At 32.8% G+C, this 286410-nt stretch overlaps 31 protein-coding genes and 1 long non-coding RNA gene across 41 annotated transcripts; 10 read left to right on the forward strand and 22 right to left on the reverse strand.

Annotated features, from left to right (window-relative positions):
• Positions 1-461: 461 nt before the first annotated feature.
• Positions 462-21267, reverse strand: LOC106714438 (FYVE, RhoGEF and PH domain-containing protein 3). Of its 2 annotated transcripts, XM_014507488.2 has the most exons (9): positions 20002-21267; positions 13303-13552; positions 12446-12532; positions 9372-9689; positions 8871-9011; positions 5082-5295; positions 1516-1605; positions 1338-1388; positions 684-758 (listed from the first exon to the last, which is right to left on the reverse strand). In XM_014507488.2, the coding sequence occupies exons 1-8, from the start codon at positions 21108-21110 to the stop codon at positions 1348-1350; spliced, it is 2250 nt and encodes a 749-aa protein (XP_014362974.2). In that variant the 5' UTR covers positions 21111-21267; the 3' UTR covers positions 684-758; positions 1338-1347. The 2 variants fall into 2 exon arrangements, with proteins under 2 accessions (XP_014362973.2, XP_014362974.2); XM_014507487.2 differs by lacking the exon at positions 1338-1388 and having other exon boundaries at positions 462-758; positions 20002-21265.
• Positions 21268-23115: 1848 nt separating this feature from the next.
• Positions 23116-25899, reverse strand: LOC123722189 (alpha-tocopherol transfer protein-like). Of its 2 annotated transcripts, none has more exons than XM_045683284.1 (7): positions 25726-25899; positions 25420-25573; positions 24914-25073; positions 24513-24684; positions 24087-24287; positions 23775-23880; positions 23116-23611 (listed from the first exon to the last, which is right to left on the reverse strand). In XM_045683284.1, exons 2-7 carry the CDS (start codon positions 25559-25561, stop codon positions 23460-23462), a joined length of 933 nt encoding a protein of 310 aa, XP_045539240.1. In that variant the 5' UTR covers positions 25562-25573; positions 25726-25899; the 3' UTR covers positions 23116-23459. The 2 variants fall into 2 exon arrangements, with proteins under 2 accessions (XP_045539240.1, XP_045539210.1); XM_045683254.1 differs by having other exon boundaries at positions 25420-25582.
• A 3106-nt stretch (positions 25900-29005) lies between these two features.
• On the reverse strand, positions 29006-32889 carry LOC106714356 (alpha-tocopherol transfer protein-like). The gene is made up of 8 exons (XM_045683350.1): positions 32735-32889; positions 32461-32605; positions 31315-31474; positions 30833-30962; positions 30436-30567; positions 30014-30124; positions 29619-29721; positions 29006-29288 (listed from the first exon to the last, which is right to left on the reverse strand). Exons 2-8 carry the CDS (start codon positions 32594-32596, stop codon positions 29143-29145), a joined length of 918 nt encoding a protein of 305 aa, XP_045539306.1. The 5' UTR covers positions 32597-32605; positions 32735-32889; the 3' UTR covers positions 29006-29142.
• Positions 32890-33338: 449 nt separating this feature from the next.
• Positions 33339-39278, reverse strand: LOC106711727. The gene is made up of 14 exons (XM_045679943.1): positions 39112-39278; positions 38180-38336; positions 37844-37973; positions 37413-37544; positions 37152-37262; positions 36980-37085; positions 36627-36753; positions 35707-35858; positions 34642-34798; positions 34342-34471; positions 34123-34254; positions 33906-34016; positions 33720-33825; positions 33339-33537 (listed from the first exon to the last, which is right to left on the reverse strand). The coding sequence occupies exons 1-14, from the start codon at positions 39248-39250 to the stop codon at positions 33386-33388; spliced, it is 1842 nt and encodes a 613-aa protein (XP_045535899.1). The 5' UTR covers positions 39251-39278; the 3' UTR covers positions 33339-33385.
• A 1179-nt stretch (positions 39279-40457) lies between these two features.
• On the reverse strand, positions 40458-42504 carry LOC106714436 (alpha-tocopherol transfer protein-like). Its single transcript, XM_014507483.2, has 7 exons — positions 42291-42504; positions 41936-42092; positions 41727-41856; positions 41513-41644; positions 41134-41244; positions 40947-41052; positions 40458-40640 (listed from the first exon to the last, which is right to left on the reverse strand). Exons 1-7 carry the CDS (start codon positions 42427-42429, stop codon positions 40489-40491), a joined length of 927 nt encoding a protein of 308 aa, XP_014362969.2. The 5' UTR covers positions 42430-42504; the 3' UTR covers positions 40458-40488.
• Positions 42505-43188: 684 nt separating this feature from the next.
• LOC106714398 (retinol-binding protein pinta-like) lies at positions 43189-45339 on the reverse strand. Its single transcript, XM_045677967.1, has 7 exons — positions 45107-45339; positions 44672-44828; positions 44415-44544; positions 44076-44207; positions 43648-43758; positions 43464-43569; positions 43189-43342 (listed from the first exon to the last, which is right to left on the reverse strand). The coding sequence occupies exons 1-7, from the start codon at positions 45240-45242 to the stop codon at positions 43191-43193; spliced, it is 924 nt and encodes a 307-aa protein (XP_045533923.1). The 5' UTR covers positions 45243-45339; the 3' UTR covers positions 43189-43190.
• A 2675-nt stretch (positions 45340-48014) lies between these two features.
• Positions 48015-79147, reverse strand: LOC106714444 (cAMP-dependent protein kinase catalytic subunit 3). The gene is made up of 7 exons (XM_014507497.2): positions 78913-79147; positions 62203-62371; positions 60805-60914; positions 55463-55708; positions 52912-53093; positions 48685-48762; positions 48015-48396 (listed from the first exon to the last, which is right to left on the reverse strand). Exons 1-7 carry the CDS (start codon positions 79091-79093, stop codon positions 48271-48273), a joined length of 1092 nt encoding a protein of 363 aa, XP_014362983.1. The 5' UTR covers positions 79094-79147; the 3' UTR covers positions 48015-48270.
• Positions 79148-81508: 2361 nt separating this feature from the next.
• Positions 81509-86654, reverse strand: LOC123721377 (general transcription factor 3C polypeptide 2-like). The gene is made up of 15 exons (XM_045679947.1): positions 86550-86654; positions 86034-86180; positions 85773-85960; positions 85510-85552; positions 85177-85384; positions 85004-85079; positions 84734-84912; positions 84003-84192; positions 83703-83900; positions 83518-83617; positions 83235-83391; positions 82956-83150; positions 82706-82869; positions 82385-82534; positions 81509-82259 (listed from the first exon to the last, which is right to left on the reverse strand). Exons 1-15 carry the CDS (start codon positions 86595-86597, stop codon positions 82101-82103), a joined length of 2202 nt encoding a protein of 733 aa, XP_045535903.1. The 5' UTR covers positions 86598-86654; the 3' UTR covers positions 81509-82100.
• Positions 86655-86698: 44 nt separating this feature from the next.
• On the reverse strand, positions 86699-104519 carry LOC106714357. The gene is made up of 22 exons (XM_045679949.1): positions 104441-104519; positions 103705-103926; positions 101592-103459; positions 101138-101344; positions 100829-100966; positions 100571-100759; positions 100329-100484; positions 99818-99961; positions 98933-99139; positions 98613-98756; positions 98010-98207; positions 97502-97645; positions 97168-97365; positions 96899-97042; positions 96539-96712; positions 95810-95953; positions 89546-89713; positions 89009-89152; positions 88582-88785; positions 88363-88509; positions 87670-87906; positions 86699-86893 (listed from the first exon to the last, which is right to left on the reverse strand). Exons 2-22 carry the CDS (start codon positions 103889-103891, stop codon positions 86699-86701), a joined length of 5337 nt encoding a protein of 1778 aa, XP_045535905.1. The 5' UTR covers positions 103892-103926; positions 104441-104519.
• A 2106-nt stretch (positions 104520-106625) lies between these two features.
• LOC106714376 (coiled-coil domain-containing protein 25) lies at positions 106626-110461 on the forward strand. 2 transcript variants are annotated; one of them, XM_045686357.1, is made up of 5 exons: positions 106626-106931; positions 107654-107745; positions 108026-108172; positions 108319-108604; positions 110347-110461. In XM_045686357.1, exons 1-5 carry the CDS (start codon positions 106859-106861, stop codon positions 110370-110372), a joined length of 624 nt encoding a protein of 207 aa, XP_045542313.1. In that variant the 5' UTR covers positions 106626-106858; the 3' UTR covers positions 110373-110461. The 2 variants fall into 2 exon arrangements, with proteins under 2 accessions (XP_045542313.1, XP_014362896.1); XM_014507410.2 differs by lacking the exon at positions 110347-110461 and having other exon boundaries at positions 106627-106931; positions 108319-108734.
• LOC106714358 (queuine tRNA-ribosyltransferase catalytic subunit) lies at positions 108789-111130 on the reverse strand. Its single transcript, XM_045686349.1, has 7 exons — positions 110873-111130; positions 110652-110780; positions 110248-110545; positions 109905-110148; positions 109546-109714; positions 109276-109470; positions 108789-108941 (listed from the first exon to the last, which is right to left on the reverse strand). The coding sequence occupies exons 2-7, from the start codon at positions 110766-110768 to the stop codon at positions 108789-108791; spliced, it is 1176 nt and encodes a 391-aa protein (XP_045542305.1). The 5' UTR covers positions 110769-110780; positions 110873-111130.
• Positions 111131-111548: 418 nt separating this feature from the next.
• Positions 111549-116867, forward strand: LOC106714396 (protein Dr1). The gene is made up of 3 exons (XM_014507433.2): positions 111549-111975; positions 112200-112363; positions 116662-116867. The coding sequence occupies exons 1-3, from the start codon at positions 111735-111737 to the stop codon at positions 116809-116811; spliced, it is 555 nt and encodes a 184-aa protein (XP_014362919.1). The 5' UTR covers positions 111549-111734; the 3' UTR covers positions 116812-116867.
• A 5206-nt stretch (positions 116868-122073) lies between these two features.
• LOC106714419 (dolichyldiphosphatase 1) lies at positions 122074-124808 on the reverse strand. The gene is made up of 5 exons (XM_014507465.2): positions 124577-124808; positions 124283-124383; positions 124030-124208; positions 122945-123172; positions 122074-122556 (listed from the first exon to the last, which is right to left on the reverse strand). The coding sequence occupies exons 1-5, from the start codon at positions 124671-124673 to the stop codon at positions 122424-122426; spliced, it is 738 nt and encodes a 245-aa protein (XP_014362951.2). The 5' UTR covers positions 124674-124808; the 3' UTR covers positions 122074-122423.
• A 1976-nt stretch (positions 124809-126784) lies between these two features.
• Positions 126785-132553, forward strand: LOC106714418 (dnaJ homolog subfamily C member 7). Its single transcript, XM_014507464.2, has 8 exons — positions 126785-126963; positions 127455-127705; positions 127812-128010; positions 130355-130493; positions 130621-130738; positions 130972-131389; positions 131472-131647; positions 131756-132553. Exons 1-8 carry the CDS (start codon positions 126896-126898, stop codon positions 131860-131862), a joined length of 1476 nt encoding a protein of 491 aa, XP_014362950.2. The 5' UTR covers positions 126785-126895; the 3' UTR covers positions 131863-132553.
• A 218-nt stretch (positions 132554-132771) lies between these two features.
• Positions 132772-134037, reverse strand: LOC106714420. Its single transcript, XM_014507466.2, has 3 exons — positions 133841-134037; positions 133271-133470; positions 132772-132918 (listed from the first exon to the last, which is right to left on the reverse strand). The coding sequence occupies exons 1-3, from the start codon at positions 133949-133951 to the stop codon at positions 132819-132821; spliced, it is 411 nt and encodes a 136-aa protein (XP_014362952.1). The 5' UTR covers positions 133952-134037; the 3' UTR covers positions 132772-132818.
• Positions 134038-134426: 389 nt separating this feature from the next.
• On the reverse strand, positions 134427-135469 carry LOC106714421. Its single transcript, XR_001357172.2, has 3 exons — positions 135297-135469; positions 135134-135202; positions 134427-134509 (listed from the first exon to the last, which is right to left on the reverse strand). It is a non-coding gene; the product is annotated as an uncharacterized LOC106714421 (long non-coding RNA).
• Positions 135470-136880: 1411 nt separating this feature from the next.
• LOC106714359 (polycomb group protein Psc) lies at positions 136881-143823 on the forward strand. The gene is made up of 9 exons (XM_045679963.1): positions 136881-140396; positions 140849-140861; positions 140933-141086; positions 141398-141473; positions 141603-141780; positions 142071-142237; positions 142469-142761; positions 142834-143152; positions 143390-143823. The coding sequence occupies exons 1-9, from the start codon at positions 137038-137040 to the stop codon at positions 143625-143627; spliced, it is 4797 nt and encodes a 1598-aa protein (XP_045535919.1). The 5' UTR covers positions 136881-137037; the 3' UTR covers positions 143628-143823.
• A 1396-nt stretch (positions 143824-145219) lies between these two features.
• LOC106714440 lies at positions 145220-155524 on the reverse strand. The gene is made up of 5 exons (XM_014507490.2): positions 155357-155524; positions 154469-154571; positions 150537-150697; positions 146499-146738; positions 145220-145678 (listed from the first exon to the last, which is right to left on the reverse strand). Exons 1-5 carry the CDS (start codon positions 155507-155509, stop codon positions 145520-145522), a joined length of 816 nt encoding a protein of 271 aa, XP_014362976.2. The 5' UTR covers positions 155510-155524; the 3' UTR covers positions 145220-145519.
• A 5851-nt stretch (positions 155525-161375) lies between these two features.
• LOC106714373 (dnaJ homolog subfamily A member 2) lies at positions 161376-162944 on the forward strand. Its single transcript, XM_014507407.2, has 2 exons — positions 161376-161539; positions 161666-162944. The coding sequence occupies exons 1-2, from the start codon at positions 161471-161473 to the stop codon at positions 162809-162811; spliced, it is 1215 nt and encodes a 404-aa protein (XP_014362893.1). The 5' UTR covers positions 161376-161470; the 3' UTR covers positions 162812-162944.
• A 640-nt stretch (positions 162945-163584) lies between these two features.
• On the reverse strand, positions 163585-165250 carry LOC106714385 (transcription termination factor, mitochondrial). The gene is made up of 5 exons (XM_014507421.2): positions 164866-165250; positions 164693-164789; positions 164472-164625; positions 164053-164203; positions 163585-163907 (listed from the first exon to the last, which is right to left on the reverse strand). The coding sequence occupies exons 1-5, from the start codon at positions 165217-165219 to the stop codon at positions 163686-163688; spliced, it is 978 nt and encodes a 325-aa protein (XP_014362907.1). The 5' UTR covers positions 165220-165250; the 3' UTR covers positions 163585-163685.
• Positions 165251-166207: 957 nt separating this feature from the next.
• Positions 166208-169378, reverse strand: LOC106714388 (U2 small nuclear ribonucleoprotein auxiliary factor 35 kDa subunit-related protein 2). The gene is made up of 8 exons (XM_014507426.2): positions 169201-169378; positions 169052-169125; positions 168752-168972; positions 168294-168557; positions 167987-168163; positions 167088-167253; positions 166910-167015; positions 166208-166436 (listed from the first exon to the last, which is right to left on the reverse strand). Exons 1-8 carry the CDS (start codon positions 169206-169208, stop codon positions 166244-166246), a joined length of 1209 nt encoding a protein of 402 aa, XP_014362912.2. The 5' UTR covers positions 169209-169378; the 3' UTR covers positions 166208-166243.
• Positions 169379-169874: 496 nt separating this feature from the next.
• On the forward strand, positions 169875-175984 carry LOC106714410. Its single transcript, XM_014507449.2, has 4 exons — positions 169875-170073; positions 175135-175332; positions 175415-175554; positions 175785-175984. Exons 1-4 carry the CDS (start codon positions 169875-169877, stop codon positions 175929-175931), a joined length of 684 nt encoding a protein of 227 aa, XP_014362935.2. The 3' UTR covers positions 175932-175984.
• A 717-nt stretch (positions 175985-176701) lies between these two features.
• LOC106714360 (uncharacterized protein C18orf63-like) lies at positions 176702-179434 on the reverse strand. The gene is made up of 8 exons (XM_045679968.1): positions 179298-179434; positions 179082-179220; positions 178773-178950; positions 178250-178346; positions 178079-178175; positions 177863-177997; positions 177573-177677; positions 176702-176798 (listed from the first exon to the last, which is right to left on the reverse strand). The coding sequence occupies exons 1-8, from the start codon at positions 179432-179434 to the stop codon at positions 176724-176726; spliced, it is 963 nt and encodes a 320-aa protein (XP_045535924.1). The 3' UTR covers positions 176702-176723.
• A 435-nt stretch (positions 179435-179869) lies between these two features.
• Positions 179870-190382, reverse strand: LOC106714443 (CDK5 regulatory subunit-associated protein 2). Of its 5 annotated transcripts, none has more exons than XM_045679853.1 (12): positions 190166-190382; positions 184596-184648; positions 184067-184206; positions 183421-183540; positions 183200-183280; positions 182915-182973; positions 182499-182535; positions 182126-182233; positions 181600-181754; positions 181440-181511; positions 180278-181362; positions 179870-180137 (listed from the first exon to the last, which is right to left on the reverse strand). In XM_045679853.1, exons 1-12 carry the CDS (start codon positions 190192-190194, stop codon positions 179944-179946), a joined length of 2133 nt encoding a protein of 710 aa, XP_045535809.1. In that variant the 5' UTR covers positions 190195-190382; the 3' UTR covers positions 179870-179943. The 5 variants fall into 5 exon arrangements, with proteins under 5 accessions (XP_045535809.1, XP_045535775.1, XP_045535702.1 ...); XM_045679819.1 differs by lacking the exon at positions 190166-190382 and adding an exon at positions 187214-187275; XM_045679746.1 differs by lacking the exon at positions 190166-190382 and adding an exon at positions 187046-187207.
• A 257-nt stretch (positions 190383-190639) lies between these two features.
• On the forward strand, positions 190640-191702 carry LOC106714397 (28S ribosomal protein S18b, mitochondrial). The gene is made up of 2 exons (XM_014507434.2): positions 190640-191119; positions 191553-191702. The coding sequence occupies exons 1-2, from the start codon at positions 190712-190714 to the stop codon at positions 191700-191702; spliced, it is 558 nt and encodes a 185-aa protein (XP_014362920.1). The 5' UTR covers positions 190640-190711.
• Positions 191703-191786: 84 nt separating this feature from the next.
• On the reverse strand, positions 191787-194256 carry LOC106714441 (suppressor APC domain-containing protein 2). Its single transcript, XM_014507493.2, has 3 exons — positions 193074-194256; positions 192474-192689; positions 191787-191998 (listed from the first exon to the last, which is right to left on the reverse strand). Exons 1-3 carry the CDS (start codon positions 194025-194027, stop codon positions 191885-191887), a joined length of 1284 nt encoding a protein of 427 aa, XP_014362979.2. The 5' UTR covers positions 194028-194256; the 3' UTR covers positions 191787-191884.
• A 1099-nt stretch (positions 194257-195355) lies between these two features.
• LOC106714442 lies at positions 195356-199873 on the forward strand. Of its 2 annotated transcripts, XM_014507494.2 has the most exons (5): positions 195356-195774; positions 196039-196154; positions 196302-196814; positions 199120-199372; positions 199463-199534. In XM_014507494.2, the coding sequence occupies exons 1-4, from the start codon at positions 195471-195473 to the stop codon at positions 199357-199359; spliced, it is 1173 nt and encodes a 390-aa protein (XP_014362980.2). In that variant the 5' UTR covers positions 195356-195470; the 3' UTR covers positions 199360-199372; positions 199463-199534. The 2 variants fall into 2 exon arrangements, with proteins under 2 accessions (XP_014362980.2, XP_014362981.2); XM_014507495.2 differs by lacking the exon at positions 199120-199372 and having other exon boundaries at positions 199463-199873.
• A 3095-nt stretch (positions 199874-202968) lies between these two features.
• Positions 202969-208645, reverse strand: LOC106714445 (glycerophosphocholine phosphodiesterase GPCPD1). Its single transcript, XM_014507498.2, has 7 exons — positions 207444-208645; positions 206981-207206; positions 206503-206712; positions 206163-206285; positions 205753-205887; positions 203818-203964; positions 202969-203471 (listed from the first exon to the last, which is right to left on the reverse strand). The coding sequence occupies exons 1-7, from the start codon at positions 208514-208516 to the stop codon at positions 203088-203090; spliced, it is 2298 nt and encodes a 765-aa protein (XP_014362984.2). The 5' UTR covers positions 208517-208645; the 3' UTR covers positions 202969-203087.
• Positions 208646-213566: 4921 nt separating this feature from the next.
• LOC106714431 (serine/threonine-protein phosphatase 1 regulatory subunit 10) lies at positions 213567-228774 on the reverse strand. 2 transcript variants are annotated; one of them, XM_014507479.2, is made up of 5 exons: positions 228342-228774; positions 224592-224689; positions 223937-224211; positions 222486-223709; positions 213567-215200 (listed from the first exon to the last, which is right to left on the reverse strand). In XM_014507479.2, exons 1-5 carry the CDS (start codon positions 228342-228344, stop codon positions 213726-213728), a joined length of 3075 nt encoding a protein of 1024 aa, XP_014362965.2. In that variant the 5' UTR covers positions 228345-228774; the 3' UTR covers positions 213567-213725. The 2 variants fall into 2 exon arrangements, with proteins under 2 accessions (XP_014362965.2, XP_014362966.2); XM_014507480.2 differs by having other exon boundaries at positions 213568-215200; positions 222609-223709.
• A 355-nt stretch (positions 228775-229129) lies between these two features.
• LOC106714394 (calcium load-activated calcium channel) lies at positions 229130-230754 on the forward strand. The gene is made up of 5 exons (XM_014507431.2): positions 229130-229381; positions 229478-229555; positions 229835-230009; positions 230398-230538; positions 230611-230754. Exons 1-5 carry the CDS (start codon positions 229321-229323, stop codon positions 230705-230707), a joined length of 552 nt encoding a protein of 183 aa, XP_014362917.1. The 5' UTR covers positions 229130-229320; the 3' UTR covers positions 230708-230754.
• Positions 230755-230918: 164 nt separating this feature from the next.
• On the reverse strand, positions 230919-233178 carry LOC106714383 (FAD-dependent oxidoreductase domain-containing protein 1). Its single transcript, XM_014507420.2, has 6 exons — positions 232802-233178; positions 232431-232734; positions 231843-232179; positions 231535-231769; positions 231310-231424; positions 230919-231073 (listed from the first exon to the last, which is right to left on the reverse strand). Exons 1-6 carry the CDS (start codon positions 233060-233062, stop codon positions 230934-230936), a joined length of 1392 nt encoding a protein of 463 aa, XP_014362906.2. The 5' UTR covers positions 233063-233178; the 3' UTR covers positions 230919-230933.
• A 342-nt stretch (positions 233179-233520) lies between these two features.
• Positions 233521-238829, forward strand: LOC106714372 (ATP-dependent RNA helicase DHX33). Its single transcript, XM_014507406.2, has 12 exons — positions 233521-233993; positions 234143-234352; positions 234789-235011; positions 235077-235261; positions 235347-235422; positions 235620-235807; positions 235939-236112; positions 236563-236687; positions 236764-236888; positions 237020-237184; positions 237451-237579; positions 238133-238829. The coding sequence occupies exons 1-12, from the start codon at positions 233773-233775 to the stop codon at positions 238457-238459; spliced, it is 2148 nt and encodes a 715-aa protein (XP_014362892.2). The 5' UTR covers positions 233521-233772; the 3' UTR covers positions 238460-238829.
• The last annotated feature ends 47581 nt before the right edge of the window (positions 238830-286410 follow it).

The following is a 286410-nucleotide window of genomic DNA, read 5'->3' on the forward strand; positions in this document are numbered from 1 at the left end:
TGAGCCAAATGACATCAAGAACTTATAATATTAGTATTAATAATATTATAAATGCGAAAGTCTAGATGGATGGATGGATGTATACTAGAAGATATCTACATAACAGCCCATCGGATCCTGTGTAGAACATGTCTGGAAGGCATAGGCATTTACCATATCAGTAGCTTGGCTTTCATGATTATCAATAAAAAACCATTTAAAAAAATATCATATTTATATCATTAGCATTATAACCTTGAACTTTAATTATTCAAAATTATTTAAAACTACTAAAATATTTACAAACATCTAAAAACATAATAACAATAGGTATGCATACAGTAATGACTGAAATTATTATTAACAAATTAATGTCTAAATATTTATCACATTTCTTTAAGATACCTTTAAACAGTATTACACAATAATTAACTTTTTTAAATTATCTATGTTTAAGCTATACATCTTACAATGGAATCGTAAACTTTTTACTGACGTCAATAAACATGTTAAGCTTTCAATGGAACATCTTTGGAAGTACGTAGCGTTATAAGTTTGTGTCATAACCTGAAATTCTCCGTTTCGTAATATCGTATTATTGAAAAATGCAAGTTGCAAGTCAGAAATTTCAATCCGGGTCGTATGAAAATTGCGACAATAACATTGCGAATATATTTGAACGACATCGTAAAGCGTTCATTCGCAGTACCATGTGGTTCTTCTTACTTTCTTGTCACCAGACCGACGGACCTCACCCGGCACACCGCGAAGTGAGTTGTCTGTAACCAAAAGAAAAATTTACAAAATTTAAATAAATTAAATTTTAATAAAAGAAAAAATTAAGAGTTGCTGCCTTTTTAAATTATTTAATTAACTAAATTTGTTTGATAATATTCTCAGTAAACTACAGAATACAGCTTTCAAATTGTGTGGTAAACCGTTGTTAATATCATACGAGTAAAACGCTAAGTTTTAAATAATACAGAATATGTAAAACAAACGAAATACATTAATTTTATACATAGTACCTTTTCCATGCCCAAAACCAAAAACATTTGATATACATTTTTCATGCTTAGAAGGAAAAATATTTACATACTATAATTTACAATTTTAAAGACACCGATTTAAAAAAATTAAATAAAGTATTTATAAAAACATAGAATGCAAAGTAAACTAAACAATTTATTAAACAAAAATCTTAGTCAGCAACTCTTAAATAAATATAATTGCTACAAATAAAATGATAGATGCATTAACCAGGAACTACTCAAGACAGCCACAAGATGCAAGATACAAAAACCAACCCAAAGAAGGATATTAGCTTAGAACAGAACTACTTAGTATGAAGTACTGACCTAAAGCAATTCAATGGTGTAACTTCACGTATACGAAACCATCTAACAGACCTGGAGAGAGATGTTATTGTGGTTGTTGATAACTATTTCAGAATTAAACACAACGGTTATAGTGCATGTGTAGAAAATATACATCGAATGTTTATTAAACGTGCTCATTATTTGGAAGAGAGCTTACATTTGTCATCATTTCGTTCAGTCTCCGATGACTCTTGGCTGTTCATTGAAACCATCGATACTCTCTTATTTCGCTGCTGCAGGAGGAGTTCTGGAACGAAAAACATTATAACAATCTAAATGCTAATTGACATATCAAGACAAATTTAACTGAATATATCATACAACCCATATGAATAACTTTGAGATTTGTATTTCAGTCTTTAAGCATACAATAGAATATTGCCAGTATTGATAATACGTAAAACTATTAAAACGGTCAAGGGCAAAAACAATAGTACATTTAGAGAGCGAGCGATATCTAAAGATTATAGATCTGCGCAGCTTATTCTATTTTTATATTTTCAAAGGAAAACCGGCGATATAAATCCGTCGCGAGGACGTCCAGTGTAACGATTGCTATTCCACTTTGATATCTCGCCGAGGCCTCACCTGACCGATTCGGCGACTACGATAACAAAACGATAAATAAAGACATAGCTCCGAACAAAGAAAATTTGTTTGTTCTAGATTGAATTGTTTTTCAACAAATCATTATATTAATACGTGAAGCGAAAACATTATATTCCCTTTTTAGAGGAAATTGTACGAATGGATGAATCATTTTGAGGTCAAGTTAATATGAAGAAGTGCATAAAGCTATTTTTTAATCAACAATATAAATATCTTTGGTTGTGAATTATGGTCGAATTACAACCAACGGGCGATCACTAATTTGCTTTTATTTTTTTAATATCCAACTTGGACAAAATTCCTATGTTTACGAAAAAACATTAAGTTCAAATTAAAATGTATAATTTAATCGAATATTGTAAACCAATTAGTAATATAACAATTGTAAATATTATACTAAAATATAAACTTGAAACCATAAATGGAGTAGCAATAACGGACTGGCAATTGTTGACAATTCAAAGCACAATATTGATAGCGGTAGACCGGTATTAACGTCTCAAACTGCAGTAATTGTTAGGAAACTATCTTATTGCTGCTACATCAAAACATTTCCAGTGCACCGATAGACCTAATTTATAGTTTGTAATGATAACGTCTGCCGGACATATGACACGCGACGTGGCGCCAATGTCACAATATCCAACATTTGATACATGAATCAAAAATAGATAACGGTTCAATTATCTTTATAATAATTTGATCTAACATTTATGACCATATACAGATTTCTTAAACAAAAAATTATAAGTTTTAATTTTTTTCTTGTCGTCGATTTAGGCCAAGTAGTGTTTAATTCGCCGTCAGCCTTAGGCTAGTTCATGGTTAATAGTATTAATTAGGTTTATTTATTCGTCCCCTGCGTCAAGTTAGACATAATGTTACACTTTTATAATGAAAAATGTAAACTTCGTTACTTCTTTTTGTATATTACAGTTATCATATCGTTCATAATTTAAATGTTATTCTTTACAATACATATAAAAAAAAACGGACGGATGCTTAATTTGTGGTGTTGTTCATTCATCTCCACTGTGTCAATATAAATACGTGAAAGTGAAACGTGTTTTGTTAGACAAGGCTGTTCGCGTATTTGAGGGAAAGGCAATCGTCGCTTAATAGGGTTGTTGCAACAAAGAAACGTTACTAGAAAGATTTATACACCAGTTTACGCTTATCGATTTGATCTAAGCGAGAATGTGGGCATTGTTACGCCGAGAGTTGGTAACGATCACACTTTCGCCATTACGTTCCTTCAAACGTTTTTCCTATAAAATTTTCCTAAAGGCCTTTTTTTATTCGGGGACACCCAGGCACGATAAACGACACGAACGAGTGAAATGTGTTTACCTAATATACTACCTTACTGGCTTTTATATCTAATTTTGTTTTTCAACTTTGTAGACAAAGATTCTTAGTTTTTTTAATGGTAAGAAATTATTTAAGAATAAACGTATGAGTGTTCCTGTCGTCATACAAGTAATTCCTACAAATTTGACTTCGATAAATGACTAACTTTGCATTTAATTTCACACGAATATAGGTCACTCCGAAAATCTTGAAAATATCAACGATGAGATAACTCTAGGTCACTATTATCTTATCATCCTTAGATTACAATGAAGGAAAGAATAAATTAAGATAGGCAATAAAAAGTTCGAGATGCATTCCCACCGATGATACAAGCGACGTATACACATGCATCGGATGTGCTCTACGACCAGTCATTGACCCCGCATGCGTCACTAAGTGATACACTTTATCGCATGCTCTTCCGTCACGTACAAGACGGGGAGCAGATGACGGTCAATTAAAAAGTTTATCCGTATTAACTATGCGGAGATCGCCGCCGGCCTCGCCCCAACTAAATAGAGTTCTTTATGAGAAATGTCTGAACTTCGACCATAGTTCCGATCACGATTGACGACGATTAATAAATAAAATTAACTCTTGAGAAGATCTATGACCCTGATCTTTACCAGTAAAACGTCTACAAGTTCCGACATTACGTGGTATGCAATGATATAAAAAGACCTCAGACTCAAAACTAGTCACAGTACTTAATGATATTACATCATTATCACCTGACCAAAAGAAATAACGAACAAGATAATCCTAATAAAAGCGTATTCAAAACTAGGGAATTTCTGTTTGTTTTTCCACTGTATGTAACTTGTTTTCACAACAAACAATATTTACTGACTATAAATAGCAAATATAAACATCGAAATGAGGTCTAGAGTAGATTAATATCTCCATAAAGGCTATTTGTATACGAGTTCTCAATGTTGGTAAACAAAATAATTCTAATCAAAAGGAATGTAGCTGAAAAATATTTCTAATATAGTAGTATATGATATAGTAGCATATCAAATGTCTGATCATTGCGACCAATCATAATTTCGGTGCGACTTAATAAATGCCTCTTCCTGTTGCTTACTTTTGCTAAAAATATAACTACTATTAAAAATTTGTTATGTGCAGTAATAAACATAATAAGAAAATACAAAACAGATTAGTTATAATTAAATAACAAATTACAATTACTGTTTTGTTTTAGAGTTACAAACAATTACATGAGACAAAATGCAGTGTATAATAGTGCGCAGTTGTACAGCGTGACCGGCGAGCGACGGACAGCTGATGCGAGCAGACACGACGTTGCCTAACAAGCTCCTACAATACCGCTTTGTATCAAACTGCTTTAATTCTGGTCACTTTTATGCGCCATACATCTGGTCACTAACTACGCAAGATATTTTAGAATGCTTCTAGTAGAAATTAAAGCACTTTTTAATAAATCTTTTTTATAATTCCTTTGACTGTTAATTAGTAAGGTCTTTTTGGTCATATTTTATGGTAGAATAGAACTTTTTTCATGAAAAAATACAAAATAATTTTTAGGATAATGGACGACTTCTATAGTGCGAATAAGTTTCTGTTTCACTTATTTGGTGTTACGTTTATTTCATCAAAATTGTACTAAAAGTGAGAACATCTCAAAATTGGAATTTGTCTCCGTGTTTTAGGTAAATTCGTTTTCTTATTTGCTATTGTTTATGTTAATTTACTTTTATGTGCCTAATTAGAGCTTATTTTGAGATAATGGCTTACCTTTCTTTTGCATAGCTTGTTCCCATAGCAAAGACGTGATCTCCTCGACCCAGGCATTCCTGATGCCAGAGTCTCTCGTCTCCAATTTGTACGACTTGAGGTTTCGCTTTTTGTACCATATCGTAAATTTGTAAAGGTCCTGTTCCTTCGCCGTGATACCGAGGTCATCGACCGGAATGTGGTCTTTGTATATGAAGAACTCGACGGTTAGTTGCTGGAAATTAAATATTAAATAATTAAAGTTTTGTTTGTCACAGTTTATTGTAATATTTAACTAATTATTATTTATCAAAAAATACATTTACGCGTTTGGAAGATAAGTTACAATTAATTCTATTTTATTAAACTAGCACCAGTGCGTAAAAGCGAACAATTCTCGAGCACTACTTACTTTGAGAATTGAAGCTAATTAAAGAAATATTTTAATCTGCGGAAAAGAATCCGGATGTAAACCGGAAAATAAGGCAAGAAACGGTCATATTCTTCTCGGCCACAGTCTACTCAGTGCTTAGTATAAAATCGTACACATTTTGTGAACAATGCACGACGTTTAAGTCACGTATTTTTGCATTGTATCTCGATTATCGTATTTACAAACAATAGAGTTTTTCCCTGGTACGTTACGTGTTTCCCGTGTCATCGGACAGTAAAGCCAGCGGTGCGTGGTAATTAGTCGTTCAGTAGCATTGACAAGGCCGTTTCCTACCAGTTTATGAACTTAAAAATGAAGCTATTTCACTTTAGCACTTTTTCGTGTGAAATGTTCACAAATAAAAGTTAAATAAATGGTAACATTCGAAACGCTAAGTGGCACGAAATATTTGTAATCTGATTTATATTTTGTTATGTTTTATTAACTAATATTCAATTTACACGAAAATCCAGTCGGTGGAAAAGTATTGATATTTTACTATTTCTGTAACACAAAAATTTAAACAGTTGTTACAAAAAAATATACTTTTCGTACGTGGTGTATTTGGCTTTGCCTCATCCTCAATGCGTAGAAATAAAGTGAGTACTAGAGTAAACGTTCCTTCGATAAGAAACGATTCGCTAACAGGGTTAAAGAGTTTGCGTTGTAGATAAGTGGGTCGGTACTAAGCAGTAGTCAGTCGGCAGTCGCTAGGCAACGATGCCTTCATCTGAGAAATCAGCTGGCGACGCCAGAGCGGCGCGTTCAAGTAATAAACTACTTTTGTAATATCCTTCGACATTTCATTGTGCGCAATATTAAGAGGCAGCATCATTTTTTTTATATTACAAGTAAATTATATGTAAGAGATATGGATATGAAATATGTACAAAGTCGATCATTTGTTTCAATTAAAATTTACGTACCGAATTTGTGTTTACGATACTTAAATTCACATATAGTTGTTCAAAATGTATTTAGATGTTTTTTAAATTGTCACACTCTGTGCCAAGCCAAGTAAATATGGTAATGAACGCTTGACTTTTATTTACAAGTAGACTACTGTCTAAAATAATTTTTATATCATAAAGTTCAAGGTCAGTAATGTGAAGTTTTAATATTAAAATTATAAGTTTCAACAATAAAAATATACTATTCTAATGATTGTTATATTAAGATCTCGCTTATACTATACGAGAGTGAAAAGATATAACAGCTACCAGTAACTTGGCACTTACTCATAATTCAAGGCTAATTAGTGCTAATAATTTTAATTAATCCATTACCGTTTGCTCCGCGAGACTTTAATTAGAAAAGCAGTCGTAATTTAGCCCTCTAAAATCTATTAGGTACTGAGTAAAAGCCCTATCATTTTCATGCCACCTAGTAAAATCTAAGCAAAATAATACATACTTACATCTTTAAAAACACATTTTTAATATTTTCAAATAGTAGCAAGAACAAACAAAATGATATAATATTCGTGACAAACTATTTCAGTTTCTCTAGGTTCCCACGGCGTTTCATACGGACAAAATATATTATAATCTGTCATTGGATATTTCGGCAATGGAAAACCACTATTATTGTATTGCAATAATTGTTTTGTAATACATCATCATCATACATCATCATCATCATACATTGTAGTCATGGCTGAGACCATGGAGGGACTCGGTACAATGCTCGATGACCTTAATAGAGCCTCCGAACGAGTGGGTCTAAAAATGAACATGGATAAGACGAAGGTTATGTCGAATATCCATATTCCACCCACTCCGTTAACCATCGGAGGCCATACTCTCGAAGTTGTCGACGAATATGTCTACCTGGGGCAGACTGTCCAGCTAGGTAGGTCCAACTTCGAGAAGGAGGTCAATCGCCGAATCCGACTCGGATGGGCAGCGTTCGGGAAGTTGCGAGATATCCTCTCGTCCCAAGATCTACCGCAGTGTCTCAAGACGAAAGTCTTTGACCAGTGTGTGTTGCCAGCGATGACTTACGGAATTGAGACGTGGCCACTCACTGCGGGCATCATTAGGCGGCTCAAAGTCGCTCAAAGGGCAATGGAGAGGGCAATGCTCGGAGTCTCTCTGCGAGATCGCGTCAGAAATGATGTGATCCGCAGCAGAACCAATGTAACCGACATTGCCCGAAGAATTGCAAACCTTAAGTGGCGATGGGCTGGCCACATTGCCCGCAGAACGGACGGCCGATGGGGCATAAAAGTCCTAGAGTGGCGGCCACGGACAGGTCGACGCAGCGTGGGTAGGCCTCCTGCAAGGTGGTCCGATGACCTGGTCAAGGTTGCGGGAGTGCACTGGATGCGGGCGGCACAGGACCGGGCATTGTGGCAATCGATGGGGGAGGCCTACGTCCAGCAGTGGACAAATCCAGGCTGATGATGATGAATACATCATCGCCTTAATAATGACACTAGTCCGTTATCTTGTGGTCAGTAAGCACAGACGGGACTGGGACTAATGGAACAATGTTAAAATAATTTACAATTATTTTTATTGAGCTCCGATAAATAAATGATTCATTGTGCAAGTGACTCATCCTCATAGAGCGAGCTGTGCTTGATAATGTATGATTTTATATAACGTAAAACATTGTTTATCAACAATTGTTTGAATTATAATTGTTATTTAATTATAATTTGATAATTTATTGTATAATTTAAAAAATATGAACTCGCCTGATCTTTAGTTCGAGTTCAGAAAATATAATTAAAGATAAACAACTTTACTGTGTTTACTTTGTTCAGTTTATTAATGAATAATAAGTTTTTACCCAATTTATCTGTTTGCTTGTAAGTACAATTTAGTATCCCAAATGCTAAGACCACATTAGATTACTAAAAATAATCATCAATCATAAAGATACGAATTTATTAATTGTTACGACTGATAAAAAGATAAATAAATAATGTTCTGTACCGTGTTTGTCTCTTCGACCCAAGATATAATAGCACGTGTCAATACTCATCTAGTTTCAAGGATTTTTTTAATTGCATAATTATTAGGGACCAAGAACAATATTCTTTACATAACCTTGTTCCTTATATTCTAAAAATATTTTATAATTGAGAACAGTGCCATCTAGCTCAATATGGTAAAACTTCGCGCTTTTTGTCTGACTTTCAGCAGGATGGCAAGTTTATTCATTACGTATTTTTGTTGGTATCTAAAGCAAGATCTACTTGCACCTGTTGTCTAAACGGCTGTTCCAATTTTGAGAGATTTTGAAGACCATGTGTGCGTTCGAATCTGTACAAATGCTGTGTTTTGTTTATTTTCCTTTAATATATTCTATATTGTGGTAGATATTGTAATCAACATATGTATATCGATATAAAATATCTGGTAGCTGACCTTGCGATAAACAGCCGTGATGAGCACGAGCTTGTCGAAAAGGAATATCCTCATGAGCTGTCGGCGGCGACGCGCGCTGTCCATCGCGTAGAACTCGTTCTGTCGCAGCAGGCGACCTTGATTCAGTAGATTTAAATGTGTCTGCAAATACAATACAAACTTTATACTACTTCATTGTATCAGGTAACTATATACGAGTACATGTATACACAGGTTACATTTCAATGTAACTAAAATTAGGACTTGACTTGTATAGATTACGATATTATAATTTTGTCCTTCCAGATAACGATGATAAAACATTATAAACCTATTTATTTTATTAGTATTTCTCATTAAGTCCTTATCTTGCCGTGTTATTTTACAACTTATGTGGATAAACGTTGTAACTGCTGTGGATTTTAAATTACGTATACGAACAATAAAGCTGTCGCTGTTTTTTCAACAAGAATGATGGGGATAAAAATACTGTGATAATACAGGTGTTCGTGTATTACTCACCGGGCAGTCTCTAATGTTTTCTAACGCCATTATACCATCGACAGCCGTTAGTACGCACTCGACCATGGTCTTTGCGAGCTTCAAACTTTCCAAAGGCGTTTCGTCACTGTCCGAAGATTCTCCATTACTGCCTCCAGTCTCGTCACTGTCTACACTCAGCTTAGATATTCTAGAGTCCGATTCGCAGCGTTCGTTCTCGTAATTTATATAAGTTTTTACTAAATCATCAAGGAATAATTTATACCGAGGTATCCTTTGAACTGGTTCTAGTAAGTAACTGGATAAATCCAGTCGGTCTCCTAATTCTAGTTGTCTTGCCTGAAATCAAATTTATCATAAGTATGGTTTTTACACTATTACAAGTTTATATTTACTACAATTTTATAATCGATTTTAAAAGAAGTGTCACCCTAAAAACTAAATTATTCAGCAGTAAGGATACGATTGTAAGAAAGCAAATATAAATTTCTAATTTATCATCATCAGGAAATGATTAAACTAATAATGCGTTACCATCTTTATATTCATTCAAGTGCAACTTCTGTAATAACTTCAATTACGTATAGTATGTAATAACTATAAGATATAAGATAGAAACCTTACATTATGAACAAAAGTATTTACATACTCGTACATAAGTCATAACTACAATACGTGTGTATATAACAAAACAATACATTTATACATATGTATAACGTCTATTAAACTATATCCGTAACAGATTATTTACTTTAATTGTTCAATGACAAACTAAGACAATAATTATACGTCAATGTAAAAGCTAGTGATCGCTAGACAATTTTCTATCGCCTTTCACACGTTACCGTGCATATGTAATTAAAATCGAGTAAAATGTTATCATGATTAAAAAGTTGGATCACTGGAGCAGAATCATTAGAATAAGTAGACTGAGAAGTTTGCTGGTGAGGAAATAGAACGAGGCAATACGTGTACTTTCACTCGTCTTGAATTAGATTTTTAGCTTAAAAAATTATACACCATTAATGTCATTTTATATAAGACTAACTGTCGCCTTGGACTTCATCAGCACAGAATTTAAAAAAAAGTAGCCTATAAAATGCCCGTATGCATCAGCTAACTTCCGCATAACACCGTGCTAAGAGACTTCTCAGATGATTATCTAAAATTTAGAGATGATATAAATAATATTATAATCACAACTGCCTTGAGACAAGCCGAAGACAGAACGGTGTGGAGGCAGCTGGTCGACGCATCTGTGAAGGCATATCAAGACGAGCACGACCTTCAGTAATGAAGTTTACGAAGAAGAAGAAGATAAATAATATTATGACAAAGCTTTTCCAGTATCGATATCAAAATCCGTAATACTGTTATAATATGTATAATCAAATCACATCACTATTGTTACTGTAACCAGATAACTGCGGAGGCTCAGAAAGCTGATGAAGCCAGATAAAGATATTTGAATTTCGGAAAGAATAATAAACTTTGTGAGAAATGAAACCCAATCTGTGTGCTACCTATATCATGAGCGTTAGTTTATAAATTAACAGCTATATCAAATTGACTGAAGTTGATATTCAAAGTTTGAACTAAGTTATCGCCATTTTATCCAACGAATCAGGATACAAAACATATTTTCGTTTCAATTTTTTCAAAGAACATGAAAGGGATGGCAATATATTTTTACGTGAATGTTTCAACAAAACCCACAGTATTAAGCTTATACGCTGAACACGTGTATTAATTACGGTAGCAACAGTTAAGGTGCAATTGAACCGCAGACGCGATGCGACGAGTTACACAACAAGGAAGTAAACCGGCCGCACACCACCGCCGCTGATGCAAGCCAGCGAGGAACCTAACAACTAAACGATCTTTTTTAACAAAATTCACCCTCTTGAAAAGAATCGGTGGCGCTGTTTTAAGCGCTTGATCGGACGAGACCGAAATCTACACGAACAGATTCGATCCCAGTCATGTAAGAAAATATTTTTCGATTTTCGAATTTTATATGTACATTTATCATGATGAAGCAACCTACACATATCTAATAAATTTGAAGATATGTGTAAGGTCAATCAACTTAGACTGGGATACGTGTTGACTATGACCTCAGTATAATTTGAGAACTACGAGCCCCTCTATGAGGTGATACATGAGCCGACGACGACGACCTACATGATAAAAATAGGAATTGTTTGTTTCTGATTAGCGCAAATCTAATGTACCGATGCTAGGCGAGGTTTAAAGTATCGTAACCTGGACATTACATAAAACAGTCATAGCCAAATTTGGTTTACGGTTTGTTTTTAAGATGAGTCCTTTGACTTTATAACTCTAAGAGGAAGATCAGAACAACATTGTGCTATCATTGCTTGAGCGTTTATCGCCTACTTGATGTAGGCTTCGTGGTCGAGAGCTGGCTTATTCGTTCTAAAATAAGATTGTCATGAATCAAATATCTTACATTTTAATTTATATTTAACCACTTAGCAATCTAACTAGTAAAAAGTTTTATATTTTCGGCGAAACGTACGCTTTCACAATTAAAAAGTTGTATTACCACTTTTGATAATATTTGCGTACGGGTAATCCCATAAAACCATAATCGGATATGATAATGTTACAATACCTAACCTAAATTATTGTTTTTAGTTTAGTGCATCCCCGAGATATAACCGGACGTTGACAAATGAATAACAGAATAACCCATTTCCTCTCTAAGATAAGTGAAAATCTAAGTACGTATATTACGCAATAATTTAAACACGAAATAAAATTCCCAATACGCAGCTTTATTACTGATGTTACGGTTATAACAAAATTTTAATATTTCGTCATGATTTTTTTATAAAAATCTCTCTGACGTATGCAGACATATGATGAAGTGGTAAATGACGAAAGTTATTTTTTCTTAGTCTATTCAATGACCTCGGTTGAACCCACCGTCAAAGTGGTCACGCCATTGTATTTCTTCCATAATAATTTTACACAAAAATAACTGGGATTATTGACCTGAATTTAATCTATGTTGACTATTTATTGTCTTTGTTTTTGCGACTTTTTATTAAAAAATAAACAATATTTACCTGGAAAAATTGCTTGTGTTCGTAAACCAGTCTCGTAGCTCTCTTATTATTTCTAGAATACATTACGTACATATTAAACCTCTGCTCCTGTAAACAATTAAAGTGTAAATAGTAATATATACATAACATGTAAAATATATTTTTAAAAAATATTAATTTATTTTATATTTAAAATAAACTTTTGGAAATACTTTCTTATAACAGAAAGCTATCGAAAGTAAAAACAAAGAAATTTCACGTATAAAGTTCATGTTAGCATTGAACCGTAAGCAATTGTTATTTAATTACAGCCCTTTTTGCGTACATTAAAGCTTGGTGAAATTTAAATGCTTTCACTGAACATTACCGCACTGAGACCTGTTCATGAGCCTGGCCTCACGGCGGTAACTCGGGGAACTGTGCAGAATCGTGCATTACTAATAACATTTATTTAAATCGCCCATTTACGACAGAGCCATGGCCTTATAATGGAAAACTCTCTCTTCTTACTTTTTATGGATCATAATAAATAGACGAAAGGTCTACTTGCATTGGTGGAGTTTTAACAAGGCTTAGAAGCACGCAAACCCACGGACCGTGACACCGATGTTTTTGTAAGTATTTTTTTTGTAATCTGTGTCTGGTCAGTAGTCTTCTTAGCTGAGCCGTTTGAAGATTTTTGAATTAGTTGTGATATCTAAATTACATTCTTTAACAAAATTAAACCTATTCGTAACAAAACCCATCTAAATAGTTAACGGTAACAACAACCGATAAGGTTAATATAAAATTAATCATAGTTATTTTGTTAACAGGAACTATACTTTTTGCTCATGAATCGTACAGAATTAGTGAATTAAAAAATGGTAAACACTTACGAATCTCCTAAAACACTGTCCCAACTTCCTAAGGTCATTTTCGCAGTCTCTCAATGCCGGCAGAAATTCCTCTGCGTGAAATCGACAAATGCGTTCAATGTTTGCAAAAATGTCTGATTTCATCCCCCGCAGCGAGTGCGGTATGTCTTCTCGAAACATCTCCGGTATGTAATCTTCAACCACGTGTTTCAAACGTTCCACATAAACATTTTCCGTATGTAACAACTCGTTCACACGCTCCGTTAGTCGTCTGTAACAAAAGATATAAGTAAATTTTGCGTACTTATGCTAGTAACTTAACTAGGTGGGCAAAGTGTACAGACGTGATCCTGACGCACCTTGTGGTACACGTACAACAAGTACTTGTTATATCGCATGCAAAGAAGCATTATCACCTTCAAATGATTAGTTTGAATTTACTGATAGCCTTCTTTGAACGAAAGATTACCGGAAGTCACCGATACGACGCAATACATATCAATGAGTACGATACTCTTAAAGGTATAACAGGGAAATTAAGACCAGGGATCACCTTTTAAATAACAGGAAAAGCGAGAATTCCCGCTATACTATACTATACTATTTGGAAGTTAGGAAAATTACGAACTCTTTAAATGAATATTTATATTAACCGAAAGTTTTTTTATAAATAATTTAATGTAAAGGATCGGGATTTTAACATTTTGTAAGATAAAAATATAAAGTGTACTAAAACATAAATTCCACTAAGCTATGATATTTATATATATCAATGTTCTCGTCCTAAAAACCCTGGATATAATATAGATAAAATTTACTTAAAAAATGCGTTGTCTACTATCAAAACCTTTTTCATAAGATTTTACTCTTCAATGCACGTCGAACCAGTTAACAAAAATATTGTAATTATTTTGTTTTGTTAATTCTAGAATTCAGCGGAATAGTATATATGTGTGCGAGGTCATTGTCTATAAATACATATATACAAACGGAACATAAATACAAACGCAACCTTGGCATCCACAACTATTACGTATCTTTAAAAATAAGGTAACTATAATTACAAGTGTATATAGTACACAAATAATTTAGTTCTGCTAATCAAATGTCTTCGGAATAATTAGCAGGTATAGCAATGACTTTTTTTACCACATGTTAGCTCAAAACGACGATGTTCTTTTTCTTATGATTTAAATTGAATATATTTATCTTTCCTATCACATTGCCTAAAGCCATCTTAATGATTCATTGATTACCGATATTTTATTCATGATTATAGGTCTTATATAGCACTGGGATATAAGTCGTTTAAAGTATTAAAATAGACCGTGCATGCATGTGTCGTAGAGCATGGAGTTTCCAAATATTATTGTTCTTTATATCATTTAGGAATGAAAATAACAGGATCAGACTTTTAAATTGTTGGCATACTATCCAAATAGCGCTAGGGCAAATCTTCGATCAACAATCATTTTTTTATACTACACTTTTTATAATAATCGATGAAACAATAGATGTTATTGTTAATGTTATCATCCCACACGTAAAGTTAGCGTTCATTACAATATTATTATGGACACAACAACTAACATTGAACAGAGAACAAACAGAAAACATAATATACAATGAAAACAAACGGAAGATATCAAACAATGTTACTAAAATTTAATAAAAATCTGATTTCAATAAAACTTACTTCATGTAATATTCCACTTCAATTAATAAATAAATTTGGTATCGTTTCGAGTATTTTATACCTACTCGATGTATTTTTCGGCAATTAATTATACAAGAATATAACAAACAGGTTTTGTACGATAAATACGTTCTCTTTGTGTAACCTGCTTTTACAAGTTAGTATCATTTGAACTGATGACGTCAATAATGTCTTCTGAAATCTATGAACTAGTGAGTCATCAAAAGTGTCAAAATAAAACCGGTCCGACACCACGCGCCTTTGACGACCCACACCATAGTGACGTAAGAACACGTTATGAATAGTAAATAGCTGGTATTTTGGTACAATTTTCCCAGGAAAATAATATCAATACGAGCATTATAATAAAGAATATAATGTTATTACGGTCATTGCAAACATTGTAGACTGTTCTTAACAATTTTCAATACCTAATGGCCAAGAAAGGTATGCATTTTATTAATATCAACATTTCAAAATTGTACTGTTGATTTGTCTTTAATATGAAAAATTATTTTACAGTCTTTTTATTCGAAAAGCTATAAACCTACAGTTGCTCCGAGAAAAAGCATGTATTGCAACGTATGGAATAAATCTCTATTCCATTATTTTAAAAAATATATTGAATGAAAGGGTTCATTAGCACGTAGTTTCCTTTCCGAAGTCCAATGCATATCGTTGTTAATGAAGTGATTCATTCATTTGGGCCGCTGCGACTTATGTAACTTCATTGCAACAATTAGTGCCCATGCACTAGTGTAGGCAATGTTTGCTTCCACTTAGATAAGGCAAGAGGATAGTAGTGATAAAAGACAATGATCCAAGACAAATATTATTAAAGAGGACGTTCTGCCTTCGTAAAAATCAAATTCTATAAGCTATACTTTCCATAGACATTTTTTTTTATTTCATAATCTTCTCATATGTCTGAACCTACGATTTCCAAAGTGTTTCATATGACCCTTTAAGGAGACTCCAAAGAGTACCCAGCGGGGACATAAATTGGCGGAAAATAAAGTTAAATATATACTTCTTTTTTTTATTTTTCTCATTGTAAGTGAAACATTGTGTTTTTTATGAGAAATAAAGATCTTTAAACCTAAAGGCACAAGCTACAGAAGAAAAGCAGTATCAGGATTACATCAAAACCAATAAAATTTTGAATAAGGTCTAATACGAAAAAAAAGTTAAAGTATCTCTGGTATAAACTATCCCATAGTATTACGGTATAATTTATACATGACAAGGTAACAATTTAACTGTTTAAATCATTGGTTTAAACAATTGATACAACTTCATATTTTAGTAATAATTTACATACTAACCGTGGGTTTATGAGACCAAATTCTCAGTTTAAAACATATTGATATCCATGTTTTGTCATAGATGACAGGGATATTTATTTTATACAGAGATTTTGGTCTCAGAAACCAACAGTAATATGAATAGACTGACCGCGTTATACTATGTCCTAATCGATTATGTAAACACACGACCTCGCTGCCCACGTTCACGGCTAACAACATTGACACAAACAAATCGTGCAGATCATATTGCGCACAAAATCTTTAATCATAATCAAGCTTTAACAATAATGTTACCGCTACATTCTATAGTCGAATTCAATGGTAATGAGAAATTATATTTACACATGTCAGTGGCTGACAATGTCATTTATTGTTATGTATTTATTTTCTAACGTTTCAGGATTTGAATTCAGTATAACATGTCTGTAATAACAGCAAACACTATACGTTACACAAAAGGTAAACAAAGTTTAAACTTAATTTGGTATTTTTTTTTAATATAACTATTACATTCTTATATTTCTGCATTGATTATTATTACTTGAATTTACTAACTATTTTCTTGTCATTATAATTTTCGAAGAACTATGTATATTCGTTGGTCACCTTTATGATCCAAAATCACGAAGACAATAAAATGAAATTAAATCATTATTAATTAAATCTTTTAGACACAAAGAAAATTGAGTCATATATAATTATCATAGTTGATAAATAATCTTTCTTTCTTTAAATACTATTAAATTATGGATAATTAAATTTTAACTAATTTTAGAAATGGTTTTAATAGAGTAATTAACTAAGTACTATTATAACAATCCTTACTAAAAGCTCATTCGTTTCTGGAATTAATTTATATAATTTAAGTTACCAAAGCATTATGTTGTTATTAGTTAACTACACTAAACATTGTGTTTTAATACAATTCGATTAACATTAGTTAAGGTTAATTGACCACCAACAGATAATAACAACGAGATTATGTACATACCTAGTACCATACATAAATTACACGAAGCAATAAATGATAATATTAGGATGGATATCTCCTAAAGATAACTACAAAAGATATAATCTCTTACGTCTGTTATCGAGAGAGTTAGACGAAAATTCCTCGACTTGTGCTTGTCAAAAGACTTTCCACATTTTAAAATGTTTGACAACATAAAAATATTGATTTACTAAAGCTTTTTTTTAATCTTATAAACATTGAATCTCGACAAATTAAGCAAAAACTTTAGAATATTTTTAGTAAAAACATTCTTTCGTTGTTAAAATGACAACGATCGACATTCATCGTATCATCGACTGCAATAAGAGAAAGGCAAGCCTTGGACCTACGACCACACACATTGTATTTACATTAACCTTCAAACCTAACCCTAAGGGACAAATGCAAGTTTAAAACCTACAACAATCATATTTGTTTCCTCCATTCTTTTCATCGAATTCTTGCACGCCAATTACTATATTGTTAGGATGATCGGGGACAATCATTCATATGTAATGTAACATATAACAACAAATTGAATGGCATAGAATTCTTTTGAATACTCAATGTAACAATCAATATGATACGGGCTTTAACAAGAGTTGGATAAACCTTGGAACTACGACCACGCACACTGTCATAACGTTGACGATCAGAATTTCTAAACTAATATCAAATATTAATGCTAAGTGAGACCATCTACTATATTGTGAGGAAGAACTAGGTCGATCATTCATATTGTCCTATAGGCTTGCAGCAACGGGCTATTCAATCCACTTTAAAACTTTGCAATGCCAATCAAACTAGAATAGGGAAGATACTAGAAGATTATAGTATCTTTTGAATTCAAATTCAATTCTAAAAGTCAATTGTTCTTTACTGTCCATTCTATTTTTCTACGCTTACTATGAAAACTTCCTTTCGAATCCATAATCTCAAGTAAAATACATAATAACCATGACATTGTCCTTTGTAATTTTGTTACAAAATCTTTAGTCGTATGCTTTATGCGAACAAATAAAGTCATCGTTAATTCGAACTGGAATAAGTCCCGAACAATTCAATATCTGTACGACTTTTGGCTTTGGATCAAAATTTTAAGTAAAGTGAATTAATTGCTTGTTAGTTTTTTTATAAATGCACTCATCTTGATTATTTGGAATCTAACTGATTTTTACTTCTATTTACAACGATGAGAACTGAACCACACTTTTCCTATATGTTCGAGAAAGGCAAAAAAAAAATCTTAAAGAACCAAAACAGGAAAGTAAATTTAAATACCTTGGTTCTAATACTGCAGGTTTCTGGGTACCATAAATATGTATCGCCGAACGAATTGTAGGTTAACCCTCTTGGAATGATGATAAGATAGACAAAGATGAAGCAAAAGTAAAGAGACTGATGCAAGAGTGACTGCGCTAATAGAAGAGGCTCAAGTTAGGTTTATATCTATAAGGTAGATGAGTAACTAATGCAAAGACATAACCAAACACAGGCTACATGCATTGACACAAAGTTAAAAAATGTGTGGTAGGTCAGGTTTGAGGGTAACAGTATTCCATAATCAATACCAACCATTCTACGAAATAGCTGTGGGTACTCTTGGCTCTTTACAATCGCTTGGATATTTATTCGTTGCAACGTCTTTATGTCTTTATGTTATCACACAAAAACATATATCTAGACCCCAGGTAGAGTCAATAATGCTCCTAAGTTTATGTTTGTAAACTTAGAAGTGTTAAGAAGTATCACAATTTTGTTATCATTATTGTCCGATTTATTTATTCTCGAAGTGGAATAAGTCCACATTAATGTACGTGCCATTCAAATCATAATGTCACCGTTCGTCAAACAGTGTGCACACGTTTATATGGCAACATGGCCGTGTTAACTACGTACCTGCCGCGAACCATATGAATAAACATCAAGGTGAAACCACAGAGCAGCGTCACCGCGGCATGCAATTATCATATATCAGACATTATATATTTGTACTGATTCACATCAATCTGTTGTTGCATAATTACAAGACCTCTGTTAATAATAATTTAATCTATTTATCGAAAAATCGCTAATCGTTCAGTCAACATTATTTTTTTTAAATCGACATTGTAGTTGTCATTTTAATACCTATTCTAATTTTTTCAAATCACACATTTAATTATTGAACTGCTCGCAAAAATCGAGGTGTCAAATATGTCAGTTCACATTTATCAACAATTCCTATTAAATGTTTATCAGTAAATTCGTTTTATCTAATCATTGTACCTCCTTAGAATAATGAGAAATATGTAGATAGTTACCAACTCGGCATTAGCTTCGATTTCAATACCACAGATGTACACATCACATAAAATATACTGGTTTTTATATAGTTAGTGTAATGCTATAAAGTGTATTATTATGTTCTATTATTAATAATGTTTAAATAATAAATATGCATTAGCCTTGAAGGTATAATTACTTTTCGAAGACAGTTTAATTCGACACACTTTTGTTTTGACCTAGAATGTCTATAAATGCTTACAACTGTTTAGTATATTTTCTTTCAGATAAAATAAATTACACAGACGTAGTGCAAAAGCATTCAATACACCTCACTATACGCAGTACCTAAACACTTCAAAAGCTATATTTTATCGTTTATCAATATGTGACAATGCCTCGCTACGTTATCACAAATATTTTCACAAGATATGTAGGTAGAGAAAAATAAATGAACTCACCGTCGATATTTCTCTTTTTTCGATTCCACTGGTATTAAAACCGGCTCAGAAGACTTTGATATACACCATTCGTTCACTGCACTCACAGTGAGGAATTCAGTGTCAGGAGCATGGCAGACTTCTGAACCGAACTCGTCCGAGGACACGGTGATGCTGTCATATTTCTGATACGGCACCATGTCGAATGAAGATATTGACTTAATACTGACATTGTCATAATTACAGCGATCACCGGAACCACCGGAAGCTTCCGATACGTTATCACCTTCATCACTTTCATACTCATTGATTAAAGTATCAGTGGAATGATCAGTCGATAGTGTATCAGTTCTTCCATCATCGTTATTGACTACGTAGTCTTCTCCAGACTCCGCTTTATCGCTGTCGGTGGAATCGCTACCGTTATCAGTAGACGATGACTCCACACTTGCAGCCTTTGTTTCCTCTTCATTGTCCGAAACCTCAGAGGTCTTGAGTCGTAGTAACTTTTCTAAGTCACTTTGTTTAACACCGTAAGACCAATGCGTTTCCCCCGTATGTCCTTGACTTCCGATCGTAGATTTCTTTCGCATAACCGGAGGTTGTCTATGTCGTCGCAAAACAATCGGCGAACTAGGAGGTGTAGCGAATGAGAACTTAATATCTTTGGTTATGCTTTCGTCGGGAGCAGGAGACTTACTATCAATAGAAGAGCTGTCGTTAAAAGGTTCTGGCGGCGGAGGTGCGGGTCTGTGCGGCTTTAGTGAAGATGATTTTCTATCTGACGCAAATCCCGAAGAACTTGATTCATAACTAATTTCTGACACGTTTGATAAAATAGAATTCACTGATACGTTCGAATGCCTATCTTGAGAATTAGTCACTGGGCACAAATGTTGAAAATGCATTTGTATAGGATTAACAACACTAGTTAAGCTTCCTAGCATAATGTCTTTCGATTTCTCCAACGATTCACTAGAACCACCGAAGTTGTTGACGACCGTCCGTTCGAAATGCAATATCATCTCTTTAACGCTGGCCCTTTCTGTCCTAACAACATCTTCATCGGTGGTATCTCCGTTGGACATGAGCTCGTCGTCGAAGCGGCTGTTGTTGTCCTCTTGCGTCATAATGGAGTGCTGGCAGTTCTAGTATTGCACAAGCACAACGGTTACGAACGGAACGCGAATCATATCAAGACGCACGTCAAGTGCGCACAAAGGCACGCGCGCGCGCTCGCCACAACACAACACTACTGAATTGAAAAGCAGCGCTCGCTCCCGCTCCCGCGCGGCCTGCGCCTACGTCACACCACGCTGTACCGGCCGTCACTATCAGCTAAATTATGCCGTATCAATGATTAATTATATACAAATTTTTAATCCGTATTTTTATATTAAACTAGCTGTCGCCTGCGACTTCGTCCCCATGGAATTAAAAACAAAACTTAATTAGTAGCCTATGTGTTCTTCTAGATTACGTTCTATATCCATGCCATATTTCATCCAGATCACTTGAGCCGTTCTGGGGATACCTTCAAACAAATATCCGTCCCTCGAAACATTCGATTTTTTTATTAACTTTGTACCATTTACTCGACAAACGGTGTTAAAAAACTGTAGTCTTCTTAAATTCCATATAAATCCTTGTTAATAACATAATAACTTATGTTACTTATACATATTTATAAATACGCTTATTGCGATAATCAAAATATTGGCACTTTTGTATTACGGTTGTGGAAATTTGTACAAATAGATAAACATAGATATGTACTTTATTAAGCGTTTCAGTGCCATTCATTTTCTAAAGAAAAATTTACACTTTCATGTAATCTACCAACTCTTGAAATCATTTGCAGTTTTCACGCTCTTGTCTGGACAAAATTGTATGGTATGTACTTTTTTTTAATTTACTCCATGTAAATTTAAGCAACTTCTTTAGAATAACAGCACCAGCGCACCTTGTTTGAAGAGATAAGGGAGCGCGGAATGCGCTTACGCAAGGAATGTTAATAGTACATCGACTTTGTACTTAATTCATTACTTGAAAAAATTCATATTCAAAAATAACTGCGCACTCACCACTGATTTTAACTTGCAAGAGCAATTTGAGATTGATTCTAAATTCGAGATTTATAAAATTTTAATTCCGATGCTCTGCAACCACGAACTTATAATCGTATATCATATTAACGAGGATATGTATTGAATCAGTCCCGTAGTTTATTGGTGTTATAATCTTAGACTTCTTACAAAAAGTTTGTAACTATTCTTGTAGGTTTATTATACGATTTTTACTGTTCCAAAAAATCACATCTCTCAGTCTTTTCCCAGGTCCATTTTCCCTTGATTTTTTATTAGGATTAAGAGTACAAAAACACCAAAGCAAAAAACATATCTAAAACGACATCAAGCATTGCTGTATAGCATTACTGTTGAAAACCAACATTGCAATTCAATAACTTCTGTGCTTTAAGTACTTTATATCATAAAATTATTTACTCTGTAAATGAATCGTACTTGGCTTAATTTAATAATAACTGTAGGTATTTTTATTTCAAGAGGATCTTCTTATTAAAGGGTAAATAAGAAAAAATAAGAAATGTATGCGAGTACGCGGAGTCGTTACGTCCGGCCGGCACGGCGCGGAGACAGAGGACCGGCGACACACATGGCCAGTACGGAGTTCATTCGCATTCGATTGTGCCAGATCTTTAGGAATTACGGCAATATTACAAAAAGAAAATAACCGCACCGTGCGAAATTTACAGCGCAAGATTTTAACCTACTTCAAATCCCTTTACTACACACTGATCTTATTTAAAACAATCTTAAAAGGTTTTTGTTTTTTAAGCCAGATACAAGGAAAGAAATAAAAATATTTAGACTTTTTGAAAAACAAATGTTCATTGGATGAATTAGCAGCTTCGTCTTGTAAATAAATTCAAGACAAAATTAATAAAATCTTGTTAATTATCCATTAAGCAGCAGAACATTAAATTGAAATAAAATAGCGCAATGTTTATTTCAATGTAATAGAACCTCTTATCAAACGGAAGTTTTTTACACTTGTATTACCAATGGCCAAGATTAGCTATAAAGACGCATATAAAGATTTCAGTGATCGCTACAGGTTATCTTAGTTTATTTATCATCGTCGCAATACGGGACCATCTTAAATAAATGCAGCCTGCTCTTTTTTAATGGGAAAGACTCTACCAAAGCACACAAAAGTATGCTGCATCCTGTGCGCTATAATATCCGACGATATATTGATGATAATGCAGTATCTTTTGGCCTCCTATCACAATATTATAACTAGCTAGCTACCCGCGGTGAGTTTATGTTGAGGTACTTTGTTTGACTTATAGACAATTGAGTTTAAAATAAACATTTTCAAAGGATGTGACTAACATTTTACTGTATTAAATAAAACATTTAATTAATATAAATAATAATTTAGCTACATTGTACAATCTAATCGACTTCCAGTTGTCGAAATGAGCCTTCGACCCCAAATAAAGTGGATGTAGTTTTAGGTTTGCCGGGTCTCTTGGATTCGTCTGATCGGGCTTTGTCTTCATTAACAAACCAATCGCGGTAACTTTCGACTTTCTTTACCCAATAATCTGAAAATAATAATGGCGGTTAACTACATGGTTTACTGTAACACAAATTACTATCTATGTTATTATATGCAAAATTATTTATTTTACAATTATTTAAAGATCATCAAAAAGACAACCTTAAAAAATTGTGACAGTACATATAATATTATATATGAAAGTTTACCAGTTAACTCTTGTAACTCCCCTTCATCTCCTCCATATTCCTTCGGCAATAATCTCTTAGGTATTTCTTTATATAAAGCCTCATAGTCCTGGTTGTGTACCCGAATCTAGAATAACAATTTAACGCGTTGATAATTTCAGTTGCTAACGTGCCCGAGGGTTTCCACTGCTGAAATACTTCTAAGGAAGCATTCTTCAGTTTTTCTTATAAAGCATGACAAAGATGACAATTAGTTTTTGGATGAATGTTTTGATAGCGGTAACCCACGATGAAAGAGAAAAAAATCTTTAATGGTTTTGCAACTGTACTCACTCTTTTCTTTAATTTTTCACCCAAGAAGGCTTTGAATAAAGAATACGCGGCTTCGAAGCCGGTCGGTGTGTTCAAAATGTGATTACTCTTCAGACGCACCGGAAGCGCCTTTTCAAAGCAAGTGATCACTTTCTTGGCCAACGCTGGCGTCCACTGGCTTAACACGTTTACTCCTACATTTTTGATATCAACAATTACCTCCTGAAAATAATTAATATAGCTTAATGAATAATATTTTGTGTGACTGTTGAGTCAACAAGTCAATAGGGAAGCTTAGTTTTTTACAATCTAAATGTGGGAGTTAGCTTTTCGATCTCAATACGACAATCTGGATCTCTTTTCTATGTGATGGCTTTTTCGTATATTATACATTTGACATTACTTGGCCGTGGCAACGAAGCATACAATACGAATAATGATAAATACCTCCCCAGAGACAGTGAAGTTGTCATCTTCGAGCATCATTATTTCAGTGATCATGAATGCAACTTTTAAAAGGTCTGACAAATTGTATTTCGATGGATCGTAAACCCCAATACGTAAGATGCATATTCTTGGTCCATCTGTCTCCTTACATTCTCTTAACGGTAAGAAAGATCTGCATATACAAAAAAGTGTATAATTAATACAAGAACAAAAAAATAACGAAATTTTGTAAGTAAATGTAGCAGTCGTAAATCCAGAACTTTGATTTAGAGAACTTTAAGATCCAATTTTGAGGATGTTTCACCCCCAGACTTAAGACCTCACGGTGCTTTTCCACTGAATAAAAACAATTTAATATATGTTATCTTAAAATTTTATAATATGTGAGAAATAGGCCTTACCCTAACTTTAATATTTTCTGTAGTTTCGGATCAAGCGGGTCCCTGTTGGAGAAAAACTCAGGTACCACAGATCTTAGGGTATAATACATATCCAGTTTTTCCTTACATCTTTCCAAACTAAATTTACTACCACGTAAAAATGCCAATAACCATTGATCCGCTGAAAAAAAATTACATATAATATAAAATACGCTTGTTAAAATATGTAGAAAAGCGACCTCTATGGGTCAAAAGACGAACTATTACAATTTATTTACTGTAGAACCATTGCTTCTAGTAGTTTCTTCCTATATTGCTAGATGGCGCTATTAAACATTTATCTATGAAGTATTTACAGGTAACACAAAATTACATAAATAACTAAAAATTCGTCGATCTAAAATATTAAGGAAAAATAATACACTAAATCTAACATTACAATGGGTATTGAAAATAAATAGGCAATTTACCTCTTATAAAAATTAGCTACAAATATATTTTTTTGGTTTTGCAAGGTCTTTACTTACATGGATTTATGTTAAGTAAATGAGGCTGTTTTTGAAGCCATGTCTTGAGGGCAGATATATCAGACTCTACGCTGCGAGGATTTTCATTAATTTCCTTTTTGGCTTTCTCCTGTAAAACATCTGGGAGCGGTCTCACCGTCATTTTAATAGACTTCTGTTCAAACTGAAATATAAACATTATGCAGTTTTACATTTTTATTTACACTTAATATTAGTTCTAAAAATTACACTGAATAGGAACATAAAAGACGTGCAAAAAATTATTCATTAATTGCAAGGGAACAATAATTATCTGTGGAAACGTACCTTAATTTGTTAATGTAACCTTATTTTGTAGTCATAAACAATAATAACCTCACTACGCCGCGTCTATCGAGTACACTTACAATATTGAAACTAAGGAAAGGTAGGTCGACTTGGTGATTAACAGCATACTAATTAAATTAACCGACAGAAACGTGCGAGTAATTGATGATCGTGATATTAACGTGTCTATACAATTCGCTAGTTTGTACTGAAATGTAGAACTGACGCGTCAATGCCAATACTAAACTAATCGCTTCGTGATATATGCAGTGTGGTAATGATGGGTGTTAGTAAAGTTTTCAGAATGGCTTCGCTGCGATCAGTTCGATAGCGGGCGCGCGATTATTTCCCGTCGTTTTATACCGCTGATAAGATAGTAATATTATATATGTAATAATAACAATCGCCAGGTATTTAACCAGAGCATCTGTGTAATGGTTAGCAACGTTGTGTTGTAATTTCGGTGTCGTGTGTTCACACTTGAATTCCTTTTACACAGGGTCGAGATTAAGACCAACATAATATAAGGGAACAAAGTTTCTAAAAAAAGATAACTATTAAAAAAGGTTTAATTTTTCTTTTCCAGCCATACAAAATATGCCTTTTCAATTGTTGTATCTTTCCGTCATATCACACATACGAAGTTTATGAGCTTCGTGCACGTGCTAACCTAATAAAACTGTTTAAAGTCCCACCGATAAGTGTGGCGTCAAAGAGTTAAACAACACCCTTATGTGTTTCTACGAACAATACACGTGTATTGCAGATCGAAGCCCATGCAAATACCAATAATTTTTTTTCATAATTTTTTTCGTTTTATATAAAAATGTTCTTCTTTCTTTATTCTTTGAATGCTTATTAAGTGATCGACGACTGCTCGGTGAAGGAAGGAAAACTAATAACAAACAGGTGGACTAAGTTTTTTAAAATTCTTGGCAAGCATATAAATATTGTTATACCAGCTGTCGCCCGCGACTCCATCCGCGCGGAATTAAAAAAAAAATAGTTAGTATATAGCATATGTGTTCTTCCAGACTATGTTCTATATATATGCCAAATTTCAGCAAGATCTATGAAGCTGTTCTTGAGATACCTTTAAACAAACATCCATCCATAGAAACATTCGCATTAATAATATTAGTAAGATTGCATTTTATCGTAGAGATTTCCTAAACGAAACAGACTAAAATTGTTTGATTAGAGTTGTATCGTACGGTACGAGCGGTGTTAGGAATTCTTTCGTTAAATGATGTTGACACACCAAGATTAGTTTAGTTAACCTATTTTCATCGCATAATATAATCGTGTTAGCAGCTAGAGCAACCGATTCTTAATTAACGAAGACAATACTATAATAATTATAACAGATATTTTAATTTTGTATGTTATTTATATTTTTATGTAAATAAAAGACTTTACGCATCGATTTATAATTTTATAAGCACAAATGCATTTATGATACAAAAATGAAGACTATAATTTGCAAAAAGTAATAACAATTTGATCGTTTAATTAATTTTTATTTAAAACATATAATGTTATATATATGGCAGTTTTTATTGGTGGATATATAACATTTTATGATAGTTATGCAACGACGGCTTAACAATAAACCTTGAGGAATAACGTGAACGAAAGAAACATGTTTCGAAATGGATCCATTGCGATAATATTTGTTATCAGCACTTAACTAATCCACGCAAATTAAAACGACAATTTTCACTAATCAAGATAAGGAGAAAGAATACTTCAAGCTACACTAATTTTAAAGAAGATAAATTCGTATTCTTGTATGTTACGATGTACGTCATTTTATGAATAATTTAATATTGTAGTTTAATTAACTGATAATAGACAAGATTTTTCTGATATACATTTTTTATTATCATTTGTGTAATTTTATAAATTTACCAATGGAATTAAATTATGCGAAATAAAAATAATATGTAGACAAATATTTGTGGTTCCATTTTAGGTTTTGTGACATTTATGATTATTCCCCAGAACTTCACGACACTGGACCTTACATTTATAATTTTTGCATGCACATTAAAAATACAGAGACAACAAAATGTCAATACACTGTGTCACGTCAGTCTAGACCTATAGAGAATGCTTATATAGTCCAACAAATATATCTGGCCCGATGACAGAAGCGCTGTTATCGCACTTAGTTATTTCAAAGAATGTGTCAAATTAGGCATAGAAAATGACTTAAAAGTAGAAGACCAGACATCTACTATACTTGTGATGCTTTTGTTAACATAGACCTAGACCTAGGAAACTATCATTATTTAATGACTTATGCCCACCGGGTCAAAAAACTTTGTCGGTCCATAAACAAGAAACCTATCATTGTTTTTGTCTTAACAAAGCCTTGTTGTTATGCTTATTAGTTTACGTATTTCATTGCAACATTCGACCTTCACAAAGACCTTAGTTTTCTTAAAATAGCGTAAGCGGCTTTTCGACGTACTTGTACCCAGTGATATCGTTTACAATTATTCAAATTTTCTAGTTGTTATATTTTAATTCTTTAATTTCTTTGTCTACCAGATTGGTAAAAATAATTCAATCTTTATGATAGAATGTATTTCCTGTGGTACCAACGATATCAACGATCATCGCGGCATTAATTGATAAAACTAGGTATTGATTGCGCGGTATAAATAGATAAATATCGGCGCCTCCCCTTAAAATAAAAATGCTCGTGTTTCATTACGTATTGTCATTGCCATTCTAGAATTGGTTTTAATATCGTGTTCGGGTATTTTTCTTGTTACATTTATTGCTATTTTACATTTGATTGTGGCTGTACCACCCATAATCAGAGAGATATCTAAATAAAAAAGAATATGAAATATATTTTGTAGAAAATATATTCTACTTTTTTGTAGAAAGTACACAGATAGTTTTTACACAATGAAAATATGACGACATATAATATGTGTAAAGTTACACTTATTTGAGAAGCAAATACATTTCATGACCAAAGATTGTGATATTAATCTATTATTTTAAACATAGATTTTGCTGCACAAACTTATTAGGTATGATATAAATTGTGCACTAAAATCAAACAATATTAGTTTTCTGTAATGAGCTTACACTTCGAGGAATGTTTCAATACTCTACTAAAAAACATATTTTCCTTAAATGAACTTTAATACGGTTCAAGCTAAATGTTATGTTTTGATTTATAAATTACATAACATAATTATACAGAATTAATATTTGCACTTCTAAACATTTCCGTCATAGAAATGAAATAATTAAATATCCAAAATTAATAAAGTCCTTGAGGTAGAAGACATCATATAAAACAGTTTTAAATTTTTATGGCACCAAATATAAAACGTGTCATATTTTCTGTATTTTCATGACTGCTAAAAATAAAATCAATCTTTATTTAATATGTTAATCAATATTTAGTTGTCTGAAGGATCCTTTGTCCCCAGCTACGTCAGACGGAAGAGCACCAAGTCGTCTGGACTCGTCTGTGCCGAGCCTTTCCTCCACCTCCATCCAAGATTTGTACTCTTTTATCTTCGCGATCCAGTATTCTGAAAATATACGACCATAAAGAAGCTCTCAATATTTTTATTTGATATCAAATTAGTAATATTTGTGCTGTGTAATTAAAATGTAAGGTTTAAGCGCTCTATAACAAACCTTGACCCTCACAAGATTAAACTAGAGTTAGGTATATGCGGGCTCAATATATTTACTACCTTCTATTGTGATTTTATAATACGATAGTATGCAAATGACCGAACACATACAATCATATGCAATAACGTGAATATTTTTATTCATCAATTATATTAATTCAAGAATTATTAACTATGCTTACTAACTACTTTTAATATTATCTCAAAATCAAAAGAACTTACCAATATTTTCAGCTACCGTCGCACCAGTACCTCCATATTCAGGAGGCATTACATCTTTCGGAATGTGTTCGAACAACTCATCTGTGCTCTTGTGTATTTTGAGCTAAAATAATTGTAAAATTAAAGCATATTATAATTACTTTGTAAATTTTAAGAAGAAATTGGACTACCAAATTGCTTATAGTTTTTTTTTTTTCAGATATAAACAGACCTTGAAATACCTATCTAGCTGAAATTTTGAATTCAGATTAGATAGAATAACATCACTTTATTTCTAGTTATTCAGTGTATGTAATAGTAAACTATTTTCCCATTCACAATTCCAAGGATTGACTTATTGGCCATCCGCTTTAAAATTTAGTCATTTCTAGTTAATCGAATTCGTTTAAACTTACCCTTTGTTTTGCCTTCTCGCTAATAAATGCGGACACGAGCTTGAAGATAGTCTCTATACCTGACGGTACATTCAAATGGTGACTGCCCTTCAGCCTGAGAGGTAGTGAGTCCTGTTAAACATTTCAAACGTTTTGTATAACGTCTTTATCACGTTTACTTAATGTTTCTCAACGTTTTGAGTACTATATACTGTAGTTACGTTCAACTAACCTACATTAGGCTATCGTGGTCGACTAAGAACTTGTCACCTCTAACTTAAGGTAGGCTTCGAGCACCTTGGTGGGGATGTGTATAACCTGACGGCGACGACAGCACTTATGGCTTAAATATATTTTTTCTTCATCGATACAATTTAGGTCATATAACCTACCCCAGCAAATAATAATGAGAGCATAAATAGTTCTAAATTAACAGGACTTACCTGACTAACAGCAACAATCTTCCGGAGTAAGGTGACATTGGCTTGCACTAAGTGATTGAGAGTCGTACCCTCATAATCAACGACTATTTTCGTTCCTATCACTGTCGCAGAATCGTCTTCCATTACCAATATCTATAAAATAAAATGTAAAACTGAGAATGCCGTTTTTGCTGAAGTTATACTTTAAGGTATTCATTAATTGAACTGAAACACAAAGTAAGTAATTAACTAATGCTAAGTGTTGTCTATACGAGTATGAAGACTCCCACAACATGAGTTGAAGAAAAACTCTGAATGTAAAGTTTAAAAACATAATCATATATATGTTCTTATACTTTACGCAACCTTAAGTTTATTTTTAATCTCAATATAACTTTTAGAGAAGCAATAAACATACTTGAACCATATAATACAATATGCACATGATGTCTGCAACACTGTTCTTCTCTGGGTCGTATCTGCCCGCTCTGATGAGAATTACACGTGGATGCAAGCCGGTTTTTGCTTTTGGTAAAATGATACATGTTCTGAAAAAAACAATAAAAAGAACTGTACATGAAATCACTCATTTCCTAGTTGTAGTAGTAAATTGTTTAGTCTTTGATTAGCCTTTAAAAATATTTTTACTACTTAAAAATAATCATGCAATAATTACTATACCAACACTTGTCTTACCCAAGCTGTTAAACCCAATATTACCTAATCTTACACTTCTCCGAAATAAAAAATATCATGTAATGGTACATTATTTGATTAATCTCTTTATCAGACACAAGTTTACAAGTTTAAATCAAGTCCTTAAATAATGTTAAAATAAGTCTTAGGGTCTATTCATGAAAGCAATACCAAAGTTGGATAGACAATAACAATAGTACTTACCCTAATCTTAAGAAATTAATAAATGTAGGTTGTGTCGGCTTTAATCTGAGCGTGACCTCAGGCGAGGTGGTCCGCAGTGTGTAGTACAGGTCCAACTTTTCCTTGACCCGTTCCAGACTGAACTTGCAGCCGCGCAGCATCGCCACCAACCATTGATCGTCTGAAAATGTTTAACAATGGTTTTAGATCCTCATCTAAACTTATAATTTTCAATATTCTCCAACCTAGACACTCTCATATAAACTAGTTAGTTTTTATTAGTTAAAATAATTTAACAATGGAGTATCAACAGTCACAGTAATGATAATTCCTGACGACATGGGTATAGTTGGGTATTGGAACTAAGACATTAAGTAAGAGTAAAATTATATCTAAATCGATTAAGTCCAAGCATCATTAGTTATATATTAATGACTATTTAATTACATTGATACTTATTTCTTTGTTAACATTATTGATTTATAATTATTTTTTTATAAAGAAGGGGGCAAACGAGCAGCGGAAACACCAAGGTGTTCATCTACGCCCATGGACATCTGCAATACCAGAGGAATCGCAGATGCGTTGCCGGCCTTTGAGATGGTGATACGCTCGCTTAGTTAATAAACAACTAGTAGTATGGAAAAAATATATGTTATTATTTACGTTTAGAATTAATCTAACTAGATAATAGAAAACGTTATCTATCAATATATTGTATCACCAAGAGTCTACCTTACGAACTTACTAAACATTAATCGCTTTATGATTCACTTTTTTGCTTTTTCATATCGTTGTAGTTCGCCACAATGTAAAGGAGTGTGCAGTGAAAAATATAAAACAGTATATTTGCGCTGTTCAATCTAAAGGACTTAACACACATTTATAATCTTTTATTACTTAAACATACATATTCAGAATTATTCTACATTTTTAAGACTAGTGAAAAGAAAATAATTGCTACAGCCTACTAAAGTACCCACTAAGTAACAGTGTGGCAGTCAAAGTCGGGATACTTAGTGTTTATTTAACGTCATAAAATCTATTACTTCAGTGTCCAAACGTCTTCGAGTGCAGAGGAAATAAAGAAATAAGTCGAGGATTAAGTAGTATCATCTGACACCATACTGTTAAATTTATAGTAAAGATTTAGGTAAAAAGCCTTACCTGTTCTAGCTTTCAGATGTGTTTGTTTTATGATCCATTCCCTTAAATGTTTTATATCTTCAGGTGTTTGCTTGGGGTCCTCGTTCAACTCAGTCTTGGCTATGTGTGCCAACTCTGGACTTAGTTCTCGTATCATGATGACTTTCTGTTGACTACGTATATAAATTATTATTGAAATCACGATATTGTATTGGAAACTTACAATAACATTGAAGATGCTAGTGAATAATGTAAAAAATAGTAAGTATTTGATAAATAATATAACATTTGTTACCAATTGCAAGGAGAATAGCTGGTATTTGTCGTAGCGACGCTCTATCGACTGACATTATCAGGTAACAATACGCGTTATCGGTGTCGCTCTGAATTGTCGATTAAGCAGCACGCTATTACGTCATTTTACATCTACTTTTCTTTCCTGTATTAAATTGAATTGCTTTCTGTATTAAAGTCGACTTAAATACTTCGACTCCGCACCTGTTACAGTTATTTTCGAATAATCATAGCCATAGTTCAATCGATGCGTAGTCGCAATACATTTCATCTCAATAAATCTTTGATATAACTATTTTTTTTTTCAATTCAATTATTCAAAATTAAGAATAAAAATTAAAGACTGTACTTAACATCCGTAACACCGGGGACCATTACTTTTGGGGTCTGTAATGAAAGACTACGTTCCTACTTTTTTAACCTTTAACTTATCATACATTAAATATCTAAATAATAATAAATATCCGATTTTTCATGAATCAGGATTACAGAAAAGTAGACTTTCTAGCTTACGTTGTTACCTAAAGGGTTTTGTTCAGACGAGACAACGTTGACTGAGTTCGTTAGTTTTAAATAAAGTACATAACTACTTTAATACATAGTTTATTTCAATAACTTAAAAAACATAGTAATTTGTCATCCCAAGCATAGTTTAATCGACCTGTAGTTGCCTAAAGGAACCTTCGACTCCAAACAGTTCTTCCGCAGTTTTAGGCTTTCCGGGTCGTTTAGATTCCTCTGTTCCATACAGGTGTTCCTCATCGAGCCATGCACTATACTCCAAGATCTTTTTCTTCGTGTTTTCTATACAATAAGAAAAAATATTAATCATAGTTAGAAGAATAAAAATGAAATCGAGACTCATTTTGTCTTTGACGTGTAGATTCAATTTAAATAAAAATAAATTATTGTCCAAGCATGAAGCTCTTTAGAATACAAATTCCCTTGTACAGATTATTCCAAAATTAATTAAAGTATTAAAATACCTGTGAATTCTCGAGCAGTTCCGGCATTACCACCATACTCTGTTGGCAGCACTTCCTTAGGTAAATACTTGTACAATGATTCAAAATCGGTGTTGTGTACATACAACTACAAAAAATAATTTATTATTAAGTGAGTAGAAAAAATATAAAAATTAATATAAAAATATATATTTTAGCATCATGTACCCTTTTTTTGTTTTTCTCATTGAGGAAACCTTTTATAAAGTTAAAGATGGTCTCGAAGCCTGGTGGAGTGTTCAAGTAATGAACGCCTTTCATTCTTACAGGAGCAGCTTCCTGAAACAATTACATAAACGGTCCAGAGCCGCTTATTTTGTGCACAAACAAGTAATTAAGAGATAAAATACTAATGTAGATAATGTTCTAATGTAGGAAATGTTACCTGAAACGCTACAGTCATTTTCTTCATGAGCATAGGATTCATTTGGGCGAAGTGAGCCATGGTACAGCCCTGTAAGTCTATGATACTGATCCCACCAGCGACAACAAAGTTGTCATCATCCATTAACATTATCTGCAGAAAAATAATAAACATGGCTAGCTAAATAAAACCGTTTCACGTGAACTTACTCGTATATATTACATAATGTATGTTACACACATTTTGAATAACAGCACCGACAGACATTACATCACCGAGTGAGTACTTGTTTGGATCGTACAATCCAGGTCGCATTAGGAGAATCCTCGGTTCTGCAGGATTGGAAGTTTTTGGCAAAACTATTGATACTCTGTGAAATACAATAATTGATATAACGCCAATTAATAACATCAAAAAATCATAGAAACTTCTGAGCAATATAACCTTAAGATTTTCACCTGTTACAACGTAAATTTTGCAAGCTAATTCATTAAGTAATGCGAAACCAGATAATTGATTTTCAAGGAACATAAAACTTACCCTAGATCAAGAATCTCGGAAAACTTTGGATCCTTATAATTCAAAGGAGTCAATTCAGGTGCTGTTTTCTTTAAAGTATAAAACAAATCGATTTTTTGTTTCGTTCGTTCCAAACTGAATTTGCAGCCTCTTAAAAATGCAGCAAGCCATTGATCATCTGAAATATTAATCATTAGAATTTATTAATAAGTAGCTGTCTCCCGAAACTCCCGCGCGCAATTAAAAAAAAAACTTTAAAAGTAGCCTATGTGTTCTTCCAGGCTATGTTCTACACCTGTGTCAAATTTCATCAAGATCCGTTGAGTCGTTCCGGAGATACCTTCTAACAAATATCCATCCATCAATCTATCTAAATATTCACATTTATATTAGTAAGATTTGAAATAATCGAATCCTAAACGTGTGGTATTTTATAATATTTAATTTCGTGAAAAGTGCTTTTAACCGAAATCTAGCACGTGTATTTTATTACGATATTTTCCAGTACTCGGCGCGTTATCTAAAACTGAAATTTATAGTCCATACTTAGACTTTGCTCCGACTTGACTTTAACTAAGCACAATTTGTAAAGAATTATATGTAATTCTTTACAAATTATGTATTATGTTGTATTAAAATTCAAGGTACAAATGTACACAGAAAACAGGCGTCAAGTGGAAGCAATCCCGCGTTTCGTCTGATGAGTGAGGTGTCGGTGGTCTTATTTTAGTCTTAATTTTGGGCTCTTTCCCTCCTTTTTTCTCCCTTCCCACCCTTTTCTTATAAGGAAAGGATGGAAGGGGGAAGTGGTTTTGGCGGAGGACGGAATGCATAGGAAAGGGAAATATTACATATCTGTGCGTCCGCTCCTCCGTCGATTAAAGGATAGCATTGCATCTGAAAATGCGGACGCGTATGGGCAGTGGTCGCCTCGCTATTTCAACTGTTTGAGGTGGTCGCTTGGTCGTATGCCTCATTATAATATAAAAAAATATCAATAGATGTATTCGTAGATGGGCGAGTGGTGGGACAACTGCGGTGAATAATTTAAATATTATATGCCTATTATTTTAAAAATGAAAATACCTGTACGGGCTTTCAAATATGGCTGTTTGGCGAGCCAATCCTTCAAATGCTGCAAACTGTCTACCATTTTATTCTCATCAGTTTCGTTTAGTTCATTTCGAGCTTTCTCCGCCAATTCGGGGGATAACGGTCTAACCGGCATCTTGATTAAACTGCTTAAAAATAAATATTATAGAAAATAAATGAGTTGGATACGTTCATCAATGAAATCTAAATACTGTAAACGAATAAAAAAATTTGCTAATTAGTTATCACATATTTTATATATATTATAAACGAATTAAAAAGGCTTTAATTTATTAAGTTAGTCCGGTGTCAGCACCGACTATTACAGCAACCTCAGATATCAGTGAATCCGTGTTTTACGCACGGACTCACTGCACTGATACCTGAGCTTCATTAGTTTATAATAGTGTTTCAATGAAGTTTAAATACTTTTATATTTTATTTTGTTTGAAATGTCACTTACCTATTTATAATTACTTAATTTAAACAGTGTAATGTCGAACTGTCGCGTAAATCAACACTGACTGATAGTGGTAGCGATTGATAACAAATCAATTTAAAGTAAGGATTAGCAAAGGCGTCTTAGATATGATTATAAATGATAATTTATAAGTTTCTTTTGAACCTCGCCATATAATTCTTCTGATAAAAAATATATATTTTTTAACTACAGCCAACAAAATCAATTTTTTCTGCTGTTGATAGTCACTATTTTATTTATTTTCAAATAAAGGTGCCTCTAGATCTGGCGAATGTAACAAGATATCGCAGTTCGCGATCCATTTTTAAACTTAATCACAATTAAAAACAAGTTTTAAAGTCAAACAGTTCTTATTTTAATGACTTAAATTTACAAAAAAAATATTATTGTAGTGTATTATTGTGCCAGTTAATCAAATTCCAAACGACGAAACGAGCCGTTCGCACCGAACATATTGTCAACTGTTATAGCCTGTCCGGTTCTTTCAGACTCATCAACGCCATATTGCAGATCTTCTTTGAAAAATTCATCGTATTCTTGGACTTTCCTTTTCCAATAGTCTGCAAAAAGTAGTGAGTAATCACAAATTATATATAGGCACAATATACCAGCTTGTCCCCCGTGACTTTGTCTACGAAGAATTGAAAACTCATAAACTTTCATCACAATAGTAAATCAAGTGTGAACGCAATATTAGTTAAGAAATTATTGTTCAACGAATAAAGCAAACATTAAAACAAATTCCATTATTAAAAATAATATTTAAAAAAAATATATAGTTCTTACCAATAATATCCTTAATATTTTCAGATTTCCCATTATATTCGAAAGGTAAAATATCGTTAGGAATATACTTGTACATTTCTTTGTAATTTTTGTTATGCACAAAAAGCTGAAATAAAAAGGTTATTCAATATCCATCGACTAAAATTAAAAAAGGTGTTATAAGTGTCCTTACTCTTTTTCGATGCTTCTCATTTAGAAGACTCTTCAGTGCATTGAAGATGCTCTCAAAGCCAGGTGGTGTGTTTAAATAGTGAATTCCTTTCAAGCGTACAGGAATGGCGTCCTATTTAATAAAAATAACTAATGAGTTATTATCATAAATATTAAATTAATATCGGATACAAATTAAATCAAACGAAAAGAAAAACTTGCTAACGTTCTTACAATTCTTAACCTTACTTTTAACTGTATTTTTGTTCTTGTTATACTTTACCTGAGCTAGTGTAACCATCTTTTTCATAGTTGTGGGCGTCATCTGCAAATAATGACCCAACTTGACGCCGTTTAAGTCGAAAATAATACGGGATCCGGCAATCACTGTATTATCATCTTCCATCAATAAAATCTACAATTAATTTTAGAATCATCAAAAACAATATAGATAGTGCAGAGTAAACAGTGGAATAGATCAACAAACAAAACTAAAAACGCCTTTCAAATTAACACTACCTTCATACTAGGCTTTTGTAATTGGATGAAGTAACGTGGAAGTTCTGGTTAAATATTTATATACAGAGCAGATTCTGAAATATTCAATTTTAGCTTTCATTACCATCATCTTTGTCATAAATCTTAAAGAAAAGATATCGTACAGCATGTAAAATAAATCTTGTTTTATCTGTAAACAGAAAACAGCTGAAATACCTTGTGTATAACATCAGCTACGGATATTATATCTGTGATAGTAAATTTATCGGGATCGTAACTTCCAGGTCTTATGATTATAACACGTGGTGAGGCTTCATCATCTACTTGAGGTAGTACTAAATATGAACTGTAAATGAAATAAGAATCAATTACCACATTATACATTTATTAACTGCGGTACTCACAGTCGTTTAAGTCGTATATTTTTACTTAAACAGACCCTTAGAGCAGTTCTTATTATAAATCTATACCATGGTGGCCCTCAGTGATAACTTGTCGACTCTGGCTATGACTGTTGAATTTATTCATTAAATTCATTAATATTTTTCTCACCCTGTTTCGAGAATCTCGTTGAAAGCTGGATCTGAATATTTTATTCTAAAACAATCTGGTGCTATGTTCCGTATTGAATAATATTGGTATATTTTCTCCTTTGTTCTTTCTAAACTAAATTTGCATCCGCGCAGAAAGGCTAGGAGCCATTGGTTATCTAAAACAAATTAATTTTATACTATTTACTTTGTACTACGTTAATTATTAGGTTTAAACATACTATATATGTAATGAGGTAAGGTAAGATTCTTTATTACATTTTTCTAGATGATTTTGTGTGATCTGTTGCTATATAGAGGAAAAAAGTCAAAATATCATATAAACCTATTCGTAAGAATTAGAGCAACGACTACCGATGATGGATGAGAATAAATTAGATAAGATTAGACATAGATAAATAATATTACTACTACAAACGTTGTTTTTGTATGTCAAACAGTAATTTCAACATCAAATTGTCCTTGTCCCTACGGAGGGTAATCATAGTATACACTACTCCTCTCAGCTGGTACGCATATCTTATTTCCCACAATCCATCCATACTTTGTTCGGTCTTTCTCTACCTTTTTAGCCATCCACATACTATCTTATTCCTTTCTTATTTATGTCATCATCTCTTCGCATAATATGTCCATACCAACGCTAACCTTCAGTTTCCCAATTTCTCCATCACTGGCGCCACTTTCAAACTTACAATGAAATAATTGAACTTACAATAACTAAGTTGATTCTTAGTAATTTGGTTAATTTGTGACTCTACTTTTGAATTAGGCTTGACAACATCGGCTGCTTTTTAGCATTCGATACTGAAATCTCTAAGTGGTCGCCGTAAGGCTGCAAGTATACTGCAATCCGTGTATGCATGGATGGACATGTACCTAATATTGGATGGATGAACAGGAAATTTAAAAAAAATATGTTTTACAACATACCTGATCTTGCACGCAAATGTTTTTGTTTTGCCAACCATTCTTTAATATGCCGTAAATCATCGTCGACTCGTTTGGGATCTTCGTTTAATTCCCTTTGAGCTATCTCAGCTAAAGCATTAGACAGAGATCTTGCAGACATTTTAACAGATCTTATAATTTATATTAAATTACACAGTACTATCACACCATCGAAAATTTACTAGTTTAAACATTTAACTTCACAATCTTCATGCTCAACGAAAACTCTAGTCTGTTTATCACTTCCTAAAAGGTGATATAAAAATATGTTGTGAAATTATTTTAACTGTTTTCTTTCTACTAAAATATTTTTCATGTACACTAGTCGAATAATGAGACTACGCACAGGAATATCGGATGACATATCAGCACTTATAGATAAAATGAAATTTGATACACAGAAAGTACTTACATCGAAATAACCAAAAATATATTTAATAATTAAAGGTCAGGCAGTAAATTATTTGAGTGTTTTTAATGAAATTTTGTTTAGTTACTTAAAAAATTAAAACAAAAAGAAGACAATGAAGTGAAGAACATGTTAGTTATAACAGAAAAGTCCAATTTCTGTGAACTTTATCTTCATAAGGTAAATCCTAATTGTACATGAGGAGGTTATTGAATGTGAAAGGTTATTGAACCTGAAAATAAACATAAAGAGACATCGGACTACGGAAACATATTTTACTAAAAAAAAACTGAGGTCACGTGTGACGTGTTTTCTTCGTTTTTTGCGCTTCTTTTGACGTATAGCGTCACATATTCACTTCTTTCATAAGTTTAACGAATTATTTACAGAACGTCGGAGCAATGAATCACTGACTAAAGATTAACGATACTGATGACACATTTTTTATCTCTCTCAAAATGTATTGTCCGTTAATCATATAAAGTTTTAGCAACTTCACCCCTTTCCGCCGTTTAGTGATTTTAAGGTTTTAAAATAAACCCAATCATATCCAAAATGACACGATTTTTTTTAGTACAAAGTATATTGACATTCGGTAATTTTTTTTGAATGCCACTCGTCCCCATCACGAACCTTACCGGTTTAATAGACGACTAAACAATAGATTTGCAAAAGAAACATATTTTGCTGTATAAATTCTTGGTCGATGTTCTTATCTTTATTTTACTTGATCTACTTTCTTACAATCTCGTTAATTTGAGTTGTAATCTTGTAAGCTGTTATGATAATCAACTTATATAACATAGCTGTTATTAATATATAATTTTAAAAATAATAAATGTTTACACTTTTCCACTTTACCTTAAAATAATACTGCAATTTAGTGAAAATGGTATTTATTAGAAAATATGAAAATAGTTTTTTTCTAATATAACATCTTTTCTTGCGACTCAGTCAAAATTCAACTGCCTGAAGGATCCTTCTAATCCGAACATATCCTCTGCGGTCTTCGGTTTGCCGAGACGTTTGGTCTCGTCAGTGCCGTACTGGTAATCTGCCTCTAAGAAGTCGCTGTACTCCTCCACTTTCTTTTTCCAATAGTCTGTCGAAAAAGTAAAGTCAAGAATGCAATACAAATACATTAGACTTAGGTAGTTGCTATTTATCACAAAGCAGACGACGTGATGAAGGGTTAATCAGCAGAAAGCAGAAACATATTCGAATAATGGAAAAATAAGGAATTAAACTTTTTTTAGCATTATCAAATAATTTCTTACACTAGACTCAAGCCATGTTTTATGTTTAAATTCTGACCTAAAATTTTGACAGTTTTGACGCCTACTACGAGTATACCCATTATGCAATGTGAATAACTATTTTATTTACTAACTTTATTAAACTCACAAACCTGTAATTTCCTTGACAGTACCACCATTACCTCCGTATTCAGAGGGCAAGATCTCTTTTGGTATATATTTGTACATATCCTCGTAATTTTTGTTGTGCACGTAGAGCTGAAAATATTTTGGAAACATTTATGATAATATTTGAACTGTGTACTCTGTTGTTTAAGTTAATTATTGTAAATTATTTACTCGACTCTGATTCTTCGTATTCAGTAAACTTTTCAATGCATTAAACACTGTCTCGAAACCCGCTGGAGTATTTAAATAATGAGTTCCCTTCATACGTAAAGGTAATGCGTCCTGAAATAATAATAATTAACATCGTTAATTCAGTAAGGAGTTATCTTTAGGCAATATTTAAATTTCAAAAAAACAACTAGTCTTGTTGTACGCTCACCTAACAATAATGTGGATAAGAAAAGCTGTGGAACAGAATCAAGTACAACCCAACTACTGAGTAATTAAACTTACAATAACAACTCAAGTTTAGTTCAGCTCAAGGTCAGAAAACTAGTAAGTACATAAACATTAACAAATATATGCCTACTTCATTAACTAACTATTTTACCTGTGAAGCGACGACCATCTTTTTCATAGTCATCGGTGTCATTTGTAAGAAATGTGACATTGTCACTTTGTCTAAATCCAAAATAAACTGGTTGCCGGCTACCACCATATTGTCGTCATCCATTAATAGAATCTAAAAATGAGTCTTTCAACTTTAATTGACTTTAAAATATATACACGTAACAACAGATCAATGACATTTTCCATTTACTTGCCTTATCAATAATTGTGTTTACTGATAAAACATCGGCGATTGGATATTTGTCTGCATCATATTGTCCAGGTCTTATTATTGTAACCCGAGGTGCATCGGGACTTGCCAATTTTGGCAATACAACTGTCGATCTGGAATAATATTGTCAGTTCAGCGGTAGATCTTACATTTTTAAAATATAAAAGATACTTACTTTTAAATGTTACTAACCCTAGGTCCAGAATTTCATTGAATAAAGGATCGGTATGTCTAATTCGAAAAAAATCTGGTGCCGTGTTACGAACAGAGTAATATAAGTCTATTTTCTCTTTAGTTCGTTCTAAGCTAAATTTGCATCCTCGGAGAAATGCAATCAACCATTGATCGTCTGGAAGGAATAATAAAACACGCTAGCAAAATTCATTAAAATTATTTTAGAAAACACTTTCTAATAACAAAATAAACAAACGAATCAATTCGATTATTGTTACCATTTATTTACGAGTATATAGATTCGGTGTAACTTCAATAATATGAATACCACAATAAAACAAATGAACACTAAAAAAATTTACTTAGTACTCACCCGTTCTTGCGCGTAGATGTGGTTGCTTCGCCAACCAATCTTTGATATGTTGCAGATCATCGTTTATACGATTTGGATCCTCGTTGAGTTCCAAACGCGCCTTTTCAGCTAGTTCATTAGATAAAGGCCGTAAAGTCATATTAAACTCTTTCTTAACAAAATTACAATGAAACACGTCCTCTATTGCAAGCAATTATTTGCACAATGCACACATGGCAGTTGTGCACGGTACTTATTTATCGTTGATTAGTTATCTACGAATCTAATATATAAAATTCTGGTATCGCCGTATTTGTGGTTAAACTTCTCCGTAACGGCTTGACCGATTCTCATGAAATTTTGTGAGCATATTGAGTAGGTCTGAGAATCGGCCAACATCTATTTTTCATACCCATTTTCAGATTTTTTAAATGCGCGCGGACGGAGTCGCGGGCGACAGCTAGTAATCATATAAACATCAATAGTATAACTTTTGCTGTTGCTATACAATTTCTTATACTTTCAATTGTTAATTTCTGGATAAATTATTGAAGTGTCGACTTAAATCAGTGCAAACTTTATATGGCACTTCAGAATTTAAAAAGGGGAGGTGGTTTCCTCTACCTATAATAGTATTTAATTCGCTGTACGTAGACAAGTAGCATGGTATAATAAAGCAGTCATTTCCAAGTTTAATTTAGTAGTGTTTTGGTTTTAATTACTTTGACTAGTTTAATGTGGCAGATGTAATAAAGTAGCAGATAAAAACTAATTTTTTTTTTTCATTTTACATCTCCTTTTATGCTTTAAAATTCCTCCGACGTAATTCTGATTATTATGAAAAAGTGCTACACAAAAAATATTTAATATGACATAAAATAACATTATATTGATACATAGAAATAAATATCTTAAGTTAATTTAATCGAATTGTAGCTGCCTGAAAGATCCTTCTAATCCGAACATATCCTCCGCGGTCTTCGGTTTGCCGAGACGTTTGGTCTCGTCAGTGCCGTACTGATAATCCGCCTCTAAGAAGTCGCTGTACTCCTCCACTTTCTTTTTCCAATAGTCTGTAGAAAAAAGAGTTCATGAATTAACAAAAAAAGGACAGTTTCCTTAAATTATATAAATAATTAGTGTGAATAGATAAGCGTAAGTGTGAGATACATTTATCTTTTGGTTATAACTGACCTGTTATCTCCTTAATAGTACCTCCTTCTCCTCCGTACTCTGCGGGCAATATGTCCTTACAAATATACTTGTACAGCTCGTCGTAATTTTTGTTGTGCACATACAGCTAAAACAAATTTATAAAGGGTAAAAACATATTCGCAAAGATAGTATGCAATTTGAATTTTATTTATGTAATACTTGCTCGACTTTGATTTTTCGCTGTCAATAAGCTTTTAATCGCATTAAAAATAGTTTCAAATCCGGTGGGAGTATTCAAGTAGTGAGTTCCTTTCATGCGTAACGGCAAAGCATCCTGAAAGAAAATGTACATGATTTAAATATACAATTTATAATTTTTATTTCAATTAACTAAGTAGTCTCTAAATATAATTCAAAGTAGAAAATCCTACCAGTCGACTGAGCAGCAGCTTTTAGAAGATAATAATAATATATATATATTTTTTTGATCCTATTTAATTTACTGTATATGAACAATATATATGGTTGATAATTAGGAATCAATGTTACTGGAAAGCTCTACACACTGTACAAATAGGTCAGTATTTCTATTAAGCAACTTCCAGCTAACAAACTATCTTATACAGAAACCAATAAAGTTTCAAATTTTACCTGTGTGGCGACGACCATCTTTTTTATAACCATCGGCGTCATTTGCAAAAAATGCGACATCGTCACGTTGTCTAGGTCCAAAATAGTTTGGCTGCCGGCCACCGCCATGTTGTCGTCTTCCATTAATAATATCTTAAATTATAATATGTTTAATGTAAAAATGACAATACAATAACCGTGAATTTCCATTTTCGAATTAACTATACAAAAAAGTTAAAATCTGTTATAAGGGTAAGTATCTGTTTTATCAAAAAAAAAAATGAGTGGGATAAAATTATAAATCTTATAAGCGTTTCTGCAGTGGAAACTCAGAATAAAAGTCTGTTTTTCAATACTTACTTTATCTATAACAGTTTTTACCGATATAACATCAGCGATTGCATATTTGTCCGCATCGTAACTGCCGGGTCTTATCATAAAGACCCGCGGGGCTACTGGACTAGCCAACTTCGGTAATACTATGAGCGAACTGAAAATATGACTTGTTTTATTAAACTTCAAAAAAAGGTCAAGCCAAATTATTTTTAACTCGTTGTTTATTCTCGATTGTTTTCTTTTTTTTTAAATACTCAGTGTTACGTTTTTGCAATATTTACCCAAGTTCCAAAATCTCATTGAATTGCGGATCAGTATGTTTAATTCGATAGAATTCCGGTGCCGTGTTACGAACGGCGTAGTACAAGTCTATTTTTTCCTTTGTTCTTTCTAAGCTAAATTTGCATCCACGGAGAAACGCAAGCAACCATTGGTCATCTGAAAAATAATAGTTTCAAAATAGTTCAAGAGCCGGGAAAGGAAACTATGCGCCAAGCACGAATGTTTATAACAATAGCCTTCGTAACGTTATCGTCAAATATGTCAGAATTATTATGCGATTTCTGGTGTGCTTTACGTCCGCTACACATACAATATACAAATTTGATTTAAGCAAAAAAAGAAACAATTCCCCTTAAGCTTCATGAGGCTCGCTTCGGTTCTGATTCGTTTTCGCGGCAGTGTTCTAGGCGCTTTAATAGTTTTAACTTACATACCTGTTCTAGCTCGTAGATGTGGTTGCTTTACCAACCAATCCTTCATATGCTGAATAGCATCGCTGACACGACTCGGATCCTCATTCAGTTCCAAACGAGCTTTTTCAGCCAATTCAGCAGATAAAGGTCGTAACATTATGAAACGATTCCTTCTGAATATATTTTTGAGTATTCCTCTTATCAAACTGAATGCACACAACAGCACGCCGTGACAAACAGAAGGGCGTTCTGTTTAATTTTTATATTTATCTTTGATTAGTTATCTATAACCCACGTATCATTACCAACGATAAATCTTTCGACATTTTTATTGTTATTTTTTTTATATCATAAGATGGCAAACGAGCGAGCGGCCATCTGAATTCGCAGAATTAGCGAAGTTACCGCTGCCCATAGACATCTGTAATTTCAGATGCGTTGCCTACCTCTAATCGATGGAGGAGGCGACGAACAGAAAGAAATTGTTTCCCCTTCCTATGCATTCTCTCCTCCATCAAATCCCTGTATTGTCACTAGCTATAAAACTGAATATAAATCGTTTTGGTTTTTTTCTCCTTAATAATTACAACTAACAGCTAAAACGTGTTATGAAAGAAATATTCCACGATAATTCTCTATTTTGTTTTATGATTCACACACGCCCATGTCTTTAATACACACATACATAAACATTTGCATTATATTATATTAAAAAAAATATTTGATAAATAGTAACTATTATTTTGATACTTACGATAAAGACCTAATATATCTTCAACGAAGTTCCTTATTTATAATTATCTCGATTCAATAAATATAACAAAAGAAGCCAGTTAAGTTACAGAATAACAAAAGAAGAATAAGTTCGGAAACGTAAGCAAGCTGATCCTCTAACGTTTTTAAGCTATAAAGCTGTGAAACTCTTTTATCACTGATCGAAGTAAAGATGTTTTTATCGCGATATGATTTCAAAATATATAAGTTTTTAATAATATCGTGAAAATATAAATTATCCAACTTATAAGTACTTACTAAATTCAAGTCAAGCGCAAAATTCTATCCAATAAAAAAATGTGGTGCCTTGCACAAAAAACTCAACTTGTACGTTTAATAAATGAAAGATTGCGATAAATAAATTTAGGCGTATTGAAAAAGTTTACATACAAGGTTGTTTACATATTCTAAACTCAGTTTAATTTCTTAGAGTTTATCTAAATTTCGCCAATTTAAATAATGAACATTACTTACTACTACCAACATTACATTCTATTTTTTCCGCCAACTAATGTGGGTCCGTCACCCTCGATTGTATTTAAAAAATGTTATTTGCTTTTCTCTGGCAGTTTCTAATGTTCAAACGTAGAATAGCAAAGCCATGATTTATAAATATTAATGGCTTTCAGACTAGGTATACTTTTTTGCAATACCTGTATTCTGTTTTACGCAGCAATGCTCAACATGGACAAATAACTAATGTTTTATAATAAAATATGGCTTGCAATACATTAACTAGGAATGAGTCAACTCAGTAGCACAGATGTGGTACTTATCTGGTTTCGTGCAAAATGAAACAAACGTGAATAACCGGGCGGCGGCGCGCTGTCTGCTCGCGTAAGTAAAATAAACAGGGCCGTGTGTAAAACGCATAACAGGTGCACCACGGTATTTCTAAATTAAATTAAACTAAACTTTTTACTTCCAACCTCTAATCTTGTTTCTAACCATTGCGTTTACGTGGTCTTAAAAATCCATAGTTTACGTTATAAAGATATTAATCAAAATGTTTCTCTCAACTCTGCAGACCGGAATCCGGCGTTCTGCATTCTGCAACAACGTATGTTTTGTTTACTTTTATTGACGTCAGCATCGAGAATATTTCAACATATTCGATGTGTAACAATAAACAATCAATTTTCATTACTTCTTACAGACAAATGAATGCATGTTGTAAAATAAACGGCTTTATATTTTTCAAACAATACATTTATTTCATGAATATTTACATCGATTTAATCTATATTACATCGTAAACCCTGTTATAATATTATTTCATATTTCGTTTGTTTTAGTACAACTCGATTGGCTATTGGGCATTGTAAGTTTATCGATTATATCGCAGAGCTATCGCGACTAAAAGGATCACAGAGAACAAAATATGGCGAGAAATAAATTACAAATTAATATTCACAAACATTAGCCATTAAAAACGGCCAGGCGCCTAAATATTATTAGTAACAAAAGTTGGGTGGGGTTATGTAATTTTTTTATACGAGCTACTGAGTCTCAAAAGTATTTTTACATTTGTTCCGATTTTACATTATGTGAAAATAGGTTACAAATTATTTGTTTAGGAGTTGACAATGATACTCGAATATGAGAAAGATGGAAAGTTTTAATTACATAAATGATAATAACACTTTAAGCCACTATAGAAAATAAATACTTATACACTACTTTCTTAAAATTACTTAAGTAATACTACACTTAAAATCACAAACATCGGATAAGAATCCAAGTAAAACGTAAAATTAAATTATAATTAACGCTTAAAAATTTACTTGAAAGCCTTGGAATTGTTATAGTCATTATCTATGTGAATTGAAATGAGATAGAAATAGTGACCGTCATTTGATTAACTATAAAGGTTTCTTTAAGAAAAATTAAATAGGACAAAATGAAAGTTAACCTGTTCTTATGTTACTATAAATTGATCAGAATTTTGATGACATGACTGATCTCTGAAAAATCTACAGTTTTAAATGCAATATCGAATTAAATAGTTCGGATAGGATATGCAACAAAACCGACTTACAATACATTTTTTATGTAAATAGTAATCTTTGCATAATCAAATTAATAACAAACTATTATGTTACAAATTTCTAAAACACCATTAAAATCTTTCGTTTCTACACAACAATACATCTAATGCAAGAGGAACATAATTTATATTGTTCTACACATAAAATAATGTATAAACGGCAGCCACTTCATAGTTCAGTAGCTCTTACTAAACACAAAACAAATAAATTTACGAGATAACAACTTTTTAAAGTCAAAAGGAGTTAAATCAACTAAACCATTTCCAATTTCCATTTCTAGCTCTAAATGGTAAATGGCTGTAAACGTCTGTCGCTAGGTACAGAATTAAAAATATTCGAAGTCTAAATTATTATGCAAGTGCATCAAAAGTTAGAGAAGAGTTTAAGTTCGTCAGGATCGAGCGCGCGTGCCGCCTTCCAATCAGTTTCGGGGTACTCGTCAAAGTTGGACGTGTCTCCTTCGTACGAGACCGTCGGCATTATGGGTGGCTGAAAACAAAAGAAAAACAATGTTTACACCTAATAACACTAGAGTGCTATGCGTATTTCATCTGTGTTGCGCAAGTTAAACCTTCATTGGTGCAATTTTATTATACCAAAAAGAAAAAACACAATTTGGAACATATACTATGACATTTCTTAGATTTTAATTCCGAATAATTTACGCTTTCTTTATTTTACATTGCCTTAATTGTACTAAAGATTACTCGAGGGTGCAATAAAAAAAAAAAAATTAACAACATTAAGTACAGTGTAATTAAGTTTCAAGATAAGTACCTGTAATTTCTTCATGAACACGTCCGCCCAGTCCAAATGCTTGAACCATCTGTGCCTTTTAACATCTTCAGATCCGCACTGTAACCAAAACAAAGAGAACTGTTTGTTTTACATTGTCTAACAATCGACAACACTTCAGCTGTTACACTTTTTAAATAAAACTATTTATAACAAATGCTTCTGCATATTATCGTACATCGCAACACTCCGAGAAATAGAAATGTTATGGATTATTTCCTATTGTATATATAATGGTTGTCTTACTCGAATGTTGCTAAGCCTTAGTATATTAAAATAAAGAAACCTTAACCTAAATTTATTTTAAATTTCGTGTTCATTTATTTTTTATTACATGAAACAACAAGAGACTTTAAGTTTTCTAAAATTAAGAAGCTATTTTGTAAAAAAAATAAACATACAAATATAGAAAGAAAGTAAAATGAGCTGACAAATTTTAAAAGAAAGAAGTCTCTGATTGAAATTCTGTCAAATAAAAAAAAGTTGAGAAGCTTCATTCAAGTAGTTATAGGAATGATTTTCAAACTTTGATACCGTACACCGTTAGGGATAGACCCATGAAAAGATGAAAGGATGGCGTGTGAGGTGACATGATTAAGTAGAGATTAATAAGTGAAATGTCGAAAGATATATTGATCTGGAAGTCGAAAGCCCGGTTCACTGACCCCACAAGAGTGGGATAAGAAGATAAAGATGAGGATGTTAATATGTATAGGTAAATTTAATGAAACAAAGTAGTCATATACATGACATTAACCAAAATGCAAACGTATTTAGGTTTTAATTGTGCAAATGCATATCGAATATATTTATTAGCATAAAGGCGCAGTTAATAATGTTTAGGTGGAGAGTCTGTTATTATTGGCATTTGCGACGTTGGTTAACGGCTGGGCGTCGTAAATTGTAATGTTTAAAGTTGAGCGCTACATTTCCGAATCCGTCGGTTGCGCAAGCGCACATTTTACGCAATTCCTTTGGCTTGATTGATTGGTAGTTACTTGGTTTTACCGACATCGTTTAATAGCGCGAGGGCTACGATCGTTTGGACTGAATTATTGTTACATTCACGCTGATGTAACTATTGTTCGAACCTGAAATATAATGAAGTCGACTAAATTTAACAACATTTGTAAGTTATTTGTAGACCACGGAATCATGTTACCATAGCTTCGATGAATTACTTGATTTATTGATCCAAGACTCAACAACCTAATTACTATTAACACATAAGAAAAGAGGATATTACCAATAGCACCTGGTCAACAATAGTTACCGTAGTACTCGGACAGTAAGCTGTTTAACCAGTTATACAATACAGTTACGCAACAGGTTTTGTTGTAACTTGATATTACCAACGCATTACGGGATTAAGTTCTCTCACCCAATCTGTACAAGATAATACATACGATATGTTGTTAGTTTATAAATAACGTTCGAAAACAATTAATTTTTACGTTTATTTGATTAAGAAATCTTCCAATGAAAGCATATCTAATGTTGTAAAACTGTCTTTTTAGTTATAACACGAAATGAAATTCTTGTTTCATAAGTTAAACATTCAACTAACCATTTTATGTGTGTTGTTACCAGAATAAACATCAAAGAGTAAAATTAATATTATCGTCTAAAGAGCGGAGACGCATTTCGAAATTATTAAGGGGACATAAATTGGCTACCATGTGAGAGTTATCTCTGTAGATTGGGAACGTTTTTAGAAACGTCTTGTATTGGGTTATATGTGCACTTTACAATTTTGTATCCACCCCATAACATTTAATTTTTAAATCCATTGCCCATGTGGTGACATGATCTCTATTATCCCAAAATTACCATCACTTAAAAATGAAGACCCTAACTACTATTACTTATATATATATATATATATATATATATATATATATATATATATATATATATATATATATATATATATATATATATATATATATATATATATTACTATATACATACTTATATATATATATATATATAGTTACTTATTTTACGAATTTTTATAAATTTCCAAGGCATGAATGAATTGAACTAAAAATAATATAAACATAGTCAATAATTGACTATTTTTGTGTTTAAGTTTTAAAAATGTTATAAAAAGTCTGAGTATATAATCAGAATGTTAATTTTTGAATAATAAATAATTTTAAAAAATTATGATTTTTTGCCAATTATACCGCACTTGTAAAAATTATGCGTAAATTTTTTACTCCTCGCGTTTTAAATTTATTCCTTGATACGTGAAATTCAAGAAAAAAAATTTCAGGTCGATAATATTCATATTTAGAGGTAGCTCAAAAAGATATAAAGTATTTACCTTGGAAATTTATAAAAATTCGGAGCGACCTTTAGAAAATAAAATTTTGACGTCAAATTTTCAGAATCTTTATATTATTTTACACTTAAAAAGATGACATGACGAGAAAAAAAAATTAAAACAAAAAAAAATCTGATTTTCGGCAATTTTGGAATTTTTCAAAAATTCTGAGCGACCTTTTAAGAATTTATTTTTAACCTGTCCATTGGTGGAGGTTCTTAAAACATAGTAAACTCACATATTTTCACACGAGAATCGAAAAAAACAAAAATTTTATTTTTTTGGGCCACCCTAATATATATATATATAAGTAATAGTAGTTAGGGTATATATATATATATATATATATATATATATATATACCAGAGCTATTTCCGTGAGGATTGTAGTCAGTCACCGCGTATGGTAGCTTTTGATGTGACCGACGTCCACTAGACCGATTGCTTTCTAAACATGTGCGCGACATCGCCTTGCCAGCAAAAAGCTCGGTGAAAACCCAATAGCTAGAAACTGCGCTCATTAATGGCAGACATTCTCCTGTGGAAATCTCTCGGTGCCGTACTACTCAGAAATGTCTCGAAGTACACATATGTCGCACTCTCGCACGTGAAACTTGTGACACAAAATTCTCGACTAGAGAAACTTTTACAACTTAAGGTTATACATAGAAAAACAAGAAAAGAGAAAAAGGTGTTGTACTCGATGCTAGAGAAATATTTAATAATAAGGATATGTAAAATCTGCACTGTTTAATCTGTAATAACAAATATCTTTGATTTTACACATATTCATTTTGATTGGTCCTTATAACAAATTGACTCATTCGTCCCGTTCGATAAATCCGTGACTTAGCCTTGAGTAGGTTGCAATGTCAATGTAAGCTGCAATGTCAATATAAGGTGCGATGTCATGGTAATGAAATTTGTTTCCATTTACCCGATTTGACCGACGACGAACTTTACCCGACCACAAGAAATGTGTTTCTAATAATAAAATGTGTAATACTGTGGTATTAGTGGACGGCAACAACTAATCGAAAACAAGGCTACAAACAAATTCGATTTCTACCCAAGATATTAAATGTAGATTATATCGTTAAAAGTCATATTAAAATCAAATGTTTTCTGTTTTCCTTTAAAATTGTTTGCTCCAGTGAACTGGTATTTACACTCATTGTTCTAATTTTTTTTTCTAGTAACATTCCGACAACACGAACGCTAATATTCATCGCGTGCTTCAATCAGACCAATTGTTAACCAAACAGTTGTACTAATCACGTAACAAATGAAAACGAAATGCTGTTCAACGTGGAAGTTGTCGAGCACAAGATCAGAAGCTAATTATGGAATTGCTGGATAACAGCCAAAGACTTTGGAGAAAAGACGCAAACGTTATTTCAACAAAACAAATGTTCTTTTTGTTTAAATAAAAAAAAAGAAGAAATATTTGAAATTTTAACTTCTAAAAACTTTAAATAACATTTAAAAAAGTTGTACGGGCTTTAGTTACAAATAAATAATGTAAATAATAAAAAGTTCTTAGACAAAGTAGTATGTTCTCAACTATATTTAAGGTAATACTACGTAAAAAGTGGTTTCCATTTATAAAAGTGTTGTATTTACGTCATCGCTTTACAAAATTGATTCTTTACGAAGACTACAGTATAAGCAATTAATTTTTTATTCGTTTGTAAAAAATTAAAGTTAAATGTAGTCAAAATGAAATAAATGTTTAAAATCTACTGAATTCAGACAGTGATGAAAACAAAACGTGGACGGCCGATGGATGGATCGTAAGTAGAACAAGTCGATGTGTTTATTTACTTAGTTCTACATCTATAATTAGATATTACTATAAAGTATAATGTGTATGAAACCCACCTTCATATTGCCGAGCCTTTTTGTTCTGTCTTGCACTAAGAGCTTCTTGATAAGGTCCTTGGCAATGGGGTCGAGGTGACGCGGCCAATCAACTCTACCGTTAAGGATTTTCTCATATATGCCAAACGGGTTGTCGTCGTAAAAAGGCGGGTAGCCGACTAACATTTCATAAATAAGCACACCTGGAAAAAGATACACATCAGTTTAATGCAAAGATCATACTTTATTCTTGTACTGATCGAATAAATATAAATACTATATGATGGATTTGGTATATGTTAAAGACGAGAGTTTGAATAATTTGATAAACTTGTAATCGTGAATTACTGTTTATATTATAATAAAATTAATGTTATTACTAACGATACCTCAAAACGGATTCACAACTTATTCCGATGAAGCCACAGTCGTTTAGTAAATCTATTTTCGTAAATATACCGGGTAAATAGGTCAATAGTCTCTATTATATTCTAAAAACCGTAAATAGGTTAGCTTATTGTATTCACTTAACTCTCAATAAATATCTTGATAATTAACTGCGCACATAAAATAGAAAAGATACTAAATAGGAAGACAAAACAGGATAGTTATTATTATTTTTCAGTTTTTGAAGAGTGCAGCAGGTGTTTTGGTTGCAGCTCAATGGCAGGGCGCAAGACGTAGGGTCGCGTTGCAAGCCCTCCGATCATAAATTATATCTAGGCGCAATAATAACTTTGGCACGCTCTAGCAAATTTGTGCGATGGACAAGCTCATATATCACCGGAACATTAAATAATTATAATGTAAACATAACATTTATATGTCCCCACGTCCCCGCGCGCCGGCGGACAACGCACGACAAATCTCTTCGCAAACAATTATAATACGTTTACGACGATGGAATTAATAACTAACTAAAGTTAGAACTACATGGATTGAATTTTACACAAATATGCACATATTTAATCATCGAATATAGACTTATACTTTGTTTAAATATGTAACACCAGTTTAATCTACTCATCGCCGTGAATAGTACTTATGTTTTATAGATCGCATTACAGATTAACCGAAAGCACTAAAGTTAAGATTGTTAGTATTGTTCCACATACCCATGGGAAATTAGTGCGAAATAAATGGTCAGTTGAGTACATCATTAAGGCTGTGCGATCATGAAAGCTTATTAATGTAAAATACGAATATTAATGTAAATATGAAATAATTTTGCTCGCTTAATGATTTCTTAAAACGTATCATTTGCCTCGTACTTATAAATAACTGACTTCTAACCTACTAAAAACAATACAGCGTCAAATAGTAAACATATTTATTTACGATGTATTCATAAACATTACATGATATATTATAATAGAAAGTAATAAATAGCCTGGTGATCACACCGTACAAACTGTGAACAAAACAAACCTATGTAATTTATTTTGCCATTTTAATTAAAGCCCGCAATTAACAAGACACTAGTTTTTTTGAGACAATACAATGGCCTAAGTAAACATATTCTTGGCTATCGCAGCCAAACTCGTACGGATACAAACAAGTCACTACCCCGTTTGTTGTATTAAAAACGAGAAAAAAAAATAAACGTAACGTCGAATAAAAAAGTGATAAAAATGATTTCGACCTTCGATTTAAAAACGAAAATAGCATGACTCGACTGATGCGGGCATCCAAATAAATCAACAATGAAAACATCAAATGAAAATCAACCTACTTTACTCCTAAAATATAGCCGTAAAACTTGTTTAACATAAAACTAGAATAAAATTTGTTTTCCTTAGGGAAAATTCTAACCAACTTTTACTCGTTTCTCGCATGTGGTGTACGTAACGAGTGGTAAGACTTAAATATATCCTATGAAATAGATATAAGTTGAAAATTTGACATGTAAATACAGGAATATTGCAGATTTACGGACAAGCTGTTGTCACATGATTGACGCCATAATATTAAGTTTGGCAACCGAACGCACCGAGTTGCCAAATGGGTCGAAACTTTTAAAGCTTAAAAAAGTCTCGTACATTTAACTTCCCGGAATTGAAAAGCGGATTAAAATAACAGGAGTTAAATATATTATACCAACAAGCGTACATTAACATTTGAAATTATTCGAAAATATATAATTCATACTTTCACACAGTATCCATTGCATCGTAAAATTCTAATGAAAGCTATTTGAAACTCCTTTCCCTATTCACATATATACGGAAATTTACATATAAAGTTAGTAAAATTTTACATGGCTATAAAATATATATTTCTTATATTGAAACTAGTTAGCGATAAAATTGAAACTAGTCAATTTAGCGGACCTGCTTCCAACTGAATCTAGCTTTTACCTATCGTTACGATAAGTTACAACATTTATTAGAAAAAAAAGCAGCAATCTTCATTCGCATTTAAACTTTATTTATTTATTTGATTTGTTATGTGGTTGTGAAATTTTTGATATCTTATTTGTTGTGCTGTATTAAATTTAAGCCCTCTTGCTCTTGTGATATTGATGGCAACGACAACGATATAACAATAAATAAATGTAATTAAATATACCAACCTAGTGCCCACCAGTCCACAGCTTTATTGTGCCCTTTGCTCTGAATGATTTCAGGTGCCAAGTACTCTGGTGTTCCACATAACGTCCACGTACGATCTGTCAGTTTCTTCGCGAAGCCGAAATCGGTTATCTTTAAATGTCCGTCTTTGGCTAGCAACAGGTTCTCAGGTTTGAGGTCTCGGTACACGATGTTTCTCGCATGTAAGTATTCTAGAGCCGATACTATTTCTGCCGCGTAAAAGTTACCTGTAACAAAGAATAGAATTTTAACCTTGATTTAACCTTTTGACCCTATGTATTTAATATATTTAATACGCATGTTACTTTCAACAAAGTCATTAAAAATCACTTTTACACATGAGTATAATTTATTTGATGTTCTTTTAAAGAACTGTGGCATATCTCTCTTCACAAATATTAGGCTTTGACGTACAGTTTTTTTACAGATCATTTTCGACTTAAATCACATCACTTTCTCACTTTTGTGAGATTAAGAACCATATCCAAATATGTGCTCCAAACAATATTGTTCGCAATAACTTATTAACTCTTAAGACGTTTTCAAAAATATATTTGGCACATGAATATTTTCCGCACTCTTCACGCGGAAATGTTTCTAAAGCATACGTTGTTTTTAAAATTGCTATCGTAAACTGACAAGGGATTACTATTATGTGGATTAAGGAGACTAAAGCTGTATCAATTGGTACAAATCAAGATATCGTATTTATTTTAGTGTTCATAAATTCAATGTAAATTAGCAGGAGACGGAGTGCTCGCACGTCACTTTGCGTCTTATTATTAGTAGCATATGTCTGCGAAGGCGACGGCGCCGCGGGAAAGCTCCGATGTGAGCTTATGTAATTAAATTCACCGAACACTCGATAGAATTATTCGAGCTGAAAGCAATCAACATTCGCAGTCGTGTAAAATTGTTCGTCCGAATTTCAAATGAAATTTCGCCCTTCAATACGAGCGTGACGAATGTATTCGTCAAATAAAAATATGCTGAATTCAATAAATTACTTTCAGTTCGTTGCTACGAATATTTATATTCAAAATTTGTGCGATTTTTTTAATAGGTAAAATTTTATAAGAACACTCTATCATATATTTTATAATGTATCATTTTAAGTTATGGTGTAATAATTTATATTGACTTAAAAAAGTTTTTTATTTCAAATCAAAACATAAATTTTTGAAAAAAAAATTTAAGAGTAATCTTTTATTTTTGGCCTAGGAAAAAACTGTACTTAAAACAAAAAATTACTTTTATTTTTTTATGTTTTCTTAAATGTATCTTTGCCCTTCGTTAAAGAAAAAGTTATCGACAACTTACAACTTCACTTTACAACATGGCTTGGTATTAGAAATGTAGAAAAATAGTGCGATTAGGATTGTTTTTGTACCGTTACGATAACACTTATGTGCCCGAAATAAAACAAAAATTCATATAAGCTAAATAATGAAAAACAGAATAAGATTTATTACCAGCTGATAGATTGAAAATTACAAAAGTGTTTTAAAATCTCCTTATTAAAATATCTAAGATTTGCGTCAATCTTTCTAAAGACAATTTTATTCATATCCATGTCGATGAATATTGAATACATAATTTTTAACTGAATCGTGTTTTATTTTAGTGTTGTTATATACGTAAACAAGTATATTTAGGTTTTCGAATGTATCCTAGACATCAGAAAAATGATGTCATGCGACGCTTCCATAACAGCCGAGGTTACATCGCCCACTGCCCACCGCCTGCTGAATCACCCACTCCATCTCCATACACGTGAACCTTCATTTATAAAACGTTCCATTATTTATTCAACTCCTAATGATATAAATCAGAGAGATTATTTAGAAAGAACTTGCCAAAACATAGACTCTTCTAATTTAAATTTATTAGTAGCACAATTTGATCTGAGAGTTCTCGTACTAAATCATGTTAATTCTAGTTGGTAGTTATCTTCATTGCTTGTAGCAATATGAAAATTACAAAATAAGAAACGTTAAATTACTTTACGTTGGCCTCTAGTTACTCTAAATGTAATCCTATTTCCTCTGAATCGAGCAACTCCGGATATAACCCACTATTAGCAATCGCAATGCTCGTCGATTTATAGAAATTTAATTCAAGTTGTACTCGTTTAATACTGATTATACTTTACTTAACATCACTTCATCATATATATTTATATAGAATTATATTTATATAAGTAAAATAAGATAAAAACCTATATATCCATCATAATTCATTGATTAGAAGTCAAAAAAGGCAAAGAACTCTCAATCAGTATGACACTTTTGTAGCTTATCTTGACATTGGCACCTATATTGACTCGTGTTATCAGCCAACACTATGATGCAATGTACTGAGAGAACGGTAACTTTATCTATTAAAAATAATCATTTTCAAAACACTAGAAAACTGCATGTTAATAAAGATTAAAAAAATTATCTAGGCATAAGTTAATTTGTTGACATACAAGGATGGTTGTCCGATTGCGAACTTTTGGCTAAATTTAATTCTTAATCAGTAATTGTATTACGTCTTTTTAAGTATGTTTTTCGTATGTGACAACTATAAGTTCATTAAACGATGTTATAATGAACTATAAGACATAAATTTTATAATCATAAAAATAAAATTCTTTTCAGAGCCCAACACTTTAAACGCTGCAATTACCGGAAGATATAACCCACTTGAAAATCTGCCTGATGCCATTTGGTGTTTGTCTTAACAACATGCTAAATGTTTATTACTAGTAGTTCCGTTGGTAAATACGTTTTCTGTAAAATTTTACAACTCCAAATTAATAAACTCGTGGAAGCGTGTAAGTAATGGTGGTTACAAATTAGTTAATGTATTACTAATATTGTTTTAAATAGTGTACTTCTAAAAACATAAAATAGGCGTAATATGATCGTACTATCCTTTTAGTTTAATATCTGCAGTATTTTTTATAGTAAGGCTGGAAAATAAAAAAAATCATATTTCAATTATGAATCACATTACTGTTTTAAAACTAGCGACCTCAGAAGACTAATATTTTTGTTTCAATTCAAAGTCGTTTCGGTTTCATCTGCGTCAATGCGTACCGTACGTGTGGGTTTATAAGTTGACAATGACGTACTTCAAGCAATTATCACGCGGAAGCCGCACATTGATTTTTAATTTACGCCCCATGGCATTTCAGTAAACAGAGAAAATTACCTTTAGTTTTAGAAACACGCACTTTACTGCGAGAATTTAAATGTGCATAGTTGATACCTTGCGTACAAGATATAAACTGCCTCAATGCTTTTAAACACAAGGAGCTGCATTCCAAAAGCTAACAAATGTCAGGAAACAATACAACATTAAATAGTGAATTTATCTGGAAAGCATCCCGATTATTCGACCTGAATTATACTTACTAAAAAAAATCATGTTGTCATTAATGCAAAAGAGCAATATAATGCAATTATAGCATCTCAGTTATTGATGAGTTATGCGTAATACTAGAGTTAGTAAACAACAGTTATGTTGATGCGTTGCAGTGTGTCCACTACTACGGTACTCGCATTCCATAAGGCGCTTTCATTAACTATGTTTGCTATTCAATATAATGAATACAATAAAATGCGACGTATATACGAGGACATATACAAACTAACATTATCAATAAAAAGCCGCAAACATTTTTAATGATCGGCATGAATTGGTATCGTAGTAAAAACCAGATAGAATAAAATCTAGTAGGTAACGACTGAAAAATAGTTTTGAACAGTTTGAAGAACGCGAAGTAGGCGTCGCGTCGTCTGGTGCGGTCGGCATTTCAGTTAATAATATTAACATGTATCTGTTATGATATACCAAAGTGAATTTGCAATTTGACACATTAAAGTCGGCGCTCGACACAGAAGCCGACCAGTCTCCGCAGACGCGTCATTGACCGTCTATTTCGGTCTCTATGTCCTTTCTCCAGAAATATCATCTCGAGTAAATTTGAATTTCGCGAAAATTGATAATGTTTGCTCGCCTAAATCACTAACCGAAAAGGACAGGTCATACAAGCGTCTGGTCTATATCAAAACGAAGTTCTGTTGCTCGATTAATCATGAAATGATTGCTTGTTAATATTGTAAATTATACATTATTGACTAGAAAATTAAACAATCAGACAGAACATTTTATTTTAAATATAACACACAAAAACAGTTTTTTTTTGTATGTATTGAATAATTTAAATTAAATCATTCTATTTCAAATAAATAAATTTCAACCACCATTTTATAGATAACCATTTTATACTGTACGCTTTGTTGTTTTCGAACTGGAATTCGTATATCTGCAGAATGTAGTAAGTTTTAAATGGGAATAACAAAAAAAAGTATTACCCACCTTAATTTTTTGATAATAAACTGTTCCTCGTGAAGTTAATCCTATATCAACTTACGTGATATTCACGAAGTGCCCAATTTTCAAACTCTTAAGTTTAACATCGTAAGATTTCTTTTCAAATCAAAAATTCCAGCTGCTTTTTGTTCTTGTTACCGATATTTTAGAGGCGTATAAAAACAATAACTATCAAACTATCAAAATGTAGTAATCTCATAACGAGATCGTAAATTATTATGAAAGTCGTTTCTTTGTTATAAAAAATATAATTCAATTTTTATTACAGGCAAAGATAAGCTCCGACGTGAGTTTTAAATATTTTTCTAACAATTATTTGATGTGAAAACACAACTCGGAGCCAAATACATGTAGTCCAATGTTACCAGAATAAAGTGTTCGCTGGACAAATCGCGCTCACACTTGGCACCGCCTGAAAACTATCGCGTTGCTAAATAAATCACCGTGCGCAGAGAAATTGGACGCGCACTTGATTTATGTATTTGTAATGTTTTAAAATATACCGATATACAAAATTAAGAGATTTATTGAACGCGCTAAATATCTTTTATAACTTAATAATTACAAATCTCAATGTAGCCCATTTAAATGCAACATAATAAACACAAATCAAGTTGTATAAAAAGTTTACTATTTTCGTTTTGTCTACTTTTATCGAGTGTTTATTTATATTTTAGTAAATTTATGCATAACATGAATTAAGCACATTAAATTTATGTTAATTAAATGTTTTAATTTACATACTGAATAGTGAAACATTTTAAAGAATTATTTTTGTTTCTTATAGTATTCTTAATCCTCACTTCCCCACCCGCTCCAATTTTTTTCAAATTGATGTTTGTTGCTTTGATGTTGCTGATTGATGTTTAAAGTAACCAACTACGTCCAACCTTTTTGGTAAATATAGGCTAGAATTAAAAAATAACAAAGTGAACATTACCGATGCTATTACTGAATCTCCCCGCGTTCCTCAGGTAGGAGAACAGCTCGCCGCCGCACACGTATTCAAACAACATGTACAGGCAGGAGTCGTCGTGGGTCCACCATCGCCTGTCACACACAAACACATTGCATTAACACATTAAATGCTACTAACAATAGGTGAACTCGCAAGCCAAGTCGATGGCATTGTAAGTGTTAGTTAAACTACTAGGTAACACTATTGCATACTATAAATAGACGTGAATAATGATGGTGATAATTCCAACGCGTCTTCAATTCTTTCTTATTTATAAACATGCGTTAAGTATCTTTCCAAAAGATCAAATGAAAATGTTTTCTCTTTAAAATAGATTTAAAGCTTAGTTGAAGCTGTAGCATAGAATAAAGGAACACGAAGCATAGGTTTGCTATCTAAGGAACAGCTGTCATGTATTTATAAAAATAAACGAAAATAGAGTTATATCCAGTTAAACTTTGTGTTTAGCAAAGCTGTCTATGATGTGACTTTGCTACAGTAGAGCTGTCAATACGCCAATAAATATATGTCTGTAGTACAAAGCTTATCGCGAACGTGTGCCAGCCCGCTGTCAGCGACACGCGACAGGTCTGAAAGTCGCACACGTACTCTGTCCATGCGTTGAAATACTGCCCTCGAATATCACAAATCTAACTCTCTTGTGTTAGTTTCCAAGTGAAATTATATCCATAAGAAGACTAGATTCCGTTGTGTTTCTCAAGCTTAATTTAATACGTAGTTATAAACATTTCTTAGGACACAAAACTTCTCTGGCGTCCTCAATACACTACCAAAGTGTCATCAAAACCTGTCCAGTGGTTTAGGGATTAGTAGGTGGTAAACATTAAGATTTATTCTTATATACATGGCATAATAAAACGATAAGTACTCTAGCTCTAGCTATCATTTGACATGCTCTATGGTAGACATAACAAATTTACAAAATAGAAATGTTTGGCGTCGCGCCGGGGCTTCCTGCGCACACCGCAAACCCGCACGACTGACGTGACACGTGCTCAGCGTGACATGTTGCAGTCATAACAAACATACATGGTATTATACAAAAATAACACTATGACACTCACAAACAATACTCGTATATACATAGGCCGAGGTCAAATTATTATTTACTGTTTCAGCAATGGCAGTTCCAAGATGATCATAAGAGTTCTCGTGGCAATTTTAAGTGTAAAACTTTTCAGTTAGAATTTTTAAGCTTTACTTTTCAACGATCTCCAAGTATATTAAGACCCCCAAAGTGAAGTCAAGCGCCTCGACACATAATCATAAATACGAGAGTATTTAATTGTAGTAAATATATTGTAGTGAGTAGTATTGTACAAATGTATTGAATTTTGTATATATCTAAGACATACTCACAGATTAACAATAAAGGGATGATTGATTTCTGCGAGTATGTTTTTCTCGTTCATGACGTGATCAACTTGCTTCAGGCGGATGACGTCGGCCATAGACAGGATCTTCATCGCCAGGTATTCATCCGCCGCCTTGTCCCGGCACAGGCACACCCGCCCAAATGTTCCCGTACCTGTAACAAACAGTTTTACTCATATAACATAGTGAACACCTCACCTTCACATATGTACTTTGTGAGTCATAACTATCCTAAAGCAAACAAATTTCTACGATTGAAATAAAGAAAAACCATATATTTAAAGCGTTAATTTTCTAAAAGTCCTAGTGACATTGATTACGAATTATTTCTACGATTTGCAGAATTTATAACATAGGTAATTTTTTTCCTGTGCTAAAGAAACAACAACATTTCATTTTTAAAGATGTGAACACTTAAATGTTTTCAATGTGATGTAAAGTAACTGGGGTATTTCATCTTGTGAATCATTTACAAAAACATATACGTATCATTGATTCCAGGAATTGCTAATGGAAGTATTTGTGGCAATCTTTTTCCTCTAACATAGTAAAGAGGAAAAAGGAGGAGGAGTAAATTGCAGGCAAAAGACGCACTGGACGAAGAAAGAAATCGTGGCTGCGTAATATCAAGGAGTGGACGAATATTGCCAGCGTTGAACATTTATTTCGCTTGGCACAAGACCGGAAAAAGTTTACTGAGCTGACGGCCAACCTCCATTAATGGAGAGGCACCTAGAGAGAGAGAGAGATAGTAAGGAATGTGTGATCTAAACCAGTAAAGCGCTGATATCGTGATTGGTTCTGTCAGAATATAAAACCTACTTATGTATAGAACATTACAAAAAAGAAAAAATACATGACAGCTAAAGTACAAAGAAGATCTTGTGACATTTTTTGGTGTCAATAGGGGGCACTAGTGAGCTGTTATAATTTAGTTTGACTTATACCCACCGATCCAGATATGTGTCGGTCTAGCTATATCTTTAAAGCGCAGCGACTTTCCTGACAAATAGGTAGCGGGAGACTGGCTTTGGCGATGACAAATAGAAATGTTGATGACGCGTGCCTGTGTTCGAGCCTCTATGACATTGTATTCTGTGAGTACCTTAGCGACTAAAATCGCCAGGTTTTGAAGATTTACGTTGCCTTAAGTAAGGGCCTAAAAATACGTCTGTTTTAAAACCAAATGCTCGAGGACGCCTATTATCGGCAGTTATTTAAAGACCTTAGTTCGATTTAAAAATAATGATATTCATAAACAACTCGCGGGAGGGCGAAGGTCTTTAGTTAACACAACAATCAATTACAAGAGATGAAGTTATTCTTACGTACGCCGATACGTAAGGAAAATAGATATGGGAAGTTAAAACGTACCAATACGCAATATTTGCACGTCCTAGTCGCAGATTTATGAAAACTAAGCTGCAAAACCAAGAAACTTGATCCCAATATTCGATAAACATAACAAACATCAATAAATTTTCATTTCAATGTGCAAATCTATAGATGAATAAAAACAAAAAAGTAGCCATGTATCTCGCTTTCAAGACATCATGATTTAAAAACATGGTCATATTATAGGTATGTTATAAACGTTGTAATTGATTTTATTTGAAATCAAAAACTTTATTTCATATAATAGCGTGCATGAAAACAGGTTATATACAAATGATTCAATTACATTATAAACACAAGCCTCTTGACCTAAACCCAATTAATTTGTTTGTATTTCTAGCAACACTTGTTAATCCGAGGTGGCCTGTGACGCGCGAGGGTTTCGTAAGTCTACAGCGGGTAAATTTATTTCTACGTTCCGTTGCGCAAGGTAGGTGGTCCGCTGTGATCGCTTCACCAACTCTACACGTAGCCAATTTGACGAGTTGGTTTATTTACAAAAAAATGTCCTCTAGACAAGAATATTCATAAGACCAATATAGAAATTATTTATAAGTAGCAATTAGGGAACGTCCGATTATTAGTATACCATGAAACGACTATAAAATATCCCTCCATATCATACAACGTAGTAAAAATTCTCTACATATATATGTTACATAAAAGAAAACATCACAAACATATTGTATTTTTAACAGCAATAGCACTTGAGATGGAAAACGTTTCGGTTATAAAGCCTTCATTCAAAGAGGAAATATTATAAATCAAATAACACATAATGTGGGCGTTCGTTCAATGACCGCTGACCACTCGGCACAAGCGGACTTTGGATGAGCACATTTCACATGCAAAAAGGCACCGCTTAGAATGTTTCCGCTTACTGAAATCGTAACTATATATTTCCAACGACGTAATAAGTTACAAAGTAATTTGCGTAAACCTTCTTAACTTTGTTGAAGTATCGCAACAGTGAATTATACACATAACCACAACCAGCACAGTTCTTGATTAAGGAGAAATATAAAGGGCAACTTACGTACTTTTTAGGTATATAGGAATCCAAATAATTAGTATTAAACTATGTTTATATATGATGTCACATCACACATTGTGCATTTACATAGTTTTTTTTTATGATTTTGCTATATCAGTTATTTATAATAATCAAAGATATGAACATACATAAGGAGAAGCCTAAAGAAGATCTCGTCAAGTTCAAGAAAAAGCTGAAGAAGTAATCATAAGACAAAATCAATAATAATAAAAATAACATCAACCAACATTTTGTGAATAGCTCATGATCTCATCTGCTATCTGTGCACACTAACAGTAAAACTTGCTAAATTGGTCTACTGGCTCATATACACTGTGACCACAAGCAAAGTCGCCTCGGACACCGGTTCGACCACTTTCACTGTTGTAAACATAACGCACTTCGACTGGTTCGCGCCATTTACGTCACGACGGCACTTCGATTACGCATTACACTTTGAAATTTACACTTTACAAAGGAACAAATAAATTTTTAATGTTCTCTTTACTCAGTATTTACGAAGGCTCCCAAATTTTTATTGTTCTCAGTTATTTTAAGCAAACAACATCGCGTTTCTGATTTATGGCTGTTAAAATTACAATTAAAAATCTTTTTCCTATTAAATTTTGTAAACAATTACGTCAAAAGAAAATTTTTACATGTTAAGGTTCGTAGATTCGTATACGAACAAATGCAAACCTTACAGTGGCAGCCAGTTTAAATATGAAAAAGCGTTAAAATGGTACACCTTATGCAAAAATTAAACAAAAATTATCATTCAAATTTCAGTCGTGACTGTGTAAATCTGCTTTTAACATCTATTTATACCGACTGTTTTTTTTTTTCTAAACTTCATAATCTCAACAAAATATTGTGCGCAATCTGCAACCACGCACGGTCGAGCGATTCGACTCAGTTATCGCTGTAAATTGTCTCATTATACTATTGACATTGAATGTACAATGATATCAATTCGAATGTAACGAAACCTAATTAAGTCACGTATTTAACACCATAAAAATTACGTTCACATCGACGCCGCGATCTAAATAAAAAAAAATACACAATGAAACGATTAAAAATAATAAAAAAAAAACAAAATTCAAAAACACGAACTTATAGAAAAGTAATAAAAAAGTTTTCCTAAGTTAGATTCAAAAGCTATCATAAATAGAAAGTTGGTAACTATAATAACGATGTGAATGTGTATTTAAAGATTAATTTGTCTCTTTCATTACTACATTACATTTTATTCTTTATATTATATCATATCTAATTAGGAGCGATGAGTAATTTTACGAGGATAATAAACCCAAATATTTAAAAACATAAGACACACGTTAACCGCTTGCGAGATATTTTAGTTTCATTTAATATTAAAAGCTCTTTACAACCGGAGCCTTGTTCTACATTTATAATAAATGTAATGGGATTATTAGCTCCCAACTGTTACGTACACACAGATGCAGGACACAATGCTATTAAAACCGAGTCGCTTGAAAATCTTTCAACATTCTTTATAAGGTTTCGGTCATGGCCTGTCACCTTTACCAACGACACACCAATCAAAATAATCCATCCATCCATCTCTTCAAAGAAACTTTGGAGAGATGGATGGACAATATCACTTGATAATCGAGATAATCGCTTTTCAGTACAATATAATTAATTTCGGGTTTCGTAATTTTTTTTTTCAAATTTGTCCCGTAGCGGTATGAAAAGGACGGTGAAAGTTTATTGTGTCTTTCGAACCCCATGTAGACGAAGCCACATTAAACAGTTAAGTAATAAAGTAAATGACTAATTCAATGCAATCTTAAATTTGACCGTCACAGATTCGCATAAAATAAATTAAATGATTTTTGTAAGATTTAATTGCTTAATAGTTAGCGCTCTATTTCGTTCCAAATGTCTTAGGTATTTCCTAATTCTCTATTCGATTACACCTACAACGATACCGGAACTGTAGTTCCGATATCGTAGAGCATAATGTTTGAGCATTTAGGAAGTCTGTATTCTGTTCACACACTAAACTAAATTGAACCAAAGAGTTGACTCTAAGATTCAGTGTTCGTATTCTCAGATATTTTATGCCATGATTTACTGCCGCAGATTGCCAAAAGTTAAAAAGAAAAAGTTATGTAAGAAGACTTAAATTCTTCAATATATTTTACGTGAGTTAAACCAGAAGTTTTGTAAAATATTAAATCATGTTATATTGCTACTTCTACGTCTAAACTTTTAGTATGCAAGTCTTGGAATGAAAATGTTTTACGTAATACCATTCATATCTAAAGCCCAACTAAATAACTTCGGATAATATGAAAGGTGATCGATTCAAGGTTAAGTTATTTGCGATAGGAAGTATGCAATGTAAAGACTAGAAACAAAGAACCTAGTTAAATGTTACAAATCTTTCAGAGAACCAATTTAAAATATGTTTATTATAAAAGCCGACAACATTTGTCACCTCCTAGCGGTAAACAAAAATTTTACAATTAATTTTAACATCATTTAATACAGTCATATTGAATCGGGGCAATAGAAAAACTTTCTTCAACACATTCTGTCATAGACTTCGAAAATGTTTTCATTATAAGTTTAGAATGATTTGGTAAGTACATTAAAGCCTACATTTAGGTGTGTGATATTATTTAGTACGAATAATAATCTAGACATATTTGCAAGTGATAAAACGTTATCCTATCGTGTATAACGCCGTTAAGACTTAGTTGCACTTGTATTCGGTAGATTTTGTATTGTAATCTTCAACTTCGATAAGCGAGAACATAAAAACTATAAAATATTTTAACTTAAATAGATAACGCGAGTTATTCTTTTTTTGTGAAGTTACTACATTTTTTACTTGTCAACGAGTTAATTGATATGTGAAAATGTGTGTCTATCCAATAAAAATTATTATTACTTTAATTTAATTATTTATACATTCATCACGTATTGTTTCAGTAGTCCGTTAACATTACTTACGATACCCGGCGCTTTAAGAACCAAACTTAGTAATAAGCTAATAAGGTATACGGCACATCGATGAAAAGCACGTATAGTAATATAGCACGTATATAAGTATAATCTCCCAAGTTGCTTAATTTACTAGCTATAATGTTCAAGCTACTATACACATTTCCAAAAATTAACTAACCGAAATTTTACAAATAAACTACCACGAACGATAAACAACCTGATATGGTAGCTAACACTTGAAGATCTTTTCAATCCTTCTTAATCCGACATTATCCATTCGGGTAAGATCAAATATATTATATCTTATTCTGGTAATCTTTATAGTTTGTCCGGACACTTAAAGTCAACAGTAGGGGGGCTATACAATACATCTAGTTATATTGTTATATATACACATACACATATATATATATATATATATATATATATATATATATATATATATATATATATATATATATATATATATATATTTATTTACATAGATTATTGTCAGCTGCAGCTTTAAGTATCCACATAAATAATACTTTACATTAATTACTATTAATTTCAACATGTTTATTAATAATAATAGTAATCATAAACGGATTGTCAATGACGTATAATGGTTGAATTAATAATAAACAATACACGGTCGGAATACAAAGACGGCTGTTAGCGTTCGACTCGCGGTATAAATCATAATGAGCTTTGCAACTTAAATATACAATGATATTACAAATTGAACATTTTGATAATATCTTATTAGGTAGGTAGGCACCTATGTGATACTGCAGCAATATTACCGTATGTATACAAAAATATTTCATTAGTAAATAATATTCCGTAATAATTTTAATAATTATTTTTGCTCATTGCACATTTTCAAGCTTTTGGTCTCAGTTAAAAAGCAAGTCTTCGATCGCTCTCATGGTTAGCAAAAGGCTTAAATCAGGGAAATATTTCAAATTATGAATCATAATAAATCTATTAGTGGTGTTCTGTGTGTTATTTTATCTATTTTAAAAATAATATTCGTTGTATCGTTGTACTTTAAATAAACAATAACCTCAAATAGAAATTCGACATATTGCTACAATAAACATAACGGCGTTGAGATACATATAGGTAGCTATTAGTTAAGATTAATATTAACGCATAATTATAAGTGTTAACATATACAGCATCCAAACTGTTACTTGAATAAGAACTTAACCCTTGTGAATGCGTGCAGTAAACTTAATTATCTCACTAGAAAACTTAACATTTGTCTAAATGAAATACATTATTGGTGACATGTCGTAATACATATTGAAAACAGATTATTTACTGATGTATTAAGCCTGGGAGTTTATTCTACTGTATATTACTTTTTGTTTGTCAAGTATACATTTAAGTCATAAATTTTTTGTTAGTACGTAACTAGCCGCAGGCGGTGTCAAGGATTATAGTAACATTTTGCAATTGTTGGAAGTCATCCAAAGCATCTTTCGTCTCTATCATATTCAAACTAACAGTAGAAATCAGTGGATGTTGCGTATTTATTTTGAATTTCCCCGTCACACATAAATTTCACTCGTTTAAACTTTATTTCGCGTTCGTCGGCCGCCTGATAATCATGTATAGAAGGGCGTCCCGCCAACTAAACGTGGTTAGAATATGTCTACACTCTCATACACACAAAACTAATTGTGTTTATTGAAAATTATTTATTGGTTTAATAAAATATTTATTTGTGAACAAATATAATACACGAGGTAGGCAAAGGTAGCAACTACTGACCACCCCTCATTCCGAATAAAACAGTATGAAGTTGCGTACGTAACAAAAATAAAAGTACACGATAATCTATTTACATTACCAACCACATTAATATCACATCTACTTGATTTATTACCTTCCTTATATAATACTTTCGTAAAAAGTAAAAGTTGTGGAAAATTTATAATTGTCAATACAACGCTATATTAAAAATGTATTTCCAGTTTAAACACTTTCATAGTATCCAAACTACCATAATCGTATTCAAATTAAACTGGTTTTTAGCTAAACGATTTGAAAGATGATCAAAAATTACATTATCTAATATCGACTTTATATTGTTTAGTAAATTACTTATGTATTACAAGGTGCTTTATTTAGTGGCCTGATTTTATATCATCATTTCAATAACTTTATTATTTCTTACGATTAATACATCAAAAACGAATCAAATCTTTACTGTCGCATTAATAAAATAATATTTATTATGGTCATACCACGACTCCACAGAAAACAGACGTAAAGTGATAATTTTGCATTTCTTCAAATGATTTTCATTTGATTTCTTCCAGGAAAATACATCATATTTTCTTATGAAAACTAGAAAAAGATTTAAAACTATTAGCAAAATTTATAAAACATTTTCGTGTTTTACAAACATATTTTGTACCAAACAGTGTTAGTTGTAACAGCATTGCGTGCAACCGGTCTCCGCAAATTACTCCCGCCGCCGTCTTGTATAATAATTATTTGTACATATTATGCCAGCAATTTACAACCCTATTTATTTAAATTAGAGCCGTTTAAAAAGTGTGTTATGGTCGTTTTTATAATTCATCACAATATAATATGAATTTCATAGTACAATGTTTTGACATTGTACTATTTTAAGATCAATTTGGTTAGTTTTGGTTGTAATATTTTCTTATGCAATCATCATCACATAAAGCTTAAAAAATAATCACTTAGATATTTAGTTTATCGATGGTATTTTTATCCTGTAACGCTTATTCAATTCTATTTAATTTGTGTGTGTTGAGTAAGTAATTGATAAAATTGACCAATAATGAGACGTAATTAACAAAATTAGATTTAAGATACGTTTGACATGCTTATGACGCATGTATTAGTAGATATTTGCTAAATCCTCCAAAAGTGATATTATTTGCAGAAGAGATCCGCGCGGAAGGCACGTGTTGGCAGCCGGCGATATACTAATCTTTCAAAACAATGTTAAATATACCGGTTTTCTCACTCAAACAATCAACAACATCTCGTAAAAACCCACCCAGAGATAGCTCTGAGTAATAAACGTTGAATAAATCATTTTTAGCAATTAAAAGAACTAAATAAAACAACACTTGGAGTATCTGCAAATTCACATGTTCTTTAAATTAATTGAATATTACCGTTAACTTGCATATTGTTATCATGATGAAGCTTAGCGATATTGTTTCCGTAGAATCTATAATATTGTCTATAAATAATTTTAAAAAATGAAGAAGATGTTTGATTAATATTAGATAATTGATTAATTTTGAATTATTCTTATTGTAAATTATAGATATATAGGTATGAAAAGATTATTATAACACATTCATGTAGGTACTACTCCTTTAAAGTAAATAAACTACATAATTAACTTTAACTTACAATCGCTTGTGGAATCAAACTGTTACAATCAGAACCATAAGATCATTAAAAAATATCGCGAAACTTTTTTAATATCTTGAAATATGTTTAATACTAAGAAAAAAATATTTGTTTTGTATAAATTGTCCTACTCAAACGAGTATTTCCTAGAAACGTGGGAGTTCTTAGTTGAGAGTTTTATATAGGTCAAGCCGGAATTGGAAAATCCAGTGTATCCAATTGATATGGGTTATTTTAGTTTATCCGTAACGAAATAGACTTTTAGGACGATGGCCCCTAATTACGTAAATACTTCAACACTTGTTACATTTAATACCAAATTAAAAGAACACTTATATTCAGAATTGTTACAAGATTTTATATACAGAAATAAACTTTTGTTGAAATAAGTCACTTTTGTTGAAATCAGTAAGATTTCATCAGGATCATTCAACTACGGATAACAAACGGTTGTATCGATTTCCTCGAGTCCTTATTGTTTTTAGGTTAAGGATTCAAAGATTTACGTCGAGATTATTTTAATCCTAGAAATAAACAGTACGAATGTAATAAGAGAATCTAAATTAAATGATTTCATCGGTTCAGAGACGATCGCAGTAATGAAGAAATCATGATTCCAGTATACGTACAGACAAACTAGATAGATAAGAAGAGAAGGGCCGGATTTAAGCCTTCGGTTATCTCAATATCTGTTAGTCAAAATTAAGTAGTAAATTGTTACTCGTTTTTTTTTTGTAAAACATTTTATGCTATTACAAAACATGTCAATATTTTGCATCAAAAAAAGCATAACAAAACTATCCTACAAAGACAAAAATGTGAAAAAAACAAGATTAAACAAAGTTCTTTTTGGTAAGAGTATCATTAAAAAATATTTATGGTCGCATAAGCGTTAATTAGCGATGCTCTAACGAGAAAAAAACAAAAAATAAACACACTTCGATTGTCGACGCAACATTAAAGAAACGGAACGTTGTCGTCGCGCGTCGGTATCCGAAATAAACGTCCGAAATTCTGTCGTGTGGTATAGACAAACATACAATGTCACGGTTGCAACGTTCGGAGAAAGTCTCTCCTCCTCCCCCGCATCACCGACACTATCGTTATTCGTATCTTGTAATTCGTCGACGCAGCTGCTCATTACGCAATCTGCTGCCTTCTGTATACAGTACATGTGGAATTATTACTGTTTACACATTCGGAGGTTAATAGCCTTGTGGGCTACATTAAAAGCAAACGTAACTGTAACCACAGATGTATCTAATGTTGAGAAAGTTAAACAAACAAATGTCATAACGATGTCTTCTATTGTCCATAATCTTTGTCTATACATCTTGGTTTCGGGCATTTTGTTTTTCCTTCATATAACCTGCATAAACTACGAACAGTTAACATGACTAAAGGAGACTTACTAAGAAGAATTACACTTATTCCATACACAACTGAATAGTTTCAACACATACTGCAAAAAACTTTTCACATACCAGGAAATGTGTCAATAACTGCACTGTGACTGGCCCTCGCAACCCGCATTCACTCTCAATATTATTAATAATAATAAAGATAAGTGAATAGCAGATGGTGGAAAGCGGCCAAGGGCATTGCATCCGCGGCAGACGATGCACCCAACCGTCAAGGCAACAATACTGTTAAATCTGGACTTTATCGAAAAAAAAACCTTTTTTAACCTTAACCCACCTAAGCAAAAAAATGTTAAAATTATATAGTCAATGATCAAAACCGTCATTTAGTCGTTTGTTTTTCAAAGAAATTGTATATTCAATGTGTAGTACATTAAGTAAGTTGCGCTTATTACTTATCTAGCATTTATAATTATTTCAGTATTGAACGGAATAATGCACGGATAATGTTTACTATCGTACTAAATCTAGGTGCGGCTTTCATAATTTATATCAAATTCCAAGTAGCCTTTATTTAAATTCAAATAAATGTTAATACAAATTATAACTTTAATTAAGATTTTCAATTTTACATCTCATGCATATTGCAGGTAATAAATTATTTATTTTGTTGATTCGAAATTAGACTGAAACACACTAAAATAATGTTAATACCGCAAATGCGATATAGTTGTGTTATAATTTAATAAGAAAATAGTACAAGAGCGCTATAAATTACAATATTTACGCGGAACCCAGACAAAGACGGCCATGTACCGGTTTTGCAGAGAGCGCGCTGTCGCTACCATCGGTCACTGGCGCTTTTCTCAGGCGCATTGTTTTTCTTGGCTTTCTTTTCTATGTCCGCACTCCGCACACGCGAGTAGTGCGGACAACATTATAGTCACTAAAATAAAGTTCTCAGAGTGTTATATTTGTCCTACATGCCGTAAGCAAATGCAGAATGGGATTCAAACATATGATAACATTGATTGTTTTTTCAAAATTAGACGGGGAATTCTTCTATGTTCGGATATAAAGATAATTTTGATATCCGTATCTTACAGGACTTGTATTACAATAGAAGATGTTTTTAGCTCCGTGAAACTATACATCACATTTCTTCTCATATTTCCATTGAACAACTATAAATTATATTATGTATTTAAAAACGGAATCTGGTACAAGGTGTCAGTTAAGGATCTGACGATTAGCAAATATCAGTTTTTAATTTATAATATCACTTTGCTTAACATTATAGTTTCGATATACTATTTTTAATCTGTTATTCACGACCGAAAATTCGATACGATAATATTGTTCTTCGAAACGCTTAACTTTTTATTTCGTATGAAGTTTTCATCTCAATAAAAACTTTAAATATAATTATATAGGCACATGTATTAAATTCACATGCCTACGTACTTCTAAATCTCAACCTCACGAATAACATTACGCTCCCACTCTGGGGCTTGGAGCCTACCCTAAAGTAGGGGTAACTAGGCCATAGTAAATCACGCTGGTCCAGTGCGGGTTACTTGACTTCACACATATCTTTGAATTTCTTCGCAGGTATGTGCAAGTTGCTTCACCATGTTTTCGTTCACCATAAGAACGTCGGATAAAAGTACATATGTAAATTGAAAATCATAAAACACATTGGTACATGGCGGGTTTCGAACCCATGACTTGCAGATTACAAGTTAATTGCTTAATCCCTGAGCCACCGACGTTCATGTATACAAATATATTCGCATATGCATATCTTAGTTAAATTAATAATTAGGGTGTAACGTCTGAATGATAAAACAAACACACATTAGGCCGGGAGTTTATCAGATTAGTAAACACACTGACCCAGATATTACAAGTGTACGCGTAATAATTTAGGCGAGAAAGATAAGGTAGACAAAATAAATTACATATGCATTTACAGCGTTAGCAAATGGTTCTTAGTATTAAAAAAAATATATAACATATAGGAACTACTAGTACTATAACGGTATTATGTGGTTGTCACTCTTTCTATTGCAACCGTAACTAGGGCGGTGCGAGGACAACACACACTTTGCTCTACTTCTTAACTAACCTAACATTAACATACGACATTAATGCAAATGTTTATATAAATACTTTTCAATCATCAGCCTGTCCACAGCTGGACACATGCCTTTCTCGGTATTTGCTGATCTCTTTTGTTCGTAAGAAATATGTTTGTTTTTAGTAACATACGTTGGATAAATAATTTCATTAAGATTTAAGTTGTCTCGTCCGTTTGTTATTTGACATTTATCTTCTTTAAAATCGAAAGTGAAATGTGAGTGAGATTCTTTAAAAGTTGATTTTATTTAAATCATATCTCGTAAACAACCGTTTCATGTCCAACAATCTGGTTGCACGGAAAATAACATATGACATTAGAAACATACTCTCTTTTGCTTTTTTTATACATCATTTTTTATAAGAAAGTAAGCTTTCGCCGATAGAAGTTGACATTAAATAGCACTTTTATGAGAGATCGAGAACGATTTATGATCCTTGTTCATATCGCAATAAAGAACCTGTATGTTACAAAAGCATCGCTATACAAAAATAGCTTTTTAAAAATAATTTTCGACTGGCGAAAATAGTATAAAAAGATCTTGATGGCTTGGTACTTTATTTTTACTTTATTAAAACTTTAAGCTAAGAATTCGACCCTATAAATACGATTTATTTATTGATAAAGAAGTTTGTGAATTTTTGTACAGCCTTGATTACTACGATATTTGTCATAATATTTAGCTGATAGCTGCAGGGGGAAACGCGACCCGGTTCGTATTGTAGATAGGCACAAATTCGATCGCCCTTGGCCCATATCTGCTATGTCACTGGGTCGAAGGCTGCATGTACTCCTATACTTTATCGCGCAATATTATTTTAAGTACTTTCTACTACTACTACTTCTGCAAAAATATGAAAGTTCACTTTATCACTACTATCGCTATATTTAGGAAAACATAGCTAATATGATTATATTCTTTTGTGCATTCTATCTGTTTTAAAAAATAAGAATATTAACATATAAATCTATTTCTCTGCACAAAAGCGAATACTTTCACTTGCATCAACGTATGCAAATGAGCTATTTGTCTGTCTGGTATAAGATGTCTTCCCTTAACCTGATCCACAAGAGATATTACGGAGTCGTATCAGAAATAAATTCAAAATTAATTAGTTAATTTTTATCAATCATCATCAATACTTTTGAGTATACTTCACGCAATATTTGTACAAATATGTCTTATTTTAATATGAAATCTATTATTTTAGAGGAATAAAAAGTCCACTCTATTCCTATATGGTATATCACTCAGATACATTAAACGTCTTTACTCAATGTTGATTTACATTTGTGCCTAAGGTAAAATAACATTTAGTCAAATTGTTTTTAGCATATTTTATAAATAATTTACTTTCAAAAGATTTATATTTACATTTTTATATCTATGAATATCTGCAGAATTATGGTATTCCAAAAATATCTTCTAAATATATCAGAAATATTTATTTCGACTTGCACTCAATTTTCAATCTAACATTAATGTCACAAATATTAATATTAATGTAAAACATTTCACAAATTAATTTACGATGCACCCAAACCGATGCATTTACAATCTGCTATTCATTTATTACTACCACTAATTAAGACTACATCGTAATATTCGAAAGTAATATTAGATAGTTATCTCACTAATATTGTAAATGCGAAAGTTTAGATGGATGTATGTTTGAAGGTATCTCCGGAACGAGTCAACGGATCTTGATAAAATTTGGCACAGATGTAGAACCTAGTCTGGAAAAACACAGACTACTTATTACGTTTTTTTTAATTCCTCGCGGATGGAGTCGCGGGCGACAGCTAGTTAAAGTGTATTTCTAAAATTGAAATTCGGCTTACACTTAACACATAAGTGCGAATTGCTTAAAATGTGTTTAAAGATTTAGAAATACATAAACAGAACTTTCTCGTCCCCAAAAGTGCTAATTAATGAAAGTGCTAATCAAAGTATGCAAGAGATTTTATAAATATAAAGTATTCTTGATACCTTTATTAAAGACAAGCTTTTGTCCGCGACTTTTTCCGTGAGGATCAAGAAAATCTAGTATCCTAGCCTATGTTACTCGCTGATCATGCAGCTTTCTAATAGCAAAAAATTTAATACGGATAAACACATACAAAAATACAAATCTTTTCTCTTTATAATATGAACATAACGTACATAAGTAGATAGACGGCGCTCATAAACTTTTGATCACATCAATAATGTACATTTGGTTATATTATATCTTACTAATATTATAAATGCGAATGCTTAGATGGATGGATGGATGGATGGGTGTTTGTTTGAAGATATCTCCGGAACGGCTCAACGAATCTTGATGAAATTTGGCACAGATGTAGAACATAGTCTGGAAGAACTCATAGGCTATTGAGTTTTTTTAATTACGCGCGGGCGACAGCTAGTAAATAGTAATTATTATCATACATAACTACAGTTATTTATTCAAAAGAGAATATAAAACAATCAATAGCTCTGACGTTTTTATCTCGGAAGATATAAAGCAATCGTTATCCGTTTTCTTATTTTGGAAGGAAGATTGTCTCGACAAAATCTAGAAATGGCTTTAATCCTAAAGAATTAAAGAAAGATTATTTTAAAAATATTTTATATATGATGTATGTATACATAAATATCTCGGTGAGGTACATATAGGAGGACGCAGCGTAAGCGACCCACACGATATCATTTAAGAACAACGATATAGTCAAGGTTCCCATTTTAATAGTAATCCTTTAACAATGTTATTTTCAATAAGTCAAAATTGAGAAACTGTTTCAATGTTAAATACAGTTTGTTTTACATCGCAATAGGTGAGTGGTTGGGACTTCGACTTCCAAGTAGGTAGATTGCAATTCAAATACAGCAAGAAGTTTTAGAAGAAGAATTAACTAAGTATTTTAAGTAAAGATGACAGATTCTTGCACTTATTCTTGTACTTCACGTTATTCTTTTATTTTTAATACATACATTTAAATAATCTATTGTGTAATATCTTTAATGTTAGGATTTAAAGTTGATGGAAAAAATAGACGAATTTAAATGTAAATATTAGGTCCTTACATATGAAATTGGCGTTTTTCGTACTGGCCACTTTAATCACGAATTTCTCCTCTTTGGTAAGGAATTCCAAATTCAAATTTGTACAGCTATAGACTCATGTATTTGTGGTTCGATGACCGTCATTCATTTGTTTTTTTTCTTCTGTTTTTTTTCTGTTTGCATCACTCATTTTACAAAATGGAAAACTTAAAATATCGCATTATTTATGAGTACGAGTTCCGCCGTGGCACTAGTGCTGCGGAAACGACTCGAAGGGTGAATGATGTGTAGGGCGGTCGTGTTGCAAAAGAAAACACAGTTCGTTTTTGGTTCCAACGTTTTCGTTCTGGAAATTTCGATCTGCAGAACGAGCCCCGTGGACGGCCTGAGACTCAAGTTGATAATGAAGAGTTGGAGGCTATTGTGGAAGCGGATCCATCGCAAACCACGTCCGAGTTAGCTGCAGGCTGCGATGTTAGTGATAAAACTGTTTTAATTCACTTGAAGCAAATTGGGAAGATTAAAAAGCTTGAAAAGTGGGTACCTCACGAATTGACTGAAGCAAACCGGCAAACGCGCGTCGACTGTTGCGTTACATTACTAAACCGACACAATAATGAAGGTATTTTAAACCGAATCATTACCTGTGATGAAAAATGGGTTCTTTACGATAATCGGAAGCGCTCAGTGCAATGGTTGGATCCTGGCCAGCCAGCCAAATCCTGCCCCAAGCGAAAATTAACCCCAAAAAGTTACTTGTAAGCGTTTGGTGGACTAGTGCCGGTATTGTTCATTACAGTTTTCTCAAATCTGGCCAGACTATTACGGCTGATGTCTATTGTCAGCAATTGCAAACCATGATGGAAAAACTAGCGGCTAAACAACCTAGGCTGGTCAATCGCTCCACGCCACTGCTGCTTCACGACAACGCTACACCACACACTGCGCAACAGACGGCTACCAAATTAGAAGAGCTTCAATTAGAAAGTATAAGACATCCTCCGTACTCCCCGGACCTTGCTCCAACAGATTACCATTTTTTTCGAAATTTGGATAACTTCTTGCAAGGGAAAAAATTCAACTCCGATGGGGCAGTTCAAATCGCCTTCAAAGATTTTATTGATTCCCGTCCGACTGGTTTTTTTTAGTAAAGGGATCAATGAAGTACCTATGAGATGGCAAAAGTGCATAGAAAATAATGGTTCATACTTTGATTAATTAAATATATTATATTAAAAAATATTCGACTTTTTGTTCCTCCCATACAAAACTCCAATTTCATATGTAAGGACCTAATATATCCCTTAAATAGAGGTGCATAACATAATACAACAAAATATCTTACCTATAGTTTTTAAAATCTGCAAATCATCTAATTCGTATTCTTTTTCTTCTTCGGAATAATCGGACTCTGTGGCGGTGGTGGACTCCTGCTCCTCTGAGGACGAGGCCACGGACAAAGAGCGCACATCTGAGCCCAGCTCCGAGCTGCACTCCCGCATCAACTTCGCACTGGCCATCATCATTATTAAAGTTTTTGTCACAATGTTCCAATAAGAAAAATGAATTTAACAAAATTCAAAACATTATTTTAATAAATTAATAACACCGCCAAATGTTTATTGAATTTTATTTTTAATAATTCAATTTTAAATTAATTAAAAGTTTTAACGTATGACGAGTGGGAGAACGCGATACGAAGACGTCGAGAGACGCGTTCACTTCTCACCGCGGCTCGCTTCTCACTGGCGTGCTGGTGCTACGGATATAGAGATCGGATAGGAATCAACTATACGTACGGCATGTAATACATATAAATCACTTTATATTCCGACTTTACATCTTTTCTAAACGGACAGCGGTAAACATTTATTTATATATTTATTTCCGAATATTTAAGCTCAACAGTCCAGTTATTCTAGACCATACGATGAACAACACCGCTTAGTCGTCTCGCAATTAATAAGGCCACTCTATGTAATTTCGGCACTATCTAAAACTTTGAAATACTAGGTTATTGGAATGTTAGTAAGACTGAAGGGATAGATTTGCTTATCAGTAGTAGGTGAAACTAAAAATAGACTGATTATTGGAAACGGCCATAAAACTATAGATATTTTCGCATCACCAACAACGTAACTCTTACTTATCCTGTTTTGATGATATTTTTTGTTGCTACTGAGTCATAAGTTACAAATGATTTCAACTTGTTTAGTCACAGATTTGGAATGCAATGTTTCATCCAAATAACTACTAAAACACAAGTTGTTTGTTGATCACTCGAAACAAAAAGACAGTGCTCCAAGTAACTGAAGTTGTTCTAATGAAATATAAAAAAAAATTAAAACACTTTCTTTTTTAAACACTTTTTTATTCAACATATGCAGCTTATAACCAAAGTAATATTCATAAATACAATAGAGTTTAAATAATAATAATATCACTGATATCCGATATATGTTTCTTTCTTAATTTTTACTTCTTAAATAAGACAACTTCCTAACATTATCTACCCGGGTACGTCAATAATAAAACAATATACAACTTGTTTACACCGGCGCACTTTTTATATTTTTAACTATTTAAATTTTTAAAAATAAAAAAATCACATCTAAATTAACTTTAAAAAGTTTATTTGTGATTTTTGGTACAAAAAAAAATAACGACGATAACATGGGTCGTGCGTTTTCCTAATAAATATTAATATTATACTGGAAATTCATTTAATTGCAGCATTAATTACCTTGATTTTAATTAACAAAATCATAGTTTAAAATATTTTCTTTAAAATATGATTGTTTACAAAAAAAAATAAAAGAAATCTAATTGTTACGTTGTTTGAGTGAGAATTGATCTTTTATATGGCTGTCTAGGAATATAAAATTATTTATACATTTTTATATTACTAATGTAGATAGTATAATGCGTAAATTGTATGAAATTTAACATTTCATAAAATATAACATCAAAGTAATTAAAACAATAAAAATATAAATATACCAACTACTTACATCTATTTAATACATTATTTCTCCAAGTACATAATGTCTTATTAAACTAGATCATTTTTAGAAGAGATTGTGATGATTTTGTGATGGCCGTTTTAAAAATTGGCTAATGTATGGCAGTTTTATTATCCTTTGAAACAAAAACAATGCAAAAACTTTTGATATTGCATGTTTATTTTAATACAACACTTGCGTACAAACATGTACACAAGTATACATGTTTGTACAGAAGTGTGTAACATTACGGCTCACCTGACTGGCAGACTTGGAAGGGGCAACTTAAAGGGTAACACCACAAAGTATAATTTAAATTAAATAAAAAACGAAGTATGCAATTATGTTATTTTGACATTTAAATTGATCAACAACAATACATATATAACTTTTGTCACCCGCTACATTACTTAAATGATTTCTTACAGAATTCTTCACCTTTGACTTGTACAAAAATAAATATCCAAAAACAATATTTACAAGATATATACATTTTTATACAATAAATAAATCAAATATTAAAGACAGTAACAAATTGCATTTGAGAAAAATTTACATGACAATTTTAGGCAAAGGTATAATAATTATATATATATACAATAAGGTTTAAAATTGTGACTCGGATCATTTAAACACGATGCTCTTTTAAACATGTATCTTATTTTACATTTTTTTTTTTCATTAAGACTTTATCTTTCAAATAAGAGTTTCTTAACAGCTACTTTACAATAAATAATTTCCGATAATTATGTTTACATTATAAAATTTTACTTTCATACTACATTTTATACACATAAATCTTTTTCTATAAGTCGTTAAATAGGCAATTCTTAAAAAAAAAAGTTTTTCTACGTAGCTCAAGTCCCAAATCGGTTAATTATTAAAAATGAATTTAGTATTATATACTTTAATTAGATGAACAAAAATTTCTACTTTGTTAGTTTAGAATTTAGATTAACGTATTATTAATTATTCTGTGGAACACAAGAAGCGTGTTACGTAGTTAAATCAATTATGTATAAATGAAGCCGGAGCAATGGCGGATACTTGTTGCGATTAGCTAAAGTTCAAACTCGTAAAAGAAACCGCTCCAGTGCAATGTTTCTCGTGTACAAACTTATCGTATATATTTTATTGTATAACAATTTTCTCTTGTTAATTTTGTTTATTAATTACCAATTGTTTAGACTACTTTATAATACATTCTTTATAAGTAGCGTAACGGAAGCCTTTAACATCGGTTTTTTTATAGTACACGTCATATATATATTTGATTCTTAGGAATTTAAAAGGAGAATCAACATCTGTCACATTAAAGAAAGGTCATTTTTAAGTCAGTCTTCTTAAGAGTCAATCTAATGTTGAGTAATTGATGTGTATGTGATCTCTATTCATGTGAAGTAAACGGAACTGATTTTGATAACTTGTAGTAATTCTTTGCGATACGATTTAAACGACATTTTTTTATATTATACACATTTTACGTCACTTTCTTATATTTTCTAGATATTTATAATTGAATATTGTAGTATCACATAGTAACGATGAAGAGTAATCCGGAGTGCGTGGGCAGGGCGAGCTGCCTGTGGGCGGAGGGCGCGGGGCAGAAGGCGAGGGTGGGTACCTCGGCTAGTGGGAAGCGCTCTGGAAACTGCGCCTTCGCCTCACTCACCACCACCTGCTGGTCCGCCTACGAACCAAAGTGCACATCAACTACACATGTAATATTCCTTGTAAGTTAACATACGTGAGACACAGAAGTGACGGTAAATAAGTTCACAAAACATAGCAAATAAATAATCAAATTATAATTACCTTGTTCATATGACTTTTGAGTTTAAGCTCTATCCCATACTCTTTGACGGCGTCCTCGTAGGTGAGCGGTTCCACCTTCATTGACAACTCGTCGTTTGTATGTTTACTTCTCTTCTTGCCCAACGGCGCCATGCGTAATAAGCCCACTATCTGTATGTGTACAAAAATTATTCAGCAAAAGTGTTTGACCGTTTGAAAAATAAAAACTTAACAATGCTATTTATAGAATCTGAAGATAGAAGTCGACTTAACTACTAAGTCGTGTTTGAAAGTTAGGAAAATAATTAGTATATGTTATCTAATAAATTATTTGATACTGACGTCTCTGCGCGGGTCCTTGTAGGCGGGATGAGTGCGCATGAGGCGCAGCGCGGGCGGAGTGAGCGCGGCCGCGGCGCCGCACCGCTCGCACGTCGCCAGCGCACGCTGCCCGCCCAGCCGCCGCCCGCTGCCGTGCCACTCCAGCTCGTTCGTCATGTAATTTGCTAAACAAACAACATTTTATCAACATTACACTCACAAAAAAATGATTCCCAGTATAATCAGAAATTGAATTTTTTTTTGTCTTTACCGATAGCTTCGTCGGCGGTGACGAGGAGCGAGGGCCAGTGCGGCGTGAAGAGCGAGGTGGCGGTGGCGAGCGGCGCGTGCAGTCGTGGCGCGCTCGCTCGCAGCGCCGCGTGCACGCCCGTGCACGACGCCCCGCCCCACGCACCCCACGCACCACCACCACCCTCTGTGTCCCCGCTCGCGAACAGAGCCACATCTATAACACCGTATTAAATGTTTTAAAAACAATTGGTTAAGAACAATAGAATTTTAATATTCCTAAATCATGAAATTGTCTTACCCGAAATACAAGTGTTATGCGGTCGGTCGTCCTGAAATGGGTATAATATCGCGATGTTGTTCTCTACCGATTTCAAAAGTGGAGAATCACAATTTAAGTCGTAAAATGCCGTTGAGCCATCCGCATAACCGACCAAAATAATTGTATGACCTTTTTGCTGAAAATACAAATTAAATCACATAAAAAACTGTAACATAGGATATTTTTTCCAGAAGAATTTAATTGAATTTAATATAAAAAAATATAATTTTAAATAATTATACCTATATATACTCTTTCTTACCTTAGACCAACTAATAGCAGTCGCTTGGTATTTTCTCCTGTCTTCGCTGCTGCATAACCTAAGTTCAACTGATGGTTTTATTTTAATAATTTGTGGTTTCCTGAAACAAAAATGTTTCAAGTAAAACTTAACTTTCATCACTGCCAATTGCGTTAAACAAAACATATGAAAGCAGCGTTACTTACTTTGCATCATGATCGGGATATGGTACTGACAGTACGTAGGCGGAACCATTGGAACAAGCCAGGGCCAGTAAGCCCAACCTCGCCCCGGCCACGTGCTCCGTGCTGCACGGCTGACAATCACGTGTTCCTGAAGGGCACCAGTCCATCGCCCACACCGTGCCGTAATCAAGTGCGAGTCCAAGCACAAACTTGGGCACACTAAAGAAGAAAATTACTATGAAGTACAATTTAATAAAATAACTACAATGGTGTTCCATTTAAAATGTTTCAAATTCATTAGTGTAGTATTGAAAGTGATACCTCTCGAAGTCCGCAAAGTCCCAGATCTGGAGGAGCGCGGGATGTTGGTGCAGATGCGAGGCGGGCAGACGCGGGGCGTCGGGCGCGCCGTGCCCCGACACCGCGAGGTAGTTGCGTGCCGCCTCCCCGTCGCGCCGCGCCTCCGCCCACGACACGCACCGTATGCTCCCGCCCACGAATATACCCAAAACTACGCATACACACATTCCTACTGATACGAACTCACAAAGACACATGAAACCACCTACTCAATACTAGATGGCATTTGAGGTACTACTGTGGAACTATATAGTAGTATCTCGTAAACCGGGTACATGCGTCAACTTTCCGGACTCATCCAACCCGGTCGATAACGTTATGGCGAGTCGGGTACGTTCCAGAAAGGAACTTTCTGGAATGGTCTGGGACTCGTCTCGGCCTATATAAATAGCCGCAGGGAGGCGAGCGAGTCAGTTCAGTTTGAGCTACCTTCGAGGCGATCTTCGTGATCAAGAGTGATACCAGTGAAACCTACGACTTGGCTACGACCTAGAACATCGTTAGTGCTTAGTGTTTGGACCTAGTGCTTTATGTTGACCCTAGTGCTATTGAATAAAGTCTTCAAAAGAGTCAACAGGTCTTTCGAACCCTAACTCGTAACACTATATATACTACCAAAACACCAACATCAACAGGTCTGTATTGTTGTATGTATGCAATATACTACTCTAGTACTACTTAATAAAAAATACCTATATCATTCTTGGCTTCGAAACGTTTGTATGTAGTCCATTCACCATTGCCAATTTTTACTTTACACGATTCTTCTACAGTTGGCAAATATTTCGGCAAATCTTCGGCATCCACTTCTTGGTATTCTCTTGGTTTCCAATCAGGAAACAATTCATCTAATGTATAGTGCATATTGTAACTAGAAAATAGATATTATAGCATTAAACTAATCATCCTCGTGCAGTATTGACATTTGGTCTAGAACCCCCTAAAAATTATTTTCTACTTACAAATCTAAGGCCGCTTGAGATACGTAATTACTTGCACTGTTTATTTTAAATGGTATATGATGTGAAACTTTTGCAGCTGAAAGAAAAAAAGTGAAAATTAAATTCAACAGTTACACTTATTTCTTAATACGAACTAGTTCAAAAATTTAAAACTTTTCATAAACAATACTTACGTGTGTCAACACGTTTCTTCTTGTCTATGGGTTGTTGTTCCTCTTCCATAGACACGTCAGAGTCTACGTCACTGTCGGTGTCCTCCGAGTGCACGGAGGCGGAGACGTCAGAGTCACTCAGTCTGTCGCTGTCCACCTCACACGTGTGACCCTCCAGCTCCTCCTCCACGTCTGTACCGAAGCTGCACGATGGACATTTGTGCTTCAACTGAAATATAAATTCAAAATTAATGCCATAGACAAATTATTACATAGATATGCTTGAAGTCTATTTTAATTTGTGATATTTACAAGAAAACATCATATAACAACATCAGATCCATGTCTACTTACTTTGTTCAAACTGCTTTTATAATCTTCAATTACTGTTTTCGCTCTGAAAATAAAATAAACATATATAATATTGACTATCTTCTATAATATGTTTTATGCTTTTCATTTTATTCGTTTACGACTAAATTATTTTCATTATATTATCTACATCAGAAGATAAAAAAAAATAAGTAGTTACAATAACAATTTGACTAAAAAGGTGTTATATACAAAGTTAGAAATTAATGGCAACACATACGTAAATAATAATTTAAGAGACTTACTTTTCTGCAGCCCTCCGCCGACCTGACGTACCTCCTTCATCTGCCTTGGACCGCGCCACTTCCAAAGCTCGGGATTTCTTCTCCTTCACATATTCCTGCTCTCTATGAAATGCTAAATGCTGATTCTTATATATACACAAATATTTACTGTTGCAAATGTCACAAACTGATTTAAAGTCTTCTATTTCCTAAAAAAAAAAGATACTTTTAATTTTTTTACATCACGACAAATATATATTTTTTTTAAGTTTTTTTTCTTACCTCGTCTGTTTTGCCGCATGTAAGTATGTGAGCATAAAATCCTGCACACGACACGCGTGTTAATTTACAAATATTGCAAATTAAATTCTTTTGAATTTTCTTATACTCTTTTAGGTATTTTTCCACGGCATAAGGGTTTTTTAAATCCTGAAAATAAAATTTTGTAATATAACACAGTTTATAAAAAATTAAAACGAAAACAAAAAAAAAATATTTTTTCCTCAAATGACCTCTAACCAAAATTGAAACATATGAAACGCATATATAATAGTCATACTAATATTATAAATGCTAATGTTTAGATGGATGGATGGATGTTTGTTTGAAAGTATCTCCGTAACGGCTAAACGGATCTTGATAAAATTTAGTACAGACGTCGAACATAGTCTGGAAGAACACATAGGCTACTTATTAAGTTTTTTTATTCCGCGCGGACGGAGTTGCGGGCGACAGCTAGTATGTATATAAGATAAATACATCTTATTATTACCGAATAGATTAAGCAATAAAACTTACGATCGGGTCTGATCCAACAGTCCAAGCAATGTTATAATGTTTCTTCATAGCGTGGTTCTTCCATCCTTCAACTGGTAACTTTTCCAAACAAACTGCACATTCCACTAAAGTTCCTAAAATTATGCATACCTTAAAATATGCGCTATCTTTTAATTCAAATTTAAAATATATGTATTAAAATTACCTCGACTGACATCACTCATTGGCACACTACAATTTCTAATGTGATCCAAATACGATTTGACATATTTACGTTTAGCGTCACAAATGTTGCATGTCAGACCATTTTGTAATGTTGACAATTCATACAAGTGAGCGTGTACTTGTTCTTCATCGTCCAAATCCTGTTCAATTATAATGTGTCATTATTTTATATTACAAGGTGGCAAACGAGCAAGCGGCCACATGAATTCACCGAAATGGCCAAGCGACCGCTGCCCATAGACATTCGCAATTGCAGATGCGTTGCCTACCCTCAATCGACGAATGAGGAGACGCACAAAAATAGAATATTTAACCTTCCTATGCATCTCCTCCTCCATCAAATCCATCTCCCCTTCTCATCCTTTCCTTATAAGAAAAGGGGTGGGGGGAATAGCTTCCACATGACGCTTGTCTTCTGTGTGGTCGTGGTATTTGACCGGGCGAGCCAATTCGTGCAACTGATGTTGTTGTTGCTGGCGTCTACCACTGTTATTTTATATGCGACTGGCCGGCGCGATTTATGCCGGAGGCCTAATTTTACTCTTCCTTCCCACCCGTTTCTGATAGGGATAGGGTAAGGATGGAAAGGGGAAGTAATTTGATGGAGGAGGGGACGCATAGGAAGGGGAAATTTTCTCTTTCTGTGAGTCGACGAGATACGCCTCGTCGATTAAAGGTAGGTAAAGCATCTGCAATTGCAGAAACGCTATTTTGGCGAATTTAAGTGTAGTTTTCACCTCTCATTTTGGTAGGTATTGAGCACCTCGATGGAAAAATATATGAGCTGACGTCGACGATTTATTTCAAAATAACTATTTACTAGTTTTATTGTTAGGACTAAAATAATATCATCAATACAAAATTAAATTGCACATAAAACTTTTGTTTCTAAAGATATTAATGTACTACTACTTACTAGTGGTGGTTGTCCGTCTATCCACGCTAAATAATTATGTTCTTTTTGTATATGCTCGATCCAGTCTTGTTTTCTGACCTCATTGTGACAAACTCCACATTTTGCAATACCCTCGTACACAAACTGACTAGCATCAGTATTATTGAGGAATTTGTCAGCCACTTTCATATCATCCGAGGTGAAAGATTCATCCGGTTCTTTCTTTACTTCTGAATCATTTGCATCTACAGGTAATAGCTACAATAGTGAAATATACAGTTTTATGGATGCTCATGGAAATTGTATGGACAGTGAATAGATATTTGAGACTCGACATATTTGTAGTATGGAAAATAGTAATTGCCTATTAATATTTAATACACTGGCTTGTTCTTTTGCAGATTATTAGACAAGATTTTTACTTACTTAGACTTACTTACTTGTGAAAACTAATTTTAATATTATAAATGCGAATGTTTAGATGGATGGATGGATGGATGGATGGATGGAAGTTTGTTAGAAAGCATCTTCAAAGCCGCGAAACGGAACTTGCTAAAATTTGGCATAAATGTAGAAAATAGTCCGGAAGAACACATAGGCTACTAATTAAGTTATTTTTAATTACGCGCAGACGGAGTCACGGGCGACAGCAAGTATGGAAATTTCGAAACCAATTAAATACTATTGTTACAATGAGTACTATAAGATACTTACGTTGTCAGAATTTCCACATCGTTTAATATGCACGAGATATGACTTGACGTATAATCTCATGAGGCCACATTTATTACAATACAGGCCACCCGCGTATTTACTGACAGCATTCAAATGTGCTTTGATATGTTTCATATTGTTTATATCCTGGATATTAAAACATAAAAATAAATCCAAAGAAAACTTGTGATACAACAGTATGATAGTAAAACAACTTACTAGAGGAGTTTTTCCTTTAACATGTGCTATATAATTGTGTTCTTTACGTATGTGATGTACCCACTGGTTGCCGTACACTTCACTGTCACAAACACCACACACCACAGTACCAGGGAACTCAAGTTGGTAGTCTTTCTCTTCCTCCATCGGTACACTCGCTACTGAATTACGACGACTTTCCACGACCGTCTCTGTTGATAGTCTCTGAAGAGAGGAAAAAAACTTGATTTTATAATGCAAGTAAAAATTATATAAGCTAATTTATTAAATTAAGAGATGACAATATAATCAGTTAAATGAAAACAAAAACCTTTTCCTATATTGGATTGAGTTCTGTGAAAGCGCTTTTTCTTGACCTTTTTTCAACTAACTTAAAAAAAAAAAACCAAACAAATAATTTCATTCAAAACTAACTTCAATAACTCACCTCACTGACGTCGCAATTCTTTATATGTTTCAAATATGATTTAACAAATTTACGAGATTCACCGCATTTATTACAAACAAGTTCTCTGACATGTCGTCGTATTGTATTCAAATGTGTTCGTATTTCTTCTTCATCGTCTAAGATCTGTAATCATAATAAAAAAATCACATTTCATACAATATTCTCTTTTACTACACAAGGTTGGTTAGAATATACGAGACATGAGCGATTGTTGGCGACGCAAACGAGCGATCGACGATATCGCCGAATTAACGAAGCGACCGCAGCCTATAGACATCCGCAATTGCAGATGCGTTGTCTACCTTCATTTGACAGAGTTGGGGACACACAGAAAGAGGATATTTCCTTCTTATGCGTATCCTCCTATATCAAATCCACTTTCTCGACCCATCCTTTCCCAATGAGAAAAATTAGGCCTCTAGTATGCACATTTATAGGACAAAACGAGGAATTGCTGTCTTCTGTGTGCTCGCGTCGCATCTTTCCAAATATAGCGCCATAAATGTGTTAATTTACCAATGGAGGTCTTCCTTCTATTGTTGCCATATAGTCATGTTCTTTGTGAATGTGATTGATCCAGTCCTCTCCCTCGACCTCTTGTTTGCAGACACCGCATCGAACTCTGCCACTAGGTACAAACGGTTCTTCTTCATTTTCTAAATCCTCTGATCCATTTTCACTTTTCTGTTTGTAAAATACAAATATCAAATACACTGTAAACTTAAAGGGTTTATTAATCACCAGAAAAAAAAACAAGTATTGTAGGATACATATGAGATCTTTAATATTTAGTATTTGGTTACGCCGTTTTTGCGTTTGGTCGTTGCATCCTTTCCCGTCCTTTTCCCGCACAGTACAGGTGAGCGAGAAGGACGCGCCCCGCAATCGCACGTTTTTGAAAATACATAATGGCTGAAATCGTCGTCGTTGTGCGTGTGCCGCTCCGCAACTTTTATTCGAAAAAGTCTTTAAAGTGTGTGCAAGTTCGAGCTGGAGGTGTCCAGAAGCAGGAGAAGACCGGTGAAAAGAGACAAGGTACTGTGCTTCCTTCCTTTAGCAGAACTGCCTCAATTATCGTATTCCCGCAGTTTTGTATTCGTCCCACCGTGCAACGACCAACTATAAGAACCTTTGCATTACCGCGTTTACATTTTGGTCCTTCGAGCCGGATTATTTGTTAAAATTTGCGCTAGCCATTATCTAAATTCGTTTTCGTTTCGTTTCGTTTCGTATTAAAACCGCGTACAAAGTAGTTCGTACACCCGTGGCATCGGTTCGCGCGGTTACCTACCTACTTGTATAAATTTTCGTTCATCCCGCTATATCTTAGTTAATTCGCCAACATATCGATTTAGTTCGCTTACATATTGATTTAATTCGCTTAACCCGCATTTTTAAACCCATTCAAATACTTAATATTTGTCTCTTAAAGTCGTATAAATAAATTAAATTGCACTAACCCGCCATTTTGTCGTTTGAAATTACGTAATAATATTATACTTGCTTATAGGTGTATATTTAATTTCAAGTCGTTTTAGTTAAAATTGTGTTCATTAAATCGCATTAAGTGTACAATAAGTAGTTCATCCCGCGTATGTATCGTATATATCGTTTTCGTTTCGTTTAAATTATCGTTCGCACACCGGCCGGGTAAGTTATTACAAGCCCGCGCCGCCCGCTCGCCGCGTTAGTTGGCGGTATTCGTATATTTCGTACCGCGATTATAGAATAATTAAATTGAATAGAATAATTAGAATAATTAAAATTAAATTTGTCGTTAACGTCGCTTGCTCGTACCGGTACTTGGTATTTCGTTTCTCCGTCGCTTCTTATTGTTTTCGCTTAAATTGTTTCATTTTTAAACATTTGCTTACATCTATTTTTCTATAAAAATGGCACCGGCCGATACCAGTTTGCAATTGCAATATGCTAAAAGAGATAGGATATTCTCTCGCATGCAAAATATTTTTGATCGCGTTAAAGATATTGATTCAAAATCATTTGATGCAGATTCGTTTTTGTGCGAGTTTGAAACTGTTGATTCATTGCGTGATGATTTTGAAAATGTGCTGGATAAAATAGCTACTTTAGAGTTGAAGGCAAATCCTAATTACGTTGTTGATTATCAACCGCTTTCCTCGTTCGAAATTCTATTAGGAAGTGTGAAACGAGCTGCCAAAAAAATTGCAATCGCAATCCTTTCACACTAGCGTTCATGTCGCAGCCACGTGTCAACCTAGACCTCCGAAATTGCCTCCGATGGAGATTCCCGAGTTCGATGGCGACATAAAAAATTGGCCTTTGTTCATTGCAAGTTTTCAAAACGTCGTACATAATAATGTGTCGTTGTCGGATTCGGAAAAGCTGTATTACTTATTAGGCAAATTAACTGGCAGGGCACGCTCCATATGCTCGGGGATCACGCCTTCAGCTGATAACTATTTATTAATCTTCGATTTGTTAACTCGTAAGTATGAAGATAAGCGTCTCTCGGCCACTTCATACCTGGATCAATTATTTGATTTTAAATCCATTACTTCTGCAACCCCTAATAGTTTAGAATCATTCTTAGACAAATTCGCTTCGTCAGTAGCCGCTTTAAAAAACATAAAAGTCGATGACCTCTCCGATTTAATTTTCTTGCATATCGCACTTAAAAAACTAGATACTGATACGGCGCGTTCATTTGAATCCAACCATTGTCATAGTCAGAGTTGTGAAATTCCAAAATTTTCAAGCCTGGTTTCTTTTATTCGCGAACATATTAAGGTATTGGAACGCACCTCATCCGTGGTAAAGGTTGCTAACAACAACAGAAAACCATTTGATCGTAAACCATTGACTATGCACGCTTATACTAGTTTCGAGTCGTCCGCATGTACTTTGTGCAATTGTAATCACGACTACATTTATAATGTATGTAAGGTATTTAATAACTACAAACCGAATGAACGCTTTAAATTCGTCAAGTCGAAAAATTTATGCATAAATTGTTTAAGTTCTGGTCATCGTGTTTCCGCTTGTGCCTCGACATCTTCATGTAAAAAATGTAACGCTAAACATCATACTTTATTATGCTTCGGAATCGAACCCGCTGCCGCGAGAAACGCTCAGACGGCCACACAACAGAACACACGACTCACGGCCACCGCACGTCCCGCTCTTACAAGCGAGTCGAATACGCCGCCCGCTCACTCCGCAGGCACCGATGACGTCACGCTTTGTGCGCTAGCGGATAGTCGCAGTATTACTCGCAGCGATATTCGTGGCCCTACTACGGTATTACTAGCAACCGTGCGTATTATCGTGGTAGATTCTCGTGGTAATGAACATTGCGTTCGCGCATTGTTAGACAGCGCTTCTCAAAGCAATTTTATTACTCGCTCTTGTTGTCAAATTCTAGGTTTAAACACAAACATAAGACCCGCTTGTTCAGTGGTTAAGGGGATAGGAGGTTCGAGTAAAGCCATTCAAGGTTCCGTAAAACTTAAATTTCATTCTCGTTTCGATCGCAACATTTTTTATAATATTGATTCGTTGGTTGTAGATAAAATAACAGAACGGTTACCGACCGCAACAGTCGATCCTTTGTTATTGTCAAATTTTAAAGATCTTCCGCTAGCAGACGATACTTACTATTGCTCGGGCCCGGTTCAAATGTTGATCGGTGCCTCTATTTTTCCGCATCTTCTTTTATCGAATAAGGTTCAAGGACAACCTCCGCATGTCTCACCGCTCGCGTTAGAAACGGTCCTCGGCTACGTCATTGTTGGTGACGCTCCGGTCCGCGTAGATACTCACGAGTCCGTTTCATATTGCTGCACCGCAGATCCATTAGACTCCGTTATACGGAAATTCTGGGAGCTGGAGGAAGTCGACGTCCCTCCAGTACTTAGTCCCGATGATAAATTGTGTGAGGAGTTTTACTCGAGTACTACCTCGCGAGCTAGTGACGGTCGTTACGTGGTGGCTTTGCCTTTCAAGGTTGACGTCAGCTGTCTCGGTAACTCGCGTCAGGCAAGTGAGCGGCGGTTTTATTGCTTAGAGAGAAAGATGCAGGCTTCTCCACAATTAAAGATCGCATATGACAATGTAATCCGCGAATACTTAGAAAAGGATTATATTTCGCCTATAAATTGTAATTCTTCACAAAGTTCGTATTTTATTCCGCATCACGGTGTGATCCGAGAAGATAAGGTCACAACGAAGTTACGTGTAGTTCTCGATGGTAGTTGTAAAACCAGCACTGGTTTTTCTCTTAATGACCTATTATATAGAGGTGAAAATCTTCAAGGTAGTTTGTTTAACATAATTAATAATTTTCGTTTATTTTCGATCGCTCTTTCCGCTGATATTCGTCAGATGTTTCTAAGCATCGGCATAAGAGAATCTGACAGGCGTTTTCAACGCATTTTGTATCGTTTTTCCCCGCAACAACCTTTACAGGTTTATGAATTTAATCGTGTAGTATTCGGTCTCAAATCTAGCCCCTTTCACGCGCTGCGTACTATTAAGCAGCTGGCGGCCGACGAAGGCGCTTCGTTCCCTCAGGCTAGGGAAGTCATCGATACAAGCCTATATATGGATGACTTCGTTTACTCAGTCCCATCTGAAGAGTTGGGCATTTCTACCGCTTCGGAGTTGATAGATCTCATGAAAGCGGGACAATTTGAATTGGTCAAATGGTCTAGTAATTCACAGGCGGTTCTAGATTCGATTCCGCCATCGCACCGTCTACCGGAAGTAAAAGAATTTGACGGGTCAGATCAACATAAGATACTCGGTTTGTGTTGGTCTCCCACGTCCGATTATTTCAGTATAAAAATTAATACTCCCATAAAAACTTGTACTAAACGTTCGATATTGTCGTGTGTCGCTAAAATATGGGACGTCATGGGATTTGTCGCACCTGTCGTCTTGTACGTAAAATTAATTATCAAGCAGCTTTGGCTGTGTAACTGTGATTGGGATGACACTCCGACTGAAGATATAATTAAATTATGGACACGTTTAAGAGAGGAACTTCCCTTGTTAGGTGATATAAAAATTCCCCGTCACCTCGGTATCGTCGCTGATAGTGTAATTACTATTTTAGCATTCGCAGACGCCAGCGAGAAAGCGTACGGGGGAGTTATTTATTTTCACGTTCAAAATAGGGACTCTAATACAATCAATTTGATAACGGCTAAATCGAAGGTTTCTCCAAAAAAGGTTGTCTCACTCGCTCGTCTTGAACTCTGTGCTATTCTTTTATTAACTAAACTTATTAAAAAGGTGGTAGACGCATGTCAAAGTCGCGTGGTTTTTCGTAACATATTCGCATTTTCGGACTCAACTGTCGCTCTCTGCTGGGTACATTCCTCGCCTCACCGATGGAATACCTTTGTAGCCAACAGAGTTTCAAAGATACAAAATAATTTAGCGCCGCATAATTTATATCATATTTCGGGTACAGACAATCCCGCCGACTGTCTGTCGCGTGACACCACTCTTTCGTTTGAAGAGTTAAGCACTGTGCTTGCTCAAATTGCATCGGTAATGAATACTCGTCCTTTATGTTCAACGCTCTCTAGTGATCCTTCGGAACCCCTTGCTTTGACTCCGGCGCATTTTTTAAATCTCTCACCTTTACGGTATTTGCCAGCGGAAGAAATAGATGAAAGCCTTACTATTGTGGCTAGGCACAATTTATTAGACAAACTTATTCAATCGTTCTGGAAGCGCTGGAGAAGGGATTACCTCCATACGTTGCAATCGCGTCGTAAGTGGAACACGCCGGTAGATCCAGTCGTTGTGGGTTCAGTCGTAATTATCATAACTGATAATACACCACCGCTACATTGGCCATTAGGTGTCATAGAGGAAGTTTTTCCCGACTCCACAGGAGTCACTCGCGTCGCCCGGGTTAGGACTACGACTGGATCGTACTTGCGTCCCGTTGTTCGTCTTTGTCCGTTACCTAAACAGTAGCGCGCTTAAATTACATTCGTTTTTTCATTAATCTTAGTTATTAGTCGTATTAGTAATGTAGGTACTTAGTTAGAAGTTAGATATCGCGTTATTTTCATCTAAAATTTTTGAAGGCGTTCCTTCAAGCCCGGGGGAATGGTTACGCCGTTTTTGCGTTTGGTCGTTGCATCCTTTCCCGTCCTTTTCCCGCACAGTACAGGTGAGCGAGAAGGACGCGCCCCGCAATCGCACGTTTTTGAAAATACATAATGGCTGAAATCGTCGTCGTTGTGCGTGTGCCGCTCCGCAACTTTTATTCGAAAAAGTCTTTAAAGTGTGTGCAAGTTCGAGCTGGAGGTGTCCAGAAGCAGGAGAAGACCGGTGAAAAGAGACAAGTTACTGTGCTTCCTTCCTTTAGCAGAACTGCCTCAATTATCGTATTCCCGCAGTTTTGTATTCGTCCCACCGTGCAACGACCAACTATAAGAACCTTTGCATTACCGCGTTTACAGTATTCTTTAACTCAACTATGATAAAATTAATAACAAATAAAAATTTAAAAATCCTATAAAAACATAGAAACTATACTTTTTACAGATAAAATGTTACGAGTTATTTTATTAATATCAATTCGACGTGATTTTGCGGGGAGTAAGTAAACACCATTGTCGCTTATTATTGAATAGAATGTGTAGTATTGGCCACAGATTACGCTAAAGAAGTTATAAAAAGTGGATAAAAAACGACATTACATGTTTATTACTTATAACTTTAATTTTTAACCTATAGTGTTAAGTTTTTAGATAAAAATAATGAAACAAGTGGACTTACCTCAGCGCCATCGCAGTACTGAACATGTTTCAGGAATGCTCCAACATGTTTGCGGCTCTCCCCGCAGTTATTGCACACAAGTTGTTGCACATACTTTCTCATCACACTCAAATGTTTCCGAACTTCCTCCTCATCATTTACATCCTAAAATTATTAATACAATAATATTTACATGTAGGACTATTATTACTATTCATTTTATTACAAAGCAAGCTGTTTAAAATTTAAATAATTAAAAATATTATTATCTTAATGTCACGAGCAGTCTAAATCAGGGATACCCAAAGGGTTCAATATCGACCCCATGGGGTGTGAACGAACTTAAAGCATTGCTGATTCCCACTTTGTCTTCTTTTATTGACCTAAGTCAAAATTAATAATAATAATTGATCTTAAAAGGAGGTAATTTGGCCATGGGGGTCTGTGGTAATGGTTCATTTTGGAAAAGGGGGTCACTTGTCCAAAATAGTTTGGAGATCCCTGGTCTAAATATACACGATGTTCGTATACGTCAGGGGTCCCTAACCGACCCTTAGTACTACCCCCACCACCTGCACTCTTCTCACTCACTTCACCACTGCTCTGTCCAACATCTCAATGTCTTCTAAATTTAAAATAATTCGCGTACTATATTTTGTATATTTTTGCATCTGCGGAGCACTGATTGGAAACTACTGGTATATTTAGCGTATATAGTGTAATCATTGGATACATTTGATGCATACGTACTAAAGGCGGCTTTCCTGCAATTCTAGCTAAATAGTCATGTTTGAGGCGTATGTGATGAATCCACTGACTGCCCTCAACTTGCTGCAAACAGACGCCGCACTGGACCGGCTCAGTGTGAATGAACTCGTTCTCATCCTCATCTAAATTCTCTTGAATACCAGATTCTGCTTCCTCCTGCAAACATAGGCATTGAGGTTTTCAAATACCTTGGCGGTTAAGAAATTTGCACGAATTGCTGTGCAGAACACTATTATAAGATTAGAGGGACATAAAGGGAGGGCACTGCGAGCATTGAAACCGTCTGAAATACATATAAAAAGGCTTACATGTCATTTCCGTTCTAATGTTTTATTTACTAACCTTAGTTTCATCACATTTGCTAACATGTTGTAAATACGATTTAGCTAATTTCCGAGGTAGACCACATTTTCCACAGATCAATGGTCCGATACGTTTTATAAGTAGTTTTAAATAAGTATTTATCAACTCATTATCTTCCCTGTTCTGTGAAAGAGAAAAACACATTTAACAATAGCTTACTCTTACTTCGACATGTCCAACGAAAAGAGTTACATCTTGAAAAAAGATATACAACTCTTTTGATCGCATAAATCGATTTGTGTACTCACTAGAGGTGTTCTCCCCTCCACCCACGCTATGTAATCGTGTTCCTTCTGTATGTGCTGCAACCAGAGCTCCCCCTCCACTTCCTCCCCACAAACCCCACATTTAACTTGCCCAGAACTATTTGTGCAATCATCCAAATATGTTGAATTTATATTATCTTTAATCATTTGAGAATCATTTAATTGTTCGACCATGGCAGACTGAAATATAACATTAAGGTTATAAATGCTTATAATCTACAATTATGATTAAAAAAATAAAGTAAATTAAAAATAAAACCCATCTAAAAAACATTTAATAAAAATATAAAAACAGTGAGATTAGTTAGTTGTTTACCTTACTGCCGTCGCACTCTTTGACATGTTGCATGTAAGCTTTGCCGTATTTACGATTCAGTCCACATTTACCACATATCAGACCTCCAGTTTGTTTTGTCACATTATTTAAATACTGCCATGTTTCCTCTTCCATTAGAAAATTCTACAAATAACAACATATTATAAAATATGATATAGTATTATTCATTGATAAAGGACCTTATATCATAAATTCTCGCGCGAAATTAAAAAAAACCTAATAAATAGTCTATGTGTTCTTTCAGACTATGTTCTACATCTATTCCAAACTTCACCAATATCGGTTGAGTCATTCCAGAAATACTTTCAACCAAACATCCATCCATCCATCCATATAAAAATTCGCATTTATAATATTAGTAACATCTAGGCTTGTTATTCAATTTTTAATAGATATAACAAAAAAATTAGCTGCACTAACACTGTTACAAAAATTAAATAAAATTCAATCATACAGTAATCTTATAACAAAAGTATTGTTTACTCACAAGAGGCTGTTCTCCTTCTATCCAAGCTATATAGTGATGTTCCTTTTGTATGTGTTGTAGCCATTGCTCTCCGTCCACTTCATCTTGACAAACCCCACATTTCACAGTACCAGTGTACTGCAATGTTATTTTTTCCCAAATAGAAACATCTTTTGTATTATCCAAGTCTGATTCCTTAGTGGATTCATTAATTTTCTCCTAAAAACATATGAAAATAATAAATTTATTGTCATAATGTAAGTCTCCAAATATAGAGCGTTCGTGGCTCAGGGGTTAAGCACTTGACTTGCAATCTGCAGGTCCTGGGTTCGAATCCCGCCATGTACTAATGTGTTTTTCGATTCTCGATTTATATATGTACATTTATCCGACGTTCTTACAGTGAAGGAAAACATCGTGATGCTGCACATATCTGAGAAGAAATTCAATGATATGTCTGAAGTCAACCAACACACAGTTGGTCAGCGTGGTTAACTATGTCCTAGTCTCCTAACTTGGGGTAGGCTTCGAGCCCTCGGTGTGGACGTATAACGTTAGTGTCACATACACTACACATTCTGAGTATGAAATAGAGCGATTTTAAAAGTTTATCAAATGTCTTACCGTAGTACCATCACATTCTTTTATATGCTCCAAGAATTTTTTAATAACTTTCCGCTTCGTTCCACATTTAGCACAAGTAAGATATCTAGTGATTAATCTGATTCTATATAAATGTTTCCGAACCATATCATCATTTTCTAAATCCTGAAAAATATGTAAAAAAAAATATTTCAAATTGGTACATGTGTTTTGAACTTAAAAGCTAAAAAAATACTTTTTTTTATTTTAGAGGCACAATAATACCTCAAGGTCAATAATGGACATTTTGTTTTCAATTACCAACTTTACACTAGAGTGCAAAAAACAATCTAGAAACTTACTAGGGGTGTTACTCCTCGTATTTTAGCTAAGTAATTATGTTCTTTATGTATGTGGTCCAACCATTCCGTGCCAGCAACTTCTTGGGAACAAACTCCACATTCCACTGAACCGTTAAAAGCCAGTGAAATGTCAGCGTCATCATCTTGCGTTCTGTTTACACCTTCATTAGATTGGTTGCTAACCACTGAATCGTTAAGGGAATTTACCTGAAACACACATTCAAATCGTTGAGCGTCGGTGGCTCAGGGGTTAAGCACTTGACTTGCAATCTGCAGGTCCTGGGTTCGAATCCCGCCATGTACCAATGTGTTTTTCGAGTTTCGATTTACATATGTACATTTATCCGACGTTCTTACGGTGAAGGAAAACATCGTGATGCAACCTGCACATATCTGAGAAGAAATTCAAAGATATGTGTGAAGTCAACCAACCCGCACTGGGCCAGCGTGGTTGACTATGGCCTAACCACCCCTAAATTTAGGGTAGGCTCCGAGCCCCTCGGTGGGGACATACAGTGAGCTGATGATGATGATGACACATTCAAATCATCACCTCCTTGTTTTTGTTCCACTTTTGGGCACAAAATTAATCCATCTTTCGTTTATTTCACTTCCTTCTTAATAATATTTAACATTAATATTTATAATTAGTGGTCGCGACTTCGTCAGAGTGGAATTAACAAAAACCAGTCTATTACTCCCGCATACATCAGCTAACTTTTAGTTAAAGTCCCGCCAAAATCGGCCTTTGAACAATTAACAAAACAAAACAGCCAAAAATTAAAAAAAAAAATGTTTTAAATAATGCAAATCGCTATTACATACAGACACTCCAATTTTATTAAATAGTATAGATGAATAGAAAATGAAATGAATCACACTCACCATATCTCCATTGCACGTTTTAATATGTTTCATAAAACTTTTAGGATAATGGTAGACCAGACCACATTTACCGCAAACAAGTTCTCCAGTGTTTTTTAAAATATGACGTAAATAATTATAGATTTTCCTCCCATCGTCTAAATTCTGAAAATTTTTCAAATGATTAAAAAAACCATTACATCTGCCATTGTAGGTTCTTTAAATTAGGTTTATTTTTTATCCGCGAGATGGCGTTGTTTCTTATCATTGAACTTATATATTCTGCTCAATTTCTAACGTTATTTTAAAAACTTCAGACTTATATTTTTACTTTAAAAATATCAAAATTAATTTATATCAGAAATTTAAATAAGTATTGAAAAGCTTCGATTTTGTACTGATCAAGAAACTCACTTCTCGTTCGGTATAAAATCGAAACTACTTTAAGATGTAATTTCTTCCTTATTGTAGAATAAAAAACAATCTAGACATATTTGGGATTAGTGTATATCTCTTAATATAACATACTTACTAATTCTCGATCTCCTTCCTTCCAAGCTAAATAATTATGTTCTTTTTGTTTATGTTCAGTCCAATCGATTGGATTCATTTCCATTTTACAAAGTGCACATTTTACTAGCTCCAATTTTAGCTCTTCTTCATCCACGGGTTCTGTTTTTATGATATTCTATAAATTAAATTTTATGTCATAACGATTACATATTGTTTACAGTAAAAAAACAAAAAAATAGGATATAAATAAAGAGTAATGACCTCAATTGGTGCAGGTTTTATTTCAATTTGTGTCTTGGTGTCAATGTGTCTCGTGGTCATGTGCTCTGTCCATTGGACGATGAGAACATTTTCGCGACATGTCTCACATTTAATAGTGTCATTGTTTTGAATGTTCATATCCTCTTCAGAATATTTACTAGTAGTTATATTTACATTTGTAAATATTTTCTGAAAAAAATATTTTATTACACTTACGAAAAATATATTTACATTAGAAAAATAAAATTAAATAATTACCGTTATGCATATTTTCAAATGTGCCAAAAATTTTTTCGCATCCCTTTTCTCTTTGTGACCACAAAAAGTACAAAACAGGCTATTTTGTTTTTTTAACGTTCCAGATAGTTTTTGAATCAAATTTTTATCATTAAGATCCTGGAAAAATTATGTTATTAAAAATATATATAAAAAATGTTTACAATGACTATTTGGAAGTGACAACATTTTGAATGTTTTTAATATTTGATCTTAGGAGTGGCAAAAATGTATGTTAGGAGTAATAGAATGTAATGTTTCAATTCTATTGCAATTGATTTTTTAACTTACTATTATACTGGAGCCTTGTTTCCAAGCTATATGACAATGATTTTCAGACAAATGGCTATCCCAATCAACTTCCGCTATTTCTTTTCGGCAGACCGCGCATTTAACACATGAGATAAATTTTTTAGCATTAGGTGCATTATGATAATTCGAGTCTGTACTTGGCGAAAATATTCCTTCATCTTCTTGATTTAATGTTCTTTTTCGTTTCTGAAAAAATAAATTCAAAAAGTCAAATATCTTGTCTGCCAAAGTCATCGATGCCAAGATATTTGAAAACTACCTTATGAAAAACGAAAACAAGCATATGTAGGAAGAATAAAAAATTGAAGATTGAGAAGGTTCTAAAAGGTCCTTTCAATCCAGAGGGCATGGTTACCTTTAGGCTAGTAAATGAAAAGTATCAGAGTTATAAAATTCCTTCAAAGAGATATTATGGTAATTTTGTTATACCTACTTGTTTTAATACATTGCCTCCATCGAAACATTCTACCACCTTCACCTCAGGAGGGGAAAAAGAATATAAATCATGACTTTTGATATCATCTGTATCAAAGTTAGTAAGATTCATAGTCTCATCATATATATTTACACATGTTTCACTTAATAATGGTTTTTGGTTTTCACTAAACACATCAGATACATCACTTTCTGAAATTGAGAATTCTGTGTAACATATGTTACTCAAATCATTGAGTTGGACATCATTGTTGTCATAATTATTATCAATTTCAGGTAATATTTCTTCATTGCTATCATCCCCTTCACTGAAAATCTCGCACATTGAAGGATTACTGTTTATTGTATTTTTTGGCAAAAAATGAAGATGGCCACACTCGTTTTCACCATCATTAAACTGCAACCTACCAAAATCATTACAAGTGCACATCTGTTTTGTAACACAAGTAACATTAATATTATTCAAATCGGTACATACATCTGTAATGTCATAGGTTTTTGCAGTCAATTCATTAACTAGTATCACATCATCTGTTTTATTCTTTAATCTATTTTTAGCCTTTCTATTTTGATACGTTTTTAAATTCATTTTCTCGGTTTGTAATCTTCTTTCAATTATTCCACCAGGTTTCTCAACACCTTGTATGCACAACTTAGATTTAGTTGTTAAATGGTCTGGTGACAAATTTACTTTTTCCAATAAACACTGATTTACATAATAAGGTTTTTGTGTCACACTGTTACACCTGCTAACATCCATGGATTGTTTTTTGCTAGCCGAAGTATTAGACTCATCAAAATTTTCTGAAATGTTATTATTTTTTTCTGTATAAATTTCAACATCTTCATCAACTTCCTTTTCTTTAATTTGATGTAAGTCAGTTAATGTGTTGTTAACAGTCATTTGAGAAACCAAACTAGTAGAGGGAGTTGGAGTCTCAACACTTATGTCAATATCAACAGTTTTATTTTCGTTGCATGTTGCAAGATTTGATTCTTCACTTAGATTATCTTCATCATCAATGACACAATAAATTTCAATTTCTTCTCTGGCTTCATTATCATTAATGTTTACACTTTTTATGTCAGAGTAATCAAGTTTCTTATTGGTATCTGGTGCTAAACCATCATTAGCATCAATATCTGAATAGTTATTAAAATTGTTTGTATCCAAATTGTTCTCTTCTGTATACATAGAACATGCAGAGTCTTTTTTTTGTAATATTTTATTACTTCCAAATTCAGGCTCTAATGAAATTGATTGTTCACATGTATCACTTGTTATATTGTCAGAGATTGAAGTAGTTTTGAGAACTTTTCCTATGGGTGTATTAATTTTAAATGGAATTAAAGCATTTTTAGATGTGGGGCAAAGCTTGAACTTCTTAAGTGTTTCAGCACTTCCATGATTCAAAACTTCCTGTGATATTATATTAATTTTATTTTTCTTATCATTATTAGAATTAAGTTGACTAGATTTTAAGCTTAGTGAATTAAATTCACCAATTTTTAAACTTTTCGTTTTCTTGTTATTACATACATTAGTCTTTTGGTATTTGATAACTGTGTTGCTTTCAACACTGGGTTGTATTTGAATGTCAGTGTTTTTATCTATTTCTGTCGTATTCTGGTCTATGTTGATGTTAATATTGTTTTGTTCAATGTTAGATGTGCATGCAACATAATTTGCATTAATGTGTTGTTCTTCTTTCTGCTGTGGAATTTTATTAGAAGATACAATCGGAAAGCTCAATTGAACAGATTTTTCATAAATATGTCCAGTAACTTCTTCAGCAACATTATGTAACTGTTCAAAATTAATTTTGGATTCTTCCCCACTTTGCAAGTCACTGGATTCAACATTACCTGGAAATATGCAACAATAAGTTAAAAAGGGCTTTGAGGCTCCAAATAAAATTACTATTTTGGAGAAAAAAAATATATTAGAAAAAGTTAATAAACTGTAAACAGAAGAAGCTAAATAAACATTCAAGCATTAAAAAAAGTAAACTTTTATTTAACATTTTAACATAATTTCTTTTTTATATTAAAATAAAATGTTTAAGTTATGAAATCTGCAAATTAAGAAATAAAAAATTGTAAAGGGTTACCTTTGACTATGGGATATCCTGACGTATTTGGAATGTTTCCTAAATTAATACCTAACTCTTGTAAAAGATTGGGTGGCAGAACAAGTACTTCTTGTTCATTTCTTTCTAATGATTTTTCATAATCTTTAGACGGCTTAAATTTTTTAACTGATTTGTTACTCATCATCATAAAATTTGTTTTATGCATGCTCTATGAAGACACATCATAATTATATCAGGACACTGAAAACATTGATAAAAATCAATTAAGCAAAAAAAAAGTCATAACAAGCAAAGATTTGAACCAAGACCTCTTGAAGCTGTGCAAAATATAAGCTATATGAAACAGAGCCAGATGGTCATTCTTCTAACAGTTGAATAAACTGTATTATTGAATTAATGAAAAATAAAATTGATAAAAAAAAATATACAACTAAAATAATAAAACGGTATGCACATGATAGATTAAATGCATATTAGGAACGTTGTATTTACGACACCATTGTAGTTATATCTTTACATATAAAATAGATGTAAAAGAAAGTTAGAAAAATGAAAAAGGCTAATTAAAAAATCTATGACGACACTGGAATCGAACCACAGTCGTTTAAAATCGAGCAAACACGTGGTAGTGGTACTATGCAATCTATTCCAAATATGCTGAAATACTAAATTCTTGATACAGTTTGTTTATCGAGTTTGAAATTTCAGTACAATTATTTGCTTAACCCTTAATTCAAACTATGAATGCACTTACATGTTATTTATAAATTGTAGATCAATTTTTCGCAATGGAAAACCAAGATCGTTATTAATCTTGGTAACTACCCACAGTGACGAATTATGTAAATGTTTTTAGAACTTTTGAAATGCAAATAACACCATTTGTGTAATTTTCCCAGGCAACAAATTATTTTTCGTAAAATATTGCACTATAACATTCATAGGTTAGATTTTTTCACTACCGACTAAATCAAAGAGTAAACTACCAATACAATACAAAAGTAAAACGGTCTCAGATGAAGAATTATATAGATATGGCATGCGCGTTCACTCGTAAGGGACAGATAGAGAGTACTATAGACTATACCTATATATAAGTAAAAGGATTGGGGTTACCAGTTATTTGTTTTGTCCCGAAAATGAATAATTACGATATAATTTAATATAGACCAATTTATATATTCCCAATTAAATTGTAATTAATAAACGTAATAAATATAAAAAACAATGCGTAATTTTTGTTTATGTGACTAAGATTACATAAACAGATTTTTTTGGTAATACTTAGTCAGGTCATAAATTCTGTTACATGTTTAATATAAAATAATTGAAACAAGTTTATTCATTATGTGACCATTTATATACCAAAATGAACTTAACAAAACATAGATTCTTATGACACTAAAGTTTATTCAAAATGACATCCGTGATTTTGAATACAGGCCTTCAATCTGCTCGGCCAGTCGTCTATCACAGCACGAACGAGGTCCATGTCAATATCGGCGGCTGCCTTAATCAAGGATGTCTTGAGTGACTCCAAAAAAAGAATTTCCCGATATTTTTTTCCCGCGTACTGCTTCAACAAAGCGCGGCATCTCTTCAGTCTTAGGTCCATTAGACGAGCATTCAAACGATGTCCTATTTTTCTTCGATATGCACGAAGCCCTAAGTCTTCATAAAAAGCTACAAAAAACATACCAATATTATAGTCATATAATTTTAAATTACTCTGTATATCATTACAGTGAACACTACATGTAAAACTACTTAATATTAAACTATTTTGATTGTAATTTCTAAGAAACAAAATTTACATGGGACAAATTAAAAAGCATACTCTTTAAAATCAACGGGATAAGAAAGTATCAAATATTTAAAAACACAGCATATACCAGAATTAAAAACTCCTTTTGAAATCTGTTGAAAATAGTATAAAAAATTTGAATTGTTTCATTTATATACATTATTCATACTATAATTTATTTCCCCTAAATTCAGGGTAATTTTTACAACAAGATGGTGGTATTATTTTTACGGGTAATAACCAACCAATTTGAAAAGAAGTTTAATATGGCCGCTTGTTTCCCAGATCTACAGTATATTATTTGACACAAATGACATCTGCGTTTGGGCGCATAATGTTCGAAAAATACTATTTTATTTTAGCTGATTTTACCCGTATTTTAACATATTAGTTATTACAAAGACTGTAAAGAACAACTAGTTTGTATTTTCTTCCTTATTTTGTATGAATACATGTGAATAAGTGCGTAGTTTCAGTACTTACGAGTGAAAGGTTATGTTTTTCTCTTTTCGCTCACTACGGCTTTTACAACCGACGATACAGCAGTATACCATGTTTTATAAACTTTACCTTACTAAAACTGTAATATCAAAATATTTTTGCACAATTACAGCCACTAAGTACTCACAATTTTCGAAAAATAGCACGAATGTCAAACTTTGTTAGGGACAACCTAGGTTGTTTGTAGGGGACAACCTTTGTTCCAAACAAAGCCCAAACCCTGGTACGCAGAAAGGGACGGAAGATAGTTATCCCTGTCTTTGTCACGTCACAGGAATTGTGTATAACTGTATCTCTTTCACTCACGGTATTATTATTACCGTGTCATAGACTTGAAAACGGTACAGTAGAAACCAGTAGAAATTTCATAGACTATATATAGAAACAAAGCCTTCGCAATGCCTTCAAAATTTTGACCAATGATTCAATTGTAAACAAAATTAGCATAAATTTGCCTATACACAGTAATCAGAAAAGATTACCAAGTATGATATAAAAAAACTATAATTGTGGCAAAAAAGCTATATTTGTGGTTTTTGTCAGAAATTGCAGTTCGCAGTTTTTCACTTACAAAAAATTAACAATTAATTGACATTTGATGTCAATACCGTCTACTGTCAAGCCGGTCAAGCCAGATGATGAGAATTACAATAACTGTCATAAATATTCAAAATAATTAATTTTGCTCTTGTTCTCAAAATTATAAAAGGCTTTTTATACACCTAAAATCTTCAAAATGTTGTATCCTAAAATATGTTAGATGTGCCATTGAATATATCTTTTTTCTGAATAAATCAATCCAATCGAATCGTTCCAGCTTTTATAACCTGAATATATCTAACCTTACAAGCAGTTGCACGATTAAACATGGTATTCTATTTTACTAGTAATGTTGTTTCTCCACCAGTGACATTATTCATGGGTGCTGATAAACATGAAAGTAAGTGATTCTAATTTAAATAATTTGATGATGCTTCCCACATGCATAGTGTCAACATTTCTCAATCATTCTCATTTACCAATGGCAGAGAGGTCTAAGTTGTTTTTTTATCAATTCTATTCATTTATTTTGAAAACTACTGGGAAATATGTTAAAGTTACATATAATCTGTTTTTCAGTAAAATAAGTGAAATCCTGAATTGTTCAAAATAATCATCATCAAAATGAGAAATGATTTGGTTAATACTTTACAAATCATGCCGAATTTTCATATAATTGATCTTAAACTATAGGGAATGATCTCATTTACATCATTTTAAAGTTTTTTTTGGAAGTCATAACTTATTTTGAAGAAAATTAAAAAACTGCATTGGTTAGATTGGATTTGAAACATTTTAAATAGAATCAAAAAAATATTTAAAAAAAGCAAAAATTTGTGTTCGGCATTCTGTAAAATGTAAATTGGATCATTTCTTATTATAAAAACGGTGAGTATGAACATTCCTGTTATTATGAAAACATATGAAACAATATTTTCTATTAAATGAATTACGACCCTTAAAAAATAACTTCAAAACAACTGTAATTTAGATGACCTATTAGTTAAAATTAATTTCATAAAAATGAAACATGATTGGCTATTGTAAAGTTTTACCATTTTTTGACTTTAAAAATAACTTGTTTAATATTAGAATAAACTTCATTAGCAAAAAATATTTCAGATGAAGACTTGATTAAGTGGGGTTGGCCTGAAGATGTCTGGTTTCATGTGGATAAAGTATCATCAGCCCATGTTTATCTACGTTTAGCACCGGTGAGTAAAATAACTATGTTTGAATTTTATTAAAATATTTAATACTAGTTTTTACCCGCGAGTCCGTCCGAGCGGAATTAAAAAAAATGCACACAAGATAAAAAAGTTCCTATGTCCGTCTCCTAGTTCTAAGCTTCTAAGAATCAGTTCAACCGATCTTGAGTTATAAATAGTGTAACTAACACGACTTTCTTTTATATATATAGATTTATTCCTATAGTACATAGAGAACCTGCGGCCAAATTATTTTATAATTGATAAGAAAATTAAAAATTTTCAGGGTCAAACCATAGATGACATCCCTAATTCTGTTTTGGATGATGCATGTCAATTAGTAAAGGCCAATTCAATAATGGGTAACAAAATGAATGACATAGATATTGTATATACTATGTGGTCGAACCTTAAAAAAACACCAAGCATGGACGTAAGTGTTGATTTCTCATATTATAGACTTGACCAGTAAGAAGTGATCCTCTATTGATTAATATAAATCAAATGACACTTCATTTATTTATTTAACAGTCATAGGTAAAGAATATATTATCAGTTTAGAATTTCTTTCTTTTACAGGTGGGTCAAGTAGCATTTCACAGAGATAAAGACGTAAGGAAAGTAAAAGTTGCTAAAAGATCTAATGAAATTGTAAATAGACTACAAAAGACAAAGAAAGAAGCATTTCCTGATTTAAGACAAGAACGAGAAAATAGAGACAAGTCGGAGAGGGAGGATAAAAAGAAATTGTTAAGAGAAAAGAAAGAAAAAGAAAAAGAAGAAGAAAAACGCAAAAAGGACGAGCAAGAATTAAGAAGCTATGCAACACTTATGAGAACTGAAAATATGACTACTAACTATGATGGTAATGACTCAGACGAGTTTATGTAAAGTTGTTTGATATTTATTAAATTATAAAACTTTAAATAACATTTGTTTGAGTGTGAAAATATGTTCTCCTACAAGATGACCTTGATGACCCCATCAATTAATTTGTGAGTTTATTTGTTAGTATGACACATTTTTCATATTAAATAATGAAAAAATATTTAGTCCAATATATTTATTCCAACAGATTGCAAAGAATTTATAATCCAATTGGGATAATTAAAATCAGGGTAAACCTCTTTCATAAATGCTTTCACAAACTGAACAAATGTTCCATTAATAATATTTTCCCGCATTGTCCTCATCAACCGCATCTGAAAAATATTTTTAATTTTTATATAATCATTTATATATATATATGTATATATATATATATATATATATATATATATATATATATATATATATTACAATCAAACTTTAAATAATAATAAATTCCAATAAGTATATTGCAGCTCTCAAAAATAATAATGGCCGTAACAAATAAAATTGGTTTTTAAATCTTCCTTCTTACTAATAATAAACACATCTTACTGAAATTTGGCATAGATATGGAACATAGCCTCAAGTAAAATACAAGACACTTTCTTTTGCAATAAATATCATTAATGAAATTGCAATGTTTTTGCTACTTTTTAACCATATTACCTGGTATGCAATGTTATGTACTGAAATCAAATGGCAAGCCACCGTTTCAACAGATACTATACAATGTAAGTATGCTCTTGTATAATTCTTACAAGTCGAACAAGCACAATCCTTATCAATTGGGTTGAGGTCAGTTAAATACTTCTTGTGTCTCAAATTGAGCTGGCCATTGTTGATTAGAGCACAACCAAATCTCTGTAATTTTACATTTTACAAATAAATCATTATTATGAAAACTATAACAAATTTATTTCCAAACAATTTACTTACAGCAGTTCTTGTTGGAAAAACACAGTCAAACATATCAACACCAAGAGCAACACATACAACCAAATCAACAGCCAAGCCTACCCCCATTAAATAACGGGGTCTATTTCTATCCAATACCTCAGTTCCCAAACTGACCATAGGCCAGAAATCATCTTTTGCTTCACCACCACTGTAAAAATGAAGGCAATTCCAAAAGTAAGAGACATATCACTCAGAGGTCAAGGAAAATGGAGTCCCTATTTACTTGACAGATATAACTTATTATTTTAAAATAAATTTAAAAATTCAATTGAAAGTTTCAGGACATCCCAAATTAGCTTATAAAATTCTAAATTTTTCATAAAATAATAAAATCACACCTTAATCCTCCTATTGCAAAACCATTAACATTTTTAGTCATGTGATCTTTTGCACTTTTACGTCTCAACTCGCTATTTAACAAGCCTTGGACAATTGGAAATATACTTTGTTCTTCTGGCCTTTTGTGTGCTTTCAGACATCTATCAAGCCATCGACTTGTTCTCTCTGTGGCTTCTTTTATACGATCATAATCTTGGAATGTTGTTTGAACCACATCATCTAGTTGCATTATAATATCAGCACCTATTGGTAAACATTAAATAAAAAACATTTAGATACATTATGGTTGTTAATGTTTAAAGCATGAACGAAGGTCAAAATGTTTGTATTATAGATCATCACCTATACAATTTTGAATCTCAATTGATTTTTCAGGAGTTAACATTATTTCCGATCCATCATATGGGGATTTAAACTTAACTCCCTCTTCTGTAATTTCAGCTAATTTTAATAAGGAAACCATTTGAAAACCTCCAGAATCGGTTAAAAGTGCCTTATTCCAACCCATGAATTTGTGAAGGCCACCAGCCTTTTCAAGAACCTGCGTACCAGGGCGATTACCTAAATGATATGTGTTACCTAGAATTATTTCGCAATCTAAAGCCAACAACTGATCAGGTAACAATCCCTTCATAGTACCCTGAAACAAATTGATAGTTGAAATTTACAAGTAAATTTTTACTAAGATATTACAGATATAACTAACTAACTTATAACTAATATATTTTGATGGAAGAATTATAGACCTGGGTTCCAACTGGCATAAATACAGGTGTTCGGACATCGCTGTGCGGTAATTTCATCAAACCGGCGCGAGCTTTTGTTATTCCACATTCAGCTTGCACGGTAAAGTTTAAAGCCATTTTGTATTAGACCTAAAGCAAAGGATTTATTCATAAAAATATCTAAGATACATTTTTACTTTCATTCCTTTTAAACAATAATAAACAGAAATTAGAAATCTAACCTATAAAAAAATAATTCGACGACTAGCAAACTGTCAATTGAAGTATGCCTGGTTTACATTATGTCAGTTCAGTAAGCCGGTAGCACTCGAAATCAGCGCTGGCAATGGGACTCAACATTTCGACGGCCATAAGACAAGCCGCGGACAGAGCGGTGTGGAAGCAGCTCGTTGACACATTAGTGAAGACACTTCAAGATGAGCACAACTTGCAGTAATGAAGAGCACGAAGAAGAAGAAGATGTGCATTGTAAATCGGTAGAAAAAGGTGGCGTTCTTTCTATGTTGGTGTTTTTAATCAGTAAATGCGTTTATTCGGTCATTTTACGATTTTTGAATAAAAACGTATTCTACAATTACTGTGTCGGAATTAAAAAAATAGAGCTCCGAATCCGGAATACATCTACAGCTGGAAAAAAAAAGCTATATTAATAGAATTAGTGTATGTTTAAAAGTTAAAAGTAATCTCAACCGCTTTCTTGAATTTATTGTTACTCTCTTTACGATTCGACATTGTTCGTCAAATCAGCTTATTCCAGACCGATGCAACTGGGTTATTGGACTGGAATAATGCGAAAAAGGCATTATAATATTTTTAATGTCAAGCATAGACATAAAAATCAAAGACCAATAAAGTGACAGCATGACGGTTAGGTATCTGTTATTTGTCAATGTCAAACTATAAAGTGTAAAAAATTATTGTAATAGATGTTGGACAAAGAATTATTTAATATTTATACTTGATCCCAGAAGCGAGGAGAAGAATGTAAATTTTCTATTTCATTTGCACGGTAAAGGTAACAAAGAAACATAAATATAAATTTCAAAAAATAAATCGTCATATAGTCTAAAGTAAAACAAGAAAATGGGTAGTCCAGAACGAGAATTATGTCCTCCACCTTCTGAGGAAGATGAGCTTACGCTTCCACGAGCAAGCATTAATAAAATGATAAAGGAACTAGTGCCTTCCGTTCGGATTGCTTTCGAATCGAGGGAGTTGATTTTGAACTGCTGCACAGAATTTATTCATCTTATTAGTTCAGAAGCAAATGAAGTGTGCAATCAAAGTAATAAAAAAACAATAAATGCTGAGCATGTACTTACAGGTATTTAGCAAAGTTAATTTATTTATACTTAGAGGATCATACTAAGCTTACTTGGACAATTTATAAAATGTTGTTGAATGATGCTAAAATCAGATAACTTTTTGTCACAAATAAGTATATTGTAAAAATATTATTCCTTGCTCATTGTTTTTTCTGTAAGCTTTTGTTTAAGATTATGCATCAAAAGTGATAAATATCAATGTAGTTGTACATTTTTTCCACAGCTTTAGACAGATTAGGGTTTAGTGACTACACTGAGGAAGCAGAAGCAGTTTTAAAGGATTGTAAAGCTGTAGCTGCTAAAAGAAGAAGACAAAGTACTCGTCTGGAAAATTTAGGAATACCTGAAGAAGAATTATTAAGACAACAGCAAGAGCTTTTTGCAAAGGTAAGAAAAAAATGGTGTTACCTCTTTTACAAAAATTAGTAGACAAATACATTAAAAAAACAATGAATAAATGTACATATGACAATTTTTATATTGAGTTGTGCAGCTGCAGCAATGACATTATATTATGTCATATGTAATTGTGATAAGGATTGGTTTAAAACAGGAGTTAAATATAACTATTAAGCATGAAAGCAAAGAAGCTAGACTGTTGCTTCATCTACTATGAAAGATAATCTTTCCTGATAATAATGCCATTGTGATTAAAATCATTACAAGAATGGCGCAATTTATGTCAGAGAGAAGGAAAAAAAGCCTGCTGTACGTATACGTAGTTCCAAGGACCTGGATCAAATCTTCCGGCCTGCGGCTTCAACGGCGGAGTAATATAATTATATATGTCGTAATTTACATTCTATTCATTGTTCTTACGGTTATAAGTGTTTATTTGGATTCTCCTAGACCTGGGTTAATACATTGTTATGTAAAAACAACTTATTATGGTAAATTCAAATATCACTTACTATGTAGAAAGGTTTGTTTTCAACCTGTAGCATTTTTAATTGCTAGCTGTAAGAGTCTGTGTCTTATTATGCTTCGTGTCAAAATGTTATGCTGTTCCATATTTTATTATGTTTATCACATCTATACTCCATATTCACGTACAATAGACTATATAATCATGTCGTCTAATAAATTAATAGTATTAAATCATTTAATATTTGTTACAAGTAATTGGCTAGTATATATTACAACTTTAACTATTATATTTCAGGATCTTCATTATCAAACCTATTTATATTTCACTTGTAAGTACTATTTAAAACATTCACTTACAATTAATTTGCGCAGCTTTCTCAAAACACACAAGTATGTTTCATTTTATACACAGTTGTGGATAATTTTAGTATTAAATTCAATCAAATCCTAGAAGAATTGGTTGATAACTTAGACTCATTAAAGGTTGACTGCCGTGTTGTTCATGAAATTGAATCATGTAAAGAATGTTTTACATCAAGCCATAATTTCAAACTACTTGCCCTTAACATTAGAAGCATACAAAAAAACTTTGATACGTTTCTCATTGCACTAACACGTTCGGATTTAAGTTTCGATGTACTGATCCTGACTGAATGCTGGCTAAACGAGGCTGTGATTGTCCCACAAATACCAGGATACACTTCTTTCAAAACCGAACGTAATATTAATCAAAACAGTGGAGTTGTAGTCTACGTTAGTGATGTCTGGAACCCGTCAATTATAGAGCCAACCATCAACGATGCTAATTGTCTAGCTGTTAATATACAAAATATAGCCACCATATTCGCCATTTACCGCTCTCCGTCATGTCATAACATTGATAATTTTCTATCTTCCATTGAGAGTTATGTTAAAAATAACAGTGGTATACCTTTGATCCTAGCTGGCGACCTAAACATAGATATATTGGATAAAACTAGTTCTCGAGTCCTAGAATATCAATGCTTCCTAGCTGAGCACGGATTTATTCCAGCCATTACCAAATCTACCAGAGGGTCATCGTGTCTCGACCACATATACTTCACTAACTTTCATCGTAACCTAACCCCAGTAGGTATTGTCTGCCAATCTGATATTACTGATCATTTCCCTGTTATGATTGGGTTGAGCCTTAATAAAAATAACCTTAGGCGACCAAACCGGACTGTGCTTAAAAGAGACTTTACTGGCATACGAAATGACCTTTCAGAGAGAGACTGGAGTGATGTCACAACTAAAACTAACGTAAATGAAGCTGTTAAAAAGTTCTCGGATGTTTTAGTTGCTACTTTAAAAAGGCATACGTGTGAAGTCCGTTTGAGTAGAACGCAATATAACCTCAAGCCCTGGATCACTTCAGGACTCATGCGTTGCATGAGACATCGAGACCGCCTTCATCATCGTGCAAAGCTAGAACCAGGCAATATGATCCTGCAAATCTCTTATAAAAGGTACCACAATTTTCTTGTTAGTCTCTTGCGTAAAATACGATTACAACATGAAAAGAATGAAATTAATGAAAACAAACATAATCCGAAGAAGCTATGGCGGTCAATTAAAACAATGTGCGGCATCACTCACAAAAGGCACGATCCCACTGAATTGTTAGCAGACAACACAAATACCACCCGTATGCGCCTCGACCAACACAATGTTTACTTCTCCACCCTTGGTCATCGTCTAGCAAATCAGATTTTATCAGATATCAGTATGACGGAAACGGATCTTGCTAAAAATGTCCAACCCAAAACAACACCGCCAAATTCATTTTACTTGTACCCTACAGATTGCGAAGAAGTGAACTCATTAATCTTGTCTCTTCAAAGTGGAAAAGCTACAGGCATTGATGGCTGGTCAAACCTCTTAATAAAACACGTTAAGGATGCTATCTTAATGCCATTAACCTTTATCCTTAATTTGAGCATGACAAGTGGCACTTTCCCCTCTCTCTGGAAACTAGCTGCTGTAATCCCTGTTTATAAAAGTGGTCCCAAGACACAGATTGAGAATTACAGGCCAATCTCCTTGCTAAGTTCTTTTTCGAAATTGCTTGAAAAACTTGTTAACAACCGTTTGGCTAACTATCTGAGATCCCAAAATGTTATTGCTCCGAGACAATTTGGTTTTCAAAAGGGTAGGAGCACTGAAGATGCAGTTTCCCTTCTAATTTCCACCGTTTCTTCAAAACTTGGTGACAAAAAATGTTGTGTTGCTGTCTTTTTAGACTTGGCCAAGGCTTTCGACACAGTGTCTGCTCCTATCCTTTTACAAAAACTATTTAATATTGGTGTAAGAGGCATTGCCCTTGACTGGTTCAGAAGCTACCTTTCAGACCGCATGCAATGTGTTAGGATTGGCCAAGTCATGAGCAGCCCGCAGTCCATCAGTTTTGGGGTCCCGCAGGGCAGTATTATAGGTCCTACGCTGTTCACCATTTACATAAATGACATCCATGATTTATCAATAGGTAATGCAGATATTATATGCTACGCGGATGATACTGCAATCATATTTGATGGTTTGACTTGGCAAGAAGCTCTTCAAAATTCTCAGCTAGGTATGTCTCGAGTTAGTGTCTGGCTCCAAAATAACCTCTTGACCCTTAATGTAAATAAGACCAACTATATCTGCTTCCACAAAACAGCAGCTTCTGCACCCAATCAAAGTACTGTTATTAAATTACATCATTCTCTTTGTAACACCGTCGTCTGCGACTGCGAATCCTTGAGAAGAACAAGTGTAGTAAAATATCTGGGAGTCCTCATAGACGAAAAATTGACTTTTAAAGACCACATTGAATCGCTTACCTCTCGGGTGCAAAGAGTAATTGGTATCATGAGAAAATTACGAGATGTGACCAGCTTAGATATTTTAAAAAGCATATACTTTGCGTTGTGCCAATCTCTTCTGACTTATTGCATATCTTGCTGGGGCGCTGCGAGTGCCACCACTATGATTCGAATTGAAAGAGCTCAACGTTCCGTCTTAAAAGTCATGATGCAAAAACCTTATCGGTACCCCACGACGGATCTATACAGAGATTCTGGCACTCTTACCGTAAGGCAATTATACATATACAAAACTGTGATGATGGTGCATAAAACTGTGCTTGGATCCGCTGAACACAAAAGTAGGCTGTCTCGCAGAGTCTACCTTTTACCCGTGCCATCAGTTAAATGCTACTTTGCACAACGCACGGGCTCCTTTATGAAATTTCATATTTATAACTCTGTAGTAAAGCGTTGCGATTTATTAAAGAAATCGTTGCCACAAGCCAAATCCACCTTACTGAAGTGGCTGCTTACCTTAGATTATAAAGATACTGAGTACCTTTTGAAGATACAATCTTAGATCCTTTAATATATTTATATCTTATCTATTTATAAATCCGTACCATACATACATATTTATAGTATCTATATTAATTTTATTTTGTTATTTTTCCATTTACTTTAATTTATTTATTTATTTTTCAATTGTATACTGGAGTAACTTATAATTGTTAAATGCTAAAATGCCGTGAATGAGGGTTTTTGTTATTTTGTGTTCTGAATATTGTATTTCTTTATTGAATATCGGTGCCCACGATACAGGCTATGCCTAGTGTGGGCATCACAAGATTACCCTAAATACCATGAATGGTAACTTAATATTCCAGATTAATTATGTGTAATTTTATGTTAGTATAAGGTTATTGTTTTTTGGTTTAATCTTTTTTGTGTTAATAAATAAACTTTCTTTCTTCTTTCTTTCTTTCTTTAATGCATTTTTAACTGTAGGCTCGTGAAGAACAAGCAAAACAAGAACAACAACAGTGGTTGTTACTACAACAACAAGGCCTGGTGGGCCCTGAAGGTGTGCCACAGCCCTATGTTCCACCCCCTGCAGCCATTAAACCTGAAGACGAGGAAGATGATGATTATTCATAAGCACATTGTTAAGACATAAGGCAAAATATTTTAAACAATAATAAGGGTCATATTTACAATGCCATTTATTTCTGATTTTTTAATATGTTTGCTTGTAATTCAATGAAAATTTAAGAAAAAACTTAAACTTGTATAAAATAAATCTTTTTTGTTGATATTCAGTTCATGATTTAAATAACCCAATAATACAAAATGTAGCTAAATGTTGTTAATAGAATTAAGCTTGCTTAGTTATTAAAGATTAACTGTCACCCGCGGCTCCATCAGTGCGGAATTAAAAAAAACTTAGTATAACCTGGATACTCTAAATATGACAAATTGCAGTGAGATCTGTCGAGCCATTCCTGAGATACCTTCAAATAAACATCCATCCATCCATCTAAATATTCGCATTTATAATATAAGTAAGATAAGGATTTGTCAGACATCAGTTTTATTTAATTCGTTTTTTAATTTAATTGACCAGTTGTATTTAATTCAAATGAGAAATTATAATGAACTTATCTAAACAATTTTACCTCCATAAGGTTGTAATCACAGGCTTTGTATTTTCAATTTAAACATAAAAAATGTTCAAAATAAATCCATAGACAAATAAGCATAGACATTGTTAGATAGTGAAATAAAAAATAATTTCCATTTAATTCAATAGACTTTATCTTTTGTTTCATGCTGGTTAGGTAAAAGCAAATTTTGCATTTATGAAAAAAACAAATCGACTTGTTTCATATAATAAGGTGCGTTACACTTTTTAATCATAAAATAACGCATTTTGTAGAAAATTCAAACATTAATATTCATTTCTCAGCAATGGTTGGAAAGCTTTGTAGATCAAATCATTCAGAAGCTGTCAATCAAATCATTCAATTCAAACAGAGAATCTAAGCTCAGGTAAAAATCTTCAAGTGATTTCATCGTCAAGGTCAACCACCTGAACGTAGGCCTCCCCCAACGCTTGCTACCCGGTTCAGTGTCGCCCGCAACCAGCGCACTTCAGCAATCTTGACCATTTGAATATTTTTCGTTGATTTTTGTTTAACATCTTTGACTGAAAAACTTGTGGAGAGTTGGGTCAGTAAAGATGTTGCACAGGCCAAGTTTATTAAAAAACAGATTGTTAAAATCTGAAAAAGTGTGTGGTGTGTATACCACACTATAATTGAAGGCAGGCATATCTTTTACTTTTCCTCATTTATAGGACCGTAAATTGAGAAAGCATTATAAATTAATAAGAGATGTTATAATGTGTATAAATACATTATATTTAACAATAAAATAACTTATTTTTCAAGTCTAGAAATTTTACAATATTTATAGTAACAGCCATATAAACTGTTATATTTATATTAAATGGTAAATAAATAAATTTGATTGATATATTACCATTCGTGAAATTTAAAAAAAAAATAACTTAAAATTGCTCATCTAAATATCCACGAAGTCAATTATGTAATGGAGGGCCATAAAATAGCTTTTTTCTTAGCAAATAACCGCTATTTTATTACTTCGATTCAAAATCGTATTTCTTTTAACAAATTATCTTTTTTATTTTTTAATAGCATATATACATAGTAGAGTATATCTTGACATTTTTCAAACACATCCTTAAAAAAAAAACTATAAATCTTAGTTTATGTGTATTATGCATGTGATAATCATAAATTGAAAGCAAAATGGTTCACACGATATAGTCTATGAGTGTACTACTTTGTCAACATTATTTTAATATAAATCATAAAATGATTTATCTAAAAGTCATAATATGCTTAAAGAAAAATAAATTGAGCATACCATATCATAGAGACACAGGTGGGCACAGTTAATCAAAAAGTTAACTTTGTTAATCGTTAATTCGTTAATTAAAAAATTAACTTCGTTAATCGTTAAAGCGTTATATTCTCGAAAATTTAACGCAAGTTAAAGTTAATCGTTAACAGTTAACCATACCAAAATTATACATACTAATTTTACACTTATTGTGGCGACACTTGTTTAAAATAGTAATTTGACTATACATTCTATAACAAATTAGTATTGGAGACAAGTATGTATGCATTATATTTAGTATATTTCATTACGAGTGCGGAAAGCCTGTCATTGCAGAGTTCCGACAAATTTGGAACAAGTTGTAATGACAGTTCCGCATGTGTAACAACTATTTTAATACAGTTGCGAAAAAATGAAGCAATTTAATATAATAATAAAAACACAATAAACTCAACTGACAAAAATGTTTGAAAAATGGCGCCAACGGTAAAAGAATACAAACAGAGATTTTTTTGTTTTCTTCACCCATTCTGAGTAGACAAAGGGAACTATGTCCAAACGGCCAAGTCTTCAGTAGATTATTTTTATTGATATGAAATGAAAATTAAATTTAATGAGATGAAATAAAATGAAACCTTACCTAATTCATTGAATCAAATCATTGAATCTGATATTGTAACAAATTAGGAGCTTCCTTTTAGAAATATTTGCATGAATCATAAAAACTTCAATGATTTTTTTGCAAAAACTTCGTGCTTGGTTTTTTCTTTTTAATAGACATTATTTTGACAGTTGGGAAAGAGAACGCATGAGTTTGGAAAGGTAAAGAAAAAGCACGAGTAAAAAATTGTTTTAATACAGTTGCTCAAAAAAGGATTGGAGGGTATTGCAGGGACGAAGAGCGTTCGGAATGTGGGCTATTACATACTCTTGTTTTATATACTCGTAATGAAATATACTATTTCGAACCTTCTTTTGATTTTGTCCTGTTGGTCACGTCTTTCCCGGACGCTCTGATGCATCACACTTGCACGCGAACTTTACATATATCAATTATCAACTCGTTCGTTCACCATTCGAGTCGCCGACAGTCGCCCAACATAGTTGAACTTACGAGCGTGGCGTGGCGCGTAATTTAAACAAAATGACAGCACGTCTCCAAGTTTCTAATTTAACGATTAACGGACTTTTATTAACGGAAGTCGAGTTTAACGGAAGTTAACAAAAGCGTTAACACTTTTTGAAGTTAACTTAAAAGTTAATCCGTTAAGCAAAATGTTAACTTCGTTAATTAACGATTAACGGATTAACGAGTTAATGCCCAGCTCTGCATAGAGATCATTTAAAAACGTGCCTTGCCATAAACAAGGGTTATATGTTGCACATTTGTACATACGTATTACGCTCCTTCGACATTGGTTTTTTTTTCCTTTTTTTTTAATTTTATCGACTCTAATTCAATAAGTCATTAGTAATAGTTGCTAAAAGTCAGTACGCAGTAAAACATATTAAATATTAATTTCTGGTAATATATATTTACAGATCACACAGACTGAAAAAACTTATACACAATATGTCCTCGAAAGACTTACATCCCTTGCATAAAGAAGTAGGCAGAAGTTACGACTTTCAATTTCCAGTTTGCCAGTTTCATTATTAATATTTTAAATTTTCAAGTTAATTTTGCTTCAGTTAGGACGAGATCTTAATTGTATCCAAAAATGATTTTCGAAACCAAGTCTACTGCAGTAACACTTGTATTAATACAAATTGTCATCTATTTTCAAGAAATAGAAGAAATATCTTGAAAATGATTTGCCTACTTACATTATTTAGGGATATCTAAGACAACATTAATAAACTATATAGAAATACGACTGACATAAGCTAGCATAACAATCGTAGTATTCATTCTAAACTATTCTAGCTGGAAAATTTTTTTAGAGATACGAGGATCTAACTATAGAGGTATTGTCGATTGTCTGGTGTTAATACTCATTTCTTTTTTAAACTAGACAAGCAACTTTATCTAGAAAATGTAATAGATAGAACCACAGTTATAAAAAATACAGTGACGTACAGATTAAAAAAAATTTACTACTTTGATTATTCTAATACACACATTGAAAATATACAAACAATGAAAGATAAAAAACAGTAAAATATAACAGGAAGGTATTATATTACTTTAATTAAATCCATTTCCCATTAAAGTTTTAAATCTTACAAATAAAACAATTGATGAATTCATAGGAAGATAAGCAACGAATGATGCCCAAGTTACTACGAAATATGGTCCTACCCCCAATAGCTACGTGTGATACATCATTGGATAGGTATTTCAGACCTGAATAAAATGAGATAATCGTATATTAAATATGTCAGTTTAACAATAGTCAAAAACAACATCATTCCAAATACAGTCGACTGAGAGAGTTAATACCATACTTACTACCCTTATCATTAAAACCGTAAGGATTCTTTTGTTAATAAAACACAATGATTACGATAATAAAAGCAAACACTTTTTATTTATAGATCTGTGAACTCATTTAAAAATGCTAGGCTACAAATCTCTTATCCACGGAATACCCTAAGAACCAAATAACAGACTTAACGTGAGTAAACATGTCTACGGTACGTCGTCTGATCATATCATAGATACAATATCTTTGAATTATATTATTTAGTTATTGCCAAAAAGACATTTTTAATAAAAACTATCTCCGAATGGACTAAGATTTCACACATAGCTGTTTGGGAGGTTTAGACCAGGATTTTGAATCATCCTTTAACTCTCCAATGATGTGGAGAAAATTTAATTCTAAACTTCACAAAATTGATTTATTATATGATAACATTCATATAATTTAATAAAATATTACATTACTATGTAAAAAAATATAAATCACTATTTTTCACTATTTGATCTTACAATACGGCTATGGTTATCATTATGTTCAATTATATATTTTTATCTATTTTTCTTAGGATTTTATCATAAAATATTTATTTGATTATTGGATTTATTTGAGGCAGCTAATTGAATAAATTCAACAATCTACATAAGAAAATTTATGTTAAATGTATTTACAATTTTTTAGATTTATGTAAAGGCAGTAAGGGTGTTTAAAATCCGTATATTCGAAACTGCTGTATCATATCAACTAAATCATTTAGGATTTAATAATTCAGATTTTTGTCTTAAACATAATTGAGATAGAGTATATTAATAACCGACAAATTAATCCATGAGATATGTAGAGTAGATATTATATAATAATTGCCAGTCGATATATCTTGCAATCTTATAGGATTATAATTTATTTGAAAAATTATTAAGAAATATTAAAAATGCCTTATTCTAATTATCTACAAATGTTTATTGCAGAATTGGGTCCAGATTTTTTTTAATAAGTTGATACAACACAGCAATATCCATTAAGCATAATTTTGTAATTTCACCTTTTATAAATTTACAATTATCCTATGACACAACCTTAAAAATGTATGTTATTCCTTCTAAAATATTTTGCTCATATGATCAATATAAAATGCATTTAAGTCAAGCTGCCATGGCTATACTAATCATATTCGTAATTATTGCATTTCTTTGTTAGATCAGTTTTTACATAACTCTACCATGTCAATATTATGTTTTTAATTATTAATTGCATAATGTTGTTATGCAAATTTAAATATCAAAGCGTATCTCAGGAAAAGATTAATGAGAAAGGTTCAGTTATTATAAAAACAATACCGCCGATGAGCGCGAGGGCCGCGGCGGCTGCGAAGCGTCACGCGCGCTTCTTGGGCGCAGCGCAGGCGCGCTCGCAGGCGTAGCGTCATTGCGTCGTCTTCAAGGACGCCATCTTGCGACCGCGCGCTCGCGCCTCCTGTCTCGACTTTGTGTATTCGAACCACAATACATTGGGTATTAATGTTGTATCTCGTATCATTAAAATTTCACATACTTTCCTACAAAAAAAAAAAAAAAACTTTAGTAAAGTTTAGTGCGATAATTATTTATCATAAGATATAACAAAAAATAATTTAATACATAATTATCAAGAATAATGTACATTGTTATCAGAAGTAATGTCAATGCTTTACACATAGCCAGACTTTTATATGATTTATATATGTAGCAGGAGTATTGGTTCCGCCATTTACAAACGGCATCAGTATTTTATATAAACTGGCCGTTATATAAAATGCCAAATTGAAGAACTTCGGTCTGTTTCTTACCACAAGAGTCACTGTTATACAAAACGAACAAAATGGCCTCAGGTAGCTTTAAAAATAAGGGTTGTTTTGTGAAAAGCCCTTTAAAAACGCAGTATATAAATAAAAAAATTATACTCACAAAGATACTAATTGTGGGAACAGTGGTGTCAAAATCCTATGCACAACAATGAACCAAGTTGTTGCAAATACAAATCCTATGATACCTCCAACCACCACTTGAGATACAGTGTGATAGTGCAAGTACACTCTGCCAATGCTCACTAGCACGGCCAGCATGAAACAACCACCCACTATTATAACTCTCCATAGTGCGGAAATTATACTATTGTTGTTTATATGGTGTAATCTGAAATTAAATATTTAAGTATAAAATGATAAAATTTATTATCAACTAGCATTGCCCACAATTTCGTCCACACAGAATTAAAAAAAATCTAGTAAAAAATATAACCTATGGTACTCATAGATGCTTCTAATATCAAAAGAATTGTTTAAATCAGTCCAGTATTTTTTGCATTTGGAGTATTCCATTTGTTAAACATAAAAAAACTTTCCTTTTATAGAATTAGCGACCCGTCTAAGTGGAAATAAAAAAAACTTTTATAAGTAGCCTATGTGTTCTTCCTGACTATGTACTACATCTATGTCAAACTTCATCAAGTTCTGTTGAGCCTTTCCAGAGATACCTTCTTTACAAACAACCATCCATCCATCTAAACATTTACAATAGCATATATCATTTATAATAGTCCTGAATAAAACAGATGAGAGGATGTGCTGAAAGAAAATTTTTTTGTTTCTATTCTGCTAACATCTCTTCCTTATTGGAAATAAGTAAATATGAGGAAGAAGACTAGAATAGAATCTTTGCCTGTCTTTCTATGACTGATGTACTGGGTATTTTGTATAACAATAAGTAGACTTTTGTCAAATTGTCACAGTTGCAGTTGCTAAAACACTTTTGAACTGTATACATGGCAAGTTAACAATATCCTTTGTGTATTGATTTTATTAATACACTAAATAGAAGCAGAAAAAAAGATAAGTAAATAAATCATTATAGAATATAAAAAGAATAAATTTTTCTCACTTGATTTACATCCACTACTTATATTGTCACAAAATGCTTGGTTTCTTTCACAACATTATAAGAGTTTACTCTGTAACATAATCATAAAACAGTTTGTTACTAAGATAACTTACCTTATTACAAAAAAGTATAAAACATAAAAACTGAAGAACCATATATTCTGCGCATGGGATGATGGCATTCCATATTCATTATATAAATGACCTCTTGCCAGTGGTCTTGGTTCACATATTAAATGTTTTAATATTATATTCAATAACTCATTGAGTAAAGTCCCAAAAAAGAATGCTATCTGAAATAAAACATCATGTATATTTTTGTTTACAAATAAAATAAAAATTATCTTTCTTTATAAAATAAACTTACTGTGTGCAGATCGCGTCTAAATAAAATTAATGTTACAAATCCAGCTCCAATTCCAAAGGGAGCTAAACTAATAAGTGCAAAGATTTTACCAATCCAATCACCTGAAATAGGAACACAAAAATCCATGTTAAAATCGAAACAAATTTCGAAGCGTTGTAAACATAAGCTGCATGTACGAAAGTTTACTAATCTCAATTCAATCCCTTCAAATCTTTATATGATTAAAGATACAAAAGTCCTTTTTGGGACCGCAAATTAAATATATCCTTTTCAAAGATCTAAATAATAAAATACCTTTAGGATATTCGACTAAAGTTAGAGCTAAAGGCTGCCATTCTATTTCACCATTATTGTAAAAATGTTCATTTCCCGATAAGACCGTTTCCCCCATTATTTATTATTTACCACTTAAAATATATAATACTACTGAAATGTTTAAGAGTAAAGCCATAAATAAAAAGTACATGGATTTGCATATAAAGTAGGATTAACGGCACAACTCATTAATCAAAATCAAAAGATTGACAATTTGACATAAATTGTGACATAACTGCACTTTGACAATTAACAACCCTGATTATTTTCCGTCAAAGAGTAGATGTAGTTTTTCAGTAATTGTTGCTATTACCAATTGTCCAAAAGCAACTCATTTTGCACTTTTTCTACCAGTAAGAAAGAGATTTCCTTTTATGTGATGAATCACTTTAAGCAGAAACATTTTAATTGTTGCCCTTATAAAAAGTAATTACAATTATTCACTAAGAAAAATGCCACACGTAATATACATACATTTCACAGTAATCGCATATTAATTTATTTAACTTATTTATTTATAGTAAATATATTTCTAAATTTCGAGCTGCCGTGTCCAGAGTTCAAGTTGCTATGATGATCGCCAACCTTCTTTAGGAGATGGCACCAAAAGAAGAATAAGATATATAATAAAATGGAAGTTGTTATATGCGGAAAGCGGAGGACCGCGTACTGAGGAATTGAGAAAATTATTGGGAAAATATCAGCGGAAAATATAGAAATAAATAGCAGTGGGCAGATAAAGGTGATGATTTTGATGAAATATAACATATTTTACAAAATTACAAAAAAAAAACCAATACTAAAACATGTAATAACTTTAAAATATTTAATTAAACTAGGGCTCCACTGGTACATTAGTTTTATATAATCCGGAAATTAAAAGTTTTATAAAAAAAAATGTGAAGAATGAAGTAAAAAAACTGAGTGCAGTAAAATTTCAATAAACAAGTCTGGACTTGTCCTGGGGCAAGACTAATATAATATATACCATAAGAAACAGCGATTGCTGCTGATCGAAAATTGAAAGAAACAATTTCATAGTATTTTTTTTAATTCAGTACATATTTAACAGAAATTATTTTACATATTATTTAACAGTAATTACATTATATTTAATAGTAATTTAAAAACGGGCCATAACTACCGGGCCATAAATACCCTAGTAGTGGCCCATCGCTGTCTTGGATAGGCCGGGTTTTATTTTTGTTGACCTATTATTTTATCTTTCCTAAAATATATACTCAGTTTTAAAACCTTAAGTTCTGTGAATATTATTTTTAGTTTTTAACTTTTACTCCTTTTAATGTTTAGCAAAGATAATAAATAAGATATTCTTTTTCTCAATCCGTAAAGCGGCCCGCATCTATCTAAGCTCCCCTACACCCGTGTTTCTTTTCAGCTTTTAAAGTTATTTAGTTTAAAAACATGTTTTTGTACATATTTCAAAAACATTCACTCTACCTCAGACGTATTTCTTTTGTTATAATGTAGTGTGTCTAATTAAGGATGATTAGAATTGTCAATTCACTAGAGATGGGTTGAGTGAAATAGGTGGTTATGATTATTATCGATTTTCGATGATTGTTCTCATAGAACTTGCAATCGAAGATTTACATATTATTGTCTAGAATTACAATATAAATAAAAATCTTTACTTGTATTACTACCTTATTTTTCAAAACTGCATAAAGCATAATAAGAAGAAAAAAGAATAAAAGAAATAAAACATTAAACCAAAACTAGAGATGCACCCTCTCGACGTTGCACCCAATTGAGTATCTCCACATCACAATAAACTCCTAGAGCTACTCTTATAGTAGAGCCAGTCATAATACCAAGTAAAAACCGGTTGTTATAATAAATAATCAAAAAGAAAATTCTACATGTCAAATTCCTTCGCGATCGACAAAGGTCTTTGACAATAGTGTGGTGGGAGTGCTTGGTTGGGTGCAAAGGGCAATAGGTTTTTAACCGACAGAACCCCAAAATCCTCGCTTCGCCTCCCCTACTGTAATTTTTTTCATATATTTTATCTAAAACATATATATATTTTATCTATGCTAGATCCATGCACAGTATTAATCCTCTTTTCAGTTTTCCTTATTTTGTAACAGTAGGTAATATTAAAGTGATATTTATAATCTATACTACTTGAAATCCATTATTTTTTTACACTCCCAACACCATTTTGACAATAGAAGTAAGGAGACCCTTTTCTTTCTTTTGTGATTCAGTCGTCAAAATAACAGAGGATATTTTGGTTTTAATCATATCCTTTTGATATTACAAATCGCGAAAATGGCAGAGCCGGAAGTAGTGGCATTGGATTTAACAATCGACGATTTAGTTCCAAAAAGTCCTGAAAGGTAACTTATTAAAAAAAAAGTGAACTAGTGTAAAAATGAAAATTTGTTTGTATTCTGTATGTTTCTACGTATTTATAAAAGTTATGGAGTAAAAGTAGTTAATCGTGATGTTTCATTATATTCTAACTATTTAGTACCTTGACATTTGACCTACTTGTAATGCAGTAACTTTGGTCTTTGTATGTGGGTGAACGAAAAAATTCGAAGTATTTCGAACATTCACACTTCAAAAACTCATGTCTAATGAATTATAAAAAAATAATTTTATACATATTTAGGTATATAAAGGTATTTCAATGACATATCTAAAATAATTTAAGACTGATTGTTATTCTATAACTATAGAAAATTTTGCATATTTTATATTTTAAAATCATTCTACATATATATGTTAATGTAATCGCCCACTACTTTAATAATGTAACAATGCAAAGAAAAAAAATTGCACTGTCATTTTAATTAGACAGAAATGTTTAATCTTTATTTTGTAGACTGGCCGAAGAAAAGAAAGAAAGCGGTAACCATTTGTACAAATTTAAAAATTATAAAGGTGCATTAGCAATGTATGAAGAAGCCATAAAGCTATGTCCGGATAATGCATCATATTATGGAAATAGATCAGCCTGTTACATGATGATGGGCATGTACAAAAAGGCTTTAGAAGATGCTCAAAAAGCTGTTGCATTAGATCCAACATTCACAAAAGGTTATATACGTGTCACAAAATGCTGCATAGCTCTAGGTAAGTACATTTTAAATGGATAATCTATATCACTATGAATTTCAAATTTAAATTATATTGTAATCCATGTATACAAATTAGATAAGAAGTATCATATGCATTTCAGGCGATTTATTTGGTGGCGATCAAGCAGCCCAACGCGCCAGTGAACTTGGTGGGCCAGACTGTGTAACAAGTGAGAGACGTGCACTTGAAACACTGCGCAGACTGAATGAGGATGCACAACGAGCTTTGGATGCTGGAGATTATCGCCGTGTTGTATTTTGCATGGACCGATGCCTTGATTACAGTCCTTCATGCACCAAGTAAGTTTAAGTTTGAACCTTCATTCAATTTATTTGTCCCAAGAATCTTTATATAATACAATGATTAATGTAGCTTCCTATCTTATCCACTATTGTTAAATACTGTTTTCAATATCAAATTTTGGGAAAAATATGTTATTTTATTGTTGTTGAAGACACTGGTTGAAGATTTTTAACTACATCATAGAGTTGTGTCATTGTTTTTGGTTAAAATCTGTCCTTTCTGTGATGTCAAACAACTTTTCATAAAATATTAATTTGGTTAAATAAATCCTTAATTCGAAACTTAATAATTGTAAATGACAGTTTAGCATTTAATGCTGCATGTTAAGGTTCAATGGTTCAGTGACATAAAGGTTATAAGATAATATTTACCTAATTTATCAATACATTCTTTTAACTCATAATAGATTTGCTGTTTCATCATAAATTATGTAAATATTTTACCAAAAAAAAAAAATTCCAACAATGTTCATGTAACAGTGAACAAAAAGTCATCCCTCTCATTCTCCTCATTTAAAAAAACAGATATGATAAAAAACAATATGGACCCGTGCTACAGCAATTGTAACCTATGGTAATTCAAAGCATGAATGTTATAATACATTGCAATACAAGCATTGTCATAATTCAGTGATTAGAAGTGGTAACTGTTTTTATTTGAACAACAAAATTACCATGTTCACTATAAATTCGTTTACTTTCATTGTAAAGCTAAACATTCACATGTTGGTGTCGGACGCATCACATAAACCAAACAATTTTTTCATACTGCGTCTATGTTGGCAGCGATTGGGTTGCGATATCATTCGAATTTTTAATAATCGTTTTTGTTCGTGAGAATCAAGGAAAACGAAAAACAATTTCGCGCGGGAGACGCGGTGGGCATACCGTATGACTTCATCGACACGCATCGCATAAGTTGCCTCTCGGGGCATCGGTGTCAACATTGCCCATGTGAGATACGGATCAGTTCACGCACTTGTATGACTTGCTATTAAGTAACTAAGTATATTAAAATTAGACGGTGCGATGCGATGTTCGATAAGTGGACGCTTAGCTTAGTTTAGTGTAAATAAAGCATCCAATCTGCCAGATATGGGAGTGCATAATATTTCCTTATACACTAAGATATACACTACCTTCCTGTCTTGAACAATGAGCTATACATGTGTAAACATCATTATGATCTGTTTCTTTAACAAGGTCGTCGTAAGATATCCGTATTGATACATTTTTGTAATTGTAATGCTGACTCACATTTTCTTTATGAAATGAAGTTAATACTACTTTCGATAAATTATTATCTAGAATAAATGAGTGAATAATTTAACAGTATTAGACGCCAGCAATAATAATGGTCCGGGAGCCAGGTGCATTTTTTTGTCAATTATTTCCTCTCGAGCGAAACTTCGTAAAATGCATAAGGGACTTATACTATGAATACTCGCGACCGTCAGCTGCGACTAGGTGGGTGGGGTGGGCAGTGGCAGCCTCCCAAACATGGAGAAAGAAAAAATTTTTTCAGTCATTTCCTCTCATTTGAAAATTTATCAGAGTATAGTATATGTTGTATTTTGAAAGAAAAACATAGTCAGCTGACCATAACACGGTGGATTATACGTCAGCTGGCTGTGCTAGTGTAATGTAAAGTGTGTCGTCACAATATCCGCGCTAGTATATACAAAATACTTAAGAAACGTTATTTCCTCCCGGATGAAAATTTATCAAAGAATTGTTAAAATACTCTAGTAAATAATAAAAAAAATCAGCTAGCTGTAAGTAAAGGGAAAAGTCGTCAGCTGATAAGTTTCAGTGGGTCATAGATGCTGTTGCGTTACACCTTTCAAGATGCCAGCTGACAAACTTTCCACCGAGATACAGCAAGCTGACATTAATTTTCATTCATAGTAGCATATAAACGATCACCAGGTAAATTTTTATTTGAGAGGAAATGACTGAAAATTTTTTTTTTCTTCATGTTTGGGAGGTTGCCACTGCCCACCCCACCCACGGAGTCGCAGCTGACGGTCGCGAGTATTCATATTATAAGTCCTTTATGCATTTTACGAATCTTCGATTGGGAGGGGATTGGTCATGAAAATCTGTCGCTGGCCCCCGGACCATAATGTCTGATGCATGAATAAGCCGGCTCACCCGTGCACACAACTACACACAAAACAGGCGTGAAGTAGAAGTAATTCCACTTTTCGTCTGATGATTGTGCGTTCCCGAAGCCTAATTTTAGCCCTCTTTCCCATCCAACCCTTTTTCTATAAGAAAAGGATGGAAAGGTGTAGGGGATTTCATGGAGGGGAGGACGATAACAATATATATTTTACAGGGCAAAACTAACAAAAGCAGAATGCTTGGCAATGCTTGGTCGTTGTCAAGAAGCACAAGAAATAGCGAACGATTGTCTACGGTCAAATAGTTTCGACACGGAAGCCATATTTGTTCGGGGACTATGTCTGTATTTTGAGGTAATGTTAAGATTAAGACCTTAATTGTTTTATGAATTATGTCGTGAGAAAATGTCATATATTCCAAATTGATTTTATCCTGCAATTTCTATATAATTACAAATTATCATATTGAATATTTTTACAGGACAAAGATGAACAGGCATTCAAGCATTTCCAGCAAGTATTACGACTGGCACCAGATCATAAGAAAGCAATGGAAACTTATAAAAAAGCTAAGCTCTTAAAACAGAAAAAAGAAGAAGGTAGATAAGGCAATGTTACTTTTATTTGTATACAAAATTGTTATAATTATTTTCAAATATCTTGGCGGGCCAAGGTCATCGGCGTCCCACAACGACCTCCTCCCACATCTCACTGCGCTCCATTACACCTAAAATTGTGTTCTGTGCAGCAACTAGCGCGAAGTTAAGAAACGCCAAAATATCTGAAGATTTTGATTATAATTATTAATGAAATAAAATATGTTCCGTTTTAGGTAATGAGGCTTTCAAAATGGGTCGATGGCAACAAGCTCTCAATCTTTATAACGAGGCTCTAGAGGTGGACAAGAATAATAAAACCGTTAACGCCAAGCTGTACTACAACAAAGCGACCGTGTGCGCCAAACTGAATCAGATTAAGGAAGCAGCGGAGGCTTGCACCGCCGCGCTGGAACTGGACGAGAACTATGTGAAGGCCTTACTGCGCCGCGCCAAGTGCTACACCGAGCTCGGCGAGCACGAGGACGCCGTCAAGGACTACGAGCGCCTGCTCAAGATCGACAAGACCAAGGAACACAAACAGCTCCTCCACGAAGCCAAGATCGCCCTCAAGAAATCCAAACGCAAAGACTATTATAAAATCCTCGGCGTCGAGAAGAACGCTTCCGAAGACGATATCAAGAAAGCGTACAGGTAATAAATTATTTCTTTTTACAGTAGATGTAGTTGCAATTTTCTTAATTTATAATCATACGCGACGTTATTATTGTTATAGGAAGCGCGCGTTGGTTCACCATCCGGACCGTCATGCCGGCGCGTCTGACAGCGAGCGGCGCGAACAGGAGCGTCGCTTCAAGGAAGTGGGCGAAGCGTACGGCGTACTCAGCGACCCCAAGAAGCGCGCCCGCTACGACCACGGACAGGACCTCGACGACGGCTGCTCCGGCGCAGGTGAGCCAAGCACACACACAGGCACGCTACATAACACGCACACGTGTATTCGCACGTAATAAAAACAATTAATTAGCAAAATATTAAACCTTTTTTTGTCACTTTCAGATATCGACCCGAACGTAGTGTTCCAGGCGTTCTTTAATCGCGGCCAACATTTTGAATTCCCGACTGGCGGATTCCCCGGTTCTTCGTTTACTTTCCAATTCGGTTAATTTTCTTCAACTAATATATTAAATGCAGAAGATACCACAATACTTGAAAAATGTTTACAAGTACCACGCCTAATACTGTCATTCCAATTAAATTAAAATATACGTTTATTGATGGAAAATTATAATATCTGAGTTTTTAACTTATGTAAGAGAAAAATTACCAAATAACAAGTACAGTCTTATATGCCAAAAATGATAAAATTAAGTACAATTTCTATAATGCTTCAACACCCATCTTGCCTGACACATTGGTACCTCTATTTTTCTTAGAAAACATAGTGACGCTTCATTTTATCGTATGACTGACATTTTTATATGGATTACTTTCGTCTTTGTTTGATAGCCTGAATAAAAACAGTTTTACCAAGTGCTTAAATTAATAATATTAAGTAAGTTTTTTGGATCTTGTGTAAACACAAAACATACATAGTGATTTTAATTGACTGATTTGGTTAAGTGATTTATTGGTTTATGTTTCGGTTCTTGTGTTCGCAACCAGTGGTATCTAGAAGCTTATAAGTTTGTAGCAAACCATAGTGTATTCCCGACACAAAAACATCTCTTCATAGACAAGAATTTCACAAAAGAGAAATATGTAAGTGTTAGATAAAAAGTTACAAGTTATAATGTTCTCTATTGTTTTAACAATTCAATAAAATCTTACACAAGAAGAGTGATTTTAGTGTTTTATTTCATTTACCTCTGGACCGGAACTACTGCAGTCGCATCATTATTGCGTTTTGGCGTTGGCTATACTCAGTGATGAATAATTCGCAGATTTATTTTCACTCGCGTGCTTGCAATTTATTCCAAGTAGAAATATTGAAATTCATTAATAGTGTACAAAAATGGTTATAACATCATATAATAAAATATAAAATAATATCATGTACAAGTCAATACTGGTCTTATCAAATATATTCACATTTCAAATTTAAATGTAAATTTGCGAATAACTATTTTGCTTCTTGTTTTTGCTTATTTCGCTTTTCATAACTCATGGCTTTGTCCGATGGATCGCGCTTGGTAACCGTTTTGCTTCCTATGCCTTCAAATCTGTAAGCAAATTTTGGATATTAACTACCTGTCGCCCGCAACTCCGTCCGCGCGGAATTAAAAAAAAACGTGATAAGTAGCCTATGTGTTCTTCCAGACGATGTTCTACATCTGTGCCAAATTACATCAAGTTCCGTAGTCGTTCCGGAGATACCTTCAAAAAACCATCCATCCATCTAATCATTCGCATTTATAATATTAGTATTAGTATAAAGTAGAACTAGCGACAAGCCCTTTTTTCCTCCAGAAACTATGGGATATAGACTCGACTTGAGTTGTATCCAAATTTGATAAAATAATAGTAAAGTAATATTCACGTTTTAAAAACTACTGCAATAATTTTTTTATTTACTTTTTCATTTTGAATGGTTGTTTCTTCACCGGCTTGGGTGGCTGATGGTTGTTTTTGAAGGTTAACACATAACGTTTAACTACATCAATGTTAACCGTTGTATTCTCTGGATACATGCGTTTTTTCCAAGCTTCGCGTTCTTCTAGCCACATTCTATAATATTCGTAAGACAAAAGCCATTCTATTCTGGATGGACCTTCCTGGAAATATGATAAAATGGAAGTTTGTGTAAGTAAATCAGCGAATGTTATATTTCTTAATTTTATCCACGGAGTAGTACTGTATAAAAAGGTTTACAGGGTCTTAAACATTTTATAGCAATTTCCGTTACACAATAATGGTAGCTTCTAATTCATTTCGACTATTCACATTTAGTAAAAGCCTGTTTCTAGTTTAAACCGACCGGCTAACGTCGTCGTAGTCTAGCTACGGATGCTTTTACAATTGTCTTGCTTTCATATTACCTATTCATCATGAGAAGTACCAATACCATATAAAAAGTACCAATTGCTGGTTATAAATTGATTTTAATCGTTGAAAATTAAGCATATATACCAAGCGCATACTTACGGAAAATTTCCAGGGCTGAGGCAAGTATTTTGGAAAATCGGATGAAATAATGTTGTGTATGGGTCTACACAGCGTAGATTTTTCCCATTTAATACTTGCTCTGCGACCCATATGCAAACAATACGTTGAGTTGTTAGAAAATAAAGTAAACCAATGAAATTTAAAATGACACCATTATCTAAAAATTCTAATTTTAAAAAAGACAAGCCACTTTTATTATAGTTTCAATTTACCATAGAGTATATTATGTTAGTTATTTTCTCGTCAATTGGTGCAGACAAGACAATTAACTACTTGAGGTCTGAAATATAAGAGAAAAATTGCAAGATAAAACTGGAAGGCTACATTGAGGATGAGTTAAACAAACCAGATATCATTCTCTGTTGACTTTACAGTTTAATAACCATTGTCTCTGGTGGTGTGTATTCCTTCCAGTCTGCTCAGTTCAAGATTCTCAATGCAATGATACATTCATTACAATTGATACAAGAAAAATAGAATAATGAATGTACTACTCTATTTTTTAATTTAAGCCAATTTAATAATAAAAAACTGAGGTGAGGGGTATACAGAATCAAACATTTCATTGGATTTTTTAAATTTTATTTGATACACAAGTATGCAGGGAATTTAGAATTTTCTTCATCATCCACCTCCATTCGAATGTACCTAGAACAACATTTAAAAATAATTAGAAATTTGTGTAACAGTAAATAACTACTATGCGAGATCTAACATTTCATATGAAAAGCTTTGGTGGTGGCATTCTGCAGAGTAATGCATTTTTAACCCCATTATTTTACATGTTTGCTATATTTTAGTCCTCACGAATTGTATAAATATTCGCAAGGGTGGAGATAGCGTTTAATTTTCCCTTCAATTCTTAACATTATTCTCACAGAGAGATAACGACTGCCTCGGAGGGTTTCTATATTTCTAAAATTACACATGGGGCTACACTATAGCATAATTTACAATTAGTAATGACTTCTGAAATAAAATGTGTAAAAACAATGAATAAAAGGTCTCAACACTTTTCTCACAAATATGTTAAAAAACTGACATCGTGAGTCCAAATCTTCACCAGTTTCCAGAACTTTAGTAATGCTCTGCAAGCTCAGAAGATTCAGAACACGTGTTTATAAGATTCGACCCAACTTGAATTCTAAGTTTTAATAGTACAAACATAAGCATATTTGTTACAGAAAACATAACAATAGTTGTTACATTATGTACGAATATTTTCAATCGATTTGTACAAGTGCATAGTTGTATTTGCATAATGAAACTTACCGCTTATTTAGACCTCGCACGCATCTTCCTCCTTTTGCGCTTTAGCCTTCGCATGCGCTTCTTACGCCACTGTAAAAATTAAAAAACGGAATATAATAACAATGCTGGACCAAAAACGCACCAAGAAAAGTTGAAAGTTATTCACTAAAAAAACGAAAAATACCTTAGCTCTCATGTTAAAAAGAGTAAAAACTTTAAAGCGCCGTTGTTATTATATCTTCAGCTGTGAGGATTATTTCAATAACGGAAGATTAAAATTCGCAGCTTATGCTGCGCGCGGTCTGAGTAAAAGAAAGAACGTTTCCCAAAATGACAATTCAACTAAGCCAGAATTGCCAGTTGTCTATACGTAACTTACAGATAAAAAAATTCATAGAGTAGACACCCACTGATCCGTAAAAATAGATGGGTCTTTACCTGGAAATGACGGCTATTGCTTCGTTGCGTCATAAAGGCGCTTGCTTATATTAACAGTTCTTATTTACAGTTTACCTATCTTTATTATTAATTCAAATCCACATCACCGACATCAACCGCTAAAGTCAGTGTCAAGATAGCAAAAATCAAATAGGCACAAAATGCCACGTTTTATAGCCTCTCTATTTATAGAGTCAGTAGTAAAACCTAACAATTTGGTGAATGAAAGATGTTTGGAAGGAAATGTCTAGTAAGATAGATATCGTATAGAGGTCAGTGCCTAGTATACTCATATATAGGCTACTTTTAAATGCGAAAAAGGATTGTAAGGGGTTGAAAGTGGGAGTGGAAATTTGTGTGGATGGATCGTCATTTTTACAGTTAAAAGCTGAAACTTATTTTAATGCCTCGTTCACACCAGGCCAAGCCAGTTCTATCCGTAGTTGCATTACGGCGCTGGAGCTCCATTTTTAATGTTTAATTCCGTCAGTCTTAACGTAATAAATTTTTATTCAAAAAAGCAAAAATGACAAATAATAATATCGACATATTAAACAGTTTAGATAAAATAACAACGTGTGGTACCTACACAATTGTTTATTCAGAACTGGCCTGTGCCAGACCGTCCACACTATGCTAGTTGCGGCGGAATGGCCGAACTAGCCTGAAAAGTAGAACGCCATCCCAGTTCGCCATCGGTCAGACTGGCTTATTGGCATCCATGGGTGAACACATTAGGCCAGTTGTATGTCAGCGCTGATTTCGAGCGAGACTGGACTACTGAGCTAGCCTAGTGTGATCGGGGTACAATTTGATATAAGTAAATGTGACATACAAAGTTTATAACTTTACCCGCAAGGGTACAAAATAACAATAGGGAATAGCGGTGAATGTTTTATAATTTATGGTAAAATAGTTTGCCTTGGTTATAAAAGTGCTATCCGAAGACAGTATTCCACGTGCACGATGTCACGGGCATAGCCCGTACTATATAAAATGAATTCATGAAATTATTTTATCTATGTTCTGCATTGTGTTATTGTGTTTTTTGTGCTCTTTGACTATTTTTTGACGTGAGGAGAGTTGTTATAATATTCGCGCCAAAAATCTCGTGCTGTTTCAGTTCAATTTATCCATTTGTTCCCGGTGATATATAACAAATAAAACGGTGAGTAAATATGTAAGACATAAATCCTCAAGATAGTATAATTTATTTTGTTATTGAAGTTAATGGTAATTGGTTATTAAACATTTATTGTAATGTTTGAGTCTTGCCCAGTGTTACCAACATCAACATTATACATAATGTCGAGTGCAAGCTAACACGGTTTTATGTATTTCTTTTAGATATTTTGCATTGATTCCTAATATTTGCTAATAATCAGTTGTTAATAGTGAAAAGTATTGCATCTAAGTTAATTATTGAATGTATTTGTTGCAATGATCATAAATAAGTTTCGTGTTAATTGACGTAGTAAGTGTAAAAAATGGTTACTTCTAATAAAGTGCCCGATCAAAAGATAGTGAAGATGGCAGAACAAAATAATAGTGCTGTGGTACCTCAACGAACATTAATAGGGGAAGTAAATGAACATATCACATGTACATTATGTCGAGGTTACTACATAGATGCGACCACGATTGTGGAATGTTTACATTCATTTTGTCGAAGTTGCATTATCAAGCATTTGCAAGTGAAAAGTTATTGCCCTGTGTGTGAGATGATGATTAATTCAGCGAAACCGAACATTAAATTAGATAAAGCTCTTCAAGATATTGTATACAAACTCGTACCTGGTCTATTTCAAAAAGAAATGGAACGTCGACAACAGTTTTACGCTTCAAGACCAGGTCCAGCTGCTTCTGCAACTCCTGAACAACGCGGTGAAGATACCGAAAGAATTATATTTAGCCCTGAAGATGTCATTTCTTTTTCCTTGGAATATGCTGATCATACTGATGCTGACAGCATCTCAAGCAAATCCTCAGATAGTAATGAAGCTCAAAATACTTTAGTATCAGCAAGGCGGTTTTTGCAATGTCCAGCTGTAGTCAACATAAGTCATCTTAAAAAATTTTTGAGCATGAAATTTGATATAGATAGTTCTCAATTTGCCATTGACATATTGTACAAGAGAGTGCCACTTCCTGATTATTATACATTAATGGACATAGCATACATATACAATTGGAAAAGAAATGAGCCGATGAGATTCTTTTATCACATTATTGATTATGTTGCCATTCGCAATAGACTATTTGATATTAATCAAAAAAACGCACATTTCCCTGACAGAAAACCTAGCCCCACTTCTACTGAAGAAACAAGTACCAACAGCCCTGCACCGAATATTAATGAACAAGGATCTGAGGTATCCTCAGGAACTGATAGTCCTATGCTTGATGATAATACTAAAAAAGAAAGTGATCCAAAAAATAAAAGTATTCTAAACAATTCAGCAAAAGATACAATTAGTACAGAAACCCTCAGTACAAATACTACGTTTGCAGTACCAACTAAGAAGAATGATGATGAAGTTGAAAAGTCTCAATTTTTAAATTCCTTCGAATTAACAGCTAGGAATCGAAGTGTAAATGTAAAAACTTCACCTAAAAAGCCCAATACTACTGAAGCTATCAAAACAATAGAGAGTCTTCCTAAAAATGAATTGCCTAAAGTAGATGACACTTTGAAGAGAAAACTTCCACCGCTAAATATGCCTGAGATGAAAAAATTAAAAATTGAATTAGAAAAGGCTAAAATACCAAGCTCTCCAGCATTGGCAACAGCTCCTTCTAAAGATACACCCAAAGTTGAAAAACCACCTTTTAATTCTGAAAAGAGCAAAATTCAACCAGAAATATTGAAAACATCACAATCATCTTCCACTTTGAACAATACTCCTACGAATTCTACAATACCATCAAAAGAAATAAAACAACAACAAACTAATATGGTGAAACCACAAGTTTCGGAAAATGCAGGACTGAAAAGAAATAATACTGGGATACAAAGTACATTATCACCAAAACGCAAACCAAATGAGATTCCAGTAAATCAGCCTACATCAGGCCAGAAAACTGTGTCACCACTAAAATTGCATATTCCGAAAATGGACAGTTCATCATCTGCTATTAAGCCACCCGAGGTTCCTAAACCAGTAACCAAAAAGATGCCTGACTTAAAACCTAGTGGATCTATATCTTCATCATCATTTCAAAATAAAGGTTCTCCTGTTAATAAAGTGCGAATGGATCTGCTGGCCAACAATAGTGATCCAACTATGGATAGAAGTAAAATATTGTCTCAAGTGAAGTCATCATTGTCCATGCCTAACACTAGCCAGACAACTTCAGGGGACCCTCTTAAATCCTTGTTTGACTCCTGCAAAATTAATATACCTTCATCTTTATCTATTACTTTAACTGACCAAAAATTGGAGACTCGAAATGTGCCTGATCCAATAAATGTTGATCAGAAAAAGGGCATGATTAATAAGAACTTATCAAATGCTAACAATTTGTCTTCACATAAAGTACCAAGTCCACCAGTTCATAATTATATTGAAATATTAAAATTGCCCGAAACAGATCCAAAAAAGCCAGTCAAAATACCTGAAGGCAATAATGAAATAAAGGTAACTCCAGCAAAAGGTGAACTGAATGCTGGGCAACCAAAGGTTCCTACTAAATCTTCAGAAACATCTGCAAAGGGCCCCATACCGAATCTTAAACCCATTTCTGATACAAAGCTGGGTAAGCAGAGTGGGTCTATCTCGGCACCCATTACTTTCCAACAGACATTTGAACAGCAACTTCAGTCCATGCAAACAGATAAGAAGTCTAAATTACCAAAAAATAAATCCCAGGTGCCCAAACTTGTACCTGCAACTCCAAAAGCTTTCAGTGCAGCCAATAAACTTGCTAATTCCAATGTTAAACCTGCCGGTATCAACATGCCCTCATTAGAAAGTAAAACCAACGCTGCTTTAGATTTGTCCACTCCGCACAATATACAAAGTCAGTTGGGTCCACAACAGACAAAAGCATTTGAAACTATGCAGTCAATTGCCAATTTAGCCAAGAAACAAGGAATGCCTTCAAAACCATTGCCACTTCCTTCCTCTCAGAGCAACGTTTTTTCCAGTCTAACCAATAGACCTACAAATGCAGTCCCATCTCCATTAAGAGTTCCTTCTACGAGTGGAATTAATCAATTGAAACATGAAAAGATTAATCCTGTCAGTACCGCAACCAGTAACTTAAGACAAGATATACCAAACAGTAATAAAGTAAACCAAATAAAACAACCTGTTAATGCAAATTCAGCTATACCCGGTTTGGTTTATCCAATGTCTGCCCATAGCTCACAAAATACAGCTCAACCATCACCAAGATCACAGACTAGGTCTCCCAGTTCTTCCCCTAAATTAGTTATAGCTGAAGAAAAGCAATCAAGTAATAACCCAATGGACCATAACATCAATCAATCAAATCAAATAACAAGTACTCAGCTGCCCAGCATGAGTTCCAATAAGAGTGAATCACCTAAGCCTTCTCCGGGGCCGTCAAAACCTATGAAGCCATTGATACCAGCTGGCAAAGTGCCAAGTATAAGACAACCTATTACACCTACCATGAAACCTAACCCTGGCATGAATACATCTGCTGATTATCTAAGTCCTACACCACTACTTTCTACACACCCCAGTATTACACATTTAATAAGACATCAGATGGAAATGCAAACAGCCTGGCTAAAGGCCCAAAGACAGTATGATTTGTTCAAAAATATGTCTAACATGGGTCATCAGCCACAAAACGATTTTAATAACAAAGACAAACAGTAATTAATACATTTTGGTGTGTGTTTTTGTTAAATTAAGATATATGTATGTAATTTGTTTGTTTGTAACAAAAAGGAAGTACTTGTGATTGTTTTAGTTATTATTTTAAGATTAAAATTTACATTTAACTTATAAGAAAAATAATGAAATCTCATTTGTGAATGTTTATTTTTGTTTACTATGGAATTTCACTACAATGAAAATAAATTGTATTTTTTCTAATAAATCAAAAAGCAATAATATATTGATAATGTATAAAACAATAAAGTATGTCATCATATTCATTTTTTTTTATTTTAAGTGTTTGATAACTTTTGTTTTGTAGTTGCTTTGATGGTTAATATCATTGTGATTAACTTGTGTTACTTATATTTCTATCATATTATTTAAATAAAATACGATTTTTATCAGTACCTTGTTTTTTTTACTTTTGATTGTTTCGCCTAAAGAGAACTTTATTAGAGGTAATTTTTTTTTTAAATCCTAAATGTAGTTATGATATGTAAAAGTGATTAATTTACGTTAATTTTTTTAGATGTCTGCTGTTCAAGCAACTATTCCATTTAAAGTGAAAAAAAAGGTTAATATTAATTTGAAAAAAGATAAAATTGCTGAAGATACTTTGAAGATAAAACAGAAACTGAGAAGGAAAAATGAAGATTACGAGCTGACATGTGGAACTGAGAATGGTTTGCTCTTTATACATACACTAACTTTTGCCCGCGACTCCGTTCGCGCGGAATTAAAAAAAATATTAGTAGTCTATGTGTTCTTCTAGATTATGTTCGACATCTATGCCAAATTTCACCGATATCCGTTAAGCTGTTCTGATACCTTCTAACAAACATTCATCCATTTAAACTTTCGCATATATTATGTTTGTAAGATTTAATTCCCTTTTAAACATTTAATTGTAATTATTAAAAATTATATGATGACACGATATAATTACTATGAATGTTTTGTCTTGCATATTTATAACAGCTTTTGGCATTTTCAGATTGTTCACCACCAAAACAAGCTAAAGCGATGGAGAATTCGGATGACGATGTTGATAAAGAAAACTCAAATGACCAGTAAGTGTTTATATATTTATTTAATATTAATAAACCAGCGATTGACCACGGTTCCACCTGATGTTTGGTTGTACTATGGTCCGAAAGATAGCAGTCATTAAGAAGTATACATAGATTCCTCTGTTCCAGGAATATCATCGCGGACAATTCAATGAAACCGTTAGTAGGGCGAGAAAAAGAGATTGCATGGCTTGAAGATTTTTTATTGGATCATCTTGATAATGAGGAATCTGCATCTTTATATATCTCTGGTCAACCCGGTACAGGGAAGACCGCCAGTTTGACGTACATCTTAAATTTACCTAAGGTAATGCACTTTTTTCACTATAATACACTAGCATTTACCCGCGACTCCGTCCGCGCGGAATAAGAAATAGAAAACGGGGTAAAAATTATCCTATGTCCGTTTCCTGGTTCTAAGCTACCTGCCCACCAAATTTCAGTCAAATCGATTCAGCCGTTCTTGAGTTATAAATAGTGTAATTAACACGACTTTTTTTATTATGTCCTTATAAACATAACATTTGAGAAAAGAAATTAATGTTTATTTTTTATTAATATATTTTGAATAAAACTGTATTTTTACTTACATTTCAGATAAGAAATGGTTATAAGCAAGTTTACGTGAATTGCACAATGATGAAGTCAGCTGCGAGCATATACAGTAGGATCTGTAGCGAGCTGCAGCTGAAGACGACAGGCACCACAGAGAAAGCCTGTCTCACTGCTATCGAAAAATATTTCAAAAAGAATCATAAAATGATGTATGTATAAAGATTTCAAAATACTTAATTTTATATCTAACATAGCAATATTTAAAAATTATTTGTTTTATTTTACACCGTTGTGATTGTTTATCAAATTTTTTCATACAAGAGTTTTTATTAATACACCGAAAATAAGTTAAACTATAGGTTATTTGATTCTTTCAATTAAAAAAAAATATAATTAAGATCTAATTTAAAATATGTACTTTAGTTCGAGAATGTATTCAGATTACTAGTCCTGGACGAGATAGACCAGTTGGACAGCAAGCGTCAGTCAGTATTGTACACGATATTCGAGTGGCCGTCAGTGAATACTAACTTGGTGCTGGTGGGCATCGCCAACGCGCTGGACTTGACGGAGCGCAGTCTGCCGCGGCTGCAGGCGCGCTGCTCGCTGCGCCCGCGCACGCTGCACTTCGCGCCATACACCAAGCAACAGATCATCGATATATTCATCTCGGTGCTGGAGAAAGAGGACAGGAGCAATGTGTTTTCACCGGTGGCCTTGCAGTTGTTAGCTGGTATGTATATGTTTATTAAAAAAAATATTAACCCAACCGTTTTTGAATAATAAAATGTGTTTCAATTTGCAGCTAAAATCGCCGCCGTGTCGGGGGACATGCGTCGAGCGCTCGACATCGGTAAGAGGGTGATCGAGCTCGCGAAACGCAGCAAGTTCTCAGAGAATCATTGCGTTGACAGCATGATGAAAGACGCCAGTGTCACCGTTGAGCTCAAGCAAGTTCTAGAAGTACTGGACGACGTGTACGGAGGCGGCAGGAAGATCGAGAACGACGTAGAGGAAGGCCTGCCCATGCAGCAGAAGTTGGTGTTGTGCAGCATTATGCTGATGCTGACCAAGGGAAAGAATAAAGATTTGGTCATGGGGAAGCTGCACGATGTTTATAAAAGGTACTGTAACTGTCCATACTTCTTTTCCAATTATATTTCTGATCACACGTTAGTTGCCACAGTTATGGTTCATTTTTTCTTGATTTATGTTTTAATTAATCAACACATAGTTTTGTAGATCTTAGTTCAAGTAATCGAATAATATCCTATTAATTTTGAATAAATGCGATACGAAGACTAGGCTACGTCTACCTTTACTTATGTGTTGTGAAGAGACATTGTGAATTTGTGATGTAGGGTTGCTCGGTCGCGTAACATCGCACCTCTGGATATCGGTGAGATGATGAGCGCGTGCTCTCTGCTGGAGGCGCGCGGGGCGCTGCGGGCGGGTGTGGGGGCGGGGGCGGGGGCGGGGGCGGGGCGAGCACGTCGCCTGCGCCTGCAGTGGGACGAGGCGGAGTTGCTCGCCGCGCTGCAGGACAAGCCCCTACTCTCCGCCATATTGAATGACGTCAGCTGTTTGTCATCTTCATAGGACAACTAATGTGTGTGAATGTTGACTAGAGCCAAGTGTTTTATAACAATTACCGATCTTCGTTTATTTGAAGTTCGGGCTTAGTATAAATCCGTGCTTTTTAGGTTTTAAGCTATAAAGACTAATGTTTTAACGATGACATGATGTCATTGTTGACTGCCAGCTGTACAATTATATTCATAAAATTATTAGGACTAAACGACAAAATAATATTGCTTCGTTGCTCTCCTCTAATTTTTCATACATTAAATTGACTTGCAAATGGAATTCAATTTTCTGATAAAATTATTGACATTGTTTTGTAATGAAATGTGACCAAAATTTTAACATTTAATTAGCAAAATTGTGTCTTATTTATTATTAAATAGTGTTAAGTTCATTTATTGATCATTCTCATTTTTTTATATTAAGTAGTATTTATCTTTAAATGATGTTGACTGTTTAGTATAAGTAAATAATAATGATTTAGAAATATGTTTAGAATGAAGTCTTTGTAAAAATTGTGTTTACGACGTAAACAAAAATACGGGCTTAACATTATTTATTATCCAAACAAAAAAAAATTTTTTTAATGTTGCTCTTTTTTCTTCTATAATCGTTGGTTTTAGACGGGAATTTTGGTCTCAGAAACCAACGATAAGTGCTATTAAATTATTCAAACTTTCGTGAGACATTATCATTAACTAAAATAGGAAACGGCTAAAACATTCACGTACATTTGTCCAGTGTCGGCACCGACTAGTTTCGAGTCCATCAGTGAGTGACGGGTCGCGTCCCCGAAATGGTACCAGTCCCACTCACCCTGATGAAGGGCTCGAAACTAGTCGGTGCCGACACCGGACAAATGTACGTGAGTGTTTTAGCCGTTTCCTATTTTAGTTAATGATAAGTGCTCTATATATTTGATGAGTGACATTTAAGTTGATATGTAAAAGAATGTCAACGACAGAATGTATTGTTTACTCAAGTCTATTTTCTGTATTACATATTAAAAAGTATTTTGACTTTTTTTGTATTTTCTAGTGTATATACATTATTAGTAATGATTAAGCACTAGTATATAAATGTATCAATAGCTTCAGAATCCATAACTTTCATGTTTATAATTTTATGAAAAATTTTTTGGAAGCTACTGAGTTCGCAGTTTCTTATCGATACTACAACATTCACAATTTGTCTCATTTGATTGTTTGTGTTTTACTAAGGATTTAAGATCTTTTGTGTTTTCATTTTTTTATTATTTTACGTATATGTTGTGTGTTCATAATTATTAATTTTAATTTTTGACTACTTTGTTTTAAAATATCGTGTTTCTTCTTTTTACAATGGTCTTCTACGATTTAGATAAAAAAAAAACTGTTTTTATTAATTTTTCTTTTTACTTGTCTATTGTACTGCAAACCTTTTTTCGTGTTTTATTTGTGTATATCGTAGAAACTATTTTGTTGAAAATCTTGTCAATGTTGAACAGACTGTTTATTAATTTCATTATCCTTTTTTTTATACTTATCTGATCTTTTTTTTAAATCTTTCTTTTATTTTATCTGGCTTATGCAGCCTTTTGTAGGTACAAAAAATGTAATAAAAAACTATTTTAAATAAAATTAATTTATTCTATTCCTTAAAGTTAATCCTATTTTGTGCGAAAAGCTTTTTACAATAAACGACTGACCCAGTTCTAACAATTAGGTATACATTTTGAACATCTGTATAATACTTGAAAGAATTTAATTCTCCGTCGCTTGAAAACGTAGTAAGTACGTAAAGATACCCAATGTAGTTTGTTTATTTTTAATAATAAATAACTTAATAAGATAAAGTCAATTTTGTACAATGTCAGCCATCTAAAATAGAAGGCGTTGGTGCGATGTGTGAGTGATGGTATGAGAGGATCATATGCGGAGGCCGGGGTTCCTGGAGCGCACGAAGTTGAGTAACTCATCGCTGTCCTCACAGATGAAGGGTTTGACATGGTGGCAGGCGACGTCGTGCCATTTGATGCCGTCGTTGTAGAAATTGTTCAGGATCGACAGGCAAGACTCGTCGTTACCCTGCAAATATTTTACAAATTAAATTTATTATATACTCGTTTTTGCTTGCGACTTCGTCCTATAGACAGTAATCTATTTCAATGCCAAATTTCATCCAGATCCGTTTAGATGTTTTGGAGTTGCCTGTTAACAAACATTTATCTATATAAACTTTTGATATAATTAGAGAAAAGGTGGAAACTAAGATAAAGTTATTTATAAATGGAAAGTTAAAATTAAACACTAGATCTTAGAAGCGAACCATTCAAAAACTATGTTGTAAGGCTAATCAATTTAATGATAGCTTACAGGCTGGTAAGACAGGTAACCAAACTATAAATCTCGATGATGCTAAGTTGTGAGCTCGCAATCATTTCGTCACAGTAATAATTGTATCCGCTCCCACTCCCACGGTACATATATTGTGTTTGACCATTATTCTTACAAGTGAAGTGTTATTTTCTAGTTTCGACGGTGAATGGTGAAATTGGTGCTCGAAAATTTTGACCGTAAATATTTAAATGAAGACAATAGGCAAGTAATAGTAAGAGAAACTAGTCTCTAGGATGCGTTACGATGTTGGTTTCCAAGAAAGATGATAGTTGTTTCATTCGTGTCAGATGTTTACTTCATGTATCCTACAACTTCCTTGGGAAATTATTACTCTCCAGGTTCTTTCAAAAACAATTTATTCGACAAGAAAAGAGTATTTTTCTTTCTTTATTTTGAAAAATGCTTTAGAAGCTCCTTATGATTATAGATGAGTTGCATGCAATAATCAAATAAAAATGTAATCTGTGATATCGCGAAATATATTATTATCAATTATTGATAATGTTACCTGGGCGGCTTCTCTGTTGTCGGGCTGCGGCTGTCCGTAGCCGCCGGTGTAGGACCAGTCGCCCGTGTTGCGCTGCGTAGTGGGACCGATCTTGGCGCCGGAGCCGGACCAGAACCAGCCGTTCACGTTTGGTGGCTGCAGGTCGGGTCGGTCGCAGCCGGCGAAGTTGCATTTACGACCCGATGTCCAAATGTATCGGACATTGCCACGGGCGATCTTTTGTTTTACAAATTCATTTTCCTAGAAAAAAAAATATAAAGTTTAATTAACTGTGTAAAATTATTTCGACTATAGAACTCTTAATAAACATAAGCTAGACTATGTTACTAAAATGACTAATTTATAACTTTGTAGATTATCATTAAGTATACCAAGTATAATGATAATCTACAAAGTTATTTTTAAAGCAAAAAAAGGTCTAAATGCTAAAGTGACTCGGAGCCAATTAGAGAGATGATGTTAATGACGTCGGACCTTGACTGGGACAGGAAGTGCGCGTCTGCACGCGTCGCATCGTTTTGCGCAAGAAGTGGAATGTGTGCCGCGGCCACTTGCCGAGAACTGACGCACTAGGCCATTGCACCCCTTTCACAGACGCCTTCCACGCTCTACAAACCCGATCGACCTACTCGCCGATCGCCAATCCTAATACATATTGATGTGTAACCATAATTAGACGAACGACGTACATTAAGTCTATCGACCCGTACCGGATATCGACACTTCCAATGTTACGAGAACTATACTTTGCATTCCTTATAACATACAAATGTTAAGAGCGGAACATTGTACTGTTCAATATTGTTCCATAAATTCAATTAGCGTCAACTTCGATTAGCAATAACATTTTGTACGTGACCCGTGATCTGGTTGGTATTGCTAATCGAAGAGCTTCAATTCAGCAGCACCTATGGTAAAGAGGGAAGAGATGAATTAAAGGTGTGATGAAGTACAGTGGTAGATCCCGCAACAACAATATTCGCCGTTCGCCTCGCTATTTTGGCGAATCCAGGTGGCCGTTTGCCACCTTTAGATATTAAAAAAAACTTGAGAGGTGTCAAGGGACACCCGGATGGAACCAAGTTCCTTTCAATTAATTAGTGAAGGAACCAATGTTTATTCTATGAATAAAAAACTTAAGTCTTCACAAGAAGTACATTTTATTTCTATGAATTTTCGTTATATATTGTCACGTCATTGCCATGGTGAAGTAGCGCTCATTCGTCTATAGCAAAAAGTGTCGTGACAACTTTTCGTAAGAATTTTTTCCGTCTAGCCCCCTTTCACAACGCGCGATAAGGAACTTCGTTCCAAAAATAATCGCAGTAATAATTTAGTTTGTAAATTAAATTGAGTTTTAAATCGAAACATTTAATATTCTGGTTATTGCTACAAAGTACGATCTTCAAATGGGAAAATACAAAACAAAAGTAATCGTCAAATTACATAAACTTGTATGTGTATTGAAAGCACGATGTCTTACAATAGGTACCAAAGCATAGAAAGCAACAAGCGACTAGAATAAACAACCTGTTTACGATTTTCCGCATGTAAACATACCCGGATAAGTGTTAACAATGGAGTAGAGTGTTAAGTTTGAATGAGTTCACTCATCTACAAAAAATACGGATACATTTGTAACAAGCATCTATTGTGTTAAAATAATAAAAAAAAACTCTGTGTTGCACAAGACTCGTCTTTTTGGCACCGTTGTAGATGCCAAAAGTACTTAGCAATCGACCTTCATCTCTGCAGATTTAGTTTTGATAAATTTAACCTGACAGTTTCACAACGGTGTTCATGATTGCAAAACATCGTTTGTGGTTTGTGTTTGTCATTACAAGATGCATCATTTTAATAATGGGAAAGTGAATGCATCAACTAAAATGACCGCGCGATGTCGACATGTGATTTTGTGAGAGAAACGATGAGTGGGCCTAGCACATATATTTGTGACAGAATTTGTACTAAAATTAGTACAGCGTCCCTATCGGGCGTAAAGTAGGATCAAAAACCTCATTCTAATTTTGACATAATTGACGATAACGATACGAAGGCGATGGTCACAAATATTCGTGCTAGGCCCACTGTTATTCTGTCATAATGGTAAAGTGCGAAAATTGCATTCGAATGTTTAACAGTATTACATTAAATAAGAATTGATTTTACCTCCTTATAGTTTATTTTAAACATATTTCATTTTGTTTTAAATATTTCTACACACTTTATAACACCATAGTTAATGACTATTGGTGGTGTACTTGAGACTATTCTGCGAAAGTATTCGTTTTAAAAATGGTAAAAATAATTTTTTTACGGCAAAAGTAGAAAAAGTGATTAATCTATATATATACAAGAAAGTTGTGTTAGTTACAACATTTATAACTCAAGAACGGCTGAATCGATTTGACTGAAAATTGGTGGGCAGGTAGCTTAGAACCAGGAAACGGACATAGGATAATTTTTACTCCGTTTTCTATTTTTTATTCCGCGCGAACGGAGTCGCGGGTAAAAGCTAGTTTAATAAAAAATACAGCGGCTCTGAACAGAGTTGCGTTGTGTTTAAACATAAAATAAAAACGATATGGTGGAATATTTGATTACCATAAATTTCGCATCTCGTAAGTACGGCGGAGAAACTTTTTCCATAAATATTTTAGCAGATGCATGACGTAATTCAATAATGTCACATCCGGCGAGCCGCGAGGAATATTCCAAACTGTATTGAGGTCCACTTTCTACGGTAAGCACGATCTCATGCTAATATCATAAATTCTTAAAGGTTTAATACAATTTTAGTACCCATACGCTAACCAGTTAAGACGAATTTCATAAAAAAAATTGTATCTAAGCGCTTTTGACTAAAGTTAAAAAATCTTTATTTTTCATTGACGTAAGAACAACCAGATATAAATAATGACTAAATATGTACATAAATTCTTACGAGCAATTTAAAGGTTTCATACCTTTTCCTGCATAAAGCATATTAATTAAATTATAGTTAAATTAGTGCCACATTTAGCTCTACTCTACCAGCCCTACCTTGGACGAGATTTCTACGGCGCCCTCTTTTTATCATGCTTTTGAGTGTAACATGTGATACTGTGTAATTCGAAGACCTGTGGCGCCCCCTACTGTCCAGCGCCTTGGTCTGGCGACCAACAGAGCCCTACCCTAACGCCGGTACCGGTACTGTAGTTAATGCAAATAAAGTCAAGTGGGTGAATATAATAAGGTTCTCTTGGTAATTCTGTACTAAGTTTAACGTAAGTACATAAGCTAACTTAGTAATTACGTAGGCAAGTCTCTCATAATATTTACATGGACGGTTTATGGATAAGTTGTACTTGAATTGGATAGTTACTTATCCAAGTTTATTAGTATATAAACAGCGTAATATTATTTAAATGTCAATATTGAATGTTATGTACCTTATGGTTTGCTTATTTAAATGCAACACCACACAAAAAAAACATGTACATTATCATAACGGGAATTGGTGTTAAAAATACTTACAAGTAAAAGCTATTTAGGTAACTGTTACCAATATTTAGCAAAAAAATTATAAGTACGTAGAAGTTATCAATCTGTTTCTGGCAAACTTATCATCATAATTTTTATTTTGACGAGATGCACATGTGTATCTTCAAAGCCGGTCATCGGCCTGTGAATGACACTTGGAATATGCCTGTACACTTAATTCTGTAATACAAAAACTTGTGTAGAGTCACGTCTACTGTCATCATCTCAACACAAGAGATGGTTTTGCTCGATAATCCAGAAATAACTATTCGAATCGGAATGCAGTACTGCGTGTATTGCTTAGCAGTACTTATATATTATGCTATATGCTATAGTTATTGTTCATGATAAATCTACTCTAAGGGACTTTATTCATTGCCAATTAACTCTTAATGACTGAGTGAACTTAGAGAAAAAATTAGACTTTACTTCAGAGTAACCAGCACCACTAGGTACACTAGGGGTAACTGTTGATATTATAGTTTGTTCTTTTATACAAAGTATAGTATAAATTACCTGAGGAGTCTCGAGGGAGACTGTGTCCATGCAGTGCCTGCGGCAGATGTTCCTGGCGTCGAGCCAGTCCACCTCGAGACTGCGCGTGGGCGCGTGCTCCCAGCTCATGAAGTACGAGTGCAGCACGCCGCGCCCATCCCGGTACGTCGCGTGACGGACTCCTGTACAATAACAACTTATTAGAAATAAGAATACCGTATGTTATAGATGGGTTCTCGTTCCTTGTGTTAATAAAAGCTATTTAAATATTAAAACCGACAGTCAATTGAGGTGTGTATGAACAGTTTTCTACTTATAGCTTCTATGAATCAAAAGACAAATGAATCAATGAAACATTTATATATGTAAACATCTCACCTTAATTCAGGCCTTCTAGGACATTACTAACTTAGTTATTATGCTCTTTCTTTAGCTTTAGGAACACTTTACTTTATACGATAAAGTACTTGTGCCATAACGTAGAAAGCGCCAAAGATTAATCGACAAGATCGGTGAAAAACAAAAAAGAGATTCTGAGTTACCGAAACTAACAAAGTGTGACTAAAAGTTGGTGGTGAAAATCTAATCAAACATGACATAAACCATATTGTTACCAGTCACAATGGACTACTTACGAAATGTTACCTACATACTCGAACATTTTAGTACTTTACACAATACTCCGTCCCATTCACGTGCAGCTTCTCACGGAATATTATAATAACTTGTTGATAATAACTAAGATCTTTTCATCTAAAATTTATGGGGCATCATAGTAGAACAAACTTAAAGTAGAATTTATAAAATAAATTTAAAACGTCTTATTAAGGGAAGTCGTCCAATTACATCCCTTGAGTACTGGTTGGTTGAATGGTTGAACTTCCCATTATAAAACCTATTCTAAACCTATTCGCTAAAAACTGACACTTTCACGCTTAATTAGGATAATAGCTTAATAATTAGATACAATCAAGTAGTTCATAGACTTTGTAATGAAAGGCTCCCACAGTTCGCGACGTGAAGCACACAATTAAAACAAGTTCACCGGCGGGTCGTGTAATTGAACAAGTCTTACGTAACTAGAAAGTAACTGCCGACTCAATTTAGGACTACCTTCGCGTCTCGCACATCTATAGGAAATATTTGACATGCAAAAATAACAACTTCCGGGAAATATTTTTAAATACACTTTACGTACGACCATATAATTGATAGCCTTTTTAGAACCTGATATTTTTATAGTCGTCATTAATTTGTAGTCACTCGATATTTATCAAGTTGCATATTAGACGAACTTCGTACACCTACTCTCTAAAATAATACATTACCTTAGGAATTCAGTACGAATTGGACATGTGTCGTCATAACATTTCATTTCAATAGAGAAAGTCGTGAGCAAAATGTTGTTAAAACAGTTTCCCTTCTTCGTCTATTACGTACTTGTTATACAATAAGTCATCATGATTTCTACTCCTAAATATTTATTTATATTTGCCGGAAATAATTACGTAGTTTAAAGTCTAACTGCATAAAATATATGTTAATATGATGCATATAGCATGCATATATAGGTATTTATATATGATGTTAGATGCAAATGAAAACAAAAAATAAAATGAATTCTAATTCCTCGTCTAAACAAAAACTAAAACTTTAACGTTAGGTAAAATAACTGATAATAAAATGAATATTGTTATTATAAAATTCTAATCAATTCTGCTATATTTAGTTGTATGATCAACCACAAAAATATCGTAATACCACAATAATGCTGTTATCGTATTGTGCGTTTTCGCGCTTCGTATGTCGAGTCGTTTTTGTTCTTCAACTGCTATGGTAATGAATCCTTTGCTATGGTAATTAACCTTGATACGAAGAGGTTATAACTAAAAAATTGTGTTATGTAAAATTATTTAAGGCTTAAATACAACACAGCAACAAAATATAAGAGCTAGAAAATAAGCAACACATTAAAAATGAGTGACGTTAAAATGAATATGTTCTAGATTTTATACTAGTAATAAATAGTGTTGAATAGAGATCATATATGTAGTTATTATTACAATGATCTGATGTCCTAATTCTGGAGTAAACCGACGTGAGTAATGCGACTGCGCAACCAAACATGTTATTTACTAGCCACGTACTAAAACTTATACTTGAATAGAGCTTAACAAAAGGTCTTTATTATTATTGTTCGGTTGACGGTCGATTGTGCACATCCGTGCACATGACCCGCTTAGCTCAACCGCGCCCCAACGCACACTATTGCGAAAAATTGCAACAACTCTTTATTTCATTCTGGATGTTAATACCAGAGGAACACCGAAGATAGTATGGATGGATTGTGTGAAAGAGGATATGTGTAAACAGGAAGTTTCAATAACAATTCAGATATCAGACTTGGTAGAAATAATATATGGGAGAAGTATGTGCCGACCCTTGGTAGGAAAACAGGCAAGAGATAATAATGCCTTTAGAATAAATGTATGAACCTTTTTCTTCTTTTTTAAAAAGTATACTGTTACATTTAGCAATTTAATTAGGTTGTGTAGTATACCAATACCTTTAAATAGTAACTACCTTTAACTATTCTGCAGTTATAGTTGAAATAGAAAAAGTTTTAAAGTCATTCATTTTATTTTCTTACCATCAAATATCGTAGCGCCCTTGGCATGTAGGTAAATAAACGGAGTCGTTAGGTCGTAAGTGCCAAAGGTCAGTCCGACCAGGACAGGACAACGCTTTCACAGGACGCGGCGGTAAATAGAAATGCGTGACGATTGTTACTGAGACTTTCTAATTGACTTCTAAAAATATATTATGCGAGCATCGCAATCATTTTGGTCTGCAGGGGTAATGAACCCTATGTTATATAACCAATCGACAATGAATTTAACTTGGTTATTTAAGGGAATGTTGTTTGTAAACTTTATATTGTGAAACATTCCAATTTTTAATAACAAGGCGTTAAAAGCAACACTGTGATGATACTTATTTTCTTGAGTCACATTATTGAACAGTAATAGAGAATGTACAAAGTAATGGTCACACAGAAAATAGAGCAAAAAATAATCACAAGTATTTATATTTCTTAATCCTGATTGTGTCTGTGAAGTCATCGTGTTGAAGTGAACGTACATATTTTATTGACACATATTAATGTGGGGTCGATTTCTGTTAGAGCAATTAGCCGGCAAGGTGAGCCTGTTACCTGCATCAGCTCTCGAGTTAGAAAGGATGAGCATCTGTGACTGCGACCATGTGACCATCACACGACCATGTTAAAGAAGCGTCGGACCTTGGCTAAGTAACTAACTGTGACGGCATTTTTTTCTCGTGCATTCAATTTTTATTTTAACTTAAATTTTAAGCTAAGAGATTGGCACTGGGACATAAAGAGCAGGTTTGTTGAAATGCCGTTTATGTTGTCGTCCTCTGTCATTCCGCAAATTAAGCGACAAAAGTAAATTATTCGAGTAGAGCTTTTGCGCATGACATCACGTACATAAGTAATAAATACTAAAATGTATAAATATTTTGAGGGATAATGAATACTCTTGTTAGGAATTCACGAAGTTAAAAATGTAAAAGTAATAAATCTAAATGAAAATTTGTAATAAGAATTTTTACTTGGTTTAAGTAAAAATTCTTATTACAATTCTTATAGTCTTGCTGTTTTAATTTTAATTATAATGTCTGATGGTGTACTTTTACTGTAAGATTCAAACTTTATAGCAGGTCGTGGTTAGCTACGAGCGTTTGTCTTCGCAGGTGATTGCCAGGTAGGTCCACTACCGGTAATTAAGCGCGCTCAAGTGTGTCCGTACAAATACATTCCTTTACATCCCGCCGCCGCCTAAATGATTCTAGAAGGCTCGTCCGAAATTCTTGCCGGTATAAAGTGTTCATAGGCATTTAAAACTGATTGATAGTGTCAGAGCAGTACGTACTGTTGGCGCAACTCTTGGGGTCAGGCAGAGCCAGGCGGCGCTGCGCATCCGCGTAGCAGAACAGCGCCAGCAGCGCGGCTGCCAGACAAACTTTACGACTCATCTGCACAACAAAAACAACATTTTGTTAATTAAAAAAACAAACAAATAAAACCGTCTGTATTGTGGTATTCTGACAAGACATTGTATTGCATTTGTAATTATTTTTATGGTTAAATCCCACTTAATTACTTCAGTCACACGGATTTTATTTGCGGTGGTAACTTTTTGTTCACTTCATTCATCGTTCACTTGGAATGCGGTTAACTTAACATCCATAACAAGTCCCAACTAAAACTGCAGGCCGTTTATGAATTCGCTTTCTTTTATGGTGTCCATGAGCGACCGGGGCAATCGATACGTGAGATGAATTTATTTTGTTCTGTTTGTGAAAGCCACGCTCGCTGCCGCCGCAGTCGCCACTGACCCGCTTGTCGTGAGCTTGAGCGTTTACGTGAAAAGGTGTCGACTTCGAGAAATCGTCGATTTGGGACGCATATTATTGAAGTTGCGGAAAGCTCTCGTAAAATGTAATCTCGGAAGGGAAATTTGTTTTGTGTAGTTTGTTGTAACTGTTTATATATTTACATGTAAGAAAAGTAATATAACAAAAATTGTTATTTTCACTTTTAATTCTATATTGTATTGTATTTACACAATTTTTCTTTATGAAGTCTTTTTTAACAATTTTTCCCACTTATAATTATTACTAAATTAAGTACAATTTAGTACTATTTTTTATTTTATTTTTATGTGCACTTTTTTGAATGGAGGCAGTTAGTGTATGCGAAAATCACTGTTGGAATGCGTATAGTAAGAAATTGCACGTGCGTGGTGCGTAGTGCGTACCTCTGTGTGCACGACGGACGGTTGCGGTGTGATAGTGGTAGATGTACTGGTGGCGGAGGCTTGCGGGATCTGAGCGCGGCTAGTGATCGCGACGGCTAGCGGGCAACTGCCGCCGCCGAACCCGTCCTCTCTAATTAAGCCTCCGACATTCATTCACTTTCACTTCCAATGTAAGAGAAGATACACTCAACCCTGCCTCGCTGCATAGAACTCACCCGTGTAGGATCGGAGACCTTCTGGAGGTCGCAGCCGGAAACTAACGACGATTTACATAACCCATGCGTGAGTACGAGCTTGCTAATCGCTATCGGCTTGTCTTGTTCGTTAACCAATTCATTATTTTTTTAATACATTGCCGTAACATAACTACAATGTGCAAAACTTTTACTTTATCAATCAATCTTTGATAACTTTTGTGTTTTTCTCATAATTATTATTTATTTACTTATAAAAGAAAGATCAACAACTTGTTTATATAACATGCTGACGTTTCAATAATTATTGTTTTGCTATAAATAAACACAAACATTTATGATATACACACAACATTTTTTTTTTATAAAACAAACAGCGGATTGTCATTTTTTAGCCGATAACTTTTGCCAGTAACAAGTACAATGACTCCTATCTATGTCTACTATCTTAATTGAGCACCAAATAATAGGCTGCACCTTTTAGTAGGGTCGGTAAAATTGCATAGCAATTTAATAATTACAATTACAATTACATTTTATTGGTAATATATAAATTACAGGTCATGAATGTAAAAGTTGTAAAATCTATCTTATGAAAACAAAATCTCAATATAAACCAAGAAATTGTTTACACAAAATTATTTGATTAAAAATGAGCCCACAATTAATATACAAATATTTTTTTGTCAATAAATTCTTCATAGCTATACAGAGCTTTCTGGAGAAGCCATGATTTTAATCTATTTTTAAATGACGCGAGGCTAGTGTATAGTTATGTTTGCCCTGGAGCACATCTATAAGATCGTGTACGACTATTAATCACCTGTATGTAAATGTAGGTACTTAAAAGCTTTGTATTTATAAGGTAGATTCTAGATCTAAATTGTTTCGTATTCATACTATCATACTAATATTATAAATGCGAATGTTTAGATGGATGGATGGATGGATGAATGTTTGTTTGAAGGTATCTCCGGAACAGCTCAAAGGATCTTGATGAAATTTAGCATAGATGTAGAACATAGTCTGGAAGAACACATAGGCTAATTGTTAAGTTTTTTTTTTAATTCCGCACGGACGGAGTCGCGGGCAACAACTAATCCTTTATAAATCCCCCGGTATTACTGCTAAAGTCAATAGGTCAAGAGAATTTATATTACATTAACTACAATTTCAAAACATCATTTCTGATCCGATGTAATGTAGGTATGCCCGGTTACAGTCGTATTTGTTAGCTTTAAAGTCCGGTAAAAGTTGACCCTGTGTTTGCGGGCAATCTATCTATCCGTCTAATAATACTGTACCGAAAACGTTCCTAGTTCAATTTACTTATTTCTATTTACTTTGTTTGACTAGAATGTGAAAATATTCATTTATATAATAGAATGTAATAATTCTAAATATGAAGGGTGGTTGTGTAAGTAAGTCTAATCATTCGTATGAAGATATTTTTATTAAAAGTACGAGTATGTATAATCTTCTTTTCAATGTGCCTAAATGCCACTGAAAATAAACATAAACAAAATTTATGTAAAGGCAAAAGTATGTATAATTACTATGAAATAGGTATTTATTGGTGTCTAGACTAGTGGTCAGTAAAAGGGTAACACGCAAAGAGCAGTAGTATAAATGCAGTCGGCATTAAAGTTTGTGCAACAAATAGATGTGCGGGTGTGACGCAACCAGCGGGAGTCTGCGCGAGGTCAGGCGATCGCCGGTCTTCTGAGATAACATAGGATAACTACTAGTGAAAGTCACAGTTATAATGAAATTGATGTGTGTGTTAAACATTTAAATTTATTCCATTTGACGTAGATACGTCTGTGCATTGTTAATTATTCTATGCACGATGAATATTTTATCATCTTTTTTTATTAAGAGTCGGTATGGTCTAGTGTGTAGAATCTGGAAATATGTGCAGCTGTACAAAGTGCGCTAGTTAGCAATCCCCATGTTACTAGAATAACTTCTCAATAATACCTATTAAAATTTCTTTGCATAAGAATCAAAGTTACATATCACATGGGTACTTCAGAAACATCGCAACAGACAACGTTAATTTACATTACGAAATATGTTTTGTATAACAGTAACAAATCTGTCTTTGGAAATTGCTATACCCTCGCTGTCTAAATAATCCTTCGATTCAAGGTAGAAGGCATCACGTGCTTCGTAGAGACAGGTTCGCAGCTTCATTACCAATTCTATACGTTTATTTGTGGACTTTTACCAATTTCGCTACAATAGGTACTTAAGAATTAACAAAATCGTAGCATCGTAATCGTAAAGAAATTCTAGTACAAGTTAACGGACCTCATAAACCAGACCATGTATGCCATTTAGGTTCCCCAAAAACATAATTTGTATTGTATGTTGTATTGTATTTTATCATTTTTGTATCGCACATATAATTTTAAGTTCTCCAAGTAAAAATAAAAAAATTAAGATGAATGTTAACACTTTTTTCGGCTTAATAGCCGCCTTATGATTAAAACTATCAATACAGCTAGTAAACAAACGACATGCTTCACCTCCTTCGCTCATATAGTTATTATGTAATATATAAACAACAATTTACAAACGTGATACATGAGTTTCTGAATGTATTCAATTTATTTCAGGCTGCGTCCGCGGTTACATCAGTGACCCGCTATACCTGTGACTTAGCAACTTTACCGTTCATCTGCCGCGTGTTTGATGTCAAACTTATCTACATTTTTAATACTATTCTTATCTGATCTACATTATATTATTTGTACAAGTTTATTACATTGATAGCTAATTACATTAACTCCTCGTATGTTGTATTTCATCAGCGAATTTACGCTTTTTACAAGTTTATTCAATTAAATTAGTATGTATTTTAGGCGACTTTCTTGCATAATAAAGATTTTATCAAATCGACCTCGTAGTCGGTTTTCAAAGTCGGTGGTTATATGCGAATCTTTTTTATTAGATAAAAATCATACGAAACTGAAAAATCGCACACGAATTTTGAGTGTTAAGAAAACTCTCGACATAAGGTACGAAGTACTTTTATATCATAAAAATCAACAAATCATCATCTCTAGTAAGGTCGATGACCATAATAAAAAAAAATCATAAAAAATACAAAGCGCAGCTTGTAAGCACGAATGTGACCATCTTTATGAACTCTATGATGACCGACCATTAGCAATTCTGTCGCATTACATAACCTTCGACATTTCGATAACGACCATTTCATAGACATTCTCTCGAACGATTCTCTTAACATTTCAATCTACCTTTCTAAAGGAAATTGTTATTTTTGAAAACATAACAATTTTTATTGTGTTAGTTGTGTAAATCAATATATTATCAAAAATAATACATTTCTTTCATTTCAACGAGGTCGTACGTCAATTAGTAAAAGCATTGAATAATCGGACGTCTTTCGTTGCCACTGTCGTTGATGTCTTTTGTTCGAGCTATAAATGTCTTCTTTTTAACTCAAATAAAAGGCAATCTTACTTTTTTCCTCTGCTTGCCTCACCATTAAACAGTAAACCATTGATATTATAGAAGGTTTAAAAGCGTTACAAGCCTAAAAAATCTTTCTTTATTTGTCAGCTTCTTGATGGATGGATGGATGTTTGCTTGAAGGTATCTCCAGAACGACTCAACGGATATTTATAAATTGGCACAGATGTAGAACATAGTCTGGAAGAACATATAGGCTATTTATTATTTTTTATTCGGCGTGGACAGAGTCGCGGGCGACAACTATTTTTAATAAAAAGTTTATAATAAAAAAATGAACTAGTCAAAAAGGAACATGTATAAAGTAAATTATAAGTTACTTTCGGATCGATACAGTTCACTCGACTAACTCATCGTCAACCTACTTTTGAAACCTGAGTTTGGAAAAGCGAACAAAAAATTTAAATAAAAAGTGTTGCATATTTTGAGTGAATTCGTATTCAGTATTTTAAAGTTTAAGTTTTAGTTTAACTCTATTCTATCCTTAGGATGATGTTTTGTGTTGCCACTTAACAACTTAGTTACATGCGAATAAACTTATTTAACAGAATGTATAATATACAAGCAGCAATATTGTTCCTTAAGCATTTCGTTTCCTTATTTTAAAGTAGATTCTCGAAGCCCTATAAACTATATAAAATGTGTACTCAAAATTTATTTTGTTACACAACTTAGTAAGTAGAAGTACCTATGTTATATAACAACGATTTAACGACAAACCGTTGCAAATTTCAACTGTCGTCGGTCCATATATTAAATGCGTTTGTTTGTTAAATGGCACATTAACACAACCGAGACGGACGCGCATATATTTATGACATGTGTGAAAGTTTGTACACACGACATCGGCGTGGTCGATGATCGATGTGATCGCACGCTCGCACCCGAGTCCAGCGCCTAGCCCATCATTTTCTGCGGAAGAACCCTCTATAATTGTTTTCTCGTAACGCTGTTTCACCGTACGATCTGATCTTAACAACCTTAACCAACCATGACAAATGTTTACTCCCACCGAAAGTGTGAAAGTATTTGACTTGTGAGTAACCGTTCACACAAAGAATTCGTTTCTTGTTTAATGATCTTGTCATCTATAAAGATGGATCCAATAAGTGATGTAACATTAGATTTTACAAGAATAATTTAACAAATGAAATATGTCATATCTCTCTTTCTATAGTTTTACATAATTTCATTAATTTATACGAAAGTCAAAACTGCGGAATAAAGTAAATTGGTATAGAAGTAAATGACAAAAAAGACATGTATTCGTATAAAGATTCGTCACCGAAATCGGACTTATTTTTTTGGGAAGGTTGAGCTAAAATCTACTCATACACGATAAATTGTGATATAAGTAGAGTTTAGCCACCCCCTTCTTCACCTAAATGCGCCTTTATTCAACAGCTATTCTTAAAAACGATTTGACGCCTTTTAAATTTTTCCGCCAAAACAACATTTTTTTTTTTTTTTTTTTTTTTTTTTTTAATCTTTCAATCCTGGGGGTTCTCCTCGTACTTGTGCAGGTTCCGCTGCAAGGAGAGCCCCTCGTGCATTTGCGATCCGGGTACCGAAGAGTCCGTGCTGCATCTTCTCACTGAGTGCCCGGTATCTGGTGCGATGAGGGCCGGCGCTGAAATAGAGATGGATAGTAAGATAAATTTGGAAACAATAAGTACATTAACACAAAATAGAAAAACAAGAGAAAGATTTTTACAATATTGCAAAGCGTCGGCCCTCCAAGCCATAAATAGGAATAAGACATAAAAATATAATTGACTCACATTCGTAGCTCTTTAGTATTTATTTTATATAGCCCTTTTGCCCTAGAATTAGTTTTTATTGCTTTTTAAACTGTAAATAGATATATATATAATTGTAATGTTATTTTATTGAAAATTTTAAACTGTACATAGATGTTTAATCGTAATATTTTATTGGTTTTATTTTATATTTTAGTAAATTATGTTTATAGTAGTTAAGAGAACGAATGTGTTAGTAATCTAAGTTTTTATGAAATGTTTTTTATACAAATAAATAAAGAAATAAAGAATATCCCGCACCCCAGGTCCCTGACCTTGATCATGTTAGGGGTACGAGAGGGCGGCATAGAGCCGCCCAAAAAAAAAAAAAAAAAAAAAAAAAAAAATCTTTCAATCCTTAGTTCACTTGCGTTCTTTTGTGGTATTTCATTGTTAAGTGATATCGAAAAAAAACATAAAATTAATTATTTTTGTTTTTTTTCCAAAATTAGCAAAGGCAAAAGGCAAATGTTTTTAAACAATATGGAAATATAATCTGTGCACCCTTTTCTCTATGCCATACTCTTTGAATCTATGTTAAAACATCATTTCTTTCTTTTCGTATTGCACTCTGCTAATTCAGAGTTACTCCCTTTTTACTTGCCTTAATTTCATTAATAATGGCAGATAGTAAGTTATACGACATCCTAGGTGTTTCCAGAAATGCAAGCGAATCAGAAATAAAGCGGGTAAGAATAAATTGATCCACGTTATCTATTGTTAATTACATGCTGCTACAAAGGCAGATTACAGTCGAACATAATTGTCTTCATCGCTTGGACATGGTTTTCCAATAGATAATTACTGTTTTTCAGAATTACCACAAACTAGCAAAAGAATTCCATCCAGACAAAAATCCGGCTGCAGGGGATCGCTTTAAAGAAATAAGTTTTGCATATGAAGTTTTATCTGACCCTGCGAAAAGAAAAACTTACGATAAATTTGGACTAAAAGGACTACAAGAGGGAGGCCAGGGCGGTGGTTTGTCTACAGATGACTTACTCGGTCATATCTTTGGTGATATGTTTGGCATGGGCGGTGGCAGCCGGGGCCGAGGACGTGCTCGTGGAGAGGATACTATACATCCACTCAAAGTTACTTTAGAGGACATGTATGTGGGCAAAACTGCTAAACTGCAACTTAGCAAAAATGTTATTTGCGGCCCTTGTAAGGGTGTAGGTGGCAAACCTGGAGCAGTTGTATCTTGCAGAGATTGTCATGGACAGGGTATTAAAGTGACTTACCAACAAATTGCGCCTAATATGACGCGGCAGTATCAATCTCGTTGTCCCACCTGTCTAGGACATGGAGAAACCATAAGTGACAAGGACAAGTGCCCAAAGTGTAAGGGGAAGAAAGTGTTGAATGAGATTAAGATCTTGGAAGTGCATGTTGAGAAGGGTATGAAAGAAGGTCAGAAAATCTTCTTCCGAGGTGAAGGTGACCAGCAACCTGATGTACAACCCGGTGATGTCATCATTATTTTGCAACAAAAGCCTCATGATGTGTTTCAGCGAACTGGAGATGACCTTATAATGAAACATGACATAACATTGACTGAGGCTTTGTGTGGGTTCCAATTTGTTGTACAGCACTTAGATGGTCGTGAGCTTCTTATCAGACACCCTCCTGGTGTTGTAATTAAGCCTGGTGATTTAAAAGGTATCCAAGGAGAAGGTATGCCGCAGTATAAGAATCCCTTTGAAAAAGGAAATCTTTATGTCAAGTTTAACATTGTATTCCCTGAAAACAATTTTGGTACTGAAGAGCAACTGCAAAAGATTGAAAGTATATTGCCACCACGGCCGGCCTTTGTTATGCCGACTGGGGAAGATGTAGAGGAAGTAAACATGATGGAGTACACTGCTAGTGAAAGAAGCCGTGGCCGCGAGGAGGCTTATGCCAGTGATGATGAGGAAACTATGCATGGAGGTCCCGGCATGCAATGTGCCCATCAGTAGCTTAATATTCATCTATCCTGGTTAAAGGATTTTTACTCAGACCTCACATGTAATTTTATCACAATAATTCTAGGTAGTTAATATTGAAACATTTTGAATTCTAGACTCATTTAGTGGTCAGCCAAGTGAAAAATTAAAAGGGATATTTTAAGATTATTCTGGATGTGTGTCAAGGGCTTGGCAAAGTTTTTTATTTCATCTTGTTTATTATTGATTTAATTCATGTAATTCATTCCACAACCGTTTGCAATGTTTGTTTTTTTGTATTCTTTTATGAATGCTACCTATAATAAACATGAGTTATTTTAATTGTGTAATGATTTTTGATTGAATTATTTAATGGAATTATTAAAATATGCATAATGGTATAGGGTATGTAAATAATACACATTGTTTGAGGTAGCAATAAAATTAATATACTGCTTGTGATGAACATTTTTTAAATTCATTTTCTGATATAGTCTTTGTAGACTTCATAGTCTTGTTTGTAAAGTGAACTTCACAAAAATCAATCATACAGTAGAAGTTTGTGTGATTGTACACAACAGTCAAATATGCAAGTCATTTACTCATAATTATTACACCAATGCTAGGAAATTTGACTTGCTATAATTTAGAATACATGCTTCTTATTTATCCAATTAATAAAATTGTAGTGTCTGTATGTAATTTAAAAAAAAAAAAACGATTTTTGTTAGTTAATCTCTAATTTTTCTAATCTCCAGTGATGTAGTCACCGTCAACCACTACACATAAATATTTATAACTTATAACTTCACACGAAGGTAAAATAGCAAGATAATTAATGGTCAGCTTGGATTCATTAGCATAAAATAATAATAATACACCTACTAGACTAGACTAACTAACTAGACTAGTTTTGGATTGAAACAGATTCTAATGATGCAAAATACTTTTTAAAATCCTTTCTACTTCTAGACACTGTATTTAAATTAATTTCTTTTAGGCCTAAACTTCTAAGTTTTTCTAGTCGTTGCTTTACGGTCTTCTGAGATGCAGTTAACACCCTCGGTCTCCTTGCAATATCTTCAATAGTAAATCCTTCACTAATTAAAAAATCTAAAAATGATTTGACCTGAAAAAAATATTGTAATTAATTAAATGATTGACATAATAAAGTATTAAAATTGATTCCTTACTTTTAACCATTTTAGTATGTTGCAAATATGTTAATACATCCCATCAACCTATTTATATAATTTTAACATTAGTGCCTATACCTTTGTTACTCTAATTGTTCTTAGTGCAGGCACTTTTTCACACATTTCTTCCACATCCTTAGGAGAAACATTTAATCTATTTGCTAAGTATAGATGTGTAGACTGATTTTCCCCAAGAATATTTTTTGTTTCTTGTAATATCTCAATATATCTGTTGCATGGGACAAAAATAAAACAACTTTAATCAAAAAAGTACACTTTAAAAAAAATACTTTCTGCCTTTTTCATTTACTAATTATTTAAGTTCACTACACAAAAGTATCAATTAATATTCTGAATACACATTTAAATAATAATAATTTATATATACTTTCTAATGATTGTAATTGAAGATATAAACTGTCCATGTGTTTAGGATACAATTGGAAAAAAAATGACTAATTCAATAAGCTTATGCAAATGTTGTAAAATGCACTTACCTATTTAAAATTTGCTCAGTGCATCTTACCATCCAAGGATACACAGTTTCTACTCCTAAACTTTTGACTTTCTGAAGTCTTTCATGTATAGTTTTTGGGTGATATTTTAGAACCCACAAATCTCTCAATATACGTTCAGAACTTACTCCCATGTCTGAAAGTAATACAAAAATTATTTACTGCAGATACATTTTTATGAGGAATAGTTTTGTATCACATACCTAGTAAAACATTCAAAGAACTTTCAAGCCAGTCAAATGGTAAGTTATAAACGAAGGTTCTTTTAGCCACCGTTTCTCGTAACATATCAGGAGAACACTGAAATACAGAAAACTGCGTGATTACAGTTTAAATATATACATACAATAATATAACATACCAAAAGGGAACTTACTTTTAATCGAGATGAAATGTAATATAATCTGTTTTTACAAAAACCCATTTTTTCATCATATTTTGTACAATTGTAAATTTGTAATAAACTTCTAGTGGACAATTTGTAAAAAGGAAGTGCATCTTCTTCACATAAGAAATTCAATTTTGAAATAAGTTTAGCTTTAGACGCATTAAAGTCTGGATTACTCAAATCACTTCTGTATACCTGGTGTGTTTTTATCGTTGATCTACTATTACAATAATTAATACAAAGGGATTTGTTTGCTGTTATTAAATTACGAAAACAATGATTATGTATTATAGTAAATGTTGAATAAATATGTTTGGGACATCTTGAAAAAAGGCTTGTCATAATGCTTGCTTCTAGATAATAATTATTTATATATTACATAACAATATAAAATCTAATCTTTTGAAAATAAAATAAAATTAGAATTTTTAATACTTGTTTAACAAAATTAAATGTCAATTGTTCGTGTCACTGTCAAGAATGACATTGACACTGAAAGCTCGCACAGACTACATAGGTTTCGTTTTGAATTTTAAACTTCCGTGAAGTTGGCCCACATACTACAATTTTTTTTTGCAAATCGTTTGGGAGAAAAGAAATAGCGTTTGCAACTTCCTGCTTTCTCCGTAAAAACAATTTTAACTTTCAGTGAGAAGTTAGCCCCACACTTCACTTTTTTTATTGTAAATCCCTAGAGAATCGTTTGTGAGAAATTTGAGTTTGAGATAAGAAATATCGTTTCAGAGTTTTTACTTTTTCTGTTATAACAATTTTTATATTGTCGTGTGAAGTTGACCCCTACACTTTATTGCTTTAACTTTCGTTAATGTAAATCGTCAAAAAGTCGTTTGAAAGTGATTGAGAGAAAGGAGAAATCGTTTGAGAGTAATTTCTTTTTCTGTAATAAATATTTCAATTTCGGAATCGTATTCCTGATTTCACTTCGAAATGGTGATCTATGTCACTGCTACCCATATAATTGTTACAACTCCCAAGAGTCTTCGACCAAGAAATCGGTAATCGACTTTAAAGTCGGTCAAAGCGAATGATACTCTTAGCAAATTCACAATTTCTTGTTAATCAGTATGAAAAACTAACGCTTCTAGATTGTGATTGTAACGTTTGAAATCACAACATTTCAATGTATTTCAGAAGTCGAAGAAAATAAGGACAATTCAATTTAATTTTATTATTATTGTAAATTTGGTGTCTTCAAAAATAAAACCAATTATTGTAAATTATACTTTATATTGAGCAATCGTTCGCGCGGAATTAATAATAGCAGCTATTAAAAATAGTAGCTTATGTGTTCTAGACTATGTTACCAAAGATCCTTAAAATAAAAATCATTATGCATCCATCAGCGTCAGCGGACGACGCTATCTCTTCGAGATTTCCTTTTGCGCGGGGTGTCGCGATCTTTTTCATTGTGATGTCTAGAACTGCGACCTTCATCGTCTTGTCTTGAATTTCTAGAACGAGATCGTCTTCTCTTTGGCGACGGGTCTCTTTCTGGAGATTCTGACCATCTCCAAGATCGTGGCGGTGTTCTTCGTTGCCTTAAAATATCATAAAAAACAGTACAGGTATTATTATTTAATGAAAGAAAGTAAAAATTGCATCCATAGATGAAATTTATAAGTTTGTATTATAACATGTGATAGAGGTAACACAGTGGTACCGCAACAACAATATTTGTTAGGTGTATCATTTGTACAACCCTGTCAACTGGTGAAACACCACGACCACACAGAAGACAGGCGTGAAGTGGTAACAATTCCACGTTTTGTCTGATGAGTGTTCATACCGTAGTTCTAAGTTTTAGTCCATGTACTGAGGAGAAACATCCTCTTTCTCTGCTTCCTCACCTCGGTCGACTATAGGTAGGCAAAGCATCTGTAATTACAGATGTTAATGGGCAGCGGTCGCTACGTTATTTCGGCGAATTAATGTGGCCGCCTGCTTGTTTGCCACCTTATAATATATTAAAAAAAACATTATAGTACATATGTATATTACAATAGTGAAATACCTGTTACGGTGACTGTTATATCCAGAAAATAAATCTTTTGGATTTCTGAACACATGCAAATAGTTGCATCCTCGACCTTTGGGACAGCGTCTTTGTGGGTGCAATCCTAAAAAAATTTTTAATAAAGAAATATTCTAAAATGAATAAATCATACTTGGTAGTGATAAAAAAATCATACCACATATTGCATTTTCCCAAGACTTTATTTTACAGAATTGTAATGACAGCTGTCTGCCACCATACCAACGCGAATGTAGACCTTGGTAAGCGGCGACTGCACTTCGCAAATCTCTGAATTCTACATATGTGTTTCCTCTTAGATGTTTCTCATAGTTATTACATACCTATTGAAATATATGTTTTTGAAAACATTAATTTATACACATTGGTAATAATATATCCTATATCATTTGTGAAAAGCTCATTGCTTTGCTTTTTTTTAAGATAAGACACCTTGCAGAATTCTATAACAATGTTTAAATGATATTATTGGTAAATCCCATAAAGATCCATACAGATATCAACACTTGCTAGTGTTTATATAGATCGGTTTGAATGTATGGGATACTATACTTATAAAACAAAAGCATTTCTAAATGTTTAACAGAAAATTAAATTCAATATTAAAGTATATACCTAGCAGAAGCACAAAAAGTTGACAAGACATGTAATAATAAATATACATATTAGACTTTACCAACCTTTAAATTAAAATTGATTCCTTGTGAAGTTAAATATCCAGGTGAAGAATCTCAGTGTTCAATAAAATATTGCTTAATTGGGCATATACATATAATGTTTACAAAAGATATTATGGAAATCACTATGTTAAAATTACATTAACATGAAAACGCCAGGGGTAAAAAATTATCCTTCCAGACAAAATTTAGAAAATTATAATACTAAAAACATTACCTAAATGTCATGAGCATTTTAACTTTCTTTTATCTTGTTCACTGAGAGTCACTTTTATTAATGAAAACCATTAAAAATATTGTAAGTGTGAAACTTATTAACTGGATTCAATTAAAAGGATACAATAAACATGTCAATGTTTATATGATCTTCTTAACTCACCTTAAGCTGTACAACTTTACCATATTTTTCAAACTCTGGCAACACATCATTAAAGAACTCTTCAAAGTGTTTATATGTGTCTTTATCATCATATTCCAGCATCAGGTCTGTGTCATATTCATTGAAATTGGAATTTTCTAGGCCAAAGTGTGAATAAAAATTTGTAGCTAACAGTACCTGAAACATTTCGAAACAGAAGTTTGTATCATTAAAATATTAATTTGATAGACAAATATGTTAATAGATTTATAGGATGTCATTTAAAATAAAAACATTATTTTTAAAAAGTTAATTTAATCAAACTTACTTTACTTATACCAGGATATTGGTGATTTCGTGAACACTCGTCACCAAAACGGCAACAAGCAGTTTTCAAAAAGAAGGGACATAGATTTGTATTTGGTCTAGATTCTCTGGAGACAAGTAACTCTTCAGGAGGGTCTTCTGAATCACCTTTTAGAAATTGTTCTAATTTTTCCATAAATATTTTCTGTTTCCTTTTATTTTCTTCTTCAATTTCCTTCAATCTTTCTGCTTCTTCCTCTCTTCTTTTTTTTTCCATTTCCCATTCCTAGTTCACGTCAACATTAATAAAGACAAAATCTTATATGATGACAACTAACAAAAAAAATGTTAACCAGTCCTATAGATTATGCTAATATTCCTCATGCTGTACAGATGAATACCTCATGACTCTATCTATTGGAGAACTTCCAGTTCCAAGTTGGTTTTTGCTTGTTGAATTTGAAAGGTATAAAAACTTACCAGTTTACGTTTAGCAATTTCTTGTAGATGTTTTAGTCGTAATTGTTCATTCTTTTCTTGAAGTTTCCGCCAGTTCTCAATAGCAACTTTTTCAGCCTTTACCCATTTATCATTTTCCTCTTTATTACTAATTTCAATACGTTCAATTTCAAGAATATACATGGCTTCCTGATTTTCAAGCCAACATTTATATTCTTCAGGCGTAAGAATCTCTTGAGGATCTTGAATATCAAGCTTTAACTTTAGATGTTTTTCTCATATTATTTCATGCTATTGCCAATTATCTTAAAATAAACATACCTAGTTTTTTTGCATTTTCTTTTCGAATTCTGCGTCGTCGCTCTCTTTTTACTACCTTACGCCATTCTTTATGTCTGTTTGCAAAAATTTACAATGAGAAACAAAACTTTGTGTTAAAAATCTACTTACCTTCCTAGGGAAATACTTTCCTGCCCATGCTGAATTATCAGAAATTATTAGAAATTATCAGATAAAGTATAAAAAGGAAGTAAGTAAATAATCAGTAACAATTATCCATTAATTAATAACATGAAAACGAATTCTTATTTCATATATTATTTCTGTTCTATAAATGGTTTGTTTAGATTATTATGAATTGTTATTATGATTTTGTACATGACAATGACATTGACAATTAATAGTTTGACAGTTTAATTTTTAATTAAATTGGACTTAGTGGTCAAGGGTCGCACAGCTTTGTGTGATTTGATTTAGATCTAATATTAAATAATTGAATTGAAAAGAATTATCAATTCAATGATTGTTAAGGATTATCAAAATATTTTTTTTTATAATTTCGTACAACCAGAAAATGTGCGTGATTTTATACCTTATTATACCTTACCAGGAAACTCGTAACTTCATAATACTATTTGCCTCAGTAATCATATTTAAACAGCAAAACATCAAAGTTAAACAGTATTTAAATATCAAAAACTAAATAGAAGCTAATGGTTTGAAAACAATTTTTTTATGCACAGTCGAATTTTGACAAATTAAGAACTTTAAAATACCCTTCTTTAGAGTAATTAGGAAGGTATTTGTAAAACATTTTTTTTGAAATGTCAGTCTAATTCATGCGATTAATGTTTTCTGTTCAAAAATGGATAGCAGTCGTTATAGGATCAAAAAGTGTATTTTGCAAAATAACGAAGGAGAATTAGTTAAATTATTAAAATGTGGTTTTAATCCTAATCATGAAGGAGGCTGGCCTATAAGATTGGCAGCTCGCCACGGGTTATATCCAATTGTTAAACTTCTTATGCAATATGGAGCTAATCCGCATCTTATTAGTGAGGCTGGTGAGTTTATTTCATGTTAATACTAATATTATTCTAATCAATACAAATATCGAGTGTAAGATCGTCAATCCGTCATTTGCGTGTTGCTTTGGATGTGATAAACGGCATTTAAGTACTTTTAGAGAATTATTAGTCAAGATCATCTCGAGCGTATTGCGCGCTAAAGTTACCAAAAACCAAGTGTCAGATAGCTGTAGTGAGGCGACGTAAGCGTTGATATTTTTTTTTTCAACTTGTTTTGTTAATTTTCTTAAAAGTAAATATATTAGAAAATTATTAAATAACATAGTATTTGTATATGTGTATATTTTTATCGAATAACGAATAATGGATTGCCAAAAGTGTAAGAAAGTTTTGTCAAAAAAAGGGTCACATTTCCAATGTCAGGGACAGTGTAAGGGTACGTTTCATAGAAGTTGTGTAAAGGGTCTAGCAGCTGATTTAAAAGCTGGGATAAGCCGTATCTACTGCAACAACTGTACTGATGAGGATGACTCAGTAAACGATGATCAAGAAGATGACGCCCGATATCATGACAAGATACTAAAAGATATCCAGAAAAACGTAAATATTATTCCTTGCCTAATAAAACAGTTGGAATGTATAAAAAATAGCATGTGTTTACTTTCTGAAAAATATGACACGTTGTTAGCTGAGCACGAAAAATCAAAGGACAAAATACGCAAACTTGAAAAGACAGTGGAAAACATAAACAATAAGTGCGTTTATGTGGAAAAGTGCAATACTGCATTAGAACAAAAGCTACATGACTATGAGCAATTAACTCGCAAGCAGAATATCGAAATTGTAGGTCTTGAAGCAATGCCAGACGAAAATGTTGCAGAAATTGTTAGTAAGCTAGGGAAGATGATCAATGTCAGTGATGATAATATTGAATGGGTGAGACGGAATCAACCACGAAAACAAGGTATTAGTTCTGCATCCATAATAGTCGGGTTTAAAGCATCGGGAACCAAATCACGCGACGCGTGGCTAGCAGAAAGACACAAGCTAAGTGATATAACAAGCGACAAGATAACTGGCGGCATAAACAAGAGTAAAGTCTACATCAATGAGGACCTCACTAAATCAACCCGGACTTTATTATGGTTTACTAAGAAGGAGCTACGGCACCACTACAAATATATTTGGGTGTCTAATGGGAAGATTTTGGTTAAGAAGATGGATGGCAATAAAACATCCTGGGTGAGGTCTGAAAAAGATATATTTGATCTTCTCAAAAAGAAAGATTAGAAATCTATTTTCTTAATGTTTTCCTTAACTTTCTACTTTGTTTACTACGATAATGAAAATTCACGATCTTAGATAATATCATTACTATTACTGACAATGAAAGAATAAACACTGTTGAAGTAGGAAATCTAAATGCATGGGTGAAAAAGCTCAAATATAAATATGATTTTTGTATTTTGCACATAAATATTAGATCTCTAAAAAAGAACTTTCATGAATTAATTGTCACCTTATATTGTAACTTAAGCAACATCGATGTTATTGTAATAACTGAGCCAAATATTAATTTCTCTATGATTAACTTGTATACGATTAAGGGATTCAATATACATAGTTTTACACGTACAGATCGAACGGGAGGGGGTGTTTTGGTTTATACGCGAGTGTCGTGGCCGGCTCGAGTCATTGAGACAGAACATACTAGCAAAATGCGCTCAGCGGAGTGTGTTTGCATTGTACTAGACGAGACCAGCAATGATCCGATATATTTATTATCCATGTATAGACCTCCAAGAATAAATAATAATAATAGAATTAGACAGTTTCTGACCGAGTTACGTGCAATATTAGAAAACTTGCCCAAAAATACCAAACTCTTCGTGTGTGGAGATATTAATATAAATATATTGAAAAGTCAAGACAATAATGTTGTTGACTACGAAAATTTACTAGCAGAATACGGCTTAGTGCAATGTATAAATAAAGTAACCCGAAAAGAAATATTTAAGGATAATGTTGTAGAATCATGTCTGGATCACATATATATCAGAGCTCCCTTATCACAAATCAACTCAGCAGTAATACAACAAAAAATATCTGATCATTATATCGTTTCGGCCGCTGTGCAGTGGAACCGCGCTCCATCTAGCGTTAATTGTGTCGTTGCAGGATCATCGCGCTCACCATTGAAACGATCCGCTGACATCACGTCGCACTCGGCGGCCGGCCGCGGTTCTCGCGTTTCCAGTATTGCGACTACAGTACGACGTGTGCTCGATAATCGTTTGGTTAGGGAGAGACTACTAAACACTGATTTTAATATGGTTATGTCTATTGAATGCCCTATTAAATTATATGATGCCCTACATGAAATATTCTCAAATATTTATAATGATTGTTACAAAACTATTACAGTACGTGCTAGTCATAGAGATAATAAATGTTGGGTAACTAATAAACTCAAAAACATGATAAAGGAAAGAGACAGGATGTTTAGGGCTTGGTGCAATGATCCGAAGAATATGATTAAGAGACTTGAATATACTAGATATAGAAATAAATGCAATAAAGTGATATCTAAAAGCAGTAATGAATACGATAGGCAACGTATTATCGATTGCAATAAAAATATAAGAATGGTTTGGGATAGAATAAATTCATTGCTGGGGAAAAATAAGCAATCTTTAGATAGTGTAATAATTAATAATATGAATATGCAGGATAACACTAAATGTATAGCAGATAGGTTTGCAAACACATTTAATGAAGAAATTCAACAAATCAAACATATCTGCAATGAAAAATGGTTAAATAGGGATAACTATGTACAGCAAGCAGATAGAAATATGAGATGGCAGCCTGTCAGTGATTCTGATGTAGAAAAGACTATTAATAAAATGAACCATAAGAAATCTCCTGGTAGCGATCAAATACGGATGTCTGATTTGAAATTAATTAGCCGAAAAATAAGTCCAGTCATATCTAAACTCATTAACTTGTCTGTTGAACATCACTCATTTCCTAATCAAATTAAAGAAGCAATAATTCGTCCCGTTTTTAAAAGAGGTGACCGGAAAATATATTCTAACTATAGACCAATTGCAATTTTATCTAGTATAGAAAAGATTGTAGAAAAATGTATTGTAAATCAGCTTGGCAATTACTTACAGACCAATAGTATAATATCCCGATCACAACATGGTTTTCAAAAGGGGAAAAGTACAAACAGATTATTGTCTAATTTCACAGATGAAATAAACAATCATTTAAACGACAAGAAACATGTCGTAGCCATATTTTTTGACTTTAAAAAGGCATTTGATACCCTTGAGACGGACACATTATTGAATGCAATACTAGAATGTGGAGTGGGGAAGCCTCTGAACGAATGGTTTAGAGACTACCTCACTTCTCGCTCCTATAGGGTGAAAATAGGTGACACGTTAAGTGATAAGAAAATGGTCAATTGCGGGGTGCCTCAAGGTTCGGGATGTGGTCCCGTCTGCTACCTGATGCACGTAAACAGTTTATGTGCTGTACTCAAACACTGCTCCGCGCACATGTACGCGGACGACCTGTGCGTGCTGCGAGCCGGTATTGACTTAGTAGAGACCTGTCGCCTTGTGCAGCAAGATGTAAATGCCGTTGTCAAGTGGTCACATGACAATGGCATAGTCCTCAATTCTGATAAAACACAATTGTTAATTATACATTCCCCACACTTACCTTTAACAGAGTCACCTCCATCATTAGTTGCACATTCTTTTGATTGCTTTCATAATAACCTGGTTAACTGTGTTTGCAAACCAATAGAACGAGTTAAATGTACAACATATTTAGGTGTAAAAATAGACGAAAATTTCTCTTTTACCGAACATGTAAATTTTTTATGTAAGAAACTTAGGAATATTCTTAGCAAATTTTATCATCTTAGTTTTAGAGTCCCAAAAGGGACATTAAAATTACTTTATAATTCATTAGTGGAACCAATACTCGATTATGCTCTCGATTGTTACGGACTCACACATAAAACCCATATTTCTAAACTGGAAAATATTCAACTAAGATATGTTAAATTACTTGTGGATAAAAAAACAAAATCAAAATATAATCAGGACTCATTCAAACTTTTTAAAATATGTAAAATACTTCCTGTTAGTGTCAAACATAAATATTTAATTGCAGTTAACAATCGTGAGCATACTTCTTTTTTTAAAAATATATGTAATACCTACAATACCCGAGCAATGATTGCAGGTAAATATATGGTGCCCAGGGTACATAATATATACGGAGACCGAACTCTTAAAAAACGTGTACCGTATATATTTAATAGTTTACCTGCATTCATTACGGATGAAAGTATCAAAGGTAAATTTAAAACAAAGCTCAAAAAATTTTTATTACATGCATTGCCATAACTTCTTTTCCCATAACCGATTTCATTATACTTTCATTAAATTTATTTTAATTTTAATAATCATACTTATCTAATTTTATTTTATATAAATTTAAATTTAATTTAATTTTTAATTATCATACTAATCTAATTTTATATTATATCAATTTAAATTTAAATTAAATTTCTTGATCCCACAGTCAAATTATTTTATATATTTTTGTGGGACATAGTTCTATTTTAGGTTTTTTTATTGTATTGTAAATAAATAAATAAATAAATAATAAATAAATAATAATTTGACATCTCTAGGGCTGCGCCGGCACAGTGTTGATTTTTGTCTCTAACAGTACGTAAATCTTTACTAATGTTATAAGTACGAAAGTAAATCTGTCTGTCTTCTCGTTTTCACACCAAAACTACTGAATTTAATTAAATTTGGTACAGAGATAGTTTAGAGCCTGAGAAAGGACATACGATATGTTTTGTATTAAGTTTAATAAAATACCACAGCAACATAACTCACGCCCGTAACCAAGAGGGGTAGGCAGAGTCCAAGGACCTCCATTTGTCGCGTTCCTAATACCACTCTCTCACTTCTTCTAAATAAAATGCTACCAGAGTATTTCACACGGACGAAGTCGCGCGCACAACCAGTAGTCATAAATTACCAAATTAATTACTTTCAGGTGCCTCGACGTTGCAATTGGCTGTTTATTCCGGCGAATTTTGGAATACCGATAAGTGGTCTTTTCTTATGTCTTGTTGCGATTCATCGCAATTAGCTGACGGCGCCGCTGTAGCTATGGTATTCTACAATATACCAGCGTTAAAAAAGATTATGGAAACCGGACGATGTAATACTCATATACCTACGTCATTAACTGGTGAGTATGTCCTCGTCAGAGTTGTTGGAAAACTACAAAAAATCTCATTACTTGTCTTCATTGTTTTTGTGCTACATTTTAGGTAAAACAGTTGATGAATTAGCAAGAGGTTACAAGTTGCAAAGCCTTTTATATTCACCAAGGATCCAAAACAATATAAATATTGTTTCGCCTATTTCTTCACCAATTTCTTCACCTGGAAATATACGACAAACCGAATCGGTAAGCTTCCTTTTTTAAGAGAGGTTTAGTGAATCACTGAATGAGTTTTTATACATACGCTCTAAGATGGAGCTAAAATAATTCTGAATTTAAAGACATCGTCATAAACGTGTCTACCTTAACTAATTCGGTGGCGAGTACAAACTTCGTCATTTATGGGACCAAAGGGTATGTTTCATATTTAAAATATTTTTGTTAACTTAAAATGTAATAAAAATTAAATCTTTCAGGATTACAGGATGTTATCGCCTCAGCCGCCAAGAAGAAATTTATCACCTTCTGTAGCCAGGTTCTTTAATCAAACTGCGAATCAAACGTCTCTTACGCCTCCGAGGAATACCTTAACTCCTAACTACTTACCTTTTCCCAATTTTTAATTTGACTAAAATTATTTAAAGTAATTTTATTTATGTTAGACGTAGAAAATCAATTTTAGGACGACGTGACCAATCTTTAATCATTTAAAAATTTGTCTATTCCTTTAGATATAGAAAATATATGACCATAGTTCTACGCTATTCTTTATGTCAGCCACATCAGTCATTTTAAATAATTAAAAATCGTGGGTTTAAGCTCATATTCTCATTTTTTCATTTTGAACAGAAGGTTAGTTTGACAATGGTATAATAACTAATTCATCATTATAAACATGTAATATGAGTACTAACTAAATTAAATTTCTTCTCTTATCTTTGTCTACTCTATCTTTATAATTATGTTTGTATGCCATTATCAAATTACCCACAACATCAACATAGGATAACTATTTTATAACATCTATTCAAGGTTGAAAACCTTGCAACGATTGAATTTGTTCCCACGATTTTTAAAACCGTAGTCCGTTTTTATTATAAAAATAAAATTGTGGCCATAAAGAATATCGAAGCAAAGACTTTTTGGTAGTTAAGATGACGAAGCTAAAAAATAGTACATATGGAATTAATGTTGATTATTTTATATCGAATGACAGGTTAGTTTTATCTAATACACGGATGAATAATAATCGAAGTATAGAAATGTTTTAATATTTATTAAATTCAAATTAAATTTTAATTTACGTGGATGTATATGAGTGAAATTTAAATCATTAATTAAATTATATAAAACTGACATTTAAATTAAATAGTAACGAATTCGAATTTGCCTTTCCTTTTAACACAAGCAATAATTTAACGCTTTTGTTGAGTAGATTGCTGGGTTGGAGTACAAAGACTTACGGCTTGCGTGTAAGTGTCATTTGCAATCTGAAAGTAAAACAATAAAAAAAACATACTTTCGCCCGTAATTCTATCTTACTAATATTATAAATGCGAATGTTTAGATGGATGGATGTTTGTTTGACGGTATCTCAGGAACAGCTTAACGAATCTTGATGAAATTTGGCACAGATGTAGAACACGGCCTGGAAGAATACATAGTCTACTTATTAAGTTTTTTTTTTTGACAAACATGCAGGAGAAACAATGATTTCAGAATATTTACAATCTATTCATCTTTTTTACCCGACTGACAATGAGGGTAATGTAAGTTTGTTGTTTTATGTATGTGGGTTTGTATGTATGTAAATTACATTTTAACGGCCTAGAACCTAAATTGACCCGATTTTGAAGAGTGAGATGTCATTCGATTCGTCTTCTCCGGAATGTCACAGGGTTTATTACATCAAAATAAAACACACATAGTGGACGTGACAGATGAAATTCTTAAAAAATAAGCAAAAATCTCAGTCGCCATTACTTTTTTCATTATGTAAAGAAAAAAATTACATATTTTTAACGACATTTCTGAGTATATCCTTAAATAAGATAGTGTTACATATAACATTTTAGTTTATTAAGTTTAAATTTAAAAATAATGTTTTAAAACGCAAATAATATATGGCGCTATATCATCTATTATAATCCAAGTCAGTCGGGTTTTTTGGTTTTTCTAAATTAAGGTAAGGTTAGGTTAGGATTATCGTTTTTTTTTAAACATATATGAACAAAGCTACAGTAGACAATACTTACGTCACTAGCACTAATGTTTCTATTTTCACTATCGAATTTTACTACTAAAGGCTTGCCGAGGAAATATGGCATCTTAGTTTTTAGACTTGTTAAAAATCTCGAAAGAACAGGTTCCTAGAAAAAAAAAATATTTCCTTCATAATTAAAGCAATTAAATTGAGATGATGAGTTTATTTGATTAAAGCGAGTATCCATTATTATGAATAGAGATAACACGTAAGAAGACTTCACATTTTAATCTTTCTTTGTAACTATTAAACAAACAAAAAAAATTGTATGTATGCTTTATAATATCTTACCTCAGCAGACTTGGGCAACGGTGTTATGATGGGAAAGTTTTGTGTTAAGCATAACTTTGGATATATAAATGGCTCTCCACGCCAAAACCTAACCATGTAATAAGACCCCTCATCTTCCGGTATGCGGTAACCGTGCTGAAACCGAATGTCACAACAATTGATGCAAAAAATTTGGAAAATATGGTTGGTATCATTGTTAGAAGCGTTCTCACTTACGATATTTTTCCAGTGTCTCCGTAAATCTTGATAACACTTGAAACTTCCGGATTCAGGTAAAGTTTTGCAGAAATCCTCTATAATTGCTTTGTTTAAACTAAAAAAAAGTAACAAGTTAATCTAGTATAATAAAATATAAACTGTATTTAAATGTAACAGAAGCATAAAAACCTTGGCAATACACGGACGCAGGCGCCGGGCTTGTAGTGTTCATCAGAATGGATTAAAATCATTTTAATCGGCTTTAATTCGAGTACCGTTACTGAGTCTGGAATTACAGTCTTATTTATATAAATATTTATTTTGGTTATGATTTATCCAATTGGGAGACTAAACAATATAGGAATTGGTTATTAGATATTTACGTAAAAAGTTATCTCAATGTGATTTATTGTCTTTCTGTTTGCTTATAATTTTATTATTATTAATTAATATTATTATTATTCCACATATTTATTTCTTTTTTAATTTTATATATTTTTCTTAATAAAATCTTAAACAATATTAAAAAAAATATAAAAAATCTGGATACGTCGGCAGCGGAGCCTTGGGCCCAAGCTACCGGCGGTTAGGCCTCCAGAGACAGAAACCTCCTCACAATGCGTGCCGTGCTCAGGAGTACGTATTATTATAAAAATATATAGGTATACATCGCGTAGTTTAAAGAGTAGTAAGTAAATTCGTCAACTTTTACCGTTAAATGAAATTTGGTATTTGACACCATCCTGAGGTCCCGTAGTCGACAGAAAATTTCTATTATTAATGAGATAATTATATCCTATCGTATTCCAATTTGGCGCAATCCGAGCCGTCATCGTATAGCGGAAACACATAACAAACATCTCTGGTGTCACTTTCCTTATAGCCCCTTGCTATAAAATTAAATTATTAAAATAAAAATACCAGGCAATTAGTATGGCATAAAGTTTTTTGTAATTTCGTTGCTTTATTTAAATGAAAAGTTAGGGTGTGTATGTTTCAACTTTTTAATTTTATGACTTACTTGACTAAGGGAGAAATTCATCAACAACGATGTTAAACGATCGTAATCATCGTTCACCGTACTAATAATAATATGAACTTGTTTAATTTCTCTTTTGTCAGGACAGGCTAAAATCGAAGAGTTCGAAAATATGAGCATCCTGAAAATAACTTTTGTTTACAATCATAGCCTTAACTACAAGTAATGTTCAAAGTACAAAGCAGATTAAATTTTTACCTGCATTTTAAGATTTTCCAATGAAAATGTGACGGTGCAGATCGATCATGTTTATCATTTAAATCAGCTGTAGCCACAACGTGTCCTATGTTATCGAAACAGGGGTTTTCTATGTGAAAAGAATAATAGGATTGCATGTTTGCCATTAATTATTTGCAAATTACTTGTAAGCACTCAAGTCTATATAGCTTAGCCACCATCTAATTTGTTGTATTTTCCCGCCACTTTTAACTTTTTAAATATCAGGGCAAAGACTACATTGCCTGCAGACTATTGATTATAGCTAACATAGAATAATCTGTTTTTACATTTTAACGCAATTTATTTTATTGGTAACGAATAAAAAAGTTAATATGTCTGATTTTATTTCATTTAGGTAACAGTACTTTATGTAAAAAAAGTTTTCTTTCTTCAAAAACGGCTTCAAAAATTACCAATTTTAACTTTGTACCTCTCGTGAACTATTAAGGGTTGCCAACATTAAGATTTAGAAAAAAAAAAACAAAATATAAAAAATGTCACATTTTATTGTATTAATAACAAAATATATCGAATAAGTACTAACGTTAAACTGGAAAGGCCACGATGTCAATATTTAAATAATATTACAATTAAAATGATACAATTTTAAAAGGAAGATAAATGTTCAGTCATGATTTTCAAATTGGTCGCGTGCTTTGCGCAAGACGCCTTGCGTCTTGTGTATCTCGCGGCAGATCGCGCGCTGCACGCTGCGCTTGCGCATGTTGGCCGCGTTCAGCTGCGTCAGCGTCTCCGCCAGCGTCGCCTTCGTCCGCGCTAGTTTCTGTTTCAGTATCAAATTCTCTTCATACAACGATCCTGGAAATTGAACATGCTTAATTTTTGATCGTCTATAATTTTAATTTACAGTACAATTGAATGTACAATTTTTTTTATTATTAGTTGACTGACAGATTAAAATTTAAAGAAAAGATGGAGTTTATGAAAATAATACTCACGTGGCGACAATGAAATGGCATCATTTTGTTCTAAACTAGAAAGCCTGTCACTATCGATGCCCTGGTCCGGAGAAGTCGGTCGGTCCTCCTCGGAATGAGCGGCTTCTTGCATTTCAGCAACTTTATGGTCGGCCTCTAACGCTACCTTACGAGTTAATTGTATTTCTAACTGTGCGTTTGCATCTAAAGCGGCGGTGAGTTTATCCCTAGCTTCCTCTAATTCTCTTTCAATTTGTAGTTTGTCATGTTGTGCTCTGGCCCTCTCCAGCGCGGCTTGCGACGCCTGCACGGTCGCCTCGTCCGCCGCTCGTCTCAAACATCTCTCAGTCTCCATAAACGTTGTTTCTAAATCTTGCCTCTCTTTACGTAATTTATCTGTTAACTGAATGTTGTAAGCAAGTTGCTGCTCACAGTCTTTTAGCCTGAACTCCATTGTTAAGTAAGTATTTCTAAGCGCATCCAAATTGTTATTAGCTTCAACAACGTTATTACGTTCCGAGGTTAAAGCCTCCAATAGTTCATCTTTCTCGCTTATAACTTCGTTGATTCTCGTCATTGCCTGTTCTAATTTGTTACCAAGGTCTTTCTTTTCTTCTTCCAGTTGTTCATTGTGATTAGTTAGTTCGCGAATTTCTTCTAGGAATGCCGATTCATTAATAATTTTATTATCATCAGAGCGGGAACCATAAGAGATGCGAGACCGGCGTGGTCTGGCTTTATTACTGTCGGATACAATTTCTTTGCCGGCAACGCCAGTATCGCAAAGACCTACTCTAGCCATCGATACTTTTCTATCTGGTTCTGACCAACATTCAGATTCTGATATCACATCCGCTTGAGGGAAATGTTTATTATTTAATTTTTTCATTGAGTACCTCTTGGTGTCATCGCTGCACATCACATGGTGTCCAAACATCATAGTTAAATCCTCTATTCTTAACGATTGTGAGATATCAAGATTACTTTCATCCATTGTAAAATCTTCAGGTGCCATAGTCTCGTCCAATTTCAGACCAACTGGTAATGCTAAACTTTGCTCTAAAATACTTTCTGCTAATTTCTTTTTTTCTTCTCCGAGGACACATCTGTAAAATATCATTATTTTTATAATTACCAATATTTTTGATAAAATAGCATATTTATTTCATGTACTTATAATTACTTGTGGGATAACAGCTTATCAAGGAAGTACGCCATGCCTTGTAAACGTCGTGTCAGTAGTTGTTGCAGGTTGCTGAAACATACAAAATTTAATCATTTTATCCCATATTAAGAAGAAAATGAATCTGAACAAAAAAAAACACATAATTTTCCATAATTACCCTGAGGAATCTTCATTTTGTTGCATTTCAGAATTTTTCTGTAAATTTCTCAGTCTATTTTCCAAATCTTTGATATGTTCATCTTTGCATTTCAAAATTTCATTGTACTTTTCAATTTGCGAGTCACTTACATGAGCATACGTTAGTTCCTTATCCTGGAATATTAAAATTAAAATTTTCCGTCAAATTAAGCGATGTTTATCTAAATTTATAATGTCATGTTATGAAACAATACTAGATATCTTAGTAATGTTATAAATGGAAATATATAGATGGATAGATGTTTGTTTGAAGGTATCTCCTTAACGGTAACAGATCTTGATGAAATTAGGCACAGATGTAGAACATACTCTGGAAAAAGACATTGGCCACTTATTATATTTTTTTAATTCCGCATGGACGGAGTCTGCTGCAGCTATTACTGTGGTGAAAAAACCCAGTTGTATTAAAATTAGAGATTTAAAGTAAATAATTTTATTTTTATTGAATGTAATTTTTGAGGGAAAATTAATCAAACATTATTTACCAGTTTCAACTTCTTTATTTCTTTATCTTGTTGTTGTATTTTTTTCATACATCCCTTGATCATTTGTAGAGCCTTGTGGTTTTCTTTGCGAAGCTTTGTTAATTGATCCTATAAAATTAGGATAAAAAAATAATAATAAACAAATATAATTATATTCCACGCCCGTATCAATATTGCTATAAAATAAGTTGTTAAAAATATTTAAAACGTAAAACTTTGTCTTAAAAAAGCAATAATAATAAAAAAGTAATTTCAATTGTATGACGAAATCAATTTTTCGCTTCTCATAGTTAGAATTTTAGAAAGACTTTGTTTTATAATTAAGTATTTAACGAGAGACTATAAGACAGATAAATAACAAATTAAAACTCACCAAATCTTCATTATTTACTGTTACTGCAAGATAGTCCCTAAAAATAAACAAAGAATGTTAACTATGCAATTGCAGGTGAAGGTTTTTGTGACATTTTAGACACAAGACAGGCATCAAGCGGAAGTAATTCCGCATTTCGTTTGATGAGTGGTGCCGGAGGACTAATTATAGTCCTTATTTCCCACCCTTTTCTTATAAGGAAAGGATGGGAAGAAGGTGGATTTGATGGAGGAGATGCATAGGAATGTTAAATGTTTTCTTTTTGTGCGTCTCCTCCTTCGTCGATTTAGGGTAGACAACGTATCTGCAACTGCGAATGTCTATGGCAGCAATCGTTTCGCCATTTCGGCGAATTCCTGTGGCTGCTTGCTCGTTTGCCACCTTGTAATATTAAAAAAAAATATTTCAAATATTACCCAGCTGATTCCGATTCCGGATATGTGTCGTCGACAGCTTCTGGTTGCGTTTCTGTAGCCTGTAAATAACAATAAAACGTTTCATTTAAATGTTTAATATTATTTTAGAAATTTGAATACAGTTTTAATGATCTTTAGTAACCATTTCCTTTTTTGTTTACAAGAGCAATGTACCAAAATATTTCCTCCGAGTTCATTTATCAAATTCTGTACTTTAATCTGGGTAAAACATTAATAATTTAGATAAATAACCTAGAAACTAGAAATAAAAATAAGCATTCTCACCTTTGCTTCCTCATTTATGGCATTTCTCATGGCACAGCTGTTGTTCATTGATGTTTCCACTCCTTCTGTTGAAATAGACCCCTGAAAAAATTACATTGAATGAATTAAATAAGAAAAAAAAATACAGTCGAATTGATAACCTGCTTCTTCTTGAAGTCGGCTAAAAAGATATGAAACATATAATTAATATGAGGATCGCTATTACTTTTTAAAATACACACCTGATGTTCCAATACGTCGATAGCTTCGGCAGCCGCGGCCAGAAGTTCTTGCTTATCGCTTAGTTGTCTTCTTAGTTCTTCAACTTCTACTTGTAGCCTTACATTGTGTTCTAATAAACCCTGAAACGTGACATTTAATATTACAAGTCGTAGTTTTAGTGAAAGTAACTTATGAAAGTCCAGGGAAGAAAACAAATCGAAAGACACCTTGCACTTCAAAATCGGACACCTATTTAGGTAATAGGGTTCACAATATTGCAAACATACGGAAATAACATTACGTAAACTGACTTTACGACTTAATTTTCTTAGTTGTTCGCCATCTAGGTTTGAAGAAATCACAAAAAAATCATCAATCTCTAAAAACTCAATCATCAGCGCTTATAAAAAGTTACAAAAACATCGAAACAATAGACTTGGCATTTGAATTTTGCAATTCGCAATTTGAAAACATATCTTTCTTATTAGATGTAAATATTAACAGTTTACATCTAACACAACTATTCGTGGATAATAATAGCCGTGGTTTGCGTCAATCTAAATCTGAAATAATGTCAACAAGTATGGATGTTGTAAGAAATATAGTCAGTTCTTTTAAAGTCAAAAATGCGCATCATAACTCGTAAAATCTCCTAATAAAACTTACTTGAACGGCGGGTGGTGCTCCATGACCCAGTTTTTCCTCAAGAAAATATATCCTTAGTTTCAAATTAAAGTTTTCTTTGCGTAATGAGTTCAACTGTTCCTCGTATTGCTTCATGCTAACTCCACTGGCAACTGTCACATCTGTTAATGACGAAATCATAATGAATTCGATATTTTATTCATATTTTCAAATCTATTTAAGTTGTTGTCTCAAATATGTCCTCGAGTATATAAGTCCCGGCTCGAAGACTACCCATATTGGGGTGGCTAGAACGCAACCACACTGACCCAGCGTGGGTTTGTTGACTTCACACATGTCTTTGAATTTCTGCTGGTATAATCTTTTCCTTTACCGTAAGAAACATTTAAGAACCATCATAAGAAATTTTGTTTTTGTTGTCCTAAGAAACTCTACTTTTTTAATTACCTACGCGCAACTATCTAAATTTTTCTCACATAACACTCTACGTTTTAATTTTTAAATGGTTTTTCCATTGGTACTGGCTAAAACAGACAGTTAATAAACTTACTGTGACCCTCAGGCGAAGGGAGCGTCATCTCTTTGAGTGCCCGGGGGCTGGTGCTGGAATAAGATAATGAAATGTATAAATAAAAAACGCTCAATCAATTGAAACTAATTCTATTGAAGTCGATACTAAAAATTACTAAAATATCTTATAATTGCCCGCAGCACAAGCAAGATGTTTGGTAGACGATTCGCGCCACGCAGATTGGAACTAAAAATTTATGATCTTCCGCCATTCACAGTTTCGAACAATACATGTAAAACTTGCTACAAACAGATAATGAAGCATGCAGTTCAGCTTGGTCCTTCCTGTGACTCGTTGAATAAAACAACGACCCGGATTTAGAAAAAAACCATGAAAGTACTTATAATTATTTTTTTGTCATATCGCCGACGTGTATGGCTAGGGGATATTGTAAACTATCGATAAACATAATCTGACGGTGCATGGTATGCCCTTATTTTATACCTATAATATCATAAATTATAAAGCGATCATGTTTATAATTCAGAAGAATGCGATATATTTTCTCGTGAGTTCCGTAGAGCGAATTATCGCTAACTAACCGATAAAGATTTTACACGCCACTCGGTGATTACTTCGGTATTGTTATTTTTGAAGTCACCTTATAAAAATATGCGAAGCTAGTTCGGTCAAGTTCGTAAAGACTAAAGACTGTACCTATTGCTTTTAATTTTTAATTGCCTAATATTAACTCACTCTTACTAATATCATAATTTTAAATGCGAATGTTTGGATAAATGAATGTTTGTTTGAAGGTATCTCCAGAACGGCTCAACGGAAGTTGATGAAATTTGGGATAGATTTAGATTTAGAAATATTCTGGAAGAACACATAGGGTAGGTACTTAAGATTTTTTTTAATTCTTCGCGAGCGGAGTCGCGACAGTTAGTTTAATATAAATTTGTGGGTTAACCATAAAAAAACTTAGACAGTGTTTTAATTACGTTTAGCTCAAACATATGTTAACCCTTTTATGGCACGCTGATTTATTGACGCTGATTAGACATCACGAGAAATTATTATTATTGAATTATGATTCTGCGTAGGCTTCCGAAATGCGGTCTAGACAAATAAATAATAGAGTACTTATACCGGAAGTATTTTTGTTGATACATATTTAAGGGTAAAACATAGACTTTTGTAACGATATTGACGTCCATAATATCAATCACCGGCGATCAAAGGGTCACACGTGTTTAACTGTATTTTTGGAGTAATACAGTAATAGTATGTTTGTAGTTACTATTATTGTAGGTTTAAACTTGCATTGATAATTGTTGCTACTGAAATGCCTGTACAAAATCGTATAGTGTTTTTTTAGAAGAATGTGAGTGATGACGTTATGATATTAACATGTGTTGCGGCAGTGAAAACTTGTGACAAACTGCCACTTGCGGCAGCGCGTTGTCTATTGTAATAATACAAAGTAGATATATGGCACTATTGAACTTGGACAAGTTCATTATTCTCAATAAAACGATTGCAACGATATCACTAAGCTTGTTTGTCAAGAATCGAACGTCAGTGAGCGTTCAGTGGACCTAGGATGAATATTTGCGACAATCACCTTCAAAACTAGCATGAGATTTTTGGCGCAAATTTCGCCCGATAACGGCGCTGCATAATTTTTAATACAAGTTTTATAGATGACGATACATGTTATAGATTGGAATATGTTGTGTAATTTGATTAAAAATACTGACGATTTTAAATTGTTATTGTCGTTAATGTTTTATATCGAAATTATCATTATATAACCGTAATAAAATATTGTTTGTTTTAACCTTGGAGTCGTACCCTTGAATACCTATACTTTAAGAGAAAAGCAGAAAATAAAGTACATAATATGAATATGCTCAGTTTAAATAGATTTTGTTATTGCCATTCTAAATACGTATAAAATGGGTAACTATTGTTTGGCTCTACACAATGCCTATTTGAAGCAAACAACAACACAAACAAAATTGCCGTATTACTAAGAAATACATTGAAGTGTAAGATAAATTGTTTTAAGTCTTTATCGTGGAACCACTTACGGTAGGTATTGAAGACGCGTTTTTTTTAACAAACATACCTAAATGCTGATGATATGCTATTCCCATGCTTCGAATGATTCATTCTTGGTAACGTCGCCATCTCAATGTGAGACAGTTTTTATTTACTATATCAAAAAATCAACTCATAAAAAAATCACGCTAACACTGCACTGTGCTATATTAAAATAACACGTCCGAGTTCGTTTTAAACTCGGCCACATCTATTTATACAAGAAAATAAATCTGTTTATGTCACATCATTTGCGCTTTTCACATAATTACTGTACAATTAAAAATATTTTGACGTCTAATTAGGTAGTAATAATCAAAACAAACAACACATATAGTAAACAAATAAACGGATCAGCTAAATTGACGCAGCTGATTTACTACCGTTTTCTTAGCGGTAAGCACGGGATACTGATACTGTACACTGTGAACACTGATATTGAATATAGGACGGGACAGTCGGGTGCGAATCGGGAGCGTTCGTCAGCGTCCGTACGTAGGCCGTGAGAACGCATGTTGTTACATGCACGGGAGAAAAAGAGATAAAAGTACTTTTGCCGTGGGTCCAAGAGGCGAAGGGCGGATGCTGCTCGTTGCATCTCATGTCGCACAGAACAGAAATAGAAGTGACTGCGCAGCACTAATGCTCCAAATTTTAGAGACGTTCCTCTTCCTATGTTTTAGAATAAGATAATCAAACTAAGTATCGTTAAATCTATCACAGTTTCGAACGTCATAAATATAGTTTTAAAACATTTATTTGGAGATTAGGTAATTGAGATCAAATTGCTACGTTTGTAACGTAATAAAATATTTTCTTATTAATAGTTTATTGATTTAATAATAATAGATCTTTGAGGTTTACATATACACATAGGTCATTTTTGGAGTAAGCATATTGTAGATATAATCCGGGATTTGTATTGTAGATACAAAGAGCTTCAAGACATACAATCCGAGATTAACCCAATGGTATTAGTTATTAGTATAATTTCATAGTAAGGTCGAGTGTTGAAAGATTACGGATCGCCTTCCAAATACTAATAATAAGAAAAAAGTAAGAGCTCGTCCTGTTTGTCGACATGTGTTATCAACAGAACCAACTGCAACTGCTCACGTTGTTTGTCAATTTACAGTTTTGTGTACGTGCACTTTCGGATGCAAGACAACGGATTCTTTGCAGACTTCATTTTGATTCTATTATTACCCAAACAACAAACGTTAATTGCGATGATGACCATATTATCTTAATTCAAACGTGGATAATTCAATAAAACTGTGCATGTGTTAAATGAATTTTTCATGAAAGTTTTACAAATTGTTATTTAGACCTTTAATATACTTAAGATTTTAATTTGATTATATAAATAATTTTAAACTTTATATTATAACAGATCGCTATCTTTCTGAGCTGGTGGCGCCCCCGTAGACATTTTCAACCGTTAAAACGAGAGCGCCAATTATGAAATTTACTTTTTTGGATTATTAGGATTTTAAGTAAATAGTATTTTATAAAATTTTGAAATAAAGATATGGTATTTTTAATCATATTACGTTTGAAAATTGCTATGCATAACTTATTTCGTAATGTTATTACTTCTCTCTATAGAAAAAAAAGAACTAATAATACAGCTATTTAAAACGATTCAGACATAATGGCTCAAAATTTTATTCATTTCACGTAAAGTACTGATGTTAATCAGTGCAATTACAAAACTCAATAAACTTAAAAAAACCCTCATTAAAAATACTATAACCTTCAGCAAGCCTTTTGCTTGTTTGTGAATTGGTTTTATTACTAGTTGAAATGCCACAGAAATAGCTTGGTTCTAATAGAATAACTACATTATTAATACTGTTCCAATCAATAGCATCTTAAGGTTACAATGAGCAATATAATACTTTGAATAATATTCAAGAATTTGTTCCTGAATGTCAATAATGTTCACGAATTTCATGAAAAGATGTACTGTGTGCAATAACATTCATGAAACTCATTGAATGCAAAAGTGTGATTCGGTTGTGCAAAATCAATTTTTCTACTTGAATATACAAATGAATTTCTACCATTGCATTACAAACGCATTTCTTAACTGTGGATGTCCTTTATGCTTCTCTTTTGAAAAATAAAGACAAAAATAGGCTAAATACAAGTTTAAAGGCAACAGAATTCAAACACATGCAATGATTATATGTTGTCAAGCATGTTATTACTATTTTTTAATTTTTTTTTAAATATTTAGATTATGTTGTAGGACCAAACCACCTATGAATTAGTAACATCTTGTGAACTACAACTATAATAAGTGTACAGCTGACTAATATAATAATTGTGAAAGTTTAGTTGGATAGATGAATGTTTGAAGGTATCTTCCGAATAGCTGCATAGATCTTGATGAAAATTGTTATAGATGTAGAAAAACTGTGTGGAAGAATACATAGACTAATTAAAAGTTTTTTTATTCCACATAGACAAAGTTGCAGGCAAAAGCAAATTTTATAAGGACATCTATATATATAAAAGAAAGTCGTGTTAGTTACACCATTTATAACTCAAGAACTGCTGAATCGATTTGACTGAAAATTGGTGGGCAGGTAGCTTAGAACCAGGAAACGGACATAGGATAATTTTTACCCCGTTTTCTATTTTTTATTCCGCGCGGACGGAGTCGCGGGTAAAAGCTAGTAGAAAATAAAACAAAAAAAAGGAGAAGTTATAATATTGGACAACAATCCAATAATATCTAAAAATATGCAAATATCAATAATATTACTTTTATTATTATTGTGTGTTTTACTAATATGTTTTTGAAGATAGTACTAATTAAAATGTTTCAACAGTGATGAGCACATCCAAAAATATTGGAACTGCCACTTAACAAATACAGTGGACCTAGCGCGAATATTTGCGACATGCGCCTTCATATCGTCATTGAAAATTATATCCAAATTATTATGAGATTTTTGATGGCCAATATTTTATTGCACAAATTTTGACGATGACGATACGACGGCGAAATTATAGTATTTTACTAAATTTGTCACACAGCATCTATTTACAAAACCCTGTGAATGTATCGTAATACTTTATGATGTAATATCATAAAATATTTAAACTAGGTTTATAATTTTTTAATCTAGATTATACGTAATCTCTACCTAGACTAAACCCAGTGGATGTTACGCATTGGTAGTAATTGAAACAGAATGTGAAAAAAGGTGAATTGAAATAACTAAGTTCACTAAACAACATAATCTTACTAATATTATAAATGCGAAAGTTTAGATGGATGGATTTGTTAGAAGGTTTCTCCAGAAAGGCTCAACGGCTCTCGCTGATATTGGGCACAGATGTAGAACATAGTCTAGAAGAACACAAAGGCTACTAATTAGTTTTTTAAACTCCGCTCGGACGGAGTCGCTACAGCTAGTAAGAAATAATTGCAATGGAACAATTGCGGTCAGTCTGAGTAATTAATTAAAATTGCCACAATAAGTACTTACATGATAGGTTCAGAAAGAGTTTCGGACATTGTACCAAATTATATTATAATATTTTGATGGTATTTTAAACTTAACATGAGAAGTTCTATACACTTAAAATAAAAGTAGTACTTTAAGAACTCATAAACTTTGCTAAATAGAATGACAATTTCATTAACGGCGACGGTTAGCAGTTGCATTCGAATATAAAAAGCTGCTAAAAACACCTGTCAAAGATGCCAAAGTCGCCTTTTGTAAATATATGCGAATAAATGCCAGTAACAATCTACACTTGATGAAAAGTTTCCCCATTTTTAGCAACAATAAAATGAGGAATAACAATATAGAAAAGGAAACCAACCACGTAAAAAATTATGACTTAATAAGAACACGTAAGAAACTTTACAATGCATCTGTACCAATTTATTTTAAAATCGGTTCACACTCTGTTGTCAAATGTCAATGTCAACTGTCACTGTTAAAAAGAAGTGACAACTGTGTTGATTTGGTATGGTTTAAAATTGTAGGTTATTTTATTGATAAAAATATTATTATTTTTTGTCTATAATGTCTCTTCAAGCAAATATTCGCTCTTTATTTCAAAGAATTATTATTTCTGATATGAAAGTAGTAAGTCGGTTTTATTGCACTCCCAACGATGAAAATATCGAAGAAGAACAAAAAAAAGCAATAGATCCTTCCAAGGATAGAACAAAAGTAATTCCTGTAGAAACAAGCATACGTTATCTTCAAAGCAAAGCTTATGAAGAAACTTATGGTGGTAAACCAGTGTGGACATTATATCGACGCAATCACAAAGGTGGTTTTGCACCTCGTAAAACTAGAAAATCTTGTGTTCGAGGCGGTATTATTTCTACTGGAAATCCATGTCCTATCTGCCGAGACGAATACTTGGTATTAGATCACAGAAATACAAAATTGTTGCAACAATTTATTTCAGAATACACTGGCCAGGTGAGCAAAAATGATACATACATACATTTTGATAAGCTTTTATGGTAAATCAGTTAATAATGAAAATACATGGAGCTTATTGCCTTAATTGTTTAGTAATTTGTATTGTATATTTAATTTTGTACAAAGAAAGTAGAAACTGAGATATTTAGTTATTTTGCTTTTTCTTAATAGACAATTTTGTGTAGTCTAATAGTAGACTTAGCATTATTGTTATGCAAGGTTCTTAAATTAACATACAAATTGATAAGTGTGATCCATTTGTAATTGATCTTAGTTATTTGAAGTATTACTTTAATATAATTGTTACCCAACAGTCATTTTATTGAGTAATTCTGTAAGCCTGAGCTCCTTGAGAAGGTATTAAAAAAGAAGAAGGTTATCAATTAGACTGTATTTTTTTATGTGTGTTATATGTATTAAATACTTTCAGATACTTGATGCCTTTCATACAGGAATATGTCAGAGGAAACAAAAAGAACTTCTGGTGGCTATAGAAAAAGCATGGGATCAAGGAAATTTGACCTATGATGTTCCTTTCAGAGAATATGATTATAGTTTGTACAATAAAACCACAAATTAAGTAATATTTCATGTATTTAAAACTTCATTAGTCATTTAGTCAAATATACAGTTAATAACATAAATTCTTTTATTGACATAACCATACCCCCAAAGTTATCTGTAATGGCACTAATTGTTACAAAAATATTTTTAACTTATTTAGTATGACACTCAAATATATTACATTGATTATAAAAGACGTTAGTTATAGTTATCGATAATTTTTGTTCTGTTTCTTTGCACCAGTAACTCTCTGATAAGTGCAGATTTTTCTCGTTCCAATACTGATATTCGTTCATTTTTGCGATTCACTTCCTGCAAGATAAAAACAATTAAATATTTACTGAAGAATACTAAACAATTGTTAGTATTACTTTGGATTGATATTGTTAAAATATTAACAATTTTTTAAAGGAGGCCAAGTATGGTAAGATTTAAACAGCCATCCTCCAATAATGAGCGTCGGTGGCTCAGGGGTTAAGCACTTGACTTGCAATCTGCAGGTCCTGGGTTCGAATCCCGCCATGTACCAATGTGTTTTTCGATTTACATATGTACATTTGTCCGACGTTCTTACGGTGAAGGAAAACATCGTGATGCAACCTGCACATATCTGAGAAGAAATTCAATGATATGTGTGAAGTCAACCAACCCGCACTTGGCCAGCGTGGTTGACTATGGCCTGGTCACCCCTAACTTGGGGTAGGCTCCGAGCCCCTCGGTGGGGACGTATAGTGAGCTGATAATGATGATCCTCCAATAGGAAATGGCTATAGCGGAAGATACAAACCTCAGCTAGCATGCGGTTCTGAGATCTGAGGACCGCCGCATTATTTGGTGTAGTAGGAGGCGAGTTTTGCAGGCTTGTAGGCAGTGCAAGGTTCATGTGCAAAGAGAGCGGTCCGTGCCGCCACCCCGCGGCCAACGCGCCCAGCTGCCGGTTCAGCTCTAAAACTCGCGCTTTCAACAGTTCCAATCGTTCCTGATGCGCTTCGTTCCAAGGTTCCTATGAAAGAATATAATTCTACGTAAATATGAATTTATAACGTACCGCAAGTTCTGTAACCTCATTTTGATGTAGTATGATTAAAGCATAAGATATTGAATTCTTGTTTTTAATAATTCGATAGTTTCTATGATGATTTTACGACGTAAAAAAAGTAGAATAGTTTTTCAAAAAAATTGTAACTAATCTTATATAACTTGTCTACCTCTTCGTTTCTTTAATTTTTTCTGATAAAATTAATCTCGTTTTTGCAAATGTTGCAATTGTTGTTTTAATTCTAATATGTAACAGGTAACGTAGTGTAATAGTACCGAGTTTGTTTATGGATAGATATTCTGAAGTGTAATTTTACCAATACGATCAAGTATCGTTGTTGTATCTTACCACGTATGTCCCCATACGTCCTGCATAGCGCATTTTATCTTGAACCTCTGCCAATTGCTTCAAGTACCATTCGCGCGCTTCCTCGACTGCCGACAGACCCTGCAGTAATACATCCTTTTCTTGCTCGATTTGCTTCATTCTTTTTAAAAGATTGTAGTCGACGCCATTCTGCAAAGTATGCCTACGAGGCTCCCTGCGACGAGCGACACGACGCATATGAAGTTGAGTTTCGTTTGCTGACCGTCCGTCGCCTAACCCTCGATCTTCCCTATTTTGTTCATCGACAACCCGAGACATATCGAATTCCAATTTGTTTTCTAAATCGTCTCTTTCAAAAGGCATATCATCCGTCTTGAAGTTAGATCTTACGCTTTCTTTTCTGTCTAGTTGATTCTTTTCCAGCCTCGGTGGTTTCGGAGGACCATACATCCGTTGGGTAATATCCTGCTTAGGCATCGCTGTACCTACGTTGTGCATTAAATCTGGTAATGGGTTATCCTTATCTTCAATCAATTGGGGCATACTTTGCGTTCTATGTTGACCGTGTGTCGATGTTTCTGGATTTCTTGGTATCCAGTTTCTATCTCGATTTTGTGTACTATTAATGTCTAGTAACGGCGCAGAGGGTGGACGGTGTACTTGGGCACTTACTTGCGAATGCATTACTGAATTTTCTATTTCTTCCATACTACTTACCTTTTTGGTAGCGTTTTGAACTTGGTTTCGTAATAAACATATTTTTAGACCAGTGCAGAATGATTCGAATGTTAATAAACCATCATGTGAAGCTACCTTTTGTAAACTTTCAATAACACCACGGGGTAAACCTTTAGTACGATCGTCGCGCCAACGATTTTCAATATCCGTAAGTTTTACACAACCCGTATGTTTATCGTCCATTATATCAAAAAGTGTTCGCATAGCAGTAACAAATTGCTTAGGCAAGGACTCCATTTCTGTATATCGTTCATGACTCAATGTTTCAATTTTATATCGATAAGCAACGGTCGCTACTTAATTACAACTTGAACATTAAACATAGTTATATGTTATATTAACCTAGATTCACAATACACTTAACTGCACTAAATAAATATATTGTTAGATAAAAATTTTTAACAACACGAAGGCTTTCATATCAGTACTAAAAGTTTCTAGAATTTTATAGATAAGTTAAGTGACCGTTTTTTGTCACATGTGAAAAAGTCGACAGTTTGTTGAACTGTAAATACGTACGATGTGATAGCGAACTGGCTTCACAGTGGGAGTGATTTTGCGGATTGTACGACTGCGGGAAAACCGGTCGGACAGCATTTCGGGCAGGTAGGGACAGAATCATTGCTGCAGCACTGATTGTCGAGCTTTTGTAATTTTCTATTAAATTTGTTAATAATAGCAATTAGCAATCATCACGGGGATTGTTACTCAGCCCCAGGCTTTAGCATTTAAGCATATCGATTTGGTTGATTGTTTTATTATTACAAAACAATCAACATCTACTCTACAAAATATTTTGCTTAATGTGAGAGCCTAATTCAGTAAGTACGTGTGTCAATAAGTATATGTGAAGCAATTAACAATATGTACTTACAAATGAAACAATACAATTATGACTGTGGAAAAATATAATTCAAATATGTACATATGTTTGTTTATACGAATACATATTATTCTGAGTACGTAGTAGTAGTCGCATTCAAATATCAAAATCCAGAATTGGCAAACTATTCGATTATTTGCGAAGATAGTGGTAAAAATTAATAATTAAGATCGTTTATTGCCGTAAAACTGTTGCGAAGTTTTTTGAAATTTTACGTGGTATTGCCAGTTTAGTTGAAATTTTATAGAATTGAGTATCAATAAGGTTTTAGATTCTTATAAGACAGGGGAAAAGGGTATTAATATTCGATATTGTTTAAGTTATAAAAATTAAGCCATATCTTTAAGGTTTATAAATCTTTTGTGTCGACCCCACGTGGGCGGTAAAAGGCCAGGGAGATGAGATAAGAAAGACAAAGGATAGCGAAACTTTATGATAAATATATCTTGCACTTACAAATATAAATAAAATAGGCTAAAAAAATACTAGGATCAGGGAATACCACTGTTTAAACAAATTGGCTAGCATGGACAGTGCGATAACGAATTATTATTAACTGTGTAGATGCTATGTAATTAATGTAAGTTAAATAAAAAAACAAACCCTTTTTTTCCTTTTTGTGAAGTTTGGACTACTATCCAGATTTAGTAATGGGTAACACTGAAAAAAATGTGACGTAAAATGTCAAACAAACGTAAATCAACGAAAGTCTACTACTTAGAAGTTTAGAAATCGAAATAATTTTATATATTTGTGGTCGAAAGATTTGAATACATTAGTTTTATGTTGCCCACATAATGTCTACAAATCAAGATAAAACTCATGATGTTATTGAATCTAATGGTAATTTGAATAAAGAGGATAATCGGAAGACTTGGGTGAAATTCGATGATGAATCTCCACAAACTAATGGTCATCAATCTGACGGAAAAGTAGCAACTACGCCAAGTACATCTCTAACTGTCCAACAAGAAGTTCCTGCAGTTTTAAATACGGAAACTGTCCATGTTAATTTAGAAAGAGGAGACAGGAATCTCGAAAACACATCACATGGAATTCTCACTAAAAATGTAGAATTTGTGAACATACGTTCCGGTTTTTGTAAGTAATTTATAACTTATTAATTGACTTAGAATTTTGGTCTAAAATATACTCTTACTATACTTGAATTATTAAGTGTCTCAAAATTTCATATGTAAAATTTCTTCAATTTGTATTAAAAATTATCTTTTACTTTTATGAACCACAAATAATAAATATATAAATATGAATTAAACTCTACTTTTTTTTTTAATCCAATAAGAATTTTCCTAAAACCTCATTATTTGTATTTTTTCATGACATTAAAATTTATTTAATTTACAGCAAATGGTGATCTTCTGGTAACAGTGTTGCCTGTGAATGCAAACTGGCCTTGGATAACAGCAGCACGGTTTAGGCCTGAATTAGTACCCGAGGAACTTATGGCTCAAGGTTTAACGGTGTGTACAAAACTAATACTTTTTCATTTTGTTACTTATCATTTAATTTTTATTATTACTTTTGTATATGTTTCCTTCTCAATAAAGGGGGAGTAAAAGTCTCATTTTACTGAGGTGACTGTTTGTTTAAAAATAAGTTTGTTTCAGCTTACGGTTGAAGAATATGTTCATGCAATGGAACTTCTTGTAAATGATGCCCGTTTTACACTTTACAACATTTGTTACAAACGTGTCCTTGTTTGTTGGATAACTTTGGCATTTGTGGTGCTTTTATCCCTACTTTTCTCTGGTTTAACTGGCCTGACACTATTTTCTCTTGGAGTATTATGGTTGATACTCAATGCTATGGCCATTTTCCTTTGCATGTGGATCAAGCTAAGATTGTCAAAGGGCTTGGAGCAGTGCTTGGGTAGCGTTAACAAGCTACTCACTAAGCATAATTTATTACTGGCCTTAGATGACAGAGGAAAAATTTCATGCCACAAAGTGAACTTGTGCTTTATATATTTCGATTCCGGTCCATGTATCACTCATATTCAACAATTTATTGAGAGTGAAGAAGGAAAAACTATTATGCAAGGATGGGAACAAAGACTCGATGTAACTGTCAACGACATTGTGATACAAGGAAGTCAGTCTACAAGACTATCTAGGAAGCAGGTATGATTTTATATTTTATTCATAATTTTTAAAAAGTGTTCTTAAAGTAGCTGACTTTTAATAAAAAGACATGAAGATGACACCAATTTTTTATTAATTTAGTGTTTCCGACAAGCTTGTCCTCGGTTCTAAAGACTTTTTCCACGGTATTGCCAATGGTTTTTAAATATTGGTTAACATTATGTATTGTGAGGTTTGTGCTAATCATCTTTTGAACACATGCACTGAAATATTTATATAATGAGAAAATTAGGATAGATTAGGATATATATTAAAAAAAAAATGGATTTTAAATATATATTAAAATAGGTCAATATAATTTCACCATAGGAAGTGTTTTAAAATTTAAAACATTTTTATTCTATGTGCAATGCCATATCCTTAACATTCTTCATACAGAATTATATTAACCAATAACTAGTCATAGTTACATTTGCTAACCAATTACACTGTCAATGTTGGTATTAAAGATTTTACATAATAACATGGTAAAAGGGCACTTTTTAACATATTTTATATTATTTATCAAATGTTGTTTATTGTGTTTGCCGACCCTCCATAGGGATAAGGGCAGGTTGATGATGTTGTTTATTGTGTTTATGGTGATATTGTGGATATAATATTTATAGTGTAGTGGTTATAAAGGTGATTTGTATAATAAACAACTATGTACTTGCATTCCTTGAACCAAAATAATTTGCTTGGGTATGGTGCAGTAGTTACATTTTATAGTACTAAGTAAGATGTATAGTTTTTTTCTCCCGATTTCTATAAAGACAAAAGCAAAAGCAATAAGGTGATATGTTTATTCTTCCCTCAAGGAAAGACTAATTGACACAAAGACTTATTTGTACACTAAGTCCATTCTTATATGTAGATACTATAGAAAATCTTAGTTGAATAAAGTGTGAAGTCATTTTGTATAAAGTTTACCATAACTTATTTAGAAATGTGTTTTAATAAATATCTTACACAAAATTATAACTCAGTTTGTAGGATAATAGAGATAAAAGGCATTACTAAGTTTAAAAAGTTCAAGTATCTTTTTTAATGTTTGTAATGAATGTCTAAATATGTAAATTCGTAATGAAATAACGTACACGTTCAAATACGAGCATGACTTGTAATGTTTTCACTAAACTCTCTGATTCATTATCGATTCTGTTATGCAGTAGCTATTCTACGCGTTTAGTTATCGTCGTCGAGACATTGCGGCGGAATAATAAAACCTTGATGAGTACGGCCTTGGCGACTTCGTTGTGTTGCATACTAAGTTTGCTAAGCATCTGCCGACCGTTTCGTATTACTGAGTTGATACTTTTAGATATTAACGTGTATGTTTTTTTCAACTAGTTTCGTATTTCAGGCCAGCTGATAATGCTGACGTAGAGTAGGCAATACTTTTTCTCTTAGTTTTTTTATCATTTGTATAACTAACCCAAACACCAAGTCGTACAAATGCGTTCTAATATTATCGTTGATCGTTGTAAGTAGGGTTGCCAGGTCGCCAAACCCAGTAGCCGGACAGACCAGGCGGTTTGGCCGGACATTAGGGTAGAAAGGCCAGACAAGACCTTCTGTCGACTCTCGTCACCTGCGCTCGGCCACTCTCGTTTGCGAAATTTAAAAAGCCAAAAAAAAGCCGGACAACCGTTTATTTTGGCCGGACACGCATTCAAAAAGCCTACCTATGTCCGGCTTTATCCGGACGCCTGGCAACGCTAGTTGTGAGTCACACCTGCTGCTAGCTAATATGTGACTGCTTTACTTTAAAGCATATGAAAATTATGATTATAATTTCCATATCCAAAGATTATTTTTATATTTCCATGTGAAAGATACATCTTTCGTTCTTTGGAAGTCGAGTGTCGATGTCGACGAGCTAGAGAAACAAGACTACTTATTTCACCACTTACCATTATTTTTATAGTATATAAACTGACAAGTATTTCTCGTGTTCAAAAAGTTTTCTACAAATTATGAGATATGATGTAACAATTATTATGTTACATGAATGGTATAAGTCACACACTGTGTTTATGTTACGAGGCTTGATGACGCAAAATTTATCTAACAATCTACATACTGTGTCGCTTCTATTAACAATTTCCTAATATAGTCGTCCTAGAAGAAATAATAAAGAAGTTCATACCTTATATCTAAATATATATTGCTAATAATATTTTTCCAATTTTTTTACTGTCCTGCATGTAAAGTTAACCGGTTTCTAACATTTTGTTAACCTAACCTAACCTAATATATGTATGTAATGTAGAGGTGGGTAAGCTGGGTGTATAATGTGCAGGATATGGCAGAGCACGTGTACCTCCGGTACCTACAACGTTGGGGCAAGGACTTTTTGCGGCGCCGCCTCTACTGGACGCTGGACGAGGAGGGCGGCAACCCCGCGGCGCCGCGCCACTTGCCCCTCGCGCTTTGCCCCTGTCAGTACGTCGAGGAAATATTGCGGAACAAAGAACCCAAAGATACGCGCGCCTGTTGCCCGCCTTGCAACGACTGGCTCAGGCGCCGCGGTATCGATTGACCAAATTACATTGGCAAGTCAGCTTTACATATTACATAAAAACATACCTTTAACCCGACCATTTGTGAATTTAATCGTGTATATTGCGTTTTGTCTCGCACAGGAAAGGGCTGCGCTTCTTTTTTTACGATATGCGGGACGATGGGGAGCGTACGCCATCAAAAACCGGCTAAATCTGAGCACAATGGTGGCCGGCCGCCACGGAGACAAATACGTTTGTCCGTGCCAATTTATTGAAGAACATCTTAAAACTAAACCACCCGCGGGCATTGCAAAATTTTTCATGTTACCCAATCAAAATAATCAGTTTTATTAAAACATGAATATACTCCGTCCAAAAATGAATCATGAATGTCTATCTCAATTGTAAAAAAAAAACATATGGTAGTTGTAAGAGATTGAAGCTGTACCTTTACACGAGATTTAAACATTTGTTATGTTGTATAATGTTTATTATGTTTTAAAATTATTTTCAATTACAATTAGAATATGAGTAGAAAAGTTTCATAACATATCAGGGATAATTTTACAAGGTGACTTTATGGCACAAAGTACTTAATCATAATATATTATAGAATGTAGAATATACAAACACTTATGCATTCGAATTTAGATATATAATATTAAATAATTACCAATTGTTAATTAAAAAGAAAATTTTGTGGACCATTTATGAAATATAGATACTTCGCATATATTTGCACAATTATTTAATCATATTATATGCGGAAAAAGCGAACTTCATTCATTTTTTTAATCAGGCAAAATTTCTTGTCAAATCTACATACAAGAATTTTCTGCACAAAATCTAAGCTGCCATACAAGAAACTTCTGTTGTACATGTATTTAATTTAACGTGTAATATTCATATATTACAATTTAAGATTATTTATTAACTTACTACCTATATCACACAAGGCATAAAAGACAATTTAAGCAATTGTGCAAAAGTGAATCAAATATCATATAATAAGGAACTAATTCATTTTATATTTTTTTCAAATGTAAATACTGTTTTACTGCACAATTGGTAAAAATAACATCACACGCACAATTTTTTTATAGTGGGTTGGAATAAAAATGATTTTATTGTAAATTATTTATTTCAGTTATGAAATATAAGATCACAATAATACTAGTCGTGATGAAATTGATAAATGAGAGGCAAAACAAGTAAAATAAATGTCTAATAAATTTTCAAAGAATTGCATGTCCATGTTTCACAAAATGTGGTAACTCAGTCTCATATTCATAAAGTAAGCCAAAGTTACTGAACTACTTTTTATTATATTTTAGTCAGATATCTGATTTTTATGATTGCATTGGAATTTATAAATAAATTCAACATTATAGAGGTCATTCCAAGTTACCAAGATCTCATTTATTGACATCACTTAACGTAACATAAGAATGGGTTGAACATTGTTGAAAATATGGAAATTTATTTAAATACATATGTATCACGTACGATTTTCGTATTTAAAATGATGGTCGCACCATTTTAGTCTACTGTTTTCTTGTGTATGCTGTAATTCCTGGAAAATAAAAAATATCTAATGTTTGGTGATGTTAAATGAAGATGTTTATGTGTGCCATTAAATGTGCAACTACGTATTAATTCTAATCTCTCTTTATTAAGTTAAACTTTTACAATTTAACTTTTGTTTCCATTTTATTAAATAACAATATTCTTTCCATTATTAATATTTTCGATATTACAAAAAATTTACCTTAATGTTCTAACAATGTATAGGCCATAAATTCATGATGGTCCTAGGATTTGTTTTTCTCATTAAGGTTATTTTCTAAACTTTCGTTCTCAGTTCGATATTTTTGTTAACTATTGTAAGTTTACGGTACACATTTACATTGTGTTTACATTGTGAGGAAGTTGTATTTGAATTGTCGAGCGGTTATAAAAAACATGTGCAAAAAGTAAGAGTGTATACGAAGTGCACGCGGCTATTGTATGACCGGAACTCGCATAAAGCCAGGATGTCGACTTTAGATTCTTAATAAATGCTAAATTGATTTGTTCCATACAAGTATTTTTGCGTTCACTTGGTGTATATCGTTAAAATGTTTGATTTTAATGTATTTAAAAAGTTAATGGGCAGCTAACTGTTTTGGGGTCGGTAAGTGTATGCTAACGCAAATTGTTCTTGATTGTAAACTTGTGCCAAGAAGGCGTCAATGCCTTAAATCTATGTAAATATTTTCACAATATTGTCCTAACTATATAACACGTCTATAAGCATGATAATTTTTTGCCTCGCACATTTTATCTCTGAAGGTGGATACTAAAAATGTTTACTTAATATATATTAAAGTATATTTTAAGATGAAGTATTTTATATAATTTTATTATTTAACCTATGTAAACTTATGTTGTGATTGTATTAGAAACATTCCGTCCTGTGTAATCGAAGTACTTAATAACTAGAATAGTAATTATATCCTTATACACGTCTGTATCCTAAGTATTTATTTACAAATATACACTATCCTTGGAAAAAGGGTTTTTATTTACCCATAACTTGTCGAAATGGAAGAACATTTTAGACTGTGTAAGATATTTCTTTAAGAGGTATTTCAACTTGCTTAATCATCTAAAGAAATTTACAATTTATGAATAAACTAACTGTCGCCCGCGACTACGTTCGCGCGGAATTATAAAAAATGTAATAAGTAGCCTATGTTTTGTTCCAGATTATGTTTTACTGTATTGTACCAAATTTCATCATTCCGGAGATAACTTCAAATCAAACATCCATCCATTCATCTAAACATTAGCATTTATAATATTAGTAAGATTGATTCAAAACTAAGATAAGCCTACATAACACATGAATGATGGAAATAATATGGTGGGCATATTTTTATTTACGTAAAATGATCTAACTTGAACAAATGACAAAAAAAAACTATTTGATTTGAATTAATTTATGTCGTAGTGCGCTGCAGCGATACTCACCTTTTGTATCTTTTCTTCTGTGAATATTACCTTTATTTTACGGAAGATCATGTATCCTTTTTGTACAGACATGTTAATAAACAAAATACGCATAAGAATGAAAATAAAAGAAATTTTCTTTGGCAGAGGTACTTAAAATTTATTTAAAATGTATGCTGTTTGGTTACAATATGAAAATATATCACAGTTGGTATAAAGTGTTACGTATACATAAATTAATCGTTATATTGTTAATTTAATATGAAACTGGTAACAAATAACTAAAGCAAAAATACGGAACGTAGAAACATTTATCTAATACAAAAAAAAAAAATCCAACGCATTTTATTTATCTTGTTTATGTTTTTTTAATTAATACGACTCGCAAAAAGAAATAATGAGTTTCATATTTAAGTATTACTTGAAAATTTTACAGACGTCTATTTACTGTAGAAAAATTATACGATCTAATATTAACCGTATTGTTACTGGAAGTTTAGACTTTTTGTTGTTTTTTTTTACTAATTTTAAGAACTACAATAGTTTGATAGTACATAACATTGGCAAATAATATGTAACAAGATACATTATATAGATTTAGCTATTATTTATAATTAACAATTATAATATCAAATGTAAGATCAACAAAAGTATTAAAGTATATAAAGCAATGAATGAAATACGTCGTAGCAACTACATATAAATTATTTAAAATTGAGCAAATGTAATAAAAAAATGAAATATATTTGAATAAAGCATACAATAGAGAGTATTATTAACTATCTCTACGAGACTTCTTGGGCGATCCCTTCGCAGTATCTCCAGAGGGGAAGAGACCTAAAAATGATTTCCTTTGTTCTTTAACTTGGGACTCTTTCTCGATGTTCATAATGATTTCTCTGTTACGTTTTAAGTTCCTGTCATTGACTTCGTCCCTGAGATCGATGGAGGATGCGAGAGACTCTAGCGAGGTGACGGTGGAGTGCTGCTGCAGGTGGTTGCGCACGTCGAGGTCGAGGTAGGTCTGTTGTGTGGGCTCAAAGCTACTGTGCGAGGCGGAGGAGGCGGAGGAGGCGCCGGACGGGGACAGCTCCTCCATGGCGGCCAGCGTCATCAGCTCCCGCTGCGACTCGCGCGCCTCCACCAAGAATATGCTCTCCTGTTTGTGCAACAACTTAACTCAAACGAAGCGGACCTGTGCTTATATAACTAGCGTTTCCACTACGCCAAGCGAAATGGTGAAACATGTATGTTGATGTAAAGTGAATAGATTCAAGTTTTCAGCCAGAAAAAGTTTTGAAAGGTTTTTAAAGACATGAGCGCAGTCGGGTGGGACATGAAATTTCTAAAGCTTGGACGAAAACTAGCAAAAATTAATTCGAAAGTCAATGTCAATTGAAACATGCTTGACCATATTAAATATTTGACTAGGCCTTGAACTTTTTAGCACACTTTTGTATAATATATAAATTATTTATTATGAAACAGACGAAGACATCAATTACCTTTACTTGTTTTGTTGTGAATTGATCGAGCTTGTCATAGATAACGGCGTGTAGTCCCATCTCCTTCAATTTTTTGATGGTATTTTTGTCATTGTTATCATCGCCCCAGCAAAATATGACAAGTCCGGCGTCAGTGGCAAGTTTTACCTGAAAATTTGAAAAATTATACGTCCAACAATGCTATAATGATCATATTTGAAGTTCGTTCAAAAATATCCTATGTCCTAATTGTTTCTTTTAATTCATTTTAATGTATTTTAAGTTTGGATCACGCCTTCGCCTATCATTTTTTTTACTGGTGTACTGTGTAAAATATATTTAGAAATGTTATTCTTGCAATTGACCGTTGCCCACATATCGAATAACTAGTTGTCGCGCACGACTCCGTCCGCGCGGAATTTAAAAAAAAAGTAATAAGTAGCCTATGTGTTCTTTCAGACTTTGTTCTAAATCTGTGCCAAATTTCGTCAAAATCCGTTGAGCTGTTTCGGAGATACCTTCAAATCTATCCCTGTCAAGTATGAAGTATGATATTGTTACATGCAATATACAAATATTTGTTTCTTAAACACGATTATAAAGAACAATACAATACACATGTAGTTGAAACAGTCGTTAACCTTGAAGCTTGGAGCAAATAAAAGTAAATCACGTGACTGAACTAATATTAGCGTAGTTGTAAACGTTACAAATAATACATCGCAATTGGAAAAGTACCTCTATTCTATATACAGCTACGCTTAGAACGTAATTTGTTTTATTTCTGAACACTAATGACTAGAACAGCGATGATAGGGCAAAAGTACTGCGCATACTAGCTATCACCCGCGACTTCTGCACGCAGTAAAAAAAACTAAATAGGGGAATGAAAAATACACGTACGCGATACTTAGACCCATTGAATACGTATATAAATTTCATAAAAATCGGTCAAGCCGTTTCAGAGGTAACTAACATTGTGACACGTGAATTTTATATATAACATTCCGTCTACTTTTTTCAATATGTATTGAAGTAGACATCAAATCCATGCAATGCAATGCGAAGAATTAGATAAAAACTTTTATATGATAAATAATCATAACTAGAATATATCTTGAATGACTGACTAATTTTTAGCCGACTTCAAAAATAAGGAGGTTATCAATTCGACTGTATTTTTTTTAAAGCTTGGTGTTAGTAATAAAGATTGTTATATAATTGTGTCTTGTGCAATGTTAAAATTTGAAAACGATTTATTTAAAACAAACATTACTCAGTCTTTGTTAACGTAAAAAGTTTTATGAGCAAAGGCACTCCGTATCACGGGGTGAATGTACTTTTATATGGTTCACTCACATAATTAGCAGCTTGTTCACTACATTTTGTTAGTGCGAAAAGATAAATAAGGCTATTACCCGATTTATCGGGTTAACACACACAGACTCTGTGTCAACACATTGGGGGTCAGTGTGTAATGATCACATATTTAGTTTATCAAAAAACTGCTGCATGTCAACTACAAATGTGAGAACAAAAAAATAATGCACTAACAAAAATATATGCACCAATAAAAAATATATGCACTAACAATTTTTTTGCACTTAATCGTTCTATAATAAATGATTATACACTTATTGGTTTTATAACTAGTGACTTGGTTTCAGACGAATAATAAGGTGGAAAAAATTTTAATACGAATTTTCAAATTCTGCTAAAGAAAAAAATATAGTCTGGGTATCTATATATAGCAATTATTGGAGTGTCTGGATGTAATATAGAGAAAAAATATTATATGTGATGTATTTGCGTTTCTGATAATGACAAACCAATTTTTTTTTTTAATCTGTATGTCTGTCCGCAAGGCCGTTTCTTTTTTTATCTGTATGTCTGTCCGCAAGGCCCTGTTTCTTCTGGGTAACCTCCGGAGCGGCAAATTACGTAAACATGTCGTACCTGAGTTGGATCTCTCAATAAATCTTCTGTGTGAACCACAATGCCTAGAATATCAGAGCTGATGGCATTCTGTACGGCTGCAGGGATGTTCAAACATCGGGGATCTCTATATGGTTGATATTTGTTTGTAACACCCTGAAATTAATAAAAAAATTAGAAAAACAGTTCATAATATAGAACATATTATTTGAGTGTGATCATCTATACTAATATTATAAAGTGGAAAGAATTGTATTTTTGTACTGGACCAATTTTAAAAATTCTTGTTTGCCATTAGAAAGCCATGTTATCACTGAGTAACAAAGGTTATATTTACGTATTAGCAATTTTTGTTTTTTTGTCTAATTCCGCTCGGACGAAATCGCGGGCATAAGCTAGTAATTACTGTTAAAAATAAATAACATACTTACAACAGTTAAAAACATTACTGGATATTTATTCTGTTTGTTACGGACCATTGTGCAAATGTCAGGGTTGAAACAAGAAAATACAATACGCCTTTCCCCTGCATTTTTCAAAACTACTTCCAGAACCTGTGCAGTTAGAATGTTGTTTTAATTTTAAATGGATGAAAAAAATTATGAAAATGTGGAATAAAATAGCAAGATTTTTTTTTAAACAAACATATGTAAGTTTTTAGGTATTTAAATTTTATTTAGTGCAAGCTTGTACCATTGTTATAGTTGTAAGAACAACATTGTTTATATAATTTACTTGTTTTATTAAATTAATTGTTTTGTAAAATGATACCTTATCAACATAAACATTCATGTCAAATGGATTGTTCAATTCAAATGTGCCATCATTTAGCTCCATTGTCCATTTTAGTTCAATATTGAATCCAACATGCATGTCAATGCTCTTTAAAGTGTCTTCCAATGTAGGGAAAGGTTGATGTTCTTCTAAATCTTCATCAAAGAACAGAATTTCGTGGTTACGACCTTCTACTAAATGATAAACCTAGAAAGACACAAGGAAACTTTACTCTTTTGATTATAAAAGAAAAATCAAAAGAATTTATAATTCTTTTGTTATCCACACTAGTTTTAATAGTAACCATAGACTTCAAAATATGAGTTCACTGTTTAAAACACTATGTTTGCTATTTAGTTTGTCATCAAACTAATAACTTAGTTACTATGAATCTTTTTATATTGTAATACAGTAACTATTAACCAGGATGACATGAAATCACAAGACATTTGGTCTACATTACACAAAGTTATACCTTGAGTTTTTGCAGATGCTCCAAAGTAAGGTCCTTGACAGGCAATTCTAGCATCTCTGCAAAATCAACCTCCTTTTTTCGTTTCATTGAAATACATACATGAAAGTCATGATATATGACTGGTATCATATCTTTACTTAGCTGAACATCAAATTCCAACAAGTCTGCCCCACTGGCAGCGGCTTGTTTTAGGGAAGCTATTGTATTTTCACGAATAGCATTTCCTCTGAAAATAGTTTAATTATAGAGAGCACTCAAACCAAAGCCATACATTCTTTGAAGGCAAAATATGGTTCATTGACATTGATATTATTGCAAAGTAAAATTGAGTGCTAGTCATCACTGGTGAAATTTAAAGATTTTCTAATTTATTGAAATATGGCAAACAGTTGAAGTCTCATATTAATATACAAAATAAATAATTATAACATATTTAAACAATAATACTATAATGACAACTTACTCTTTAGTTTTAAAACTTGCACCTAAACCTCGATGACCAACTTCCAGACCTGTCCATGTGGGATCCCAGTGCTTTGCATATGACACTTGCATGTTGCAGATATTTTCTTTTAATGGATGAACAATAAGATATTCAAAATTTATAGTACCAAGAGGTCTATGTTTAACATTACAAGTTACTGGTAACTCCAGGGCACCTTCAGATGGTTTAAACATATTTGGTAAAACATATGTGTATCCAACATGATATGGAGGATCATCCATGGCTGCACGACTGCTGTGTGAATAGAAGTCAATAAGGTAGGCTAAGATCTTGTGATCTGGGGCAAACACATTAATGAGAAGAACATCATTAGCTCTATATTCTCGGCCAAATTGTGCTTGTGGTTGTAACTGGCAAAGTTGAGGATCATTGTCCAGTGTGGATACTTCTACAGTGACTCCAAGAGGACTTTCCCCCTCTTGGGTGTCCGTACTTTGTGAGTCCTCATGATGGCCTTCCGTACCAAATGACAAGTTAACTGGTGTCACTTTAATAAGCATTATTCTGTTTGTAAGACGACTCTTGAATTTTAATGGCTCATTCATGAATTTAAATTGCACTAAAGTTTGAGTTGTAAGCCAACCTCGATTAATTTTTTGATCACCTTTGAATTCTCCAAATATATCTGTGGAAGGGTTTTGGGCACTTTCCTTAATAACTCTGGGATGGATGTTGACCTCCCATCTCCTAACAAATACAGTTTTTGTATCTTCATTGACTAGACATATGGCGTAACGATAAAAAACATCACAAGTGTTAGGTATTGTTACCTTTGTACTCCATAAATCTGTACCTTCTTTCGGTTCCAGTGGAACAATCTTCTTTACGTCCCATTCACCCAGTTCTGCCGTACTACCAGATAGATAAACCCGTTCTTTTGGTCCTAAATTAGGAACCAAAACAGTAAACACCCATTCTTGGGACATAACTAGATTTTCGAGTTTTTCTTTTTGAGCAGACATTCCTTGGATAACCTTAGGTCTATGTTTTTTTAGTTTCTTTTGTTCTTGCAAGAAAAACCAACGTTGCATAACAAGTTTTAATGATCACAAGATGAAAATGAAGAATATAATACTAGATTATCGAAATTAACTAAATTATAAAAGCATAAAAATACCATTTTTAAAACTTGTTTTTTGTTTGATAAAATATACAAAAATTATTTAACACTAACTACACTTGAAAGAAGTTATTTCTCAAAATGGAAAACATAATTATTGAATAAAGGAAACTGTCACACAACCAAACACTTGATTTTGCAAACGAGGAATCAATCAAAGAGTAAGTAGTATAGTGTGTTTTCTTATAGTCAAAGAAGTATGAAACCTATGGAAACGTCAACAAGAAATGGGTGCCACTGTGACGTCATGTGGCCGCTAAACATGGCGGTTTTAGTGCTGTCCAGAAGATTTAAATGTTATTAGGTTTTATCGAAAAACGATCTAGGCTCATTTTATTTTAAATATTATTGAATATAAATTATTTGTAGAATGTAAATTTTAATCAGAAGTAAATATATTGTTCTTACTAATATTATAAATGCGAATGTTTAGAATTTAGATGGACGGATGGATGGATGGATGTTTGTTTGAAGATTTTCTTATGCCGCACCCTATAACACTACACACTGGCATATTTGCGACGGCATAACTTTTTACATTTGGCTTCAATTATTTTAAATCACAAGCAAAACATCGAAAGAAAATTATTTATTTTGATTAATACCATCACTTTTTGACAAGACAAGTACCGACTGAACTGACTGACAATGACGTTTGGTGCGCTAAATGTGGCGGATTTTCGGCCTCATTAGGTATTTACGTATATTCATGTTTCACTTATGTACACACTGAAATACTGTTATGTTGATTTCCTGCGAGTTTCAGAGCTAAATAAGAACGAGTAGAGATAAGATATATGTTTATGTGTGTGCCTTCAAAATGGATACTATTTATATAAGTAATTGTACGTATAGAACAATATGTCGCGTCCCTATTTAAAAGGTCTATGTATAGACCCGATGAGAGAAGCGCTGCTGTCGCACCTCCGTGAAGTTGGCCCCCTCACTTTAATTTTTTTAACTTTTTTTTACGCAAATCGTTTGAGAATCGTTTGAGAGGGTTTGAGAGAAAAGAAATATCGTTTGAGAGTTCCTACTTTCTCCGTAAAAACAATTTCAAATTCTAGTGTGAAGTTGGCCCCCTCACTTTACTTTTTTTTATTTTTTTCACTGCGAATCGTTAGAGAGTCGTTTGAGAGACATTAAGAGAAAAGAAATATCGTTTGAGAGTTTTTACTTTTTCTGTAATAAATATTTTAATTCTGGGCATCGAAAGTTACAAATCGATTTTCCTTTTTTTTCGAATTAAATATGGCAATTATGCACTAAGACGTTTCAAATTTATTGTGTAGGTAGAGAATGGTAAGAGAGTGATTGAGAGAAAAGAGAAATCGTTTGAGAGTTATTACTTTTTCTGAAATATATATTTCAATGTCGGAATCGAAAGTAACAAATCGATTTTCCTTTTTTCCGAATTAAATATAGCAATCATGCACTTAGACGATTCAAATTTATGGTGTAAGTAGGGAATGGTAATAGAGTGATTGAGAGAAAAGAGAAATCGTTTGAGAGTTAATACTTTTTCTGAAATATATATTTCAATGTCGGAATCGAAAGTTACAAATCGATTTATTTTTATTTCGAATTAAATATGGCAATTATGCACTAAGACGTTTCAAATTTATTGTGTAGGTAGGGAATGGTAATAGAGTGATTGAGAGAAAAGAGAAATCGTTTGAGAGTTAATACTTTTCCTGAAATAAATATTTCAATTTCTGAATCGAAAGTAACAAATCGATTTTCCTTTTTTCCGAATTAAATATGGCAATCATGCACTTAGACGATTCAAATTTATGGTGTAGGTAGGGAATGGTAATAGAGTGATTGAGAGAAAAGAGAAATCGTTTGAGAGTTAATACTTTTCCTGAAATAAATATTTCAATTTCTGAATCGAAAGTAACAAATCGATTTTCCTTTTTTTCGAATTAAATATGGCAATCATGCACTTAGACGATTCAAATTTATGGTGTAGGTAGGGAATGGTAATAGAGTGATTGAGAGAAAAGAGAAATCGTTTGAGAGTTAATACTTTTCCTGAAATAAATATTTCAATTTCTGAATCGAAAGTAACAAATCGATTTTCCTTTTTTCCGAATTAAATATGGCAATCATGCACTTAGACGATTCAAATTTATGGTGTAGGTAGAGAATGGTAATAGAGTGATTGAGAGAAAACAGAAATCGTTTGAGAGTTAATACTTTTTTTGAAATAAATACTTCAATGTCGGAATCGAAAGTTACAAATAGATTTTTCTTTTATTACGAATTAAATATGGCAATCATGCACTAAGACGTTTCAAATTTATTGTGTAGGTGGAGAATGCTTAGAGAGTGATTGAGAGAAAAGAGAAATCGTTTGAGAGTTAATACTTTTCCTGAAATAAATATTTCAATTTCTGAATCGAAAGTTGCAAATCGATTTTCCTTTTATTTCGAATTAAATATGGCAATCCTGCACTAAGAGGTTTCAAATTTATTGTGTAGGTAGAGAATGCTTAGAGAGTGATTGAGAGAAAAGAGAAATCGTTTGAGAGTTAATACTATTTTTGAAATAAATATTTCAATGTCGGAATCAAAAGTTACAAATCGATTTTCCTTTTATTACGAATTAAATATGGCAATCATGCACTAAGACGTTTCAAATTTATTGTGTAGGTAGAGAATGCTTAGAGAGTGATTGAGAGAAAAGAGAAATCGTTTGAGAGTTAATACTATTTTTGAAATAAATATTTCAATGTCAGAATCAAAAGTTACAAATCGATTTTCCTTTTATTACGAATTAAATATGGCAATCATGCACTAAGACGTTTCAAATTTATTGTGTAGGTAGAGAATGCTTAGAGAGTGATTGAGAGAAAAGATAAATCGTTTGAGAGTTAATACTTTTTCTGAAATATATATTTCAATGTCGGAATCGAAAGTTACAAATCGATTTTCCTTTTATTACGAATTAAATGTGGCAATCATGCACTTAGACGTTTCAAATTTTTTGTATAGGTAGAGAATGATTAGGCAGTGATTGAGAGAAAAGAGAAATCGTTTGAGAGTAGATACTTTTCCTGAAATAAATATTTCAATTTCGGAATCGTAAGTAACAAATCGATTTTCAAAAACTTACAAATCTCAAAAATTTAAATATTTATTTCAAAAAAAGTATTAACTCTCAAACGATTTCTGTTTTCTCTCAATCACTCTATTACCATTCTCTACCTACACCATAAATTTGAATCGTCTAAGTGCATGATTGCCATATTTAATTCGAAATAAAAATAAATCGATTTGTAACTTTCGATTCAGAAATTGAAATATTTATTTCAGGAAAAGTATTAACTCTCAAACGATTTCTCTTTTCTCTCAATCACTTTCTAATCATTCTCTACCTACACCATAAATTTGAAACGTCTAAGTGCATGATTGCCATAATTATTTCGGAAAAAAAGGAAAATCGATTGGTAACTTTCGATTCCGACATTGAAATATATATTTCAGAAAAAGTATTAACTCTCAAACTATTTCTCTTTTCTCTCAATCACTCTCTAAGCATTCTCTACCTACACAATAAATTTGAAACGTCTTAGTGCATAATTGCCATATTTAATTCGAAATAAAAATAAATCGATTTGTAACTTTCGATTCCGACATTGAAATATATATTTCAGAAAAAGTATTAACTCTCAAACGATTTCTCTTTTCTCTCGATCACTCTATTACCATTCCCTACTTACACCATAAATTTGAATCGTCTAAGTGCATGATTGCTATATTTAATTCGGAAAAAAGGAAAATCGATTTGTTACTTTCGATTCCGACATTGAAATATATATTTCAGAAAAAGTATTAACTCTCAAACGATTTCTCTTTTCTCTCAATCACTCTCTTGCCATTCTCTACCTACACAATAAATTTGAAACGTCCAAGTGCATGATTGCCATATTTAATTCGGAAAAAAAGGAAAATCGATTTGTAACTTTCGATGCCCAGAATTAAAATATTTATCACAGAAAAAGTAAAAACTCTCAAACGATATTTCTTTTCTCTTAATGTCTCTCAAACGACTCTCTAACGATTCGCATTGAAAAAAATAAAAAAAAGTAAAGTGGCCCCCTGCCAACTTCACACTAGAATTTGAAATTGTTTTTACGGAGAAAGTAGGAACTCTCAAACGATATTTCTTTTCTCTCAAATCCTCTCAAACGATTCTCAAACGATTTGCGTAAAAAAAAGTTAAAAAAATTAAAGTGAGGGGGCCAACTTCACGGAGGTTGCTGTCGCGGTTATCTGAAATCTGACATGATACAACTACAATACTAAGCTACAGCTACAGTGTACAAAAAGGCTCTGTAACACGGGGCACAGCCACAGCGCACAGAGTGGCGCTAGTGAGCTATCATAAATTAATTTTACGCCCACCGGGTAAGATAACTTTGTCGGTCTACAGTTCATATTGCATATTTTCCAACTGCTATAAGATCTTTTTCTTTAACTCTAGACAGCGTCATATTTTGACCAATGATGGAGAGGCAGCTACTCAGTTTATGTGACCATTGTCATAATTTCGATATTTATTTGTTTAGATGTCATTATCAATTTTTATCTCCCTGGCCTTTTCTGTTCGGGGCACAAGGTTTTACAAACCTTAAAGTAACCTTAGTTCCATTCTATTTAAATTTGTTTAGAAGTATCGAATTTAAATAGAAAAGACCCCTACTACGAGAACTAAAAAAAATTGTCATAAGATTCTTTTTGGACTACAACCACTTTATATTGGACCCTTCACCTCCTTTGACAAATAAGAAGTTTTATAATGCACTGTCTCCCACGACTCCGTCTGCGCGGCATTAAGAAAACTTTATATATAGCCTATATTTTCTTCCAGACTATATTCTAATATTAAGATTAAAGGATAGGAAACCAATAAATGTTAGCAGTAACAGTATATATTTTTATTACTTGCACCAAGTTCGTAAAAAGTTAATATTTACATTTTTACATTAATTATTTACAAATATACATTAGCAGTCTTTTTTCGACCGGCCTGGTCTTTAAAATAAATCTTATTAAAATAATCTACCTACAATTTTGTACACATGGTTATTGCATGTTTAAATAAGCTCTAGAAATTAAAAAGGACAATTAACACCAGGATGGAGGAAAGTACAGTTGTCGCCTTGCCTACACGAACCCTTTCTCTGGAAATACATACACACAACTTTTCTATTACCACGCGCATGTCCACCACGACCTCTCTGAGGTCCTTCCCAATTTCCTCCACCTTTACCCCTCCATCCACCGCCACGACCTCGCATAGCGCCGCGGAAATTACCAGGGCCGTTAAAACCATCTGGTCCCGGAGCTGCCTGTGGTCCTGCCATATTAAAGTCCATGGGAAACATATTTTGCTGCATATTGAATCCTTCAGGTGGCACTGGGAAAAGGGGATTAGGCGCACCAAACATTTCCGGACCCATCATCATGTTTTCTGGGGGCATCATCATCCCAGGAGGGATATTGCCTGGGGGTATAGGGCCTGGGGGAAGACCGGCAGGCGTCATCGGTCCGGGAATTCCATTTGGCATCATATTTGGTGGTACTCCATTTTGCCAATCGGTAGGAACCATAGGAGCTTGAAACCCTGGTGGTACGCCTGGGAACTGTGTGCCAGGGAAATTTGAAGGAAATTGCGGCATACTTGGTGGAAACATTGCAGGTACATTTATGTTCGTGTTTGATGAAGGCGGAGCATTTCCTTTCGGTTCGGGCCATGGCATATTGCGAAAATCACTTATGTTGTCTTGATTACCAGTAACATCCTCTAATGGTATAACTGCTGGTTCTGAATAAGTGTGAGTTTCTACATCTGGTTCATGCGGTGAGTCGGGAATCATTGACTTGTGGAAGTACAGAGGCTGCAATGTACCTTTCTGCCGAATAGCTTGGATATCTTTCTCTTTGCTATTTTTACCATATTCAACTTGTATTTGACCATCTAAGTCAATGGGAATTAATGGTTTCCAACTTGTTCTTTCTTCCATTACATCGTCATTACTGAGATTGCGACCTTTTTGAAAAGCTTCTCGTTCGTGAATTCTTTCTAAATGTTTCATGTCTGTAAATGTTTTCGTAACATTTACACGTTCTGTTTCATCTAGTTCAAAATACTGTATTTCCTCTAATTCTGAATCCGGTCTCCATTTTATGCTTTTCTTTGGACCTTTTCTTTTATGGTAACAAAGGACACCTTTCAATCCATTGACTGTGAGCGTATGGGGTTCCGAAACATCCATTTTTTCCTCTTTGTTGTGTTCGAATTCTTGATCGAGATTCGGATCCTCATTATTATCGCCATTTTTCTCTGGTGATGCTTTACTACTTTCTTCAGTGTCTAGAGTATCTTGATAAAATCTCGGGGGTACTGATTTGCTTTCACTATTAGGACTTGCAACAGTCGTCGGAGTATGAGGTGGCGATGAATCATTTGGCACGTTACCATCTTTGGATCCGCTGGTACGCCGTTTTCTTTTCTTGGGCTCTTTTTTGTTTGTTGCTGAGGCATTAAGTGCATCCATGAACATATCACTCTCGAGCAACATCATAGCTGTAACAAAAGAAAAATTATTTATTAAAGCAAAATAACAAAGATAAATACTTAAAACTAGTACAACAGTTTTAAGTCAAAATGTATAGCCATCACGGGTTTCCAAAATATTATTTATTATATTTTTAAAACCAACAAATGTGTAACAGTGTTTTCTACTTCTGCTTTCTAAATAATATGGTTCTAGTATTATTTCCCCTCAGACGTCAATAAATCGCCTAATAATCTACAGAATAGAAGAGTACTAAGTGTTCAAAAATAATTAGAACTAACACCGAAGTAATGTTAATGGTAATCTTTATGTTACCCAAGATTAACCAGTTTCCTCAAAACCAACACCCAGTACATTCATCTTTCACTCTCCATAATTTTACAAGGACTAAAGCAATTGCTCTAAACTAAAAAACTTTTTATGTTTTATTAGTTAACTAAACAGTAAAATTTGTCGTTAACAATGACACAGAGCAGTGTCTTTTGATTTAAGATCTATAGATTGAGGTTCGACTCTCGGTTAACGGTAGTAAGAATTGTAATTTGAAAACCTAACTATGTGAATCACATAACATTAGCCGCTAGAGACTAACATATTTTAGCATTGTTTGAGAATGTTTTTTTTTTTAAATACGAACGACGTATTAAATATTCAGTTTCGTATCGTATCAAGTTTCCGGAGCTAAGAACTTTTAACGGTAAAAAGATAGTGGTAAACACTCTTATGTGGGCTAATATCGATCGGATTGATGTGCTTTAATTAAATTTCCATTACTGTTGTCATCAAAAAGCTGTTCACAATTTCATAAAAAATAAAAATATATAAAGTAATTATGCGGATTTTATTATAAAAATAAGTTATACTTCTTCTATATCAAGTTAGAATTGTTACATTCCGAATTATTAAACATAAATATGCTTTAATATATTTGACAGGGTGAATTGACTCGAATACCAGGCTTAATTAAAAACCAAGCAGCTGACTACAATGTTATTAGAGTCTAAGATTACCAATATAAATGTTATTGACATTGTCCATTACAATATGTACACTTGAACGTTACGAACAATCTTACTAACTTCCTAATATTATAAACTAGCTTTGACCCGCGACTCCGTCCGCGCGGAATAAAAAATAAAAGAACGGGGTGAAAATTATCCTATGTCCGTTTCCTGGTTCTAAGCTACCTGCCCACCAATTTTCAGTCAAATCGATTCAGCCGTTCTTGAGTTATAAATAGTGTAACTAACACGACTTTCATTTATATATATAAGATAGATGCGAATGATTGGATGGATGAATGGATATTTGTTTGAAGGTATCTCCGTAACAACTCAGGACCTTGATGAAATTTAGCACAGATGGAGAACATAGTCTGGAAGAACACACATACAATAAGTACCTAATTAAGTTTTTTTAATAACGCGCGGATTTTATTAACGGAATTTGGAGCGACAGTTAGTCAAGGAATAAAAGTATACCGACTACATAAACGTGTTATAAAATGATTAAGTAGATTTTAACAAGCATTCCACACAGTAAAATACTGCCAAACGGGTAAACAAACGAAATATGAATAGATAGTATGAATGATTCTACGCAAATATTTGTTAGTCCCAATGTGACCATCAGACGCCTCGTAGTCGTGCAAAGGGCGAGAGAGCCTGCAATGCAAAACATTTTACTGCGGATCACATCGGAAATGTGAACTGCAATAGAACCAAATTTATCGACATTGCACGAAGAATTGCGAACTTTTTTGAATTCAGCCAGACACATTACTCGGAAGGTTGACGACCTTTACGGCACAAAAGTCCATTGGCGGCTAGCTAGAGCGATCGTTATAGTGTAGGTACACCTATAAGATGGCCAATGATCAGGTCAAGGATGGAGAAGAACGTTTATTGACCGGACACGCCCTTTAATCTTTTGCTAACAATGATCAATTATTTTTATGAAAATTAGTCAATGTAATAATCCTTATTAATGGATTAGTATATGATCAAATAAATCCTTTAACAAAGAATAATCATGGTTCTAAATTGTTTTTAGACACGTATCTTTATTGTTTAATGATAAATTGCTCAAACAAGCAAAGCAAATTCCTAGCATTCATAGTAGATGTAAACAATTAATGAGTGTGTCGCAACGATCTGCTGTGCAGTGGCGACATTTTTCATGGCATATGTATTTGTTCAAATAAAAAAATATCTGAAAAAAAATCGCATAGCACGTTACTATCGTTCGGTTGTACGATCTTAATTTAGTTACATAATTGTACCGAAAAAAGAAGTGTAATTCGATAATGATTAACTGAATTAATTATTCCGCGCAATCGCTAGCCAAACGAGTTTTTACGAGAATAGATTATTTTGATAAGTTGAGTTTAGTTGTACATAAAAGTAAATCAGTTAGTATTCAATATCTGCAACACTTAACCCTGACTAATATCTATACTATTAGCATAACTCCCGTGGTACATACGTGGTTAATAAATATCACCCCCACCACAAATCATTAGTTTTGCAATGGATAGAACTGAAAGCACGGTTTTCGATACTCCATTTATTCAATGAAATAGTAACCCGTGACCTGTACAGCGTGATAATTATAAACTTCGATTACATATTGGCCTATTTTATTAAAGCGAAAAGGGTAAGACTGTCGTTACTGTGGCTATAAGCGAAATTCAGCCACTTCGTTCAATGTTTCAAAAATAACTTAGTAGGAATGTATGCTTTTCTCATTTCACAGCTAAAACTTCACTAAAATATAGTATTTATGTATGTAATCTTTATAAACATGGACAACATTCTAAAACTCAAAAAACAAACTAAGCTTTCCAAATTGTACAAAGAATGAGCCTGCGAACTTCTTAAAAAAAGTATAATTGTATGAAAATAAGAGAAACGATAAAGTTTTACATATCGTCATGACCAGCTAAAATAGTACTTGCGCAATTTTTTAAACCTACTTTGCAAACATAAATAAAAATAAGAGAAAAACATAGTAGCTCTCTAAATTTTAGTAGGATATAACTGTTGTAGGATTTACAATAGAAGGTGCATGCAATGGAATAGCACACGAGTAAATTTGAATGACAGAAATATATCACCGCATAATAACATTGTCAAGATCTGCCTACCACACTAGGTCACGGGCGTATTTTATTCTTTAGCTGTGGGTATCATTTAGCTTCCCTTCGATCAAATTTTCTTTTAACGTTTTGGCACCTGAGTGGCTGCGATTGGTCAGCCACCATGGACCCTAAGGAAATATTGCCATGGTAGGTCAGCATAAATGAGAGGGTCCAAATGGAGCCTTTTTGTCTGCCAAAAAATGGTACGAATTGTTTTTATTGATATGATAGAGCATCGATGACTGTTTTACGACGAGAGAGAGAGGGAGAATAGTATAACGTCATGTTATTGCGGCATCGAACACCAAATATTGAGTTGATTAGTCTCAAGCGCTGCCACTAAGCTACCGCGTTATCTTTTGCATCTGTTATAAATGCGAAAGTTTGGATGGATGTTTATCACGTAACTTAAGACCGTCTGATTGAAATTTTGAACAGGGACAGAGAACTGGAACAATACATAGGATCCTGAGTTTTTTATGCTGCGCAGAAGGAGTATCGAGAGAATACATAAGAGAAATCGCCAAGTGGAAATAAACAAAATAGCACTTGAGTACTTTTTAAATCTATCTATATATATAAAAGAAAGTCGTGTTAGTTACACTATTTATAACTCAAGATCGGTCGAACTGATATAACTGAAAATTGGTGAGCAGGTAGCTTAGAACCAGGAAAAGGACATAGGATCCTATTTTTTATTCCGCGCGGACGGAGTCGCGGGTAAAAGCTAGTTATCAATAATCTAGTAGTATATTTCAAATGAAGTTATATTTGATTTCATTTGTAATTGGGCAATAAACCGAAGTAAATCTTCCCGTTTCAAAAAAAGTCTGCAATCAAACCTGAAATCGACAAACTGTTGAAATCTATATTTAGCCGACTTCAATAAGAAGGTTATCAATTCGACTGTATTTTTTTAATTAGAATTATATTGTTTACGTATAATCATTAAAAGTCAAGGCGAGTCATCAATCACGATGGCAAAATGGGTCTAATAAGATAAGCGTTAAAGTAGTACTTATTAATTTTCACGGTCAACAATTAGTTCATAGCATATATAACTGCCATTTTTCAGGATTAAAAAACTACTTTTGCGACATTTACAATGAAATAAAAACTATAAATACGCACATAAAAAATCTTAACGTATTTCTTTAATGCTTTAGCAAACACCTTTTCGAGTGTATTACTTCATTGTAGTTTCTAAAACCTTTATAAATTTTATAGGATTTAGCCGTAATTGCAATTATAATAGCGGCATTTTGTTTAAAATCTGTATCCTCTCGCTCTCTTTCTCGTTACCCACCTGCATCGTTATGATTTTCAATTGTATTTTTGATGTAAAAAGGTACCTAAAGCACACTACTGGAGCCTTTTCCTACAAATTACTTCATAGACAGACTGTTTGATTTGAATCTTAGATTTAAAATAAGGAGTAAGGTGCGCTTCCAATAGTTTTTACTGTGCTATTATAGCACGATAATATAATAAGCACGATATACGATAAGTATGTAATCAACTTTCATTTATTCACACCATTCAATTATTTATTTAAAATATTCTATTTCAAATGTACGCCTTATTCTTGTAAATTGTGAAGTTTTACACACGGAGACCACTTTCATATTTATTTGGGTAATGGTGATATATCGACTTTCCACTACCGTAACACCTGTATGAAAACATATTGTTATCTAAAATTTTTCAAACATAATGAGAGGGACGACAATATGTTTTGCTACGTGTGTTTCGGTGGCGGAAACGCACAGTGATGTCAAATTATCTAAAATGTTAGAAGTGTTCGTCCGAAATATTTTGTTACGAGTTTTAACAAATGTGTGGTGTCCACATTTAGAACAAGGGATGTGTAGTAACGAACACAAGCTATCCGATATTTTGGTGAAAATATACTTAGATACTTAAATTATTTTCAACTAAACAGGATGCAGATGGCTAAGTTTCCACATCAATTTTATACATTTCCAAAAACGTAGACAAACTGGTGCAATTTTGAACATCGTTTCTGTCGTACTAGGAGTTTTATTTTTGTCTTTATATTTGGGACATTACGCAATCGTCTTTGATTAGCCATTTTTCTAGCAGACAACTTCAATGATAAATACCTATCATTCTATAAATAAATATCTATTCTCTTTATACGGGAAAATAGCCTAATGAGCTTACCGTAATACATTATAATTATTAGCATTTTCTCTCGTTTTTGTAGTAAAATAGTTATATGCGCAATTTTCGAAACAGGCTTAGCAATACAGCAACGCATCGTTTACTTACTCAGCATAATCTCGATTTGTTTATCGAAATTGCAAAATTGAAGAAAACATAGCTGCTAGCTTATTTTTTATTTGTTGTCGAATTATCAATTAGAAACTGGTACTAAGTCAACAGTTGTATAAGTGTAAATAATTAGAAATCATATTACGCTAGCTGTCACCCGCAACTCCGTCCGCGCGCAATTAACAAAACTAGTAGCCCGATTTCTTCATCTATACCAAATTTCAGCGAGAATCATGCAGCCATTCTAGATACCTTCGACAAACATCCATACATCCACATTTATTACATTGATATAGGAACAAATCGTTATCGGACTGTCAACTTTCTCTTTTATGCCACCGCTAAATCGGGTATTCCGCCTATTTATAGTTTGCCTAGAAATATCACTACTCCGCAAATTGAATATTGCAAGATTTGCAGACAATAAAAATCATGGATAGATGGGCACTGACGACGGTGTAACTACCAAAGACAATGGCATAATTACAAATTTCTGCAAGAAAGGGTAACTTTGTGAATAGATTGATTCTATATGAAATATGCAGTCTAAGATTTACTTAGGCAAATTAAAAACGGGATAGTACGTATTTGGTTGTGACATGCATACGATGTTGTTTGCCGAAATCTCTCTCGTATTCGTTGGTATTGTATGAATAGTTTTAGTATTAATATGGCAACTGCAAATATGTTGTTAAATCGTAAATCTATTTCTTTCATAAATTGTCCCTTAAGTTTTTAACTTATATAATTTTAAACTTTTTCTTTTCAATGTTGTAAATGTCTGTTTACTCGGGATAATATTTCATTAAATAATCGTATCCACAGTTTTTCTTTATAAATATGGGAATGCCAAAACAAGTAATAGCAAAAGGCAAACTATTTATTCTAATATCCGTATCTTGGTAAGTTATTGCAATACTCCTCCAAAATAAGATATTTGGTCTGAATCAGTTACCTTAAGCAATTAGTTTTTTTTTAGATTTTCGATGATTAAAATTATCGTCTATAGATATAATAAATGTTTATTCAAAAAGATGGTTAAATTTGATTGAACACTAGAATATCGATATATAATATGTAAACGCATAACATTGTCTATATTTTAGTGTATTTTTCTTTTCTATAGATTGGCCATACATGGAACTTAAGTTTCTTGTGTACTTGCTATGTACTAACAAAATGTAGTCTCACAAATTTTATTCATCCGAGCGTGTCTGCCTAATGAACCCGCCAGTTTGAGGCAGCAGTCAATATAATAAATAAAAACTTCTTTTGGGTACACATTCCCCAGTTTATTATTTTAATCTACTTATTTATTCAGAAACGTTATACTCGTCGTATTTGTTAAAGATTGCATCCAGTTTGTCAAATAAGTATAAAAATAGTTAAGAAGAAATGGTAAAACCCCATTCAAACATCTCGCATTCAAAATTCTTTAGAATTTGTTGTTAAGATTGTGAACGATGAATTCGTGTGGTACAATTAGTTGCAGAATAGAATAAAAAAAAGTTAGGGTCTAATTATCCTGACATATTATTGATGCACTTATTTCGTGTAATTATCTATTTTGTTCAATTACAGTTTTTCTGTTGGACCGTTTTACTCTGTTCCCCTGTCGGACGGAGGGTAGTCGACGACTGGTCTGTAGTACACGGTGTTCGAAATGTTCAGCCGCATTCTTCGGGAGATGCAGTGCATTGCGCCGATGTTTTCACCTCATCGTGCTTCCAAAGTCTTTGAACAGATTCAGGTCATATTCAACGAAAAAATTTCATCAAATACAGCATTTATTTGCAATAAATACTTTACAGAATACAGAAACACTATGAAACCCGTGAATTTATACATTTTGGACTTACCACTGTTACAACCTAAATATACGAATTTTCTTGAAGACATCGGCCAATGCGGACCTTCCTTTCCTGTAAAAATAGAACATGTTACTAAAATGTTAGAAATTAAATAAATTAAAATATACTCACGCTTTGGTTTGGGTGGAATTAATTTTATAGCCCCCGGTTTCTCAACAATGTCAATGGTTTTAATCTTCTTTTCAGGTGGAGTCTCATTGTGAACTGGCGAAGGCCTCTTGGGTATTGGTATTGTAGAGGGTAATGCCGGAGGGGGTTTCTTATTAAGCAGTGCTGCGCGCGAAGGCGGAGGCTTTATTTCTTCCTCCAGCCCGTGTTTTCTAAACTTTGAATTGAAAGTTTTGACAGTTTTGGGTTTGGGCTCATCAGGTTTTCGCACTTCAATCGAAATAGATGGTTTCTCTCTTTTCACGTCACTTAATTTGGGTATTTTTCCTAATTTATGTATAGATGGTTTATCGTCAGATTTTTCTGTGGATGCATTAGGCGACTCTTTACCTTTATCGTCTTTTTCCTTGGACTTTTCCTTTTCTGAACTATGTTTTGTTTTATCATCTTTAGACTTACTAGAGGAACTGGTCTTTCTACTGCTGCTACTGCTTCCGCTACTTGAGTTGTGTTTCGATTTTGAACCGTGTGATGAATGCTTTTCTTTATCTTTTAATCTTTCCTTACTGCTATGTTTACTAGAACTACTTTTATGGCTACTTTTATATTTATCACTTGACGATTTACTTGGGTGTTTAGAAGATCTAGAACTACTACTACTTCTATCACTAGACTTTTCTTTACTTTTACTTCTATGTTTTTCTCTTATTTTGTCTTTGTCAGACACCTCGTCCGATGCAACACTATCTTCATCTACTTGAGAAATTATTTGTTTTCCATTTTTTAAGGTTATTTTTAAAACAGGAAGTGTTTCAGATTCTTTTTCAGTGTCCTTGGACACGTCAACAACTCTTGATATGTCTTTATCCTCTTGACTTGATAACTCGGGCGAGGAACCCTCGGTTTTAAATGCATTATCGCCGTTAATTTCACATTCAATTTGTTCCGTTTCCGTTAAAATTGCATTTTTTTCTTCAGGTGCATTTTCTGTTCGTGCATCTGATATGATGTGTGTTATATCAGATAGTAAAATAGGGATGACATGTTCACCTTTAACAGTTTTCAACCACTGTTCTACCAATTTCGAAGCCAATGCTCTGATAGCTAAAATAAAATTAATAATTAGAATGAAATAGATAAGGCAAAACAAGAATGTAATTAAGTGATGATCATTTTATAGTTATTCTCGATATTAAGTTAAAATAAAAAACTAATGTTTTTTTTTGCATGTTTGATCAGTCATTAAAAAATGATCGAAAATCAGATCATGCTTTCATTTTAACACGACCGTAACTGTACTAACTGAATTATAGGATATTAATTTAACTCACCATAGTGATTCCCATCCTTGGATAATTCCTTCACAAGCTTAGGGCAATTATTTGTTTTCAGTCTTTCAATGTCAACAGGACAAAGCAGCAAAAGCTCCAAAAGTTCTCTGACAAGAGGCCAATTTTTGGCTACGATGCTTTCGGTCAGCCACATGTGTACCAATCGCCAACCACCAGAACCCATAAATAGCCCCAGTAGTTCAGTTTCTGTACACTTTAAAATTTGTATGTATATACATTTGGACACTAGTTTCTTTGAAAATTTGGTCATTAAACTGCAAAGAAATAAATAAAATGTATCCACACATCAATTAGTACGACAATGTGAAGGAAATAATGTAATACAATGATTGGTATAGTGGCTTCAGAGGGTGAGTGAATTATTTTTTTTATTATCCTGAAATAACGTGATAATCTTACGCATGAGGCCGTTCGAGAAATTTTATGTATCCTTGAATGGGGTAAGCGGTCAACATTCATGCTTGCATTGTATCAACAGAACATGAAATTTGTAGACAATATGTTTGTTTGTTTCCTAACATTTAAAATCGTCAACCTCAATATGTCTAAACAATATTAAACACAAATAAAAAGGGATACAAAGTGAAGTTCAATCTATATTATGGGTGTGCTTTATTCAAAGACAATAACTTACCTTGCAAGCCTTTGCACTTCGTCTCTGCTTTTAATACCGCCTTTTGGTGAAAGGAGAACGCTGAGACAGTTTAACAATTGCATTGGACAGATCCGCGGCTGCAACAAAAGAAATATAAAATTAAAGCATATGAATTAATAAATTTTAGAAACAAAAATAATCCAACCAAGTAACAGACGATTAGTATTTTAATGTACGCATTACATTTTTTAATCTGGCGAGTTTCTTTGTTTATGACCAAGGGTTAAAAGTTCTCAAACTTGCTACATAAAATAGTTCTTGATTTATCATCAGCTGTAGTTAAATCTCGATTCCATTATTGCCTCCCGAAAAAGTACCTTTTCATTTTTTTTAAGAAGTTCGTTACTAATCCTACATTCAAACAGCCGATACAATCTTTAGGTTAAAGAAGGCTAATAATTGTTGGCCTAATACAGATTGGTTGGCTTTACACATGTCTTTGAATTTCTTCTAAGTTTATTAATTAAAAATAAGGGGGCGATTTAAACACAACCCCACTATGTGATTGCGGAGCGAGATCAGGTTCATTTCCAATCCGCTTACATATCTCATTGTACTATTTGTTTAAGTACTTTATGAACAGCGAAGTTAAAAAATACTTCAAAGTCTAGGAAGGAACAATAAAACCGCACAACTGGTATTTTACCTTGATCTACATAAACATATTATCGTCAACATTACTCAATCATTCGATTCGTTAGACTTTACCTTGGAAGTCGCAACATATGACAATAATAATACTACTATGCACGGTGGAAATCAATGGTGGTTTCTGTTCTCACCACTTGAATCGTTTATTTGTCTTGTACGCTTTGAAAAGATAAAGATCAGAAAATATTGTAACAATAGGGAATTCCACACTGTACTGCAGTCGGGCTTTTAGGGTAGATAATAGATAGTTGTTTTCTTTTTATATATTCTATAACATTGATCGCACCCTAATAACGTAGTATGATAGGTAAATGTGCAGTTTCAAAAATGAACATTCAGGATCTCAAATTACAGATTTACAGTAAAATGGCTTTTATTGACTAAAATTCAATGATAGAAGCTTAAATGTTGTGACTAAAATTGTAAAAGTTGTGCATATATAGATTGTGGATAATTAAAATATCGCAACCTAGTTAACAAAATTGGAATGTCTGTATGTAATATAAAAAGGCAAATTATTTCGTACTCATGATGTATTTGAGTGACTTATAACGAAATTTTTTTATTTGTTCTGAAATGAACTGATTTTGATAGAACTTGTACTTGAAGGTAACATATGTATGCAGTCGTAAGATAGGCTATTTGCTATTTTTTTTAATTTCACGCTCAAAATCGAAGTTATGTATAAAACACTGCCACATAACTTTGAATTTAATGATAATTATTTTATGAACAGCTATTCTTTTAAATGTATTTACAAATGTTATAATTAACGAAAATAAAAATAAAGTTATAAACATTTATAAACATCAGAAGTGTTCGCACTTCCGTATCCGGAAAGCTACCACCCACAATTGATACCCCGCAAGGGTCTGGATACACTGCAAATATGTTTTTCTAACATTCTAATTATGCCAAACACTGACACAAATGGTAAACAAAAATAGGCGAACAGCCATCCACACACATTATGTATATTTAAATTTATAACTAACATATTTCTTCATATAGGCTGAGTGCTATCCGCTGAAGATGGTTAAAATGATATAGGTAAGGAAAACCTTTATATAAAAATTTGAAATGTTTATGTTTTAAAATAATTGTAAAATGATAGTATTGGTACGAATGGACACTTCAATGTCTACACAGAGATACTTTAATGTCTACACTGAGTGTGGTGTGTAGTGTTTTAGTCTATTACTACAATTTTACTACTATTATAAACGAAAATGTTTGGATGGATGAATCTCACTGAAATTTTGCATAGATATAGCAGTCTGGGAGAACACAAAGGTTACTAATTATTTTCTTTTAATTCTTCCGAACAGTCACTGGTGACAACTAGTTATTCTATAGATTACATAAAACAAAAATAAAGAAACAGAACCAAAACACTACTAAGTGATGAGGGATGTAGGGGAGGACAATGCACAGTGAATCGATCATCTTGGGCCGCCGGAGTATTTGCAAAGAATTCTAAAATATTTACTTATAAAACCGTTTTCTTAAAGTAAAATAGTATGATTTGTAGTTTATATGGATATAGATGATTGTTACTAATTAACCCAAAATGGGTAAATTTATAGAATTTAGCACAGAGATAAATTACCCTACACTATGTATCCTTGAATAACGAAGTTCATTGGGCTAGATGTTTTTTCTTATTTCTATGCTGACTAATCATGGGCAACCGGTAAAATTGTATATGTTAATGTATATTTATGTAAGAAAAAGTATAAGCCTTGAATTTAATTTAATACTTTTCGTGTACATATGCAGGTTGTATCAGTAAATCATTTTTACATTGTTAATAAATTCATGTACACAAGAAAATATCCATTTTCTTATATCCTGTTCTATATTTTTTTTAAGAAGCAACACATTTGTTATAGCAGATGGATATGGACAGCAGTCACTATGCTATTTAAATTACTTCAAGTGACTGCTCATTTCTTTATCACCCAACTAATCCCAAAGAAGAGGTTTTGGCGCATAGGTAGGTATATAACTTGACTATCCATGCATAAATAAATTACACTATATAAATAAGCCACTATATGAAAAATAGTTAATTTTTCTTCTTTTTTTGTTTTTAAGATTTTGACCAGTCCTTGTTGACAAAGTAATCAATAAACAGTCTGCACATTTCACACTATATGTCTAATTCAAAATTATTTCCAAAGCATAATTTGTTTTCAATTACATTTACATATTATACAGCTTTACTTTGAATGTGACTAAATTACATAATTTCCAATGAAAACATGAATCATGTATAATATGGTTTATGTTATTGTAGGGTTGCCATGTATAAATTCTCTAGAATATTAAATTTAGGTGATACATTCATTTTGAATAGGATTGTCTATTTATACACAATATTTAACATGATTCTGTTATGATTCTATGTTTCATATTTTCTCTTATACCCTTATTTCACTTTAGCTAATATCATTTAACTTTAGCCTCATACCAGTCCATCAATATGGCAACACCTTTGGAATTTACGTTGCCTTTTTTTCAGTGTATAAATGACAAAACAATTAGGAATAAAGATATGGTCGCAAAATCTTTAAAATACTATTATGCTCAAAACGAACCTGTTTCAGTTCTACTAGATAAAAGGTTCAAAAATAGAAAGTGTCACAGATGAAACAAAATGGCGGATCGATGATATAAAGATGGCGGCCTGATTTTTAATTTGGGTTTAGCAATGATAGTAAAAGAAATATCTAAAATCCTAATACTAGATCCGGGAATAGAATAGTAAAGTATTCACTTCACTTGGTTATATTTTATTATAATGTACTTTGGAATGAATTTCAAATATAACTATGACGTCATCCCCTTTGGAAAATCACTCGCACTTTGTCTACGCTTTCTTTGGTTACTTTCAATTTTGTATGATTTTTTGACAAGTTTAAAGAGTCATTGTTCACTATAGTATAATAGCAATCCTGTAGGATTCAAGGTTATACGTAGGTACATTGCTACATGGTATTTTATTAGACAATATTTTATTTCATAAAATACTAACGTTACATCAATAATTATGTGATCAATAAATACAAAACTTACCATGATTATTTTATTTCTGCTCTTTACAACATGGACAACGATGACGTGTAGTAATCACGCGCCACGCCTTACATTTGTGATAGAAAATGGCGGCGTATACTTAAAGAATTATGAAATCCTGTACTTGTGGAGTACATATTGCGAAAGCACATACATCTATCTTAGATATTAGATTCATAATATTTCACAAATAATAAATTGTCTTATCACTACAGTGACTACTGTCCTGGTAAAAATGTATTTTATCTTGATATATTAATTATATCAAGTTGCAGTCTTTTAAAATCATGTTAATTCAATCATTAAAAATTGATAAAATACACTAATTATTAAATGTTGTAATCCAGGCAAAGGACAAAATGGCGTTTGTCCGTAGCAAGCCGATCCGATTAGCACAACCTACAAGCAAGAAGATTAGAAATTGAGTGATTCAAAAAGATAAAATGTTGTTCATTGTTCAGTTCACTTACTTCCTGTTTTTTCAGTTCAGAGGAAAGAGCATTGATTGGTGAATGATTGCAAACGGTGTTTTTATAAAGCTGGTAACACAAGGACAAAAATTTCGGACATGGTTTATGTTTGTGTAAATAAAAAAAAACATTAAAAAGTAAACAGACAAAATAATATTCCCTAAAAGCATTGACCATAGGAAAATGTTAACATAGTCAGTCAATGCAATATATATTGGCAGCACAGGGTTTTGTCTTTATTTGGTAACTTGGCCATGTCACTTGTCATTGTCTGTCACTTCCACCACTACCACTTCAATCCAAATCCAATATCCTACATTCTACCTATATCCTTTTTTCATTTGAACCTTAAATCATTTCATTCTAAATATTAATTAGATTACATTAAATTGCTTATTTAATAATTTTTTTTTAATTTACATCTTGAATAACAATTTCCAAGGTGCCTAATAGAGAAAATTAAAAATATCGTATTGAAAGGTGGAATCGGACGTGTACCGAGTGATAAAATGTGGGGCGATTCTTTATTGATCGTTTTTATTTCAATATGCACAGCTTTTTTAGGAGAAGGTACTCATTTTAATTAGGAATGAATATAAAAAAAATATAATTTTTGAGTTTTAATCGATATGGTGCAAATTATACACGCTATAACTTTTTTTTAAGGTTTGACTTGGGTTTTGGTGTACAGAACTGAAAAATATCAAAAACTTAAAGTAGAAGTCGAACGCCAAAGTAAAAAATGTAAGTGTTTACAAATTGTGCTCAAATTTCTATTTCATAATGAAATACTATTGCTAGTTGTGTTTGACTGCTGTATGTCCAGATTGCATTTAGAATTGGAAAATTAAATATAAATTTCAGCCATCATTACAAATCCATTTTACAAGTAATTTAATAGTAGTATACATCATACTACTATTGATATATTTTATGCCAGTCTTTATTTCATATTCTGATTTGAATTAAAATTATCTTTTTTCATTACCTACATATTATTTATTTCTTTATTATGTATTTTAGTGGAGAAGCGTAAAGAAGCCCATGGGGATTCCCTTGATAAACAACACAAAAAAAAGATTGAGAGAGAGGAAGAAAGGTTAAAAAATAACAACAGAGATCTTTCATTAGTTAAGATGAAGTCAATGTTTGCAATTGGTTTTGCTTTCACTGCACTCTTGAGTATGTTTAATAGCATGTAAGTGTGTTTGAATTATTGTCAAAGTATTTACAAAAGATCTGATGTTTTTTTTTTATCATAATCTTTAAATGTTCAAAATAAGTAAACTTTCTATACATCAGAACAGACAAATGAGATTGAAAAAGATTTTTTATAAAAATTGTTGGTAGTGGTAATCTAATTCACAATTCGCATATTATGCCACTAATGTCATAATTTTTAAACATTAAGTCATTTTTGTAATATGAGTGTTTTGATATTACCTTGGAGGTTTAAAAAGGAATGTTTATGTAAAGCGCAGTTGCTTACTTTCGAACTGAGTGATTGAGGATCATGATCAGCATCACCTTTTAAGAATAGTGGAGTTATTCTGTTGCAATATCTTTTAAATTTGAAATGATTTCAGTTTTGACGGCAGAGTTGTAGCCAAGTTGCCGTTTCATCCTATTTCTTGGATACAAGGCCTGAGTCATAGGAATCTTCCTGGAGACAACTACACAGATTGCTCCTTCATCTTTTTATACATACTCTGTACTATGAGCATAAGGTAATTGATTTTAAATCAAATTTGTTTAAACTTACTTAAGGTTTTTGCATATGTAATTTTTTTTTCTTTCAGGCAAAATATTCAAAAGCTCTTAGGATTTGCTCCGTCAAGAGCTGCATCTAAACAAGGTGGTGCATTGTTTACCACACCACCCCCTCAATTTAAGTAAAAATCTATTTATTTTATGTTGTTATAAATATTAATTAAAACTAGCAAGAAGTATCATGAGTTTAATTTGAAAATCACTGCTGAAATCTTCGTATGAAATTAGTAAAATGATTTTTTGACCTCAAATCTATTAAATGTAGTAAATAAAAAGGAATAATTTGTAAAACAACAGTTAAAGTATATTTAACTTAAATTCTATTACATTAGTAATACATTACATAGCACAACTAATAAACATTAAATTCAACTAAAGGCTCATCAATTAACAGTCTATCAAATCCAAATCTTGTTAGATCGATACTAGAATAGTAACCATCAATTATGGATTCTGCTATTGCCCTTCCTATTCCAGGGGAATGTTGACAACCTAGAAACAGTAAAAATGAACATATTGCATAAACAACATTAGCAAGAATGTGTGACCATCCTATTTGTGATAACAAATAGATAAAAACTTATTTGAGTAGGATATTTATAACAAGTAAATTAATTTTTTGATTACACAGCTAATTTAAACAAATAAATTTTCCATGAAGCAAAAACCTCTTACTCCCTTTCTCTAATATTTTCATAGTGTCATTTTATCATAAAAAAAAGTTTTACCCAGTTTGCCAAAACCAGCTGCTATAACCAAATTAGTGTGGTATGGATGCGGACCCAAAATACCAGTTTCATCATAAGTATTGCAATCTTGAACTTCTGTCTGTAGCTTTTTAATCTGGAAATTTATTTAAATTCTTGTTTTAAAACAAAGGTATGTATCATAAGTAAAATATATGATATGTAACATGGCTTAAATAAACTAAAAATTAATAATACATATCTCACCTGGTGTTCTTGAAAATTTGGATACCTGTTGATTAATGAAGGCCTAATTATCTCTTCATAGAACTTTTCAGTCAGCAACTCTTTAACACTATTGCTTGACAAAGGTGTGTAGCCACATATAAAGTTGTTTTCAAGTGTATTATGTTGTAACCAAAGGCCACTTGTATCCATTATAACAGGTGTATTGATACTAGCCTTTGTATTTTCATCTTGAATGTTATATATGTTGTATTCCCTTTAAATAAAGTACAAGTAAGGGCATGTAACTTTAGGAACAAAAGATTTATAAAACTGTCTTTATAATTTACCGTTGTTGTACAGGTAAAGGTATCTTTAGCAGACCATCACCAACACCTATGTGTGCTAATTTTGCAACTTCCCCTGACCAACCGCTAGCTGCTAAGATGCAAACAGCAAATTGAATTGCATGTTCTTCATTGTCTTTTGTCCGATACATAACTTTATTTATTTTCCTAAAATCTCCTGGGGCCACTCCTTCCATTAAAACATCTCGCTGTTCTACCATATCAAATCCGATTACTTCAGCATCAACATATTTCACCCCAAGATCGCTACTTTTCAAAACAAGCCCTTTTAAAAGTGCCTCTGGATTAAAAACACCTTCAGATTCCATACTTATGCAGCCTGGAAACATGATAATTAAATTAAAGAAATATATGATTGTAATGTTAAAGTAAATTTTGTTGTTTTGCATTGCAAAGACCTAAATGCTTAAATATTATCTGTATTAGAAAAATATATTTTTGCCATTAATGGCCAATTACATTACATTTCAGCTTAGAATCTCATGAGTTATGGTCCATGCTATGCTAAGCTAATGCAACTAATTTTATATCAGAATAAAAGAGATTATGTAATTAGAAAATGTCAATTACCTAATTTAACATCAGTTGTGTTTATCCATGGGTATTTCTCTTTAATATCAGCAGTCATAAGTAATTCATTTTTGACACCAAACTCTTTTTGTATGGCTACATTTTTTTCCAGTCTTTCAGCATACTTTTCACTAGCCAGTATTAAATGACCATTTGGTTTGTATTCAATGTTTGTATCACTAGTCAAATTTAATTTAACATTTCTAAGGAACTCTGCTGAATACTGGGCTAATTGAATATTTTCTGGTAAAGAAAAATGTTGGGTTAAAGTGCCCAGTGAAATATTATTTTGAACTTTGGAATACTGAAATAAATGTCACAGTTGAAACAAATAAATCATAACAGAAAATGAAGACAGTGTTATTACTTACAGATAAGTCTTTTTCTAAAATAACAACAGATAGGCCTGATCCAGCTCTAGTCTTTAACCAATATCCAACAGAAGATCCAATAAAACCTCCACCTATTATAACGACATCAGCGTGTTCAGGATAGATGGCACTTTTTTTATTTAACATATCATTAGATAACGTCTCCCAAGTCCTAACAAAAGGATTCTTGCTGGTGGTATAATAACGATATTTACAAATATTGTGTAGTATACAGCGGGGGATAGTTTTTATGTGAAACATTTTGCTGATATCTTTATGTATTTTTAATTTTCAGTTACATGTCATCAATAAGAAATATACAATATTTATCGTGTATTATAGAAATAAGAAATCGAAATAATCCGAAACGATACAAGTTACAGTGACAGGATAAGTATTTCAGGATTTAAAAATGACATTGACAGAAGGATGTCGTTTACATTAAGCCAGTACAGTAGGAAAGTAGGTCTGACCTGGCGTGGACTGTGTGAGCTCACTGTCACCACTTAATGTTTACATTTTGCCAGTTGTATGTCAGCGCTGACTTTGAGCACTACTGTTTTACTGTACTGACATAATGTAAAACAGGCATAATGGGATCTATTGACAGGAACGACAATGTGATTTTTCTTACGGGGTCCATATTCTGTGATCTCAAAACATTCCATTGAATTTTATTTGTAACTAAACTTTAACTTAAGTTGTGGTCCTTTGCTTGAACATGAATAATGCTTTAAAATTTTAAAAAGCAATTAAAAGAAAAGGGATCAAAAGCATCGTTTACATACTGCTAGTTTTATTTCCGTTTATGCTATATTTTTGTAGTGTAATTTGTACAATATGTGCTATAACCATAGCGTACTGAAGTTTTGTGAATAAACATAACCTTAAAACTAAAATAAATTTTTTTAAAATCCACAATAAAATTCGATAACGACGTAAAGTTAAAGCATTTATTTATATGGTTTAAAATGGATTCAAAATACGCAGTTCTTGGCAAAGAAAATAATAAAAAAAATTCAAATGGAATCAAAGTTAAACGTATAAAGTTATGCGTAGAAAACCCATCAAAACTAAATGGAAACCACGTTGCCATCCAACAAGTGGCGGATCAACGCGATATAAAGGAGACATTTGTTGAAGACTTGAGAGAAACTCGAAAGTCATTACCTGTGTATGCTGTAAGAAATAGGTAAATTCTTGTTTTTCTAAGTGTAGGAATAATTATCATCTTTATTTAAAATATACAGCTAGAGTATTTTTTTTACATGACCGATATATTTAATCTTGCTTTTAGAATCCATGTAATTCATTGTGTAAACAGTGATATGATTTAAACAGGTTATTAGAAGAAATAAAAAAGAACAACACAATGATACTCATTGGAGAAACAGGCAGTGGAAAAACTACACAAGTACCACAACTAATACATGAACAACGTCTTGAAGGATCAGGTTCTATTGCAGTTACGCAGCCCAGGAGAGTAGCCGCTATAACCTTGGCCATGCGTGTTGCCGCAGAAATGAATACTGAAATAGGATCAATTGTTGGGTAATTAATAATGACTTGAAATTGAACACTCAATTCAATATTCATTGTTTTTACAGTGTTCGGGGTTTTTAATTATTGCTTAATTTTATCGAGCATCGGTAGTTTAGCGGTTAAGCACTTAACTTATAATCTGCAGGTCCTGGGTTCAAATTCCTCCATTTACCAATGTTTTTTCAATTTACATAGGTACATTTATCCTATGTTCTTTCTGTTAAGGAAAAAATTGTGATGATACCTGCACATGTGAAGAAATTCAAAGATATGTGTCAAGTCAAAGAACCCACATTGGGCCAGTGTGGTTGACTATGGTGTAGTCACCTCTAACTTTGGGTAGGCTCTGAGCCCCTCAGTGGTGACGTTTAGTGAGCTGATGATGATGTTTAAATTTTAATCTATTTATGATTTATAAAAAGTAATTGTAAGAAAAATATTTCAGGTATTGTGTTAGGTTTGAAGATGTAACAAGTGTGAGGACCAAAGTAAAGTATTTAACAGATGGCATGATGCTAAGAGAAGCTGTGGCTGACCCATTATTGAAAAGGTACTCATTTATAATATTGGATGAGGCACATGAGCGTACTGTAAATACTGATGTCTTATTTGGAATTGTTAAATTAGCTCAAAAAGAAAGAAATGAAAAGAAACTTCTACCTTTAAAGGTATATATTTTGTATACATATTACATTGTTTTTGTTTCTTTTTATGTAACATTATATTATTATAGGTGATAATTATGTCGGCAACAATGGATGTGGATTCATTTAAGAATTATTATGATGAATGTCCAGTTATTTATTTGGAAGGTAGAGCACATCCGGTAACAATATATCATACTAAAATGAAACATGAAGATTATCAGTACGCAGCACTGTGTACAATATTCCAACTCCATGCAACTTCACCAGCCAAGTAATTATCAGTTTTAATACAAATAATACAAATTTATTAATAATAATTTACGAATAAAATTAATGTGTTTATTTAAATATTCTAGCCATGATTTTCTTGTATTCCTCACTGGACAGGAAGAGATTGAAACTCTGATGAGCAATATTAAACAAATTGCCAAGGTACGCTTATTGTAATATATATTTTTTACTCTTCTTTACCAAGTTTTATTTTTAACTTTGGGCCTAAGAGATACAAAATAAATGAGGAATGAATATTAACGCATAATCACATTAATCCAAAAGTTAATCTGTATAAGAATTAAAAACAATTATAGATATCACCAGGATGTTTAAAAAAAAACAAATTCCGATTTCAGGAATCATCAGGACCACTAATAAGGGTGTGTCCCCTGTATGCCGGTCTTCCTGCTGCCAAGCAATTACAAGTATGGAAGAAAACACCACCTGGAATGAGAAAAATTGTGTTGGCAACTAATATTGCTGAGGCATCTGTGACTATACCACAAATCAAATGTGTCATTGATACTGGTTTCGTGAAGGAAAGGTAAAAATTATATTTGAAGCATATGGAAAACTATCCAAAACTCCATTTTTCTTTAGTGAATGTATGTTAATTAAATTGATTGATTTATGATTACCAAAAATTAGATGAAAACCATATATTTATTGTGACAGAACTTGGTGTACATCAACTGGTGCGGAACGGCTGCGAGTTGGGCCATGCTCACAAGCGGCGGCGTGGCAACGGGCGGGTCGCGCGGGACGTACCGCGCGTGGTGCTGCTTACCGCCTCTATACAGAGACGGACTTCGGTGCCAGGAAACCACACAACGTCCCAGAAATAGTGAGGTCTGAATTATTTGAACTGCTGTATTTCATAACTAAAGTTGTTGTTAAAAATACTGAGTAGCTTTTGCATTATTCCAAAGTGTAGTCCATATTTTTATTACACATTTCATTCAGATTTGTTCAGCCATTCTCGAAATATATGGTAACAAATATAATTTCTTAAAGTTGATTTATCTTACTAATATTATAAATGTGAATGATTAGATCGATGGATAGATGTTTGTTTGAAGGTATCTCCTGAATGACTCAACGGATCTTGATCAAATTTAGCACAGATGTAGAACATAGTATGGAAGAATACATAGGTTACTTATTACTTTTTCTTTTTAATTCCGCGCGAACGGAGTCGCAGGCGACAACTAGTAATATATAAATATATGGCCTTTCCTACTGTAGTGAAAGGATTCTTAAAATTGAGTATGTTTTTAATTGTAATCAAATTAATTCCAGATGTCCTCTCGCTTCAACTATATTATTGCTAATAGCATCAGGATTTGATCCTCTTACATTTCCATTAATTGATCCACCGCCCGAAGAATCTGTTAAAGCATCTTTATTGTTACTTAAGGAATTAGGTAAGATTGACAATAACAATTATAGCTTATGTCTTACTTATCACATGTTTTAATTTTGTTTAACACATTATTTCAGGTGCTATTGAAAATGAAGCAAATCCAAAGTTGACTGTTCTTGGAAAAAAAATGACAGCTTTCCCGATTGATCCAAAATACGCTAAGATATTATTAAGTGCTCCGGAATATGACTGCTTAGATGAGGTGAGATGGTATTTTTTTAATGAAAATTTTTCCACTATTATTAGAAGAAGTTTGATAAAGTCTCTTTTGTTAATCCTAGTTTTTATCAGTGTGAGTAATGTATTTATTTGTATTAAATTAAATTATTACAGGCATTAAGTTTGGTGGCAGTTTTATCAAGTGAGAATGTATTTCATTTGCCAATTCACAAAAGGGAAGAAGCATTGAAAGTAAAGCAAAAATTTGTATCAACATTAGGAGATCATATTACACTATTAAATGTTTTTAAAGCATTTTGTAAAGCACCTCTTAAAAAGGTACGGAATATTTCTACTAAATTATTACAGAATCTATCAACGATTATTGATTAACTAGTTGTCGCCTGTGACTTTGCCCGCGCGGCATTAAAAGATTATAAGAAGCCTATGTGTTCTTCCAGACTATGTTCTACAATCATGCCAAATTTCATCAATTTCCGTTGGATACCTTATCATAGTTATCTGGAGATACCTTGAAACATCCATTCATCCATCTAAACATTCGCATTTATAATATTAGTAAGATTTTCTGAATATCTTTACAGCAATGGTGTAAGGAGAACTATCTAAATCACAAAAATTTGGCCTACGCATTTGATGTGAGGCAACAACTTCTAGCTATCTGTCAAAGACTTAACATGACGGTAACAAGTTGTGGGGCTGCGTTAGATCAGGTAATTATACATATCAAATAATACATTTTCCAAAGATATTTTTAATATAACAGCAAAAAAATCATAGTGTATATAGTTGTTGTCTGGAAGGCTGGGTGCCGGTAGAATCTGAATAACTGGGAAGATTGTTATATATGACCTTAAATACAATAGAAATAATTGCTCACACTAGTCCAAGTTAATTGGTTTACAAATGAATTTTATTCAAACAGGAAATCGGATTGGTATCACACAAGTAATGTTGCAAAAAAAGCAGAAGAAAAGGAAAGAAAAATACGAATTTTAGTCCATTTCCAATCCAGTCGAATTTTAGTTTAGTTAGTTTGGTTTGGAAATGGATTTGTTGGAAGAGGGGACACATAGGAAGGAGAAATATACTTTTTCTGTGCGTCCCCTTCTCCGTTGATTATAGGGAGCAACGCATCTGTATCTGTGGTTGTCTATGGGCAATGGTTGCCTCGCTATTTTGGCGAATCCAGGTGGCCGTTTGCCACTTTTTGATATAAAAAAAAGTGAAACAAATTATATAAATGTGTTTTTAATCTGTTATCAGTTATTAAAATGTCTACTGAGCGGTTTATTTACGAACTGCGCGTGGTTGCGCAGTGTTGTGGGCGGGGCGGGCGGGGCGGGCGGGGCGAGGTACGCTACGGGGTCGGGCGCGGCTGCGGGGCTGCACCCTGCGGGCGTGCTGCACTCGCTGCGCCCCGCCCCGCCCGCACTGCTCTACACCGAGCTGCTGCACACGCGCCGACCCTACCTCGTCACAGTGTCAGTTATACAACCGCAGTGGCTGCATCAGGTCGCACCCGACTACACGAGACGTTGCCGGGCTAGCAGAACTTGTCCCGAATCTATTTTTAAACCAACAGATACGTAGATGTTTAAATATTACCAGAAATGGAATTTACAAACTTTAAAACAGCAAAATAGATTTGTCGAGAAATGGATTTCATTAAATTGTTGTGTTTTTTGTGCCTTTATTTTAGTCATGTGCTAGCGTTGGATTGTTTGTAAATTGAATTAATGTAAAAAATTAAGCTGTATCAATATGCTGTGTATTATATTAGTCCCATAATGTTGTAAATAATAATTACTCTTGTTTTGACCAACTTATAAGAGATAAATGTTATAGCCATTTTGTATCTATGTATTTATGTATGTATATACCGCTGTAACTTTTGGTAGCCGTTTTGCTTGACCGATTTGAATGCATTCATATGAATTCGTATTCCTCAGAAAGTTAATTGATTTTTTTCATTAAAATTATTATTGGCTTAATAAAAGTTCTAGAATGGACATTGTACAATATGAAATGTACTTAAGCTTAACTATATTTGTATGACAAATAAGTGTATAGTATATCAAAACCGTCTACTCAATGCGAAGCGAGCTTATAGCCCTAGATTCAACAGGGTTATTTAGTTCGTTGTTTAACATAAGACGCACATTTATTATTTGTTTTAATTTATGATCAATTTTTTTTATACATTAACCATGTAACTTAATTAAAAACATTTGCTGTATATTGTCAATATGTTTATTTCATATTCAACAAATTTTAAATTGTCATGTTCTTAATTGTGGTTTCCAAAAACCACAACAATGTGTAAAAAAAGACAATTTATAGAATAATATTTTTAATTGACGAAGTTATTGATGAATTAAAAAAAGCAATGTTTAATAAACGTATTATTGGAAAATTTAAAAAAAAAATTTCAAAGTTTGCAAATAATAAGCCTGAAAACAACGGAGTCCTTTTTATTATTCCTAATTAATATTTGGTTGTTACGGTTAGATAATTTTTCAATGCAGTTTAAGTGTTTTATGAATGACTGTATCGGCGGATCTAGTTCAAGAACTTATCCAACCTTCCACTTTTTAAATATATTAAGCTTTCTTATAATTGTTTCAGTATGTTTATATTGTATCTAGTTATGATAATCAAGTCCCTAATTACAACTTTGATTCCGCCATTGCAATTACTTTATTAATTTACTATTCTATTACTATACTAAAATTGTACATATTCAATTACAAAAACAAATATACTAATTTTTTATTAAGTACTGTAACTAACCTTTAAGAGTTTTTACGCGAACCTCGCCATAATAAATAAAGCATATTTTTACACATTTTGTTTTTGTATAAATAATTGTATATGTGTAAATAATATTTCAGTACGAATGTGTTTTATTTTATTTTCACCTCGTGACATAGTGAGAATCACGCTTTACACTTTAGACGAGCAGTTCCTCTCATTCATCTTAGATGAAAGAAATAATTTCTACATTTCATCTCAATTTCTACGAAACATGTGTTATTTGATGTAATTTCTACAGACTCAAATATCAAAGTATAAGAACAGAATTTGCACCAGCAGAGTTGTAAAAACTTATGGTCACTGAGGGTACTTGTGAAGTTTTGACTTTATTAAAAATAACGATTATGTTACATATAGTTTAAGCAATTCTATATATTTTTTGGGTCAAATATATCTGGCAAGAGAAAGTTCTAAGACGCTATACCAACAAAGTGCGTGCGAGCTCAGTAAGTATTTGTGGCTTCCTTCATTTCCGTATGTGCTTTACTTTCATTTCCGTGCGTCTGTTTACGAGTTTTGCGTATTAACCGACCTCTGCCGACTTATAGCGTAGAGAAGGGAAATGTGTTGAGAAAACCACGTCATTGCTTCATATTCGCTTATGTGTTAAACGTACCGTTTAATTTTTTACAAGTCTACTCGTAATATTAAATTCTACTGTATTATAAACTAGCTTTTACCCGCGACTCCGTCCGCGCGGAATAAAAAATAGAAAATGGGGTAAAAATTATCCTATGTCCGTTTCCTGGTTGTAAGCTACCTGCCCACCAATTTTCAGTCAAATCGATTCAGTCGTTCTTGAGTTATAAATAGTGTAACAAACACGACTTTCTTTTATATACATAGATTAGTATCGGTAATTGAGTATAACACATGTCATATCTTTAACTGTTGAAATTTGAGCCAGGACCGTAGAAATCCGGTTTTGTTTTATTTTATTCCCCTATCGAAGTGTGGTTTAAGACCTAGGCATGACCTTAACTACTAGAAGCTGTAGCTTAAATAGTCTGACTAATACATAAAAATTTTTGCTTTAATATGTTAGTCTTAGGTCTGCTTATCTTATAGATCCTATTTCTCTTTTCTAAACCATGTAATAACTATACTGGCTGGCTCATGAATAAGTTTAACAAATGTAATAGTCTTCTTCTACTTTAATAGTCGCATGGGAAATAAAGGTCGATAAAATCTTCTTCCATATTATAAAACTGGCCAAAAATTAACTGTAGACTATTGAAGATTATTACTCTTTACTGTTTGTTAACAATAGAGGCACAGTTTTTTTTTTATGTTGTCATAAGGGACTCTCCTTATGTACAAAACTACGATTTATATAAAAAATATTTAAACTGTTTAATCCTACCATAAGAAACATACATGTAACATAGAGAAAACAATTAATGTTAAAGAATTGGATTTACTCAATATAGATGCAATGTGGATGGTATTATTAAAGAATAGAGAAGTGCAACTTACTGCAACTTTTCTTCAAGATAATTGAAATTGTCTTCGCGATAGGGGGTCGGCGGTGAACACAATTTGTACAGACGCGGCGACTGATTCGTTTCTTAAAAACTTCGCTTCGAGTTAAATTAAAAATCAATGTAGTGTACAAACTCTGCGACGGTATTTATATATGTTCATGACTGGAATATTTTAAAATTTTCTTTTTTTACAAGCCTTCGAATAACAAATTCTAATAGAGCTACTAATTATCACACACGGATATAAAAAAAAATTACAAAAAAAACTTTTATTTATGTCCCTTTCTGTAGCAATTTTTAAAGGATGAGACAATGATCTATGTGCTGTGATCTATCTACTTAATGCTGCCAAAGAAACATATACATTTTTAGCAACATAAAATGTACAAGGTGGACCTTGTGTTATAATATAATAAATCCTTACGTAAGACATATATTTATGTGTAATGTAATTTGGACTTGAGAGATTACGATGCTGAAAGGGTTAGGCGCAGTTTGTCTTTGTCGGGTTGGTTCACTCAGCACATTTGTATCTAAATTAACTTGCCGATGTAAATGTCGTACTGAGATTTTTCTTGTTAATTGTTACTTACCCACTAACTACTACTAACCCATAAAGGTTACAAAAATGCTTTCTTTTGGTAAAGCATAATTTCCATACTTTAATTTGTCTATTAATATATGATTTTGAGCACCCAGATGTCATGTTATCTTCATGTCCATAGTATCACATTAGATTCGCGAATGACTGTAGGATACCTTTACATGTCTAGATAATGTAATAAAGTTTGCAATTTGATATTTGTGGAAATTTTGCTTAAACGGATACGCAAACATGAATAAAACTATAAATTATAAAAAAACATTCATCATCTCCATGACCTTGTCCCACTCACCCCCCTCATCATGTCACCTTTCACGCAATCCATCCATCTCTTCCTAGGCCTAACTCTACCGGTGTACCCCTCCACACTCGTACTTAACGTTCTCTTTGCCACATACGATTCTTACCTCCTCATAAGATGCCCATACCACGCTAACCTTTTACTTCTCAATTTTTCTACTATAAAATAAACGTATTTCTACTATAATATACAATATCCTAAACTATAAAAACCATTAACGGTTCAATATCAGCAAGTCACGTTTGTAGAAAACGGTAAGTAATGTTTTGTATACGGAAAGATCAATAGAAGTTTCGGGGAGTTAGATATAGTTTCGGAGCTGTGTTGAGACAATTGAAAACTTCCGGTGTCCGGTAAACCGCTTTTCTATTAGTTTTATCGGATAACAATAGTTACGGTACTGTTGTGTCGGATTAGCACGTGACTAAAAGAGAGTTAAATGATTCGGTATTTGCTGATGTTTATTTTCCGTATGTATATTTGCTCTTTTTATATTAAAAGTAAGGATAGTTGCTTTTAGTTATTGAAAGTTGTTCAATATACCTGCAGCTTATTATGGAGTGAAAGTTGTAATTTCATTAAAATTTTGAAAATCAAGTTATTATAAACGAAATCTGGAAGAAGTAAATATGAAAAAAGAAACATAACAGACAAACAAAATTACGAAACGATGAAATATATACTTACATTCTATATATCCAAATATTCTCTAGTAAAAATCCTCGTTGAAACATAGATCTTTGTTTGTTTTATATTAAAAACAATGTAATAAAAAGCTATCTATTCATTATTTTCTACAACAAACTAAAACTACTCGATCTCTTTCACGCAAATGTCTCGAGCGATAGAAGTAGCTACTGTCTGCTCATTAACAAACTTTACCTTTGTTTACTTGGTTCTGGCGTATTTTATTTCATAGCTTTTGTTAAGTTTTGCCAAGAGATGATTTAATATATCATATTACAAACTCTATAATTTACCAGTATATTTAATACTACTTCATAGATTAAAACCGTACTATCTTATTAATTATATATTTTTGGTGAATATTTAATTAAAAAAATGGTTAATTCAAAAACTATTTATGAAATAGGACGAACAAAAATTAATTTTGTTAAGTTTAAATTGCTTGGTATGGGAAGCAGAGGAATAGCACTTGCAGCTGCCAGCCGCTTGTGCTCAAAACTTATAACAAACCGAATGCGCATAAACGCCTGCTAATGAATTCCTTTCCGAGTTTTTCGTTAAACTGTACGATTTAGTTAACACAAATTTATAACATTTTTAATTGGAACCCGACGACTAACGCTTAAGACATAAAATACAATTTGTTGAAAAACTATTAATTTTTTAAACCCCTTTTTCATGGTATGTATATTTGAAAGTTAATTAGCTTTGCCTATTTTCATTTTTCCATGAGTTTGCACTGACTAAACATGCAGATGTGTTTAGATTCAATTTGTTGTGTGTGGATTGAAATCAATGCTATACTAACATAAGATTTATTTCTAGTATAAAAAATGTACTATTCAATATTATTAACAAGCTTTTACCCGCGACTCCGAAGTATTCTTTGTTCCCAAGAGTAATTTTGTCTTGCATATTTTATTCGAGATTTTTCTACTTTGTTATAACTTCGTGTACACATACTTGTTACAGTTTTATGAATACATATTGGTTAAATCAGAATATATATTTTATCTTAATATAAACTTAGTCATAAAATTTGAAGTATAAGAGATAGTAAAATTTCTTACCTCTATTATTATTTTAATCCCAAGTTTGGAGCTGATAAAGACTAAAAATTTATAGTTAACGGAAATATAAAGAAAAAAGAAAATATTTAAAAATGGCGTCCTCTATTCCACTTTTGTATACAATTTGTCTAGCTCTTATTACTTATATATTCAAAATACAGACAGCAGCCGACGCTTTATGACGTATGAAAACATATTTTTATTTTATTTATAAAACAGTTTCGTCAAGTGTAATTGAGTTCGTGGTAACTACTTTCTCGACGCAAAGAGATTACGCCCGCATATTCAACGCTCAAAGCAAAACTTTTCAACACTATTAAAAACTTGAAATCTTCTACAGTGGCATTTGTTTATATGTTTGACCTAAAAAAAAACAGGAGTGGCGGTGGCTTGTGAAGCGGGTCATTGATATATGATGACCACGACCAATGTGGAAAGACTGCTACGACGACGAAGAAGAAGAGAAAATACTTATTCTTACTTAAAAAATGTCTGCACCAACATCTCATTTGAGATGGCTTCTTGAATCCGCCTTGTTTGTAACACAAACAGTGAGTTAATATGGTTTCAACATTAATGTTAATTTATTAAATAAATGAAAACAGTTGTGTACGTACAATAATTACTCCAATCATTAAAACATATTAGTTAAAAAGTACTACCAATGAAAAATATAAAATATTTTTAGAATGAAATAAGAATAAAACACCGAGTTAAAAATAAAACTGAAAATCATAAATTTTTTTGAAATTGATGACAAGGCGTCAACAACATGCAGGGGAAAACAGATTGCAATAGAAAACATACAAATGACTGAAATGACGCACAGCGGCACTCAGCAGCGTGCAATTCATTATCAACATTCATACGAAATAATTATACAATTGTTTTCGATATAATAGTTTTATTTATTTTTTATTTCTATTTAGTTATATTCTAGAAAGCATGTGTGCTGTGCTGTATAAGACGTTTCCTGGCAGCCAGAAAGTGAGCGGCGGATGCTTTTTAAAATTTGAATTGTTTTGTTTTAGGAAAAGCAAAGAATGTTATTCTTGTGTTGAACTTGAGCAGACGAAACATTTTGTAGTGTTACAGACTGAGACTGTAACATGTTAGATTTGTTTTGATAGATTCCATGAGAGTATGCATGTTATGTAATTAGCTTTTTATTGTTGTTAAAATATTATATTACATTCAAGTTGATTCGGTAAAATTACATAATCGAATCTGAAAGCTTACATAAATTAGATTGTAAAAACATTATGTAAATATTGAATATTATGTTATTTAATATTATTACTACAACTTCTTTTAATGCCATTCACAAAAGCAATACCAACTATTGCCCGGAGACGGCAGAAAGTACTTTCCACGAACTTTTCCATTAAGAGAGAAAAGTACGATCTATCAGGCGGAAATAAACGACCAATCAGAAATTCTTTTTCCCGTGTCTTAGTGCTTTTTTATCTTTATGTATATATAAATTTTTGATTCGGAAGTTACATTTGAATATAACTTCACCTTACCTTTTTAAATAGCACATTCAATTTTCCTTTGAATGATAGGTGCTGGGCCCAAGCAACCTTGCCGATTCGCCATGGTGGTCTTGGAATACGAAAAATTTCAAGTGTAGCACTGCCAGCCTTTCTGTCCTCGGTTTATAACTCGGTTAACCTCGTTGGTAGCATACTAGACCAGTCGTTCTGCGGCGTAAGGGTTGCCTGTTTGGCCGAGGCCAGGGATACCTGGCTCAGTGCAACCGGTCCGGACCTACCCTTGAACCTGGCTTCGCAGCGGCAGTGAGATGAGCCACTCTGCATGAAGACCCTAAACCAATTGTAAGAGTCTTCAGAAAACGAAGCGGAGCGGTCTCGTCTCTTGGCCAGTTGTGAACCGGAGTCAGGATACTGCCATAAATGCCATTCCATCGTTTAGCATAGGTACCCTTTTGGAGAGGACTACATTTAGTTTGGCGGTGAGCTTACGACTAGGGGCTCTGACGAACGAAGCCCATCGCTGTCGTTGTGGGGTAGACGTGGATCTTCTAGGTCATCCCACGTGAGAGCGACCGCTCGCAAAGCCGGCGCAGCCGAACCGAAACAGCCGAAACCAATAAAAGGCGTAAATATGTGGCCTTGGGAGAGGCGTATATATTTTTGTCTTTTGCCGTGGAGGCCTTGGGGCCCCGGGGTGCGGAAGCCCGTCAGCTGTTCAAGGAGATTTCCACACGCCTCATCGACGTCTCAGGGGATCCAAGGGCTGGCGCGCATTTCGGACAAAGGTTGAGCCTGACCATTCAACGGGGAAATGCCGCCAGCCTCTTAGGCACCTTACCCTGCGAGAGCAGCGATTTGGGGTCGATTTTTTACATTATCTAGTTTTATTTTTAGTTTGGTAAAAGTATATAGTTAATTTAGTAGTTTTAACATATTATTCATAGTTTTTAAATACAAATAAAATTGTTTCACCTTATGTTTTATTTTGATTGAAAAGTACAACTGTTTTTTGATTAATTTTGATTTTAATGTATTAAATGAGAAAGTACTTTTATAGTATTAAAACTTGATCATGTTTTAGCTGAGTTTATGTGGTACAATAACTTATGATACGAGTTTTATTTAAACCTAAATGGCTTTACAGATAATGAAGAATAATATGTGAAAATAAAAACTTGATTCATTGTATAAAGCTCGCTTTTTACCTTATGCGTTTAATATTTCTGGAATAATTATGTAGAAGTTATGCTTGTGAGTGGAAATTATGGAATATTAAGTGGACAGTGAATATTACTCTGCCAACTGACATGTGCATGGCCCTGACATGAAAAGAGAAATGAAGGAAAAGCATCGTTGCTACCAGTTACATTGTGATAAAAAGGCACTGGAGTGTATTCATTGTTACGGTTATAGCAAAATGAACTATTCGATGTCAGTGTTATATAAATAATTTTGTAAATCGACATGTTTATACTATTTTCTGATGTTTTGAAAATCCATATTGAAACGAAATTACATGCTGCCTTAACCCAAATTATTGAAAAAAAGGTATTTAGGCACAGTGCGTTAGTAACAAACTAATTTGTTGATTCATTAAATTGCATTCAAAAACCAACAAGAGATAATGAAGTTACTAATTCTGAGGCAATATGTATTCGAGATTTACAAATAAATACACTCGGAAGATATTAAAAGTTAGTCTTAAGTATTTGCAGGTTTGTATAAGACAAGTAACTGGCTGTGGGCCAGTTTAGCAGTTTGCACATGCAGAAAGTGTCTTTCATAACAGTACGCAAATATTTTTCTTTTATAAATTCAATTGCAGAATTTATTTTAACTGCATTGACCTTAATTTACTACCCATGTAACAAAGTATCAAAATGTTTTATGTTGATACTTTTTAAAAAACAAGCTTTACTTCTACATAAACGTTCTTGCATTCTTATCTTATAAAATATACTTTGTAACGGATTATAAATAAAAGCAATTAAAGCCAGGTTATATAGGTAGTTTAGTTACTCCAACTGTATGTTTTGAATTTATTCCCTAACGATCCCGTAGTAACTTACAATTACTTGCTATTTGCTACTGTTAAAGATTATTTTTAGGCTTATTTAAAACAAGATAATGGACCGTGAAACAAAAATGAAATTGAAGTTGACACATTTACAAAGAAGGTTTCGAACCTTCACGGTAGTTCCACACTACCCTTTTCACATGCCAGTTGTCTGCGCGGCTCGTTACTGGATCTTCTTTTTTTTTGTTACAATAAGTGTTTCTTGTAAAATAGGTAACTACATATTGAAATGTAACATTATTTTTCTTATTATTTAATATCTTTCGATAAATTAAAATTCGATTTTTTGTTCTATTGAAAATTAACAAGACTGTTTTTCGATTTGTAAAATATTAACTTTATTACAAGCAAATTACTAGTCATTGATTAACTGCAAGATAGTATGCATATCTTAAGTAATGCATTCAAAACAGAATACAGGTCACAGAGCATGTTAAGAGCCAGGCGGAAATTGTACGCTTCCTTAATCATGTTGTTATACGCATGTATATTCTAAAATAACTATACGATTTACATATAATTCAATAAGGACATGATTTTCACTTACCTTACCACCTACCACTACCAAAAAATAACATTATTATTCATATAATATTATATTTTCTGCTTAAATATTTTATAAATTTATCATTATCTATATATTTAAGCAAAGGACGAAAAAGACTATTACCTATTTTATTTAAGTTTATCTCAGTGTTTGTGTCTATCGAGTAAATAGATAATGAGGGATGAGAGGATGCTAGTGTGAACGAGCCTTTTAAGGTTTGGTAAACTTTTTTGTTAAACATAAAACAGTGATGACATTGATAATATGATTAAAATGGAGCCTTCATAAATTCAAGAGAATTAGAGCAAAAGAGGAAAGTTCTACGTCAGTGAGGACTACAATAAATCAGACGGACTCTTTGACTCTCCGACTGACGTTAACCTACCAAATTATGGTCACGTTTGCTTGTTTAGATTTATTTACGACGTTGTTTATTTTGCTGGCAGTAAATTTATTATACCTTAAGTACTCATTTCGAACTCTGTGTAAATTACGGTTTAATTATGTGTACAACAGCATAGCATTCCATCTAAAAAAGAAACTTGATTTTATTATTCATCTATTTAACGACCCGCCTTCGCTTCGACCGGGTGGCAAAGATTATCTCTTTTCTTTCATATCAGTAGTAACCTTCTCATTGATGTTCTGTCTATTAGAAAAACATTATAAATAACAGCCGCGCCCGCCCAAAAATAGCACCGCAAACATCGTGGAATATATAAAGCCAGAGGTCACAAAAAACTACTTTGTTTTATAAGATTTATAGAAGATTATAGAATTGTCATTAATCTTACTTTTTACTTTATATTCATATTATAAATGTGAAAGTTTAAATGTATGGATTAATGTTTATTATCAGATATCTCCTTAACAGTTAAATCGCTGAAATTTAGCATATAATGCAGATTATAGTTTGGAAGAATACATAAGATACGAATAATCGAGTTTCCTTTATATTTCGCGCGAATTAAGTCGCGGGCAAAAGCTAATACTACTAATGATTTGCACAAAATAGTAAAGCAAGGTAATTAAAGTCAGTAAGACTATCAATTTTTCAATTGCATGTACCAATACATGACTTGCTTTTCTCCAATGAAACTATTACATATACGTCGTCCAGCCGCCAGTGTTACGGTTAGTTTGCCGCAGAATTTTTCTTATCGTCACATTTATGTATTGAATGCAATATTTACTGTATTATATATATATGAGTATGTATGTATGTTTATAATTAGATCATATGTTAATTTTGTAATATGCGTTTTAAGTAATCAAAATAGAAATATGTATTCTTTTTTAAAATTATTTCCGTTATAACGTGGCACCTGTGGATTGTGAATAAAACTAATAATTTTATTGAATGCGGACAAGTTGCTATTCTCGAAATCAATGTGACCTGCGGTAGAACTTTGACTTCAACTTTATCCGCTGCATTCTCTACGTGTTGACACAACTGGAGTATTTGTTTAGAAAATACGAAATCGGAAAGCTTGGTTTAAAATTAAGCGTTATTCTTTATTTTAAAACGAAGTTTTTTGATAAACACCAATATTATTCTCACAAAAAATCTTTGTGAGAATAATAATTCCACTGAAGTATTCGGTGATCACTAGCTACTAGCTACAAGAGCTTAAAGTTTTTCTATTTATGTTATTTTTTGAACTAATTTTTAATTATTTAACTATAATTAATTAGTTTATATTATATTCAATTTTAGCTATTTCTTATTATTGTCCCACTAGGGTTGGCGACAGGCAGGCGGTCGGCCGTAAAAACTTAAGCCAAAACTTTAAGGTTTATAAAACGTTGTGTGCTGATCCCACGTAAATAATTAATTCAAAATTTCCTGAACAAATTTTCAGGAGATACTTATAGATAGTTTTTATGAACAATTAACTAGCTATTTCATTAGGCTTAAAACGAAATTTACAAAAACAATCTTACTAATATTATCTATGCGAATGATTGGATGTGTGTATGTACGGATGGATGTATGTTTGTTTGCAGGTATCTCCAGAACGGCTGCATGGATTTGGATGAAATTTGGCATATATGTGGAACATAGCCTGGCAGAACACATAGGCTACTAATTAAGTTTGTTGTTTATTCTGCGCGGACGGAGTCGCGGGCGATGATAGCCAGTACTCTATATCGCTAAAGTCCCAGCGTTCTAATAATGTTACACATTGTTCTCATACAAAATAGTCTGCACAGTGTTTACCCATATAGAAAAAATTAATTGTCTAAAATAATATAAACATTATGAATAATTATAAGAAATAAGTAGAAATCATTTTTGTTTGTTTTACCTCAACCTACATTTAAAATATTAAAATCATTTTGAAATGTTTAAGTAGAGTGTAAATTTGAGATACAACTTATATCAATATTCGCATTTCTGTAATAAAAGAGTAAGACATAAAAAGCTTCTATACACGTTTATGTTGCTCGTAAAATTGGTACTGACGAGTGGTAACATATTATTTCGTTTATTTTTGAATAAATTATGTCGTACGAAAAATAAAATAACATCAATTTATGGCTAGCTATAATTAATGTAATTATCGTTTGATAATCTTACTAATATTATAAATGCGAAAGTTTAGATGGACGGATGGATGTTTGTTTGAAGGTATATAATATCCGGAATGGCAAAACGGATCTCGCTGAAATTTGGCATAGATGTAAAACATAATAGCACATTTTATTCCGCGCGGACGGAGTCGCGGGCAAAAGCTAGCATCACGTATAAATGTAATACAGTGTATTAAATTATTTTAAATTGTATTTTTCACACTCTACAATGTATACATTATTTTCATTTTGATGTTTCAGTACTTACAAGTTTTGTTTAAATAAAGTATTATTATTATATTATTATTACAAGTATAATATATTGAAAACTATTTTTGTTTAAATAAAGTTTTAAATTAAGTTTTAACTAGTTTTGTTTAAATAAAGTATTATTATTATATTATTATTACAAGTATAATATATTGAAAACTATGCATGTATTATGTAACTAATCTTATAATACTCTTAAATATTTTAAATATTATTATGTGATAGCGTTAATACTCATGAACAAAACTGTTACTCTGAATAATACTTCCTCTCGGGTAAATATCTAGATAATCTGTTTTTATGTCATACTAGTTTAATAACGTTGCATAATGTTATTTGATAATATTTACACAAAACTCTATTGTAAAACATAATGTCGCCCCTGTCAAGTTGTTTAAAAGAACAATTAATTTGAGCTTATTAAGAAGATGAAAGACTTGACAAATAAATAATCTATGAGACTGCTCAAAACATACAAAACTATTAATGTATAAATATTGTTAATACGTAGTAAATTGCAAGTTAGGACCCATAAAGTTTTATACTAGTCGTAAAAGGAAGCACCAGAACATGGATTTTGTTCTTCTTCGTCATTGATATGGCGCGTAATAAAGTCCTATAGGTGTAACACAATAAATATAAATTTTGTAGGCGGAGCTCTCGTGTTCGTGAAAACAATTATGTACCTTAGAAATATAAAACGAACACATCATCGTGTCACCACCGCTGGTGCTATCGTCAAAAAAGAGAAGGGTAGTAGTTAGGAAAGCGAATGAAGTGACAATTTGCAATAATGGGACCATAATTTCTTGCGTTGCTTAACGTGTGTATAGAGAAGTGGTACCTGATGGTTGTAGAGTCGCTCAGCTTTTGTTATAATATTGCGAAGGTCTATGCTACAACTGAAATATATGCATATACTGTATACCTGAAATACCATATATACATAATACTGTACTATGTTTAGTATAAATAAATGAAAAAAATAATAATTAGGCACATTCGGAGTGACATCCTAACACATCTTTTTTGTTTCTACATACATAAACATTTTATGGACTATTCCTCCTTATTACTATGATATTCATGTCAAATTACTTGTCACTTTCGAAAAATTTAATCACTCTCAATTTTTTTATAACATTCGCAGCATGTCCGATTCTAAGATATTGTTGAAATCTGAGCTGGCCTGGTTTACTTCAAAATCCATGCCTTTGTTTAAGATTCATGTTAAGTTTAAAAATACAAAGTTGGCCTACAGCCAGTCGCATGTCTTTCACAGTGTGTAAAAGTGCATTTTTTATATTTTAATTGTAACTACTTCAATTTTGATCTTGAATGATTTGATTTTTTTTGGACAGATCAACAGATATTAGATCAGTTTTCAACTTTTCACGAATTCATTTTTTAAAGTAAATTTTTCCTGTTGATATTTCTTCTGTATTTTGTTTGAAGTTTAACAAAGTAAAAAAGCAATTGAGTTTAAATTATTTTAACACTGAGTCTCGCTTGTTAATACCGCCATTGTCAGCGTTATGAGAAACGTTTCTTTGATGTCAAATGAAACATTTAATTACAAGAGAAAAGGTGGTCAAGTTTTCAAAGAACTTTGAATATTGTTTTATTTGAAATAATGAAGGGTTTGTGCAATTAAAATTTTATAACAAAACAATCTATTTTGTTGCCATTGCTGGTGACTGTGCAATTACGGAATCGTAATCTTCTTCGAGTCTTCGTTTTTATTTCCCCTTAAGTCACTTCTCCCTTTTAAGATAAAGTGTACTAATAGTGGCTATACATTGTTCATCGGCCAATGTGTATCCTCCATACATGAAGAAATATACACTATTTTGAAATATGCTAGAAGAATAATTTAAGTGTTTTTTGTAGCTAATGCGCGATGCTACATTTTCTTCTTCGAATTGTTTTCGACCTCTGTTATGTTAGTAATGATAATTTTTACGACAACGTTATTTCGATTACCAAACTGGTGTCAGAACACGGTCGTAATATGTTATATGAAAGTTCATAGTGTGGGAGTCACAGCCGGAGAATACTTTTAATAAAATACAATCTTCTTTACCTCGTATATTATCTTTGATGAATTGTAAATAACAACCTTTTTACAATTACTAATCTTACATCAGTCGCACGATTCCCCGAATGCTGCCAACTTGGCTGTCCTTCAGACTAGTCATTACAATACTTGTAATTTACGATATCGAATTACTGTCCGATTAATAACAAAATAAGTAGAATATTTCTATTTCAAATTTGTGAATCAAATATTTAAATAATATGGTGGATCGCAAATCAATGATAAATGATGTTATTTTAAAATAAACAAAAGTGTTATTGATTTATAGAATACACAAAATAATGTTTTAGGTTATGGAATTACAGAATATATAAAATAGCTTACAATAGGGTTACTTTATTTGTTGCAAAACTTTTCATATCTAGGTGATACGTGACAAGAATAAACACTGGCGGGTCGTCGCATACGGTTATGTTGGTAATTTTATAGTTAAAAGAAAAATCAGTAACATTAAGCAAACTTAATAAGTAATGGTTAAGTGCACGTTAGATATGCTTACGATGGACTAGTTTACGAACATTCCCACCTGTTACGTTGTTCCAAACTTTACGGTTACGACATTTCTTAAAAGTTTTTGTCAAATAATTATTATATGATAAAATCAGTTTAATTGAACAGGTACATGTTCGGACGTTCAATCTAAGTACTTATTTTTCATTTATATTCACATTCGCCTTCAATCATATTTCGCAACAATATAAATTAATATATTTGATTTTGCAGTAGATAAAATTATTGTAGGGAAGTTTATTATGATAGTAATGTCACAGAATTGTGTTACATTTTAAACAATTGTATGTGAGATTTAGCTCTCTCTCTATCTCTAGGTATTAGCTAACTAAATAGTATAACAACTGTTAGTCGACAACAACGGGGACTGATCGCTTAATGTGCGTCGTGTAGTATGCAGAGAGTAGTAAATGCCACTAGTAATTTATCTCCTTGCCAAATAGATGCAATACGGACGCTGGTTCACCTCACAGATATGTTTACCAGGTTGTTAAGGTACAAAGCTCGCCGTATTAACCACAGCAACCGTAGCATTCTAAGGCTATCTTGATTTATAGAAGAAAAGTGGGGTTGCCGAATGGTTAATTTAATTGAAATACTAATTTGTTCTATGTAGATAAAAATTGAGTTTCGAGTAAAGCAATCTCTCGTTTCCTTTCTCTTACAAATTATCTTATATTTATGTATACTACTACTACTATTTATCTTATTAGGTCCCCGTAGTGGGGCAGAGAGCGTCTGCAGTGCCGGTGCACTAGCACTAGATAAATATATGACGGTTCATATATTTATCTATATAGACATTTAAATATCAGAGCTGTCAGACCTGTATATAATATTAACTGTGAGTATATATTTGTAAATATTTACTCAAAGATATACAAGTAACGGTAAAGCAAGGTTTATATCTTCTAGAACAGTAAGCATTTTTATTAAATGTATCATCACCCTTTCTGAAGTGCATATGAAAAAAAAACTGGCAAAAGGCCCAGTCAGTCTAATTTAAGATTTTCTTTTGTCTATGTTTGCGGTTTGCAACAAAAGATATGTAGTGTTGTATAAATACCATTTGGACACCCTTCATACGGTGGTATAATAACACAGAACAGTTTATCTGCTGGCCTATGAATCAAGTAGTTGTATTTACAAATTACTTATTTTGAATAACGTTGATTTTTAAACATTTTTGTTTTTTTTTAACGTGTAAATGATAAGGGTATAAAAATACATAATTTTGTTTTAACCGTGATGTAACTTTCCTGTTCTTGGTATTATAACTTGTATCAGAATGAACGACGCTTCAGTAATTACCCGTTCGCGTATCCCCTTAATGGCCATGTTCTGCAATGAAATTACAACAGCTTGTAAAGATTGTACGATGATATATTAGTACCAGAGGAAAGCTTTATGGATGTTAAATGAATATTATCGCTAATTAATATCTTACAGAATAGAAATTTAAAACGTAAATAAAAAAATCGTTGTGCAAAAGTTGATTAATTGGCGACAGTTTACGCTTCAGTTTTACAACGCGTCTACCAGTCTTGAGTTTGAAGACAGGCGTAAATTGGAAGCAAATCCGCGTTTCGTCTCATGAGTGTGCGTGCCGGAGGCCTAATTTAAGTCCTCTTTCCCTTCCCACCCTTATCTTATAAAGGAAGTGTATTTCACGGAGAAGGATGCATAGGAATGGGAAATATTCTGTTTTTGTGTCCCGTCTCTTCCTCCGTCGATTAGAGCTAGGTAACGCGTCTGCAATTGCGGATATCTATGGGCAGCTGTCGCTTCGCTATTTCGCTTCCTTGGTGGCCGTTTGCTCGTTTGCCCCCTTTTGATATAAAAAAAACTATATTATTCCTTTCCATACTTGTTTTTTTAACATAATATTTTTTTTACGAAGATGTAATGTAATGGTAAAGATATTACACTTTTAAACTAATTTTCGTTAAAAAAAGCAGTTTAGTACTTGGCATTGAGTCTGTTTCGTATTTAATTTTCCGGGATAAAAAAACGGAGTAACGGAAATAAGTTTTTACAGGATTTCAAGAATAAATTAGAATTATTTTTTCATTTAACGTTACATATATTCGCATATAGACTCAAAAACAAATTCCATGAAAACCAATATTTACATTTTGTTCATTCTTTTGTCAAAAATGTTTGTGAAGATATAAATTTATATGTATTTATAATCCATAACACATATGATTGAAAAATACATATAGTATGATTTATATTATGTTACTATTTTATACATATAGTTATATCGGGGCACGTTTTGATGTTCTCTATTTGTGTTGAAACTATTGATATCGAGTTAATACGTGACGTGAATAAACATCGGGTCGTTTACTGTTTGCTAGTTTTTGAATGGGAATACGAGTAGAAGTTAACGACCAAATCCTGTCTAAGCGTTTTATGATTATCAACGCAAGCGTAACTTGCTTTCCTTTCTACTGATTGTTAACAGTTTTGGCTCCAAAAGTATTGATATGAAAGTAATATTCACGTGTTATAATTCAACAAGCTTAAACTTAGGTAGATCTTAGGTCTTCGCTTTTTTAATAGGCCAATTAAGGCGTTTTAGAAATAAAGACCTTTTTTACTCTTCATACTCCTCAGAGAAAACATGTTTCTAGTTTAGTACGCATACATTCAAGTAAGCATATAGCCTTTACAAATGATATTTGTATAAAGTAGACATATATTTTGCCGACACATGTTTCACCAAGCGTTTTGGCGTAGCAAAATGGAACATAAATTCCTTCAAAACCTGAAAGCTTTCCATTTAGGAGTTAACATGCCGCACATAAAGTTAAACATTTTTCGGTATTCCAAACTGGGAACTCGAATTTTTAAAAAGTATGCCGCAGGACAAAAACAATTTTAACAATAAATCAATATTTTAACATATTTTTTCAAACTTACTAGCACGTTCCGAAATTTTCTTAACCTATAAGTGCATTTTGTAATATATGTGAATAATGTTATATAGCGAACTAAAGACTTAAAATTCACACAGATAACTTTTCTGTAGATTCATTCTTGTATATTCAAGAGAAGAGTGAGTACTTGTTAATATTAATACAAGAAAATGTGACTTCTAACATCCAGTGGAATTGTGGTAAGGTTTTGTTTATTCAATTTCATTCAATTATATAGTTATAGTTATAAATATCCCTAATACCATTTAATATAAATAACAAATAACAACATTTCATCATATTTCATAAAAATTGCCTGAACATTAATTAAAACTTTATTTTAAAGCGCTACGCCAAGAACCAAGCTACCGACATCAAATATCATGTCTCATCAAAAATAATTGGATTGATTTCACAGAGAAATGTATTTAAATAAACTTGACACCAATATTGAGCTTATGTATTTTAATAATTACGTAATGAATGTTATACTTATTTAGTTAAGAATGTCATATAGTATGTATAGAAAGAATTAGGACTAAGAAATACATAATTCGTGTTGTTTTCATGAATTTAAAAAATAATTTAAGAATTTATTGTATCCTCATTTTGCTGTATAACGATGCCGTGTTAGGAGAGCAGGGTGCTGTCAATATTTGTTCAAACCACAAATTATTGAATTTGACAAAGGTAATGTTGATATGCTTCCTTTCTGCTGACGCAACAGGGACCCTTTCTATATTTTAATCGCGTAAGCGTTACATCCGATACCTGAAGGTAAGTCAAGTTTGCTACATTAAATCCCGATCCAGACATTCATGATGTTCAACGTATAAAATATCTTATCTTTTCCATCTTTGTGGTTATATTTGGGGGTGGATAATTGAATATTTCTGTGAATGTTTTCTTAGTTTGCATTCATTTATACATTCGGAATGATTAAATCGTAAGTTTACACTACAAATGTACAATACAAAATACAAAATACAAACACAAGTATAAAACAAAGTATTTCTTCTATTACATACTCTTTGAAAAACACAGAAATCGTAGGGTTAATATATTCTTAAATTAGTTATGAATTTTAAAATTAGCTACAATGAAAAAGTACACATCAAGTCTATAAATATAAAATTCATAGAGTTATTGAAATATTTGAGTGCTATAAAATAGTTGTAACTTATTTAAAAGAGTAAAGTTTGTGTTGATATTTTCTCCGAGACGAGATTTCGAGTGTTTACAGTGTGGAAAGTATTGGCTTTATGATTTATCGCCGTCGGATTATTGTGTTATGATGAATAGTTGGTTGCTGTGAATATTTTATGCATTTTTGCAAGACAACGTAGCCGCCCCGTTTACAGTATTTAATCATTGACCATTTTTTTTCTATGGTTTTGAATTTTCCGAATACTTATGTAGAAATAAATTCATTGTTTGCTTCACCTTGTACATTCAGTATATGCACAGCGATGCGACTCTTCATGCTGGGGACTGGTGCAGCCATTGTTATTTTTTAATTGCATTTTAAAATAGATACAAATTGTACATAGTTACACTGGTATATAATTTTGTGGCTATAAAGACGGGTAATAGGACTACCTGATACCACGTCACATATTTCTATCAATAGTTTCTACACAAATACAGACCATCAATACGTGTTCCGATGTAGAGACTCTCACTAATGTGCGACGAAATTGATAAATATGTGCTGGTCATAATGTGATAAACTTCTTTGAAAAAATCTTTTTGATTCGACGATATACTAGCAACGTTATAGTTTTCTGCCGCTTAATACATTATGAAGTTGTTATGAGGCATGCATAAATATTGCCTGGAGTTATACAGAGGTATGTACAGTCATTCATTCAGTATTTATTAACTAAAGCCGCTTTTGATATTTTTGCGTTATATAGAATGTGTACGGCTGAATGTGCAGCAGAATTTTTGTTGTTGCAGTTTGAAATAAATACGAGTCAATAAAGAAAAAAGCCTGAAGTTATTGTAAAGCTGCAGGACAGTATCGTGACACAGCTATAATTTTTGTAAAAGTGAGAAACTTCACTGGCTTGCTTCCAGTTTTCTAACACAATTTATTTTTCAAATGGTTCTAAGTTGTGATTTTTCAGAATAAAAAAGTTGGAAAACCTATATATGATTCTATTTTTTGTTTTAATCTGTTTATGGTGAGGGATTTCCCCATTTTAGCAGAAACGTGAATAGGTGAGTTTGGACTGCAGTAGCTTTATTATTATTATTTATTTATAATACAGTGTTAACCTTGGAAATACAACTATGTCCCACAAAATTATTTAAAATAATTTAATTATATCTAAGTCATCAAAAAATCTTCTTTATTTATTCAATACTTCTAGATTTCTTTCATAATGACAGTATCTTTTCAGTTTATAACTGGTTTGTAATATTATTGCTATTTATTTTTTTGCCACTTTCTATTGCAACCTTTTATTATTCCCTAACGAGCGAATAGCACGCGGACCGCGTTCCGCCGGAGTGTATTCCCGCTGTCTTTATGTTTCCACAAAATTGTGTTTTCTACAAAACGCGAAGCACTATTTTAAAAAGCGCTCAAGAGACAAAGAGTTTATATACTAAGGTAGCTTAAGTATTTTCTTTTGCCAAAGAACAACTAAATTGAGGTGCAAAGCTAATAAGCTTGTTATTACATTTTAAAATATAGTTTTAGTTAATGATATCTTTTATATTTTCACACAGGAAATAATTTATTTTGAGGTCATGAAATTTCAAAAAATCTTATTTGTTTAATATTCGTTTCAATTTGTTTACGAGCTCCAATTCCACTGAATCCCCGAAATTAAAATTATGTTTTAATTTAGTGATTCACTATGAGCACTTATAATTAATGTCTTTGTGATTCTGACGCATTCATTTCTTAATTTAACGATTCATTTAATATCAAAGCGAATTTTTCCTAACAATAAACAATAATATTTCGACGATTTATTTTTCTCTAAGAGAATCTGTGAAATTATTTTTACCTGAGATTTATCTCATTTTGAGTAAGAATTTGCCTAACACAATTTTGTTTTGTGAAAATCGTAACATTTTTAAATAATGTACCTCATTATCCCTAAATAATAAATTGTTATGGTACCTGTAAGTAAGAGTTTAATTATGTTTTTATATAAAACAGTGGTTTTACATTTAATAAATCTTTAAAAACTTGCAATAAAAACATTTGTTTTAAAAGAATTCAACAATTGCACAATTTATATTTGTAACGTTTTAAATGGTGTAAAATCCATTTCTTGTTTGTAATAACTTTTCACAGGAATGTAAATGAAAGCAACGAATGCTTATTTACATATGAAATTAACTACGACGTTTTTTATATCAAAAGGTGACAAACGAGTACCTAAATTCGCGAGGCGACCGTTCCTCATAGACATCCGCAAATTCAGATGCGTTGCCTATCTTCAATCAACGGAGAATGGGAAGTTCAGAAAAAGGATATTTTTCCTTCACATGCGTCCCCTCTTCCGTCAAATACACTTATATAAGTTATATGATTTATTTTATAAATAAGTAAATCTTATAAATAAGCGTTCCGTACGATATCAAGCTTCGTTAGACTTTCCTTGATTTATTTATTATCGGATTTGCAGTATTTTATTACGTCTTATTTGCTTTCAATTCCAACATTATGTATATTCTTGATATACGAATTGTGGCTAACATTATTGTTGTGTACACTGAATAGATTGCTATAAATATAACAATATATCAATAATGCGTAATTTAGCCCGATGTCCGGCTTGTTTGCTCACTTATTAGTAGCTCATAATTTCAAACACGTGTTATATTAGGTTCTGTATGAAACATATATATGTAAATATGTACGAAACTCGTACAAAACAAAGTAACATTTCCATTTTGGAGAAGATAGGAAGAACTTTTTTCGGGTAAATTAACTGTAAAATGGATGAAAATTTATAATATTAAACTAGATTTCATGTTTTAGCACATTATGTTTTTATGTTTTCATGAAGCCTTTTAGACGATAAATTTTACTTATTTTGGAAGATATTAATGATGGCAGAAAATGTTCGTTTATTATGCCTTCATAGTAATCAGGTGTCACAATCGCCCTCAGATCTACATAAAAGATTTCTCACTGTCAACACTTTGTAACCTTTGCACAGAACATTTTTGCCGTCGAGTATTGCTCCCTAGAGCCATTTGTCCTTCCTCGTACGTTTTGTTCCGCCTTTTTGTATTACACTCAATAGCACATACAATTTTTGGTCATTGGCTGCCGCATTTTTTATTATTTACTAAATATATTATTCTGTACTTTTGTAAAGGGGAGTTTTAAGTGACACTTGCTTTGATTTAACTGCAAAATACTCATGCCATGTTTTTTTTATATTATACTAGCTTTTACCCGCGACTCCGTCCGCGCGGAATAAAAAATAGAAAACGGGGTAAAAATTATCCTATGTCCGTTTCCTGGTTCTAAGCTACCTCCCCATCAATTTTCAGCTAAATCAGTACCACTGATCTTGAGTTAGTGTAACTAACACGACTTTCTTTTATATATATAGATTTAGTAGCGAAGCTTTGTATGATTCAGTAACTAAGATGATTATTAAAGTGGAGGAATTAATAACACAGATGGAAACAACCGCAACAACCTTGCGCAAATGTTTATTACAATTTCCTGTCAGTTTTAGAGCATTCGAGCCGTTAGCGGTTTCGAATGCCGTTCTGCTACCAAAATTTATTACGATTTTGAACAGAACTTAAGTTACAATGTTAGAGATCAATTCTAAATTTTCGCCTTATTGCCTCGTAACTAATAACTGTGTAAGATTTTTATTGATACAATTTTTCTGTTAATATTTGTAATGAAAAATATTTTCTGAAGCTGGTGTGTGTATACCATAACTCACTATTTTACTAAATTGACATTGATATATCTAATTAATTAGTATTAACACAACCTATTAGTACTGATTGCGAAAGAAATATACTCTTAGTTTTACTGTTTCGTTCAATAGAAATAATTTGTAAGAGCCTTCATAAGTTGTTTTCAGATAAAACTCGCAGAAAGCACTTCGCCAACCAATGTAGGTGAACTTCTCAAGTATATACATTTTCAATTGTCTTAACAGAGCCCAAGGCTATTAGTCTGAAAGTTCATAGTAAGTGACGAAAATATACACATGATTTTTGTATGTACTCAATTAAGACAAGGAAGGTTATAAAATAAACAACAGAACATGTTTAGAAAAAAAAAATTGACTTATATTAAAAAATATTTCTAACCGTATAAAAGAAATTTCTAATATTTAGCTACTTCATTACATAGACGATGGATTTAAAGTTATGTTTACAAGTTGTGAAACCCTGTTAATATTCCTAATGAATGTAATTATCGCCTAGGGTCTTGATTACGAGTCATTAGCCACTGTAACACTATGTACACGTATGTATATATATGTTAGTTGTAAACAACTAAAACTTTATTCAGATTTACTTAAATAAAATAAAATAGAAAGGTTATAGAAGACATCGACTAGTTGCAATTGTAGAATTACTACGTTTTTACTGAATTTCTGTACATACTATTCAAAAGTGTGTAATAGTCAAATTTACATATGTGAAGATTTCATTTTTATTTATTCAGTTTTAATTTCTTTGTAAGTATAAATACATTTTTATAAACAAAATATCATGTTTTTATAGAAGCGTCTTTAGCAAAAGTTTTACGTAAATACATTATAAAAGGACGTGAATAGAATTGGAATGTCATGATATGGAACTAAGCCTTCTCTATAATGCGCTTACATGAACTTATATACAAGGTTTCGTATACTTAAATAATATATAACATTTTGTCCTTTTTTGTCCATGTCCATTTTGTATATAGATGGTATCCAAAAATTTTTTTTTCGCATCAGCACTACGTAAAGCAATGAAAATTGTGTGTCTTTGTAATATTTTGACGACGCATGACTGTTTCCAAAGTTTATTTAGTATTCAATAAATTTTCTCGGAAATATAGAGTTAAAAAAACATGTCAAGAGGAAAAAAGAATTAATCAACATCCTATGTCCGTTTTCTATTTAATGTAGGATCAGCACAACAGTTTACTGTCGTACTATCCTCCATCTTATGAGTCATTGCTATATTTATTTTTAATCCTATCTTCTTTCCATCAAAACAATCATATACATATGTACCTATACCTTTATATCTTACTAATCTTACTATACGAATGTGAATGGATATATGTTTGTTTGAAGGTATATCCGGAACAGCTCAACGGATCTTGATGAAATTTGGCACAGATGTAGAACATAGTCTGGAAGAACGCATATGCTACTCATTACGTTTCTTTTAATTCCGCGCGGACGGCGTCGCGGGCGCCAGCTAGTCTTTTAAACGCATTGATTTTAAGTAGTACTCTTTTCAGGCAAAATGGATTAATATAATTTTAATAATTTTTTCAAATGAAAAATGTATATTCAGATCATCCATTTATCAATCGTAAACAGGCGTCATAATTTTCATGGTATTATGTCGGAAGAGAAAAGTGAAGGCGCCGAGAGTTATGTCATAAATCAGAGTCCATCTGCTCATGAACGTCGCTAGTTAAATTATATTTCGCAAACGTTTTCATTTTAGGGTTATATCAACCGTTGACCAAGAGTTGTATGAGACTTTTATTATTTATCAAGCTTAAATAAAACTAATATCTAAAATAATAATAGTATTGTACTATTATTATATGTATGAACGTGATAGTCTGTTACCTCATTTTAAGTTTAAATTTGAAATTAACGCACTCACAGACAAATAACTTTTGAGTAATTAAAGTGAAAGTAACATTTCCATAATTATATAAAATGACAGTCATATTAAATAACAAAGTCATATAAGTTAACGAGCTTGAAAACCGACAGAGTAAAATATATTATTGCGAGTTCATTAACGAAGCCATTAGAGTTTTGGTAACTTTAGCGGCTTGCCTAACAGGCGGGAGAGCTGTTGAATGCTTCCCGCAAATAGCCTCAACTAAATGCAAGCTATAACTAAGTGCCCATGAGCAGTAAAAAAAGTTTACGAATATTCAAGTTCTTTTACAGAATTATTTTGCTTATGCTGAACGTTCGTGTTTTGTTTTCCAAAAAAAATATTGTAACTTAAATTACATAACAACTTGATACTTACATAGTTTTTTCATCCTTAAAGGCAATGAAAACTGAAAGAAAATCTTTGATCAAATATACTAAATGTATCGTTTGAAAAGTACTATCTATTATATTTATTGCGCTGAATACAATGTTGAAGATCAGAAAGCTATCTTATAAAGCAGTTTTCACAAACTCAATCCTCGTCCAAACGCTTCGGAGACCAGCTAATACAATAACGCTCGATTTGCAATAACATTTCACATTCCGATGGAGTGCAAAGTCGAACTATTTGAATCACTTTATCCAAATAAATGATTGTATTTTATTAAGAAATATTTTATACGTATCTTCGAAAAGTAGAATGTTTTTTTATATGCAATTTAATTTGCCAATACATTTTATTATAGCAATTTTTAACTATTTACATAGCTATTTTTTACAAATAAGTCATAGTCGTACACTTTTTAATTTCCTGTATAATGTAAATTATATCTATGTTTACTTAAACTCATAAATTATGTTTCATGTATTCTTATGCGAAATAACGTAACCGACACGACAGTTGTAGTTCGTATTAAGTGAAAAATTTGTCGTCTAAAGTGACACAAGGGAAATTAAGGTACAACGAAATAAGCCCTTGTCCCAAGTTGTGAAAACTATTTGTCATTAAATTAATGTAAGGTACATTATGTCACTCTAAATGAATAATTTGAATGAATAGGATTTTAGTGTTTGTTTTAATTAAGTAATAATAAAACTACGGTATAGCTATCGTACTACTGTATTTTTTTTTTCAATAAAATCACTGACATATTTCGACAGATTTTTTAAAAGTTAAATTTTTCTTATCTTATTTTATTTTACTTCTAATTTTCTAAACTATTATTTGTCGTAAGGATATATAAATACGTGAGGTTCAAGTGCTTCTAAATAAATATTCACTTTCTTTTCCCATTGGTTCATTAATTTCAATTATTATATTTCATCAATGAAAATCAAATATATTTATGAATTCCATTCCACTTCAAAAATTTAAATTTTTTTGTAATAGCTACTTTTCCTATTGACTTAATACTCTTTACTCAATAAAGCAAATAAAAGTTAAGTGTTATTCGACTACCAGGTCAAGCATTGTTCAACTTTCTGAGAACTCGTACATTAAAGGATATTTAAGGAAATGTATAGAAAGCGTAGGAAAATATTTAGGTCTCAAATGTACGATTATGCTCACTTTAGCACAATTGAGAGTGTGTGGACAGGCGCGGCGGATGCTTAAGGAAGCGTGCCACTTCCGCGTGAATCCACTCACGTATCAACGCCTTGTGTGCTCTCTGACCCGGATTGTGTCTCGAGATCTGCAGCGCATCTGTCCACTCAAATCTAACAATGGTTTTTTAACGCTTTTTCTTCTTTATGACTCAAATGTTCTCTCATTACTGTTTTATGGGAAGATTATAGGTGTAGATTATTCTGAATACACAGAATTTGTTCCGAAAAAAATATCTGGAAGATACTCAAAGTCACAAAGCGTTAATGACAAATGATTTTTAAGGTTATCCTTGTCATATAAAAATTGAAGAGTGCAAGGCTTTTTTATTAACATTCAATAAAGGTACATAAATTGAACTTAATTGAATTTAGATGATTGTAAAACAATATCCTTAAAGTTCATACTGTCCCAAGAATTTTACTCGGCACACATATTTTAGGTATGTAATACACAACACTTGATCTCAAAGGAAAGAAGTGCTCAATAGTCAAGTACTATATTGGCTTTTATGTTTTCTGTATGTACGCTCGATATATGTACGAGCATATGTTTTAGGTTGTGTTCAATACTTAAGGGAACAATTTACAAAAGGGACAGAAGGTGCTTCAAATAACATTTTTTGTAACTGGTATATACCTCATTATTCCGTTTACATTATACGCTTGCTTTAACACAATGTTCCAATGGTGATAAATTCATTCAAGAGAATTACATCTATTCCGTTTTTTTTTTCCGTATCTATGTTTTACTTACCGTGGGTTTCTGAGACCGGAACCTCCGTCTAAAACATAATGTTATCTCTGTTTTATCAAAGATAATGACAGGGATGACGATATGTTTCATATAGAGATTTTGGTCTTAGAAACCCACGGTTAGTTTAACAAAATAACTCTGTATATAAATTGATTGATAGTTTTAATTTATACGCTCTTTTAATACGAAAATTTCTATACCACAATTTACCGGATTTGAGTTATTTATTTTACAATGTGAAAATGTTCCGCTTCAAATTACTTTTAATTAGAAATCAGTTTTGTTCAATACATACTAAATAGATATACATAAGTACGATATGTCGTGGGATGCTTAGTCCAAAAATAATTTAGGTACTATTTAAGAAATAAAAAACATAAATTATTTTGGTTACAAAACAGAGAGCGGCAGTATATCATGACGGTACATGGAACATCGGAAAGCTGCGCAGACAGAATGACAGTTTTCTACTTTTTCTCGATTGATCTATTGTCCTCACTTCTCTCGACCGAATGACAATGATTTCATGTGCTACCTCAACCGATTTTAGCTTGACTCTTGTTTGATTAACCAAAACATTTCATTCTATGTTAATGTAAGTGTATATACATTTTTATAATCTTCTGTTCTATATTAACATTAATTTTCATTCATCAACAGTAAACTGTAACTAAGATATAATTTCAATAGTCTCAATATTTAAAGATTCGATCAAATTCGATGCCCTTGCCAAAATATAGGTTAATACAGAATTAGAAACATGTAAAATTAGGTTAAGTTTATTCTATTATCTGTTATTTAGTAAATTAATAAAAAATTAAGCACGTAACCAAACAAGTCAATTCTTAAGTGACCAGACTAAACATGTGGTTGTGATGAATTATCGTATAACCAGCTTCAAGGTAATTAGGCGAGCTGTGGAAGAGACTGTGATCAATCTTCCCTTGTTAAAGAGGCAATTGTTGAATAAAACTTACCTAAAAAATCTGCAGCATAATAAAGTTGGAGCTATCTTTTTTGGGCAAGTAAAAGCGGTTTTATTTAATGTCGTTTGAAAATTATCACCACAAATCAGGGATTATTTTGAATATTTGCTTTTATTCTTACGTTAAAACCAGGAAAATCCGGTTATGATAATTGGTCATAAATAAACAATATTACGCATTCGTATCGAAATACTTTTAGTTTCGTAACGTATTTTTTTTTAAATATTGTTACAAAACTAAATTTAAACAAATTTATTCTTTATATATATTTCCTAAACTTGTATGTATAAAAGTAAATTAATATTATTAGTAGATTATTAAAATAATTTGCATACCAGTGAAAATATTTACTTACCATAAATAAAAAAAGATTGCGTTAAATTACCTTTTTTTTTCTAAATACGAGATCGTAATGTTCCACAAGACACTTTAGCTCATCAAAGCGTTCTTTTGATGGGGCGCTTCTTTATTCCACGCTTTTTCTTTTACCTGTGTAAATTTAATAAGGTTACGCAAATAAAATTTTAATCTGTTCTATAAAATGTGTATAAAGGTACATATGTAAAGAGGATTAAGCAAAGCAACGTCATCTAACTTTAACTTGATAGATCAATTATGGGTTCAAGTTCAAAGCTGTTATTGAGTACTTTAGGGCTTACTAATCATATATGTTTTTTTGATTACCTATTATGGAACTTCAATGATTTCATGAATGATATATTTTTACGTAATATTTTATGTTAAATATTTTAAATAACTTCTTTTTTTTCGATAAAGAGGTTATGAAAATAATCATTACTTGTTTGATCCATATTGATACAATATACGGTTCATTGATTAGGACATGAACGGACGCATGTCGGACAAATCGGTCACAAAGGTAGACATAAAAGGATAAAAGGACGTTAATCAACCATTTCGAGGTAAGGTACCTTTTATAATGATTAATGGTATAATACAGTTTGTTTTTACAGTCATAACACCCAGGAGGCTAGAAAAGAGCAGTATTTGAAGTATACATAGTAATTATTTAAATTAAAATTAATAAGATATAATAAAATTTATTGACACTATTCTTAATGTATTTTGAACTTTTAGTTGCCCATTTTTGTTTCTTACATATTATTATGAGTAGATGTAATTTACTTTAGTAGTATGTATTTTTGTAGCAACGTGCCTTCAGCTGTTATTAATCTAGTCAATGTGACAGCGAGACGTATGACCGAGTAACAGTTGTCCTGCGTCATCATTTTCCCATTCGCATCCATTGTATACGTTAATACATAACGAATATTTATTACTTTGTTTTATTTTATAGCTTATATTATATGTATTGTTTTTTTTTTAAATGATGGTGCTAGACATCAATCCCAATGTTATGCAAGTGCTGATGTGGTCGAAGAATAATATGCACTAGCTTAACAATTTTGCCTTGAACACTTACATTGACGCTGCTTGTGCTAGTTCGGAGCAGTTCGTACAATGAATAATAATGTAAGAGTAATTCAAATTTCGACTTAAGATCACTCATAGCTTTTCATTTATTGACAATGAAATAAATTTACAATAACGTGCTCACTCTGTGACAAATAAAGGAAGAAGGAATTAATTTTGAAATAAATGTGGCATAAGTTTTAAACCGACAAAGACAAACTGTACGTTTCCAGCGTATTTATTTCTTATGTTCTACCAAATCCGAACATTATTTGCATCACGATTTATCAGGTAGCCCTTCCTATTATACCTCAAGGTATTGCAACATTATCATCAGCTCACTATACGTCCCCTTTGAGGGTCTAGGAGCCAACCACGTTGGCCCAGTGCGGTGACATTACACATATCTTTTGAATCTTTTGTTATAGGAATAAATGTTCGTAACTACACATATAGTTAATCGAAAAAAAAAAAACATTGGTACATGGTGGGAGTGTAACCCAGGACCTGCAGATTACTAGTCAAACGCTTGTTAATCCCTGAGACACCGACGCTCTCTTGTAACATACAACAATATACTTCTAAATCTTAAAGTCAACTTATGATATTTCCGTGTTTCAAATATACATAAACTCGTATTTTAATAGAATCTTTTTCGTAAACTCGTGTGTTTTCATTGACAAGACACATGTATATAACCATATTGTTGTCTCTATTCTTTCAAAGAAAAAAATTAAGAGGAATGAAAACATTTTTAATGGATGGTGAAAACCTATGAAAACTAAGATAAATGTTACAAATTTTCATATCAGATACAGGTTATTTATTATTCTACCAATAAGAAAGCAAGAAATTATATGAATTGAAAAACAAAGAAACATCATAACCATCTTAATAGGAAAATGTCCTTGTGATTTTCTATGTTATTTGTGTGTTAGTCTATTAATTTCTGTAATCAATGTACATTAGGACAAATCAAAGATTTGTAATAAGAAAATGATAACGAAGGAGAATTGTATTGACTGTAATATATAATTATTATATATTGAGTACGTCTGGTATATAAAGATAAATTCGCACAGGTATGTATATATAATGTTTATTTACATAACCAACATTTTGTATGCCTATGACCTCAACATTTATGTACAAATAACTACAACTTTTAACAAGAGTGTTGTAGTAATTAATCTTGATAAAATGGCGGGTTTTTAGGCTATTTGATAGAATTAATAGAATAATTGCATATCATTTTAAGGAATTATATATCTCTAATATATTAAGCTCCATTCCTTGAATATGTGCACGTTTAATTGATCTGGTTTGTTAAATAAACTATAGGTGCTTAGTATTGAAGATGCTGAAGATATTAAAGGTTTATTCATATTATAAACAAGAGTTTACTAGGAATACAATTAATGTCAATAAATAACCATTTCCTTACATTATCGCGAACAACCTACTAAAGATTCAATTACAAGAAACATTCAATTTATCAAATCATCTTTTATTTAAAGTAATAAACATGTAATAATAAAAAGAATAAAAAGTGTGTACTAGTTTGAACATTATACACTAGATTTAAATATATTGACATATTTGGGAGTTTAAATTAGTATTGGAAAAAAATGTAACAAGATAAAACTAATATAGAAGCTAAAATAATAATCGATGTAATACAATTTTCGTAAGACATTACGCTTTGCGCCACAATATAACTTAATATTAAGCGAGACACTGTGACAGGAAGACGTATGTTTAAGGAACATTTGTATCCAGTTATTATTTTATCATTCGTTTTGTCTTTACGTATTTGTATGCTGGGATCTAGTTGCAATATATTAAAGCCTTATGAGAACATTTGTTTGAAGTATTACATAAATGTTTATAATCTACTATCTGTCGCCCGCGACTCCGTCCGCGCGCAGTTAAAAAAATCTAAATGGGGGGGGGGGGTATGAAAAATAGATGTTGGCCGATTCTCAGACCTACTCAATATGCTCACAAAATTTCATGAGAATAGGTCCAACCGTTTCGGAGGAGTTTAACCACAAACACCGCGACACTAGAATTTTATATATATATTAGATTTAGTAGTTTAAGCAAAGGCACTTTTAATTAAATAATTAAAAAATTTAATGAAAGAATTAAAATTACTAAACATTTATGCTTCATTTACGCAAATGGTAATAGTAATCGTTTTTGAAATTCCCTTAAATCAATATAATGCGGATATTTAAAATTGTTCTTTTGCCATATTATTCTTTTTAATAGTTTATGAAAGATAAATTGTATTATTGATGACTTCTACTCAAGAATAAACGAAGTGTCCGAAGTGAACTGTATTTTTCATATTTATTTAGCCTGGAGCAAGTTATAAAAGCGGAAGTAAGTTTCAACAATTTTTACGAGTGGCTTATCGCGAGCTTTTTGAAGCTTTGCACTCGAACTTCTTTCGAAAATGTTTTATGTAGCATAACGTAATTCTAAATATTAATTTACAAATAATTCCTATATCATTATATTATTTTATATGATGTAATTCATAATATCGATAAGAAATGGTACTATTTCTTTACACTCTTTCTGCGATAAGAGTACATTAGACGTCAATTTTGATCAAGTTATTAGTTTACACATTTTTTCTAAAGTTACTACTTTTGACGATACTGTTTTATTTACAAATTTGTAACTATATTTCCTAGTCTTTTTATAACGAAAGACATACCAGAATCGTATATAGATCGTATAATCGGGCAAATAGCGTTGCGTAATTTATGCAGACAAGATAGATGGATTCTCATGAATAACGCTTGCAATTGATCTCCTCGGACAGACCAATAAGATTAATCAACAAGAAGATAGTAATAGCTCTTTGGTGACAGAGGAATATGAAACGGATTGCGGATTTCTAGTTTGCACATTAAAATAGGGTTTACAAAATTAAATTGCAATTGCAATAGATAATAAAATAAAACATTTTAATTACATTGTTTGTCATGGTATTCACAATGTGAAAACATTTTTTGTTTTCTAGTTACGTAGAATTAAGCTACGTTTAGAAACTTTTCTATTTGTGGTCATGCTATTGATATCTTGTTTCAGACGTGATAGGAATTAATAATGTATTTTCTCGAGGGAAGTACTACAAATGTAGGACAGTGCAAATATAGTTTAAACTTATGAAATAAATGAAAGGTTCCGTTCGGATATTTTTGATATTCGATCGTAATGGTGCAGAATTATAGTAGTTCTTTTTATTATTTAAAGTTTTTAGTAGAAGGCTTTTGAACTGTGGTAAATACAGGTTTGTGCTATTTTTCTCACCAAATAGCTAGCTATGCTTTGTAGAACACATGTGCCGATATTATTTATATATAAGGTAATATTTTATTGCACCCGTACAAGATTAATCTGGCAAGATATGGAGCTGAGTTGGTCGAGGCCTATTCGAGTGGCCATCAACGGTTTCTTATGGTAACGCGGCCCGTCGATTACCTGAATTTTATGTCCCATTAACTACACCATCATTACTGTCGTTTGTCAAAATGGCACTATAATTTTTACGAGGGTAAGTAAACCTAGTATTATAGCATAAGATTTACACGTAATTAACTTAACTATAACAAAGAAGGTGACGAATAAATTTAACTCCATGTCATGAAATTTTTTTGGTGTATTTATGAGAAATAATGGACAAATTGATAAACATGCTAAGAAAAGTAGACGTGTGTTCTGACGGGTTTATAAGTTGAATGCAGAAACAGCGAATAAAAACGAAAGCTTTTCAAGAAATTATTTAGTTATGTCTATGTAATCATTAAGAACGCCAATTACGGCTTCTGAAGAAAGTTAGAAGTAAAGTATATAAACCATATAATTAATCTTATTTGTCATTTCTTTGACTACGTCTTTTCAGACATAAATAAGATTTATATTAGCTAAAAGCTTTCAATTTGATTCATATTACTTTGACGTAATATCTTTACGATGTTGTTATACGCGAAATTAAGTGAATATAAAAAACATTTCAAATTATACAGTTTATTCATCAATCTAATAAATATTTAATCCATCATGTATTTATTTCAAATAACAGTTAAATTTCCTATTAACAATTCAAATATTCAATGAATATTATTTTATGTTATGTTTAACAAACATTTTAACCGATAAAAATTAATTAAAAACTCATATTATTAATATTGTACGTTTTTTTATACTGAAGTAATTTCAAAACGCTGTAGAAAAGTATATATAGTTGGTCAATATTAATCTTTTCTTTTAGATTTATTTCAAAAAGTATTTTATTTATTATTCGACCTTATGAGCCACATTTACCGTTGTGTACGTGATATTTCATATTTATTGCGTAATAAATATGATATAGAATATTATTTAAATTTAAAAACATGTCGAACTCAAGTTATTTTGAGTTTTATTTTCTAGGATAGGATAGAACTACAAATATTATATATCTATGTTACTCGTAGTGAATACCGTATCAGATTGAGTGGAGGGTTGGATCTTGGAATTCCTTATTTACGAGGAAGATGAAGGTAATGTTTATATTTGACTTATATTGTCTTGTAATGTTGTAATGTAATGCTTATATTGGGAAATACATAGTTTCGTTTTCCTTTAATTCGATTTTACAGAATTGTAATAATCGTTTACTTTAATGTAACATCGTTATATTACATACTTAATTATATATAAAGAATATCGTATTAATATCACTTAACAGTGGCAGACAGTGGTATAGTGGAAGTCATTCTGCGTTACGTCTGATGAGTGCGTTCCGGAGGCTTAATTTTATTCCTCTTACGTAATGGTAAGTGAATTTGACGGATGAGGAAACGCGTAATAAGAAATATTATCTTTCTGTCCTCCGTCGATTAAAGGTAGGCAACGCATCTGCAATTGCGGATGTCTATGGACAACGGTCGCTTCGCCATTTCGGCGAATTCAGGTGGTTGCTTGCCCGTTTGCAACGTTACAATATAAAAAAGCACTATGTTTAAAGCCTTAATGGAGAGGAATATCATAATGCATTGAATAAATTAATGAATGAAATTAACATAGTTATCAATTTAATAATACTCTTATAACAGCATTTATTGCGTATTTATTACAGTGAAAATATGAAAATAAGATTTAATATCTACGCTAAAACATTAAATATTTGACACTCGTCTAAGACAAGACACGAAGGCCTTCGTCATAATTTGAAACGGCTTTCTCTTTTCAAAACAAACCAACTAACTCGTTGTGTTTTTGGCAGAATTGTGGTTGATTTAACAGAAAGAAGGTAAAGGCCACGACCGTTAAAAGTGCAGGTGTGTTTTTTTAACACTAGTGAATGGCCTAGGTACGAGCTAAGCAATGTCTTTAAAAGAATTTTACTGCACGTATAATTTATCGGTACATTTGTAACTGTGAATTGATAAATTCAACAATCCGCATATGGTAGTTGGTAAATTCATAACATAAACAGTTTATTTCCACTGAATTGTATTCAGGGCAGCATTCAGAGTTAATTTATTTAGGAAAACTCTTTTAATTTTTTTAACGAAGAAACTTTTAATAAAACGGCGTTGATTTGCGTCTCTTAAAATGCGACGGAAAAATCCTATAAGTTATTTCAATTACAGTTGTGCACGTTCGTGAATGTGAAATACGATGGAGAGCAGGCAGTGAGCCAAATTTACTATTATTTTTACCTAGTTTTTATAAAATAAGAAGGAACCTTGCGAAACATGAATTTACCTTATTTATACATGCAGCAAAGTATACTTATAGTCTATTAAGATTTTTTATATTAGAAAGTGACAAGCGTCCGCCAGAATTCACCGAAATAGCGAAGCGACTGCTGCCCATAGAGATCTGCTACTGCCGCATTCCCTACCTTTAATCACGGACGGAGGGACGCACAGAAAGACGATATTTTCTATTCCCATGCGTTTATATAATGCGTCAATTTATAACTTGCCAACGATTCGTAAGAAATTATAAAACTTGCTCAAAAAGTTAAAGGTAAGAATGAAAGATTTATAAAATGCTCGTTGCATTTATTCAAAATTTAAATGTTAACAAATAAAGCTATATGCAACGTTACAATTTTGTAACGTAAAAAGGAAGGCGTAAAAGCCGTCTATAAACTTTAATGTTCATCGTAAAAAAAGATACGAACAAGCCTATTTTGTCCTTGTCATTATCATAATTTAAAAATATGGAGTCATTTTACTAATTACATTTAGTTAAACAGGGAATATTTAATGATAGGATAGATATTACTGAATTTTAAACATCATTATGTACATCATATTTTAATATCTATTGTAATATTTTAATATTTTCTTGTCTTATATAATGTCCAATATAAATGAAAATCCTCGATACATTATATAATATCGATATTTTAGAGATTCTTGGATGTAACTTTGATTCATGAAGTCCTTCTTTATGTATGTTGTAAGCAATCAACGTTACTTATAACTACATATGGAAATAATATCAATTTGTATATAGGTAAATAATTATATGTGCTATTATGTGTTTGAATTTGTAATTCACTTGTGTGTCAGTAGCAAACATGTAAATTAAACACTGTTTAACGTTTTCCATTGGTATTGGTTTATAATGGCGCTTGATGGTGATAATAACATTAATTAACAAAGTTAATATGGTTTCGCCGCAAATGAAAATGGAGCGACCATGTCGCAGAACTGTTAAATTATTGATTTACGTTTAAGCACAGAGAGGGAGAACATTATTTTTATCTAATTAATCTTCGTTACGTTTCCAGCCATCGCTAGTTAATTTCCTTAACAATGTAGATCATATCTGTAGATTTGTTTTTTTTTTATTTTGTACGTAAGAGAAAGTTTTCATTCAACGCAACTTCATCATTACAAATCGAGAGATACCAAGGTTCTTTACATTTCAATTCTAATCTAATTCAACTCAAATTACGTTAAAAATATAGTATAACAGTTGAATAATAAATTTATTTTCGTTGTTTTTTATCTTCGCCTGTTGTTGTCATTTGTTTACACTCCACCAAACTTTTGATGAGTAAGAAAGAGAAGCCATCGGGGAAATGTTCAAATATCCGCTTTTTACGTTGCTTTTTATTTCTTTTGTGGTTACACATTGATAAGCGTGTCAAACTGAGCGTGGATATATCTCCTTAATAATTCCAAATAAAAATACTGTTTTCTGAATTTCTTCTAAACGTAAAGTAAAAATAAAGTACAACAATGTAACAAGTTTTTTTTTTCAAAACGGTTTCATAAGTAATTTAATGAATAGAATATCGTTTTAATAGGAAAACTCCTATTTAAACAAATTAAATATAATTTTAGCTGCACAAATAACGTGGTTTATTTTTGCTTCTAATTTCAAATTCGCTATTTTCAACATAAATGTTACTTAAAAAGTTAAGAATTTCACACGTGTGAATACTTAAAAATTACAAACTATTAAAGATGAAATTTTTTTCTGAAATTACGATTTATATTATTTGCTAATGAGTTGGTACTTTAAACAAAATTTGTAACATAAAGTTTAAATACGAAGTATCAAGGCGCATAAAGCAATCAAACTATATTCCCGCCGGTGTTCTTGGTAGCTAAGAAAGAATAAGAGAAATAAATAGACGCCGTTTTGTGACTTTTGTACTAAGCTATTACTATTTTTAAGTGCAGTTCGACTTATTAATTCATAGATAAAATCGCTAATCGGTTTTTCGCGAGTTTCTAGAGCCGGGTAAAATTATATTTATGTATTGAATAAGTAATTAGGTATTTTGTTTGTAAACTATGTGTCGTCAAAGTTGTTTATAACTTGATCAAAACCTTGGAATGAAAGTGGTAGAAAATTATATAATTATTACCATAAATTTACACCAACTCTCATTTGTACTTCCGATCCGATTTAAAAGTAGGTTGTATACTGGGTATTGCAAATTCTATTCAATAGCTTATTCAGTGCCGTCAAGAGAGAATTGAATTGGGAGCAAATCTACCGCGTAAAACCTGCCGACAAATATAAACTAAAGCATTTTCTTCCAACGTCTCTGAATCGCTGTAATCAAATATGGACACAACTGGAAGGAAATTTGAAGTCTTTAGGATGTTCTTTAGAACGCTGAATAATTTTGTAAATTATGAATTTAATTTGTTTTTCATAATCCTATGCTACTAACTTAAAACTCTGTGTACTGTGGTTAGAATAGACTTTAAAAGTATGTATGGACTTATGTCTTTAAGTAAGGCTTTAAGGCTTTAAGTGCTCCGAATCTCATCACCGGAGCTGAGAATATGTTCGTTGTCTTTTATGATCTCTTTTTACAATAAATTTTATTTAAAATTCATTTTTCATTATTATTTCTGTAATAGTTTAGTTGTTACACATTAAATTCAGTTCATAGCAGTACAATTTCATTGCAGCAATAACACTCGTCAGTAAATGACCGCAAATGTCCGCATGAATCTACTATTATTTTTGGATCATTTAAAACTCGTGAGTGGAGCTAAAAGTTTTGGTTACATTATAATTTTATTTTAAAAACCAACTTATAAATAGAAACGAGCAACATTAAAGTATACTTGATTACGTGGATTATTTTTTAAAGAGAATTTACTCTAGTATGCGTAATTAATTAATGAATTGCAACGAAAATGATAACAATTTCCCTCATTTTTATAGTTTAAGTAAACTACTGTTTATGTTATAAGTGCACGATAGGTATTGATATTTTATTACTTTCTTTTATGTACTAAGATCTCTTTAAATAGAATTGGCACAACTGTGTATTTGAAAACTCCACTTGACCTTTTTTCCATCTGTGCCTACGAGCTATCCGTCCGTATAAACTCAATGCCATCACTTTAAGTCAAGAGCATTAAACGAGATAGTTAAGTAGAAAAGACGTAGTTTCCTTATTGGTGTATAATTTCTATGATAACAAAAGTATATGCCATTATAAATAAAACTTTGATGAACTGAAAATAAAAATAATTAAAGAAAAAACAGTCAAACAAAAAAATATCCAGCTAATTAAAAGGCCAATTATTATTAAAAACTGGCTCAAAAAATGGATAATTAACAATCAACCAATTTAGTTACCGTTTCTTTTTCGCTGCTCAAAAACATTTTTGCTCACCATTGCAACTACAACTACAAAATTTAATGATTGACGTTATTGGCTTTATCAGTTTTCTTGCCATGAAATTGCGTGACCACTTAGAAGGTGTCTTGGTTGTAAGTACTGTGATTCCAGCGAATTGGCTCTTAATTTTAAGCTTCTACATAAAGAAACAAATGCCCGAATACTGAAACGTCACTTAAATATGTAAGAGCGTCTTAAATTATAAGACCACGCTTAAACTCCAATATGCAATTTTCGTAAGTCAGTTAAAGACGCATCTCAACTTTGATGCCAATCAAATCGTACCATGCTTAAAGGCCACTCAAATCACATTTCTTATACTGGATCGTCACTCAACGACATTTTGCTGTCAAAAAAACTGTCATGTCGACTTAAGTACGCCAACAATTTAAGAGTGGTCGCGAGCTATCTTAAAAGTAAAAATCTAAGGTGTTAACATGTCTGCTTCATCATTATCATCGCTTTCAGACAAATAAAATTCTCATGTCACAATGTTCGTTCCCGTACTCCTCCGAAATGGCTTGACCGATTCTCATGAAATTTTGTGAGCATATTCAGTAGGTCTGAGAATCGGCCAAAATCTATTATTCATACCCCTATAAAGTTTTTTTTAACTGCGCACGAACGGAGTCGCGGGCGACAGCTAATATTTATATAAAAAAGCCGACTGAACGAGAATATATCGAAATCGCAAATAGGTTTGTAGCGACATCTGTCTGCGCCCGCTTAAACTGCTTAAAAAGTGTCTTGATGATATTATGATTTATTAAAATTTTATTAATTTAAACTTGTCAAAACATAACGCCAGATGCTTTCCATTCTACAAAAGTAAGGTCAATTTTTTTTATTTTTTTTATTTAAAACTAATTTAAACAGAAAGGATATTTTTTAACAACCTTCTTTGATTTTTGAGTATTTAGTATTTTTATTTTTATTTTCTTTACTATTTGGGAATGAACACGTCTTACAACTATAGGTTGTCCAAGCCATGCTGCGTGAAACGGATACGTAAAGTGAATTTTAAGAAAACGTAATCGAGAACAAGTATTTTTTATACACTCTTTGACAGAAAACAAAGGATGTTGCCATGACGTAAAAATAATACGTCTACTTACGGAATCACGCGCTTACATGTCTTGATTTGCGTTTGTGTATTCCACTTAAATTTTGACGTCTGTTAAATTGTAAGCAATGCTTACGAAAGGAGATATTTAAGTAACGTTTCAGTATTCGGGCAAAAGCGAGACAAATTCACTGCGTTATTTGAGACTTCTCGTTTTCTGTTAATTGGACGGGGAGGGTCGCTTTAATGACAACTTGTCAGTGTTAAAAATTGCTTCTTTATTATTAATTTGACTTTTACACGATAAACTTTCTCAGATATAATCCGAGTTTTCTTAAAAAATATCATGTTTTGAAGTTAATAAAAATTCCGTTGGTAAGTTCAACCTGACAGACTCAGTGGTAGTTTTATATTCATTTTAAAACATATTAAACAATGTTCGGAATTTTAAATTCTTTCTAGAATGTACCTATACTGTAAATGTATCGCCATTCGCTATGCAATCAAAGTTGGCTACAGGACATGGTCAGTAGAAGTGGAGGTTTACACAGCAAACATCGGACGGGCTACGAACAGAGCCCTGTCGGTCCTAAGTCAGGCATCATTCACTTTGCAGCTTTCAAAATAACCTAGCGATAGTCCGTTTTATTACTTTCGTATTCGTTATATAAAAAGAAGTGAGTTTTAGAAATGTGTACTTTACCATTTTTATATTGTTTTTAAATTAAATGATTAGCTCTTCCCTTTCATACATGATTAAATTAATATTTTGAAGGTGTCGTAAAACTTCATCCTTCTTAGAATAATAATTTTCAGTGTTTTTTTTTAGAATAAAACAATGTAATAAATTAAAGGAAGATTTAGGGAATTGTGTCATTCGGAAAGATTTATTTTGGCAGCTTTGTAAACGCCTTGTAAACTTTTTCTCTTGCACCTGCTTGCTTGTCAGTTTACAATTGAATACTAGTTAAGTTAAAGGCGAACACAAAACGGGTGAAGACTTTATTATCATCATTTGCCAAAAGACAGTCATTTCCAAGAGGTCTACGAGGGTAACTAGGAAAATAAGTACAGAATGACATTTCTCTCTTCAAAATTTCTTCGAACTTGAAGGTGACACATTTGACTAATTTTAGTCAGATCAAAGTCTTTAGTTTTTACTTCCGGTTTAACTCGCCGTACGCTTTAACCCTATCATACATATTACGACATTTCTTAATTAAAGATCAATGAACATATTATGACAATTTTCTATTTATGCCCAATGAACATTTCTTTGCTTAAAAAACGAGATATTATTCCGTATAGCAGTTGACAAGAAGGGGTAGAGTTAATGTGTAATTTTTATGATTTGTAGTCTTAAAGTTACAATTTATTTTTCTAAGAATCATTGTATACCATATCGTAATATTGAACATCGTTTGGCGTCTTTCTCAGTTATTTGGAGCAATTAAAGGAACATTGATATAAAGTAGGGACTGCTTAAATTTAAACTCTCCACTTGACCTTTTTTCCCTTTTGAGTAGCAGCTAGCCAACCGAAAATCCGAAATGTGACCACATTACGGTGGAAACATTATGCGGGAAATTTTAGCAAGTACAGTAGGTTAAATTACTTGTTTTTTTTATTTGTTTTAGCAATAAACTGACGGTACTTTGGTTTTTATATGAAGCCTTTTCCACGGATTAATAGTAGAGAGATTCTTAATTACTGGGTTATATAAATAACTTTTGGTGTTAAGTAATTTGTGAAAAATACATTTTTATGTATTTATATAATGTCTCAGAACTCAGAAACTCATACCCTCATTATGAGAATATAGAAAACATGAATAAGTCAACGATTGTCGGTCTTAATTGTTGATATCCGTTAAACTACATAGTATAAAGTTTTCAAATATATTCTCTGTTTATTCATATTATTCTCGTATACGTAATGTTAGGTAACATTATCGGGCAGAGGTTTAATTCTGTTGGGCAGTAACATCGGAGCGCACACGACGCTGCAAATATTTAATGGTCGAAGAGTCGAGCCTCCGGTTCTAAGCGGGCATTCACTTCTCAGCTTGCAATAAAACCTCGCAGTGCCTCCAGCTTACAGCCACGGCTTACGGCTTAACCGAACTCGAATAAAAAAAGGCGCCGAAGAGATAATCACTTCACGCTCTAACATTCTGTTATTTAAAGTAAGGCTAATAAAAAGGCGGTTTTTGTCAAAGGTATAAAATGTTTTGAAACCACTGACGTTGTTCGGCTGTTTATGCTAGATCTATATAGCGGATACTAATTCATTTTATTCATCGTCTTAGTTGGTCCAACATTTTAAAGGTCAGAATCATACCAAATTTTGCACATCTATTTCAGACGCCTCTCTTTTTGTATTATACCAATTATCAAAAGGTTTGTATAATAACAAACCTTTCAATAACATTGTATTCAAGCGTAAGTTTTGATGACTGGACACCAGATTTTACGTTTCATTTGAGAAATACTAGCTGCGAAAAGTTTTAAATCGAAATATTTACCGAAAGTGCTAGTCAAGGCCGCGAAGCTTTCTTATAACAAATATTCTTTTATATTTTAATACATAACAATAACAGTTCTTATTATAAAAACGAAGATAAATCATTAACGATGTAAATGATATGGATTTATCGATATACTTCTTGGTATTCAGAAGCCATTTTATTATTACGCAGTAAGAGCTTGAATAGAGGGATGAGTGTGAATCCCAGTTCATTAATATTCATGGATAAATTATTCCTTTCATTGTCTTTCGGATAAATGAATTGAGATCCAAAAAGGAAAATAAACGCGGATATATTAAAATACCAATTTGCGTGTTTTGTTGTATCAGAGTACAATTCAAAAGCGTACTGATGAGCTCAGCGCAAACTTTGTTGGGCTTCGCTAAAGAAATATTACTTATTGTTTGAAATCTATCATATTGCTTTGAAAGTCCTACGGAAAATTGAGACGTTTTAAATCAAACTTAACTCGACATTTAATTGAATAACTAATAAAAACACAATTTCCTATATGTTTTTAGTTATTGTTATGAAATTATTATGATCGTTAATAATAACGTGTATTCCTAAAAACTAGCTTGACAATAGCACTGATTATCCAAAGTACCAAAAATATTAGTCAACTATTTAACAATGTCTTAACTGTAATCGCCTTCCTATGGGTCCCCTTCTCCGCCAAATCCACTTCCCCTATCCATACAAGAAAACTGTGGGAAGGGAACTTGGATTAAAATAAGACCTTCAGCACACACACTCATCAGGCGAAACGCGGAATTGCTTCCACTTCATGCCTGTCGTCTGTTAGTTTGTGGTATTTCACCGGTTGACCCGGCCTATTCATGCACCCATAAAATCTTGGTATTGTGGAATCTACCAATGTAAAAGTAATTAAAGTAATAAAAAAAAAATCATTTAATTCAGACCATTATAAGTCCATACATTGTTAGTAAAATAATACTTAAACATAATATCCGTAGATTGTAGTGCAAGCGGCAATTCAAAGGATATGTTGAGAAAACACGACAACGTATCCTAAATAACTATTTGTATTTCTTGCGGTAGACAATGTTCAATTAATAAACATAATTTATTTTGATAATAAAACTGAATTTTCCATTAAGTCATTACTTAATAGCGACTAAACTAGGGAATATTTTGAAGCAATGATTGGAACCATGCCAGCTGCTGAATTTTGATATCGTTCATAGCGACGAAACTCTAAATACCGTCTCCGCAATATCAATGGTTGACATTCCACAAGTGTTCGCTTTTTTCAACTACCCCTTTGGAAGCAACTATCGCCAAGCCATAAAGGAAGGAAATGGAAATCTTTCGCTGTTGAAGATGTTATTTTGAGGGAACCTTAATAGCACATAAAAACTACTGTCATATGTTGAAAGCGATATCATCATTTCCTTGACCCTGTCCCACTTACGTAGGGTCGGTGCACCAGGTTTCCGTCCTCCAAATCAATCTGTCTGCCGTCATCTCCATTGTCACCACCTTCTTGATGATGTCACCTTTCACGCAATCCATCCATCTCTACCTAGGCCTACGTCTACTGGTGTACCTCTCCACACTCATACTTAATGTTCTCTTTCCCACATGTGATTCTTCTCTCCTCATAACATGCCCATACCACGCTGACCTTTTACTTCTCAATTTTTATATTCGTTTTAATTTTTACACATTTTCTTTATTAATTTATATTTCTTTCAAATGTATTGAAAGCGATATACATGCCAAAAAATATTTGCTAGGAACGTAGCTTTTATGAATAATAAACATGCATGAAAGCACTCACACTGTAATACTTTTATGGTGAATTTATTTCAAATAGATTTGCGTAAACACGTCGCTTCCAAAATATTCGGGGATAGATGCTGTGTTCGCGAGTTTGGTAGATGAGTGAGCTCGGTCGGAATTCTGCGAGCCCCCTTTGTGTTCTACTCTTTTGCATTTTTCTACATATTGCTTACAAACATTGCTGGAACGTAAATATTTCTTTGTTCGCGACCAGGTTTATTATTTGAAATTGTTTATTTTGAATTTACGTCGCGTCTTAAGACAATGTATGCGAGCAAATTATATAGCAGAAGTGCTGAAAGAATTTCTTGTAAAGTTTTCACTGTCATGGATTTTTTTTGTTGTAACTGACTTTTAATTTACATTTTTCTAATGATTTTTTTCTCTTAGTAAAACATCATATAATTGATTACATGTTTTGGAACGAAGTTCCTTATCGCGCGTTGTGAAAGGGGGCTAGACGGAAAAAATTCCTACGAAAAGTTGTCACGACACTTTTTGCTATAGACGAATGAGCGCTACTTCACCATGGCAACGACGTGACAATATATAACGAAAATTCATAGAAATAAAATGTACTTCTTGTGAAGACTTGTTTTTTATTCATAGAATAAACATTGGTTCCTTCACTAATTAATTGAAAGGAACTTCGTTCCATCCGGGTGTCCCTTGACACCTCTCAAGTTTTTTTTTCATAAAATAGCTTTAGCATGTTCTTAAATTTTGATCTCGACTGAATAAATGAAATTTGTTTTGTAAACGAGCCATTTTTGAAGGATTAATTACAATAAAATTCCTACAATAATGAGAGTGAGACAAGAGAGAGGAGGGTGCGAAAGAGCGTAGGATGCCTGTAGACTAAACGACTAGTGACGTCGAACAAACACAGCGCTGTGTTCGAGGACGCAGCAAATATCGCTTGAGAAGTACTTGCCTGAATACGATTGCATACATACTCTCCGTTGCCGTTGTAAATATTTTCGAAACTAAATTACATTTTTATTTCTTTCAATTTTAATATCTTATGTTGCAAGATATCTATATATATATAAAAGAAAGTTGTGTTAGTTACACTATTTATAACTCAAGATCGGCTGAATCGATTTGACTGAAAATAGGTGGGCAGGTAGCTCAGAACCAGGAAACTGACATAGGATAATTTTTACCCCGTTTTCTATTTTTTATTCCGCACGGACGGAGTCGCGGGTAAAAGCTAGTTTATAATATTCTTAAAATAGTTGAGCTATTTAGGTACGGAGTCGTTCATCAATTTTATTACGAGTAGTTAAATGTACTGTTCTAAACTCATAACTTAATTCAACAAATAATATATTCAGTAACTTAAGTCAAAATATTCGTAACATAAAGGCAAAACTTGAAGAAGAAAGTTTTATTAACAAATGCAAACCTGCTCACTTAGAGTTTAATTTCAAATAGGTCGAAAATACAGAGGTCAGAGACGAAGCGAACGTCGAAACAGTTCGCAATCTGATACATCGATTGTTCGCTCGTCCGCAAAATGTGAAGATACAATCAATTATAGAAACCAATTCATCTTCATTCGGGAAACATATGTTCAGTACTGTCCAGCGAAAATACCGTTCTTTTGCTAATGTTACTTTTTAAATAAGTGATTAATGTAAAAAGTATTGTGTAATTAGATTATTCCAATTAAATAAATCACCTGGTAGAAAATCGAACTCTGTTAACCTTTGTTATTCTAAGTTATCTTCTATAAGTACTGTTATATCTGCATCGTACAGATCTTCAATTTATATTGAAAAGTACACTGTATAGAGCCGAAATATTTATTATTTTAAATACACTTATTTTGCTTATTTATGTTAATGGGAATAATAAATTTTACTTAAATGTTGAATAGAAAATGTTTTTTTTTGCGACTTTAGAAGTTTCTCTGATTTTGACTTTGTTTAGTTTAATAATTAAGTATGATGAAAATGGTTAATTCCCGAATGTAATGCAACCCATATAATCCATATTCACTTGTAATGGGTTTATAATAATCATACTGGATATAAATTTCTTGGCTATAAATATTTTATGAAAGTCTGTGCATTATTGCGAATACAATATAGTAAAAAGCAATATTTTCTTGTCCATGAAAAAGAACGGTGTTAGCTTTCGAGGACCGTTTCATCTCGTTTTATGTACTCTTTAGACAGATGAATGAAACTTTTTGCTGATTCGCCAGAGGTTTTGCGGAAAAGATGAGAAGGGACGTGTAGCGCTGCCAGTCGTCGGCCTCCATCCCGCGATGAATATTTTGTGATTTCCACTTTTATAGAACAGTAAGGCCTTTTATATTCTTTCATATTTTTGTGAAGTTGTCTCTTCTTTATTTTATAATCGTCACACGCTTGTTTTTAACTTACTGAAGTACTAGTTTCAGTTCTATTTAGAAAGTTTTAATACAAAGAGAAGAAGTGTACATAGTAGCGATATCTTTGACATATACTGAACCGTAACAAATAATAAAGAACTTGGTTAGAAGAAGGAATATAATCTACATTTATTTAAAAGAACCACATAACATATTTTCGTTACGAGATCATTCGAAGCACTAAATATAAATAATCTAAATTGCAATTCCTTCAATGAGGATACCTATTCTAGCTACATCAGAGAGCATATTAAATTAAGTTTCAATTGGGCGTTGTTGTTCTCAACGAGCTGTGAAAATTGTCCTTTTCAGCTTAGTTAATTCATCTTTTTAAAACCTCAGTACAATTAAATTGTCATTATACTGAATGGACTCTTATTGCTTAATAGTTTCTTAAATACTGATTTGAAATTATATAATTTTTTAAGTTGAGACTTAGAGGATTAGATACTCTGAATAGGCTACGTATAGTGCAACCGTAGCTGACGATCATGCGTATCTGTAGTGATACATTTTAGAGTTTATATTATTGAACACCATACATTCTAATTCTACTCATAAATTAACAGAAAATCAAAAAATAACAAATGAGTTTTATAAAAAAAAAACATTGTGAAAAAAAGATCTACATATTACATTCTATTTCGTTAGTGTAATTAACGAATTTTATAAAGCATTGTAGTAAGCAAGTTTGTTCTTTGTGTCTGTACCACGTGAGTGAAAAGCGGGAGATGTTTGGAGAGGAAAATTGTAAACTATGTATTTTCATTTTGAGGAATCAGCTTTAGTGCATACTAGAATATATTAATTAGGAGTAGTACAGGTGGGTTGCTTCCTTAAAGCGATATTCTAATGAATAAATAAGAGCAATATTTGTATACTTTTTTATTATTATTATTATTGTTGTAAAATCCGTACGTTAATTATGACTTAAGATTTTTACCAATTGCAGGCATATTACTTGCCTTTATTTCGTGGTAGTAAATTTCCCACTTAATCGGATGTTGACATTCAAATAATATGCAATAACTTTGGAAGGTACGTAAAAGGCTTAACTATGATATATTCTACAAAAGTTAAAATTACTTAACATGCTAGTATGTCAGAGAGTGAAAACAACAGTTTTGATTGAGAACATAAAATTTTGGAGTTAAAATAAAAATAATCAAGCCTTTTTATGCACCGAGATAAAGACAGATTTGATGGAAGGGTTACATCTAGTTAAATTTAACAGTAAAGAATGCGAATCAACAAAACTTATGTAAGACACTTAATATCGCAGTAAGGAGTAAGTGTTAATGTAAAGGAAAGGAAAGTTTTTCACATGAGATATTCTGTAGGCGTAAGCAGCTGAAGAGATACTAGCCCATGGGCATGTGAAGTTGGCGACGGTCCAAAGTCCATGGGAAACACTTACACCAAATGTAAAAGGAATTTTACAGATGTGACTACGTCCAGAATTTATTTTCCTGTGATGTATTAAAGTTTA

The sequence above is a fragment of the Papilio machaon genome, chromosome 1 (genome assembly GCF_912999745.1).
Source record: "Papilio machaon chromosome 1, ilPapMach1.1, whole genome shotgun sequence".
Taxonomy (NCBI): domain Eukaryota; kingdom Metazoa; phylum Arthropoda; class Insecta; order Lepidoptera; family Papilionidae; genus Papilio; species Papilio machaon.

Excerpts from the sequence above, each read along its gene's own strand:
- LOC106714438 (XM_014507487.2), bottom strand. The coding sequence starts at position 21,110 with ATGACGCAAGAGGACAACAACAGCCGCTTCGACGACGAGCTCATGTCC. Across the intron at positions 9,690-12,445 it reads AACACAAGCAATTTTTCCAG|GCAAGACAACTAGAATTAGG; the intron begins GTAAATATTGTT and ends ATTTGATTTCAG. Across the intron at positions 5,296-8,870 it reads TCACGGCTGTTTATCGCAAG|CAACTAACCGTCGAGTTCTT; the intron begins GTCAGCTACCAG and ends TTTAATTTCCAG.
- LOC123722189 (XM_045683284.1), bottom strand. The coding sequence starts at position 25,561 with ATGACGGTGAGACCGCTCCCAGATGTTTTACAGGAGAAAGCCAAAAAG. Across the intron at positions 25,074-25,419 it reads TTTACTTAACATAAATCCAT|CGGATCAATGGTTATTGGCA; the intron begins GTAAGTAAAGAC and ends ATTTTTTTTCAG. Across the intron at positions 23,612-23,774 it reads GGAGTTACAAGAGTTAACTG|ATTATTGGGTAAAGAAAGTC; the intron begins GTAAACTTTCAT and ends TATTATTTTCAG.
- LOC106714356 (XM_045683350.1), bottom strand. The coding sequence starts at position 32,596 with ATGATACGAGAACTAAGTCCAGAGTTGGCACACATAGCCAAGACTGAG. Across the intron at positions 31,475-32,460 it reads ACATCTGAAAGCTAGAACAG|ACGATCAATGGTTGGTGGCG; the intron begins GTAAGGCTTTTT and ends AAACATTTTCAG. Across the intron at positions 29,722-30,013 it reads GCGAGAAGGCAAAACAAAGG|CTCAAAATACACAAGAGCAC; the intron begins GTAAGTTTAAAC and ends CAATTATTTTAG.
- LOC106711727 (XM_045679943.1), bottom strand. The coding sequence starts at position 39,250 with ATGTCTGCAAGATCTCTGTCTAATGCTTTAGCTGAGATAGCTCAAAGG. Across the intron at positions 37,263-37,412 it reads AGATGGTTACACTAGCTCAG|GACGCCATTCCTGTACGCTT; the intron begins GTAAAGTATAAC and ends TTTATTAAATAG. Across the intron at positions 34,255-34,341 it reads TCGGTGCTGTTATTCAAAAT|ATAATGTTAATGGATGATGA; the intron begins GTGTGTAACATA and ends ATTTTTCTGCAG.
- LOC106714436 (XM_014507483.2), bottom strand. The coding sequence starts at position 42,429 with ATGACTTTACGGCCTTTATCTAATGAACTAGCTGAAAAGGCGCGTTTG. Across the intron at positions 41,857-41,935 it reads AATGAAATTCTGGACCTAGG|ATCGACAGTTGTATTGCCAA; the intron begins GTTAGTAACATT and ends ATATTATTCCAG. Across the intron at positions 41,053-41,133 it reads ATACGAAGAATCAGAGTCGA|CTCTACGTGCACAACAAAAA; the intron begins GTAAATAATTTA and ends AAATATTTTCAG.
- LOC106714398 (XM_045677967.1), bottom strand. The coding sequence starts at position 45,242 with ATGTTACGACCTTTATCTGCTGAATTGGCTGAAAAAGCTCGTTTGGAA. Across the intron at positions 43,759-44,075 it reads AGATGGTCGTCGCCACACAG|GATGCTTTGCCGTTACGCAT; the intron begins GTAAAATTTGAA and ends ATTTTCTTTCAG. Across the intron at positions 43,343-43,463 it reads TACTATTAAGGAGATAACAG|ACTATTGGAAAAAGAAAGTG; the intron begins GTCAGTTATAAC and ends TTTTTTCTACAG.
- LOC106714444 (XM_014507497.2), bottom strand. The coding sequence starts at position 79,093 with ATGATGATGGCCAGTGCGAAGTTGATGCGGGAGTGCAGCTCGGAGCTG. Across the intron at positions 60,915-62,202 it reads CATCCCTTTATTGTTAATCT|GCGATGGTGGACCCACGACG; the intron begins GTGAGTATGTCT and ends TGTGTGTGACAG. Across the intron at positions 53,094-55,462 it reads TGTGGACTGGTGGGCACTAG|GTGTGCTTATTTATGAAATG; the intron begins GTTGGTATATTT and ends ATCTTTTTCCAG.
- LOC123721377 (XM_045679947.1), bottom strand. The coding sequence starts at position 86,597 with ATGAAGAAACATTATAACATTGCTTGGACTGTTGGATCAGACCCGATC. Across the intron at positions 83,618-83,702 it reads TATCCCGATCATGATGCAAA|GAAACCACAAATTATTAAAA; the intron begins GTAAGTAACGCT and ends TTTTTGTTTCAG. Across the intron at positions 82,260-82,384 it reads TCAAAAGTCATATGAACAAG|GCGGACCAGCAGGTGGTGGT; the intron begins GTAATTATAATT and ends TTTGGTTCGTAG.
- LOC106714357 (XM_045679949.1), bottom strand. The coding sequence starts at position 103,891 with ATGCATAAAACAAATTTTATGATGATGAGTAACAAATCAGTTAAAAAA. Across the intron at positions 103,460-103,704 it reads AGGATATCCCATAGTCAAAG|GTAATGTTGAATCCAGTGAC; the intron begins GTAACCCTTTAC and ends GCATATTTCCAG. Across the intron at positions 89,153-89,545 it reads TAGAAGGAAGACCTCCATTG|ATCTTAGACGATGAAGAAGA; the intron begins GTAAATTAACAC and ends TTATGATTACAG.
- LOC106714376 (XM_045686357.1), top strand. The coding sequence starts at position 106,859 with ATGGTATTCTATTTTACTAGTAATGTTGTTTCTCCACCAGTGACATTA. Across the intron at positions 106,932-107,653 it reads GGGTGCTGATAAACATGAAA|ATGAAGACTTGATTAAGTGG; the intron begins GTAAGTGATTCT and ends AAAATATTTCAG. Across the intron at positions 108,605-110,346 it reads TATGACTACTAACTATGATG|CTAATTTTAATAAGGAAACC; the intron begins GTAATGACTCAG and ends CTGTAATTTCAG.
- LOC106714358 (XM_045686349.1), bottom strand. The coding sequence starts at position 110,768 with ATGGCTTTAAACTTTACCGTGCAAGCTGAATGTGGAATAACAAAAGCT. Across the intron at positions 109,715-109,904 it reads TTTGCAATAGGAGGATTAAG|TGGTGGTGAAGCAAAAGATG; the intron begins GTGTGATTTTAT and ends TCATTTTTACAG. Across the intron at positions 109,471-109,545 it reads TTTTTCCAACAAGAACTGCT|AGATTTGGTTGTGCTCTAAT; the intron begins GTAAGTAAATTG and ends GTAAAATTACAG.
- LOC106714396 (XM_014507433.2), top strand. The coding sequence starts at position 111,735 with ATGGGTAGTCCAGAACGAGAATTATGTCCTCCACCTTCTGAGGAAGAT. Across the intron at positions 111,976-112,199 it reads TGCTGAGCATGTACTTACAG|CTTTAGACAGATTAGGGTTT; the intron begins GTATTTAGCAAA and ends TTTTTTCCACAG. Across the intron at positions 112,364-116,661 it reads AGCAAGAGCTTTTTGCAAAG|GCTCGTGAAGAACAAGCAAA; the intron begins GTAAGAAAAAAA and ends TTTTAACTGTAG.
- LOC106714419 (XM_014507465.2), bottom strand. The coding sequence starts at position 124,673 with ATGGGGGAAACGGTCTTATCGGGAAATGAACATTTTTACAATAATGGT. Across the intron at positions 124,209-124,282 it reads TTAGACGCGATCTGCACACA|ATAGCATTCTTTTTTGGGAC; the intron begins GTAAGTTTATTT and ends GTTTTATTTCAG. Across the intron at positions 123,173-124,029 it reads TTATACTTTTTTGTAATAAG|ATTACACCATATAAACAACA; the intron begins GTAAGTTATCTT and ends ATTTAATTTCAG.
- LOC106714418 (XM_014507464.2), top strand. The coding sequence starts at position 126,896 with ATGGCAGAGCCGGAAGTAGTGGCATTGGATTTAACAATCGACGATTTA. Across the intron at positions 131,390-131,471 it reads GATATCAAGAAAGCGTACAG|GAAGCGCGCGTTGGTTCACC; the intron begins GTAATAAATTAT and ends TTATTGTTATAG. Across the intron at positions 131,648-131,755 it reads CGACGGCTGCTCCGGCGCAG|ATATCGACCCGAACGTAGTG; the intron begins GTGAGCCAAGCA and ends TGTCACTTTCAG.
- LOC106714420 (XM_014507466.2), bottom strand. The coding sequence starts at position 133,951 with ATGGGTCGCAGAGCAAGTATTAAATGGGAAAAATCTACGCTGTGTAGA. Across the intron at positions 133,471-133,840 it reads CTCAGCCCTGGAAATTTTCC|GAAGGTCCATCCAGAATAGA; the intron begins GTAAGTATGCGC and ends TCATATTTCCAG. Across the intron at positions 132,919-133,270 it reads CAACCATTCAAAATGAAAAA|ATTTGAAGGCATAGGAAGCA; the intron begins GTAAATAAAAAA and ends ATTTGCTTACAG.
- LOC106714359 (XM_045679963.1), top strand. The coding sequence starts at position 137,038 with ATGGTTACTTCTAATAAAGTGCCCGATCAAAAGATAGTGAAGATGGCA. Across the intron at positions 141,474-141,602 it reads AAAGAAAACTCAAATGACCA|GAATATCATCGCGGACAATT; the intron begins GTAAGTGTTTAT and ends CCTCTGTTCCAG. Across the intron at positions 143,153-143,389 it reads CTGCACGATGTTTATAAAAG|GGTTGCTCGGTCGCGTAACA; the intron begins GTACTGTAACTG and ends TTTGTGATGTAG.
- LOC106714440 (XM_014507490.2), bottom strand. The coding sequence starts at position 155,509 with ATGAATGTCGGAGGCTTAATTAGAGAGGACGGGTTCGGCGGCGGCAGT. Across the intron at positions 154,572-155,356 it reads CGTCCGTCGTGCACACAGAG|ATGAGTCGTAAAGTTTGTCT; the intron begins GTACGCACTACG and ends TTTGTTGTGCAG. Across the intron at positions 146,739-150,536 it reads TCTCCCTCGAGACTCCTCAG|GAAAATGAATTTGTAAAACA; the intron begins GTAATTTATACT and ends TTTTTTTTCTAG.
- LOC106714373 (XM_014507407.2), top strand. The coding sequence starts at position 161,471 with ATGGCAGATAGTAAGTTATACGACATCCTAGGTGTTTCCAGAAATGCA. Across the intron at positions 161,540-161,665 it reads GCGAATCAGAAATAAAGCGG|AATTACCACAAACTAGCAAA; the intron begins GTAAGAATAAAT and ends ACTGTTTTTCAG.
- LOC106714385 (XM_014507421.2), bottom strand. The coding sequence starts at position 165,219 with ATGACAAGCCTTTTTTCAAGATGTCCCAAACATATTTATTCAACATTT. Across the intron at positions 164,626-164,692 it reads TTCTTTGAATGTTTTACTAG|ACATGGGAGTAAGTTCTGAA; the intron begins GTATGTGATACA and ends TATTACTTTCAG. Across the intron at positions 164,204-164,471 it reads ACTGAGCAAATTTTAAATAG|ATATATTGAGATATTACAAG; the intron begins GTAAGTGCATTT and ends CCCATGCAACAG.
- LOC106714388 (XM_014507426.2), bottom strand. Across the intron at positions 168,558-168,751 it reads AAATTGCTAAACGTAAACTG|GAATGGGAAATGGAAAAAAA; the intron begins GTAAGTTTTTAT and ends GACGTGAACTAG. Across the intron at positions 167,254-167,986 it reads GTAAAGTTGTACAGCTTAAG|GTATGTAATAACTATGAGAA; the intron begins GTGAGTTAAGAA and ends ATATTTCAATAG.
- LOC106714410 (XM_014507449.2), top strand. The coding sequence starts at position 169,875 with ATGGATAGCAGTCGTTATAGGATCAAAAAGTGTATTTTGCAAAATAAC. Across the intron at positions 170,074-175,134 it reads GCATCTTATTAGTGAGGCTG|GTGCCTCGACGTTGCAATTG; the intron begins GTGAGTTTATTT and ends AATTACTTTCAG. Across the intron at positions 175,555-175,784 it reads ATATACGACAAACCGAATCG|GATTACAGGATGTTATCGCC; the intron begins GTAAGCTTCCTT and ends TAAATCTTTCAG.
- LOC106714360 (XM_045679968.1), bottom strand. The coding sequence starts at position 179,434 with ATGCAATCCTATTATTCTTTTCACATAGAAAACCCCTGTTTCGATAAC. Across the intron at positions 179,221-179,297 it reads TGGAAAATCTTAAAATGCAG|GATGCTCATATTTTCGAACT; the intron begins GTAAAAATTTAA and ends AGTTATTTTCAG. Across the intron at positions 177,998-178,078 it reads GGAGACACTGGAAAAATATC|CACGGTTACCGCATACCGGA; the intron begins GTAAGTGAGAAC and ends ATTCGGTTTCAG.
- LOC106714443 (XM_045679746.1), bottom strand. The coding sequence starts at position 187,176 with ATGCGTTCTCACGGCCTACGTACGGACGCTGACGAACGCTCCCGATTC. Across the intron at positions 182,536-182,914 it reads CCGGAATCGGAATCAGCTGG|GGACTATCTTGCAGTAACAG; the intron begins GTAATATTTGAA and ends GTTTATTTTTAG. Across the intron at positions 181,363-181,439 it reads GATAAGCTGTTATCCCACAA|ATGTGTCCTCGGAGAAGAAA; the intron begins GTAATTATAAGT and ends GATATTTTACAG.
- LOC106714397 (XM_014507434.2), top strand. The coding sequence starts at position 190,712 with ATGTCTCTTCAAGCAAATATTCGCTCTTTATTTCAAAGAATTATTATT. Across the intron at positions 191,120-191,552 it reads TTTCAGAATACACTGGCCAG|ATACTTGATGCCTTTCATAC; the intron begins GTGAGCAAAAAT and ends AAATACTTTCAG.
- LOC106714441 (XM_014507493.2), bottom strand. The coding sequence starts at position 194,027 with ATGGAGTCCTTGCCTAAGCAATTTGTTACTGCTATGCGAACACTTTTT. Across the intron at positions 192,690-193,073 it reads GACGTATGGGGACATACGTG|GAACCTTGGAACGAAGCGCA; the intron begins GTAAGATACAAC and ends ATTCTTTCATAG. Across the intron at positions 191,999-192,473 it reads AGAACCGCATGCTAGCTGAG|GAAGTGAATCGCAAAAATGA; the intron begins GTTTGTATCTTC and ends TTTATCTTGCAG.
- LOC106714442 (XM_014507494.2), top strand. The coding sequence starts at position 195,471 with ATGTCTACAAATCAAGATAAAACTCATGATGTTATTGAATCTAATGGT. Across the intron at positions 195,775-196,038 it reads GAACATACGTTCCGGTTTTT|CAAATGGTGATCTTCTGGTA; the intron begins GTAAGTAATTTA and ends TTTAATTTACAG. Across the intron at positions 196,155-196,301 it reads TTATGGCTCAAGGTTTAACG|CTTACGGTTGAAGAATATGT; the intron begins GTGTGTACAAAA and ends AGTTTGTTTCAG.
- LOC106714445 (XM_014507498.2), bottom strand. The coding sequence starts at position 208,516 with ATGCAACGTTGGTTTTTCTTGCAAGAACAAAAGAAACTAAAAAAACAT. Across the intron at positions 205,888-206,162 it reads CAGTAATGTTTTTAACTGTT|GGTGTTACAAACAAATATCA; the intron begins GTAAGTATGTTA and ends TATTAATTTCAG. Across the intron at positions 203,965-205,752 it reads TATTGAGAGATCCAACTCAG|GTAAAACTTGCCACTGACGC; the intron begins GTACGACATGTT and ends TCAAATTTTCAG.
- LOC106714431 (XM_014507479.2), bottom strand. Across the intron at positions 224,212-224,591 it reads GAAGTGCAAAGGCTTGCAAG|TTTAATGACCAAATTTTCAA; the intron begins GTAAGTTATTGT and ends ATTTCTTTGCAG. Across the intron at positions 223,710-223,936 it reads CAAGGATGGGAATCACTATG|CTATCAGAGCATTGGCTTCG; the intron begins GTGAGTTAAATT and ends ATTTTATTTTAG.
- LOC106714394 (XM_014507431.2), top strand. The coding sequence starts at position 229,321 with ATGTGGGGCGATTCTTTATTGATCGTTTTTATTTCAATATGCACAGCT. Across the intron at positions 229,382-229,477 it reads CACAGCTTTTTTAGGAGAAG|GTTTGACTTGGGTTTTGGTG; the intron begins GTACTCATTTTA and ends CTTTTTTTTAAG. Across the intron at positions 230,010-230,397 it reads TTGAGTATGTTTAATAGCAT|TTTTGACGGCAGAGTTGTAG; the intron begins GTAAGTGTGTTT and ends AAATGATTTCAG.
- LOC106714383 (XM_014507420.2), bottom strand. The coding sequence starts at position 233,062 with ATGTTTCACATAAAAACTATCCCCCGCTGTATACTACACAATATTTGT. Across the intron at positions 231,770-231,842 it reads CCTTTACCTGTACAACAACG|GGAATACAACATATATAACA; the intron begins GTAAATTATAAA and ends CTTTATTTAAAG. Across the intron at positions 231,425-231,534 it reads CAAATTTTCAAGAACACCAG|ATTAAAAAGCTACAGACAGA; the intron begins GTGAGATATGTA and ends ATAAATTTCCAG.
- LOC106714372 (XM_014507406.2), top strand. The coding sequence starts at position 233,773 with ATGGATTCAAAATACGCAGTTCTTGGCAAAGAAAATAATAAAAAAAAT. Across the intron at positions 235,012-235,076 it reads AGAAACTTCTACCTTTAAAG|GTGATAATTATGTCGGCAAC; the intron begins GTATATATTTTG and ends ATATTATTATAG. Across the intron at positions 237,580-238,132 it reads GTGGGGCTGCGTTAGATCAG|TTATTAAAATGTCTACTGAG; the intron begins GTAATTATACAT and ends ATCTGTTATCAG.